The 288,358-nt window shown below is 40.2% G+C and overlaps 7 protein-coding genes and 1 long non-coding RNA gene across 13 annotated transcripts in view; 3 read left to right on the forward strand and 5 right to left on the reverse strand.

Annotated features, from left to right (window-relative positions):
• Positions 1-5,090: 5,090 nt before the first annotated feature.
• LOC309386166 (uncharacterized protein) lies at positions 5,091-65,594 on the reverse strand. Its single transcript, XM_081941245.1, has 5 exons — positions 65,507-65,594; positions 47,765-47,842; positions 7,190-7,302; positions 6,174-6,313; positions 5,091-5,455 (listed from the first exon to the last, which is right to left on the reverse strand). Exons 1-5 carry the CDS (start codon positions 65,555-65,557, stop codon positions 5,430-5,432), a joined length of 408 nt encoding a protein of 135 aa, XP_081797371.1. The 5' UTR covers positions 65,558-65,594; the 3' UTR covers positions 5,091-5,429.
• An 18,591-nt stretch (positions 65,595-84,185) lies between these two features.
• LOC309386169 lies at positions 84,186-123,196 on the forward strand. 3 transcript variants are annotated; one of them, XR_014174361.1, is made up of 5 exons: positions 84,186-84,264; positions 85,931-86,035; positions 107,222-107,326; positions 111,536-111,648; positions 119,626-123,196. It is a non-coding gene; the product is annotated as an uncharacterized lncRNA (long non-coding RNA). The 3 variants fall into 3 exon arrangements; XR_014174362.1 differs by lacking the exon at positions 111,536-111,648; XR_014174363.1 differs by lacking the exons at positions 111,536-111,648; positions 119,626-123,196 and adding an exon at positions 109,652-109,793.
• CDC5L (cell division cycle 5 like) lies at positions 117,431-144,481 on the reverse strand. Its single transcript, XM_081941219.1, has 16 exons — positions 144,311-144,481; positions 141,917-142,020; positions 141,493-141,654; positions 141,110-141,237; positions 136,741-136,840; positions 135,408-135,626; positions 133,049-133,193; positions 131,402-131,590; positions 130,766-130,914; positions 128,948-129,110; positions 127,197-127,361; positions 126,060-126,140; positions 125,478-125,723; positions 123,221-123,418; positions 118,511-118,723; positions 117,431-118,127 (listed from the first exon to the last, which is right to left on the reverse strand). The coding sequence occupies exons 1-16, from the start codon at positions 144,353-144,355 to the stop codon at positions 118,023-118,025; spliced, it is 2,412 nt and encodes an 803-aa protein (XP_081797345.1). The 5' UTR covers positions 144,356-144,481; the 3' UTR covers positions 117,431-118,022.
• Positions 144,482-147,342: 2,861 nt separating this feature from the next.
• MMUT (methylmalonyl-CoA mutase) lies at positions 147,343-179,918 on the reverse strand. Of its 3 annotated transcripts, none has more exons than XM_081944147.1 (13): positions 179,807-179,918; positions 178,315-178,736; positions 176,683-177,050; positions 176,427-176,584; positions 175,372-175,543; positions 174,093-174,341; positions 170,083-170,194; positions 168,358-168,473; positions 165,617-165,732; positions 164,410-164,541; positions 153,821-153,968; positions 153,411-153,578; positions 147,343-150,901 (listed from the first exon to the last, which is right to left on the reverse strand). In XM_081944147.1, the coding sequence occupies exons 2-13, from the start codon at positions 178,691-178,693 to the stop codon at positions 150,773-150,775; spliced, it is 2,247 nt and encodes a 748-aa protein (XP_081800273.1). In that variant the 5' UTR covers positions 178,694-178,736; positions 179,807-179,918; the 3' UTR covers positions 147,343-150,772. The 3 variants fall into 3 exon arrangements, with proteins under 3 accessions (XP_081800273.1, XP_081800274.1, XP_081800272.1); XM_081944148.1 differs by having other exon boundaries at positions 178,315-178,643; positions 179,765-179,901; XM_081944146.1 differs by having other exon boundaries at positions 179,765-179,901.
• Positions 179,899-200,031, forward strand: CENPQ (centromere protein Q). Of its 2 annotated transcripts, none has more exons than XM_081944149.1 (8): positions 179,899-180,019; positions 185,748-185,805; positions 187,324-187,435; positions 188,038-188,106; positions 192,949-193,078; positions 196,486-196,605; positions 197,498-197,575; positions 197,697-200,031. In XM_081944149.1, exons 2-8 carry the CDS (start codon positions 185,772-185,774, stop codon positions 197,838-197,840), a joined length of 687 nt encoding a protein of 228 aa, XP_081800275.1. In that variant the 5' UTR covers positions 179,899-180,019; positions 185,748-185,771; the 3' UTR covers positions 197,841-200,031. The 2 variants fall into 2 exon arrangements, with proteins under 2 accessions (XP_081800275.1, XP_081800276.1); XM_081944150.1 differs by lacking the exon at positions 179,899-180,019 and adding an exon at positions 180,133-180,544.
• Positions 200,032-203,595: 3,564 nt separating this feature from the next.
• Positions 203,596-218,464, forward strand: GLYATL3 (glycine-N-acyltransferase like 3; the record flags this gene model as incomplete). The annotated part of the gene is made up of 5 exons (XM_081941248.1): positions 203,596-203,706; positions 205,921-206,028; positions 213,147-213,273; positions 217,496-217,622; positions 218,170-218,464. Exons 1-5 carry the CDS (start codon positions 203,629-203,631, stop codon positions 218,462-218,464), a joined length of 735 nt encoding a protein of 244 aa, XP_081797374.1. The 5' UTR covers positions 203,596-203,628.
• Positions 218,465-221,115: 2,651 nt separating this feature from the next.
• Positions 221,116-258,575, reverse strand: LOC309386158 (cytochrome P450 2K6-like). Its single transcript, XM_081941222.1, has 9 exons — positions 258,237-258,575; positions 256,593-256,755; positions 244,593-244,742; positions 233,245-233,405; positions 230,472-230,645; positions 227,219-227,363; positions 225,877-226,061; positions 224,484-224,625; positions 221,116-221,573 (listed from the first exon to the last, which is right to left on the reverse strand). The coding sequence occupies exons 1-9, from the start codon at positions 258,417-258,419 to the stop codon at positions 221,386-221,388; spliced, it is 1,491 nt and encodes a 496-aa protein (XP_081797348.1). The 5' UTR covers positions 258,420-258,575; the 3' UTR covers positions 221,116-221,385.
• Positions 258,576-269,203: 10,628 nt separating this feature from the next.
• LOC309386161 (cytochrome P450 2K1-like) overlaps positions 269,204-288,358 on the reverse strand; it is a 44,582-nt gene continuing 25,427 nt past the window's right edge. Inside the window, exons 6-9 of the mRNA XM_081941231.1 lie at positions 278,821-278,965; positions 277,668-277,852; positions 277,253-277,394; positions 269,204-270,017 (exon numbers count right to left, since the gene is read on the reverse strand). Coding sequence (XP_081797357.1) covers positions 269,833-270,017; positions 277,253-277,394; positions 277,668-277,852; positions 278,821-278,965 — 657 coding nt within the window. The 3' untranslated portion in view covers positions 269,204-269,832. The remainder of the gene's footprint in view (positions 270,018-277,252; positions 277,395-277,667; positions 277,853-278,820; positions 278,966-288,358) is intronic.

Below are 288,358 nucleotides of genomic sequence, written 5' to 3' on the forward strand. Positions count from 1 at the left end.
AAAATTCGGTCTTTTAGCATAGGGGATTCAGTATACGCCCACAACTATGCAGGGGGAACATTGTGGATGCCGGCAAAGGTCATTGGCATCACGGGTCCACGATCGTATCTGCTGGAACTGGAAGATGGGCGGAACTGGAAAAGGCACATCGATCAACTTCGGGGTCGCCTAGCGCACTCAGACCTTCGAAACGAAGACGAGATTTTCCTGCCTACAGAAAGTCAGCCACGCGAGAGCCCCATCATAGAAAACTACGACACCTGCGAACCAAGCTCGGAACAAGAAAGCACGCACGAAGCAGAGCAACCCCCGGGCAACGCAACCGAGCAGACTCCGGAACGCCCTAGCAACGAGGGTACGAACCCTCCCGAACGTGGAACGGGAAAAGCATCCGATCCGGAAACCATTTCTGATCAACCAGAACCACGACGTTCCTCCCGAGTAAGGCAACCCCCAACATACTTAAAAGACTATGTTACCTACCGCAACATTCCGTCTAGGAGGGGAGGGGTGTTAGATATTAGCATATATCGTGGCAAGTCTCCCCTCTGGTCCGCTGCTACAGCGGGAAACAGGTATCGTTCTGATTGGTCGTGGGGCGTACCCGATCCCTATAAAAGGGGAACCCTCCGACCACAGAGCGAGCTGGATCACTACTACTATTAATAAAGAGCTGATAAGTCACTTCGTGTCCGCAGTCTGTCCTCTCGTTGCCCAGATCTAACACTGTTAATAATATCTGTAGAGTTGGAGTAAGAAAAAGGTCCTTCTTTTATATTTCTATTGAATGGAAAAGCTAGCTTTGTTAAGAATATTACAATTCAACTTTCTGGCAAATAGGAAGTAGACTATTAGCAAAGTTTTGATAAGTGCATGATAACCATGGAAACTTATGATGACGATGATAAATAACAAAAACAAAAACAACAACAACGTTTTAAAAACTAGGTTCATAGAAGTGTGCAGAATTGGGTCCAACAATCTTCTATTCAGAAGACTGTTGATAGGCATAGGTGACAATAGAACATTTCACCATTATCTCTTCCCTACCATCCTTCCATACATAATGACCTGGAGTATTTGATAAAGGCTTTCCATCTTATTTGGCATTGTTGTTAAGATGCTCTTGCAAAACAGTTTATTAGGATTTAAATGAATTTTTTTTTTACTGTATCCCAGTGATTTGGGTATAAGCCATACTGAATGCAGTGGAATTTATTTCTGATTAAAAACATAAGAGATTGCCCATAATCTTGATTATTCATATTATCCTTAATTTTTCCTAAATTTGTAAATGCTTATTCTCTTATCTACTTACTTCTCTAAGGTCTAAAAAGGATATTTCCAAACCACATTCTTTCTTTTTTATTATTGTTGCTTTGTTTTATAATTGGATGGGAATTATTTAGTAGATAGGAATTACCCTTTAGGACTAACTTTTTATTCGATGCCAATATTCAAGTTATTCATCTTCCTAAAAAAATTATAAACACTTATTCTAGTATTGTAGTTTTATAGCATTGCTGAATAAATTTTAAGAAGAAGGAAACTGCTTCTGCAAAAAAACATGCACAAAAAAGGAATACCCCCGTTGCTTGGATTGCCTCCTAGTTCAAACCATGGATCACATCTCATTAGAAGAACGAGAAGCTCTTTGCGATGGAGGTGTTTGTCTGGAAACTCTTTTCAAAGAAAACTGCTGGGACTTTTTCTTATGGATGAAAAAAAATGAGACTGTTTTATAAAAACCAGAAAGGAGAGAATGCCTTGCTAGTGAGGAATTGTTTTATTTTAAATGCTATATTAAAGAACCTATTTCTCTCTTTTCTTTTGCATCATTGGGGATATATTTCAATGGACATCTTGAAGTAGGTTTTTGAACATTCTGATTTCAGGGGCATTTGGTTTTGATAAAGTGTGCACGTGTTGAAGCAGTTCACTTCTTTGGCAAGCATACAGAATCTGGTAATTGTGATCTCTCTCCCCTCCCCTGCTTTCATTGTTGCCAGCAATAAAAAAAGGTTTAAACCATCTTTCAGCTGCATCAGTTTTGGAAATTTGGAACTAGAGTAGTGAAAAGAGGTGGAGGAAAAAAAAGAGGGAAAGTCCTTACATCTGCTATCCTCCCTACTGTAAATTGCAACCCTGCTTTTTAAATTTCCGTTTCCAGCACAATGTTATTCACTCTATCCCAAAATAAACAGGGGTCTTAGAGATCGAACAACTTGTGAGAACAAACTATCGTCTTTTCACAATCCTTACCTGTCAAGAGCCTGATTAAACACATATATCTTGATGATGGCAAATATCAAAAGTTATCATGGCTAACCAGAAGCTTTGCTGCCTTGTGGGACAGTGTCAGACCTTGAGCCAGATCTTTGGATAACTGAGAAGTAGGGATTTCCCCCCTTGTATTTTCTTTCTAGTATTGACTTTGTAGTGCAATAAGTGTTTGGAACCTTCTGATCTGCAGTTGTAGAACTGTGAGATTCGGATCTTGCCATGTATTCCTGAAATTTAATGACTCAGGTTTAATATTTTCCCTTGAGTAAGAAACTGATGAGATGCTCAAAAATCCACCTTTCTAATAAAGAAATGAAAATCCCTATTTAGATAAGTACTGTATAATTAATACATGGACAGGAGTAGTAAGTCCTATTCTGATCTCATGGTGTTGAACAAACCTTTTGTGCATGGGAGTCCATTTTAGAATAATCTGTACAGTATTTGACTATGAGATATTTATGTTGATATAATTAATAATGTACAGTATATTGTATCAATATATTTTTATTATATTGTCTATTTTATCACTGATACAGACAGACTTTTCAGATGATCCACTCATGCTCAGATATCAGAGGTAAATCAACAAGAATGATTTTTTTCACTGCATCCATATATTTTCTGAGTATAATTGAATTGTCTTTTCTCAGATTTCTTTTATAAGGTGGACTAGCCAAGAATGAGCACTGTGTATCCTTGGAGCTGGGAGAGTTGAAGAACAGTTCCATGAGCTAGCTTGAACATAATAGTTTTTCATGTCTGTCTCTCATCTCAACTAAATTTGGAGCACAATATCCCTGATTAGGAGAATGCTAAGTAGAAAGTTCTCCATTTATGGTTTATACAAAAGAGATAATCAGAATAAAATTATAAACAAAATCTGTATTTACTTAGTAATGGCAATAAAAACTGGAAAACTGCAATTCCTTCATTTTCAGAAAAGTTCAGAGCAGGAGGTTTCGTTCAATACTTTCTTGAGATAACATCTAGAATCTGATGCCACCAAGTTGGTTGCTGCTCAGCACTTCACTCATGGGTGGGATTCAGCCGATTTGGACTGGCTTGGGTGAACCGACAATCTGACTGCTGTGACAATCAGCTGGGGAGTGAACTGGTTCACTCCAATGATCAGGTGGGCCTGCCCCCCATGCTTTACTTACCTATATCCTCTCAGCTGATTCACACAGCAGAGAGGATTGCCATGCCTCACCTGTGTTATTTCCCAGAAGTAACATGTTAAAACTGCCCATACGCACACGATCACTGAATCGGTTGTTAAACTGGCAGGATCCCACCACTGACTTCACTTACATTCATATGTTCATCCTGAGTAGTTAGGAGACTGGTGAGCTTTCAACCTTATTCACACACACTGCTCTTTTACTTCCTCTTACATTCCAGCTGACTTTTCCAATGATTATAATTCTAGCATTAAAGATACAGGACACTTCCATGGTGGATCTTTGAGCTATTCATCTCCACACCTAGGTTACCTTTACTTGCTTTCTGGGATGATTTATTTGCACCTCAATGATGATATGTATCAAATTGAGATTTAAATATTTCCCTTACTGCTACACTTGAGAGCTGAAATGCACTTTGGCAGACTGGTTCCCTGTTGTCCTGGGTTTTGGGTTCAATTTCCTCTCTCAATAGAGATCCAAAGTCATAGCAGCTCAATGAGATGCTGTTATTTCAGGTTTTAAAAAGGGACAATGACTTAGACGTTTTGCAGTTGCACTCCCCAGTTATTCTTCCAGTTTCTGATAACTGACCAGCTAATCATACAATGTATGAATAGGAAAAGGAGGCAAACTATATGGCTTCTGTTTCCTTTTTACAGCCTTTGGTCAGCTAGAGGGAACATGGCCCCATGGTGGTCTTGACATATTGAGAGTCTGTGGCAGTAAAGACAAAATAGCTCAGCTTCAAAATCCTTCAGAAAAACTGGGGGATGGAAATAGAATGAGCATTTCCACAGTGTTGTCTCATGCTTTAACTGCTAAAAACCAATGGATCTAAATGGGACAGTGATTACCAATGCAGCATTTTTGACAGTTGGTAAAGCCTTGCTGGAAACCCCTGGACATTATTAGTGTATTTCAATTTATTGCAGCCAATTCAAAGTATGCCAAGAAACAAAAGAGAATTTTCCTTTCCACATGGGAAAGGTTGATGTAACTTCCTTAATAAATCTATATTTATTTCAAGGAGATGGAAAGAAGAAAATTGCTGTTTAAATTTTTTGGAGGGGTTACACAGAAAAGGGCTGACTTTCTAAAGTCAATTTGTTGATATTTCTTGGTTGCATATAAGAAGCCAGGCTCCTAGATGTCCTTTCAGACTTCTGTTTATATGAGTAAACCTTGCTCCTCTATAAGATTGGAATATATGATAATGACTAGTTTGATGAAAAACCAGCCAGACGCTCCTTTTTATCCTGACCTATCAGTAAGCAACTATGGGAGCAAAGCTCAAATCAATTTGACATGCAGTAAATTTAAAATGAATCTAAGGAAATAGTTCAGTTTGAAACATATAATCTACCTCAGAAGTTCCCTCCCACAGGATATAACTGAGGCAAAGAACGTAGAGTGTTCAGAGAGATATTTTTAAAGTGCTATATGCATGAATTGGAAGCAACAACTGACAGGCTCATAGGACAATACTTGCATTATAAATAAATTTACAAAAGCAATTTCTGATTTTGAGTTCCTTACTATAGTTTGTATTGGACATTAACTATCAATCTGACAGATACACAAAACAAAGGCTTTTAGTGGAATTTTATTTCTATGCCCCGTGTCTTCTTTCCTTGCTTCTAAAACAAGACAAGAAGACTATTACTAATGTTCTTATGCAAGTTTTTTTGTTTTCCTTTCTTCATTTTGTTCTAATTGCATTATTATATTCTTCTGTTTGGAATTGTTTATTTTTAAATGCAAAGTACCATTAGATGAAAGGATGAAGAGCATTGATAAATAATTCTAGGTGGAATCACTTGTGGAAAGCATCTCCTTTTCTTATCCCATCCCCTTGTCTTCAGATCACTTTCCTCTTTAGTTTCCTTAGATTCAGTTATCAATGAATGAATAGGGTTTTAATCCAAAGGGAGGGTTATTCAGTTTCTTTCACCAGCATCTTTATAAATAAATATTTCCAAAATAGACTGCAAGAGAGTTTAGACATGGAAGAAATTGTGATTTCCATGTGGAATAATGGGAGCTACCTCTTCCTCTTCCAGGTCTAATTTGTGAAATCATAAATGACTGTGGTCTGCAGTGAAGCCTATCTGGCACTAAAAAACATACACATCCTTTTTCCAAAAGTGGAACCCATCTTTTGCCCTTCTTGCATGCTGGTGAATGTTAGCCCCAAGTTTCCCCTGCTAAATTTACCAAGTGGAACAGATGCTTTTTTCCTCCTTAGGATTTCAATACAGCAGTGTACATCCTCATGGCTGTGGAGAATTTAAAAAATGTTTGCCAGACTTACCTGTATTTTACACAGCAGAAAGTTGGCACTAAAACTTAGTTATGGCAATCATTTAGATTGCATAATACTTTCCCAAAAGTATATAAATCATGGCATTCAGTCAATCAATCAAAGAAAAAAAAAGAAACCTCACATATTTTAAAAATGGTGATTTGACGTGTCTCGACTTACAATGTTATGAATTCCTAATTGAGGTTGTTAAACCTTAGCAATAACCATAGCAAAGAAATTAGGATAGATGGTGATTCCAGATGGCTTTGTTCAGCATAAATTTACCACAGATCTGGCCAAGTGCAGTTAAGTAAGCTTTGGAGCCAAGTCTGCCTGCTTCTGTGAAACTCTTCCTCTGATTATCAGGGGTCATTTTGGATCATATGTAGTTAGGATCTTACCTGGTGAACACAATACCAAAAGCAAAGGATGTTTAGGATAGGTGGTAGAGAAATAGGCTGGGAGGAGAGTATCTCTCCACTGATGACAAGAGCTTTCCCAGTTGAGATAGTAGCTGTTCCAGGAGCTCTGGTGGAAAATTCTGCAAGCATAAATTCATTGCTGTCAACAGTGAAAAATGAATTAAGATAGAGATGAAAACATTTGAAATGGTACATATCAGCAAAACATTTTATCTGGCAATTTTCTACTTTGTACAGTGTGAATTGCTCTTTGTACTGAACTATGATGGTATCAAAAACATAGAAGTTTTCTTTTGATTTCACTTAAACAGAAAACCTATATGAATAACAACCACCCAAATACATTTTAATGTTTCTACCTGATCTGTTCTTAAATATTTTTATGTAGAACTTATGTAGTACATAGTAATATCTCTACCTAAACTCACACCAACACAGAGAAAGACTATTATCTATTATTTCAAGAAAAGAAAAGCTGGGGCAGAAACCACATATGGTGTACCATTACAGAACTCAACCCTAAGTATATTATTTCAAGTAACCATTATCCAAAGGCTGAAGGATGACTGAATGATTGATTAAAGGTGGATTATGTGGAATCTGTCAGAGAGGAAGCAGTGGCCTTCCAGATATTGCTGAAGCACAAAGCCCATCAACCAATATTAATAAGAGGAAGAAAAGTACCGTTCAACTTCCAGAGGGCTACATGTTGCCAAACCCAATTATAAACCAATAGTTGGCTCAGTTCATTAATTTTGCTATTTTCTGAATTAAGGGGCAGGTATATATTATAATTTAGGGTAGACTTGTCCAACCTGCAGCCTGTATGCCACATGTGGCCCTAGACAACTAGTAAAGCAGTCCCACAAGAAAATAAAGGAAGTGTGTTATATATATACATTAGCTATATCATATATTTTATATGTGGTCCAAGGCAATTCTGCTTCACTTAATAAGGACCAGGCAAGCCAAAAAGTTGCACAATTGTGACTCACTGGCACAATCGTGCCTTACAGGCAACTGGCAACATTTGTAGTTCAGTCATTTTTTGATATTTTGCTGTGGTCTGGTAGAAAACAGGTGGTGAAAAGAGAGAAATGCAGCAGTCCTGAAAGAGAAGGAAAAAATGATGAGGCAAAGATGAGCTGGAGCTGACTAAGGGTGAGTACAGTTGGCCACAATATGGCTCACTTTGGGTTGCATTGACAACTGAGAAAAAAACTAAGACATGGCATTTCACCCAGAAAAAAACATGAAGAATCAGAATGAATGAAGAATCTCATTAGCTTTCTTGCTAATGAGAAAATATATTGAACAACTTTGTACAATGGAAGGGAGGAAGGGCTTTGGAAGGGCTTTGTAGTGGCAATGAGCATAACTGTGTGGTTGTATCACAACTGTCGCATCAACAACAGAAGAGAGGAAACTATTTGTATTTCCTACCAATATGCTTCTTGAATTGACAAATCAGTAGAAACTGTTTTCATTGTATACATAATCTACACATATGCCCCTACCACTTGTATAGTTTAACAATCAATAAATTTTTAAAATTCACCACAATTATATATATAGGCATACCAGGGGTTGTAACACAAATACATACGTTTGTTTGTTTGTTTGTTTGTTTGTTTGTTTGTTTGTTTGTTTATTTATTTATTTATTTATTTATTTATTTATTTATTTATTTATTAATTAATTAATTAAACTACTTAACTGCCCATCTTCCTCGCAGAGGAGTTCTGGGCAGTGTACAATTTAATCAATACAATAAAACCAAATAATTTAAGATTAAAAATTTTAAAATGTAAATCATTATAAAATCTCAAGAAATGGAAAGATCCAAGATGGGGAAACATGTATGGAGGGGGTGCTCATGGGACCAACTAGTGCAATGGCTATGTGTGCCCTGGTGTTCCTATACAAGGCTACGTAGCCAGGTTTTGACCCCTTTGTGGAAGGCGAGAAGACTGGGGGCTTTCGTCACCTCTGGGAGCAAGATGTTCCACAAAGCAGGGGCATTGGCAGAAAAAGTCCTCTTCCTTGACCACCACCATCCAGTTAGAATTCCCCAATTGATGGGGTCTGTAGCATGCTTTCCCTGCCTGAATGAGTGGGATGGGCTGATGTGATGGGGTGAAGTCAGTTCTGTAGGTAACCTGCTAAATTAACTGCAAGCCTTTCCAGAGAGAATGGACTGGCTTTAATTATTTATGCTCTAGATAACCAGGCTAGAGGACTACAATCCTATCCAAAGAATAAAGCTTCCTTTTAAAATAAAATAGTAGCATCAGATGATGCCACAGTCTGGCACTAGGAGAAGAATTTCTACACAGTGTTGAAATAGGTTAGAAATCAACCCAGTCTAAGGAAGTTTTCTGTGGTGTAGTAGTTAAGGTGCAGAACTAGAGAGTGGGAGCCTATGAGTTTTCATCCGCCCGTAGACACAGAAGCTGATTGGGTGATTCTGGTTCCCCTTAGTCTAACATACCTCACAAGGTTTTTATTGCAAAGGATGTAGGAGAAGGAAGCAATAGGTATGGTATCTTGGTTATACAAAATAAAAATTTATTTATTTTATTTATTTATTTTATTAAATTTGTTAGCTGCTCCCTCTCCACAAAGGGACTCGGGGCGGCGTACAATACATAAAAACACATATTATAAAATTACACATTGTACGGAGGAGGTATAAAACACAATACAATCATTATAATAACACAGAAATATTAAAATAAGTTAAATTAAAACCCCAATGGAAATTACAAGTTTAAAAATTGCCAGGAGGAATAAAATGGAGCTATGGTTGAGCCAGGCCTGCTAGTTGAAAAAGGTGGGTCTTGAGTTTTGAACGGAAGGAGCGGAGGTCGGTGGTAATGCTAATATCCGGGGGGAGGTCATTCCAGAGGGCTGGGCCCATCACAGAGAAGGCCCTACTCCTGGGCGCCGCCCTCTGGCACTGCTTAGTGGACGGCACCCGGAGAAGTCCCTCTCTGTGAGAGCGAATTGGTCGTAGGGATGTATGGGGCAGGATGCGATCCCGCATGTAGCTAGGTCCTGTGCCATGGAGCGCTTTGAAGATGGTAATCAATACCTTGAAATGCACCCGATAGACCACAGGAAGCCAGTGCAGCTCGCGCAGGAGAGGTGTTATATGGGAGTATCTCGTACTCCCCATAATCACCCGCACGGCCGCGTTCTGGACCAGCTGCAGTCTTCGAGTGCATCTCAAGGGAAGCCCCATGTAGAAAGCATTACAGTAGTCTAGGCGGGACATCACCAGCGCGTGAGTGACTGTGCGAAGGGCATCCTGGTCCAATAGGGGGCGCAATTGGCGCACCAGGCGAACCTGGTGGAACGCTCCCCTCGCCACGGCTGCCACATGGTCATCCATGGACAGCCGGGCATCCAGGAGGACGCCCAAATTGCGCGCCCGTTCCATGGGGGCCAGTTGTTCACCCCCAATGGCCAGTGTTGGAATTAGCTGGTTGAACCGGGGGGCCGGAAGCCACAGCCACTCCGTCTTGGAGGGGTTGAGTTTGAGTCGGTTGTCACCCATCCAGACCCGTATGGCTTCCAAACACCGGGACATCATTTCAACGGCCTCGTTGGGGTGGTTCGGCGTGGAGATGTACAGCTGTGTATCATCAGCGTACAGATGATATCCCACCCCAAAACCACGGATGATCTCACCCAGCGGTTTCATATATGTGTTGAACAGGAGAGGCGAGAGGACTGACCCCTGCAGCACCCCACAAGTGAGAGGCCTCAGGGACGACCTCTGCTCCCCTGCCAACACACGCTGCGTCCGGTCGGAGAGGTAGGAGCAGAACCACCGTAAAACGGTGCCCCTTACCCCCAGCCCCTCCAGCCGATGCAGGAGGATACCATGGTCAATGGTATCAGAAGCCGCTGAGAGATCTAATAGGACCAGGATAGAGGAACAACCCCTATCCCTGGCCCTCCAGAGATCATCTACCAACGCGACCAAGGCCGTCTCTGTGCTGTGCCCGGGTCGGAAGCCGGACTGGCGTGGGTCTAGATAATCATTCTCCTCCAGGTGACGTGGGAACTGTTGGGCCACCACACTCTCTACAACCTTCGCTAAGAAAGGAAGGTTGGAGACAGGACGGTAATTGGCTAGCTCCGTTGGGTCCAGGGAAGGCTTCTTGAGTAAGGGTCTCACAACCGCCTCTTTCAAGGCGGCCGGTAAGAACCCCTCGCCCAATGAAGCGTTCACTAGCACCAAGAGCCAGTCTCGTGTAACCTCCCAGGATGCCAGTACAAGCCAGGAGGGACACGGGTCCAATGAACATGTGGTGGCTCGTAGTCGCCCGCGTAACCTGTCCAAATTCTCGATGACAACCGAGTCAAACTCCTCCCAGAATGGTCTCTCAAGACTCGCCTGGGGCATCCCTCCTAGCCCACTGAGTGGGACCCATTCCCTCTGGATTTGAGCGATTTTATCCTGCAGATATTTCCCAAATTCCTCTGCCCTGCCCTGTAAAGGGGCTTCCCACGGTCTCTGTGAAAGAAGAGAGCGGGTCACCCGAAACAGGGCGGCAGGGCGGTTATCTGCGGACACAATAAGAGCGGCACAATGTCGACGTTTGGCCGCTCTTATTGCCACAAGGTATGTCCTTAAGTAGGTTCGTACATGTGTTCGGTCAAGTTCAGAATGGGAGGATCTCCATCGGCTCTCTAGGCGTCTCTTGTGGCGTTTCATCACCCTTAGCTCCTCGGTGAACCAAGGGGCCAGGGTGGTTCGTCGCCGCAGGAGAGGCCGCAAAGGCGCCACCCGGTCTAAGGCCCCGGCAGCCGCATTATTCCAGGTGGCTACTAGGTCCTCTATCCGGGGGCGGGTCAGGTCTAGAGGAGGTGGCCCAAGCTCCATCTGGAACCTTTCCGGTTCCATCAGGCGCCTGGGGCGGAACCATCTAGGACATTCTGGTTCCGCCTCCCCGTGGTGGGGGGTAGCACCAGGGAAGTCAAGTCGGAGAAGTGAGTGGTCTGACCATGACAGGGGAGTAATAGCTATGTCCCCTATTCCCAGATCACTCGTCCACTGGTCAGAGACAAAAACAAGATCCAGTGTGTGGCCTCCCTCGTGTGTGGGACCCTGAATTAACTGAGTCAGGTCCATGGCTGTCATGGAAGCCATGAACTCCTGAACCACCTCAGATGCTTCTCCCACCGATGGCAAGTTGAAGTCCCCCATGACCAAAAGGGTCTCAACTGCCATCGTTGCGATCAGCTCGAGGAGCTCAGGCAGGGCCGCTGATGTATAGCGAGGAGCCAGGTATACAATCAGCAGGCCCAACTGTCTCCCTGGGCCCCATCTCACGACAAGGGATTCACACCCGGATATCTGTGGCACAGTGAACTCTCTCGGCTCCAGGTCTTCCCGGATAATTACCGCTACCCCACCGCCCCTACCCTGGGCCCGTGGCTGGTGGAATGCTCAATAACCTGGTGGGCACATGTCCACGAGGGGTACACCTCCCTCGTGGCCCAACCAGGTCTCTGTTATTCCTGCGAGGTCCGCTCCCCCTCCAAAATCAGGTCATTAATGAGGGGGGCCTTGTTAACAGCGGACCTCGCATTGCATAACATCAGCCTAAGGCCCTGGCTCTGTAGATCCTGGCCACCTAGAGTGCGGGGGTTGGTACAAGCGACCGGGTGTAACCAACAACCACGGTCTCCCAACCGACTGCAAGTTCTAAGTCTGTCCTTGCACCCACCCCTCCCCACGACCGTTGGTATAACAGAGCCCTGTACTGGAATGCTATTATCACTCTCCTCCCCCACTCTGCTCCCTCTCCTCCCTCCCACACCTGTTTGCCTGGCTCTACTTTCCCTCCTGGCCTGAATCCCCTTCCCCCCTACCCTGGAACCCGTTAAAACTGTTAAAAAATGATTAATTAAAAACCCCCTTAATTTCCGCTTGGGATGGGATATAAATCTAATAAACAAACATGGGAACCTTTTCCTGAAAAATCATGCAACGATCTTACATGTATGAAAAAAGTAATGTACCCAGAAATACATTCAGTGTGTGCGTAAGATCTCTTTTTTGTGTTTCAGTCATGGGACATGGCAGAAAGCAACAATACCATGAGTGATGGCAATTATGGCACTGTGGCAATTACATTGCACATTGAAGCTTTGCACACATCACATTAAACAATTTCTACAGACATGTCTTCTGTATCCTTGCAATCAAACCAAACTTACAGGGCAACAAATATTTTGAATTCACATCACATTCACCATGGCAGCTGTGACATTTGAGTAAAGTCTTTACTCAATTTACAAGTGGCTCTTTTTGACTGGATCCTGTCCACAATGCTACTTGAAATGAGCTGGGTTGGTTTTTTTATTTTTTGTTTTGTCATTTCTATGCTAGAGTCAGTCTTCTGGGATGTTTCATTTTTAACAAAAACATAGATTAGATTACTGCCAATTTGGTTTTTAAGGCAATTATGCTTAAATATGCTTGTACTTTACTTTAATTTTTCCTCTGAATTTTCAGCTATCATCTTCAATCAACAAAAGCATTCCTGAATGATGTTGATAGCAACTGTAACCATGTGATTTTTAAAAAATTCTAAAGTTAAAATATTATTTTCAGTGCTAACCTTGTACATGTGGTTATGCACATGTACAAACCAGTCAGGTTTGGCAAACATTCAAGGAAACCTGGGAACTCTAATTCTTCAAGGTTTCATAGATAACAAACAGAGGATTGGATAGATGGATGTGCTTGCAAATTGCTTTACACTTATTTCTGGGTGAAATTGTTTTCGTTCCATTGATTTATTCTTAATTATATTTAGCCTAGGCTATACCTTTCCTTTCAGACCTAGTGGCCCCCTCCTGCTAAATTATTCTGGCATGTCAGAGGAAAAGAAAGTCTTATTCTTTTGGGATGACAAACACATGGAAAACTCTACAAATTTAGCTATGTTCTATGTTCTGCACTATTTGAAGGCAGTTTAGGGTCCATAGCCTCTAAATATACATGTATTTCTTGTATACCATTATAAAGCTTGACCCTTTAGCATTTATACATTTATATACATATAATTCAGTTGTCTATGCTATATACAGTATTTTGTGCTTGTGCTTAACATTTTATTCACATTATAATATAATCTATGACAGTGTTTCTCAATCTCAGCAACCTTAAAATGTCTGGACTTTAATTCCCAAAATTTTCCAAGCCAGCATGGGGAATAAGTCATCTATTTTTTTAAAATATTTTTTTATTTTTTTCTTTAAAAAAACAAAGACAACACATACAGAACAAAAGCAAGGAGAAAAAACAACTTTCCTCAATTTCATCAAGCATGTCGTTTGGTTACAAGTTTTTGTGCAACAGTTTTTACAATTAAAAATAAAGTCACTGGTTATCCATTAAACATAACTAAATATTTCATTGAGCATTGTGTTCAGATTACCATTAATATTCTTTCATTTGTGACAGCCCTTATTTCCTTAAATCCATAATTATCTATTAAGTAACAATAAGTCTTTGTAGAATTATAATATCGCCTAACTCTAGAGAGTAAAAACAAAGATTAAAACAAAAGATTCCCATTAATTCATATGGCATATTTATACTTTCAATTAACCATAATGTCATCAATCATCCACAACTCCAAATATAATTTTCCATTATTAATTATTAATCCATATAGTCTTTAGGTATGTCAATTCATATATGTATCCATTGTTCATTACATCATCATTAGTCCATTTAGTATAGCAAAAATCTTTATAGTATAGAATGATCACTACCTAATACCTAGAGGTTCAAATCATCCCACTCTTATACATTAGGTTCATTATTGTTCTTCATATATTGTGTAGATAAGTACTCTATTGCATAATAAAAAATAAAAAGTAAAAAAACCCCTTTCATAACAGTAAATATAACTTTCTATTATTGCATAAGAAAACAATTTCATTTCCAGGTTTTTTATCTAACCATTGGTAATGCCCAAAGTTTTTTCCCCAACCTAACATAGTTTCTTTGATTTGTTCTTCCTGTAATTTCACCTCTAATAGGTAGGCATAGAGTTTTTAAATTACTTTTTCATCGTTACCTGTTAAGATTTTATCTAGTTCAGTCATTTTATCATAAAAACCCTCCTTTTTTCTATCTTCATTGTATCTAGAATGTATTTGTACATATGAATACCAATTAACTTCAATACCTTCCTGCTTCAATTCTTGTATAGATTTGAGTTCACCCTCTGTATTTAATAATTCAGCATATCTAACTGTTTGTTCCTTTTTATATATTATTGAATACGAAAAAGCTTCAATGGTTGATATCCAGACTGGAATTTTTAAATAATGTAACCTCTTAACCTTCTCCCAATTTAATAACAAGCCTCTCTTATATAGTGCCTTCTAAAATAACCTTGTTCTTTAGTTCCCTTATACCATAAAAATGCATGCCATCCCAACAACAAATCATGGCCCTCTAGGTTCAAAAGCCTAACATTTCTTAACATTATCCATTCCTTAATCCACATCAGACTTGTTGCCTGATAATATAGCTCCCAGTCAGGTAAGCTCAGCCCTCCTCTTGATTTAGCATCCTGCAGCACTTTGCCTTTTATTCTTGCTTTTTTCCTCTGCCATATAAATTTCAACACCATTTTATTTAGATCTTCTATATCTAAATATATTCTATATATTTTTTGTCAAAATCTTTGTTTTATCTTTATTTATTTTCAAGCCTGCAACTTTTCCATACTCCTCGATTTTTCCTACCAATTTAAGTGCAGATTCAAGTGGCTCCTCAAGGATAAAAACTAAATCATCTGCAAATGCTTGCAACTTATATTCTTCTTTTTTAATAGTCATTCCCTTTATTTCTTCCTCTTCTCTGATCCTTCTATTTAAAACTTCTAACGTTAAGACAAAAAGTGGGCAGCCTTGTCTTGTACCTCTTTTTATTTCAATAGGATCTGTCAGATCTCCATTTATCATTATCTTAGCTGTTTGCTTGTGAAATACCGTTTGTGTAGCTTGAATAAAATTCTTGCCAAAGTTCATTTGTTCCATTTGTTGTATTATAAATAGCCAGTTCACATTATCAAAGGCCTTCTACGCATCAAGGGACATCAAAGCCATTTGCTTTTCAGGGTGGGCCTCATAATATTCCAAGGTGTCCAAAATTGTTCTTATATTATCTCTAATTTGTCTCTTTGGTAGAAAACCATTTTGGTCCGGGTGAATAAACCCATTTAAATATTTTTTCAGTCTCTCTGCCAGTATAGATGCAAATAACTTATAATCTGAGTTCAACAAGGAAATTGGTCTATAGTTCTTAATTTGCATATGGTCTGCCTCCTCTTTAGGTAGCAATGTAATGTATGCTTCCAGCCATGAGTTAGGTATTTTACTTTCAATCAATACTTTGTTCATAACTTCTAACAGGGGAAGAGCCAAGGATTCCTCTAGTGTTTTATAAAATTCCACAGGTAGACCATCCGGTCCTGGGGCCCTCCCATTATTTTGTCTTTTAAGAGCTTCAGTTAATTCCATCATTGTTATTTTACCTTCTAATATAGTTCTAATATCATTTGGTATTTGGGGGAGACTGGCATTTTGTAAATATTGTTTGACTTCTTCCTCTTTTATATTCTCTTGTTCATACAATTTAGCATAATAGTCCTGTATAATTTTCTTCTTTTCCATATTCCCATAGTGTATTTGTCCTTGTTCATCTCTTAGTTGTTGTATTTTCTTGGCCTCTCTCTCCTTTCTCTATTTATATGCCAGCCATCTACCTGGTTTATTTGCATTTTCAAAATAATTCTGTTTAGCTCCTCTAATTTTTTGTGCCAGTTCCTCCTTTTCCAATAAGTCCATTTTGTGTTTAATTGTATCCATTTTTATTTTAATGTCTTTCTTTTGTGGAAATTTCTGTAGTTCTTTTTCCAGTATTCTATAGTCTTTTTCTAAGTCCTTAGATATTTGTCTTTTTTTTGAATTTCTCATTCTTGTATAATCTATTATCAGACCTCTAGAAAAGGCCTTCATTGTGTCCCAAAGGTTCTGCAAGGACATATCTTCTTTTTTATTTTCTTTAAAGAAGAAGGTCAATTCTTTTCCCATTTTCTTTACAAAGTCTTTCTCTTTCAATATCATGTTGTTTAGAATCCATCTAGATCTTGTTCTTTGCGCTCTCCATTTTATTGTCATTGGATTGTGGTCCGCCCAAATGCTTGGTTCAATTTCCACCTCTTGTGCAGTGCCAATTAAATCCGTTGGAGCCCAAATCATATCAATTCTAGAGAATGATAAGTGTCTGTTTGAATAGAAGGTATATTGTTTTTTGGTAGGATTTCTTTCTCTCCAGACATCTTTTAAGTTTATTTCATCCATCATCCTAAAGAAGGATTTCGGGAGTGTTTTTCGATTTGATTTTATTGTTTTGTGAGTTTTATAATCCATGTTCTGATTTGTAATGCCATTGAAGTCTCCCATCATACAAATATCAGCATAGTCTAAGTCAGAAATTTTCTTGTGGAGTTTCTTATAAAATTCATCCTGTTTTTCATTAGGTGCGTAGATTGCAATTAAAAGTATTTTCCTTGCATTAGCCATAATTTCCACCATTAAGATTCTTCCAGCTTCATCTGTGTAAATTTGTTTCACTGAAATTTTATCTTTAATATAAAAAAATCACTCCTCTTTTCTTAAAGTCCGCCAAGGAAGTAAAATTTTTCCAAGTTTTGATTGTACTAATAAGTGACCATTTCTTTGTTGAATGTGTACTTCTTGTAAGCAAATTATGTCTAATTTTAATTTTTCTAATTTCTGAAATATTTTCCTTCTTTTGGTTGCTGAATGAAGTCCATTTATATTAATTGAAAGCAGTTTTGTTCCTTCCATCATTATGTTTTATATATAGGATTTATAGCTCTAGTTGATCTTGGTTCCCGTTGTTCTCTAATCTCTATGCCCCTACGACACCTTTTTCAATATCAATTCCACCTACGGCACCCTCCATCTTCTCAGTTTCAATTATTGGTGTATCCAATAAGTCATCTATTGACCATTCAAAGTTACAATGGCACTGAAAAAAGTGACTTACAATTGATGTACTTACGATCATCATGGCATCCCCATGATCATGTGATCAGAAATCAGGTGTTTGGCAAGTGCCATATATTTATGACAGTTACAGCATCCTATGGTCATGTGATTACCATTTGCAACTATCCCAGTCAATTTCTGAGAAACAAAGTCAATGTGGGAAGCTGGATTTGCTTAATGACCATGTGATTCAATTAAGCCTAGTGATTCACTTAACAACCATGGCAAATCAGGTTGTAAAACTGGACACAATTCACTTAAGAACCAGTTTGGATTATCTCTGTATCTATGTCTGTCTGTCTGTCGGTCTATCTAGCTAGCTATCCATCTTCTCTCTGTGTGCATGTGTGCATGTGTGCATGTGTGTGTGTGTGTGTGTGTGTGTGTGTGTGTGTATCATACTTATGATCAATGCCATATGCAATCAATCAAAGCAAGCAGCCATTGATTTTCCTCTTACATTTTTTAAAATCAGAGTGGTTCTATTTGTGATGCTTCATGTGCAAATGCTTTAAATCAGGATTGAATGTCTTTTTAACTTATATTCTATGAGCCACTGATTCATGGCATGAAGTTAAATCCCTGAACTGGTGCTTCTTGGTGCATATTATGCATGCTATGCTAGATTAGCATTGTGGTTAAAAATAAAAACAGAAGTGTTCAGGGCTTTTAATTTTTTTATTTTTGTTTATCCCCAAGCATAGTTTTCTTTATGAATTTTCATCATAATTAATAATGTATACTAAAATATAATATGCAAGTATAATGAGAAATTTGAAAATTATTTCTTCTTCTTCTCATTTTTGCGCCAGTATTCTCATTCACCAATATCAAATATAAATGAATATTTGAGAGTATCTGATTGGGAGCTACCTAGAAGCAAACTAGTCATGCTCCATACATCTGGATGCTTTTCATGGTTCTTTTTATCTATTACAGGACAAACATTCACATCAAAAAAAAAGTTTGCATGGGTACTTGAATCTTGATGATTGATACAGGTTCAGCTCCTCAGCTGCAGCTGTTCCCCTTTACATGACCAGGGAGCCCAGCCTGCTTTTCCAGTAAATGTCCAGAATATATTTACCTACAGTATATATCACAGTGCATTGTAGAACAACAATTTATGAAGCAAAGTTCCACAAATGACTTCCCCGACACCTGTGGCATACTGTTTACCTGGTTGGGCAAGTTGATATTGATTTTTATTCACATCTGTTTGCCACTACAATTATTTTTTTATTTGTAATATATATTCTTCTTAGATGATCACAGACAGTCCAACATTGTGGGGTGAAAATGTGGTCAGCCTAAAATTTCATGTTCATTCTGGTTACATCAGACAGCACTAACTTTCTCCCAAAGGATGGTCCAAAATGTCACAGAGATGTCTAGTTTATTTTAAAAAGACAATTCAATTTCCATAAAGACTATGCATTAAATAGTACCATTTGTGACAAAAGTGAGTTTTTGAAAAATAGATAAACTAGATAAATAGATAAACCTAAAGGGCAGCTTTAAACTCGCATCTCACTCCTTTGGGTGGTCTGTGCCTTCCTCAATGATCTTCTAGTGGAGGCCTGGGAGTTTGAGGGTTTTGCACAGTATCTTAGCTGTGCTCTCTTAGCACTGCTCTCTTCTGGACAAAGAACTCTGGTGTTGTTCTTGGGATCAATTCTGTAATTATAAGTGAAAATTCTGCAGCAGACTCATTTTGCTTTTAGTAGTTATGTTCAGCACCCTACAGAGAGGATTTTGGTTGCAGACCGCTGTTTCTATAGTCCTACAAAAGGCTAAAAATCACAGGTCATAAAATGTAGGCTTCAGTAAAAAGATGAAACTCCAAATCCTATTAAGACAGAAATGCAAACTACTAAAGCACTCTGAAAGATATTCCAGTGAGGTGATTCAAAATGATGCAATGCCATGACCAAAAAGTGGTTGCCCTCTACAACTACAAAAGCATAAGATTTGCACAGGAAATTATAACCTTCGGATATAATTGGCAAAGCTGTCCCTAATCTACACAACACTACTATAAATTCTGAATCATCTGCAAAGTCAATACCTAATTATCCAGGCCAACTAACTGACCATGAACATATGTAGGACTATGTAGGACTATACAGTTCAAACCAAGGAATGCAAGGAATCAAACACCCACATTTCTTCCTAGATAGCAGTAGAAGGTCTCTGTGCCAGTGCTAACATACACTACACGTTAACCTGCCTTATCTAGTATTTGTTAACTTTCTATGTCCCAATTATAGGCTTAAATTGGATGTGATTATAGGCTTAAGCCAGAGCTTTAGCAGCCACTCAATCTGTCCATTTAGCCAAGGTCTGCAGAGCGGCCATGCCAATCGGTGACCCACTTCCGGAGCACGCCTTGTCTAGACAATTCATAAAAAGACTTCCCAAACACCGCGAAGACTGCTTTGCCATCGCAGGTGACCAGCAGCACCCTGATTCGGCTATCAGCCATGCGTCCCTGACTAAGCCTACCCATAAGATATACCTGACTGTGCGCATAAAGGGAGAGCCCTGCAAGATGAAAGTGGACACTGGCTCTTCCAAATCCCTGGTCTCTTGAGCTACTATCAAACAGATAGTGCCCAGCCTGACCAAAGCTCAACTCAGGCAGTGCCCACTTCACCTCAGAGACTATCAAGGACAGCCAATACCCATTGTGGGTTGTGGCACATTCACTATGGCAATAACTTCCAGGGGCCTCTTCCCCTCATCATTGTAGATGGCCATCTGCCCAGCCTGCTGGGGCTTGACTAGTTCTCCGCATTGGGGCTCAACGTCTCTGGCATCCACTCCATTGTTCCAGATTCCTTTGCCATGCTGGCCAGCGAGTTCACGGACGTATTTGACAACAAGCTTGGTAAATATAATGGGACCCCCATTTCTTTTAACTTGGACCCCCAGGTGGCGCCAATACGTCTAAAACCCAGGAGAGTGCCTTTTGCTTTTCAGCCCAAAGTAGATTTAGAGCTAGATAAATTAATAGCGCAAGGAGTGCTCAAAGCAGTAGACCACTCCCCCTGGGAGACCCCCATAGTAATACCTATTAAGCAGGATGGTAGTATTAGAATTTGGGGGGATTTTAAATGCACCATTAATAAAGGGTTGCAAGCCAACCCTTATCCAGTGCCAGTGGTTCATCATCTGCTCCATTCCTTGGGCCAGGTAAACATTTTTGCCAAGTTAGACTTGGCACAAGCTTACCAGCAGCTCCCGGTGGATGAAGCCACTGCCATGGCTCAAACCATCATAACGCACTGGGGAGCTTTAAAATGTAAACACTTGCAATTTGGGGTCAGTGTAGCCCCCGGTATTTTCCAGAGTCTAATGGAGCGGATGCTCCAGGGGCTGCCAGGGGTGGTACCCTATTTCGACGACGTGCTTATATCTGCTTTGGATCAAGCTGAGCTCATCGATAAATTAAGAGCAGTCCTGACCCGTTTCTGCCAAACGGGGCTGAAACTCAAACAAGAAAAGTGTAGGATAGGGGTTCCCAGTGTAGAATTTTTGGAGTATCTAGTTGATTCCAAAGGCATCCACCCTACTCCGTCCAAGGTAGAGGCAATTAAGAAAGCCCCCAAGCCCTCCTCTAAGGCTGAACTACAAGCCTTTCTGGGGCTGCTAAATTTTTATTCCATTTTTTTACCCCATAAGGTGTCTTTGGCAGAGCCTCTTCATAGGCTCCTGGACTCCAAGATGCCCTGGCATTGGGAGTCTAAGGAAGCCGAAGCCCAAGCAGTTAAGAATGTCCTTACATCCAAATATTTATTAGTGCAATACAGTGATTGCCTCCCATTAAATTTTGGCATGCTATGCATCGCCTTATGGCATTGGGGCCGTTCTGAGTCACATCCTACCTAATGTCTCAGAAGCCCGAATTGCCTATTATTTGCACACGCTCTCAGCAGCTGAAAGAAATTACAGTCAGCTGGATACGGAGGCCCTAGCTGCTGTAGCAGAGTTAAAGCAGTTTCACTATTACATTTATGGTTATTTTTTTCACTTAGTGACCAACCATAAACCCCTCTTGGGTCTTCTGGTGGGGTATTGCCAGACTCCTCAGATTTTGTCTCCAAGAATGTCCAGATGGACAGTCTTTCTAACAGTGTATAATTATCAGCTACAATATAGGCCAGGAAAAAACTTGGGGCACGCTGATGCCCTCAGTCGCTGCCCTCTGCCAGCGCCTGTTTTGGACCCTGCTCCTACAATTTCGGTCCTCTTAATTGAAGTGTTGGCCATGCCAGTATTGGCCCGGGATATTGCCAGGGTCTCTGCCACAGACCCAATATTGGCCCAAGTTTTGGACTGGGTGTGCAGGGGGTGGCCACAGGGGCCAGTAGATCCTGAGTTTCACCCCTATTATATATGGCAGCATGAGCTGTCCATCCTTAATGGGTGCCTGTTATGGGGCAATAGGGTGGTAGCTCCCCCAAATCTTAGGTCGCCAATTTTAAATTGCCTGCACACTGCTCACCCGGGCATTGTGTGCAAGAAGGCTTTGGGCCAAAGCTATGTGTGGTGGCCCAAGATTGACCAGGAAATAGAAAACTGGGTAGCCACCTGCCAGCAGTGCCAGCAATCTAGACCGGTTCCCCCTTCTGTGCCCATCAGGGAATGGGACATGCCCCGGGCTCCATGAGCACAAGTCCATGTGGATTTCTCCAGCCCGTTCTTAGGGCAGAGCTTCTTGGTCCTCATAGATGCCTACTCGAAGTGGGTGGAGCTGGCACTCATGCCATCCACCACTTCAGAGGCCGTAATTAATGCGCTGGGGAGGCTATTCATGACCCATGGGTTGTCTGACGTGGTGGTGACTGACAATGGGCCCCAGTTCACATCGACACTCTTCCAGATGTTTTTAGGCCAGCATGGCATATGACACGCCCCGACTGTCCTGTTCCACCCAGCCGGAAATGGCCTGGCAGAACGAACCGTCCAGTCGGTTAAGGAGGCATTGGGCCACCTGGGGCCAGGGAATTGGCACTACAAACTGTCCCAATACCTCCTGGCACAGCATACGACCCCATGCCCAATCACCAAGCAAAGTCCCGTAGAACGGCTTATGGGTCGTTGGCTCCGGACAACCCTGGACCGGCTACACCCCAGTTATGCAGCAGAGAAAAGCCCCCTCACAGGCAACTCCACATGGGCCTTTAATGTGGGAGAACCAGTCTACGCCCAAAACTATGGGGCTAAACCAAGGTGGCTTCCCAGACAAATCACGCAACTAACTGGACTCTACTCGTATAAGGTCCAGCTCAGTGATGGGCAAATGTGGCACTGACACATCAACCAGCTCAGACAGCGAGCCACCAGCGCAGCAGACCAACACGTGGTGAAAGCCCAATCCTGGCCCAGGGACTAATATCGACAGAGGCTGCTCCAGTGCAGACAGAGCCGCATGCAACACCCCCCCCCACGATACTGCTACCCCTCGCCGCAGGGAGGCGGCACCAACTAGAGGGTTCTGCCCCAGGCGCCTGATGGACCCCGAAAGGTTCCTGATGGAGCTTGGGACTTTTCCTGAATCCCTTGCTCACAACTTGACCAAAGCCCTAGTGGAAGCCTGGGATAGGGCAGCCACTGGGCCTTGGATCGTGTTGTGCCTTTGCGGCCTCTGACCCGGTGTCGATCCCGGGTGGCTCCCTGGTTTACCGAGGAGCTCCGGGAGATGAAACACCAGAAAAGATGCCTAGAGAGTGGCTGGAGGCCCAGCCGGTCCGAATCTGATCGAACACTAGTAAGAATTCATATTAAATCCTACTTAGTGGCGATAAAAGCGGCAAAACGGCAACATTTTTCCGTTCTTATCGCGTCCGCAGATAACTGCCCAGCCACCCTGTTTAGGGTGACCCGCTCCTTACTTAACCAAGGAACTGGGGAAGACCCCTTGCAGGGTAGGGCTGAAGAATTTGTTCAGTGTCTGCAGGATAAAATCGCTCAATTAAGGACAGGCTTGCACTCTGACTGGATAGATTCAGGTGAGCCGATGGGGATGAATCTTGTGGAGACAATCTGGGATGAGTTTGACCCTGTGACCCCCAAGGGCATGGACAGGATTATGGGGAGGCTCAGTTCTGCCACTTGTGTGCTGGACCTGTGTCCCTCTTGGTTAGTTTCGGCTTCCCGGGAGGTGACAGGAGGCTGGCTCCAGGCGATTACCAACGCTTCATTGAGAGAGGGGTTCTTTCCTACCGCCTTGAAGGAGGCGGTGGTGAGGCCTCTCCTTAAGAAGCCTTCCCTGGACCCAGCTTCTTTAGCCAACTATTGTCCGGACTCCAACCTTCGCTTTGTAGCAAAGGTTGTCGAGAGTGTGGTAGCACGTCAGCTTCCCCAGTACCTGGATGAAGCTGTCTACCTGGATCTGTTTCAGTCGAGTTTCAGGCCCGGGTACAGTACAGAGACGGCATTGGTTGATTATCTCTGGCGGGCCCGGGACAGGGGCTGCTCCTCTGTCCTGGTCCTATTAGACCTCTCGGTGGCTTTCGATACCATCGACCATGGTATCCTACTACGACAACTCGGGGGTTGGGAGTGAGGGGCACCGTTTTACGATGGTTCTCCTCCTACCTGTCGGATCGGTCGCAGTTCGTGTTGACTGGAGCACAGGGATCGACCCCCAGGCGCGTCACTTGTGGGGTGCCCCAGGGGTCGGTTCTCTCACCCCTCCTGTTCAACATATATATGAAACCGCTGGGCGAGATCATCCATGGTTTTGGGGTACGGTATCATCAATATGCTGATGATACCCAACTTTTCATCTCTTCCTCAAACAATGCCCTCGACGTGATGTCCCGATGCCTGGAGGCTGTGTGGATCTGGATGGGGAGGAACAGGCTCAAGCTCAATCCCTCCAAGACTGAGTGGCTGTGGTTTCCGTCATCCCGATTTGTGCATCTTGTTCCATCTTTGATGATAGAGGGAGAAATTTTAGCCCCCTCAGAGAGGACTCTCAATCTGGGAGTCCTCCTGGATACATGGCTTAGTTTAGAAGAACACCTGACGGCCGTGACCAGGGGGGCCTTTTACCAGGTTCGCCTGGTACGTCAGTTGTGCCCCTTCCTGGATCGGGATGCTCTGTGCACAGTCACTCATGCCCTCGTCCTTCCTCGCCTGGACTACTACAACACACTCTACAAGGGGCTGCCCTTGAAGAGCACCCGGAGGCTTCAGCTGGTCCAGAATGCGGCTGCGCGGGTTATCATGGGGGTACCTAGGTACTCCCATGTTATACCCCTTTTAGGCGGCCTGCACTGGTTGCCAGTTGTTTCCTTCTCTGTGGGAGTGCCTTCCTTCTGGAATGAGCTGCCCCTGGAGCTTCGCATAATCCCTGACCTCCAGTCCTTCCGACGCACCCTAAAAAGTTGTCTTTTCCAGCAAGCCGGCCTGGCCTGTTAATTTTATCTAATTTTTAAAATGTTATTGTCATATTAATTGGGGCGGGGGGGGTTGGATATTTATCAAATTTCCTTTTAACTTTTGTGATATGTGTTTTTTAATGTTGTACGCTGCCCTGAGTCCTTTGGGAGAAGAGCGGCATATAAATCCAATAAAACAAACAAACAAAACAAACCCCACTGATGCATTCTTGTCGCCAGGCTTACCTGAGAATCCAGTCAGTCCCTGGGCAGTCACGTTTCTCGCTGACCCAGCTGTGCAGTCTCCTGATGTTCCACAGGACTCTCCACCAGCAGCTCCTCCTTTGGCCACCTCCTCTGAACTAAGGTGATCTGGGTGGAGCCGACGCCAGCTGGTGTATTTGGCTGACTACGCATGTGCTAACTGGGAGGAGAGGGGTGTTAAGTTCTCAAGGCTACGATGCTATTGACTATCATTGCCGCCCCTGATTGGTTGAGATGCGAGCAGCCAGCTGGCAGGAGAATGCAGCCATTCTATTGGTTCAGCGTCTGACAGCTCTAGTATAAAAATATAGCTGTCAAATGTTGCTGTTTGCCAGGTCGAGGTTTGCCTTACATTTTGCCGTGTTATACTGTTTATTAAATTCTTACTTAGAATTAAGTAGCCTGAGGCGATTCACAAGAACTGATGTTTATTTGTAATACACACAAGTAACAAGCATAACAGAACAATGAACTCCGGTTTGACAGCTATTTATACAGCTGCTGTCAAACCGGCAACCAATCATAAATAGAACAGCTCCCTCTGGTGATGCCTACTGGTCTTGGCCAATCCGGACGTCTGGTAGGTGTTGAGTGACAGCTTGTGCTGTCTGGCTTTGGACACAACACTGCTTTCCCCCACGTTCGCGCAGGCGTAGTCTGATAGGTAGGCTGGACGCCTACGGATTCTTCCGGAACGCCGCAAGCCCTCTGGTGTCGCTGGTGGAAGTTCAGCTGGTAAATCGGCCTTCTCAGGTTGTGTGCGTCCTTCGGCCGGCGGTGGAGATGCCGTCCTGTGTTGACGTCGGTTTGCTACAGGTAGGCGGAGCGTCGCTGGATGCGGATTGGCAGGCGCGGTATCAGAGGGAGGTGAGCAAGGCATGACAGGTGTGTGCGTGAATGGCTTGGGCCGGCAGGCGGCCAAGGAACTGTCCTCAATCGGCAAAGACTCATAACGTTGGTTGATCGGGGCTTCACGGCGGCGCAGCTGATCGATGTGACGCCGCCATTGCCTTCCGTCATTCAAGAGGACCCTATACGAACATGGCCCTGTTACCTCGAGTATAGTTGCAGGAACCCACTTGGTATGGCCCCCGAAGTTTTGGGCAAAGACCCAGTCCCCACAATTGAAAGACCTAGTTTGGTAAGTTCTATGAACGGGTGGAATTTCATTATATTCCGGATGCAACCAATCAAGGGTGGTTCTAAGCCTTCTGCCCATCAAGAGCTCCGCTGGACTAAGATTGGTTAATGGACAGGGAGTGGAATGCTGAATAAGTAAATATTGCTGAATTTTGTCATATAATGTGCCCTGAGTCATTCTGCTGAGGGCTTCCTTAACTGATCGGACCGCGCGTTCCGCTCGGCCATTGCTAGCCGGGTGGAACGGGGCCGTCAGTACCTGCCGGATTCCTAACAAGGCTAAAAAAACTTGGAAAGAGGCCGAAGTCCACTGGGGGCCATTATCTGATACAATAACATCAGGCAGCCCGTGGCAAGCAAAAATCCGTTTAAGGACCCTAATAGCTATGTCAGCTGTTATAGTGGACATGGGTATTACTTCCACCCATTTGGAATAGGCATCAACAATGACCATAAGGTTTAACCCTTGTATAGGGCCAGCAAAAGACCATGGACCCTTAGGTGTCTCCCATTCCCTGGGCTCCGCCGTTGCTGGGGTTGGTCGCGTGGCTTGGCAAACAGGACAGCTGTTTACCCAAGCAGTAATGGCTTCATCAAGGCCTGGCCACCATACATAACTTCGGCCAAGGGTCTTCATATACACGATTCCCGGATGGCCCTCATGCAGTCTTTGCAATAATTTAGTTTGCAGAGATTTAGGGACTACCACTCGATGACCTCACAGCAGACAGCCCTGCACTATGGATAATTCTAAACGCCTTCTACCGTAAGGTAAAAATTCTCCAGATAACCCTTCGTCTGGCCAACCCCTGCGAACCCATTCTAAAATTTTAGAAAGGATAGGATCCCGATGGGAATGGGCTGCAATGTCTGTAGAAGTAATAGGTAGCTGGAGTTCCTCAACAGCTAAAACAGGGCAAATAGGAGCCGGGTCCATAGCCTTTAACGGCAGTGGGCAACGGCTAAGCGCGTCCGCGTGTCCTACCTGTTTTCCTGGGCGATGCTCCAACCTGTAAGAATAAGCGGCCAAAAATTCGGACCATCTCAGCATTCTTGGAGATAATATGTGGGGAGTGGGACAATCACCAGCTAATATCCCCAGTAGGGGTTTGTGATCAGTCACCAATAGGAAATGGTGGCCGTACAGGTACTCATGAAAGCGTTTAACACCTGCCACTGCCGCCAGAGCCTCTTTATCTAATTGGCTGTAATTACGCTCAGTAGGTGATAGCGTACAAGAAAAAAATGCAATAGGGGCCTCCTGGCCTGAAGGCAACAGGTGAGCCAGGACAGCCCCAATCCCATAAGGAGAAGCATCACAAGTGAGGGTTAGAGGCAGCTTGGAATTAAATTGTATGAGAACAGCTGAAGATGTGAAGAAGTTTTTTAACTCCTTCGAAAGCCTTGGCCTCCCTATGGCCCCAATGCCAAACTGAGGAATTATCTAATAGCCTATGCAAGGGTTCTGCAACAGAAGCCTTGTGAGGCAGAAACATTGTATAAAAATTTAAAAGTCCCCAAAAGGCTTGCAACTCCAGTTTTGAAGTAGGGGTTGGAGCCCGATGAATGGCTTCATCTTTACTGGGAGTGGGATGGATACCCTTTCCATCAATTAAAAAACCTAAGAATTCTACGGAAGATACTCCCATATGACATTTTGAGCGTTTGAGCTTAAGGCCAGCAGATCTGAAGCGAGATAGCACGTTCCGTATTTTGATGATGAGGTCCTGTTTGCTGGTGGCAGCAACTAAGACATCGTCAAAATACGGGACCACTCCCTCCAACCCTTGGAGCAGTCGTTTGATAAGACGTTGAAAAATACCAGGTGCTACTGAGATACCAAACTGAAGTCTGGTGCAGCGAAAAGCCCCCTTATGAGTCACAATAGTCTGAGCATCAGCAGATGCCTGATCCACAGGCAACTGCTGATATGCCTGGGCCATGTCTAATTTAGCAAAAATGCATCCCTTCCCCAGAGAATGCAACAAATGTTGAACGACAGGAACGGGGTATGGGTTCGAATCCAGCGCCTTATTAACTGTTGACTTATAGTCCCCACATATACGAATAGACCCATCAGGCTTAATAGGAACAACAATAGGGGTTTCCCATGTGCCATATTCAACTGGCTCAAGGATTCCCTGAGCCACCAATTTGTTGAGCTCAGCCTCTACCTTAGCTTTAAGGGCAAATGGAAGCCTTCTGGGTTTCAACCTAATAGGGGGCACGTTAGGATCTAGATTGAAGGAGATGGGTTTGCCTTTGTAATTACCCAATTTGTCATCAAACACATCAGCAAACTCAGTGATTAGAGTCTCAAAGTCATTAGAGTATGGAATGTTGTTCACGCCATCAATGGACAGTCCCAGGGGCTGGAACCATTCAAGACCAAGTAAAGTTGAGAGCGGCTTGGCCACAACGACGAGAGGTAATGTAGCTTTAAAAGATTTATGTTGAGCCTGGACGAGGGCAACACCTATGACAGGAATCAAGTTCCCTTGATAGTCACGCAGGCGGCATGTTGAATCACGGAGATGATCTCTGGTAATGGTAGGAAGTAATTGCTGGAGTGCTGGCCAGGAAATTATTGATTTGGTGGAGCCGGAATCAATTTCCATGTGGCAGGGTTTGCCCTCAATTCTAACAGTAATAAAAATTTTCTTTGCTTTTGAAGTTAGTTCTGAAGCAGTTTGAACGATCCATTCATCATTTAATGCATCAGCATCCACAATAGAGCAATCATTATTGCGAACCTGGGTAGGCTTGTGGAAACGCTTGTCAAGGTTCCTGTTGGTTTGAGGAACCTGAGCAGGTAAAACAGCGTGGCAAACTACTGCAATGTGGCCAGGACGGCCACAACGTCTACAAATAGCCTGTTTGAACCGGCAGTCGGATCGGAGATGCTTGCCCCCGCAACTCAGGCAGCCATCATTACGTTTTTTGGCGGGCTCGCCTCTGAGGTAATTTTTATACTGCATCTGGTCGATCTGGTCAGTGTCATCAGCAAAGCCACTGTTTTGTTCCAGTTGATTGTTAACAGAGGAAAATAGATTAGAAGGTGGCTGAGTGCTGAATTTATTTTGAATGATGACAGCAGATTTGTCAGCTAACTCTGAGGCTCTAGACTCATCAATGGCAGCTTGGAATGTCAGGTCTGGTTTGGTTAGAAGCCTACGCTGTAATTTAGAATCTTTAACCCCACAAACAAATTGCTCAAGTAGAGCATCATCTAATTCAGTAAAGATACAAGGAATCGCCTCGTGTCTGAGTTTGGCTACATATTGGCAAATTGACTCATTTTCAGTCTGTACACACTGTCTAAAAGTATATCTTCTCGCTATCTTTGAAGGAGTGGGGGAATAATGTTGTTTTAATGAAGTTATAAGTTCATCCCATGAAACAGCACTTAGGGACAACGGAGCAGACAGAGCTCTAGCCATTCGGAACATTTCAGGTCCACACGCGCTGAGGAAAAAACCTTTTTTCCTATCTTCAGAAACTTCGGTAAACTCGTGAGCCATCAAAAAACAGTCAAATCTTTCTAGAAAATCTTCCCATGACTCCTTTTGTGCAGAGAAAGGGGCGAAACTCGGAATGGCTGACATTCTGAAGAGAAAATTAATTCTTGGTTCCGTTAGTGAAAAACTGCGTGGACGTTTGCCACTCTTCGTCGCCAGTATTAAATCCTTACTTAGAATTAAGTAGCCTGAGGCGATTCACAAGAACTGATGTTTATTTGTAATACACACAAGTAACAAGCATAACAGAACAATGAACTCCGGTTTGACAGCTATTTATACAGCTGCTGTCAAACCGGCAACCAATCATAAATAGAACAGCTCCCTCTGGTGACGCCTACTGGTCTTGGCCAATCCGGACGTCTGGTAGGTGTTGAGTGACAGCTTGTGCTGTCTGGCTTTGGACACAACACTGTTAATAAAGGTTGTTCTCCCTACAGAACACTTAGGTTTTAGAAAAGAAGAACGATATGAAAAAAAGAGATTTGTTCCAGTGGTGGGATTCAATTTTTTTTTACTACCGGTTCTGTGGGTGTGGCTTGGTGGGCATAGTATGGCTTGGTGGGTGTGGCTTGGTGGTGTGGCAGGGGAAGGATACTGCAAAATCCCCATTCCCTCCTGATCAGCTGGGACTCGGGAGGCAGAGAATAGATGGGGGAGGGCAGTCAGAGGTGATATTTACCGGCTGTCTGAACTATTCAAAATTTCTGCTACTGGTTCTCCAGAATTGGTCAGAACCTGCTGAATACCACCTCTGATTTGTTTCCTCGGGCCTACCTTTTTTATATTATGACTTACAAAAGATAGTATAGGAAATTATATTCTAGTTGCTCCAGTTATAAGCTTTCAAGGGTAAACTTTCCATAGCCATAAGTAGCTGCTGACATTATTTCACAGGCAAAGATAAATAAGCAACAGACTTGAAAATATAAAAATGGAAGAAAAAGTGTGCCTCACTCTGGCTTCTGTCAGCTCCACCCCAGCTGAAAAAGCAACTGTAACAGCATACGGGAGAAGAAAAATCTAGTAAACAAGACAAAACATACATAATTGGAAACAGGTCCCAGACAGTGCTATGGAATGAAAGGTAACCAAAAGAATGGGACAGTTTGAGAGATTTTTAAAACACAAAAAATCTGGGCAAAAACCCAAGGGAGTTGAATAAAAACATCAGTTCTCTTACAAAAGTAAATAATGAAAGAAAAGTAAAAGAGGTAAAGGAAAAACAGATGCAAATCCAGACAGCACATAAAGTGAGGTGAATAAAAAGAAGCTCAATATGAAGAGAGATGGGGGAACACAATATATTTTAAAAGTGAACGTATATGAAACAGAAAGAGAAACAGCCACCTGGATCAAATAATAAATGCTTCTTGTCCCCCTCCCCATGAGAATTTCATTTGAAATTCTTAGAAATCCAGATTTGCCGTTGATTTTTTAATAACACATAGACACAAATAATGCAATGCCAGCATGCGTGACATACATGTTACCGGTATTTTTAACTCTACCTTCCCAGTTTGCTTTTTGGGTTACAGAATAATAGACTTTCCATGAAGGAAAGCTGTGTTTCTGAACGCTGCAGGATGTTTTATGGAACAATATTCATTATATTGCAATTTTATTGCATAAATAGGTAAGATTAAAGACATAGTAAACAGGTGCACAATATCTTTGAACTCTATCACCATCCTGGTGCTTCCATGTTCTTCCTTTATATTAGAAACAGCAACAACATGAAGGTGACTGAAGCTATTTTCAGACAGTGATATATTGTGGAATTACCATGGCTCTGTCACTAACATTTTACACAAGTTCCAAATAACATTTTAGTTATTTGCAAGCTTCCCATGTTTCCCAATTGTGTTTAACAGATTATTTCCTGATGCTCATTCTCTAATACCTAAAGAAAAAAACCTTTGTGACTTAGATACCACTATAATTTCTGACTATAATCCTGTGAAATATGTTGTGTTTAGAAAAAAATTAAATACATTTTAAAATGGTCTTTGATTGCACCTTTGCTGAAAGATAAACAATGTAGTAAGAGGGAAATAAATGGCAGAGTTTTTTAATGTTAATCCTGGGTTCATTACATCATTGCCCTTGTTATAGTATACACTGAAGCATTTTTCTAGGCTGGATTATTGCATAAAGTTTTTACAAAGAAGCAGCAGATTTGGGCAGTAATTGATTTTTAAAGTAAGAAAGTCAAAGATCATTATTTGATAATTCATCCCATCCGTCTCCATAGTCTTACAGATGACATCAATCTCAGTTAAATACAAATGTAACAAACTATACCTTTCCCAAATAGAATTCTTATTACATTCCACCAAGCAATTTAACTAGGAGAAGGCACAGAATTCTAGTACGCTACTAGCTTTCAGACTTAATTAACCAATGTAATATTGTACTGGCTGTTTTCAATTCAAATAGGTGGTGTATACAGATTCCCAAGAGATTAAGTATTTTTGAATTAGAAAGGCAGATAATAGGAGTAACACTTTATGCCAACTGAAAGCCAGTCAGGATCCAGGTTTGTAAATTATGTACTTCTAATTCTTTTCAGTAGAAGTATTTTGTTTCACAAAAAGGTGCCACATTTATCACAGGATCAGATAGCAAAAGCTCTTAGACTTATGTACCATTTCACAGTGCTTCACCACACGCTTTAATATACATTTATACAAATTATTATAATTGTTAAACTTCCATTAAGCACAGCTATTATTACATCATTTTTATATGAGGCATATTAATTTTGAAGTAAATTTATATTATGGCATTTCATTACATCACCCTGAAATCATCCAATGATATTACATCTTTATATTCTATTCCGGGAGGAGAGCCAGTGCCGGACAAATGGGTGAGTCTAGGAAGGATGGGGATGCGGTGGTGGTGGGGAAAGTAAAGATCATTCGAGCAGAGGGTTGTCCTATTACAACGGTCGTGGGGAGGAAGGGATGCGAGGACAGGATAAGATCTCAAGGTCGGTTGGGAGACCGTGGCTGCTGGTTACGCCCGGTCGCTTGTACCAACCCCTGCAGTCTAGGTGGACAGGTGCTACAGAGCCAGGGCCTGCGGCTGATGCTTTGCAACGCAAGGTCTGTTACCAACAAGGCCCCCCTCATTAATGAGTTGATCTCAGAGGGGGAGCTAGACCTTGCGGGGATAACGGAGACCTGGTTGGGCCACGAGGGTGGTTTACCCCTCGTGGAAATGTGCCCACCAGGTTTCCGGGCATTCCATCAGCCCCGGGCCCTGGGTAAGGGTGGTGGGGTGGCGGTGGTTATTCGGGAATGTTTAGAGCCGAGGGAGTTCACTGTCCCTCAGATACCCGGGTGTGAGTCCCTTGGTGTGAACTGGGGCCCAGGGAGGCAGTGGGGCTTGCTGATTGTATACTTGGCTCCTCGCTATGCATCAGCAGCCCTGCCCGAGCTCCTCGAGCTAATCTCAACGACGGCAATTGAGACTCCCAGACTTCTGGTCATGGGGGACTTCAACTTGCCGTCAATGGGAGCGGCTTCTGAGGTGGCTCGGGAGTTCATGGCTTCCATGACGGCCATGGACCTGACCCAATTAGTGCAGGGCCCCACTCACGAAGGGGGCCACACACTGGACCTCATTTTTGTATCTGAGCAGTGGACGAGTGATCTGGGAATAGGGGATTTAGTCATCACGCCCCTGTCATGGTCAGACCACTCATCCCTCCGGCTGGACTTCCCTGGCGCTATCCCCCACCGCGAGGAGGCGGAACCAGACTCTATAAACTGGTACCGCCCCAGGCACCTGATGGAATCGGATAGATTCCAGATGGAGCTTGGGCCAATACCTGTAGCCTTGTCCCGCTCCCGCTCCGAGGACCTAGTGACTGCCTGGAATAGGGCGACGACTGGGGCCTTGGACCGGGTTGCGCCTTTGCGACCTCTCCTGCGGCATCGACCCACCCGGGCTCCTTGGTTCACTGAGGAGCTTAGGGTGATGAAGCGCCACAGGAGACGTCTAGAGAGCAGGTGGAGGTCCTCACGCTCCGAATCTGACCGAACACAGGTAAGAGCCTATTTGCGGACTTACCTTGTGGCAATAAGAGCGGCCAAACGTAGATATTGTGCTGCCCTTATTGCGTCCGCGGATAACCGCCCTGCCGCCCTGTTTCGGGTGACCCGCTCCCTTTTATCACAGGGGGCGCGGGAGACACCCTTACAGGGTAGAGCAGAGGAGTTTGGGGAATATCTTCAGGACAAAATCGATCAGATCCGGAGTGGGTGGACCTCCGTCAGTGGACCAGACGAGCCGCCAACAGCGAGTCTTGAGAGACCATTCTGGGAGGAGTTTGACTCTGTTGCCCCCGAGGATTTGGACAGGTTGCGTGGATGGCTGCGACCCTCCACATGTTTAATGGACCCGTGCCCCTCCTGGCTGGTGCTGGCAGCCTGGGAGGTGACACAAGGCTGGCTCCTGGGCCTGGTGAACGCCTCACTGGGTGAGGGATACTTACCAACCACCTTGAAAGAGGCGGTGGTGAGACCCTTACTCAAGAGGCCTTCGCTCGACCCAATGGAGCTAGCTAATTATCGTCCAGTCTCCAACCTCCCCTTCTTGGCGAAGGTTGTTGAGAATGTGGTGGCGCAGCAATTTCCACGACACCTGGACGAATCCGACTATCTAGACCCACGCCAGTCCGGCTTCCGACCCGGGCACAGCACTGAGACGGCCTTGGTCGCGTTGGTTGATGATCTCTGGAGGGCCAGAGATAGGGGTTGTTCCTCTATCCTGGTCCTATTAGACCTCTCGGCGGCTTTTGATACCATCGACCATGGTATCCTATTGCGCCGGTTGGAGGGGATGGGAGTCGGAGGCACCGTTTTGCGGTGGTTCGGCTCCTACCTCTCCGACCGGAAGCAATGTGTGTTGACAGGGGGGCAGAGGTCGTCCCTGAGGCCACTCACTTGTGGGGTGCCACAGGGGTCGGTCCTCTCGCCCCTCCTGTTCAACGCATATGTGAAGCCGCTGGGTGAGATCATCCGTGGTTTTGGGGTTGAGTACCACCTGTACGCTGATGATACTCAGCTGTACATTTCAACCCCAAACCACCCCAACGAGGCTGTCGAAGTGATGTCCCGGTGTTTGGAAGCCGTCGGGGTCTGGATGGGGGACAACAGACTCAAACTCAACCCCTCCAAGACAGAGTGGCTGTGGGTACCTGCACCTCGGTTCAGCCAGCTGACTCCATTGCTGGCCATAGGGGGCGAACAACTGTCCCCTGTGGAGCGGGCGCGCAATTTGGGCGTCCTCCTTGATGCCCGGCTGTCAATGGAGGACCATGTGGCAGCCGTGGCAAGGGGGGCATTCCACCAGGTTCGCCTGGTGCGCCAATTGCGCCCCCTACTGGACCGGAGTGACCTGCGCACGGTCACTCATGCGCTGGTGACGTCTCGCCTGGACTACTGCAATGCTCTCTACATGGGGCTTCCCTTGGGACGCATCCGGAGACTGCAGCTAGTTCAGAACGCAGCCGCGCGGGTTATTATGGGGAGTACACATTACTCCCACGTAACACCTCTCCTGCGCGAGCTGCACTGGCTACCTGTGGCCTTTCGGGTGCGTTTCAAGGTATTGATCACCATCTTTAAAGCGCTCCATGGCACAGGACCTAGTTATCTGCAGGATCGCATCCTACCACACTCGTCCCTGCGACCTATCCGCTCACACAGGGAGGGGCTCCTCCTGGTGCCGTCCGCTAGGCAATGCCAGCGGGCGACACCTAGGAGTAGGTCCTTCTCTGTGATGGGCCCAACCCTCTGGAACGACCTCCCCCCTGACATTCGAACTACCACCAACCTCCGTTCCTTCCGTCAAAAGTTAAAGACTCACCTATTTCAATCAGCTGGCCTGGCACTTTCTTAGTTTTACCTCCCAGGGATTTATTTTAATTGGGTTTGGGGTTTTAATTGGGATGTTTTTAGGTATTTATTTCTTGTACAGTCTATCTCCCCCTCTAAATGTATTTTAAATGTATTTTATTGTTATGACTGTATTTTATTTGCATTGACTGTACACCGCCCCGAGTCCCTTTTTGGGAGAGGGGGCGGTCTAAAAATCTAAGAAATAAATAATAAAAATAAATATTCTAAATAGAATTATTTATCTTTTATACAAAAGGCTTTTCAACATCATCTCCATCATCCTCACTTACAGTTTATATAAAATTTATATTATCAATCTAGTACAGTGATGGGGAACCTTTTTTGGCTCGTGTGCCACAAGTGGGGGGAGCGCAGGGGGGGCGAGTGCGGGCGTGCCGCACCCATAATGCAACGTGCAACCCCCCCAGTGCGCATGCGTGCAAAATGCGCGACCCCCCCCATTTTTACATGTTTTTTTTTGCCCTCCCCAGGCTCCAGGGGCTTTATAGGAGCCTGGGGAGGTTGAAAAGAGCCTCCCCCGACCCCCCGGAGGCCCTCCGGAGGCTCCAGGGACTGTCCGGAGGCTTCCCTGAAGCCTTCGGAGCGCTTAAAACCACCCTCCGAGCAAACCGGAAGTCTTCCGGGTTGCTCAGAGGGTCGTTTTAAGCGCTCCGAAGGCATCAGGGAAGCCTCAGACGGTCCCTGAAGCCTTCGGAGCGCTTAAAACGACCCTCTGAGCAACCCGGAAGTCACTTCCAGTTTGCTTGGTGGGTGGCTCTTTTCGCCCTCCCCAGGCTCCTATAAAGCCTCTGGAGCCTGGGGAAGGCAACGCGCATGCGCGCTGGCCAGCTGACAGGGCAGCGCCTCGTGTGCCCTGACAAATGGCTCCGCGTGCCACTTGTGGCACGCGTGCCATAGGTTCGCCATCATGGATCTAGTATATATAAATGCTTTATTATCATTATCGATCATTTATTTGACTATAGCTATTATTACTTTATCTTATACATAATACTCAAAGTTTAACTACATTTAACTAGATTTTATTGTGACATTTCATTTCATCATCCTGTATCCTTCCAGAAATAGTGCAGTCCAATATCTCTTGCCATTTGTAGAATCTGTATTCTAAGGGTTTTCTTGATAAATCTTATGTGGACTTCTCTTGACAACTTGTTGTTCATTGGATATCTAAAAAAAAATTTGAAACCCTCCATTTATTCCTTTCATCTCCTTGACTTTTGTTATCACTGGTGCTTCTGCAGAAATTACTCTCATTGTTTCTGCCAAATTTTCTCCCCTATCTTCATCTATGTTTTGACACCTGAGATAGAGTTCCAGTTCATCGATCTCTCCTTTCCGTATTCTGTACTTATTATTTCCCTCCACACTCGATTTGCTGTCAATGTCAACAATTTTCTGTAATTTTTTGAACTCTGTCCTCAAATTTCATTGTTGTTTTATAAGTATTCTCAATTCTTCCCTCCGTACTTTCTGTATTTTGATATTTTGTATTTTGATCTATAAATTCAAGACTCTTTTCAATTCTCTCTGTAGTTATTAAGAGTTTTTAAATTTCTAACATAATTTTTTGCAATGTTGGTTCCTTTTCTTCTTCATATAGTGCCATTTTTCCAAGTTATAGACACTGCCACTAAAACATCCAAGGCTTTTACTAGGTTTCAAACAAATTCAGTGAAGTTTTTTCCACTGACCCTTTCAGTAAACTAAGCTGATAGCTTTTTAATATCAGATGTTGCCAAGCCTCTAGCCACTAGATGGCAGTGTTACATTTTTCCCACTGCTTTTGGCTCTCTTTTCTAAACCTTTCCGGAGTTCTCTGAACTCCAGAAAGGTTTTTCTCCAGAAAGAGAAAAGAAAAAAATTGTTTAAAGATTACGATCTGGCTGAGCCTTGTGAGGAAAGAGGGTTTTAATCCACAAACACAAAAAATGGGAAAAGTATAGAGGAAGAAGGGGGGAAAAAGACCAGTCCAGTTTAAAAGTAAGAGGCATTTGTAAAAAGTCCATCCATAAAAAACAAACAAAATTAAAGTGAAAAAGATAACATCATAGTTTTAAACCAGGGTAAATTCGCCGCTTGTTTCCTTCTGTCTTCAATTTTATTTTAACTCTGAATTTTTTAGTTTTCTCTTCTCTAATAATAAAGATTTTTCTCACCATTTTGACACACTGTTTCTTCTGTGCTGCTTCCGTTTGAGGGGCTTGTCCCAACCTTCTGTAGCCATATTGGTTGCTTCTCTTGTAGCTGGCAAAAAGAGCTTTTTCCTGGATCATTCAGGGGCTTTGTGATGCCCTTAAGATGAGCAGGACATGCCCTTCACTATCACCGTTCCTTCAGAACGGTTTAGATCCAAAAGGATCGTCCAGCAACAGAGATATCGACAGCAATTCTGGAGCCCCAAGATTGCATGTTGTGTCGTTGGGACGTCAAGCACCGCCTTCCCTCTGCATTCTAACTATTGTGCCACCACCGCTCAGGTCACTAATCTCCCTTCACAATTTTCGCTTAAAAGAACTGACACTATATTTAAATCTGCAGAAATGGAGAAGATCTTCAATGTAGATGATTTTCCAGAGTTTCTATCTCTTACTGAGGTATATAATGGCATTTTTAATGAGGGAAATATCATACTTATTTCTAAACTGAGCAAGCGTCCTATGGTGGATTCTGATTATAAATTTACTTCTTTCATAAATGTGCATTCTAAGATGTTGAGAGCTACTTTGACCCTTTAGTTACCACTTGTTCTTCAGTAGCTGTGCAGCCTGCTGTGGCTGGATTTCTACAAAGCTGTCAGACTTCTGATGATATCAGATCCTTATTCTAACTCCAAAATAAACAAGACCCAGAAGTCATAATTCCTTTGGAAACCCTTTAGGGTAGTTTCTTGTAAATTTTTGAGAAGTGGTTTCATTTAATTTTTGGACCAAGATTTTATATTTGCTTTGATATGATTTCTTCAAAGCTTAAACATTGTTAAATGTATGTCCATGTCAAGATATGCCTTTTTTTCACCATTTCTTTTTAATTTGGCAACTTTTTACTTGTATATATAGAGTCTATACTTATATACGTAATGTTCACTCATTCAGTGACTGTTCAAGGTTATGATACTGAATGAGGGGTACTTACAACCCATCCTCATAGTTTCAACTGTTATAGCATCTCCACAATCATGTGATTGCAATTCAGATGCTTGGCAACCAGCTTACAATTACTTTGTTGCAGTGACTGGCAGCCATGTGATCACCCTTTTGCAATCTTTACTGCCAGTTTCCAACAAGCAAAGTCAATGGGGAAGTGGCAGAAAGCCACAAAGAATAATTACATAATCATGGGACACTGCAAATGCATAGAATTCACTTAAGAATGGCAACTGAGACTGCCAAAACTGCTGTCATATGTCAGAGAAGCCACATATCACTCCATACAACCACATCACTTAGCAGGAATGCAGAGTCAGCCATAAAGAGCTCAGATGCCCGTACCCTAATGTTCAGAATTTAGGTAACAAGCAGGGAGACCTTGAAATCCTAATATATGAGGGCAGGTATGATATTGTTGCCATTACTAAAACTTGGTGGGATGGAACCCATGATTAGAATGTGCAGCTAGAAAGATATAAACTGTTCAAAATAAACAGACTCAACAAAAGAGGAGGGGAAATTGCATTGTATGTCAGGAATCACTACACCTCTACAGAAATAATAGAAATAACACAATGAAAACCCTCTTGAATTCAATGACTTGACAGTCTGAAAAAGAAACTTAGGAAGGACCTGCGTAATTGACCACCCAATTGTTTAATTAATGGTAAGAGATTTATACTTTCAGCCCAGTGCTGGGTTTCAATTTTTTTTAGAACCTATTCTGTAGGTGTGGCCTGTGTTTGTGGGAGTGGCTCTGTGGTCATGTGACTGGGCGGGAGTGGCTTGGCAGTCATGTGACTGGGTGGGAGTGGATTGGCAGTCATGTGACCGTGTAGGAATGGCTTGGCAGTCATGTGATCAGGTGGGCATGACTAGGTCATGTGATTGGGTGGGCATGGCCAACTTGATGTCACTCTCATGGCCTGGCTTCTCCTTGCCCCTCCCCTCCCAGCCAGTCCTCGCCTCGCCTCGCCTTGCATGTTATGATGGGAGAGGAAACATTTTCAAAATCATCTTCCCCTTCATACTAGCCAATAAGATGAGATTTTGCTGTCAAAAGACTGCCTGCTGTACATTTCCAAATATTGTTTATCACCATTCTCTTGGTAAGACTGAGTGGAGAGATTTATAAAGAATAACAGAGTTGGAAGGGACCTTGGAGGTTTTCTAATCCAACCCCTGCAGAAGCATGAGATGAGACCCTATACTATTATGGACAAATTTCTTCTTTAAAACCTCCAGTGATAGTATACCCACAATTTCTGAAGACATCCCATCTCTCTAATTGTTCTGTCAAGAAATTTCTCATTTCTAGGTTGGATCTGTTTGATAAGTTTCCATCTCACAGATCTGTATCATAGTTACTTCCAGTTGAGCAGGCACCATACATTTTTTCTTGCCTGTGTAAAATTTTACTTTACTCTCCATTAAATTGCATTTTTGGTGAGAAATGATGTTCTTCAGTGGTATTCAGTTTACTACAATGGTTTTTTCAAACTGCATTAAAGGTTGAAGAATACACCTCTGCTTATACTGGTAAAAATTATTCTTTTTCAACATTAAGTCATACAGTAAATCAAATATTTCCAATCCTACAATTGAAAACACATTAGAAAGGCCTTTAGTGGATGTTTTACCATTCTTTCTCTTCTCCTTTAATTAAATCTTTCTGCTTAATTTTTTTTCTTGGGCCTTATTGCAATATTTCAATTGCAATATTTTAATTTTCTTGGGCATTATTGCAATATTTCAAAATTCTTACAGAGCCTCCACAAAAAACCATTTCTAATTTAACTGGAATACAAAACAATATTTCCGGTCTGGAATTCCCTGACTCACACACACACCCCTCAGTTCCTCAACACTTCTCAGTGTTATGTACAGAAATATGCTTCTCTTTTATTGCTGCATCTACATGCAACTGCATCTACATGGAAGGAAGTATGCAGTGGAGTACCCCAAGGCTCTGTTCTAGGCCCAGTACTCTTCAACATCTTCATCAATGATTTGGATGAGGGAATAAATGGGGAACTCATCAAATTTGCAGATGACACCAAGCTGGCAGGAATAGCCAACACTCCAGAAGATAGGCTTAAGATACAGAAGGATCTTGACAAACTTGAACATTGGGCACTATCTAATAAAATGAAATTCAATGGTGAAAAGAGTAAGGTTCTACATTTAGGCAACAAAAATGGAATGCACAGGTACAGTATAGGTGGTACCTTGCTCAGTAGTAGTAACTGTGAAAGGGATCTTGGAGTCCTAGTGGACAACCATTTAAATATGAGCCAGCAGTGTGCAGCAGCTGCCCAAAAAGCCAACACAGTCCTAGGCTGCATCAACAGAGGGATAGAATCAAGAACACCTGAAGTGTTAATACCATTTTATAATGCGTTGGTAAGGCCACACTAGGAATACTGCATTTAGTTCTGGTCGCCACGATGTAAAAAAGATGTGGAGATTCTAGAAAGAGTGCAGAGAAGAGCAACAAAGATGATTAGGGGACTGGAGACTAAAACATATGAAGAACGGTTGCAGGAACTGGGTATGTTTAGCTTAAGAGAAAGAAGGACTAGAGGAGACATGATAGCATTGTTCCAATATCTCAGGGGTTGCCACAAAGAAGAGGGAGTCAAACTATTCTCCAAGGCACCTGAGGGTAGAACAAGAAGCAATGGGTGGAAACTAATCAAGGAGAGAAGCAACTTAGAACTGAGGAGAAACTTCCTGACAGTTAGAACAATTAATAAGTGGAACAGCTTGCCTCCAGAAGTGAATGCCCCAACACTGGAAGTCTTTAAGAAGATGTTGGATAGCCATTTGTCTGAAACGGTATAGGGTTTCCTGCCTAGGCAGGGGGTTGGACTAGAAGACCTCCAAGGTACCTTCCAAATCTACTATTGTATTGTATTGTATTGTATTGTATTGTATTGTATTGTATTGTATTGTATTGTATTGTATTGTATTGTATTGTATTGCTTATTTTCAAATTAACAGGCCAGCAGGTTTGGGGGAAAGAAGCAGCTTCTCCTTCCTCGTGCTGATAGAGGACAACTGCCCCTTCCCCTTTACCCCCCCCCCCCATCCTGTTCCACTGTAGCATCTGGAAAAACACGCGGCCGGGGATAGACACATACACACACACACACACGGCCTTTTGGGGAAAACACACACACACACATTCCTGTCTCCAAGGTTCGCTGGTCAGTGCCTTAAAGACCCGGGAGTTGCTCCCCAGATGGATCTTTTTTTCTTAAGCAATTTAAGAGCATTGCCACTGTCTTGCAGACTTCCTTCCCTGATTTTTCTTTTCTTTTTCCTGGCAATTTATTGTGGATGGACAAGCAGAGTTCCAAGAGGGATGGGGGCTTCAACCAATTTTTTTAAGAGGGTGTAGCCTGGAGACCATGCAGCCCGCACCCCGGCCCCAAAAAGAGCCTCCTATTGGTCTTCCCTCCAGGGAGGGGAGCAAAGGAAGACGATTGAGGGAATCCCCTCCATTTCTCCTCTGCTTCCCTGTCACCCCGTCCACGCATACCTCTTCAGGGTGCTGGCCTCCCGGGAGTTGAAGGACCTGAAAGGGACAGGCAGGCTGCCACCGCTCCACTGAGAAGACTTTTCTAAGAAGAGAAAGTGCTCCGGTCCAGCTGTACCCAAGCTGGTGGAGCGCCTGTGTGATCAGAGCAACCACGCGGCTGACTTGCACCTGCACTGGTGACGAGCGGGCGGTTGCGGGCACTCCACCAGCTCAGGTGCAGCCAGACCGGAGCAATTTCTCTTCTCAGAAAAGTCTTCTCAGTGGAGCTGTGGCAGCCTGCCTGTCCCTTTCAGGTGCTTCAACCCCCAGGAGGGAGGGGGCCAGTGGGGTCATAAAGGGAGCAGCAGCTCCTCTGTGAATGGAGGGGAAAAAGTTCAGTTTTTCTCTGCCATTTAAGGGCTGCAACAGGGAGAATCCCAACTTTTTTCCTCTCCCTCCATTCAAAGCAGAGCAAGGGAGGCAGGAGAAGATAAGAAAAATTGAAAGCCAGGAAAGACGGAGCAATTGTGCAGCAAGAGGAGTTTCTGCAAAAGGGAGGGGGAGGGGAAAGCCACAGCTTCCAAAGACCTTTTGCTTTCAGGCAGGGATGCTGGCTGGCACTCACTTCACTTACTGCTCGCCACTGATGCCCCTTCGGCGGGCCCAGCTGCAGCCCTGCTGGCTGGGTGGGCAAAGGAAGTGGGTGGGCGGGGCAAGCATGGTGCGGACAGGGAGGGCAAGAGAGAGAGAAAGTGGCGGCTGGGTGGGCAGGGGGAGTGAGGGGGTCAGGTCAGGGGAGGGAGTGTTCCGGAATGCGGCCTCCAGATGACCCAGTACACAAATACACACTGGATTTCTGGATCCAGTTCTTGCGAACCGGACCATGCTCCCTGAAACCCACCTCTGTTTCAGCCTTGCAACATTCTATTAATATAGGCTTAGAATAAAGTAGAATTAGCTCATATGGTCATGTTTGCTGTCTGGTTGATTTGGGAAGTCTATCAGAAATTGACAGCACATGCAAACTAGATGTGTTGTTTATGAATGGAGTGGAACATCAATGTTGGAAACTTGAAAGAAGAAAATGTAATTGACTTATATGGCTTAGAAAACCAAAACAAAGCCATGGAAACCAATGATTATCCTATTTTGGATACACTGTCCCTTTTTGCTGACACAAGGATTAAAAAGTTGATGTTTTATTAGTTTATAGGTAAGGGATAGAATATGGAACGAAGAGACAGATGTTAGTAAGTTTATAGATGGTGAAAAATTACTAAATTTGTCTATACATCTTGTAATGAACTTGGAAATCAACTCTTTATACATTTCTTTTCATTTATTTATTTGTATTCCACCTTTATTATTTTTACAAATATCTTAAGGCAGTAAATATATCCAACATACCATCCTCTTCCTATTTTCCTCATAACAACAACCTTGTGAGGGGAGTTGGGCAGAGGGAGAACAACTAGCCCAAGGTCACCCAATTGGCTTTCATGGCTAAGGCTGGTCTTGAACTTACCATCTCTTGCTTTCTAATCTGGTGCCTTAACCACCGGACCAAATTGGCTCTCTCTTTGTCATATTCTTTTCTATTTTTCTTTCTTCCTTTTTCCTTTTGTACTTTTTATCCTTTCTTACCATTATTTCTTTTTTCTTTATGTTTAATTTTATTAATTTTTACTACTGCAATCAAAATCTTTCATAAAATAAAATACCAAAAGATGGCACATAATCATCAATCTGTCTCCAGGCTTGGTACTGAAATCTGTGATTCAGGAACAGGAAGCAGCTGCTTCAATGAAGCACTAAGAGTTGCTCCATGTGTGTCTTTACATGTTTTGAAGCAGTTTTTTTTTTAACTGAACTGAGACAGTCCTAAATGGTGGATACCAGAGACATTTAATAAGGGGTGGTTTTAACTGCTTTGCTAGCGGCAAGTCAGGAACTGGAACAATACCTCCTATGATTTGTCCTATGATTGTCACATTTTAGGGTAAAAGCAAAAGGTTAATTAATACAATACTGGATGTATCATTATGTATTAAACAAACATAGGTTCTTTTTGATTATAATGTTAACATGTCGAACATAGCAATATATCAAGAATTGTGGGGGACAGGGATGCTGTCTAGAACATTTATTGCATATCAAAAATGCCAGGTTTTTGAGATATAAAAGATACATGAGATATTAAAGACGGACTAAATTCTGAAGTGATTTATCTTCATCTATTTTTTTTACATCTCAAAAACCTGACCTTTTAACAGAGATGTATATATTTTCTTTATCTACTATATAGGAGAAGTGAAATATGAAATCTCATTTAAATAAATCTTTCTCTCTTTTGGCAATATTGTCAGATATTTTGGTGGTTCTTCTCTTAAAAGTTCATTTCTCCTCCTCACGTGATATTATTAAAACTATTGTTGTTGTTTTTTAAAAAGCTAATTGATTAAAAAAAATAGTGTTCCTCAACCTGGTATCATACAGATGTGTTGTACAACTCCCAGAATTTCCAAAACATTTGGAGGACAGGACACCAGGGTATTAAGGGCAAATATAGACTGATATGAATATGATCTGTACCATATCTCTGTTTCTAAGAGCACTTAATGTGTGCATTTCTGTGGGAACAGTGTTTGAAAAGACCAAGAGGCTGCTTGACACCAGAAATCATCACAACAAAAATTTCACTTTCTTGATCAGAGGAGGACTACATCAGCTTCTCTTCCTAAAAAATAAATAAAACGTTAACTGCTTATATCAGCCATATGCTTTTACATCAACACTTCATTCTTAGCTGCTGAAGGAAATGTGGAATCATTTCAAATTTGGCACTAGAAATACCAATTTTATATTGATTTGTCTTGCATGCTTTTTCGAATGTCTTGATATAAATGTGTTGGGATTTATTGTTTTTTGGTTTGTTTGGAGACAATCAATTAATATGTTATGGTATAGAAATTCTGTCCAAAGAATATTGAGAGCCTCCTATTTATCCACCATAAGAATTTTTTCATTAATAAGTCTGATGCGACTTTCTCAGCAGTCAGTTCAGTTATACATGGAATCCATTAATCAGTGCAGCTCTATTTATCAGGCTGTTTGTACACTACAAAGAGATATAAAAATCTCAATCAGAAATTCCTCCAGCTGTTTTTCTCCTTCTGCATATGCTAATGCTGATTGTCAGCCTGAGGCTGTTGCCAGATAAAGGGCTTCTGGCATTCCCAAATCATTGCTTTTCCATGGAACCTAAATGTAGAATTACAGTGACATTTGCACACACAATTCTTTTAATGTATATATATTCTACTTTTTTCCATCCTCACTGCTGGAGTAGGAAAAGACTGGGCTCTTGATAATATGGACTGTGTTGTATAGATTTAATGTAGTATATAAACCCATGTATTACAATTTATGAACCATGGGATACGGCTTGGTGTAAAGGGTGAATACTGCCAATTGTGGCTTATTGAACAAACAGACTTTTGTTAAAAAGCCACACCTTAGTACCTAAATTCCACAGTTGTATATAGGGAGTCTGCCAATCATTACTACAGTAGAGGAGTATGCCCAAGAGAGTGATATTTAATTACATCTGAGGAAATTTATTCAGAGCATTTACTCAGAACATTTATGTATTTGAAATTCCAGTAAACGCTCCCCTCTTATATAATGTATAGTACCTGAAACATTTGGAAGACACCCTTATCCCAGATATAATTTCTACATACCAAAGAAATGGTCAAGGAGGCTATGGTCAACAGAAAGCAGCTATTTTATTACACCTGTGCAGGTGGATTCCCAAGCAAATGAGAATCCCTACAAGGTGCATAGGTGCACCTTAAATATACAAAATGATGTATCATATGGGTCATAAAAATACAATTGCATGCAAAAAATACAAGTGCAAAGTACACGGAAATTCCCCAAATGTTCCGAAAGCATACGTGTTCAGAAGCCCCAAAGGATCTCGCTTTCCCAGAACTAAACAATAAGGTCATTACCGGCTTCCTGCAAAACATGTCCTGTTACTCCCTGTTACAAAGACTATTTCGGATTAGGTCACTGTAACTTTCTGATTATGGTCCAACCTGTGATTTTCCAGAAAAGCTTACTTGCTGGTCAGATATTCAAGATGGAGTCAGTTACCTCAAATAACCTCATCTAATTTATCCAAATAATTCAGAGTTCTAGTCTTATTCTCTCAATTCACCCTCTCTCCAATAAGGACAGTTATTTGTGTAACCTCAGGTGAATTAATTCTCAATCTCTTGCATCATAATTCTGGCCTCCCTTCTGCTTAGTTCCTTCTTCTTTGAGCACTTAGATCCTCTGAAGCAAATCAAGCAGCACTGGCTACATTTGGTATACTTTAAGCATAAAGGAACACATCTTATGTAGACACAAGTAACTAAGCATAACACAATGATTACTATGATTCCCACAAATGCTTCCTTCAGCCAAGAGAAATATGGCAACTAGGAAGTCAAAAGTATCCAAACACTCCTAAAAGCAGAGCTTTCAGTGACATGTGTTCAATGTGTAGTCATATTGTGCGAAGCATCCAGCTTAGCTGAATTTAGCTGTTTCAAGGAGTTGAAACAACCTCCAACCTTTACACAACAAAGTTTCTCAAAGTCCTAATCAATTGTCACTCTGGTCTGGTCACACACCCATATCATCAGCTAAAGCAGCTATCACTGATGAAGGTTCATTGATGCACTCTCATCCAAGGCACAAGTGTGATGGCCAAGCATAAGCATGCATCTCTTCCCCCTATGCCACACTTCTGGTAATATTCACTGGTGTTATAGACCATCTTACAGGATGTGCACCTGGTTATATAACAACATAGATGAGCTAGTTCTTTGCATTAAATCCCAAAAGACGTTTCCCTCTCTCTTGTTCGGTTCAAGCACTATTGGTGTAAGACTTCCAGGCTTTAGAGGTCCAGCCTCATTTCTCTTTTGTCTCACTTGTAACAGTCTCATATGGGGAGGACTTTTAACATATCCAGTTGCACATCTCCCCTTCCACACATAAGGCAACCTATTAGGCCTAGACCGCCACATAGAAACGTAAGCTTCGAGGGAGCTATGATTTCACCATAAGGGAAAAATAAGGCTTCCTCAATTATTCTAAATCTTCTACACTAAGGGGTATAATTTCCATACAGCTCCGTGCATTGCTCATATATGGTTTCCATCTTATAGGATAGCTCAGCATGTCTTGTAACATGCTCAGTTGCACCTTGGCACACCTTCCTCAAAGGTCGATCTGATGCAAATGGCAGCAGCATCAGTGGTTTCAATGAGTGATAACCATGCTTGCACTTGTGAATATACATTATCAGAAGGGAAGCATAACTACAGACATGTAAGGGGAAAACAAGGTAATACTCATACAGGCTCCATCCCTACCTGATAAACATCCAATAAGGCAATCACTGTGAATTTCATTGTCCTAATGAACTAGGCCTCTCCCTTGTTTAAGGTATGTATGTGTAAAACAAAAAGGCTTACCTTTAAACTTCCAGGGTCTGTACTGGCTGTACATTCATTGGACACAACATAGATATCAACCACTCTGCCAATTCTTATCTGAGCAAAAGCATGATAAAGAAATAAGCCAATAAGCAATTCCCATACCCAACGTTCCATAAGCTAAGCTAATGCTGGTCTTTGTAAAGCTTGCTTCAACAGTTCAGATGCATTTGGTGCAGTGGTGGGTTTCAATTTTTTTTGGAACCTACTCTGTGGGTGTGGCCTCCTTTGTGGGAGTGGCTTGCTGGCCATGTGACCTGGTGGGCATGGCTTGCCGACCATGTGACCAGGTGGGAGTGGCCAAGACGATATCACTGAATTCTTTGCCCCAATGGATGAACTACAATAAGATTAAAATAAGTACAAAAACAATAAAAGAGAAACTTACAGAAGGAAGATGACTGTTCTTGCCAGTCTTCAATATCACGGACTCCAATGAATGGGCTGCACAAAGAAGAGACACAGAAATGAACTCTTTCATTGCATGCACTGCATTGGGATGAAACCAGCACACAAAATAATAGAAAAGGAAAATTACTCTCCTTTTTTGCGTCTTCTGCACCACCACCTCATGCTCCAACAACCTGTACAAAGGAGAGACACAGAAAGCAAGACTTTAATTGCTTGCACTTCACTATCTCAAGGATGAACACAGCACAGACCACACCACACACAGCAATAAAGACAGCTACTTACAGAGGAAGGATCCCTGGCTTGCCAGTCTTCTGCACACCACCTTATCGATTTATTTTGCTCAAAAACCTGCACAAAGGACAGACACAGAAAGCAAGACTTTAATTGCTTGCATTACTATATTAAGGATGAAACAAGCACACAAAGCAATAAAAGAGCTACTTACATAGGAAAGATGACTGTCCTAGTGGTCATACTCTGTTGTCTCTTCATCCTGTTAAATAATACTAACTGCAGAATAACTAAAACAATATTGGACTCAATTGTGGTTGTAAGCTGAGGACTATAGGTAACAGAAGGGACCTCTGTTTTCACCCAACAATGTACAGTCTTTTCAGGAAGGGTGTCCCCCAACAAACAGCTGCTGGAATTGTGTTTGCACAACAGTGGAAAAACAGATATATGAAAATGAATAAATATTACAACGTGCAGGAATAAATAAATTGACAATTAAAATCAAGAAGGCTTTGAATACTTTTTCACGTGGGATTTGTTTTAGCAATTGCTAACTAACGGAAACAGAAATTAGAAATCCAGAAGTATGAAAGAAAATACCAATTATGTAAGGAAAGGTCCCTAAAATGTATAAGGAAATATTACTAGATCATTATTAATGTGTAGATAACTGTGGGACATTACACACCCACACCCACACAAACTATGACAGTGCCAGGAAAACACCAAAAAATAAGAATCCCCCCCCCCCCCCAAAGACTGCAAATGAAACCAGTTTTTTTTTCCTAACCCTAAGGACAGGAAAGACAAAGCCACTGGAATAAAAACCATCAAGGCCATGGAAATTATAAAGGACAGTGCCAGGAAGCTCACAGAACCATCAACCACCTCAGAATTACATAAATGAGGGTGAAACCCAAAAAATCGTGCAAAGCTGCCTTGCATCAACCCGGCCTGCCCATAGAAAAGCAGCCACTTTGAGATACATAAACCTGGTCTGAACACTTTTAAGCAACATATTGCATCACAAAGAAAACATTTGCAAAAAGGAATAACATTTCTTGTAGTAAATATATTTTATAAACAATTAAAAAATAAAAATTCCCAAACAATAATTCAAAAAAGATATTCTATAAATAAAAAAATCCTTAAAAACCATTGTTAAGTATTTTACCAGCAATAATTTATAGTATAACTATTTTAAGGTATTGTACCAGCCATATTCCACCAGCAATAATTTATGCTGTAACCGTTTCAAACTATTCCACACACAATAATTTAAAATGAAACCATTAAAAATATTCCATACACAATAAATTAAAATTAAACAATTTAAAACAATTTTATGCACAATACATTTTAAAGTATTGAGTATAGAATATTTTAAAATGGTTTCTTTTAATTTATTTTGGATAGAATCTTTTTTAAAATAGTCTGAGACAATTTAAAAAAAGAATCCATACACAATAAATTGAAGTAAACCATTTTAAAATATTCTATACTCAATACTTTTAAGTAAAATTATTTTAAAAAATTCTATGCACAATAAATAAAATATTATTTTAAAATACATTAAAAAAATAAAAGAAAAAAAACCAGGTTACTTACCAGCAGGCAGAATCAGCAGCTCTCCGATGCGATGGATGGATGCAACAGGCAGCAGACAGGCAGAGAGGCAGGAGGACAGGTAAGACTGTTTAAGACTGCTTAGGGCTTAGCCAGCCAGGCGAGGCTGGAGAGGGGAGGGTGGGGGGCTTTTGGCCTAGCCTCGCGGAGGCTTGCCGCCCACGCGACCCCGGCGCTTCATCCCGGAAAGGCCCAGAGGCCTTTCCTGGGCGAAACTAGCTTCCCGACGGCCGCGCATTCCACACGACCCCGGCGCTTCATCCCGGAAAGGCCCAGAGGCCTTTCCTGGGCGAAACTAGCCTCCCGAAGGCCGCACGTTCCACCCAAGCCCGGCGCTTCGTCCCGGAAAGGCCCAGAGGCCTTTCCTTGGTGAAGCTAGCTGCCCACCGCCCGCACGGCCCACGCCAGCCTGCCGCTTGAGCGAGGGAAGGCCCAGAGGCCTTTCCTCGCCAAAGCTAGCCTCCCCCCCCTCGCGCTTAGTTGCTTACCTGAGGGAAGCAGCAAGCTCCTGGAAGGCGAAGAGAAGGGAGTTTTGAAATGGAGGACCCGCTTTTAAACAGGTCGCCTCCAGCCCGCTCACTGATTGGCTGGACTCCAGCCAATCAGTGAGCGGCTGGCTGGGCTAGCTAGTTTAGTGCGGATGGGCGGGGGAGCGAGCGAGCTGCATTGGGACGGCAAGGGCGATTGAGCGACAGGACTGGTGCCGGTTCCCAGAAGTTACTTCCGGGTCCGGTTACTTCCGGGTTCGGTCGCCAACCGGTTCGCGCGATCCGGTGCGAACCGGTAGGAACCCACCACTGATTTGGTGACACAGTCTATCTATAAGGATCCACAGGCCCCTTCACTCTTGAGTAATGGACCCTCATGTTTGCACAGCCAACTCAGTTGTCAACAGTACTTGAAACAGGCCTTCCCACACTGGCTGCAACTTCATCTCCGTCAAAGATGTAATCAGAACCCAGTCAACACTTCCGTAACTGCCGCTGGGCTTTCATGAAGCCAGTATCATCTGAAGGTAGCAGAGATACTTGATCCTGAAGCGATGCCTCATCAATGCTTCATATAGATATATGTGATGGGGGCAGAGGTTACTAGCACATGCCTCCCTGTTGAGCAGAACTTCAAATTTCTGCTTTGTTGCAATCAAGTAATTTAAGATGAGGAAAAGTTAATGTCTTGCTTTATCGTACATCTGGACAGTGAGCTGTTTATCCCCACTGCTGTGTCAGAGGCGATCAAGATTTAGCAGGACCAGTCCCAGGCTAGACTATGTTCTTCCCATACATTAGCTTGCACTCAGGATTCAATTGCTAGACTTCAGTTTGTAGACAGCGAATTCAAGAGGCCATCTCAAGAAACAGCAATCCTCCTCTCCTGAGATAGGATTTAAACATAGAACAACCAAGTATGCAGTTCTGTTACAAAAACATCTGATGTGCCACATATGGAGTCTCCCAGTGTTGTAACCCAATCTCATCTTATAATAAAACAACTTTATTTAAAAAGATGTAAAAGAGTCAAAGGCAACCTTCTATCCATTCAAGAAACTGACCCAAAGTTTTGATTCCACTGAACAAAACATGTTTCTACTTGGTATATTGCCAATCAATTCCCAATTGTTCCATTATCTGCCATAAAATGTGTACCTTTATCACTATTAATGGCTTCAATCAACCTGTATCAGGGTATTACCCACTCCAATATGATTTTAACAGTCATTTGAACATTCATTCTTGCACATCAGCCAAACATTCAGTCAAATGACCCATTGGATAAACACCTCATCAAAAATATTTCAAACTTTCCCGCCTCTGGCAATTCAGTATAATCCATTTGGATTCCACTTGGACAGGCCATACAGCCAATTCCCATCCCCCAGCAACCTGCTATTTCACATTGAAATACATTGAAATGTATTTCCATTTCATAAGATCAACCAAAACTTGCATTCCCAACTGACGTCCCTCATGTATTTCCTCATGATTGCTTTGTTCACTATACACAATCCATTCCTTATAATCCATCTCCATACGCATATTTAAAATCTGTATAAATGTTTCCCACTTCCTGCTTCATTATTCAACAATATTAAAGTTTGTACTAAAGAAACACTTCACACATTTGCATCAACCAATCCACTTCCAATTGACTCACACCAACCAATTAGATCAATCAGCTTCCCGGCTTCCAAAACCTTCCAAACTTTGTGCCTATTAACTACTACATATATCCACCCATTCCTTTGCCACCTTCAACTCAAGAAGATCCACTAAGAAATAAATTAATACCCATCCTGGTATCCTCCCAGTATTCAGAGCTATCCTCAGGATACCAATCCACACAAAAGCCAAAGGCCAACCTTGCACTACCAGACCCATTTTGACAAAAAATGATACAAGTTTCCTTTATCCCAGCCCAGGCTTGAGCTAACTACCCCTTCAACAATACAGTGTTCCACTGCTTCAAACTCGTGAAAGCTTTTCCTATGTCAGGCAAGCTCAAAACAGGAGCTTGTATCATCATATCTCTATATCTCCCTGATTCCCCACAATCTGCAATAACCAACTAAGCCCAACTCCCATCTTATTCCTAAGCAAGGGATGGGTGTCTATTCCTTCTATCCCTTCTGGATTTACTCTCCTTGCACCCCAACTGATTAAGTGACCTAAATTCTTAACCTCAGTCTAACGTCTCCCTCGATACTCTCTGACCAGGGTTGGGATTCTGGGGGAAACATTAAGCTATTCCATTGGGGGGTTCACTATCCCTACTGTTTGTGGGAGAGGCAGATAAGGTGGGGGCCGAGGGCCAAATTATGTTCAGAGGATGCGGGTTTGCTGTTTAAGAGCGATCGTGTGTTCCGACCCTCATTGCCCTTCTCGCACCCCCGGGTGCTCAGGATTACGCTTCCTTAATGACGGATCTTGGGATCCCGAGAGGTGGCATGCGAAGAAGAGTCTTCTTAAGGGTTTTTTACAGGGGCTTTTAAATGAAATTTTAAGGGGGGGAGGGGGTTTGATTTGGATGGCTCAGACAGGCTTGGGGGGGAGTCTGTCAGGGCACAGGGCAGAACTAACTAATGGGTGTGGGTTGGAAGGGCTAGGAAGAGTTGGGATTCCGGGGGAGACATTAAGCCATTCCATTGGGGGGTTCACCATCTCTACTGTTTGTGGGAGAGGCAAATATGGTGGGGGCCGAGGGCCAAATTATGTTCGGAGGACGCAGGTTTGCTGTTTAAGAGCGATCGCGCGTTCCGACCCTCATCACCCTTCTCGCACCCCCGGGTGCTCGGGATAACAGGACCCTGGTCTCTGGCTGGTGTCGCTTAACGCCAGGTCCGTGGTACATAAGGCTCCCCTCATTTACGACCTCATACAAGAGGGTAGAGCGGACCTGGCATGCATTACGGAGACCTGGTTGGGCCATGAGGGGTGTGTGCCCCTTACCGAACTACGCCCACCAGGCTTCCGGGCATTTCAGGGGCAGGGGGGGTGGCGGTGGTTATTAGGGAAAGTCTCAGATCTCAGGAGGTCACTGTGCCTCAGATAGGCGGGTGGGAGTCCCTCTTTGTGAAGTGGGGCCTTGGAGCTCAGGTGCGCCTTTTGTTACATACCAGTCTCCCTGCTACGTTTCACCGGCCCTGCTGGAGCTGCTGAATGTGTTAGCTGGATTGGCGGTTGATTTCCCCAGGCTCATGGTCCTGGGGGATTTCAATCTGCCTTCCATTGGCGAGACATCCGAGTCAGCTCGGGAGTTCATGGCTTCCATGACAGCTATGGACCTAACTCAGTTAATTCAAGACCCCACCCATAATGGGGGACACATGCTCGACCTGATTTTTGTCTCTGGGCAGTGGATGAATGATCTAGATTCATTAGGGGATATTTCTATTCAACCCTTTTCATGGTCTGATCATTTCCTCATCAGGCTTGACTTCCATACCGATACCCCTCGCCGCAGGGAGGCGGAACCGACTAAATGGTTCTACCCCAGGCACCTGATGGACCCCGAAAGGTTCCTGGTAGAGCTTGGGACTTTTCCTGAATCCCTTGCTCACAACTCGACCGAAGCCCTAGTAGAAGCCTGGGATAGGGCGGCTGCTGGGGCCTTGGATCGTGTTGTGTTTTTGCGGCCTCTGACCCGGTGTCGATCCCGGGTGGCTCCCTGGTTTACCGAGGTGCTCCGGGAGATGAAACACCAGAAAAGATGCCTAGAGAGTAGCTGGAGGGCCAGCTGGTCCGAATCTGATCGAACACTAGTAAGAATTCATATTAAATCCTACTTAGTGGCGGTAGAAGCGGCAAAGCGGCAACATTTTTCCGCTCTTATCACATCCGCAGATAACCGCCCAGCTGCCCTGTTTAGGGTGACCTGCTCCTTACTTAACAAAGGAACTGGGGAAGACCCCTTGCAGGGTAGGGCTGAAGAATTTGTTCAGTATCTGCAGGATAAAATTACTCAGATCCGGACAGGCTTGGACTCTGACTGGGTAGATTCGGGCGAGCCGACGGGGATGAATCTTGTGGAGACAATCTGGGATGAGTTTGACCCTGTGACCCCTGAAGGCATGGACAGGATTATGGGGAAACTCAGTGCTGCCACTTGTGTGCTGGACCCGTGTCCCTTTTGGTTAGTTTCGGCTTCCTGGGAAGTGACACGAGGCTGTCTCCAGGCGATTACCAATGCTTCATTGAGAGAGGGGTTCTTTCCTACCACTTTGAAGGAGGCAGCGGTGAGGCCCCTCCTTAAGAAGCCTTCCCTGGACCCAGCTTCTTTAGCCAACTATCATCCAGCCTCCAACTTTCGCTTTGTAGCAAAGGTTGTCGAGAGTGTGGTAGCACGTCAGCTTCCCCAGTACCTGGATGAAGCTGTCTATCTGGATCCGTTTCAGTCGGGTTTCAGGCCCGGGTACAGCACGGAGACGACATTGGTCGATTATCTCTGGCGGGCCCGGGACAGGGACTGCTCCTCTGTCCTGGTCCTATTAGACCTCTCGGTGCTTTCGATACCATTGACCATGGTATCCTACTGTGATGACTCGGGGGGTTGGGAGTAGGGGGCACTGTTTTACAGTGGTTCTACCCCTACCTGTCTGATCGGTCACAGTTCGTGTTGACTGGAGGACAGGGATCGACCCCCAGGCGCCTCACTTGTGGGGTGCCCCAGGGGTCGGTTCTCTCACCCCTCCTGTTCAACATATATATGAAACCGCTGGGTGAGATCATCCGTGGTTTTGGGGTATGGTATCATCAATATGCTGATGATACCCAACTTTTCATCTCTACCCCAAACCACCCAAACGATGCCCTCGACGTGATGTCCCGATGCCTGGAGGCTGTGCGGATCTGGATGGGGAGGAACAGGCTCAAGCTCAATCTCTCCAAGATTGAGTGGCTGTGGTTCCCGTCATCCCGATTTGTGCATCTTGTCCAATCTTTGATGATAGGGGGAGAAATTTTAGCCCCCTCAGAGAGGGCCCGCAATCTGGGAGTCCTCATGGATACGTGGCTTAATTTAGAAGAACACCTGACGGCCGTGACCAGGGGGACCTTTTACCAGGTTCACCTGGTACATCAGTTGCGCCCCTTCCTGGATCGGGATGCTCTGAGCACAGTCACTCATGCCCTCATCCTTTCTCGCCTGGACTACTGCAACGCTCTCTACATGGGGCTGCCCTTGAAGAACACCCGGCGGCTTCAGCTGGTCCAGAATGCGGCTGCGCGGGTTATCATGGGGGTACCAAGATACTCCCATGTTACACCCCTTTTAGGCGGCCTGTACTGGTTGCCGGTTGTTTTCTGGATGCCATTCAAAGTATTTATTATGACCTTTAAAGCGCTCCATGGCTTAGGCCCAGGGTACCTGCGAGACCACCTACTGCCACCAGTAGCCTCCCACCGTCCAGTATGATCCCACAGAGTTGGCCTCCTAGGGTGCCGTCGGCCAGACAGTGTCGGCTGGTGACCCCCAGGGGGAGAGCCTTCTCTGTGGGAGCGCCTTTCCTCTGGAATGAGCTGCCCCCGGAGCTCCGCATAATCCCTGACCTCCGGTCCTTCCGACGCGCCCTAAAAAGTTGGCTTTTCCAGCAAGCCGGCCTGGCCTGTTAATTTTATCCAATTTTTAAAATGTTATTGTCCTATTAATTGGGTTTGTTTTGTGGGATATGTATCTAATTTCCTTTTAACTTTTGTGATATGTGTTTTTTAATGTTGTACACCGTCCTGAGTCCTTTGGGAGAAGGGCGGCATATAAATCCAATAAAACAAACAGACAAACAAACCACCTAAAAAAAAGTTCAACAAACCATTTTGTATTTTCGTCAACCTCAGCTTTCTTTTTTTCAGATGACTACAAATCTTCTACATATTACAACAACTGTAACCCTCTGGATTGGGTAAACTTCTCCAACACCTGTTCCACATTCACAAGCAACAAATGCAGACTTCTTGAAAAGCTCTGTGGTTGAACCCACCACCTCTAAAGCTTTTTGTATTCAAATAGAACCACTCAAAAGTAAAAATGAAAAAAAAAAACACCTTTCAAACCTACTACATTAAAACCTTAGAATTCTCACCTCTGCCTCTGCTTGTTTACAAATCAGCATTCAACAATGTATTCCATTCAAAAGTGTCAGCATTAAAAAATGCACAGTCATAAAAACATAAATGAGGGTGTTAAACAAACTGCCCCCAAAAGGGAAAAAAAACTTAAATGAGATATCTCGGGTCTCCACTCTGAAATTCATTTAGCTTTAACTTTTAGGACAACTTCTTTGTGCTATAAGTGCATCTAAACACCTTAAAAAGTTCCAGCAATTGTGAAATCAAGATCACAATTCAGAGCACTTCCCGCATAGCTGTCATTCTGCAGAAGCAAGCCACTCTTGGCCCTTCCTCTCTCTCTCAAACAAAGAGAGGAAAAATGTGTAAAACGGAAATCAAGCCGCATTCCCCCCACCCACCCCCTCAGTCCACCCCCCCTTCTGCTGCTGCAATGCACCAGAAGAAGAAAACAAGAGAGGGAAGGGGAAAAATACTTTAACAAAGGCATTTGCAAAAAACTTTTGAACTCACTGACATCTCCCAATGTCACGGGATCGTTCTCAGTTTCTTTTGTCTTTCCAACACTAACTATTGTCGTTACAAAAGCAACCCTTCCAAACTACTATTCCCTAATATACATTAGACGTAAACAGACTAATCACAGACATTTACAGGTCTTGAAATCATTTCACCTCACTTCTCTTATGTTTCCTGTAAACTAACAAACAAGCTACTCCCATCAAGCAGCAACACCAGCATCATCCCACCATCCTTATTCTACAAACTATGGAAAACTTTCAGGCATGGTTTTCACTAAAAAAAATGATATAATTTCCCCACAATTCCAAGCTTAAACCAAGAAATGTACCTAGTCTGTCATCTGCCAGCAGATCACACATATCATAACTTCAAGCAAAAATATGGATCCTGAACATGATTAACAACAATCACATCACATTATTGGAAAACAACTTATTCATTTTAGACAAGTTTGACTTCACTCCAATTATTGCCTAATAGCTTTAATGAACACTTCAAAATTCTATTCCCTTCAAGCACTGGATCACCTATCTCCCCTGGAGATGTCCTCTTCAAACACCCTACTCTAGGCATTTATCTAGTTTGGCTCTAGGAACCTAAATTCCAGCCACGTCCCAGCGCATCACTCAGTAATACTATCACAATACTACTCAGTACTCCGTCTCTCTATCAAAGGGGACTAAAAGGGAACAAACGGGACATAGAAGGAATGTCCGTCTCACATTCTGCAGGATCCTTAACAAATTGGGCCCCATATCATACCCGAGAGTCTAAATCACATTACCTTCTTGAATCATTCTTTATAACCTCCAGCCTGCTTAGCTGACATTCTCAGCTAAACCAGAGGAAAGCTCCAACCACACATCACTCTCAAACATTCAAGACAGGAATTTAGGAATTTAGCCACCCAGATACCATCCATATGTATCCCTTTGCATACATACATTACCTGGGTCAGATGCATCATTCTCAGGATTTACTGCACTCGTACTTTTCCGTTGTCCAAGGCTCCTTCCAATAGAGTAGGAGCTATCTCTCCAACCCCCTTTGGAACACTTCAAATGGAAGTGTGGCTGGCCTCCAAAGGTAGTCAAACCTCCTTCCCAGAAGAGATGTCCTGATCCTGGTAGAGCCCCCAAATTGTGAGAAAAATATCCCACATATAATTTCTTTTTTTTTTAACAAAATTTTATTGGTTTTCAAATATATAGGGGAGGGTAAATAGGTATACAAATTTTTTTGGCAGCTTTCATACTGCTGGTAGAGATCCCAGCACGATACTCACTTATGTAACATTGTACAACAAATTTATAGAAGAAAACAGTAAACCAAATCTTACTCTATATTGTTAGTCTTGTGTTCCTACATGTTTCTCTTTGTCGTTTTCTAATATATCACTAACTGCTATTGTTCCAAATAATTTTATTTTTGAGATCTGAGCCTTTTCAATATTGCTTCTTCCTCCCTGTCGCCAGAGAGAGCCTCAGTGCCCCCTCCTTCCCGTCTTGAATCTTACTATCTTGTGTTTTACTGTCTCTTTCACTACTCCCACTCAATTCCTCCTCTCAGAGTGGAAAATTCTTTTTAATGAAGGCCTCCGCCTCCTGGACTGTATTGATTCTGATCCTATTTCCCTCCCAGAAGATTAACATCCCCTCCGGAATCAACCATTTGAACCAGATCCCTTTTTCATATAATTTTTTTGCTAGGGAGGAAAATTTCCTCCTTCTATCTCTTATTTTTTTCGGGATCTGTTTGAGAATGGTGATCTCTTCACCCTTGTATTTCAATGGTCTCTCCCTTTGGGTCGCAAGTACCTCGTCCCTTGTGGATCTCCTGACAAACTTAACATGTATCTCCCTCAGGACATTGTGTCTTCTAGCATATGCTGAATTTATCCTATATACTAGATCCATATCCCACCATACTTGTTTTTTATGTCTCTTGAGATAATCTGTTAAAATTGTACTCATAATATCTTTAAGGTTTTCATTCTCTGTTTCTGGTAAGTTCTGGAATCTAAGAAAAAAGGACATTCTTTCAAATTCTACTTTTGTCTGAAAATTTTCCATATCTATGTTTCCCTTGCGCATTGTTTTCACTTCTTCCCCCAGCCCCGCCATTCCGTCCTCTAACACTAAAATTCGCTGTGTATTTCCAGCTATATGTTCTTTAACCACTCTGAGTTCTTCTTTGATCTCAGCCCTCATTTCATTCTGTCCCTTCATAAGTTATTTAAACATTTCCATAACAGATCATTCCTTAGGATCCTCTCCAGCCACTGCTTTCTGCAACATTGACGATATCTTGGACTGTTGCATCGTGGGACTTGGGGCAGCCGATGATGGGGCTGAGTGCGCCTTGCCGGTCGGGGGTTTTCTTGCCGCCATTAGTTTAAGTTCAGAGATGCAAATCCTTGCCAAGAAAAGTGGTGTCAGAGGGTTTCGCAGCTACGCTGGTCTCCAAAGAAAAACAATCGCAAAGGCACCCAGTTTGCAGTTCCAAGAGTAGAATACACAAAGATGAATGAAAAGAAAAGTCAGCCAAAGATCAGAAGATCCACACACAGGAGGAGGTCCCAGTTTCCCTTTGGGAGAGTAAACAAACAATCCACTTTTCTTTATTCTCTCTTTGAGTGTAGCTTCAAAAGACAGACTTCATTTGCATAAAGACAAAGAAAGAGGGGCGAGCACCATCTTGGCTCTCCCTTTCACAGGGAAAGAAGTCGCTGAAAGTTTTTTATTTTAAAACAACAGTTCAGAGTCGTTTCCAGCAATTGTGAAAGTCATTTTAAATTAAAAGTCAAGCAAATCAGTCTTTTAACCTCTCTCTTCCCGAGGGTCCATTTTCAAAGCCGCTTAGTCCGAGGGGGGGGAGTAGTAAACCCCCACTCTAATCTCTCTTCAAAAACAGAAACACAAAAAACTCACAAAGTGACTGTTGCTTTTCTCCTAAATCCTCCAAGAGCACTGGTCAGGATCCACACCTTCAGTCTCCAGCTGCACTTTTCCAACTCTTCTTTTAACCTCCGGAGCCATCCGACGAGAGAGCGGGCAGCACGAAGCTGTCTCTCGCCCCCCCCCTCCGCTCCCCAGCTCCTAGGCGAAGCCGAAAAGCACCCCAGCTGGCTGCCGCTACATGCAGGGTGCCTTGGCCGCCCGCCCTTCGACAGGCCCCCCTACAAGGGCTCCTGTGTCCCCTAAGGGACCCACCGGGGAGACGAGTCTCACCGCCCCGAGTCCCTTTTTGGGAGAGGGGGCGGTTTAGAAATCTAAAGAAATAAATAATAAATAATAAATAAATACGAGCAGCAGACAAACACGTCCGTCGTCGTCCGATCCCGGACGTGACGTCTCCCACATATAATTTCTACATACCAAAGAAATGGTCAAGGAGATTATGGTCAACAGAAAGCAGCTATTTTACTATACCTGTGCAGGTGATTCCAAAGCTAATGCATAGGTGCACCTTAAATACACAAAATGACATATCATATGCGTCAAAACTTGGATACAAAAAATACAATTGGATGCAAAAAATGCAAGTGCAAAGTACATGGAAATTCACCAAATGTTCCGAAAGCATATGTGTTCAGAAGCCCCAAAGGACCTCGCTTTCCCAGAACTAAACAATAAGGTCATTACCAGCTTCCTGCAAAACATGTCCTGTTACTCCCTGTTACAAAGGGAGGGATCAGACTATTTCGGATCAGGTCACTGTAACTTTCTGATTATGGTCCAACCTGTGATTTTCCAGAAAAGCTTACTTGCTGGTCAGATATTCAAGATGGAGTCTATCAGGGAGAACGAGCCTGACGTCAGGACGACACAACGTGTGGTCTCGATAGTCCGAGATCGCCGTTGATTCTTTTACCAGCTGCACGTTCCATAGGGACCTAAACCATCCCGGAGAAACGGTGACAGGGAGACAAATCCTTGCTGGTCACAGGGACACCGCAAAGTCCCTGATCGACCCAAGGAAAGTTCTCCTAGCCGGCAGTAAACAGACAGCCTCCAGGCTGACAAAGTCGGAGACGGCTCCAGAAAGAAGGCAGTGAAAGTGAGTCCAGCTGGTGAGATTTTTTCTTTGAGAATGATTGCCCAAAGAATTTTTTTTTAAAGGATAAATTAGTCCTTTAAGCAAAAGAACAAAGCGGCGAAATTTATCTTTATTGGACTGCCTTAGAAAGTTTTTTTTCTTTTCTATGTAACAGTGTTTTGTGGATTGAAGTGATTGGAATGCTTCCCGTTTCTCCTCTTAAGTGAATGAATTGATTTTTTTCTCCTATTCTGTGCTAACTCTATTTTTTGGTTGATCTAAAACTTTTTTTACTTTAATAATCCTTCCTCTTACTGTTTATTAAATTTTATTAAAGACACTTAGAGTTTTTTGCTTTCTTTAAGATTGATACGAATAAGAGAAAGTTGAATCTGCCATTCGGAAGCCAGAACTTGGTTTTTTTTTCTTTTTTTGAAACAAAGTATCCTTTGCTCTATTTTCTTTGATTCTGTTGACGTTGTAACTAGAGGGTTTGCAGCTTGTCCGTTGAGACTGATAACAACTCAAGGACACGGACTGCTCTCTTACAGGTGTCTTTGTGGAATATTTTGGACAAGGGAAGGGAAAGAAAAGAAAAGATAGAAACCTCACTTTTTTGAAAAAATTAAAAGGATCTTAAGTTTAAGCAAATTCAAAACAAAAATATTTTTATATATAAAAGAGACATTGAAGGCAAGAGTGGCAGTGGATTTTAAACTTTTTCTTCTCTTTGGGAAATATGCATTTATATACAGATGAAGAAACCCTAAGTTACCAGGATTTTTTGGATGGAATTCTAAAGATATTGGAAGGATTTGAAAGGTTTGATAAGAAGTTGGATAGATTATTGTTTGGCTCAATAAAAGATGAAGGGACTGGAGCCTCAAAAATTAAAGAAGAGAGTGAAGATATAGAAGATAAAGACAAGATAACAGATGAACCTAATAATGGAGCACCTATGAGTGAAAGTGGAAAGGAGGGAACATGGAAAAGTGAATCTGATTATTATTATATACTTGATGATCTGGAGCTCTACCCCTCTTGTCAAGATATGGATTTGATGATGGAATTAATAAGAGAAACAGCCTTAGAAAGACATCTGATTATTAAAGACATGTTAATTTTAATTCTAGTTCAAGGGCAACAAGACTATAAGAGAGATCCTTCAAGCAAAAAAGTGCGGAGAGAAGTTTTTAAAAACTTTATAAAGAGGTTCATAAGAGAATTGATGCAACAACTGGCTAAAGAGATAATATTGTTTTGTTACTGGAAAGACACAAGCTGATAATGAAGGTTGATAATTCAAAATTTAGTTAACCTTTGGTGATTAATAAGTAGGATTTTCTAGACACTTTTAGAATGTTTTCTTTAAAATGTTTATTCGTTAATTAATAACTCATTATGATAATAATAATGGAATAATAATCTCAATTAGTAAAAATAATTTGGAGATAAATTGTAAAGTGGAACCTGGGAAAACATTTATCAATTTCACTAATACATTTTTGTTTAGATATTGATATAAAGATGTAATTTCTCTTGGGCACTTATAAACTTTACTAACAAACATTTGTTTAGATTTTATGAAGATGTAATTTTTCTTGAGTCGGAGGGGAGGAGATGTGATATAAATGGCAAAAAAATTCTTTTTTTTCTTTAGATAACTATAATAATAATAAGGAAATGTTAATGGATAATGTTTAATGATTTTTACATGTCTTGGCATTGGTAAAAGCAATCAGATATAAGCCTTAAGTAGTGAGTTGGGGAAAAAAGGGAATATGCTGTAAAAGGGTAACTATTGGAGGTTTATAGGAATAGCAAATGAATGCCAGTAGTTGGTTGTGTCTTTAAATACAAATGATTCCAGATAAAAGCATATTTAAATAATTATAGCTAGATGAGAATGATGGTATATTGATGGCAAAATACATAAAGATTTTTGATTTTAAAATGTAAATTAAAAATATGAAGGATGTATAATAATGCACAAAATCTATTTGTAACCAATCGACATGCTTTCTACAAGATGTAATGAAGAATGTTTTTGTGTGTTTTTGTTTAATTAAAACAATAAAAAAATTTCCAAAAAAAAGAGAGAGTCTATCAGTTACCTCAAATAACCTCATCTAATTTACCCAAATAATTCAGGGTTCTAGCGTTATTCTCTCACGTACATACATATATAGTTGTGGGAGAAAAATATGGCAAGTTAATTACATAAATTTTTAAAAAGCTGCCTCTTAAAGATTTTAAGACTAAGTCAGTCAGTATAGAAAGGATAGCTGTCTGTGATATCAAATGATGTTGACATCTGGTTTATAAACCACACTCAGCAGATGTTAAGTGTGCCTGATGTGGCCAGATCTGATTTGCTCATCTTTAAGTTCCACTGGAAACTGTACACCTTTTCAATCTCCATAGCAGCTGAACCTGAGAAACAAATATTCACAGGTGCTGCTGCTGCCCATCTGATTCATCATGCTGCCTACATTTTTGGAATGGAAAGCTCCTCTGCCCAAGCACATGAAGTCAAGCTGTGGTTCCACATCAGTATGGGGGGGGGGAATGTTGCAGAAGAGAGGAGATATTGGTTTCAATGCTATTATTTGATTATATTCTTACTTATGTGGGCTTTTAAAAAGGAATTATTTAATTCCTGAATGGATTTATTCATTTTGCAAGCAGTTTTGTCCTACGTTTCAGTTTACCTAAGCTTGGTTCAGTAATTTGTGAATGAGTAACTGAACCATTTTGTAACTAGGTTTTGAAGAGTCCATAGGATATGCTTTATATGTACTCCTAAACATCTACAGTCAATGTAAGATGTGAGTGAAATGACAGAGGTTTGGGAGGAAAAATAATTATCCTCTGAATGTCATCTTAATATCATCGCTGGCAGAAACTCTCACTTTCACACTTAGTACCGGTAGATTCTCCCCATAATTTGATTTCTCCAGACGTAGAAGATGAGGGATCAGTTTGTTTGCTCTGTTGCATAAGCAGATTCCTTAATGTCATTTTACAATTATTCACCTCATCCTTAAATATCTTCTTTCTCAAATCTAAAAGGATAAAATAATTGCTAAACACCTAAGCCTATTACACAACATAGCATAACCAACTGGAAACAAATCCAATTGAATACGTAGAGTTTTGTCTGTCTCTGAAGGCCAAAATTAAGACTCTGCAGATATATTACCCCAATTAATCCATAGCTCTTTGGTTACCAAGATGTCACCAAACCAAGTTCAAGTGCTTATATTGAAGAATGAATCTCAATACTGCTTACACGCTGGATATCTCTTAAATTATTTTCTTCCTTATGTGCCAATCCTATCACAAAGATTTAGTGGTAGTGCTTTCTAAACAGTGTTCCATTTGCTAGCAAAGGCAACTTAAGAGGAAGTATCCAAAACAGACACACTGAATTGGAAAAAAAAATATTTCTGATTCCAAACTTGGTATCAAATTTTATATCCTTCCAACCCTAACTGAAAACTTTATTATTCTCTAGATCTTCTTCTCCTCCTCCTAGCAACAGTGGAGGTAAACTCAAGGAAGCCCTTCTTTTCCTAATTTTATATAGTTTAATATATTTTAATGATTTTCTGTATTCATTGTATATGTTCAAAAATAAGAATTTTTGGCGCCAAAATGTGCCCCCAAAATTGGATTCAGCTTATCTCTTGATAGGCTCATTTATTGGTATGTATTTAATACTTTTTAAAATTACCCATATAACCTGAATATACTTATGTGTAAGCCCATCAAAGAATAAGCTAACACTTGAATACCATGAAAATGGATAATCTGTGCAGTATCCCTAGAAAATTAAACACGGGGTTGGCCTATCCATTGATGGTTCATATTTCATTGTATTCTGGTTAAAAATTCGAATGTCAACTAATCTATGGATGGGTGTATTCATGGGTAGATGTAATAATTTTGTTTGTGACTTGTGTCCCACTATTATCTTAGTTTTAATTGTAAAATACCATAGATTTCAGTAATAAATGGGTTAGCTACCCTGACAAACTAATAGTGAAAAATTTGTAGTAAACTGTAAGCCAATACTGATTTCCATGTATGGAACACGTTCATTTAGAGTTCCTAAAATATTTTTTTCAAATTTAAAATACATTCTGCTCTCTAGTTTTTTTCTTTATGTATTTAATGATCATAAATTCCTATCAAGCATCTATTAAACAATTATAAATACATTTTGCAAATATATTTTTGTCTCATTCAGGTGTTACATCTTATTTGTATGCTTACAAAATAAAATGGATGCATTTCAATAATAAATGTCCTTGTCTTTTCTTACTGTCTGTTGCATCCTGCCATAAACAATACATCTCTTCATTCTACCCCACATATTTGACAGTTGACCTGGTTATGTTTTTTGGATAGCCATTCCAGAGAGTCAGGAGGAAAAAACAAACAGTTCAGGAAATGCTGCTTGGGCTTCCCCAGAGGGGAATCTGAGGAAAAATATGTTTTAGACAGAACCCAAAAGCTGGCTGAATGATACATCCTTGTATATTTGCTGCTACAATCATGTGCTATCCTCTGCAAATGCAGATTTCTGATGATGAAGATGAAATCTTTCTTCTGCAGATGAAATCAAGTGGCAGAAAAATGTATAATGCTAGCTGTGTATGCTATTTAGCATAAAATATAGGACATGGTTCTTTTTTTCTCCATCCTCATGATGTTCTCATTTTTTGGTATATTTGCTTTGGATACTTTTAGTACATATTGAGAAAAGAACTGAAAGAAAAGAATTTCTCAGAGAACAGATTTCATTTTGCAATGAGCATTCAAAAATGTTTAATTGTCCTTAAACACTCTGCAACTCAGTGGTAACTCATAACATATCTCAGTATGTTATATTATCAGAATGGGCTGTTGGTCTGAGCTCCAAGCTTGGTAATTTGGTTGCAAATGTTTCATCACCATTTGAGGAGAGATCATCAGCACACTTTGAATTGTGCTCTCTGTCAGAGCACTGGTCTTTAAATACCTTTTTATGTGATGCAAATTAGTGTGGATGTTGTTTGTTCAGTTGGGACCCATCAGCTGACTAGAGGACCATGTCTCAGTAATAACAACCAGCCATTCAAACAGACCAAAACCAGACCATGACTCAGCAGTATCTGAACAAACAACACTAATTTACATCACATGGATAGTACTTAAAACCAAAGACGATGCCTCAGTAACAACAGCCAGCCAATCAAAGTCAGACCATGACTCAGAAGTAGCAGAACAAACAACTTCGACATTAATTTGTATCACATACAAATTAAAGACCAGTGCTCTGACAGACAAGCACAATTCAAAGTGCCCTGAGGATGTCTCTTTGAATGGTGATGAAACTTTTGCAACCAAATTGCTAGGAGCTCAGATCAATAGCCCAACTACCAACCTGAGCTACTTATCAAATACATTATCAGAATATTAAAAACTAGGTAACTTAGTGGTTAGATATACCTTGCATTCTTTCAAGGGACTTCAATATTTGATATGTTCTTAAATAATATTACAAATCACCATAACAATCATTTCACTGGAAGCCTTAGAACAGATGAAACATGCATTATCTAGAATCTGAGGGAGCAGACCAATGAATACAGTTAGGAGTTCAGATTAGAAACGAATGTTAAGTTTCTGCTATAATCTGAGAACTTTAGTATGTTTCTTCAGCCTGCACAGATTGCATCTTGCCATGATATGTGGACCTGCTAGATGTTTTATTAAACCATCAATCATACTTGTGAACAAAAATAATCTGCTGACATCATGAAGAAAGTCTTTCATAAGTCTTACCAAGATATGTTTATAGATTTTCCTGTAGCACAGATGGTCAGGAGGTAAGTCCTGATAGATCTTTTGAAATAGCCAAATTCTGAAGCAAGAATATTAACTGGAATGCCTTCCTGTACATGAAGCACAAATTTCTACTCAATGATCCAGTACTGAAGGCAGCAGCTGTATTTGATCCTGTAGGAAAAGAAACTCTGAACTGCCCATAGAGACTCTTTTGGAATAATTTTCTGATATATTACTGCACAACAGACAAAATGATCTTTGTATGGTGTTCATGTGGTATGAAAGTTTCACAGATTTACCTGCCATGTGATTTGCAGAAGTAAGGATTGATCAGTTTTTGGTCTCAACTATTAAAAGGGAGGATCCAGCTACTGGGCAACCACAGTTTCCAGCATTTTCTCATTTTGTGAATTATGTGCTACTCACCTCACAAAGTACTGCTTTCTCTGAAGGTGTTTTCAGGATGTTTGGAAAAATACATGCAAGATTAGAAGCTCCTTAGGGAAGTCAGCTGATGGGCAAAGTGCAGGCAGAGCGTATGTTGAGCACACAGGAATTAAAAATGGTTTTCTTGCTGTGAAACATCCAAAGCCAATATATTCAATAAATGCAACAGGACTGAATGGTCATCAGCCTCTGAGGTAATCCCAGAAAGCAAAATCTGCCAAAGGTAGAAACATGCAGGCAAGGAAAATTTCTTCTTCAGGGTTGACTGGATTGGTTAATGACATGCTTTGTCTCAGCCCAATTAATTCTTGTTCATTATTTAAACAAGTCCTTGGTTTAGAATTAGAGAAGGCAGCATCCAGAGTAGCAAACTTTGTTTCAGATCTAGTTGCTAATGTCTTATTGTGTAGAATCTGTCACTTTAGAGATTGAGAGCTCACGTGTATTTGACTCAATGGGGAATCAGCAAAAGAAATGATCTGACGCACTGCGTGTTACATATGCCTCCTGTTCTGATTCTGACATGTGGATAGGTATGCCCATAAACCACTTGCTTTTGAAGCAATTTGCTACTTATGACCTCTTTCAATGAAAGGGACAAGATGCATATGGCAGAAGAAGAGACAAGAAAAGATGCTTGAGCAATTCCTCAACACGCGCAACAGATGAGGCTTCTCTGGTTTTGCAGTCGGCGCTCTGGGATTTGTCTGTGGGAAGCTTGCAGGGGTGTTGCAACCTGCCAGGACCAATAAACATCACTTTCAGGCACACAGTTGCTCCGAGCCAGCCATATGAAAAGCAGAGGAAAGGAAAATGAGCAGGAAAATGTGAAGTTAATAAAATACTTTATCCAATCAAGCTTTCAAAGCAAAAGCAAGTCCAGCCTTGGCTAGAAGCAGCAGCCAGGCACTCTGATTTTTCACTCGACTTAATGAACTAATGGCTTACAGAGCTTCTTCATTCTGCTGCACATTTACTCATTTCTTTTGCAAGTTCAACCGTAGGGCCTAAGCTTTAAAATTCCCAGAGTAATCTCAGTTGAAGTCTTATGGCTACTATTCTAATTGTAGGATGAGGCTCTGAATTGATACAAGATAGGAATTTTCAGCCTCCAATCTTGTATTAGCTCCAACTTGCTCTGTATGTAATTGACAATGAAAACTTAATACTGCTGTAACCCAGCAGTGGTAAACTAGCTTCCCTTTGTACATGTGCATTGAATTTCCAGACATTGGCACCAAAAAGTAAGAGTTCTTGGCAGTTCCTTTTGGTGAAAATCCAGATTCAAATCAAAAGATTACCTCCATCACTTTAGTGCCATGCAACAGTAGTTCACAGAGTTGCCTTTCAAGGAGGCTGCAGCCAGGGCAAAAATAAAGCTAGTTTACATCATGTCTATGGAGATTCTCACTCATCCAGGTCATGGTTGTCCCAAAGGTGCTTTTTAAAGAGGCAACTGGACTTTCTGGTTTTTCTTTGAAGATATTTTGCTTCTCATCCAAGAAGCTTTTCACCTCTGCCATCAAACAAAAACCAAAAAGTCCAGTTGTCTCTTGAAAAAGTACCTTTGGGTTAACTTACATTAGTTCACATATAACCAGAAAAAGGGTATGCTGGCTTGTATTTGTATTTATTTTTGTATTTATTGTCAAACATGTACAAGATAGCAGGTATAAATATAAACATGGATATGAATGAATGGAAGAAATGAATACAAATAAATAGGGACAGTAGGACAGAGATGGTAGGCACGTTGGTGCACTTATGCATGCCCCCTTTACGCACCTCTTATGAATGGGATGAGATCCACAGTAGACAGTTTAAGTTTGAAGCTGTGAGGGTTGGAGGATGTAACAATGGAGACAGATAGAGCATTCCAAGCATTGATCACTCTGTTGCTGAAGTCGTATTTTCTGCAGTCGAGTTTGGAATGGTTTACTTTGAGTTTGTATCGATTGTTAGTTCATGTATTATTGAGGTTGAAGCTGAAAAAGTCATTGACAGGTAAGACATTGTAACAGACAATTTTGTGTACTGTGCTTAGATGATACTGCAGGCGGCGCATTTCCAGATTGTCCAAACCCAAAATTTCAAGCCTTGTGGCATAGGGAATTCTATTGTGAGTAGACAAGTGGGGTACTCTTCTCATGAAGTATCTCTGGACCCGCTCAATCATATTAATAATAATAATAATAATAATAATAAATTTTATTTGATTAGCCGCAACCCTCTCCCGAAGGACTCGGGGCGGCGTACAATCAAAAGAATAAAATACACATAGGACACACATACATACGAAAAAAGGACAATTTCATTTGTGCGTGGAGGAGAGTAGACTTGTAAGTGAAAGACAATAAACACAGCTAAAAACACAATTAAAACACAGTTTAAAATCCCCTTAAATAAAATTGCTAAATTAAAAACCCCTCAGGAGCGTAACAAAGTCATGGTTGAGCCAGGCCAGATATTTGAAAAAGGTGGGTCTTGAGCTTAACACGGAAGGAGCGGAGGTCAGTAGTGGTCCTAATATCCGGGGGGAGGTCATTCCACAGGGCTGGGCCCGCCACAGAGAAGGCTCTGCTCCTAGGCGCCGCCCCATGGCATTGTCTAGTGGACGGCACCTGGAGAAGTCCCTCTCTGTGCGAGCGAATAGGTCATAGGGATGTGTGGGGCAGAATACGATCCCGCAGGTAACTAGGTCCTGAGCCATGGAGCGCTTTAAAGATCGTAATCAAGACCTTGAAACGCACTCGATAGACCACAGGAAGCCAGTGCAGCTCGCGCAGGTGTGGTGTCACATGGGAGTACCTGGTGCTCCCCATAATCACCCGCGCGGCCGCATTCTGGACCAACTGTAGTCTCCGAGTGCATTTCAGGGGAAGCCCCATGTAGAGAGCGTTACAGTAGTCCAGGCGAGACGTCACCAGCGCATGGGTGACTGTGCGTAGGGCGTCCCGGTCCAATAGGGGGCGCAATTGGCGCACCAGGCGAACCTGATGGAACGCCCCCCTGGCCACGGCTGTCACATGTTCATCCATGGACAGCCTGGCATCCAGGAGAACGCCCAAATTGCGCGCCCGCTCCACAGGGGCGAGTTGAATGCCCCCAATGGCCAGAGATGGAATTATCTGGTTGAACCGGGGAGCCGGAACCCACAGCCACTCTGTCTTGGAAGGGTTGAGCCTGAGTCGGTTGTCATCCATCCAGACCCGTACGGCTTCCACACACCCGGACATCACTTCGACGGCCTCGTTGGGGTGGTTCGGGGTGGAAATGTACAGCTGAGTATCATCAGGGTACAGATGGTATCCCACCCCAAAACCACGGATGATCTCACCCAGCGGCTTCATGTATGTGTTGAACAGGAGTGGCGAGAGGACCGACCCCTGTGGCACCCCACAGATAAGGGGGCTTAGGGTCGACCTCTGCTCTCCTGCCAACACATGTTGCGTCCTGCCGGAGAGGTAGGAGCCGAACCACCGCAAGACGGTGCCCCGGATCCCCAACCCCTCCAGTCGGTGCAACAGGATACCATGGTCGATGGTATCAAAAGCCGCCGAGAGGTCTAATAGGACCAGGATAGAGGAACAGCCCCTATCTCTGGCCCTCCAGAGATCATCTACCAACGCGACCAAAGCCGTCTCTGTGCTGTGCCCAGGGCGAAAGCCGGACTGGCGCGGGTCTAGATAATCATTCTCCTCCAGATGTCCAATATACAGTGTGGATTCCAGGCAGATGAGCTGTATTTGAGAATTGGTGTGGCAAAGGTATTGTATGCCCTAGTTAGCAATACAGTGTTACCGGAGAAGCAGCTTCGGAAAATTAGGTTAACAACTCTTAATGCCTTTTTAACAATGCTGTTACAGGGGGCCCTGGAGCTTAGCTCATTTGAGATGAGTACTCCTAGGTCATTGACAGAGTGAGGGTCATCTATGAGGTCGTTTCCACCCCACTTTTATTTGGTGTTCTGATTTTTATTGCCAATATGTAGGATAGAGCATTTCTTAGTTGAGATTTGAAGTTGCCAATTGCGCGACCATTCAGACATATGGTCAAGGTCACTTTGTATGGTAGCGGTATCCCTGCTAACCTTTTGTGTGCAATTCAACTGTAGTTTTAAGATAATAGTTCAGACAGTGCACACCTGTTGATCCTTTGCTTGTTGTATCTACAGCCAATTATTTACCAAGATTATTTCCTGTCCATGATGCAGATCATTATTTCCTATCCAAGCAGCTTCCAGATGCATTGGCTGTAACTGCTGCTAACAAAAATCTAAAATGCCTTTATCCAAAGTTTATGCATACTAAAATTTAAAAGTGGTTTGAGAATATTAAGGTCTGGATTGGTTTGAAAGGTTAGTGTATACACTATGTGTGTTCTCAGAGTTGATGGGTCTGACATTTTTTTTAGAAATTTTTTTATTGTTTTAATTAAACAAAAACACAAAAAACATTCTTCATTACATCTTGTAGAAAGCATGTCGATTGGTTACAAATAAATTTTGTGCGTTACTATACATCCTTCATATTTTTAATTTACATTTTAAAATCAAAAATCTTTATATATTTTGCCATCAATATACCACCATTCTCATTTAGCTATAATTATTTAAATATGATTTTATCTGGAATCATTTGTATTTAAAGACACAACCAACTACTGGCATTCATTTGCTATTCCTATAAACCTCCAATAGTTACCCTTTTACAGCATATTCCCTTTTCTTCCCAATTCACTACTTAAGGCTTATATCTGATTGCTTTTACCAATGCCAAGGCATGTAAAAATCATTAAACATTATCCATTAACATTTCCTTATTATTATTATAGTTACCTAAAGAAAAAAAAGAATTTTTTGCCATTTATATCACATCTCCTCCCCTCCCACTCAAGAAAAATTACATCTTTATAATAAAATCTAAACAAAAGTTTGTTAGTAAAGTTTATAAGTGCCCAAGAGAAATTACATCTTTATATCAATATCTAAACAAAATGTATTAGTGAAATTGATAATATTTTTCCAAGGTCCCACTTTACAATTTATCTCCAAATTATTTTTACTAATTGAGATTATTATTCCATTATTATTATCATAATGAGTTATTAATTAACGAATAAACATTTTAAAGAAAACATTCTAAAAGTGTCTAGAAAATCCTACTTATTAATCACCAAAGGTTAACTAAATTTTGAATTATCAACCTTCATTATCAGCCTGTGTCTATCCAGTAACAAAAAATCTTATCTCTTTAGCCAGTTGTTGCGTCAATTCTCTTATGAACCTCTTTATAAAAAATTTTAAAAACTTTTTTGCTTGAATGATCTCTCTTATAGTCTTGTTGCCCTTGAACTAGAATTAAAATTAACATGTCTTTAATAATCAGATGTCTCTCTAAGGCTGTTTCTCTTATTAATTCCATCATCAAATCCATATCTTGACAAGAGGGGTAGAGCTCCAGATCATCAAGTATATAATAATAATCAGATTCACTTTTCCATGTTCCCTCCTTTCCACTTTCACTCATAGGTGCTCCATTAGTAGGTTCATCTGTTATCTTGTCTTTATCTTCTATATCTTTACTCTCTTCTTTAATTTTTGAGGCTCCAGTCCCTTCATCTTTTATTGAGCCAAACAATAATCTATCCAACTTCTTATCAAACCTTTCAAATCCTTCCAATATCTTTAGAATTCCATCCAAAAAATCCTGGTAATGTAGGGTTTCTTCATCTGTATATAAATACATGTTTCCCAAAGAGAAGAAAAAGTTTAAAATCCACTGCCACTCTCACCTTCAATGTCTCTTTTATGTATAAAAATATTTTTGTTTTGAATTTGTTTAAACTTAAGATCCTTTTAATTTTTTCAAAAAAGTGAGGGTTCTATCTTTTCTTTTCTTTCCCTTCCCTTGTCCAAAATATTCCACAAAGACACCTGCAAGAGAGCAGTCCGTGACCTTGAGTCGTTATCAGTCCCTACGGACAAGCTGCAAACCCTCTAGTTACAACGTCAACAGAATCAAAGAAAATAGAGCAAAGGATACTTTGTTTCAAAAAAAGAAAAAAAAACCAAGTTCTGGCTTCCGAATGGCAGATTCAACTTTCTCTTATTCGAATCAAATTTAAAGAAAGCAAAAAACTCTAAGTGTCTTTAATAAAATTTAATAAACAGTAAGAGGAAAGATTATTAAAGTAAAAAAAAGTTTTAGATCAACCAAAAAATAAAGGTAGCACAGAATAGGAGAAAAAAATCAATTCATTCACTTAAGAGGAGAAACGGGAAGCGTTCCAATCACTTCAATACATAAAATGCTGTTACATAGAAAAGGAAAAAAAAACTTTCTAAGGCAGTCTAATAAAGATAAATTTCGCCACTTTGTTCTTTTGCTTAAAGGACTAATTTATCTTTTGAAAAAAAAAAATTTGGGCAATCATTCTCAAAGAAAAAATCTCACCAGCTGGACTCACTTTCACTGCCTTCTTTCCAGAGCTGTCTCCGACTTTGTCAGGCTGGGGGCTGTCTGTTTACTGCTGGCTTGGAGAACTTCCCTTGGGTCGATCAGGGACTTTGCGGTGTCCTTGAGACCACCAAGGATTTGTCTCCCTGTCACCGTCTCTCCGGAATGGTTTAGGACACACCGCACGTTGTGTCGTCGAGACGTCTGGCTCGTTCTCCTTGGCTCTAACATTTTAAAGCACAGTTTCCAACTACTTTGCAATATAGCCCATGCACAAATTCAAATAAACTTCCTGAAAAATGCATAAGCTGAATTGATCTGAGTACATAGAACTGTATGTAAATGAATTGAAAAATTTCCATGTACTATAAAGCCTGAGAGAGGAAAAACAAGATCGGTGAAATAAATTCTTCTTACATCTTTTAACTCCCCCCAGAAATTTAGGTTCAGATATATTTGATAACTATTGCTAAAATGATTGTCCCTTGAATTCCAATTCCCCAAGAAATAGAAATAGCAGATTTATAGGTCAATTCCTCTATGAATAAAATGAATACTGTAAGTTTGTCTGTTAACAACTGCAGAAACTCGGCTGGTAAGAAGTAGGGGTGATCTGATACACAGCAACTTTCTAGTGGTCCAAATCTTAATTCTACAGATAGACCTTGACTTATGATCATTCATTCAGCAACCACTTACTTTGATTTTAAGAAACTTGTATGATGTTGAGAGAAGGTCTTTGTTTGTTGTGATTCAGCTAATATTGGCAGTTGTGTCTACAGACACAACTGCTTAGTAATGAAATTCCAGTCCCAATTGCCATCATAACTTGAGAACTACCTGTACTAACCAGAAACACAATAGTGGGTTCTTTGCCAGTTTTTTTTAAAAATGAATTTTAAAAACACTACATTTATTGTATAGCTATCCATCTGCTTACCTTGCTTATCAATGAATGGAATGGAAAGAGGGTGCGGGATAAAATAAAGTAAGAAAGCATTTGTGGAGGACCTAGTGGAAGAGCAGGAAAAACATACCTTTAGCAGTCCAGCATGTGTCATGGATGTGTCACCTCTCTAAGGTTCCTAAACAACCCCTGATCACCACTATCCCTACCACAACAATATACACCATGGAATGAGAGCATTGGAATGAGCCATGGTGGTTCAGTGGTTAGAATGTAGTATTGCAGGCTAACTCTGCCAACTACCAGCCGACTGCCAGCCATTCTCATAAACGCAAGGTTGATTAAGCCTTCCATTCTTTCGAGGTCAGTAAAATGAGGACCCAGATTGTTGCAGGGCAATACATTGACTCTGTAAAACACTTAGAGAGGGCTATAGAGCACTGTGAAGCAGTATATAAGTAAGTGCTATTGCTATTGAGAAACTGACTGCTTACACCTAGCCACTATCTAGGTGAATAACAGAATAAATCTGACAAGAAGTAATGGATGGAAATTAATCAAGGAGAGAACCAACCTAGAAGGATAAATTTTCTGAGAGTAAGAACAATAAAACAGTGGAATGGCTTGGTTCCAGAGGTTGTGGGCACTCCATCATAGGAGATGTTAAATAAGAGATTGGACAGCTATTTATCCGACATGGTACAGGGTCTCCTGCTTGAGCAGGACCTTGGATTAGAAGAGCTCCAGGGTCCCTTCCAACTCGGTTATTCTGTTGCGTGTAGAAAGGGCCTCTATAGCTGTATATAGCAGGACTAAACTCAGGAAATTTCCAGTTGAGTGCCTGCCAGCTTAATTCTTCCAGAATGGGACATAGGTAGGATTTCTTTGCCATGAACTGTTCTCTCATGGTATGGGGACTGCAAATCCAAGCTCCCTTTGGATTTTGGCCTACCTGGGAACCCTAAGCTTCACTATCTGAATCCAGGAAGATTTCTGTTACCCATTCCACCTCTGCCTTTCCCTTCAAGAAAGAGTGAGGATATTCGTTTTTTTTAAATGAAATTTTTTTGTGCATTTACTTCAATCTTTCTTTCCTTCCTTTCAGAATGTGCCAATAATAACTGCATAGGCATGGAGTATTTTCAGGAGATTAATGACGAGTTGGAGTTAATGATTCTCAGCTGCAGTGTGAGGCATTAGCCATCATCCCAGATGGAGTTTAATCCCTTGCATTTATCCTACATCATTACTGCTGCTGTGAAAAAATGAGACTTCCATTTATAGGAAAGGAGGGGCACATTCTTTTCAGTCAAGGACATTGATAAAGATAATTTCGCCAATAAAACAGGATATATTTCCCAGTTCCTGAAAGGAAATATTTTAAAAGGAGCATTTCTAAGGGCTGATTCCTTCTTTGCATCTCCTTGTTCCATGACTCCAAGCTGAATATAACAGCTATTTTATAGAATCCCTTATCTGAATGGAGCACAAAAAGAAATTAGAACATTGACAATGTTTTATACTACAAAATGAATATTTGATTTATATGGAGAAACAGAATGTATCATGGTCTACAATACTAAGTTAGCTTTCTGAAACCTGACATTGAGATATGTTGGGTTTACAGCTCCACCAGCAATCAGAGTTGGAATTCTGGATGTCTTAAAACTGTGAAGTGCTGGTGTAGGAAGGCTTATCTAATCTACACCTTTTTAGAAGCAAGTGTTTCCTTAATCTCAGGCAGTTTCCTTGATCTCATTTGCTTTTTGTAATCTCTTGAGAATGAATATGCAGTGCCCACTTACTTCAACATTAGCTAGTATTGAACTGGCAAAAATGCTTTCCTACTATGATTGGCCAATCATTAACAAATCATCCAGTGCTAATGAAAACCTGACAGAAGTCCTCAAAATCTATTCTGAATTATACCACAACTCTCAGCATTGCTGAAGCTTACAACTGTATCAGACTATGGAGCTGATCAACAATCCATAACAGGCAATCAGAAATTCAATTCCATAAGCTACAAAAACAATATTATGTCAGTTCTTCTTTTCATAATCTCTAACAATCAGCCGTGGCTATCAACTCTCCCTATGGGAAAACTGCCTCTTTCAATAATGTCCCAGCAGAATAAAAAGAATTAATATATCAAACAGAAATTGTTAAACCCTCCAAACAGCATATTAGCATGGTTAAACATGTATTGAATAACTCAGCTATGGCTTGGACCAGAACACTGAGTTGTCATGAATAGCTATGCTCAACAAGTATATTTCAGTAATGCTGCAATCACATAGAAAACTTTGTCTTCAATGTGGAAAGTGTGTTTACTCAAAACAGATAATATAATCAATGGAATGCAAATATGAAAATAGCTGCACATCTTGCATGCATGGCTGCAATTCTAATTGTTCATTATCAATGACCAAGGCAACATGGTAGGACTCACTGCCTTCTCTTCATCATTTTTTCCTATGAGAGATAATGCCTAGAACAACATTGCTTCAGTTGAGGGGTTGGGGAGGAGGAGAATGAAGTGCCCTAGGCTTCTGCCCTGGTCTTATGATGATCAACACTTTTATCAATGATTTGGCTGGAGGAATTGAGGGAGATATAATATTTGTAAATGCTGTAAAACTAGGAGGGGTGGCTGCAGAAGAAACAAACTACTTTGGAAGAAATAAGTTTTAAAAGATCTAGGCAAATAAGAAAATATTTGTAGCTTGAGATTGAAGTGTGGGATTCTTGGTGCTCTCTGAGTTTGGTTGTTTGCTTCACCACACTGGTGATGTTACCTAGTTTGGTAACATAATGTCTGCAAGCAAACAACCAAGTTCAGTGAACACCAAGGGTCTCACAGAACTAGACAGACTTGAATAGTAGGCTGAAATGAATAGAATGAAATGTACATGAAGAATTGTATAGTTCTACATCTGATTAGGAAACATGAAAGACCCAAGTATAGGATGGGGAAAATCAAACTTACTAGTAGTAAATGTGAAAGGGATTTGGGTATCTTCATTAACCACAATGATGAACCAGCAGCATGATAAAATTTCTTTAAAAAGGCAGATTCTAACTTGGTGTGCATTAACAAGAGCATAGAGTACTGATCTGAACTAATTGTTCAAATCTATTCTGTTCTGGTCAGACTCCAGTTGCAATATTGTCTCCAGTACTGGATACCATCATTCAAAATCATGTAATAACTTGAAGCAACTTTGGGAGGGGGGGAGTACATGATGAAAAACCTAGAAACAAATCCCCATGGGAAATGATTAAAGGGTCAGGTATGTTTAGACTACAGAGGGATAAGAGAGAGATGTTATAATAGTCTTTGACTATCTGAAAATTTTCATATAGAAGTGGTAGTAGATTTATTCTCTATTGCGTTAGAAAATTAAAATTACAACAAAAGAGATGGAATGGTCATCTGTCAGAGGTGTTGTAATAGATCCTGCATAAACATAGGGTTGAACTAGTTAACCTCTAAGAATCCTAAGCATATGAATCTATTAAAAAATCATTAGAATCAAGCTAGGAACCAAACATAATCTATTTCAATCCAGGTCATCAGTTTCACCTACACGACAGTCAGACCTGCTCATCTGGAAAACAGCCACAGTGTGCATGTTTGCAATTCTAATTGGCCCATAAGAGATGGACCATTTTCAGAATAATCAGCACTCTTTTAAAATTTGGGGTGGGGATTCTTACAATGGATGGGATGGGTGAGACGATAGAGAGAGACAGATAATACTTGGAGATTAAAAGGGTTTTTTGGGGTCTGGGATTCTCATATTCATAGATTTATTTATATATGACAGATTTGTGAGTTCCAAATAGAAATGATCACTGAACAGGGATTCTCCATCTGCTGTTCACAGTGCATTTATGTATACTCTCATGTGCTGCTTGTAATTTTTAACTGATCAAAATGGCATAAAACAAGATTAGAATCCAAAGATCAAATGGAATTCCCTGATGTCACCCTTTAAGAGTTTCAGGTGGGGATAAAGCAAAGCCTGTAACCCTATACCTTGTGATGTCCAAATTGTGATGTTGCATAGGAAATCTCCTTTCTCTCTTATAGCCCCCAGTGGACTTTCATTGATGAATGAATGGGCCATCTGTTTAATCTCATGATTAACATATGTGGTATGTAGTCACAAATATTTCCCCTCAATCCAGATTGGCTACCCTTTTCAACATTCAAGTCCAACAGCATAATCCTATTAGTAAGGGATAATGTAATAATGATAAATTCCATAATTCATTGTGTATGGCTCTTTCAGCCCCTTGAGACTCTGAATAATGGTTAGTTTCAGACAAATATTTCAAATGTAAGTTATATCCAAATCGAACTAATTATTCTTTAAAATGCCCTATGCCTGACAAGAATAGTCTCAGAGTAACCATGATTACTCTTCTCGTGAAACAATATGATACTGCTTCCCCAGGAAGTAATTTATTATCATACTACTTAGATTTAAATATTATTAAAATCACAACAAAGCATTAATCCCCCCGCTGCTCCATTCCTGGGACCTCCCCTCTTAGGTCAGAGTTTGGGGGGTGGTATTAATAAGATCATAAAGTCATGTTCTGAGATGCCATTTTTATACTGAGTGAGCACTTATACAATTGATTTAGAATTGTGCATGATAATTAATTGGCATCACGTAACTTTTGATAGTACTTATGTTTGGGCTCTACATATAACTCTGATCACTTAATAATACTGTTGACCATGTAGCCGTAAGAAATCTATTTTAAAACATCTGCATTCTCTAAGCATATCACAAACAGATTTAAGGAGCTGTTTAATACAAAAGTAATCTCATGTGCCTTTAATAAAAGGATTTCCAAGTGTGTTCTGTAGAATCTTATCAGATATTCTTCAGGAATAAGACCATAATGACATTACAAAAGCCGGCTCATAACTTCCCTTCTAATGAGAGTTTCTGAATATTGATAGCTTTATTCTCTTTCTTCTTACAGAATGAATAGGAATTCTAACATGTCTGATCATTTATAGTTGACTAGACGTATGTATATATATCCCAAAATTTCCTGCAACTTGTTGGTTTTTCAAAGCAGAAATCTTTTATATGTTGATGTGGTAACGCAAGAATGGTATCCTGTCATAGGGGATATCAAATATAGTTTGATGTGAATTGAACTTTAATATATCTAGTGGGCACCAGACTGCCTATTCCTATGGAAAGTAGTATTTGAAGGTAGCAAATCTGGAAAAGATTGCCCGGGCTTAAGATGATCAACTCTTATTGGTGTTATTTCAGATCTCCCAAGCATAAGTCTTTCCTCGCAAAGTTCCTTGAAAGCTTCTGATTAGAACTGTCATGCAAGAAATCCTAGACCCTGGGTGCATTATTGATCTGCCCCCTTACTCAACTGTATAATTGTAATAAGAGATACATGCACCAATTTTATTCCAGGTTGTGTCCAAAATTGTACCTACGGTAGCTTGTACCTACAGTATGTATTGAGTAAACCTATTTGCTCAATACATACATACATGCATGCATGCATGCATGCATGCATACATACATACATATATAGGTTGAGCTCACAACATGACTGCTGTGACAGACTGTCTGCCCCATCCACATCTTTTTTTCTCTTTTCTTTAAAAAAAAAACTTTTAATAATGATAATTAAAAAAGAGTATACTGGTAAATTGACAAAATAAAAGGCAAAATACCAGCTTTTAAGATTTTGTTTACTTCTAAGAACATATTGGGTCCAGTTGAGATCCTGTAAGGTTTCTTAGAAAAATCTTTGTAATATTGATTATGTTTATTATAAGAAAAGCAGAAGCTAGCTAATATTAAATTTAGATGCTGCAGGGGGGTTTTCCCAGCAATCTGGCAGATAGCTCTGCCTCCTTTCTCACTAAATCTGGAACAGGCAGATGATCAGTCTTTCCACTAAGGAGAGGAATCAAGTGAAGAAACATCTAGAACTACAATTGAAAAAAAACACACTTTTCCAGAGACAAAAACCCTCTCATTTAAAAATGACCTTTTATAGGTAAACCATTTTTTTTAAAAAAAGTATTTTGTTAATGCAAAAGCTTAGTAGTCTGTTTGATTCCTCTATCATTGGAATACCGAAGATATGATTTAAAAAGTCTTTCCATTTTTATCCTTTCATATTATTTTAAGTAAGCTTCTATATTTTAAAGCAACTTAATTTGACAAGGCTTCAAGATTTTTAACAATAACATAGAAAAACTTGTATTAATTGTTAATTCCTTGGGAGGAGAGATGGGTGCGTGTATCAAGAACTAAAGCCTTGGACCTTGTTTCTCATGCCTTGGACCAATTTAGCTCTTTTAAAGTTGACTCTATCACCTTTAGAGTTTTTAAAAATTGTACATTGAGGTACATTTGATATGTAGATGTTGGTGTCTTTTTGGCTCAGATCTTGCTTTTCTTTTGCTGCTATCTTTTTATGACCAGTAAAAGTATCTTTAATTCCATAAACAATGGAGTTGGGAGTTTTCTTTCTTGGTTATTGAAGGAGGCATATCTGACACCAAGCATCTGAAATTTGATCATGTGACCATGGGGATGCTGCAATGTCGTAAATATGAAAAATTGTCATAAGTCACTTTTTCAGTGCTGTTGTAACTTTGATCACTAAATGAACTGTTGTAAGTAGAGGACTATCTGTACTTTTGTTTGATACTCTATTCAGTTAAAATCTGTTCTTTGAAACTGAACCCTAACCCTAACCATTACTGCTTCTGAAATTCCATATTTTAATAAAACATTTTTGGAATAATTATGCTTCCTAAGATGGTAGCCTATCTTTATAAGAATTTGCAAGAAGTTGGTAAAATACTATATTAAATATTATTACAAAAAGTAATTTGTAGTAAAGACATTTTATTCAAATATAAAAAGTTTTGTGTTTCATTTAAATGGCAGTGAAGAAGCATTGTTCCACTGACATTACACTCCCTAAGATATATGTAGATATATAGATTAGATAGATAGATAGATAGATAGATAGATAGATAGATAGATAGATAGATAGATAGATAGATAGATGATAGATAGATATATAGATAGATAGATATAGATATAGATATAGATATAGATATAGATATAGATATAGATATAGATATAGATATAGATATAGATATAGATATAGATATAGATATAGATATAGATATAGATATATAGATATAGATATAGATATAGATATAGATATAGATATAGATATAGATATAGATATAGATATAGATATTGATATTGATATTGATATATAGATATACATACATACATACATATGCATACATACATACATGCATGCATGCATGCATGCATGCATATACAAACTTGGTACACAGATGACGTACTCTCTGGAGAAAAATATTGTGGGGGTAAGACTCCCCTAATACCCCTTGGGGTGTGTGTTTTGTTAAGATGCAGCCTATTGTGCCTTTTAATGGCTTCTACTGTAGTGCCATAAAATGGCTTCTACTGTACAGTGCAGTTGTCATGGTAATGGCTTCACAGTACTTCACAAGGAGGCTCCCTCTGGTAAGGGGGAAAATCCAACATTAGAAATTACATTTGGTCCAGACATTTCCGCCCTTTAAATAAATATTCTTGCAATGCCAGGTTTTCGGTTAGTATGTAATAAAGCATGCTTATGAACTGCTTTTTGTAGGAGATGAAGCTCAGGAGTTAGAACTGTGTGAGATGCAGTTCAGCTTTGGATTGAAATTTACAGTATTAGAATCTTGTCTAATTTCCACATAGTTCTGTTTCATAGTTCTATGAAAACTGCTTTAAACACTTGACTATTGATTGATTCCTCAATTCCCTTCTTTTTTCTTTCCTTTCTGAATTAAAGAACTGAAGCTGGAATGGTGCTTAAAACGATGCAAAGAAACCTGGAGTAGAATACATACTGGTAACAACCAAGCCTTTTTGTCCTGCAGTCTTTTTCCATCTAGTGTCCTCTGGTTATTTCAAACTCCATTCTCCAGAATTTGAGCCAACAAATGTAGAGTCCAGCCACATATGAAGAATGACTGGGGAAGACCTGCATAATGTTAGGATTACAGATTCCATGATGCAATAGTAATTGAATGGTATCATATGCTCAGTGTAATCTCTGATTTAAATTAAATAAGACTGTTTAGAAGGCAGTGGATTTTTTCTGTGGAAATGAATTCTTTGAAAGGGGATTTCCTTAACCATGGTGCTGAGGCACACTTCCTTTGCAATGTTATTAACATTGAAATAATTATTACTGACAATTGTGTTACTTAAGATGCAAGAATGAAGAATGAGTAGGGCATGGAGTAGAAACGCTTAAGTGGCCAATGCATTTTGATTAGTTTCCTGGTCGGTGAGCTGTGTTGGGAACTGGCAACTGCTAATCACTTACAGAATCCTCCACTCCATCTGAGAAAAATGTGGCAAAACAGCAGACATCCAAGATTTTACCATTACTTCCTAAGTGTCACCGGATGATCTGTGAACATCTTTTTCAGCTGTGCACATGAAATAATCAGAATAGAGGTTGCTTTCACATTCAGGCTTCTTCTGTTTCCAAGGGAACCATGGTTGTGAGCAGACAAAGTTATCTGCATAATGTCATCTTCTGCATGGCAGCAAATATTTTGCAACTATGTTTCATAGAATGAGCCTGGCATGACTGTACTTACCTTGCAGAAGTACCTGAGGTTGAGAAAGAAAAGAATGGGTGAGGTAGGTATGGCTGCAATCTCTATACCTGCAATTAAATTAGGGGAAGCAAATACTTCATGACCTATCTTGTATAATGGAAATATTCGCAAATATTGTCTAAACAGCACAAGATAGCTCCTCCTTGTCCACCTACAGAAGGTGATTCAATTAGTATCGATATTGAGGGTGATGTTTTTCACCTGAGGGCATCTGGCTAACATGTTCAGGACAGGCTGCTTAGAATATCTTGTGCTATGTTATATTAGTTGAGGACATTCAGATAGCTACTTATATTAATCCTTCCACAGACCTACACATCTACAATCGGAGACAAATTATTCACTGTGCTTAATGGCAGAAGCAGTCCTTATACTCAATTCATCCTCAGGTTCCTTGAAAACAGTGGGCATGCAAGAGTAGTAAGTATTTCAGTCTATATTCTTTTCAAACTGATTGACTTATATCACATAGATCTTGCATTACAACAATGATAGTGTTGGGAGTATACTCCTAGTGTTGGATAGACAACATATTTTTATATACAATAACAAATGGTTGTTGTTGTTGCTTTAAATGAGTGAATGTACTTATCAGCTGTAATTAACTCTACAATTAGAGGGAGTCAGAGCTCACTCTCTCTCTCTGCTTGTCCTATGCTTGATAACTACTTGCTCGCTTGATGACTGGAACATGAACTGCGACTGTAAGCAATTCTTTGTTCTTTGAATTGTGTTTGGATATATATCTACTATCACTGCTTGTGAAGCAATTATTAGTAGTAAAGCTACTTGTTTTTTACTAGCAGTGTCTGAAACTCTATTCATGTGCATTTTCTACTAGCAACGTTCTTTCTCTCTAGCTGTACATTCCGCTGTGCTATTTTTCTGTCTCCCAATGGAGATACCCCTAACAGATAGCATTCAATATCCTTAGAGTTTTTGGTGCTGCTTTATGGCTGTCCTTTACAGACCACACTTGGTAGCCTTATGCAAAGAACCACTTCAGCCACTATCTCCAATATTTGATGTACTTTAGATTTTTATTTTTATAGACCTTGTCAGCTGATCTTTCCCTTTGTTCCGAAAAATGTTGCACAGGCTTGCTGATGATAAAAGGTTGGACTCAGATCACAATGTTAAGTTGCTGGAGATTTTAAACAGCTGGCAATGATAAAACACTCACATCTTCCCTGACAAATCTAAGCCATACTAGTAGCTTTTAGGAACATGGTTCCTACTGAGGTAATAAACTATTCATGGGAAGGGAAAAGAATAGAATTTCAGCGGTTGTGGCACTTACTGTATTTTGAACCACATCACTGAAGATAGATTTAGTGAGAAAGCTACTATTGCAGAGGTGCAAACACATCAGTCAACATCAGTAATTGAGGAAAGCAATCAATCTAAACAGCAAGTGTTGTTATAAGTTTGGATGAATGCACCAAGCCGGTTGAAGTCCAATGATCAATTATTTTCAGAATTTGTTTAGACAATATAAAAATCAGTGCCATGTTTTGTCTGTCCAAAGAATCATATTTTCTGTAAGTTTTCATTCTGAGATAATTGTGCATTTTCTCAAATTCTTAAATTCAAGATGCCTCCACTCCAGCAATAGCAGGGATGGACATAATTCTGTTCAAGTTATCATATTTTATGTATACTAGTAGAAGGCCAGCCTAGAACTCACAATAATGGAATGGAAGTTTGAGAGAATGAAGATTGCAGGCAAAATAAAGGTGTGGAGGGTAGTCAGTCTAATAGTAAAATTTGTAAGAGGCTGCTTAAAAATATGTCTGCTTGATTGTTATGAACAACACTGTTGTTAAGAGGACAGTGTCCTCTAAAACTTGTACAAGGACTATGTAAGTAGGAATCAAAAAATATTTGTACTCCTTCATTCCAATCTTGCATTTTGACTCATTCCAACAGATAATAAAGGTTTTAAGTTCATGTGGTCATGGCAAAATCGGCATTTCAAGATTGTTATTCAATACAATACAATACAATAGTAGAGTTGGAAGGGACCTTGGAGGTCTTCTAGTCCAACCCCCTGCCCAGGTAGGAAACCCTATACCGTTTCAGGCAAATGGCTATCCAACATCTTCTTAAAGACTTCCAGTGTTGGGGCATTCACAACTCCTGGAGGCAAGCTGTTCCACTGATTAATTGTTCTAACTGTCAGGAAGTTTCTCCTCAGTTCTAAGTTGCTTCTCTCCTTGATTAGTTTCCACCCATTGCTTCTTGTTTTACCCTCAGGTGCCTTGGAAAATATATTTGTCTTTTCAAGCAATTGGGGGTTTCTTTGGGACATTTGACTAACATGACTGGGTGTTCAGCTACTAGTGGAAATTCTACCTTTTTCTCCTTTAGGAAAATTAAGGATCACTTTCCAGAAGCTGTCACATTTGAAGAAGATTACTCTAGCTGTATCAGGCAGTATACAAGTATTTCTACATCTACCCCATTTGAAAGCAGGTAAGAAAAGTGCTTTAACATCATCTTCTTGGATCTTTTTGGTAAAAGTGAAACTATGCCCTTGATTAATAATATTAATAATAATAGATTTACTTCACTATTCATAATTGGAGAGTTTCTCTTCAATAGTGAAGAAATATCCCATTAAGATTAGCATATTTGTAATGGTGTAGCATAGCCCCATTACAGATCATGTGATCCACTGTGGAATTTTGTTTGAGCTTAATTAATTTCATTCATTCTTTTTGAAATCTGGCCAAGAAAAACAATTGGGCTAGAAAATCTTTTAATTTTTTTTGCAGAGTATGGAGGACGCATTTCATCACATTCTACCAAAATGTGAAGCCCTTTCAGGCACTCTTCTAGGGTATTTATCACATTCCTCATGGTAGACAATGGACACATCTTTTGCAGATTCAGTCTTGAAGTAACTCACAATAAAGTGATTTGGCCATCAGATCCCAACCTCAGATCAACTCATGTCTGCTTCAAAACATGAATTTCTAATCGAAATTCAATAAGAACTTCTTTGCATAGGCTTATTTGGGCACAGAGCACATACTGGGAGGGCCTTACATCCAACACATGCCTGCCTCTTTGTATGCAGTAGGGAAAGGCATGGGTACTTTTCCTACTGCCTCATTATTGCCTGGCTTTTTTGCAAATATTTGTTATTTTATACCAGGAAGCATTCTTGTAGTAAGAAAGTCCAATATTATTACAATAATACATGAGACAAAAAGTCATTATTAAGATCTACAAATTAACCCAAAACTGCTAGTTGAATCATTTCCCAGTTTTTCATATGACTCATAAAATTTGTAACATGGTGAGGAAATTCTCTGAAAGCTTTTTGGCAGATGTGACCAGTAGCTAAGAATCATATAATACCTAAGTTCATTGGGAAAGGAATAACACATGCCAAGGCTTAAACATGGGGTCAGTTTAAGATGTATTTCAGTTAGTGAGGTCAGGACTGTTCTGTAAGAAAATCAGATCAGTTTTATCCAAATATATTTTGAGTTATCCTACCTAAGACTGGAATTTAGACTATAGTTACAAAAATCTTCAAAGTCAAAAGAGGACTTTTCCCATAAGAATCAGGATCATTTGTGAACACCTCTTATTTGTATCTTCTGATTGTTAAATTCCTTTTGGCAAGATGTATTTTACGCTTTATTATATTTTATGTGGCTTTGAATTCATGTATAGTAATAGCACCTAGACTTATATACCGCTTCACATTGCTTTATAGCTTTCTTTAAGCAGTTCACAGAGTCAGCATATTGCCCCCAACAATCTGGGTCCTCATTTTACTGACCTTGGAAGGATGGATGACTGAGTCAATCTTGAGCCAATCAGGATCGAACTTCTGCCAGTGAGCAGAATTACCCTGCAATACTACATTCTAATCACCGCACCATCACAGTTCTTATACTGTATGTGTTGTTGTTATTTTAATGGTATGCTACTCTGCCATCCATCTTTAAGAGGTTGGCTGCATACATTGACTAAATAAACAAATAAAACATCCCTTAAAATTGGATTAATTAACTAATCCAGGGTTTGATTAACCTTGGAATCATATCCTACAATCCCAGCAAGTCATGCAAAGACAGGCAATTGTGGTTTTACCAGATCATCTATTTAACTTTATCTATTATATTTATATATTGTCTCTCTTCTAAGAGATAAAGGGATCCTCATTTTTATCTTTGCAATAACTGTGTAAGATCCAAAAGCCTACAATGAGAAAGAAAAGGCATTTTTCATTCAACTCAGGCAGCAAAATATTTAAACTCACCAGTGTTTAAACATCTTCCTCTCTCTGCCCCTATCCTATTTGTTGTGTCTTTGCCAGCTATTTAAACTCTGCCATTTTTGTGTATTAAGTGTTATGAAAGAAAGCATGATGAATAGGACGTTACTTTTACATTAAATCTAAGAAACCTAGAGTTAAAAAGAGCCCTTCAGGCCATTAAACTGACCCCACCCCATCCTCACTGCAGAAATCCCAGAGAGACGACTGCAAAGCGTCTCTTTGAACATACTCAGAGACTTCTTCCATCAACTGTTCTACTGTTACAAAGCGTTTTTGATCATCAAATCAGAATCTGCTTTCCAATAACTGAATTTCATTATTTTGTGTCCTGCCTGTTGGGATTATTGAGAACAGTCTTGACCATTTTCCTTCTGTGTATTTTCTCCTATGTATATTTCTCTTCTTAAAATTACATTTCTTGTGCCCTAGTCATCCTTGTTGTGCTTCTCTGAAACTGTTCTTCTTTGAAGGCTTTTTAAAGCATAGTGATGCTAACTGGGATTTAACAAATGCAGAACGAAGTGGAACAATTACTGCCTGCGATTTGGAAACTATACTTCTGTGATGCATGCAGCCTAAAATTGCATTTACCAGTTTTTGCTGCCACAGCATACTGCTGACTCATATTAAATTAGTTACCAACTGTTGTGCCAAGATTTTTTCCCCATAAATACTGTTACCAAGCCAAGTATCCCCAATCCTATACATGTGCATTTGATTTCGGTTTTCTAAGTAGAGTACTTTGCATTTGTCACTGTTAAATTTCATTATGTTATTTTCAGCCAATTTCTCCAAAGTATCAAGATTGTTTTGAATGTTATTTATTTCTTCTAGGGTGCTCCACCCACTGTGTCACTGCATATTTGATAAACATTCTGTCTACATCTTCATCCAAGTCTATATGAAAAACTTTGAAGTCTGCGAGGCCCAGGGTAGATTTTTGTGGCAACTCACATAATGCCTCTTTGTATTTTGATGAGGAATCATTAATTAGCACTCTATGAGGACAATTTTTGAACTAGCCTTTTAAAAAAATTGTACTAATTAGCCTGCATTTAATTAGTTGACTAATCAGACTGTCATGGGACACTTTGTCAAATACTTTGCTGAATGCACATGCACAAAACTCCTTTCAGACCATGATTTCAACCAGCAAAAGGAAAAATATCAGAATAGGTCAGTGTACAGTCCCAGTTAGAATCACCATCCATTCTAGTTTAGCAAAATATTTAAAGAGGAGGTTTAGGAACATTTTTCAGAACTGATCATTAAAACTGTATAGGCATTTATGGCTTGCATTAAAAACAACTTTAAACTGGATGTAATTGCAGTCAGTAGGCCCACTGAAATCTTTGGAATTTGTGTCAAGTTAGTCATGCTTAATTTAAATCCCACTGTTTTCAGTAGGTTCACTGTATATTTGACTAATTCTAATTTGAATTAAGTTGAGCAGCCCTCAGAATATAAGCAGTGGTGCAAAACAAAACTTAGAGACAAGGTAATTATACATAAAAGGCAAGCAGCAAACAGGATTCACACCATTAAAAATTCTATCTACCTAGTTTTATTTAAAAGATTGCTTCCCCTTCTACAATATATACCATCTGTTAAGATGCCATTTTAAAGGGATGGATTCAAACTTCAGCGTTTAAGAGTAGCTTGCCAATTATGTGAAAAAGCAGACGGAATCTGATAAGTAAAATCCTTTTGATAAAACATATTTGAAAGGATGTTATCAGACTCCTATTTTTTGACTACTTGGACTATCACAGGTCTCCTCATACAATAACAATTATGGACATATTGAGCCCCATAGAGTTGTAAAAACAATGTTTTTATTATTGTCTTGTTACAGCATAAGACATCCTGGCCATATTTTCTTAATTGTATTAATTATACTAAAGTATGGCTGTTCCTAAAGACTTGTATTACATAACAGTCTGTCTGTTTAGAAAGTGATATGAAAGGATTTTATTGAAGGGAAAATCTTGTATTTTAAAGATTCAGTCTCATTTCTGCCTCCAAAGTTCCAAAGAAGTAAAAGTTTGCAAGAACCTTGTAGGTGAGGTGGAGGTGGTGGTGGTGGTGCTGAGCTTTTTGTATGTGAAGTGGACTTCATTTGATAAGAACTGATGCTTCGTGCAAACTCAGCATTGCAAAGAGAGAAGTTTTAATGCCTCTGCCAGTTTATCAGGAACTACACCAGATCAGCCATTTGAGTGACCCAAATCACAAGGTTAGATTTGCAAAGCAGCCCAAACTTTTATCCAACAAACTGAAGATGGAGCGAGGGGGGAAGGAAAGGAGGGGGGAGGGAGGGAGGGAGGGAGGGAGAAAGCTGTCCCTTCCCTAGACTCCAGTCATTTGAGAAATATATCAGAACATTATGTCTACATTCCAGGTATGGTTCTTTTGTGTAATAAGTTAATTTAGTTGAGGAAACAACAACAAATAGTTTAATCACAACCCTGGGCAATTTAGTATAATTTCCTCATCATAAACTGTTAGATGCAATAAAACAAATGTTCAATCATATGGCGGCTACAAAATGATATGATGTCAACTAAAGTGAACAGCCATATCTATTTTTAAAAAAAACCTAGCATGCCCAACTGTGTTTGATTTTTACCTCTGGCAAATATTTTAAAAGAAAAGCTAAACTTTGGCTTTCTTGCAATTTTTTATAAAAGAAAACAATAGAGATTGATTACAAATTGTGCTAAAGCATAGTTTGTTTATGATTTCTAAATAAGCCACAATTATCCAAATTAACATCACACTAATTTATAAACCATATTTTGCAAATTTTCATTCATATATCTCACTAAATGAAAACCAAATTAATCATATTGTTTAAGAATATATAAACTCAGTGATTCCCAGGGGATATATAGCAAATTGAAGACTATGGCAACTAGACCAGTTCCCCATAAGATTGCCTAATATATTGTATATTCTGGACAGCTGCTTCCTGCAAGGAAACTTCAGCACAGCAGTTTTCTACAAATTTGTGGACCAAGAGATGATGGGATTAGCCAACTTGCTCATAACTGCAGTAGATCACTAAGTTTGCAATCCTCACTTATTAATCACATTTGAATAGGCTGAGAATTGGAGTGTCTAAATGTAAAACCAATATGCTCAAGTGGAGGCTCTTTGTGGATAGCAACATGCTATGTGAATGTGAATTATTTTTGGTCAATGACAAAACCAAGAAGGAGGCTTCATTCTGTCATTTTAAAATTTGATCTAGACATGGAAGAAGAAGTACATTTAGAAATTAACTACTACTCACTGCTCATTAACTACCTGTAAGTTATTAGAGACCTTTGGAAGGACAACTGTGAAAATATCAGGTTAGTGTTCATGGGTCAGCAAATTCATATAATTCCAAATGAAAGAAAATTTAACTATAAACGTAAAAACATAAAGAATCTTAAGTGAACGGCAAAAAGCTAACTACAATTTTCATCTTAGAAAGTTATAAAAGGACTAAAAGTTCAGATAAAGTTGGAATTTTAAAACTTTCACAATAAGATTTTAAAGCTGATGTTGAGTCCTCTGAAAATGGTATATGCTGAGCAGGATGATCTTCTTCTCCTGCTAACTAACAGCTGATTTTGATGCCAAAGCTGGCTCTTTGGTGATATATTCGCCAGATTTGAAAGGGAGCAATTAGGAATGACTCAAGATGACCCTTGGATGATGGTGGACCTATCTGGGAAGTGGAATCTCAACAGTTGCAATTTTTGGCAGGAACAGCCTCCTGTTTCTCCCAGGAACAGATTTGGTTTCCATCTTTTTCTTTCAGTTATTTGTTTTAAGAACAATTTGGTTTTAATTGCACATTTTTCTTTTTCTTTTTCATTTTGATTCTTATCTTTAAATGTTAATTAACTGATTGAATGCTGATTTATTTTAACCCCTTATTGGATTTTAACATGAATTCTTGCCATTTTTTTACTGCTTTATTTTGCTGTTAAGAATCATTTTTGCTTTCTCTGTTTGGAAGTCATTGGTGGAAAATTTCATTTTTTTCTATTCATTTCTATTGTGGGAAATATTATCTCAACGTTCTTTGAGGTCATTTTCTTATGCTATATCTAATTCCCCTGTCCTTGAGAGGAACTGTTGATGCTTAATTGTAAAAGCTCAGTTGTAGGAGAGTCTTGGACTATATTAAAAAAATGCAAACAATGCATCAACTTGAGGATAAAGCCCTTTGGGAGAGCCTTTGGGGGAAATGCTTTTCAATTTCTAAGTTCAAACTGAAAACTTGAATAAAAATTTGATAAAATAACAACAATTTTAAATCAACCCTAAGATAATATCTAGATACAAGTAAGAGCAGTTAAACCAGACTTAAAATTGGACAGTTTGGGATCTAATTTGTTGGTGGCAGATTTGAAGGAGAAGAAAACCGCAGGCTTGTTGGAGAAGGTTAAAAAACTGCAGCCTTGTTGGAGAAGACTAAAGGCAACATGGATTCTAAAGACTTAGAGTTGACAGAACTGATGAGTGATGAACTGGACTTTCTTAAGAAAAATGATGGGGATTGGGGAATGGACATTATATTTAACTGGAAAACAAATGTTAAGAGATATGTTTCAATCTGTAGGACTTTTTTTAAAAAAACAAATGCTGCTGAGATATCTATAATAGTGACTTATGATGTCAGGGGATGAGACAGATCCCAGTTAAAGGAAAAGCCTTATTATTAACAATCAAATAAGTATGTTTCATCCTGGACAGACCAGAGACAGTGGTAGTTTATGGTAGAGTAGAAGCTGTTGTGGACTTTATGTGAGTGAAATACAACAATAAATTGTTAATAGAGGGATTTGAAGTTTAACTTTGTTGTTGACTTTACCTGCTAATTGCATTAGCATCCTTCAGTCTCAAAAGACTATGGTACCATGCTCTGGCTGCATGCAAAGCTGGAGTGTCCTCTCCAGAGCATGAGGCCTGGGTAGATTAATATGGAGGATAGGCAGTTACCCAAGCAGCAGATCCCCCCTCTCCACATCACTGAAATAGTCCAATGGAATGGCAGAGCCAATACGATTGGTTCCAGCTGTGTCGCAGGAATTACTGTACGAACTACTTCCAGCACTCTGGCTCTGGATTTTGCCTCCAGGTTGACTCCTGAAGCCTTTTCCAGTAGTGGATATAGCCACAAGGCAGTGGAGGTTTGTAATCAGAGTTTCCCTTCTCCTAGAAGATGGTTCTGCCACTTTATCTGCCATTGGGGTGTAGAGTCCTCTTCTACCTTCAAAACTGTTGACTGTCTTCTCCTGTAACCCTGGAAAGGGGCCCTTACAAGGTACTACCAGCTGGACCAGCTGGACCAGAGTTTTTTAAGGAGGTGTTACTCCTCCATCACTCACCCTTTGTCCTGGTTTGTGACAGGCAGAGCCTGGCTTCCCAAATGTTGGGTCCAGGATGGCAGGTTTACCTCTTAATCATGCTTATATATAAACACAATAAATAGATGTCAGGTCAAATTGGTTGGATAAACAGAGTTGTAGAAGTTCATAAACTGTGAGTGTACATGTGCAGCCCTCCCAAGTCCCGTTTTCACTGGCAGAGGGTTGTAGGAGGCCATCACAGTCGAAAATGGAGCTCAGGAGCCTATTTTTGCTGGCAGAGCGCTCACACAACCCTAATGCGGCCCTCAATGAAATCGAGTTTGACACCCCTGTCTTAACAACTCTTAGGTCCTTGGTTAGGACTTGAACTGTTAAGTTTTTACCAGTCCCAGACTGTGAATCAAATTGAAGATTAACCATAGTAGTAGTAGTAATAGTAGTAGTCGTCGTCGTCATCATCATCATCTAATGAACAAAAAGCTGAAAAATAGTTTACACAAAAAATACAACCTGGAGGAAAAAACAATAATGGAAATCATGGAAGAACTGAAACAATGTGTAATAGCAACAGCAAAAAAATTGAAAGATACAAAGGATGACTAAAACAATATCATGAAAATGTCCAGTTCAGAAGAAACCAACACCTCTTCTACCAGTCTCTTGATGAAAATCGAGTTCCAAACTAATGTTCACCCATGTAAAGAAAAAACCTTGAACTTTTGGAGAGAACTGTGGAAAAACCCAGTGGAACACAACAAAACTGCCTCCTGGATCAAAGATATTCAACAACAAACAATACAAAACAAAATGGAAAATGTTGCAATAAAAACTGACATGGTTGCAAACAAGCAAAGAAGGTCAAGAACTGGAGTGCACCTGGCCTGGACAGACTACATGGATACTGGCTAAAACACCTGACCAGCCTCCATCATCGCATGGCCATTAAATTTGACCAAATGCTTTAAAATGCAACAAGCAAAGAATGGTTAACAGCTGGTCAAACATACTTGATAATGAAAGATCCAGAAAAGGGCACAGAACCAAGCAACTGTCACCCAATTACTTGTCTGCCAACAACATTCAAACTTTTTACAAGAATACTGACAAATTCAGTATTCAATCATCTGATAGAAAACAGTTTGTATCCAGAAGAACAAAAAATCAAGAGAAACAAAAGATCAGTTGCTCATTGACAAAATGGTACTAAAATACAAAATGAAGAAAAACATATTTAAATATGGCGTGCAATGTTCCCTCTAAGGTGCGTGGCTCCACGGCCGCACATGTGGCAAGAAAACACTGCGCAGCAGTTTTCAACTGCCGTGCAGTGATTTCTACTGCCACAGGCTCCAGAAGCTGGGGAGGTCCTTTGCAGGCAGCTAGAACTGGCCACCCGCAAAGGACCTCCCCGGACTTGTTTTGATGAGCACGGGGCGACTGATGGTAGTTGTGAAGCCCCAAAGGCCCCGCTGCCACCGGAATAACTGCTGCCACCACCTCCTCCTCTAACAGCACTGCCGGATTTGCCCCCCGGCACTGCGGCTGAGGTGAAGCCGCCAAAGCTCCAGCTGGCATCCCACGTGTGGCAGCGGTGCCTCCCCCTCCGCTCGGAGCACCTGAGCTGAGCCTCATGTCACCCCTGCCCCCTCCTCCTCCGCTGTGCTTTTGAGGAGCCATGAGGCTGCAGGAGCCAGTAGGAAGGCGACGGAGGGAGGTGGGATCAGGGGAAAAAAAGGCCTCATGGCTTATCAAAAGCACGGTGGAGGAGGAGGGGGCAGGGGTAATGTGGGGCTGAGCTCAGGTGCTCCGAGCGGAGGGGGAGGCGCTGCTGCCATGGGTGGGGGCACCAGAGGGAGCTTTGCTGGCTTCACCTCAGCCGCAGCGCCGGGCAGCAAAGGTGGTGGTGCTTTTGGAGGAGGAGGAGGAGGAGGAGGAGGAGGAGGAGGAGGAGGAGGAGGAGGAGGAGGAGGAGGAGGAGGTGGCAGCAGTTATTCTGGTGGCGGCAGGGGCCACGATGAAGAAACCAAAGATGGAGCAGATCCATGCAGATGACGTCACTGCAACATGACTGGAGGAGGAATTCTGGGAGTTAAAGTCCACAAGTCTTAAAGCTGTCAAGTTTGAAGACCCCTGCGTTTTTTTTTTCTAAAGGGTTAGGGGTGCAAGGATCTTGTAACTTGACAGCTTTAAGACTTGCATGCTTCAATGCCAGAGTTCCTGAGCCAACATGACTGGAGGAGGAATTCTGGGAGTTGAGGTCCACAAGTCTTAAAGCTGTCAAGTTTGAACACCCTTGGGGTTTTTTTCTAAAGGGTTAGGGGTGCAAGGGTCTTGTAACTTGACAGCTTTAAGACTTGCACACTTCAATGCCAGAGTTCCTGAGCCAACATGACTGGAGGAGGAATTCTGGGAGTTGAAGTCCACAAGTCTTAAAGCTGTCAGGTTTGAAGACCCCTGGGTTTTTTTTCTAAAGGGTTAGGGGTGCAAGGGTCTTGTAACTTGGCAGCTTTAAGACTTATGTGCTTCAAATGCCAGAGTTTCTGAGCTAACATTTTGGTTGCTAAGCAGGAGCGTTGTTAAGTGATACTGATATTATATATCACTTTTAATTAAGTGGGTACCTTGAAGAAACATAACTTTGAGTTTCAAATAATACTGATTTCGTTGTTGTCTTAGGTAACATCTGTGAAAAAAAGTCAGGTGCTCAGGCATGAAAATGTGCCGCTCAAACAATATACTTTTCTGCTCACATTGAAAAAAAATTAGAGGGAACATTGATGGCGTGGATTACAAGAAAGCATTTGACTCATTACCCCACAGCTGGATTAACCTGTCTGAAAAACTTTTGAATCAGCAAAAATATTTGTACATTTTTGAAAGCAAATATGCAAAAATGGAAAACAGTTTTAACAGCAAATGGGGTGAACATTGGTGAGGTCAACATCAGAGGAGGAATCTTCCAGGGGGACTCACTTTCACCACTACTGTTCAACATCACATTAATTCCACTGCCAATAATCCTATCAAACACAAAACTGGGATACCAAATCTCAAGCGAACATGATAAGATAAATCATCTACTATACATGAACGACTTTAAAATGTATACAAAAAGCCCCACTGAACTTAAATCAATACTCAACACAGTTCTATTGTTCAGCAGCGACATCAAAATAAACTTTGGACTTGAAAAATGTGCTATATTATCCATGCGGCAAGGAAAAATGGAAAAAACAGAAGGAATAGAACTGGGAAATGGAAACATAGTTAAAGCATTAGCAAAGGATGATGGTTACAAGTACCTAGGCATATTGGAAGCAGATAACATCTTGAATGGAAAAGTCAAAGAGTCAACACAAAAGGAATACATCAGGAGGGTCTGCAAAATATTAGAATCAAAGCTGAATGCTGGAAATATAATTAAAGCCATTAATACATAGGCAGTTCCAGTGATACGCTACTCAGCTGGAATCAGACTTTGGCTGAACTAGAAAACTTGGACCGGGAAACACGCAAACTTTTGAATATGTACCACACTTTACTTCCACAAAGTGACATTGACAGGAAAAATAGGGAGCAAGGGGCTATTGCAAATCCATCAAACTGTAAAAGAAGAAAAATGAAGTTTGAATGATTATGCGAACCAAAGAACAGAAAAAATACTGCAGGTTGTGAAAACGGAGATCGTTATAAAAACAACAGAAACAAAGGCAGAATACAAGGAAAAATGCTGGATGACAGATTAAATAGATGGAAAACCAAAGCTTTGTATGGACAACAGTTGAAAAGCATTGAAGGAAAATGTGATGACAACCTTACATGGGCATGACTTAAGATGGAAACCATCAAGAAAGAAACAGAAAGTGTAATACTCGCTGCTCAAGAACGAGCACTACAAACTAATGCCATGAAAGCAAAGATACAAAAATGTACCGGCAATCCAAACTGCCAACTTTGCAACGATAAAGTCAAAACTTTAATTTAATATGTGAATGCAGAAAAATCACACAAACTGATTACAAAACTAGATATGACCGAGTTGCTAAATAAATCCACTGGTCATTATTTTAAAAAGTACAATTTACCTGTATCTAGAAAGTCAAGGGAATATAAAGTAGAAAAGGTTATCGAAAATGAGAAGGTGAAGATCTTGTGGGACTTTCAAATACAGATGGATCATCATTTGGAACACAACATGCCAAATGTCACAGTTGTTGAAAAACGAAACGTACAATTTATTGATATTGCAGTACAAGGAAATGCCAGAGTTGAAGAAAAAGAACTGGAAAAAATCATGAAATACCACGACCTGGTCATCAACACTACGTGATTATGGATGAAACATGTAATAGTGCTACCCATTGTCATTGGGGCACTTGGTACCATGTCCAAGAATTCTATAAGATACATCAACAAATTGCAGTTTCCTGCAATAACACCAGCGGAACTGCAAAAAACTGTGCTACTCGGAACATTGTATGTTTTAAGAAGGTACTTGATTGATACCTAGGATGCTGGCAACAACCCATATCAACCATTATTGTGGTTGCCATTAATGGTATTTGTGATGCATTTTTGAATGTTCAGGGTGGCTGAGTTTTAAGTTTAATGAATAGAGATGATGATGATGATGATGATGATGATGATGATGATGATGATGGTGGTGGTGGTGGTGGTGATGATGATGATGATGATGATGATGATGATAATAATAATAATAATAATAATAATAATAATAATAATAATAATAATAATAATAATACAAACTCTGCCATTGCCGGTCCCAAGCCCGGATGAGAAAGGAGGAGGGTTGGGGTCAGGTTGGCAACCTGGCCCCATAAAAACTCGCCAACCCATACAATATGGTAAAAGAAATGACTAAAAATTCTATACCGCATCGGTCGTCGCGTGGGTTAACAAGGGCCATGGCGGATGTTGAGGTCCCTGGGCATCTGTCAACAAGTGGGCCACAAGTGGACCAGCCAACAAAATGACATAAATATAGTTCAGATGAAGATCATGCCATAATGGCCTGTTATTACAACTCAGAGCCAAAAAAAAGAGGTTACTTAAAGCGAATGTATGATTTATGGAAACAACAATATCCAGATTTAAATGTTAGTGAACAACGACTAGCAGATCAAAGGTGATTTATTATATGGAATAAAGTGTTTAGCGAAATTCAGGCAAATTGCAAAACCAAAAAAACAACATCACAAGAGGAATTAACTGATACTCAAGACACAACTAAAGAAATCGTAGTAGAACTCCCAGAGGAAGCTGTCGGAGAGGAAATAACAACACTACCACCAGAACCAGTTACCATTGAACCAACTGATGAACCAACTCAAAAACAAAAAGAACTGAAGGACAAGATCATGGAGCATTTTCTGGCTAGTGAGGAAAGGCAATGATTACCATCATTAAAACTATTCCTAAGAAAATTTTGGGGCCTATCATGAAAATGGTTAATGCAGTGCTTTCAACAATTGAATCTGGATCCATCTTGGAAACGAATCAGTTAATGTACATTGCAGCTGTAATAGTCACTAATGAACTAGGCATTAAAATCAAAGCACCTGAGCACACAATGGAAAAAGCATCAAAGCCAAAGTAGAAAATCCGATTAGAACAAAAAAGTCAAAAAATTAAGGGCAGATGCTAGCAACTTAAAGAACATGCATGAGCAATGGCTTAAAAACAGCAAAATCATAGATCAGCTAATCAGAAGATATAGATTGGATACAAGAAACATCAATGAAGCTGTAGAGATTGTAAAACAGCAGATAACAGCAACAGCTAGAAAAATTGAGAGATATGAGGCACGAATCATCCAATAAAAAACAAAATCAACAATTTCGATCAGATCAATGGCGTTTTTATCAAAATCTTAATGCGAATGGTGACACCAAAAGAGAAAAACCAGAAAAGCAGGCAACAGTTGAATTCTGGAAAGTATTGTGGGAAAATGCAAAGGACTACTTATTGCAAAGTGGATACATGACTTTGAGAAAAGCATTGGTAACAAACAAATGCAAGTATTAGAAATAACAACTGAGACAGTCAAAAATCGAGTAAAAAAAGTAAAGAATTGGACATCACCTGGAAATGACCAATTACATGGTTTCTGGCTCAAATATCTGACCAGTTTACATGCAATATTGGCCAGGCAACTGAATGAAATTTTACAAAATGGTCAAATTGATGAATGGTTGACAACTGGAAAAACATACTTGATTCAGAAAGATGCAACTAAAGGAACAATACCTGAAAACTACAGACCAATAACATGCTTGGCAACAACCTTCAAATTACTCACAGGCATTATTGCAGATAATATTATGGATTATTTGGAAACAAACAACATCTTGCCAGTAGAGCAAAAAGGCAACAAAAGAAGGAGCAGGGGCACAAAAGATCAGCTCCTGATTGATAAAATGATATTAGAAAATTGTAAGAAAAGAAAAACGAACTTGAATATGGTCTGGATTGATTATAAAAAGGCATTCGACTCATTGCCACATAGTTGGATCATAAAATGCTTAGAAACAACTGGCATTAGCAAAAATATTACATCCTTCACTGAAAAGGCGATGAAACAAAGGAGAACCGAGTTGGCAGCAGGGAATGAGAACTACTGAATGGTTAATATAAGCGAGGAATTTTCTAGGGTGATTCACTTTCACCTCTTCTCTTCATCATCGCGATGATCCCACTATCGGTAATCTTTAAAAAAATGAAATTAGGTTACCAAAGAAGCTGAAAAAAATTCGCATTTATCTTATATGGATGATTTGAAACTCTATGGTAAGTCAGAAATAGAAATCCAATCACTGAAAAACACAGTCCGAGTATTCAGCACCGATATTTCAATGCAGTTTGGCATGGGAAAATGTGCCACTGTATCCATAAAAAGGGGCAAAATCACTGCATGTGACGGAATTGAAATGCCCAATGGCCAACTAATTAAATGCAACGAAAATGAAGCCTACAAATACTTAGGCATTCTGCAGTTGGATAACATCAAACATGGAGAAGTAAAAACTATTGTCAGGAGAGAATACACTAACAGAGTCAGGAAAATTTTGAAATCTAAATTAAACGGTGGAAATACAATCAAGGCCATAAATACTTGGGCACTACTAGTTATAAGATACACAGCTGGTATAGTTAACTGGACACAAGCTGATTTGGACATTTTGGACTGAAAAACCAGGAAACTAATGACAATGCATTACAGTTTACATCCACGTGGTGACACTGATAGATTATACCTGCCCCTAAAATCAGGTGGAAGAGGATTATTACAAGTGAAGCAAATAGTTGAAGAAGAAAAACATGCACTGGCTGATTATTTAAAAGAAAGTCAAGAACATCTATTAATCGAAGTAAAGAACAAAAATCTACTGAAGACCCAACAGACGAAACAAGAATACAGAAAAGATGTGATAAAATCAAGAATGGAGAGTTGGCAGAACAAAGCATTGCATGGTCAATTTCTGGGAAAAATAAAAGATAAAGTGGACAGTGAAAAAACTTGGTTATGGTTAACAACAGGTACATTAAAGAAAGAAACAGAGTCACTAATCCTGGCTGCGCAAGAGCAAGCTATCTGAACAAATGCCATTAAGGCCAAAATCGAAAAATCCTCTGTTGATGCCAAATGCAGATTCTGCAAAGAAGTTGATGAAACTGTTGACCACATACTCAGCTACTGTAAAAAAATTGCGCAGACTGATTATAAATTGCCGCACAATTCAATAGCACAAATGATCCACTGGAATTTGTGCAAAAATTATAATATTAAAACAACAACAAACTGGTGGGAATATAGACCTGAAAAAGTCCCCGAAAATCAGATGGTCAAGATCCTATGGGATTTTCGTATACAAACGGACAAAATACTGGCGCATAACACGCCAGACATCACACTGGTTGAGAAAAATAAGGTTACAATCATAGACATCGCAATGCCAGGTGATAGCAGCATCGACGAGAAGGAACATGAAAAAATCACGAAATACCAGGACCTAAAAATTGAGATTCAACGATTATGGCACAAACCAGCAGTGGTAATTCCAGTGGTAATCTGCACACTGGGTGCTATTCCAAAAGCACTGGAATTACATTTAAAACAGCTAAAACTTGACAAAATCACCATCAGTCAAATGCAAAAAGCTGCACTGCTTGGATCCGCACGTATATTACGAAAATACGACGTCCTATGCCCCTGGGGTGGAGCCCGACTAGTAATCAATGCCAAATCTGGCAAAACAACTGGCCGCTGTGATACAATTGTATAATAATAATAATAATATTAATATTATTAATATTATTAATATTAATAATAATAATAATAATAATAATAATAATAATAATAATAATAATAATAATAATAATAATAATAATAATATATGTTGTTACAGATAAACAGTACTTCATTCTATAAAATTATCCACAGATTGGCATGTTTGCAATCTAAAATATCAGTCATTTCCACCATTTGTCAAAACCTAGTAAGACAGTCATAAACTTTCAAGGTTGTAGCCCATTTCAACTTGGCTTCAGATTTATTCTTGCAGTACCTAGTATATTTACTAGGATGTCATACATTTCCTCCTTCCTTCTTAAGTCACATAAGCAGATGATCATTCAATCCTTACAAAATTCATAAACTTTCATCTTTAGTGGAACTAATTCACGAGCATTTCCCAAACTGGTTCCCTAAAGGTTTGTTAGGACTTCAACATTCAACCAGCTGGAAACTGACTTCTCAGTACTTCTGAAGTCGATCAGGTTGGAGATGTTTCAGCAAAGAGCAAAGAGCAGCTATGAATCAAAAAGTTACCGGTACATTAAATGTACCCAAGTGATTGGGAATCCATGCGGTGACTATTGCAGGTACAAAGCAAAATTCCACACTTCAATATTTTTCCAAATGAGTTTACAGAGTGCATGTTAGTCATAGAGTTTTTCTTAACATGTACACACTGAGTAATACCTCCTTGAACAGAAGGAAAAAATGAGTATGTTATGTATAGAACAGAATAGGGGTTTTCTTTATGCAGTCAGTTGTGATTTAATTTGCTAATGCACTATCCTTAGAGTACTGATCAAGTTTAATTTTGTCACTCTCTAAAAGTAAGTAATGTTTTGTTTTAGCTGGCAGAGGCATAAAAGTTGGGCTGTACTGTCCAACTCTTATACAGAACAAAATAATCTCCTATCAATTTACCAAATATAAAAAGGATATATTTATTCCTTTGATTTGTCTTTGTCTATATCTGTCTTCTGCCAGTTGTAATCTAAAACTTCAGAATTGGATACTGAAACTGCTGTCAGAGCAGAGATGCTTGCCTTGCAAAATAATATTGCTGCAAAGTCAAAATATGTAATTTAAATTTGGTCTAGCCTTATTGATCCAACAAATTTCCTGGAGACTTAAATGTTTTTGGAAAGTCAACAATACAAATAAACATAAATATTATCTGCAAAATGCATCGCGGATTACCGTGAATTTATGAATGTATGGATACTATGGCACAGAGATTGGGAAGAGGAAAAGGCTATAGTTGTGGGTTATGTTAAGCTTATGGTATATACATGTCTACGATTATGTATGTTTAAGAATTGTGTGGTTATCTTCATCCTTGCCATACTACCATGATGATGTTTTACTTGCTGTTCATTTTCTTCTCAAGAAGATTATTGTTCTATGATCAAAACTAGAGGTCCATCGAGGCATCTCAAAAACATCCCACTAACCATTTTTATAGGACATTGAGTCTTTGCCTCATCTCCTGCCAATTGCAGAGGCACCATATGTTCATATTTACCTGCCCCAATGTCATAATGTGCTTCTGCTTCTCTTAGAAGTCTTACTGTACAATCATTCTACAATACTTTATTGAAAATGTTGGCGAGAAGATGGTCAGGAAATGACATCAGTTGAGCTTCTATCCATCATTTTAATGTACTAGAATCAAGCACCTCTGCTCAAGTAACTTAGGGCTCCCCTCTAGAGCCATTTTGTTATAGGCTGAAGGAGAGATTAGGCCCTTGGCTTCAGTAGAGGCATCACAAGCACCATTCAGCAATTATGCAAGTCCTGGAAGAGCAGTAGACCTATGAGTCACAATGGCACAGTGGTTAGAGTACAGTTAGAGGCTACTTCTGCTGATAGCTGGATGCCTGCAATTTGGCAGATTGAATCTCACCAGGCTCAAGGTTGACTCAACCTTCCATCCTTCTGAGGTCTGTAAAATGAGGTTCCAGATTGTTGGGTGCAATGTGCTGACTGTAAACTGCTTAGAGAGGGCTATAAAGCACTGCAAAGGGATGTATAGACCTGGTTGGGCCACGAGGGAGGTCTTCCAAAGGGATATATAGACCTGGTTGGGCCACGAGGGAGGTCTTCCCCTCCTGGAAATGTGCCCACCAGGCTACCGAGTATTTCACCAGCCCCGGGCCCAGGGAAGGGGCGGTGGGGTGGCAGTAATTATTCGGGAGGACTTAGAGCCGAGGGAGTCTACTGTGCCACAGACGTCCGGATGTGAATCCCTTGTTGTGAAATGGGGCCCTGGGAGACAGTTGGGCCTGCTGATAGTATACCTGGCTCCTCGCTATACATCAGCGGCCCTGCCCGAACTCCTCGAGCTGATCGCATCGGTGACGGTTGAGACCCCCAAACTTTTAGTGATGGGGGATTTTAACCTGCCATCGATGGGAGAAGCATCAGAGGGGGTTCGGGAGTTCATGGCTTCCATGACAGCCATGGACCTGACTCAAATGATTCAGGGCCCGACACATGAGGGAGGACACACTCTGGACCTTGTTTTTGTCTCTGGCCAGTGGCTGAGTGATCTGGGAGGAGGGGACTTAACCATCACTCCCCTGTCATGGTCAGATCACTCACTCCTTCGTCTTGACTTCCCTGGTGCTACCTCCCGCTGCGGGGAGGCGGAACCGGAAAGTACCAGATGGTTCCGCCCCAGGTGCCTGATGGAACCTGATAGGTTCCAGACGGAGCTTGGGCTACCTCCTGTAACCTTGACCCGCCCCCGGGTAGAGGACCTGGTGGTCGCGTGGAATAATGCGACTACCGGGGCCTTGAACCGGGTGGCACCTTTGCGGCCTCTCCGGTGGCAACGATCCACCCTGGCCCCTTGGTTTACCGAGGAACTAAGGGTGATGAAATACCGCAAGAGACGTCTAGAGAGTCGTTGGAGATCCTCTCGCTCCGAATTTGATCGAACACAGGCACGAGCCCATTTAAGGACGTACCTTGTGGCATTGAGAGTGGCCAAACGCCAATATTGTGCCACTCTCATTGCATCCGCGGAGAACCGCCCTGCCGCCCTGTTTCGTGTGTCCCGCTCCCTCTTGTTTCAGAGGCCGCGGGAGGCCCCTCTACAGGGCAGGGCAGAGGAATTTGGTAAATATCTGCAGGATAAAATCGCTCAAATCTGGAGGGATTGGGTCCCTGTCAGTGGTCCAATGGAGACGTCCATGGCGAGTCTTGAGGAATCGATCTGGGAGGAGTTTGACTTGGTTGCCATCGAGGATTTGGACAGAATGCGTGGACGACTGCGACCCACCACATGTTTATTGGACCCGTGCCCCTCCTGGCTTGTACTGGCATCCTGGGAGGTTACACGAGACTGGCTCCTGGGCCTAGTGAATGCTTCGTTGAGCAAGGCGGTGGTGAGACCCTTGCTCAAGAAGCCTTCCCTGGACCCTTTGGAGCTGGCCAATTATCGTCCTGTCTCCAACCTTCCCTTTTTGGCGAAGGTTGTAGAGAGTGTGGTGGCCTACCAGTTTCCACGTCATCTGGAGGAAAATGATTATCTAGACCCGCGCCAGTCCGGCTTCTGCCCCGGTCACAGCACGGAGACGGCCTTGGTCGCGTTGGTGGATGATCTCTGGAGGGCCAGAGATAGAGATTGTTCCTCTATCCTGGTCCTATTAGACCTCTCGGCGGCTTTTGATACCATTGACCATGGTATCCTGCTGCGCCGGCTGGAGGGGTTGGGGGTCCGGGGCACCGTTTTGCGGTGGTTCGGCTCCTACCTTTCTGGCCGGACGCAGCGTGTGTTGGCAGGAGAAGAGAGGTCGACCCTACGCCCCCTTACTTGTGGGGTGCCACAGGGGTCGGTCCTCTCGCCACTCCTGTTCAACACATATATGAAGCCGCTGGGTGAGATCATCCGTGGTTTCGGGGTGGGATACCACCTGTACGCTGATGATACTCAGCTGTACTTTTCCACCCCGAACCACCCCAACGAGGCCATCGAAGTGATGTCCCGGTGTGTGGAAGCCGTACGGATCTGGATGGATGACAACCGACTCAAGCTCAACCCCTCCAAGACAGAGTGGCTGTGGGTACCGGCTCCCCGGTTCAGCCAATTAACTCCATCATTGGCCATTGGGGGCATTCAACTTGCCCCCGTGGAGCGGGCGCGCAATTTGGGCGTCCTCCTGGATGCCCGGCTGTCCATGGATGACCATGTGACAGCCGTGGCAAGGGGGGCGTTCCACCAGGTTCGCCTGGTGCGCCAATTGCGCCCCCTACTGGACCGGGGCGCCTTACGCACAGTCACTCATGCGCTGGTGACGTCTCGCTTGGACTACTGTAATGCTCTCTACATGGGGCTTCCCTTGAAATGCACCCGGAGGCTACAGTTGGTCCAAAACGCAGCCGCGTGGGTAATTATGGGGAGTACTAGGTACTCCCATGTGACACCGTTCCTGCGCGAGCTGCACTGGCTTCCTGTGGTCTATCGGGTGTGTTTCAAGGTCTTGATAACAATCTTTAAAGCGCTCCATGGCTCAGGACCTAGTTACTTGCGAGATCGTATTCTGCCCCATACATCCCTGCGACCAATCCGCTCGCACAGAGAGGGCCTCCTCCAGGTGCCGTCCACTAGACAGTGTCGGGGGGCGGCGCCTAGGAGTAGAGCCTTCTCTGTGGCGGGCCCAGCCCTGTGGAATGACCTCCCTCCGGATATTAGGAATACCTCTGACCTCCGCTCCTTTCGTATTAAGCTTAAGACCCACCTATTCCAAGTAGCTGGCCTGGCTCAACTTTGATCTAACCATATCGCTCCTGACGGGTTTTTAATTGGGTATTTTAATTATATTTAATTATTTAGGGGTTTTTTAATCACTGTATTCTAATTGTTTTTTATTCATCAGCCGACCTCCTCCTTGTGTATGTCTCGGTATATGTCTCTGTTATATGTTTGTTTTGTCCACATATTTATTTCATATGTTTCATTGTACGCCGCCCCGAGTCCTTCGGGAGAGGGTGCGGCTAAGAAATAAATATTTATTTATTTATTATTATTTATATAAGTCTAAGTGCTATTGCTTAGAGCAGAGGTGTCAAACTCAAGGCCCAGGGGCTGGATTTGGTCCGCAGGCTGCTTAGATCTGGCCCGTAGGGCCATCCTAGAAACAACAAAGGGTTAGTGTCTTTGCCAGTGAAAATGGAACTTGGGAGAGCTGCACGTTGCCCTCCCAGGTTCTGTTTTCAGCCGCAACAGCTTCCTTCCACCCTCTGTCAGTGAAAACAGAGCTCAGGGGGCCCGCACACACTCCCTCAAGCTCTGTTTTCACTGGCAGAGGTCAGCAGGAGGCCATCACAACTGAAAATGGAGCTCAGGAGCCCGTTTTGCTGGCAGAGTGCTCGGGCCATCACAAATGCCCCCAACATGAGTGATGTGAAGCTGGCCATACCCACCATGACCATGCCCACCTCAGCCCCTGAAGTCAAACACAACAATGCAGCTCTCACTGAAATCGAGTTTGACACCCCTGGCTTAGAGGGTTTCCAAAAAGTAGTAGACTGTTTAAAACCAGAAAGACAATTTAAACTAGAAGTATCAGGTTCTGATGGCTGTATTTGCTGGCTCTTTTCCATTCGTGTTTTTTTACTGCTTCTGCTGACAAAAGGTTTTATCTGGACATGTTTTCTACTATTTTCATTACTTGTAGGGCTACTTTAAGAAAAAACCCTAAGGAGCCAATACAACCATTAACATGACTATAATGAAGAGGAAATTCACACCATTAATCAAAATGACAGCTTCTGGGACTATTGTATGTATAGCTTTACATAACTGCCATTTTGTACAGTATATTAAAAATATTTATTTTTAAAACAAAAAAAAAACTATAATGAAACCTTAAGAACAGTCTTGTAAGTCACTAATTTCTTTGCAATAAAAGGATATGCAGTCTAAGCATTTTGATTCCTGTAGGTTTCATTCCTTAAAAGTGTCTCATGACTTTACTTTAAAGTCATTTAAAGCAATTCCTCTCACAACTTTAAAGCCTGCACTTGCTCTCCCAGCTCCATAAAGGGCATGGGTGGGAGTAAAAACTGAACTCTTCTACTGCATAGGTTTCTCTGCCCACCTCCCCTGAGGCTTTGCCTCAGGCATTTATTTTCCTGGTGGCAGTCTTTGAAATCAGAAGCAACTCTCTGTCCACCAGTAAAATTAAGGATCAACCCAAAGTAGCTCAAGCTACACCTTAGATCATCATCCCTTAAATGAATTCAGCACAGTTGGAGTTGGATGGTGTGCTATCAGGTTTAGCTTTCAATAGCTATATTCTGGAACAATACAGCTAATGAATGCAATATGGTGTCATTCAGAGATGTTTATTTTATGTCTTTAATTTGTATAACTTTATTTATGCGCACAGCTAGATGATATACGACAAAACAACTTGGTGGTCTGGACATAAAAGTCTTAAAACAAAGTATCTCCCATCCTGCTGTCCCATGCTTGTTCTTTTGAGATAGTGCTTCCTTTAAAAAAACATCCAAAAATAGTGAGCTGTGTCTACATTCCCATTCTGTAAATAATTAACATAAGAGTGTATATAGGCATTTCTCCCCTATCTCCAACACTACATGGGCAGTTCTTTATTTGCAGTAACCATTCATTACTTCAAAAGTACTTGCTTAAAAAAAAGCCTAAGTCTCTTTTTTAAACAAGAACATTTAATATAGAATAAATGGACCAAATATTGGCAATGGGTCAGGTAATAGAAGTAATGCTAATGTACCCAATGCTGATTGTACTCACCAGACAAAAAAGATAACCAAGGAGGAGCTGGCAAATATTTTTCCTTCTTAAATTTTCTCTGCTGCATAGAGGCTACAACTCAACTGATCCTTTGGGCATTATGTTCTAGATAACTGAGGGAATTGTATTGTTCATCATTAAGAAAGACCATCCTGCATTTGAAAATTTTTAGATTTTGCTTTCCCTAAAGATTATTGTTACAGCATGAATAAATGGATGAAATGTTTTAAAATACTGGATTTCAACAAAGTCTCAATGATTTATCTTATTAAAGCGTTTGCTTTCGAGGCCCTAATATCATAATATCAACTATCTGGCATATGCACTTTTGAAGGAGAAGAAGATCAAATGTAGACATAAAACCGCAATTTCAGAACTGTGTACAAGGAAAAAGCATATGAAAGATTTCATCTGAGTTATATTGCTGAAATGTAGAAAAATGTCCAGATGAGCTCTTGATGTTATATCCCATGATTCCCTGTGAAACTGTATCCATATTTATACATCTCAGTTTTCCAATGCTTAGGCCAACAGTGAAGGGGTACCATGGGGAGGCTCCCTTTCATGCTATTACAACATTCACAATAAACTATAGTCATCTAAACTATACTGAATGTCAAAAAGAAATATTAATAAATATGGCCACTTGGTCAAAATATAGAATAATGGATTACAGGTCATATCAGCAATGAGTGTTCATGATTAAGTGTGGGCTCCAACCTTGGTCTCTCAGCCCCATTACACTATCCTAACTCTCCATTCTCCTCTGGGATGACTTAAGAAACAAATTTGTCTTCCTCTCCTGAGTGTTTATGATTTTATTTTATTACTTCTTTATGTGTCCCCCCCCCCAATAACTTTGACCTGCTCAAACCCTGTGCTATTTAGATCTCAAATTTCCCACCTTGAAAACAGGTGTGCAAAATCACTTGTCAGATTTCTAGAAGCATCCAGATCAGCATCCACCCTGCATAGCCACTATGCAGAGGAAAAGATAGTTTAAGGAAGAAATATAGTATGTTTTCCAGTTCCTCTTTGTTTATCTTATATCTGATTATATATCTATTATATATCTTATATCTGATTGCATACAATCAGCACTGGGTATATGACACTACTTTTATTACCTAATCCATTGCCAATTTTGGTGCATTTATTCAATATTAAAAGTTCTTATATTGACTCTTTAGTTATCCCATGTAATTGATAACAGCCACTCCCTGTTTTTTTCTGCAGCCCTCCTCAACCCTTAGATCTAATTAAACAAATTCTTTTATTAAGTGCATGATCCTATGTTTTAACCTTTTTTACCTGTTTAAAAATTGCTCAGGTAAAGAGGAAGAGAACAAAATGGCAAACGATCCAGCCATGTAAAGTCTTGTGGGATCAGAAGCAGAATTTGCTAAGATTTTAGTTTTGTGATGGTTAACTCAAACCTAGGTCCAACTTTGTAGGAAAGAGCCGACAAGGACAAAATTTCAGATGTGATAGCTATTGCAGTGTTACCACATCTTTGTCATTATAAGGTTTGAAATAGTAGACCTAAATAAATAAATATTCATTTCCATCTTTTATATATTGTATATATTTTAAAGGTTTAGAGTACTATTTAGCTGCAGAATTTCTTTTGAGAAATTGTGTTTGTACTGTAAGAGACTGTCTTTTAAAATGAATTCATGTGAGAGAAAAGAAATAGTCAATGACTGTGGAATCCTACATGTTGTTATTATGCTCTGCCAGGAGCAATATTTTCCCTGTGAATATAAATCCAATCTGATTGAATCCAAATGGAAAAGACACAGAAGTACCTAAATAGACTTCTGGCTTTCAAACACCTTGTGACAGTCTCCAATCCCTTTCCAGCTGTTGACATCTATAGCTGTATATCTTTTGTTTCATTGTATAATTTTGTTAATGTATCTTGCTTATTGTTTTAATAATTAACAGAAACCACTGTCTAAATATTATGTATGTACTATAAACACTCTAAATAATAGAGTGTTTTAGTGATGCTAAACAACTCCATATGATGAAGCCAGAAAAAGGATATTGATGGAACGCCCTTTAGCTGTAATAGTCATAGAGAAATCAATCACGCTCTTAATAACTGCATTGCGCATCTTCTCTGTGCTACGCTAAGCAGACAGTTCTCTATATTGAAAGACACATTTTTCTTATGTTGAAGATAATTTTATTTCCTCAGGATTTATAACTTTTAAACTTTAATTCTTTTAATCCTGTTGGATGTTAGTTTGTATTTAGATTTTATGCCTTTCTTTTATGTAAATAAGATTTCCTTTAATAGTAGACAGCGTATGTTGTTAAATATACTGAAATCTTCTTTTACCATGAAAATATAGTGAATCAAATAGGATGTGGGAATCTGATTATCCACAAATTGTTTAGGCAATGCAGTTACATAGTAACTAGAGAGAGATTTAGTGGCTACTAAATATAAGAATGAGGCAGACTGATCTATCTCATATTTTCCCCCAAAATTACCTTGAGGTTGGATTGATCACCCATACCTGTGACAATGGAGCTTCTTTGTGCAAGTTTCAAGGGTCCTCCTTCTTCTTATTTATTTGTTCCTTTGTTTGCTTATAGTGCAGGATTTGTATACTGCCCCATTTGGTAAGCCATTCCCTGGTGCACAGGCCAAGCCACTGCCAATAAATATCAATTCCAAAAACAAAATAAAAATGAACCCAGTCGTTCATTTTATACTAATGTCTGAAGGTCTGGCTGAAGGTAATCAGATACATATACATTTGGAAATCAGACACGTGTACATTTGTTCCTGTTCTTGACTTGACAAAAAAAATGCCAATATAAATTTTCCCACCTTCTTTGCTAGGCCCAATTCAGCTGCTGGAAGGCAGCTAATGGTGCTGTCTCTCAGGGATTTAATGTGGGGAAAGTTGAAAAAAGCCACTGATTGATTTGTCTGGCTTTGTTTGCCCTTCCATCAAATGTCATTAGATGGAGGTAATCACATCAACAAACCACTTTCCTTTGTGTAGGATGGGGCAGGAGAGGGGATGGGTTTTGCAAGATGGCTTGTCTTGCAGTACAGGTGGTTTCAAAAGGAACCTTTCAGAAATAGTGCTAAACCCATCATTTAAAAGTACCTTGAAAGTACTGCTGATAGGGAGGTGCCTGTTTTGAATTGAAGTGGGAAGGAACTTCATCTTGCAACTTCACCCCTGCTCAGCTTTAAGTGGTTGAAAGGACTGTAAAGACACCAGCACTCACCCATCCCATTGGACTAGCTACTTTGCGATCCCATCCATTGGAAGCTGGGTTGAAACTCTGTTATAAGGCAAGGTGAGCAAGTACTAAGCTTTTCCTTGAATCAGGGTCTGCAGTTGATCCCCTGGGTGGAATGGCACACCTGGCTTTACCACTCATAGGTGCTGTGAGCCCAGCACCTAATCCATAAAATGAATTGGGCTCCTATTTAAAAAAAGAGGGTTTTTCATTGGAGGAGGGCGAACTAAATGTCTACCAACTACAGCACTCCAAGTATGCCACTCCTATTAGATGTTTCAGGGGCTTTTAAAGACAAGTTTTGCAGAGCATTAAATCCTTGTTTACAAAGTTCTAAGAGGAACTAGCACCTTGGCATAATTGTGATGCACAATGGCAGAGCTCCTTCCCCTTTTACCTCACAACTTCTGCCTCCCACTACGGTCAATGCCCAGGACCAGAGGGGAGGAGAGGTGTAATCTCAACTCTGCACTGCATCACTGAATCAATCACCCAGGAGATGACACAGATTGTACAACAAGATTGGTGTCAATAGGGTGGAAGCTGTATCTGGTGGGCTGCAGATGCAGTGAGGATAAATCCTTTAAAAATGATTAGCAAGGTATTTTTATGCCATTGCTAGTGGGTTCTGAAGATGGGTCCACAGCTGTTGCTTATAAGTTAACTTAGGAAATATGACTATGGCTTGTTATGAGAAAAATAAAAAGGCAAAGGCACTTTTCATTTGTATCAAACAGATGTAAGGAGGAAGGATTAAAGAGAGACGTGTAGTGCAGAAGAAATATTCTGTAGGTTCCCAAGAGACATTTGCCTGAAACAGTTAGCAGGGATTTTAAAAACTGAATCAATAGAAATTCAACCTTTGTTGTTGTAAAGCTAGTGATGGGTAATGGGATTTAAACAAATGTTTTCTCTCTTTTTAAATCCTTTCATTTAAATATGCAACTATCTTTGTTCTAACCTGGAGATACCCCAGTGATCAAATGAAGGAAATCCTGTATAAACATATATACTGAAATTCTTGACTTATAGATCCCAGAGCTCAAGTCTGGTAAAGCTATAGACTAAAATCAGAGGGTTGATGGAGGTTAGGGAGAAAAAAGGAAGCATCTTGTGTTCAAAGTCTGAACAAATCAGTATATCAGATGCAGGTGATTTTCTATCAACTAGTATTGTTCCCAATGTAATTGAAGAGACTGCTGGCATCGATTATAACCTGCCTAATTCAATTCATCTGTATATTTAACAATATATATATTGTTTTGTTGTATTCGGGTCTTTTCCTGTGTAAGATTGAGATTGTCTTTGCAACGTTTCGGCAAGATCTCACCTGCCATCTTCAGGCTTGGGCTTAAAATGGGAACGGAGCTGCCGTCTTTTGGTAAATCTTGGTGGGAGGGGATGGGGTGCTGGCTTTGTTTCAGTAAGTGGAATGATTGGTTGTGTGGTTGTATCATGATTGGTAGATTGGTGCTGATTGGTGCTGGCTGTGTGTGCATTGTTGTTTTGTATTGTAATGGCCTGGGCGGTGGGTAGTGTTCATTTGTTGACTAGGGCTGGTTTCCAGATGTTTGGTAGGGGGGAGGTATCATCATGTTTATTCATGTTGTGGGGGTGTTTCTCTATTTCAATGGCTTCCATAATTATTCTCTTGTTGAGGTGTTCTGTTTTGGAGATTAACCTGGCTCCTTCAAAGTTGATTTCATGTCCTGTAGCTTTAAGGTGCTGGAAAAGGGAGGAAGTTTTTTCTTTTTTTCTTACTGCGTTCTTGTGTTCTGTGATGCCTGCATTTATCCTCCTGTTTGTTTGTCCTATATATGTTGCCGGGCAGATTTTGCATGGTATTTCATAGACTCCTTGGTTTTCTAGCTGGATTTTGTCTTTGGGGTTTCTTAAGATGTTGGCTATTTTTTGGTCAGTGGTGAAAGCTGTCCTGATATTGTGCTTGTGGAGAATTTTGCTGATTTTATCTGTGGTGCCTTTGATGTAAGGGAGGAGGGCGATGCCATTGTCCTGTTCTGTGTCTTGGTTTTTGGGGGGAGTCTCCTTTTGGATTAGGTTGGTGATTGTTTTTCTTTGGAATCCGTTGGAGATTAATACATTTGTGAGTTTGTGTAATTCAGTTTTCAGGTGGTCTTTGTCCGCTAGGCATTTGGTTCTGGAGATGAGGGTCTTGGCTACAGAGTTGATCTGTGCAGGGTGGTGATGGGATTGTGCATTTAAGTAGCAGTTGCTGTGTGTTTTTTTCTGGTGGATGGTGTGTCCTAGGGAGCCATTGGGTTTTTTGTAGATTAGGACATCCAGAAAGGGAAGTTGGTTGTTTGCTTCTATTTCCATGGTGAATTGTATTTTGGGGTGTAGGCTGTTGAGATGTGTGAGGAAGTTGTCCAGTTTTTCTTTCCCATGTGGCCAAATCACAAAAGTGTCATCAACATATCTAAGCCAGAGTTTGGGTTTGTGTTCAGATTTATCTAACGCATTGGTTTCAAAATGTTCCATGTATAAGTTTGCAATGACGGGTGAGAGGGGTGATCCCATGGGTGCTCCTTCTATCTGTTTGTATCTTTGTCCATTATGGATGAAGTATGTGTTGGTTAGGCAGCGGTTGGTCAGGTCCAGGATGTGTTTAGGGGGGTTGTGTTTGTTCTGGATAGCTGTCAAGGCTTCTTTTATGGGCACTTGGGTGAAGAGGGATATGACATTGAAACTCAGGAGTAGGTCCCTGTGTTATAGGTTTTGTTTCTTTATTGTTTCTATGAAGTGCAGTGAGTTTTGTACATGTGAGGTGATGGATTCTGCATAGGGTTGGAGTTGTTTGGCAAGGAATTTGGCAAGATTCTGTAGAGGTGAGCCTATGGAGCTGACTATGGGTCTGAGTGGTATTCCTTCTTTGTGTTTCTTGGGGAGGCCATAGAGTTTGGGGCATCTGGAAGATTTCTCTCTGGGGATCTCTTCACTGATGGCAGAGGCTTTTATTTTGGATTTGGTGGTTTTTTCCAGTTAGGTGGTGGGGTCTGTGTTTATAGGTTTGTAAGCAGGGTCTTGGAGTAGGTTGGATAGTTTGGCTTGGTAGTCAGATGTGTTCATTACCACTGTGGCATTTCCTTTGTCTGCTGGGAGAATGATTATGTTGTTGTCTTTCCTCAGGTTGGTGAGTGCTTTTTCTTCTTGTTGCTGTAAGTTGCTTCTGGGTGGATTGCTGGAGCAAAGGAGCTGACTGCAAGTCTGATTTTATTGGCTTCATCTGGGTTGATTTTGATGAGTGTAGCTTCAACTCCGCATATGAAGTCTTCAGTGGGGATGTGTTTAGAAGCAACTGCAAAGTTGAATCCTCTGGAAAGGACATTGGTTTCAGCTGTGGTGAGGGTTCTGTCTGATATGTTGTGTACTGTTTGTTTCATGAGTTGCTGAGGAGGGGGGTTAGGCTTCTGTCGTTTTTCTAGTCTGTAGAGTTTGTTGGAGTGTTTTTCTGTCTTAAGGAGGTTTCTGTTTCTGCTCTCCAGAGGGCTAGTTGTTTGAATTTGTCCCAGAGTGCTGGGTGGATTTTTTTGCTGAGTTTGAGGTGAAGAGTGAGTAGGTCCCGGTTGGTTTGGTCTAGTAGGAATCTTTTCCTGTGGAGTTCGTTTCTGATTAGGGCTAATTCAGTTCTTTTCAAGATCCTTTCGGTGGCTGAGGTTTGTGAATGGAATTTTAGTTGGAAGTATGTGGGGATCAGGCTTTTGTCTCGGCAGTTGCGTAGGAATGTTAGGTCACATAAGATGGTGGCTCTTCGGACTTCAAGCCTCTCATAGGATCTGGTGAGCAAGGTTTCCTCCCTGTAGAGGTAAGATATTTGTTTTCATAGATTTTCACGGGTGTAGGTATGCTGGTTTTGTTGTATTCGGGTCTTTTCCCGTGTAAGATTGAGATTGTCTTTGCAACGTTTCAGCAAGATCTCACCTGCCATCTTCAGGTTTGGGTTTAAAATGGGAACGGAGCTGCCGTTTTTCAGTAAATCTTGGTGGGAGGGGATGGGGTGCTGGCTTTGTTTCAGTAAGTGGAATGATTGGTTGTGTGGTTGTATATCTATATCTATATATCTATATCTATATATTTATATCTATATATCTATATATCTATATCTATATATCTATATCTATATATCATCTATCTATCTATCTATCTATCTATCTATCATCTATCTATCTATCATCTATCTATCTATCTATCTATCTATCTATCTATCTATCATCTATCTATATATATAATTTTTCTTCTCCAATTTTGCTCTCTAGATTGTTGGATTTTAGAATTCATAAATCTGCATTCAAATGGCTGTTTAACCCAGTACTACCCATATTGTTTGTTCCTCCTCTGATAGCTGAGCATTTGCCCACAATATAATAAGGGAACTCCGTGAGAACACTCAAGTATGATAACTCTGAATCTGGCACTAGGAAACACAATACTGGAGCAGATGGCATTGCGAGTACTAAAAACTACATTTTCTTCCTACCTCAATTCATGTTGCAGAAACTTTTGCATTGAAGAAAAGTTCAATTTCTTTCTGTAATGCATTTTTTAAAAATCACTAGTTAACTCAAATGAAATTATGGCTTTCTTAGGTAACTAAGAGAGTTTTCTTTAAACATTCTGCAATGTGCAGAGAATAACATTCAATGTAGTTATGATTGAAGATGGTTTCAGTATTTACCACAAAGATACCAATAAGGAATATCTATAAATGGGAAGATTTCTGGAATTGTAAAGTTAGAAGGGGACATTTTGAATCTATCTAATCAGAGAATTAAATGTTTCATTTTTGTAGGCATTTTCAGTTCTAAAAATTCATCAGTTTTTTTTCTGCAAATGACTTCTATATTCAGTCACTTATAAACTCCAAGCTTGGTTAAATGCAAAATTACTACTATATCTGATAATATCTCCTCTCAACAAAAGTGTTCTATGTTCAAATCAAATCAAACCATTTTCATTCCAATAGTTCTTTTGTTGAACCACTAACAGGAATGATTTGAGAGATTAACAGAATTCCTCCTCAGCATTCAAAACTATGAGTATGATTTTCACTTTTATTCTTGGTTGTATTTCTATTCCTTTGTTATTCTCAATTTAAAAAATAGAGAAATGTCTGGCACTTAAATCTAACTTTACTGAAATTTAACATAAATTTAGAAGCTCAAGTGCTTTTTGGCAGAATTATTCATGAATTTCTGCCTTAAATCCCTTTGGAATGAATGAAAATTGAGTATCACTCTACTTTTATGCTATGTCCTTTCATTTACAATTTATCTCACACAAGAGGGCTTTGCTTTAGAAGTAGCTATTGTTAAGTCTGGAATGGACTATTACAAGCTTTATGACAAAGGAGTGCATGGTGGAAAATATGAGTCTTTGGGATGGAAGAGATTGGGGAAGGGAAAGAACCAAACAACAGAGAGGTTGGTGATAAGAGATCAAGTAAGAAAGAGGGGGTGACACAGAGAGGCAGTGGAAGCAGACAAGGAAGCAGTGAGGGACTACTAAGTTTGGGCCCTTCTTAAGGCAAGAATGGACTATGCCAGGGAGTCCATCCCAAGGCGGCCAACTCGTGAAATGCTGTGGAGGTATTCAAGTAGTTTTCTAGTTGCAGACAAGCTGCTTCCAGGCAACTAGACCCTAAAGGCTCCAATAGCTAGAGATCAGCAGCAGCAACAGCAGCTCCCAGATATCCTGGGGGGAGGGGGGAGACAGAGTTTTATCTACCAAGACTGTGTGAACATATACTTCAAGTTCCATGTTTGACACCTGAGGTAATCTTCACCAGATATTCTCAGTCAACCTTCACGTCGTACACATCAAGTTTCATGAACTTGTAATTTTTTATTTTATGATCAACAAAAATCCACAAAATGAAACACGAAACACATAAACTCCGTAATAATATGAACATTATATAAATGGTCATAAAAATGCTGTTACCTAGCTTCAATTTAAACTGAAATTTAAAAATTTAATTTGCAAACAAATTTCAAATCGTTAGTCACAAATACACATACATTTTACATTCCAGATTCACAGTAATTAGTGGCACAAAGGACTGTTTTAAATGTATACTTTTCCTTGATCTCAGGTGAAATTCTAAAGGGACGAGGAAACAATAACTTGAACAAAATAATTGTGTGATGAATTAAAAGGTGCGTGTGGAATGTTTACCCTGTATAGCATTTTTACAGCATGCAAATTATGCTTGATAGATCAGGATATATGCATTTCTGCTTCTTTCTTCCAAACGAAAAGGTACATGACCAAGTGGTACAAAGCATCTTCTTAAAATACAATATAAATTTACTAGCACATTTGCTTGTGCTTAATGGGAGACGTATCATAATTTATCAGCTGCATCTGAAAAATGTTACAAACAATGGTGTCACAGTAAAAGCAAAATAGGAGGCTTAATATTTTGACTGAAATGTTTCTTTATCCAGCATGAATTCTGCAAATCTCTGCTGAAGTTCTTTTTCTCTTTCCTGTTGCCGTTGAACATCTTCTTTTAGGCACTGTAAGAGCAAATGTAATAAAGTTAGCATGAAATAACCAGAAAGGAATAGGATGCTATCCTCAGTATGAAAGGAAAGGATTATAGTAAAACTTTCCTAATAAGCCACACAGAAGTCTTTACTTTCAATAGAAAGTGAGAGAAATCTGTACTTCAGCATTTCTATGCAAAGAGAGATAATTTCTAAGAAGTTATAAAATGTTCAAAAAAATAGGAAGAATAAAATGACATGCACAGGCAAATCTAAAAGGAAATCTAAATATAATGATTGTGATATACAAATTTAAAAAATGGTTTTACAAGTACTGCATTACTTAGTTTATTTCTTTTACCGCTGTCATTCTTTTTAGATATGTCCTGTAGATTAACACTCCACAATTTTACCTCCAGTCGCCTTGGGATAGCTGCATCTTCATGCTTCTTTAATTCTTCAAATGTGCACAGTTCAAGATGAGCTTGTTCAATTTGATCCCACAAGTCATTTAATTGCTTTATGAGTCCCATGGCTCGAGACTGATAACCACCAAGCAATATCTTTAGCTTTTTTTCCATTTTGGCAGCTCTCTTAGCTTCAGTAGTCATGTGACCTCGGTTAATCTGTTGACAAATGCAATCAAGAATGTGGTATGATTATCTAATCATTACATCTCTCTCTCTCTCTCTCTCTCTCACACACACACACACACACACACACACACACACACCACTGAGCTGTAAAAGAAGGGATGTTATATCTTACATTTATTTTCTTCCCTGAGATAGTACACACAGATTTTATATAGGAGAATTTTAAGTAGTTACATATGTAACATATCTTTGCAAATCAACCCTTCCACACTGTTCAACAGTGCAAACGTGGGATTCTGGAAGTATGAAATAAGAGAACAGAACAGACAGGGAAGTCCAAGTTTAAAAAAGAACATACAAAAGACACTGGATGGTAGCAAAGTTAAAGATAGCAAAGCTAGAGATATTAGTAACGTTAAAGATCAGTCATAAAGATAATAAATTTATCCTTGTGGAATTAATGTATTTATCTTTTTTCACGCACATTCTTGAGAAAATTCTGAGGCAAACACAACACTACAGTATAGTTGAAGAATCTGATAGGATTCAGTGTTTTATATATAGCCTAAGTTCTATCTGGATGAATTTTAAACAGTCTTTTCATGAAGCCAATAAAGGTTCTGAAAACCATTTCAGGACCTAAAGGATCAATTCAAGATGAATCCTGGAATGTTAAAATCATGAACTTTTACAGACTGAAATAAATGTTAGTACTTAAGGATGTTGGCTACAGTCTAAAAAGGCAATTCTCCCAAAATAACTGTTGAATCCCACTCTTCATCATATCATAGTACAAACGTTGATGGGAAATTAAAAATGATGGGTACAATGTTAAAAAGCCATTTCTTAAACAAATGGAAATCTTTTTTGTCAATTCCTATTGCAACTCTAACAAGCATATTCTAAAAGTGAGTTTGTTTTTTCCCCTCCAGAATCCTCCCTGAACAAGCCAGCATCAGAACCCCGATTCATTTGCAAAGCTGAACACTTAGTTGCTTCTATCAGGAAAATGAATCAAGCAGAAGCACCTGGCATCATTTCTGATAAACCACAATGATAAAGAAGCTATGTGTTTAATTGAGAGAGATTGCCATTTATTATTGACATTAGTTTCTAAAAGCCAGCATGCTGTGTTTAAAAAACCTCCTTAATTTTAACTGTAAACCGCTCTGTTAGAATGTGGCATATAAATGTAGCAAGTTCAATAATAAAATTTAAAAAATGGAAAACAGGTGAAAATTCATACTGATAGTCACAAATCAATGGATTGTGAAAGTAAAGGCAAATAGAATGAAATGAATAGAATAGAGAAGCATAGTATTAGATACATTCATACATAAGCCACAGTGGCACAGTAGTTAGAGTGCAGAACTGCAGGCTACTTCTGCTGACTGCTAGGTGCCTGCAATTTGGCAGTTCAAATCTCACCAGGCTCAAGGTTAACTTCCATCCTTCTGTGAGGGTAAAATGAGGACCCAGATTATTGGAGGCAATATACTGACTTTGTAAACCGCTTCGAGAGGGCTGTAAAGCACTGTAAAGCGGTATATAAGTCTAAATGTTATTGCTCTTGATCAGTATCTATATTCAAAGTGAGTCTAAATAGAATACAAAGTTAATTATGTTCAGCAACACTACTTTGTTTATTAAACATAAGCACACGTCACAAAGCCATCTGAATTTGAGTAATGGAAAAATTATCTTATTCAAAATGTTCAGAAAAATGCATTTTCTCTTTTCCTGAATATTATTTGAAACTTTTAACTGGTAGAGTTGAAGATGCATCTTGACATTGCAAATTAGGGGCCCGTGAGATTTTTTTAAAAAAACCACCACCATCATTTGCTCAAATTCTGCGCCAAGGTTTTGCACTAAATTACTACTCTTTTGTTCTGTAAAGCCTGAATTTTATACTACCCACTTGGGGAAGGAATAGAACATCCCAAAAACAAACATGGTACCAACACTTCAAAACCTATGTGAAGATTAATATCAGCAAACAACTATTTACTCTTGTCACAAGGTGTGACAGAACTGCCTGTTATCAGGGCCTACTTGACAATAACAATGAAGCAGAAATAAAAAGATAGTAAGTGAAAAGAAATGAATGTACTTTAAAAATAATGTCCATTGAAAAAGAGAATTTGACACGGATTCCGGCAAAGACAATGCAGACTGAAATGAAGCAACCAAAAGAAAAACCAACAGGACCTTGGAGGGAATGAAAAGTGCTAAAAGTAAAGAATTAAATTGAAAGACTGATTTATGGGAGAGTGCAGTACTTAGGTATGCATTCCAATCAGGGATAGGGAGAAAAAGCACTATATTCACTGCAGTTAACCAGTCAGGATTCCTTTATTAGGACACTAAATTGTACTATATCTTTTTAGGAGTTTAAATCTATATTGGGCACGTTGACTCAAAGGAAAATAATTTTGGGTAATGTAGAGAAATTCCAGTCTTAAAAAAAATGACGAGGAACTTGATTAGCAATACTGGGGGGGGGGGGGTGTTGCCCATATTTCATGTAAACAGCATATGCCAGAAGAATAGAAAGGAAGGACAATCACAGAAAATTGGATTCTTCCTTCCCAGCTGCATACATATACATACATACTATATAATATTATCTATATTATATATTACATTACATTACTATATTATATTAATATTATATTATTATTATATTATATTATTATATAATATTATATTATATTATAGCATGAAGCCCTGCACTGATATCCCACAAAATAGGTTTTAGCAGATTTCAGCAAAAATGGAGTATATTTTCTAACAATTTGAAGTAAACAAATTCATGTATCTGTGTGTGTGTGTGTACACACACACAAACACACACTTAGGTGGTCATAATCTATACACTTATGTAAAATCAGAGAACTCATCTTACTTGTATGTATACTTTAATAAAATGGTACAATAAATAATTCAGTTTGTGTGCTATTATTTGCTGAAAGCAGAATACTAAGGGGCATGTAGGAGAATCAAAGAAAGATTAAAGATCATTTTCTAAATTCTAGCCAAGACTAACGAACAATGCACATTAAGACATGTGAAAACAATAGCTTTTAAAAAATAAAGTACTTCATTTGTAGCCTAGTTTAAGATTGCAATCCAATATGTGTGTCTGTATATTAAGAAATAAACCTTATTGAATTTGATGTTTTCTTTCAAGTAAATGTCAACAAATTAGGAGCCCTAACCTACATGGTCACAAATCCGAGTGAATATTTAATATTCATATTTAAGACACCACATAATTTTCATTTGGTGAAAAAAAATATGCTGGAATATTAAAGAAAGCAATTCATCTTCCATATTATATGACCATGTAATGGAAGACACTGAAGAGCAATAGTGCACTCTGCTGGATTATATGTATGTTCTATATATTGCAAGTTCTTTGAAAAACAAACAGACTATTTTCACCTTTTACCAGGCATTTTTGCTAATTTCAGCTATATCTTCCACATAGAATATACTTCAATGCAATATTCATAAATAAACTATTTATATCTGTCACCCCTAAATCGCTAGATCCACACATATTCATTTAGATGACACAAATACTAATTTTAGGCAAATGTAGTTACATAAAACAAAGTCACAGGTAATCTATCATACAATAGCACTGCTACATATTTGCAAACCTTTTGCAAATTTGCAAAATTGTTAGACTTGAGTATGGTTTTGGATGATCACAACATCCATTTAAAATCTTAACTCTCCAGGTCATAAGCACAGAAGCTTGAGTACTTTATACAAGACCTTATGTATCATGCATAGTCAATCAATTGTCTTTGAAACTTGAGAGAAACATCCATTATCATGACAGACTAGCAAAAAACAGTGCTTCTGGTTTAAACATAACATTAATATTATTGATGATTTAACTCGAATTCAGAGGCTAATGTTTTTCTCAATATCCAACTTTGTGGAATCCCATTCAATAGTCATATCTAGGCTTTAAGGTTATGAAATGCAAAGGAATTTGTTCAGTGCAAAGGTGAGATTTTTTGCAAGTCAGCCAGACATGATAAAGTCTATATTTTTCACATTTCCACATCCGATGTAAATTTGAAGCACTTTTATACATTCTAAATAATTTTTGGGCTTATGTACCAATAGTGAATTAACTGTTTCTAGCACAAGAGTATTAGCTAAACTAACCCTTGTGCTGGCATTCAGTAATGTCTTCCTATGAGCAAGAGGATAGCGATAAATTGTCATTCCACTGGAGAACATTTAAAACGCATCTTATTCATCCCCCCCCCCGACTAATATATAAGCTGAAAGGATTTTAGGTAAAACTATAAGGAATTTGGTTGCTATACTATACGTTTTGCTTTTTAATTTTGTATTATCTTTCTCTCTCCCCAGAACCTCCCTTTTTTCTCTCTTAGTAACAGTGCAGAAAAAGTTTACCATTGCCTTCATCCAGGATCTAAATTATACTTATTTTAACTAATAAAAACTGCCACAGAATCAGGAAAAAAAGATCATACTAACCTCTAATCTCTTCTCAAGTGATTCAATCCTGTCCTTTTTACTGGCCAAATTGGCTCGTGTGTAGCGACTCTGCCCAGGAAGGAACAGTACCTGGCTGTAACATTCTTCCCACACCTGATTATAAGCTTCACTTGAAAGCTCTCCATGGCTCATCCCTTGCTTCACAACTTCCATCTCCTGGGACAGAAAGTCTTCAGCCTGTTCAGAATAAAAAAAGTTGTAGTAAACTTTTTGCTGCACTTCCTATGACTTTGAGCCAGTTACTCTGAGATCAACTTCCTCACAGAGGGGGGGGGGGGGATAGGAGACTGCCATGGCCATCACCTTGACCTTCTGAAAGAAATGGTAGGATTTAAATCTAATTAAGTATATACATACAAAGAAAGTTTATAAGGCCATTTTTGCTATATGAAGAACATTCCAGTAGTCCTCAACCTATGTCCACAATTGAGCCCAGAATTTGTTAAGTGACTTTTGCCCTGTTTTACAACTTTTCTCACATTGTTAAGTCACCGCAGTTCTTAAATTAGTAACATGGTTGTTAAGTGACTCTGGCTTCCCCATTGACTTTGGTTGTTCAAAGGTTGCAAAAGGGGATCACATGACTCATGGACACAGCAATCGTCATAAGTTGTCAAGCATCCTAATGTAAATCACATGACTATGGGAATGCTGCAATGTTCATAAATGTGAAAAATGGTCATAAGTCACATTTTTCAGTGCTGTTGTAACTAAATGAACTGTTGTAAGTCGAACAGGCCAATTACATGGTCAATACATTTAAAAATAAAATTCATTCCCCTTTCAAGTTTCCTGTCCTTAACATTTTGGAATCAATTTTCAGTGTTAACAGATCTAATCACTACTGAAAATTGATTTTGTACAGTTCTATCATTTTGGCATCATAGATCAACATGAGCAGTGTCAGGATCTAGTTGGATGTATAAAAAGGACCAATGAGAGATGGTCCCACTGTATTCACATTATGGGATTATAAAGTCATGAAACTGACACCTGGATCTATTAGGCCTAACTGGGGTACTGCTTAACATAGCTTAGATAAAAATCTGAAAGAATGTTTTAGAGAAAGACTTTATCTGAGATAACCAGAAAATTTGATCCGAGAAACTGAAATACAAGTTTTAATTTCCTTTCTTTTTTCATTATTTCCCCCTCAAACCAGGCACTCAATTCCAGCACTAAATAAAAATCTAAAAGCCTTAGGCTGCTTATTTATAATGAGCCATATCAAATATGTTGTATTAATAAAATGGTTAGAAAGTCACTTAAAATATTATGAAATCCAAATGATCAAGTGGCAACTTCTTAATATAAGCTAGGTATATAATGAATTTTTGGTACAAGTTCTAAACATTCTCAGGAAAATATTTTACATCAGAAATGTGGAATAGGACTAACTTAAAAATTTTGCGCCAGTCCCTTAGTTCAATACATGTCCCAGGGAGAATGGGAAGGAGAAGTTGCAAAACAAGAAGACAACAGTTGGGGTTAAGTGAAATGTAGTTTCTGCTAATTCTGGCTACTTCATGCCATTCCTCTTTGGATAAGGTACAGGAGAGATGAAAAAAGCTGCGAGTTCCAGCTGGGTTATGTGCAAGCATAATTTTATCAACTAGTACAACCTCAAGTCCTCATATTTTAGAGAACGTAAACATAGACCTATATAAAGGTGGTCCAACTAGAATCTTTTGATATTCCATTCCCCAATTTAGACAAAGTATGATGTAGCTGAAACAAAAACTACATTGGGAGGAAGAGTTGGCATACATAGGGAAGGTTGAAGGTTTCTGAGGAGACAAACCTCTGCTCAAGACTGTGGACCAGATGTTTAGATGAATTAGACCTGCGAACTATAGGTTATCCATCCTAAATTTTGAGTACCTGGTAGTTGCAGAAGTACATTGCTATACTAGACAGCGGAATATCGGGAGAATCTTCAGACAGACTCACATACCTAACACCACAGTGTACCCCAATAGCCTGCTAATCAACTGTTTGGTTGCAGCAGTAGATTAATAAATTGTCTTTTCTAGCACAGCTTGTGAGGCCATACTTTTAAACACAAATATGCATATTCAGCCCTACTCACCCTGGTACCAAAACAATTGCTCAACCCATGCTTTATATATGTTCTCAACTTGAAAGAGGCATTTAAAAAAAAACTTTTCTTGTAAAATACAGTTATGGTAAGCAGACAAAACAGGGACCCAAATGATACCAATAAATATTATGTGACCTTCTTCAGCTCTTCTTTTGAAAACTTTTCATACGGATTGTGTTCAAGATATGCTATATGTTCTGTGCTACTGCTTCCCAGTCCTGGAACTTTCATCTTCTTGCTACCGGGAACCTCCCCATAAGGATGATGCACAAGATCGAAGTGAAGCATAGTGATCATCTCTTTCTTAATCAGTTCTTCACTCTTCTGTAAATCGGTTAGAGGTGGCTCTACATTTAAAGGTCTCAGAATTGTTTCATTTACCTATAACAAACCAATAAAAAATCATTCACATTGTCACTTAGGAGCAATCTCTTATAATCTAAATTCTACTTTTATTAGATTCATGCACTCTGCAACTGGAGCACAGATAGGAACATTTTAAGCTTACAAAAATATTTTACTGTTTTTTAAAAAAACATTTTAATCTATCAAAACTACAGCAGTGGGTTTTCTGAAAGGGATGCTTTAAAAAGTAAGGACGATCCCAGTGCGACCTTTCTCCACCTCAGACCTCTGACTAACTCCTATTTGCAAGATCTATTCTTTTACCTTCTTATGGAGATAGATACATATTTATTAGAGTTAGGAATAACTTACTTCAGAAGGTCTTGGTAGATCTTTCTGAACAGCTTTGTGCATTCGCTTTAAAGCCTTTAGACGCTCCATTTCCCGAATGGTCTGGAAAGAGATTTCAGCAGTTAGGGTGAGTTTTTGTAAGACTTTTCAGCAACACAGAGCACAGTGAAAAGCCAACAAAATCTGTTAGAGAAATCTGTCCTAAACCAACAGGATTACAACTCACAGCCTCCTGGTTTCTAGGCTAGCAAATAAAAGCTACCATATTATAGGAAATCTACATTGCCAAATCCAAATTACAACTGACAGGACCCAGAAGAAGAAACCACCTCACTACCCGTACTGTCTGGGTTTATACACAATAGTTAGTATCAGTCTCTGTATTGTCCTAATCCCAAAATTATGGTTCAGAAAGTCAGTAACTGAACAGTTTCCCATTTTAAAATGAATATATCTCCAACTGTCTTTCTGTGAACCAGCAATTTAGCAGTTGTTTTTTCACTGATAATGAAGAAGTACATAGGTGGTTTACATAACTGTCTCCTAAATATTTATTGGTTTAGGAAGTGATCATTATCTTAGTCAGTTACTTACCTATGATTTACTGGAAAGTTTCCTGGGATTGCATAATACAGTGAGTCAAAGTCTAACCACAATGGTGGAATTCATGCAGTGTGCAAGGTTACGATGTAGTTAGGTATAAGCTTTCAAATAACGACAGAGAGATGCCTGAACATAGGCCAAGATTCTTAATTTAAAAATTATCTTCAACAACAGGATAAGAACTCAAAATGATCCATTTATATCTAACAACTGAAGAACTACAAAGCTCAACCTGCATGTTCTTCTAACAATCAGAAAGTCTGCTGGATCTTGCCTGTTGAATGCTTTTTGAAGGATCCTCTTCCTAATCCCATTCATATGTTTCCATGCCCCAGGCAGAGATCTGATACTCAGATCTCTAATATTTTTAATTGCATTTTTTGCAATTTATCATTTTAACAGAGTTTGAACTTATTTATCGCTAGCTCTGTGAGAGAATATTCCTTAGAAGCAGGAAATATAATCTAATCATTAATACCTGAGAACATGTATTATAAGCACCCTTTTGTTCTATGACAAATTAATTGCTGCCAACTCCTCTTTTATATGCTTTACCTGTTTGCGAGCATCTGCATCAGCTGCATCTTCTATGTATGTATCATCTGCATTATGATCCTCAAGCTCCTTCTCTGCATTTTCTGGTAGAACAATTTCAAAGTCGTTCTTTGGAGCAGGAAGGCCCATCAATCCAAGACGCAAATTTTCACGAGATTCTCTTTCCTACAAAATGTTAAAAGAACTTAATAAAGGCAATACAAGAAAAAAAATTGCTTTCCTAAAATCAAATATACTTTTTTTCTCTGGAAGAATGATTGAAATCATTTTCAGGTCTCAGATAATCTCTATATAAAAATGACAAAATTATGAAAAATTCACAATACAATACACTTCTTAATTAAACAAACCACATTTTATAATATCTTTCTTCTTTTGTTTCTTTTTATCCTCGCATTTATTTTTACAAGTAGGTAGCGAATGTATATAATACTCTTTCCTCCTTCTGTTTTCCCCACAACCACTCTGTGAGGTGGATTGGGCTGAGAGTGACTCGCCTAAAGTCACCCAGCTGGTTTTTATGGCTAATGTGGGACTTGAACTCATGGTCTCTCACTTTCTAGCTTGGTGCCTTAACCACTAGGGTAAGATTGTAACTGGGTATGTTTGTTCAGTTTGTTCTCAAGTGCTAGTATTGCAAAGTTTAAAATATGTTTATTCTTTTTCAATCACAATTTCGTGCAATATTACTACCGTGTTTCCCCGAAAATACGACATGTCCTGATAATAAGGCCATGCCACATTTTTTGGGTGGACAAAAATGTAAGCCTTCCCCCGAAAATAAGCCACCTGGACACCCCCCCCCCTCCGGCCAGGCAGAGCGCCGCTCACTGACCTAGCGATATCCCGAAGGTGCGGGAACGAGGTGGGGGGCAAAGGCTTGTGTTGATTGGAGCCTTCGGGATACTGCTAGGTCGGTGAGTGGCGCTGTGCCCAGCTGGAGAGGGGGGTTGCCGGGCAGCTGCTCTCTTGCGAGCTGGCTCCCGAAGAGCCAGGCGCACCCTCAAGGTCGAGCAGCTGTGTTGCTCTGTTGCAGCAGCACTACACAGCAGCCATGCAATGACCATGCTCACGAGCAGCCGCCTGGCAACCCCCCCTTTCCAGCCGGGCACAATGCCATTCACTGACCTAGGGGTACCGCCACGCCGCAAGAGCGCCCGTTCGCTGTTTTGGGCACAATTTTTTAAAGTAGATGTGATTATAGAAAAAGTTTTCCAACTCCGCAATGTCACTAGGGCCCTATTACTTAATACAAGATTCTTGAATAATTTTGAAAAATATTTCAACAGTGTACTAAATTGCTCTTCTAGGCTTTTGTCTTCTAATTATTATATTATAGTGTTCAGAAATTCCTCATCATTTAATCACAAGCACAGTTTTTAAGCCAGCTCTCAAACTGACATGGATTTTCATAAGAGTTAAAGTTCAACCAACAGGAAAGTTATCAAGCGATCAATGCAATTAACTCATTAGGTAATTCATTCTCCCAATATCACTATTTTATTTTACTATATTTTAGTAAACACAAAAGAAAAATTATATTCCTAATGTGGATGAATCCAATCATGTACTGACCCTTGGTGGTTAAATACTACTGCTTTAAAAGATATGCACTGAATCTGTCTTGCTATGAAGTTTCAAACTAAATCCTATTGGATTTACAATTTTGTGAGCTTCATCTAATGAAATATGATATTACATTACAAATAATATATTGCATGTTATGTATATGAAGATATTTTCTTACCTACCATATGTTTTGTATAGGACGGATCACTGTAATCTGCCATCCCCTCCTCAGGATTAATATTTAGTTTATCCCGCAGTGGAGTCCTGCCTGGTGTCACTCCTATCACTGGTTTGGGGGTCATTCCACTATGAGGAGTCAGACTTTCAGCTCCATGACTAGGAGTCCTAGAAAAGTACAAAATTGGAAGAATGCGTCAGTTCTCAGGCAATGTTTAAACCACTTAAATATATTCATCACAGAACTTGCTAATATGACTGTGTTTTTAAGTTTTGAATCAGCAGTTAACAAAACTATAAGGGCATTTGAAAAGAGATGGCAGAAAAGGAATTTTGTTTGATGAACAAAGTAGATGCGATTGGGCAGACATAGTAAACAAAAGATTTGGGAAAAAAAGAGCAGTTCTATCTTGGGTATATCAGAGACAGTCCCCCGTCTCTGAATCACAATCCTTATCTTTAAATAAATCTTGAATCTCAAGAAACCAATTTACAGCCTTTTCAAAAATATATCTCTTAATACTATCTTGAATGGTTGAACATACTCTTGTATCTTGTTGAGTTTCATATTTCAGTGGACTCTGCATATTTCTCTGACTTGCTGATGTTGAATTTTCACTCAGATTGAATTTGAAAATAAAGACTTCAATTTTGTTTTGTATTACAGGAGCTTACTGTGTGTGCATACTGCATGTTTTTGAACTTGGTTGCCAGTGATTTTCAGGTTGCATTTAAATGCAGATTTTGCTAGTTTATACTGATTGGTGCCTGTGAATGTAGTATTTTTGTCTGTTTTTGCTACTGAGATATTACTATTTATTCATACAACTAAACAGAAACTTTTCTTTTCTTTGGTTATAAGGCGAGCAAAAATGTCTAATAATAACAATTACAATAATGTATTGTAATAATAATAAACCAGCCATGATTCTAATGTTTTCTGCCACACAGGGCATATACCAAAAAGTTTGGACACCCCCGCGCATTGATAAATTTTCCATCTATCAAATACCAAAGGCCACTCTGCATCCATACATGTACTATACTGATACATTGCGGCATCTTATTGATGTGTATAAAAGCCAAAACCACCTAAACAACTGAGAGTTGTGATTTCACATTGTTGTGTATATAATAATAAAGCATGAATTGTTCTGAAAGATAAACAGGCTTCTTGTTCTTTTTCGAATTTGTTTAACATATACTTTACATTAGATTAAAATTGTGACTAGGAGCCAAACCAGCATAAAAGTTAGGCAAGGGTAATTCTTGATATTTCAAAATATTTTTGAAAACATTAAAAAACATTTATGAGCTGCTCACTCTTATAGCTGAGGTAAACTCACAAAGGAACAAGGAACTCTTTTCAGGGTCCCATGAAATCTATGCATGCAAACCTCAACTTGTTTTGAACAGAATTCAGAATATTAGCATTATCTCAAATTTTGTTTTATCAAAATGAGCCAATTTAGAATGTTCTAAACAAGCATTGCAGGAAGGTTATTCTGTTCTTACCTAAATTGAGGACACTTTTGCATTTCGCATGTACCTTTATTTTCTTTATAACGATCCTTAAGAATACAACTCTGTATATGAAAATACCACTTCACCATTACTGCAGGATGCTTCAGTGATGTTGTTCAGTACACTGAACCACAACTACTTTTCCATTCAAATTTCCTCTGTGTAAAGGAGCCCTATTTGTTAAGAGGCTTCTGGAAATTGTCTTAGGAATCAACCTAATCAGCCAAGCAGAAAATGACCTTCATTTTTTACAAGAAAATCTAAAATACCCTTCTCAACAACTTAAGAATCTAATTTACCTGAAGGGAGTGGAAAGCACAGTATTTGGTGTCTGAACAACTTGTCTCTGAGGTGTTATTCCAGAGAAATCACTTTCATGTAAGGGTGTATTAAGACCCCCTTTCAAGGGGGTATCAACATTTGTGAGTGCCATTAAATTCTGAGCTTCCTGTAGGGAAGACATACAAAGTACATAATAAACATTTTTCAAAATCACAAAATAATTACAATAACAATTGTAAAACAACAATTATACAGGCACACAGAGAATTACCAACAGATATATAATGTCCTTTAACAAGGAAGGTGGTCTCTTAACCACCATCTAAATGTTTTAAATTAGAGTTCATTTTGGTTACAAAAAAATTTTTTTTACCCTTATACTTGAGCTGCTTCTCTCTTTCCCTCTCTGTCTCCCTCTCCCAACCCCCAACCCCTTTTCACTCTCTGGATAGGTTTGGGATGTCTCCACTCCTCAAAAAGGAGAACATGCCAAAATTGTTTCCATAAAGCCACAATCATTATCTATCAATATATAGAAACTGAATAAAAATGTAAACTATTATCAGCTGCTATTTACCTCATGGTAGGCAGAATTGTAGTAATGGAAGTTTCAGGACAATTTGCAAGTAAATCAGTGTTTGTTTAGGCATTACCTGTAGGATTCTGTCCTGTGCAGCAGGTGTTTTAGGTGTTCGAAGGGCAATGCTGTTGTTGGTTACATTGTATTCTGATAAGAGTGTGCTGGAAGCAGAATTTGTAATTCCAGATTCTTCTGCTGTTTGACGGGCAATTTCACTTGCTTGACCAACTTTAACTACTTCCTCGAGTTCTGTATCTGAAATCTTAAATAAAGAGCAAATGAAATAAGAAACAATATTGCATGTTTGTAATATAGAGACTGGCAACAGTTAGTAATAATTCCAACTTTAACCTCAGAGAAAAATTGTATGTTATGAAAGAAGACAGTGCTTGTGCTGCATATTCCACCTAGAGGCAATGAAGAACAAAACCCTCATTTAAAAATATTAAGAATACCTTCTCACACCAAATGGTAACCTCAGCAATCCCAACATCTGGAACAGTGATATTGAGTGCAAATAAGTATATGCAAAATATTTCTCAGAAGAAAAATCCTGTGCTCTGTAATTTTTTTAAACAATGAGAGGTGAAAAAAGGGAACTATAAAATGAATCCATGACAATAAGAAAATAAAGGGGAAAGATTTGCCTAATGATCTGAAGGACAAAATGGTGTTATGTAAGCTAACCAGATCACCTGTCTTCCTGCCACTTTTCCCAATCTCTTAATAATACAGCCATAATAGTATAGTCTTTATTGTCATTGTACAAAATAAATACTACAAAATTGGTTATTTTGGTTATAATGAGGTTTAGAAGGCAAACCATGGCATTAACAAGTAGAAAAGATAACTGGAAGTGAGGAAAACTATGGAAAACAAGGTCAAGACAGATAACACTTCGAAATAATGCTTAGATAACACTTAGAAATAATGCATTAAACAGTAACATTTATTCTAATACACAATCTCTTATCCATATATTACTAAAACTCTTGTCATTCCTTTAACTGGGAGAAATTATACCTTATAAGGCAACAATTTTTGAACCAAGACATTTCAAATGGGGTAACCTATGGAAGTTAGCCCACTTGAGATATCTAGGAACCATGACTTCTGAGGGAATGAAATTCTTCAGTGCTACTTCTTCATTTTCAATGTTCCATGATAGTTTCCCAGCCAATCTGAGAAATAGTTTCCCTTCCCAATCTCTCCCTTCCCCATCCAGTAGTAGCAATGTATTTACCTGCTGAGAAGGGGAGATTTCCAATGCTCCTTGCCAGATTCCCACAAAGAAACTCCATGGGAAAGCTGGTAGGAAGCTAGAAATCACACCTATTCCTATTGCTTTTTTGCTAGCACTTGGTCATTCTGTTTCTTTGTTTAGATAAGGATATGTCTCTGAAATGATAACCCAAGAGGATGTTTGTTGTCTAGTTCTTAAAAGAACCATTGCCTTTATAGTTCTACTTTCATTATCTCATTACCTCTGACCACATGGATTACACACATACAGACACAAAGGGACAGACTGATTTGCGTAAACTGATATAAGGAACTGCATCACAATTTATGTGTTTGTTATTGCAGCCTCCAATACTAAATGAAAGACAATTTGTGCTTCTACTGATGAGCATTCTGTTTCAATTCTTAAACAAACTTGGAAGACATTTCTTTTTCTCACCAATAGAAGAACCACTAGCGGCAATACCAAGCAATGTACCTGAGGAGCTGGAAGCACCAGTTTACTTCTTTTTTTAGTAAATTCTGAAACACCACTAGTCTGAAGAATTGCTGATGGTAAATCAGATTCTTTTTTCCGTTTCAGCTGTTGCTTATCTTTTTTTCGCTCTCTTCCTTCTTTTTCCCTAAAAAGTAAAAAAAAGGCGAATTAAATACAAGAGTTTTGCAAAGATCATCTGACATACTTCAGAACTGGATAGGAAAAGATGAAATTGATAGAAAGATTATTGTTCATAGGAGCTATCATATTCCAAATTTCAATGATTCCAGTTGTTTGCAAATCCTTTTACAATCTTGGTTATTAGCATGTATTATATTTTATTTTTCATCAAAATGGAATGAGAGCAACATCATATGACCCTAGTGAAAGCAATCATGGATATGTCCTAGTTGCTGTTGTAATTTCAGGACCACGCGGGTCAAATGGGAAGAGATGGAGAGTCTCAGGCAACCAACTGGCAGAAGTGGGTGTGCAAGTGCCATGGGCAGACACTATTAAATGCAGGTGGACAAAAAAGCAGTGAGGATGGGAACAACTTCAAACTTTCTGCTAGCTTCCCTGTTGACTCTGTTTGTCAAAAGCAGGTAAGAAATATTGGAAAATGCAATCATGTGTCTGTGACTCACTGCAACATCATAACTGCAGGTGGGTGCTGTTAGGGATGTAACCCTAGGCTTGGCTTGGCAATGTATATAAGCTATGATTACTTTACTGTTACTTTAAATGCTTAACAGATGTAATTGGCTTGTTACCTCAAGCAGCCATAAGAGGGAGCCAGAATGGTTGTTAGATCTCTCTCTGTTTTGTTAGATGCTGGCCGGTATATTTTGAGGTATTGTGGTTTGCTACTGTTTAGCTATACTTTGTGTGTTAGACTGACTATTTTGATAACTGGATTACTGAACCGTGTATGACTTGGACTGTTAACCGGACTCCGAATACCTCTATATTTCTACATAATAAACTACTATATTTTTATACTATTCAGTGTCTCTGTATGCTGGTTTGTGCGTGTTATTCCATATCACTCTCATTACGCTTCTCTGCATACTCGCTCTTCTAACGGGGAGCTCAATTGCTTAACACGTGCCAAGCACCTGGACTGAAACAACTGGAATTCTGAGGACAGGTTGAAAAAAATCCCTCATTCACTATCACTGTAACTTTGATATGCTGCTCACTGTTGGTGCTGCTCTAAAGATGTGGGGGGAAAGGGAGAGAGTGGAAGAAGAGGGAGAAGGGAAGGTAAATCAGCACTGGGTACCTAAGCAGGAGCAAAAGGGAGATGACAGGAACAGTGTAAAAGTATATAAAAGAGAGAGGTGAGTTTGAGAATGATGGAGAAGAGCAGAAAAAAAGTGGGGTGAAGAGAGAGGGAGACCAGACAAAGGGCAAAGAGAAAGACAGGGGAGGAAAAGGAAAAGAGAGAGAACATGCTTTGTTGCTCTTTTTCTCTTGGGCTCCTTCCTGCTCTACCCTGACCTGCCTTTCCTGCCTCCAGGCCACCACTGTTTCTAAGCAGTTACACAAGTGGAGGTTTAATATGCTTAGTTTTTGGCAGGGAGGTTTTCAGCACCAGAGCCCAGAGGCAGCCAGAATGGGGAGGTAGCAGTAAAATAAGGAGCATGGGGTGCCTTAGGTTCCTGGGAGGCCCAGGACAGACCATGCACAAATGCCTCTCCATCACAGTAAGCACTGATTTCCTGGCAAAGCCAATAGAGAAGATTATAAATGGCAATCATATAATCACAATTGGTTTCAAGTGCGAACTGGTTCCCAAGTGCTCAATTATGTTGTTGCCATTTTTTTCAGGAAGACTTAGCACCGATAAATGTTAAGATGGTTAAAATTATAAGATCAAAATGATTTTTTTTAAAAGAATAATTTATTATTTTAGAGCTGCCACAAATGGGAGCACAAATAGAGGGCAGCCCTTTCAGATATCTTTTGAAGAAGTTGTACAAAATATAGTTATGCTATGTTTACAAAAAGATAAAAATGAGTGATTAACCCTAAAAAAAATCCAGCACAAGTGCTTTATTATTACTTTTAAATTATAGGGATTAGCAAATGCAAGGGGCTAGAAATAGTTTTAAAATAGTCAGAGAAAAAATGTTATATCATTAATTATATGCAAAAATAATATTCCCATTCTTCTGCAATCCTCATATTTTCCTAAACAACTAGAAACCCTCAGGAGATAAATGGCTGCTCTTGCTGTGTGAAGAGAAACACTTACAACTTGAACATAATCAATGTTTAAGTTTTGTGAGGGCCTCAGACAGAATTTGATATAAGATTTTGCTCCATGTAATACTTTAATCCAAATTCTACTTACGATCTCAGTTCCCCCTCCAAATCTTGTTGTCTTAGTTTCCTAAAATCTGCATCCAGTGCCTGATAGTTTTCTTCTGATGTATCGTAAAAACCAGGAGCAGGTTTTTTCTCAAATGGGATTTCAGCATTGTAATCTACTCCTCTTTTCTTTTTTCTTTTTTTCTGGATCTCAATTCCTGCAGCTCGGAGTTCTCTCCTTTTTTGTAGAGCAGCAAGACGCCTGAGGAGTAAAATCAAATTTGAAGCGAATGTTAAAGACAATATATAACATATAGAAGTTGAACTGTTGTTGAAGGCAACAGAATATCCATACTTTTTTTAAAAAAAAAAAAAACCTCAAATCTCCATTCAATTGTTGAATTTTAAAAGACAAAAAATCTTTGTGAAGTAAGATTTATTAAAAACTCTAGGTTTAAATTCAATATTTCAAATATGTGATTGGTTCTACTAGCTTTATCACAATTATGAAGTCTTGAAACATGCACTAGTCAACTTTAATGACAAATTCAGTAGATGTATTTTATTTCATATACAGAATCTTGTAATTTCAAACTAAAGTCCCTCACATCTCCCAAATATGTACAATGATAAACTACAATGATTTTCCTGTCCACTCTGAAAACATAAGAAACCAGTAAGACAAGTTCAAGAGTTGCATATATCTAGGATCAAATTAACTCTTTCATTACAATTAACACTGTTTTCAACATATTTCAGACTTTTCTCATAAATGTACAAGGCTGCTTAAATATTGTATGTGAGCTAGGTCTCTATAACTAAGCTATTATTCAAAACTCCTGGTTTAGTATGATGTTTTGTGTGAACCTAATCAGTCAATGGGATGCGCTATCAGACTTCAGTACTGGTTTCTCAAAATCAAATTCAACATTCCAGCCACTAAATGTAATTAATTACATAATGTTCAACCTTATGGCTTTACCACATTAAACCAGCAATTTGGCTTTACCACAAATAAATGGGAGATAAAGGTAATACTGCTGAGCTAAAATCCCATCTCAATTTTAATTTATCTTTAATGATTTAGCATCAATTACTCAAATTAGCAAATTAGCAAAAGGTGAATCAGAAGGAGATGGAGTCTGTTTATCTAAATTCAAATGTATTAGGAGCTGCAAGGAGTTAGCCTTAGAACCCATCACATAGATTTGCTATATATACAAAACAAATCCTGAAAAACCCAAGCTATCTATGCCAAACTGGAGTATGAAAACTTTGTTATGATTAAGACAATCATAACAAAGATTATGATTCTAAATAAGATTAGAAGCAACAAGAGTTCAATGAAAGTACTTGAGATGTAGGCTGTTATCTACCTGGCTTCTTCCAACTGCTTCTCTCTTGCTTTCCTTTTGGCTTTCTTTCCCTGAGTGTTAGCCAACCGAGCTCTAGCTTCAGAAAGCATCTCAAGTTCATCTGCAAAACAAATATACAAAGTTACCATTCATTCATTTACAAATGGGCAACACAGGATAGTATCGAAAACCTTTCAAAAGTTGAAAAAAACCTATAGATTAATACAAATTCTACTTTGACCTCATTTAGCTTGACATAATTCTTTTTTTTTTTTTCAAAAAGTTTTATTGGTTTTTTTTAAAACATTTATGCGGAAAAGGGTAAGTGGAATGATTACAAATTTTGGCAGTTGCAAGTGTGGCAGACGCCCCCTCCCTCCAGACTCCTAGGTTACATCAAAATATCAAACCTTAATACATAATCATAAAGAATCAGCATATTAATTCTAGAAAAGATAATTTTCAATCAATTTATATAATTATAATATATAGTCTAGTTATAAATTCATTATTACTTTCGGTCTGTTTATAGCATTGTGGTTTTCTTATTTATTTTTGTGATCTGAGCTTTCTTGGTGTTGACCCTTCACCCCCCGCTGGCAGAGCTCCGGCCCCTCCCGTGTCCTGTATGACCGTTGTAGTGTCTTCTGTTTTTTCTAGGTTCGCTTTATTTTTTTCCATAAAGGCCTGTGCCTCTATGGGTGTGTTAATTCTAATTCTTGTCTCCTCCCAGAATATCAACATACCTTCAGGCATCAACCATCTAAACCACACCCCCTTCTGGTATAATTTATTCGCCAATTGCGAATAGCTTTTCCTTTTTTCCCTAATTTTTTTGGGAATCTGCTTTAGAATGGTTATCTCCCTGTCGTGGTATGTCAGTGTTTGCCCCCTTTGTACACCCAGGATTTCATCTCTTGTGGTTTTCCTAAGGAATTTAATGTGAACCTCCCTGGGTACATTATGTGTTCTGGCATATGCTGAATTCACTCTATAGGCTAGGTCTATCTCCCATTCCATCTGCTGTTTATCTTTGTGTATGTATTCAGCTAAAATATTAGTCATAATGTCCCTTATGTTTTCCCCATCTGCTTCTATTACATTTTGAAATCTAAGATAAAAGGACATTCTCTCAAACTCTATTTTCATTTGTTGGATGTCGAGTTCTTTGTTCCCCTTCTGTAAAGCCTCTACCCCCCCCTCGCCTCCGCCACCCCACCCTCCACAAGGTCCAGTATCTGTGAGTTCTTAAAGATTTGGGCTTGGTTCTGTTTAATTTCATCTTTCATTTCCCTTAACTGTTTCTTAATTTCCTCCTGGCCCTGTAGAATTTGTTGAAGCATTTGTTGAAAGTCTATCTCTGTAGTCTTGGGTTGCATCAGTTCTGTTATCTTTGACTGTGTAGCTGGACTGGACGTTGCAGACGTTGGGGCAGAAGTAGCAAAACCAGGCTTTCCAGGAGGTGGTCTTTTTGGAGACATGGTTTATGAAGCAAGGAGATCAGTCAGAGTAGAAACTGGGCAGCTGGAGGAGTAGAGCAGGCAGGCGAATTCAGAAGGCAGAGGATCCAAACAGATGGGGGTTTCTTTAGTCACTCTAGCAATAGATGAAAGTTTTTTCTCCCAAGAGTTCAGAAAAGAACAATCCACAAGAGATTCCTCTGGGTGACTCGGAGACAAAGACCGGAAGCCTGAATTTTAAAGGTGGAGTCAGGTTTCACAGTTCATGAAGACAACGGAAGTGTGCCATCTTGCCCTGCCAGCTTTGGGCTCAGAGGCATAATAAAATTTTAAAAGTTCAGAAAGTTCTCAGTTCACCCATAAGTTCTGGAGCTAAGTCCAATGAAAGTCACTTTTATGAGGGTGAGGCATCATTAGTTGGCTCTCCCCCCTCCTCCTTCCCCTGGGGGCGAAAGCAGAATCTTCTCAAGCCGCTTGTCCAAGGGAGGGGGGGAAATCCCCCTCCCTCTAGCCGCACCTCTAGCAGAAATCCGAAAGTTTAACTTTTTTTTTAAAAAAAGCTGAAAAGTCCATAAATTCAAAACAGAGGGAGTGAAGAAGGGAAGCCTCTCACCATACTGCCGCTGCTTCGTTCAAGAGTGCGTTCTCCGATCGGCATGGGGCGAGGCGCGCGCACACGGGCGCCCTCCGAGACTGCTCCCCGGTGCCTAGAACGAAGCGGAGAAGCCCCCGCCAGCCGACGCCGACGCCAGGGCCCTCCGCGAGCCGTTCCCTCGGCAGGACGCCTCTCCGGGGCGTCCTGTGCCCCCCCAGAAGCGGGGGAAGCCCACCGGGAGAGCGGGAGCAGGCAAAGGCTTGCCTGTCGCCGTAGCCGCCGGAACCGGAGAGCTTGACATAATTCTTAACTTATATCCACTATAGCTTTATATTCAAGGGAAAATTTTAACTCTATATTAAAGAATAATTTACGTTTGCTTCTACATTACTGAGGCTAGGATCTTAGAATGAAAATTTTCAGGCATAAAAGATCTGCAAACACCATTTTCTATAACAGTCTACATTCAGCTTCTCCTTTCTAATTTGTTAAGCTCAGTATTTTGACAATATTCAGAAAACTGCATTGCAAGACCGCTGGCAACATCACACACATGAATTAGAGAAGCTACTGTAAACTATAATCTAAAATGTACCCATCATCATTGGATAAGATCATGTATTTGCTCAAACCAATTTTGAGGCTCCCCAACTCTTTGATGAGTTTGGATGGCTTACATATAAAAATAGAACAATAAATTTAAATGTAAGTGAAGAGATGCTGGCTAACCAAAAAAGCAATACACCCACTATAAGCAGAAGTAACTAATGGGTACTCTATGACCACCATATCATACAGTCTGGAAGAACAATCATATTTTCAACAGTTTTCCTAAATCTCTGGGAGGATACTGTTCTAGAGGATCGGCATTGCAATAGAATTGGAATGTTTCCTGGATACCACAAGGGGATCTTGTTTGAATGGAACTAGAATACAGCCATCCTGCTTGGTCTTACTGGGATGGGCAGAAACAAATGAAAATAAGCAATTCCTTAGATAGCCAGATGCCCTGCCATGAACAGCTTTAAATGTAATAATTAGCAACCTGAAGTGCTTCTGGAAGCTGACTGGTAACTAGAACAACTGATGAAGCAGTGAGATTGTGTGAGCATAATATACCAATACTGCCTGTGTGTGTCATTCTGGACCAGCTTAGCTTCTGAATGGTCTGCAAGGGCAGCTCTATATACAACCCTGTATACAATTCAATCATAAGGTGATTGAATGACTTGAATGACTGTCTGAAGAGCTCCCAGTCCAGTAAAAGTGCAATTGGCACACTAGATGTTCCTGTGCAAAAAGCTTTTTTGGTCACAGCTGCCACCTGCTCTTTGAATAAGCACTGGAGGTTCCAAGATTATCATTAAGCTGCCCCAGAGTCATAATGTATAAGTAATCATGAACTGATGAATGAAGTCATCTAACAGTTTTATGCAGTGTTAAAACAGAATGGGAGGAAGCATCAAACCCTGTAGTATTCTGTAAGTATAGGATGATATGTATAGTCTCTCCTTATCTGTCAATACTGAATAAAACTTTCTGGGTCTAACACGAAGGTGACTAAGCTAACATTCTGTTAATTTGGTGACTGGAGAACCCTACTCATTTTTTTCATTTTGGGACTTTGGCAATCAGAAAATCAAACTCACTTTAGCTTATTTCATAAGGCCTTGACATTTCAACTAGATCTGTCTAGTCACAGTCCAATTCCTCACAATGGCCTGGTAGATGGTCTGTGACCCATTCTCCCTAATAGGACTCAAGATAGTTTTAAACAGGGCAGCTATCAGCATACATAAAAAAGAGAAGTGATGTTTTGTCACCATGGTGTAATCCCTAACATGGATTCTTAGTCATCCTGTTTGTTCACTCTGTAAGAGTGGATTGTGCACACACGTGCAGCGTCAGAGGTGCGTGCAAATGGAATACACATGTGCAATCAGTGAACCGGTAGTGACGGTAAGTGCAATCCACCACTGACTCCAAGTATCCTAACACTAACACTAATTGTATTTCCCAGAGATTCTTCAAAAACAATGAGCGCATCAGGATATGCATAGGGAGAAAGTCACATTTAGAGGCAACCCAGCCCAAAGCCGTTATTATCAGCCCATTCTGTGTTTATAAGAGAAAGACTCTCTCAAGTCTAGCTTTACCAACCTTCTTTCCCCCCCCCCTCCTTCCCTCTTGTAGATAAAACTATCATACTATTGATTTAATGAAGTAAATGAATAGCACAAACATTAATTTAAAAACATAAAACACAAAAGAAAAATTACTCAGGGACTGCTTTGACCAAAGGGAGACATAATTTGAAAAAAAAATTCAAGCATACCCTCATCCATATCAATAGGATCTGGTCTCGCTGGCTTAGTTTCTGGGTTTGGATCAATTTCTCCAGGTTTAAGTTTTCTAGGATCATCAGCAGTTTCTTCCTCATTGTCCCTTTGAGCAGCTTTATCTCTACCAAGATAATACCAAAAACAGCTCCAAGATAAGAAAACAACACTGCTAAGAAAATTACATAATTTAGTAATCACTGCAATTTCCAGAATGCCATAAGAAAAAGAATCAAAGCAAAAGTTTAGGAATAGTATAATTCCTACTCTATTATTAAGCACTTCAAAGTTTTCTTCACTACGTTTAGGCCATTTCTATAGAAGGAAGTCTTCCAATATCTAAGAATCTATCCTCCCGTTACAATGAAACATTACTCACAATAAGAATTCATAATGCTCCAAACACTGGGCAGCTGTTCGTCCAATAATTGGTGCAATAGTTCTCCACTGAGTTGGCATAAGTTTGGCCAAATGGAGCAATTTCTCTTCTTCCTCTCGTGACCATTCTGTCTTCTTAATACTTGGGTCCAGCCATTCATACCTTATTCAAAATGAAAACGTTGTTGCTTAACAGTAAATTTCTATCAAATATAAGAATACATTAAAATATCAGCACTGACCTTCAGTATTAAGAAATAAATTTCTTGCTTGGATTTCTTTGGTATAATTTTTTTACATGTATTACTGGCATTAGTTTACTCCCAAAACAATTTTTTCTTGTACAAGTAATTAACTTTTAGAAGGTCTCTGCCTTCTAAATTTCTCGCCAACATTTACTTTAAAATTACATGAAATTACATTACCATCTAGCTTTGCATTGTTTTGCTGATTTTCTGTGCAACAAAGAGGCAATACGAGACCACTGGTTTTTGCCATATTTCATTACAGCTGCTTTAAGAATTTCATCCTTAAAAAAAAAGAAGAGTTTTGTTTATTACAGTATTTATTTAATATGTTTTGTTTTCAGTTCCAATCAATTTTTTTTTGTAAAAATGGAGCCAGGATTTCACAAAAAGTCAATTTTGTTCCCTTTCATAACCCACACCCTTTTCTTTCCCCCTTCCTCCCTTAATATAAGAACAAAAGATTAAATGAAATTGAAAATGAAAGATTTGGGATTGTTTACTAAGAAATACGAGGAAGGTGAGCTGGACATTGTATGGACAATCATGTTCCAGTAGATCAAACTGATGGAGCAGACTTCTGTGATGGCTCTTTATTAGAATGTTCAGGTACAGTTATGACTATTGTTAGTAGACACGTCCCTCTATGACTGCCAAATACAACTGAATATGTAACTAGCCAAATGCTTTTCAACCCTGGCAGGTTGATGATGTGTTCTGCCAAGTTTGAGAAACACTGAACAATCAATTTCCTTCTTATTTAACTGAATGCATTATCTGTGTGAAATGAATTCCAAAATACTTTTTGCAATTTACCTGCCTTTTCCTTATAGACAATTTTGACAAGATAGTACAAAATGTCAGGTATGTACTGCTTTGGCTCCATTATAGATAGTCCTCAATTTACAATGATTCATTCAGTGACCATTTAACGTTGCAATGGCACTGAAAAAAGTGATTTATGAACGGTTTTCACACTTATGATAGTTGCAGCATCCTAACGGTCACATGATGTCATGCAGTGATCATGTGAACGGTTGCATTGTCCCAGGGTCATGTGATCACCATTTGTAACTTTCCCAGCTGGCTTCCAACAAGCAAAGTCAATGGGGGAACACTCCTCACTTAACAACCAGAAGATTCACTTAAGATCTGCAGTGATTTGCTTAACTGTGGCAAAAATGTTCATAAAATGGGGCAAAAATCATTTGTATTACTTAACAACGGAAATGTTGGGCTCCCTTGTGGTGATAAGTCAAGAACTATGTATACCTAAAACAAATCTCTGGAAAAGCATGCACGGAATTGACATAATTAAGTGTTCATTCCAAATTATGCAATTTTTTAATGTTCGCTCACATATTCCATTTATAAATGGAACAGCAAGAATGTACTAAGGATACAAACATTCAAATGATGGCTAGATGGCAGCAAACACATTCAGAAAATTCTCTGCCACATCAAATAGATTTTTGCAATCCAGCTACAATATCCCTAGCTGAACATTCATATAAATTTATACTTCAGGCTCACATTTTCCCTCTTTCAAAACAGAACTATCATGGAATTGGCTTCAGTCTTTCTTAAAGCCCTGGCCACATTTAGTGAAACTGAAGTGAAGATCCACGGGTTTCCTACCATGCATTAACGTCTGGCCAACAGTTAGAACATACAAGATGGCCAATTTGAAACAACCATCAAAAATGGTTCAAAATCTTATCAGCACTTATATGAGAGAAAACTATGGGAGAACAGAAAACTATTCCTTGAGGATGAACTCCAGTCAGAGTCCGAAAATTCAGAAGACTAAAATATCTGGTCCTCAATGACCAATCGATTGGATCCTAAAAGTAAAGGTTCCCCTTGCACATATGTGCTCATCTCTGTTTCAAAGGCTGTCCAAAGATCTCTTCGTGGTCATGTGGCCAGCAAGACTAAATGCCGAAGGCGCACGGAATGCTGTTACCTTCCCACCAAAGGTGGTTCCTATTTTTCTATTTGCATTTTTACGTGCTTTCGAACTGCTAGGTTGGCAGAAGCTTGATTGGATCCTGCACTTAGATATATTTGATTTGTATCTACAGGAACTAAAGATCGTTTTCTCTTCTGCCCCCCTCCTTCCACACACAACACAAATCCTATGAAGTAGGTTAGGGAGAGCGGCCAAAATCACCCAGGAGGCTTCAGTGGACCAGAGCCAGTGCTTCCTACTCCTTGTCCAACTTATTAGTACGCTACCTGTCATTGAGATCGGAGACGAAGCTCCAGTCCCCAATATAGAGAAGCAAACAGACCCCTGATTTAGCTTCGCTTGTTAGTACACTTGTAGATACTTATTTGGCATCATGGGAGAGCAAGATGTAAGCTTCCATCCCGACGTAGTAGCAGTAATAATACTAATAATAATACTGCTAACAACAAGAAGCCGCTAGCCAGATCCATTTTCTCTTCCACGCAAGCTCAAGGCCTTTTGCGCCTGCGCTTGTCCGCCGCCATGGCCATAACCGCAGAGGCCCTACATAGAAATAGAGCAACTCTGCCCCGAAAAAGGTTGGGAAACCGTGAGAACGTTACCTCTGTATTCCGCCACACTCCCCCTTTTATCATGATCCGCGGCATCTTGACGGTGGGCGAGTAAAGCTCCGCAAAGGGAGACAAACAGTATCGGCGGAAAACGCAAACCCCCAACGACTCGAGAAGAGCTGGGACAACTTGCACAGGCGCACTCTTGCCAAGTGAACGCCTCCTGCGAGGACTCTCTAACAAGACTCGGGATTGGGCAAGAGGAAGCCCCGCCCACGTGTGGGCGGGGACGGGGTTCCTTCCCGGTTGTTCGTGCGTGCGTGTTAAGTAAGGCGGGACCGATTCTCTTTGCACTGAAGGCTTCACTGAAGCTGGATGGCTTTTCACACGACAGTGTCGATTAATCTACGAATTCCACGGTGCTGCTTCTTTCTCTCCAGAACATAATCCTGTCAGTGCTGATTTATGCATAGGAATTTAATTTGTTTGGGTTTGCCTTACTGCTATACGGGAGCCCAACACCAACATTTCTGCTCTGTAGATTTCCTTTTTTAAAGTCTTGTTTGTCCTCATTTCCCTCTCTGTGTGCGCGTGTGCGTGAAACACTTCGTGCATCGTATGAAGTCCGAATCAAAAGTGAAAATAGCTCAAGGTCTCCCGCACGCAGCCCCCCCCCGGCAGTCCTTCCCAGTTGCGCTAAGTCCCTTCAGGGTCCCTCCGTCTTCAAAGAAACCCTCCCGGCTCTGCTCAGGAGCTGGGACCCGAGCTCCTCAACCGCAGGCGAAGCGTCCCTCCCGTCGGAAGCCGTGGAGAGGCGCCACTTCGCGCCTGCAGTGCCCACATGCCTATTTGGGGAGCTTAATCCCAAGAGCTCTCAAAGCTTGAAAAGCGAGCGGGAGCGATTGGCGGCTCTTTCGTGCCTCTGATTCGGCTGACTGAGTCGTGGTAGCGGAGGAGCTGGTGCCCCTGCCACAAGAAGGGAAGCGGCGATGAGGGATTGGCCTTCTCTCCTGTTTCAGCTTACTCTAGTCTAGAGGTTGAGTAAGCGGCCTCCAGTTGGACCAAGCGTGATTTACCAGCCCCTGAGTAATGTTATCAAAAACAGGGACGGGTTGTTTCAATGTGCCTTATATATAGCGACGCAAAAGAGAGAGAGAGAGAGAATGAATGAATGAATGAATGAATGAATAAAACGTTGCACCTTCTGACTCTCCACTTCATCAACCAGAAAATACATTAATAGATTCCCTTAGGATGAGAGCTGCAGTGTCCCACTGTCAAGACACACAACAGGGACTTTGTTAGCACCAAATAACAAAACCCAATGCAAACTTAATCAGATTCTCACCAAGCAGGCAAAAGAGGTTGAAGGAGCCAAACGACACACAACTTGACTTCCACTTGGCAGATTCATAGATGGAAATGAAGCTGCAATAAACAGCCCAGGAGGAGCAGAAGATCGGTAAATTATTTGAACGGGAAATGAATTTTTTCACAGCCACTAGTTTAGTTAGTTGCTTGAAAGTGGATCCTTGCTTCGGTTTCAGGGGAATTATTTGAGGTTGTGTCCTCTCCCCATTATCGCAGAAGGAATTAAATAGAATAAGCAAGAAACAATAGGGAATGATGTGTAGTGCACTCAGAAGTGCAAATGCATTCCTTTCAGTATTTAGTCCCCACCGTATATTTGTCATTGTGTCTTAGTCACCCTCTTGTAATCCCTTCCTCTCCTATCCATCTGCATATACCCTGTCTGCAAGGAAGGCAAAAAGAAAAGAAACAAAGAGGCCAGGTAGAGATAAGCATAGTGAGTCTAATGGCAATCACAAGACTGAAGGAAGCTTCAAAGTTTATAAATGCAGGCATTGGTCATAAATCTGTTTTCCAGGACCATGGTAATTTCAAACAATTGCTGGTTGAGGCAGTTGGTAAACAAGGATGACGTGTACAAACATTAATTCTCTTCTTTTTAATCATCCTGGCACTAGAATGAACAGTCCAAAGGGCAGGGCAGCAGGGTGTTGAAAGAAATATCCTTCTGGGTTCGGCTCCAAGTGGGGAAAAAGACACTGGAGACATGGAGGCTGCTTGGAAAGATGGTTTTAATGGTGGACAGGATCACATGGCCTGAGCCCTGAACAGAAAAGGTGATCACATACTTCAATGTTGGGGAGAAGAAGAGAAGGAAGGACTGAGATGCTGAGTCCCTGGTTTTATGCCCTCTCTGGCCTTTGATCTTGAGCTTGTCTTCTAATTGGTTGTCAGACTCCCATGGAGCCATGCAGGGGCAACTCTCTAGACTGCGTTTTGAATCTAGGTTTGATTGAGTTCTCAGATGCCATGTAGTGAGTTGGGTAAAGGGCCAATATTATCATGCCTTAATCCCATCCCCCTGGATCTGAAGGGGAGAACTCTTTATTATGTAAAGGGATTGGCTTGGCCTCCTTAATGGCCCATTGACAAAGTGGGTGGGGGCAGGAAGCTATAAGGAGCTATTCTCTCTTTAAACATGTTTCTTCCTTTTCACATCCAGGGAAATGTAATATTCTGCCTTTTCAATATTTCCTAGGATATTTCATTTTTCTGGGAGAGGGCTGGGTGATAACTTTCCACAAGGGAAAAGGGAAGTACAGGCACAGTCATATAATTTCCCATTTAGCGACTGCTTCACTTAACAGCAGAGCTGCTGGTCACAATTTTTGCCTATTGAAGACTACCTATAATGGAGATTGGAAGTCTACTCCTTGTCTTTTGTCAGAAATTCAAAAGTTGTATGTGTTTCATACAAGCATGAATGTTTAAAAGCCAAATTGTTTACATTTATTAAGGGATGGCAGGATAGAAGTGATTTTCTGTTATTTAGTTGGAGTATTGAAGTGCTTGAACTCAAAATAAAGTGAATTTTGTGGCACATATTCCATTTTTTTCATTGTTTCAATTATTTACCTGTAAAATGAACTATCAGGAATGTGTACTTCTAATACCCAAAAAATACATAGATGCCTTAAGAACTATTTATTTTTATAATCTATTTTGCAGCCTGTTAAACTGTTAAACTGAAATAAATACAAAGCACTGATAAGTTTAAGAACAGAAACTAAACTTTAATTATAGTAATAATTCTATAAGCCATGTGAAAGCTTATCAAGATCTCCAAAATTATGAGCATGCCAAAATATTTTCCTTTCCTTTCTGCTGCAGCAACACAAAGTTTCTTACAAGTACTCTGTGACATATTCTTAAATCATGCAGTTTCTTCCATATTTATATATTTGCTCACTGAGATTTATTAAGCCAATATTCATGAATTAATGTATTGTAAAGCTAAGACAACTGAGGCCTATTCAATAAATGATTTAAAATTTAATATTATCATAACTTGTGTTAAGTGATACATCTCTTCTGTGTTGAAGAACTCCTGAAGACTTCTGGTAATTGGTTTCTTACAGATAATGGTACAGACCATTGGCTTACCTGATCATATGCTTTGGCATGTCCCATGCTTGGATTCTCCAAGTGGCGCAAGGGAGAAAGACCGTTGGCTAACCTGAACAGTTGTTCTATGTGCACCGTGGAAGAATCCAAGCATGGGTTTAACTTTTGTCCAATAGCCTTGTGACTGAGTTAGAAAAGTCTTGGCCATGCCCCCTCTAGCTGGTAGAGCCCAGTTTTGTACGAAGGCACAGCCGATTTGAGAGATGTAAATAAGGTAAGTTCTGAAAAATACAACTTGAAAGGTAAGCCATTCCTCGAGACCGCCTGATGTGTCTTGCGAAGAGTCATCTCCATTTTGTGGTCCTCTGCCTTTAAACCATCCAACACATCGGAAGGCACAATAGTTGGTGGATCCATTGGAGGAACTTGTAATAAAGTTTCCAATTCTGAGCTAGCACTACAAAGCTTCCTATCATTATTGCTTAGAGGAGGCACTGAACTGAGTTGGGCCCACTGTCTTTGAATGACATCAAGAAAGTTTGGGCCCTGGAATTGCTTCTCGTTCTGGTGTCTGCTCTGCGAATAGGCGCAGTGGAGTCTAACCCCAACGCTGATCCAGCAGGATTAGCAGTACCCCCCATGTTAGCTGTGGTCTTGGCCTTGTAAAGTAAGGACTTAAACAGATGGTGACGAAATAGGCCTGAGAAGGCTGCTTTTTCAGGGACCCAGCCTTCATTGTCTGAGAATTCCTGATCCCTAAGTCGTCCTCTGCAATCAGTGAATCATCACTGCGCAGAGAATGAGCTAGTGAAGAAGGCTCCTGAGTGACTGTTAATGGTCTAGTTGATGACCGTGACCTGGACCCTTGTTCCCTGCGTTATAATTCAGATTCCACCCCTTGTGCTATGGCTGTAGAAATGAGGTGGTGGATCTCTCTAGGCAGGTCCATGGCTTGACTTTCCACAGGTGGAGCCCCGCCACTGTGGAGCTGAGGGAAGTCAAAGGAACCGATTGTTCTGGTTCATTGTCTAGCGATGGACCTACACCCAAAAGGCCGGATGGAGAACCAGGGCCCAGACCAACCTCCTCTGCTAACAATCCCTGTGAAACAACATCAGGAGACCACCATTCCTGTGTGGCCTGCAGAGGAGGAGATGCAGGTGGAGAATGAGATGAAAGGTTCTCCAATACTAAGGCCGGGGGGGGGGGGGGGGCGGAATCCTGGCCTCGTACTTCTCTGATGGACTTGGAGGAATGCTTTCCAGAGATTTTCTGCTTGGCTCTAGACTCCCTATTAGCTGCTGCTGTGGGAACTCGAGACACAGATCTACTGGCTCTAGGCCTGGTGGAAGAGCTCCTGGTGGTAGCTCTGACTGCCCTGGTATTGAAAGTGCCAGGAATGGCTTGAGAACTTGGGGAAACCTCCACTCTTGTGTTACTCTCAGAAATGGAGCGATCAGCCATGATAGGGAGAAATACCCTTCCTAAATAAACCATTAATGTGGGCAAAAATTAGCAGTAATTTCCTCTGCACAGGAGTCCTGAATTTCCACAATTTTCTTTTTGCAAATTTCCGCAGGTGAGGAAAAGGAACTGTGGCTGGCAAAGTCTCTGCAGTTTTTCCCCCACTCCAAACCTCAGTCAACAAATAAATGCAATGTCCAGAAGCAAAGCTGCGGTTTCACCGTACTTAAAGGAGATGATGAAATCGTGCCACACTGAAGCAAGACGATCCACGCAATGGTGAGATCGGTTTCCTGGCGCTGAAAAGGAACTTCCTGGTGCCAAATAAAACGGCCTCCTTGCATTCAAATTAGCTCCAAAATGGCTAACCGTCACTCAAGCAGTAGCCGCTCTCTGTCGGTACATGATTTGAATCTTTTTTCCTCAGAGTGTGAAAAACATGGTGCACCGGGTCTTTCGGCTCCCAATTGTGCAGCATTGGCTCTAAAGGCAATCCCAGTAATAGGCGGCAAGAGAGTGGCGTACCTGACTCTCGAAACCTCGCCTGCTGCACTTGCGTCAATTAAGAGACCTGTCTGAGTGATTGGACAATGCTCTGGCTACAAATAGATTGCCTCTGGTCGCTGAATCTACTAATCGATCTCTATTTGTGGCGGTTCTATCCAGCAGACCGGGGGAAACCAGCGCACGCAACTGCAGCCAAACAAACACAAGTAATCCTTAGCAATTCATAATTAATTCAGAGAAATTACAGAAACAAATTAAAAACTGAAAATAAATACACTAATTCAAATAAGTTTTCTTAGAAAAATTATTTACGTCTTTCCAAGGCTGGACTGAGTTAAAAAATTGGGTTCTACCAGCTAGAGGGGGGCGTGGCCAAGACTTTTCTAACTCAGTCTCAAGGCTATTTGGACAAAAGTTAAACCTATGCTTGGATTCTCCAAGTGGCGCAGGAGAACGTAGCTCATTCTTTCATTTCATTTCATTCATTTATTCTCTATCGCTGCCTATTTCAATAACTCTGGGCGGCTTACAAGTCGAAAAATGTAATACAATTAAAACATTTACAACTTTATAAAACAATGTGTCTCTCATTAACATGTAAGGACTAACATCCACATGAATATTTATTTCTCTGCATATTGCTCATGTTACATCAGTAAAGTTTCCATCACATTGTATAAACTATCCCAACAACATATTTGTGCTAAAAGTTTAACAGCTAAATTTGAATACATTTGAGATGTTGCCTCTACTCAATTTTCGCAGCTTTATTTTATAATTTGTTTAAATGCAGAGATTGTAAAATAAAGCTGCTAGAATATATGTATATATGAAACAACTTCTATGCAATAGCTATTTAAACATTCAATTGAACTTTTGTTGAGCCATTTTGATTTTATTGATACATTTTATACATCCCCATTCATAAAATAATTTCTCATGTTTAACCCCACATACATTTTCTACTTTCTTAGAAAGCACAACAAAATTTCAGATATTGAAGCTGATTTAAATTGATTATTTTCCTTGCAATTGATCATATCACATTCATATAATAAATCTGTACATGTATATAATATGAAGAATGAATTATTAAATGATAATGGTTTATAGTGATTGCTGCCTCTTATCCAGACATTTTTCAATATCATCAAGAACCTGGACAGCTGCTTTAGGGATTCGAGTTCCTGGACCAAATATATTGGAAACCCCAGTGTCATACAGGTAGTCATAATCCTATTCAGGGAGAAAAAAAGACAGATCAACATATATAGATAAGATTTTGTTAGTAAAGTTCTGCAGAACATGTACTGCAAGATGACACTTTCATGGTGGCCTGCTGAGATGGCAGCAAGTGGGAAAACAACATAGTAACTGGGCTAGAACAGAGGTTCCCAATCTTTTTCGGTTTGCGGCTCCCATAACACTTCGGATTTTTTCCGCGGCTCCCTTAATAGGTACATCCGATTTTTTTTAATTTTTGACTTTTTAAGGATTTGGAAATCTACTTTTTAGTTCGTTAAGGTTAGGTTAATTGAAAAATAAATTAAACACGAGCTTTAAATTCACAATTTATTGAACATCATTTAATGATTTAAAATTATTAATGGGATGGATGGGCTTGTTGTTCGCTGCACAACTTCTCAAATCTTGGATCAGAAAAATAGCTTTTGAAAAGTAACTTAACCACCACACTAGCCCAGTGGTGGGCAACCTTTTTTTTCAACTGAGCCAAATCTCGCCAAAACCACGATTGAAATTTATTTGGAGAGCCGCTCTTGCTTAGCAACCAAAATTTTGGGCTCAATTGTGGTCATATGTTGTTTTTCTTTCTTTCTTTCATCTCTCTCTCCCACTTTCTTTCTTTTTTTCTTTTTCTTTCTCTCTCTCCTTCTGGCTCTTTGTCTCTCTCTCCCTCCCTCTCTGTCTCCCTCTGTCATTTTCTCTGGGTGTCGATCTGTCTCTCTCTCTCTCTCTCTCTCTCTCTCTGTATCTCTGTCTCTCTCCTCCTTCCCCCATCTCTGTCACTCTGTGTGTGTGGGTGTGTCTGTCTCTCACTCATTCACTTAATCACTCACTCTGTGTGTGTCTCTCTGTCTATCTTTCTCTCCCTCCCTCCCCCTCTCTGTCTCTCTCTCTCTCTCTCTCTCTCTCTGTGTGTGTCTCCCTCTGTCTCTCTCCCCTCCCTTCCTCTTTCTCTGTCACTCTGTGTATGTGGGTGTGTCTGTCTCTCACTCATTCACTTAATCACTCACTCTGTGTGTCTCTCTCTCTCTGTCTGTCTATCTTTCTCTCCCTCCCTCCCCCCCTCTCTCTCTCTGTGTGTGTCTGTCTGTCAGTCTCTCTCTGATTCCCTCCCTCACTCCCTCTCTCTGTTCCTCTCTCTGTCTGTCTGTCTGACTCACACACACACACACTGTGGTCACCACAGTGTGTGTGTGTGTGAGACAGACAGACAGAGAGAGGAACAGAGAGAGGGAGTGAGAGAGGGAATCAGAGAGAGACTGACAGAGACGAATCAGAGACGTACTTTTAGCTACCTGGCAGCGGCGTTTTGCCTTGGGGGGCTCCTCAGAACTTCCCAAGACTTCGGAGGGAAGTTTACAGCCCTCCCTCGGAACGCTTCGGAGGGAAGTTTCTGCAAAGGCGAGTGGCAACAAGTCTCCCAGGCTTTAATTTGCCGAGCTGTGCGCACGCGCCTGTTTTCCACGGCATGGAGCAGCGGCGAGATTCTGCGCGGCGAGCGATGATTCCAGGGGCCATCCGGGAAGATGAGGAACGCGAGGGGGACCCTGCCCCCCCCCACTGATGCCCCCCGGAATCATCGCTCGCCGCCCAGAATCTCGCCGCTGCTCCACACCGTGGAAAACAGGCGCGCGCGTACAGCTCGGCAAATTTCAGCCTGGGAGACTTGTCATGCCCGGGCTTTTGCAGAAGCTTCCCTCCAAAGCCCGAGAGGAGGGAGGGAAGCGGGCGCCCGGCTTCGCGGCGCCCTTATGACGATAGCGCGGCTCCCCAGGGAGCCGCGGCGCACAGTTTGGGAATCATTGGGCTAGAACATTGATGCTCTTATTACAAATTCTCTGAGTTTGCATAGTCATAGTGAGGATGCACTGCTTGAAGCCATTGAGAAGTCTGCAATTTCTAAGCAAGTATTAATCTAATCTAAAATTAAAAATCCTCAGAAAAGTGCATATTACCTCCTGCATAAGAAGGCTACCATGATTAGGAGGTCCACAACTATTAAAGTAAAGAATGCTCAAAGAAAAAAAAACACTGAAAAAATAGGCTTTGTATTCAATATAGTTTTACATTAGTTTCTTTGTTTATATATATCTTTAAAAATGATCTATGGGTACACTATCGACTTAGAAGATTTTGTACCCAAAGGTACGGTATGTTTTCACAACTATGTAACTGCAGAACATTTTGTCGAGGTAACTCAGTTAATGTGAGAGGTTGTTATGCAGCTGGATATACTTTGTACCTTTAGTATTTTGAAAATATTCAACATCAGGTTATTATTTAATAAGATATATTAGATGGAAAAAAATCCTTGAATGATATTAATAATTTGTAAGAAATGAAAAAGATAGAAAAATGTAAAAACAATGCACCAACATACCACAAACAAATCACCCCAGATGCAAAATAAAACTTCTCCCAAAGTTTATAATACAAGAGGAACTGAATAATCTCCCAGTTAGCCTGTGTCCTTAGATGTGCAATGTATGGTACTCAATACCTGAGGAGGGATGACACCTCCACACATGACAAGAATATCTGGGCGTCCAAGGTAATTTAGCTGTTTGATAAGTTCAGGAACAAGAGTTTTGTGACCAGCAGCTAATGTGCTCACCCCTACACAGTGCACATCAGCATCTACAGCCTGCTGGGCAACTTCAAGGGGTGTCTAAGCAAGAAAGAGCAAATAAAGAATATGTAAAAATTAACAGTTTGTTTATTTTTCATATACAACAGCAGAACTAAAACACTGTATGAATTACTGCAGCAAATTGGTTCTTATTTTTCTAAAATCTTTTAAAAATTATTTAATATTTTAGCATTTTTGAGTCACTTGGATCGGAGAGATTATAGATTGATTTAATCTGTCAATCAGAAAGCAAGCAACAAAACAATTAAAAGGCTAAATACCTGGAATAGTGGACCTATATCTACATCAAAACCAAGGTCAGCAAATCCTGTAGCAATTACTTTGGCTCCTCTGTCATGGCCATCCTGGCCCATTTTAGCAACCAGAAGACGTGGTCTACGACCTTCCCGTTCTAGAAACTTGTTAACTCTAAAAATATAAATAGCAGACAGAGTACTATGGAACCACTGAACATGTTCACTGTTAGTCGAAGAAAATATTAAAAAATCATTAAGGACGAAAATTGGGGGTGCACTATTACAAGCACCACACATGCATTGTAATGGCATGTTGAGGGCTGCCCTGCAAAAGAGGACAAGATTTTAAATGAGATATTTTTGAATTTTCTATGATTTATTATTTTCTTCCTCATACACATATCTTCAATGTAAGTGCAGGTAGACCCCAACGTACTACTATAATTGAGCTCCAAATTTCTTTCTTTCTTTATTAATTTTTTTTATTTTAAATTTTCAAAACAAACACAATACATCCTTCTTTACATACTGTAGAAAGTATATCAGTTAGTTACAAAAAGGCTTTCATGCATCTCTTCCACAGACAACAAACATAATTCATATTAACTCAAGTATTTTAACTAAGATATTTATACATGTTACCATCATCATACCTCCATTTTCATTTGACTATAATTGTTTAAACGACCTTCATCATAAAATATACCAAGTTTTAATACATAACCACATACTGACATTTCATTTACTATTTCTAAAATCCTCCAATAACACTGGATACTTATATCCTATTCTAGCTAAACATCCATAATATTTAATAACAAAGTTTTCTAATCCTCCTTTCCAAATCACTGTTTACAATTTACATCCAGTTTCCTTATGTTGTACCCATACCTATATATACGTTGTTATCATTATCCCTCCGTTATTTAACTATATCCTGCATCATAACATTTTCCCCCTAATAATCAAGACTTAACTGTATCTTAGTTCTTTTTTTATTAACCTTTATATATAATCCAAAAGGATTTCTAATCTTCCTTTCATGGGTACCATTCAATATTCATATCCAATTATTACTTATCATAACACTACACATTGTATACATTATTATCATTATCAATTATGTATTTAACTATATCTATTGTCACTAAATTTCACTAAGTTTAACTACTTTTAAATTATACTCTTCCATCTATCAACCTTTATCTTTCCAGTAGCAAAACAATCTCATATCTTCTGCCATTTGTGGTGTCAGTCCTATAATCATCTCCTTAATCAACTTTGTATGGACTTCTCTTAGCAACTCTTTGCTTATAAAATCTCTCATGTAATTTCGATGCCCTACTTGTTTCCTTAATCAGCTTATCTTTGATTGTCGGTAGTGTTATCAGTGATATTGCTAATAAAATTTATCTCTTTAAATCCATAAATTCTTTTGTTTTTTCTTCTGTATCTTGCCATCTGGAGTAGATTTCCCCTCCATTTAATTCCTCTTTCAGTATTCCACTCTTTCCATTTTCAGAGACAAACCAATCACCATAAATATCAACAATTTTAATTTCTTTATATTCATTTTCCCCTTTGATTTTTAGGATTTTAACCACCACTTATTCCATTTGATAAACATCTCCAACTTCTTCATCATATTTTGCTGTTAAATACTCTTAAGTCTTCCAACTTCTTCTCTATCCTCTCATATGTGTTTGATAATTTCTGTATTTCTGAGAATATCTTTTGCAGGCTTAAAATTTCTTTCTGCTGTTGAAATTGTGCCAATATCTCCAGCTAACACTGCTGCTCTAGCTTGGAAGGTTTTAACAAGATTAAGCATAGATTCACAATAATATTTCATTTTCACCTTTCTCTGGTTCAAGATTTATAAACAAGCTGTTTAAGGCCTGCAGAGGTTCCTTTAAGAATCTTTGGCCCGCCACACATTCTTATAATTTCCAATGCTGTTTCATTAGTGTAGTAACTGGGAGGGGGGAATAGAAAGGAGTAGAATTGTGGAATGTGTGTTGTCATTCCTTTCTAGAAGCCAAGGTCATCTTTTGTCTCTGCACCTCGACACTTGACCGGAAGAAGCTGGGTGGAGATGCTAGCGTGGAAGAAGAAGATTGGGCCATGTGATTGATTTATGGGTGTGGGGATAGATCATGAACTTTCAACTGGGTGGAATTCCAGGATGTAAATCAGAGTTGGAATTCTACAGATGTGCCAACATACCTGTATTATTAAATTGGAACTTTAAGGATGATTCTGCCTTGGACTTTGATTTATTCATGCATGGTATTTGGAACACTGACATTATTCCAACTCTCCTTTAAATTATTTTTTTTTACTTTTTTTACTTTTATAGGGGTACTGAATGCCAGAACTGGGATTCAGTTCTGACCCAATCCTGGGCAGGACGAAATTTCAGTGAAGATGGAGGAAGAAAAGAATGCAGCAGAGAAGGATAAGGATAACAGATCGCTTGTATTTGTTGATACTATCTATGCACCTTCTAAAGAAATAGTTGAGGCTGCAGAAGCAAGGGGGAGAGAACTTTAGCTGGGCGCCTGGCGAAAGGAACTAAAACCCAGGCTTCCCTCGCAGACGGAATTAGACCTGCGAGATGAAGCTTCAGGATTTATAGCTTCTCGGGAATGCCTGCTAGAAGGAGAGCCCCCACCCCCCAAGGGAACTCCGACAGATGACTGGATGATGGCCAGAAGGTCTAATGAATGGAGATCTCAGCCACCCTCACACGGTCATTCTTTGATGGGCCTCCAAGACCAATTCGGACAGCTAAAAGTGAGTGAAATCAAACCCCTCGGCCCCCCAGGACCACCTACGTGGAGCCTGGCAAAGCCCACATTATCCTTTCCCAGCAGAGAAACTGCTGCACAGTGGAGTGGAGATCTTGGCTCCTTCCACACAGCCACCAGCGAATCAGCACCCCCCCTCCTGGAGTGCAACAAAATTGGGAAGTTAAAGCCAGCCAGCCAAAAGGGGCCTGGAACATATTCACCTCCCCCCCTCTGCAAAGCGGTGGCTCTGAACCCATGAATCAAGCAACCCCAGGGTGGGCTTTCTTCCCGGGTCATGGATGGGCTCAATGTCAGTGGACGCCTGCCCCTTCCCAGCAGATGGCGCCATCCCAGATAGCTGCCCCTAGGCAGAAACAGGGTCTGGGACCACCACTGGGCCTAGCCCCCTCAGCAATGCCTCAACAGGCTTTTGCCCAACCGATGGGTGTGGCCCAACAAAGGGGCTTACCACCCCAGTCAGCAGGCCAACAGGCTGCTCCAGTTCAACCTCCAACACCCCCACGTTTTCATGCAACGTTCAATGGGACCCCAGACAAGCTAGCTTACTTCATGAATCAAGTATTGGCATACGTTGACCAAGTAGGCCCACAATACCCGTTGGATCAAGAGTTGATCCAAGAAATAGCAGAGGGGATGAATGAAGGAGAGGCTGCACAATGGATAGCGAAGCTCCATGAAGAAGCAGCTCCTGAGTTAAATGATGTAACAGGGCTCATCCAACTGATGCGTGCCTGATTTTACAATGTGGCCCAACATGTGGATCCTGAAGATCAGATCCAGGAATTACGACAGGGTGGTCGTCCCGTGAAAGAACTAGTTTGGGAGTTCCGGAGAATAGCTGGGAAACTACTATACTGGCCAGAAAGACTCTTGGTCAATACGTTCAAAAAGGCCTTAGATCCCAAACTGAAAGAAGCTTGTGCCGTAAGGGGGACCTCAGATCATCTCCAAGATTGGTACACCACTGCAGTCATACTGGACAACGAAATTAACACCTATCCAAAGCCTGGTACCAGAACCCCTGCCAAAAAATCTTCGGCCCTCCGAACGCAGAGGCAGCAACCTGAAGAAACCCCACCAATCCCTCGTTCCGGGGACCCCAAAATAAAGTGCTACCGATGTGGTCAGCTTGGCCACCGGGCATCAAAATGCCGGGCTCCAGCCCCGGTTCCACAATCGCGCCAACCACCTGCCGGAGCAATGAAGAAAAAAACCAGAAAACCACCAGAAAAGAGTTGTCTGGTACAATAGCCAATGGAGGCGGACAGCAATGCTAATGAAAATGACCCTGCCGCCTCGGTGGAGGAGGAGGAAGGAAATCCCGAAGACGACCCAATGGTGAGTGCACCTTTTATCTGGCTTCCAGATAAAAGCCAAACTCCTAATACCAAAAATGGAGATAGAAGGGGAAGTTGGGTTGATTATAGATACTGGCTGCACCCGATGCTTAATCAGCATGTCAATAGTGGAGCAACTAGGTATACGCACAAAACCCCTAAAACATCCCATTCCGTTTGAGCAAGTAGATGGAACCCTAATTGGGGGAGCTCCAGCTACAAAGATCACTGAGTTAGTAAAGCTGGTGATAGGCCACCACTGTGAGTTCCTCAGATTCATCGTGGCCCCTGGAATGCAGGAGTCAATTATCCTGGGACTTGCACGGTTGGACAAGTGGGCACCTACTATAAAGTGGGAGGACGGCGTTAGGAAGTTGATTGGGTTTGGGCCCTTACCACTGGTGGAACCAAAAGGCCACCCAGAAACGATTGAACCCAACAGCCCAACCCATCCAGAACCTACAGCAACCGCAGCAAACACTAAACCTCCGGGAATCCAACGAGTCCCAAAGATCTATTGGGATCTGGCTCTGGGTTCAGTGAGGAAGACGGAAACTAACTTCCACCTCACCGCCCCACAGACTGTGCAATAGACTTCAAACCTGGGGCAACCTTACCAAAGCCAAAAATGTACTCTATGACTCCCAAGGAGATGATAGAATTGAGGAACTACATCAACACCAATTTAAAAAGAAGTTTTATTGAACCAGCAAAATCTAAAGTAGCAGCCCCAGTGCTCTTCAGAGAAAAGAAAGATGGCGGAGTTCACCTCTGTGTGGATTTATGAGCTTTGAATGCGGTATGCGAAAAGAACACCTATCCCCTCCCTCTCATGAAAGATATGTTAAACAACTTGGCTAAAGGCAAGAACTTCACCAAGCTGAACTTGAGAGAGGCGTATTACCATATACGAATCCGGAAAGGGGATGAGTGGAAGACCGCTTTTAACATTCCCCTGGGCAGCTTCCAGTATAAAGTCATGCCTTTTGGACTACAAGGAGCACCCGCAGTATTCATGCAGTACATAAATGAAGTGCTATATGACCACCTGTACTGCGGAGTACTCGTCTATTTAGATGACATCTTGATCTTCTCTGAGACCCTGGAAAAACATGTGAAACTGGTACGGCAAGTCCTGAAAAAACTTCTAGCTGCCAAACTATACGCGAAATTGTTGAAGTGTGAGTTCCACAAGATCTCATTAGATTACCTGGGGTATCGTATCTCCAATGAAGGAGTAGAAATGGATCCAGGAAAAGTGAAAGCGGTGTTAGATTGGAAACCTCCAAGCACTCACAAACAATTGCAAAGCTTCCTTGGATTTGCAAATTTTTATAGACAGTTTATTCCGACATTTGCTGAAATTGCCTTACCATTGACTGAACTATTAAAGACGGCTTCCCCAACTAAGCCGAAAGCAAACCAACCATTAAAATGGACAATGGACTGTCAAAAGGCCTTTGAGAAATTAAAATGGATGCCAGTGATGTCGCGATAGCCACGGTGCTACTGCAAAAGAGTAAAGAAGGCCACCTCTTGCCATGCGCCTACATCTCCAAGAAACTCACCTCTACGGAAAGAAAGTGGGCCATTTGGGAGAAAGAGGCATTCATGATCAGGTGGAGCATGCTTACCTGGAGATATCTCCTGGAAGGGGAGGCTATACCATTCAAGGTATGGACTGATCATAAAAACCTCAAAGCTCTCCTTGCCCATCGGAAGTTATCCCCCAAACAAGTTCGTTGGGCCCAATATTTCCAAAGGTTCAAATTTGAAATTAAACACATCCCCGCAGGAAAGAACTTGTTAGCAGATGCGCTGTCGAGAAAACCCCAGTTTGACAGTAAGAAGGAAGAAGTTGTCCACTCCATTATATCTCCTTCTCACCAAAAGGCAGCTCAAGTCACCACTCGAAGCCAAGATAAGCTGAAAACTGAGCTGAAAGCGGCCCTCCAGACAGTCCCGTGGTTCAACAACAACGACATCCTAACGATGAATGATGGCGTAGCCTGGAAGGGGTCCAAACTGGACGTCCCTGCAGAGATGAGACTGCAAGTGCTACAGCGGAGTCATGATGTGAAACTAGGAGGTCATTTCAGATTCCTGAAAACTCTCCACCTCGCCAGGAGTCTATTTTGGTGGCCAAAGATGAGATCAGAGGTGGAAGATTATGTAAAAAGCTGTGCTACTTGTGCCACGATGAAAACCCGGCCAGGAAAGCCCTCTGGACTACTACAACAAGTGGCCAGCCCTAGCCGACCATGGAAAGAGATAGCAATGGATTTAATCATCAAGCTTCCAGATAGCAGCGGTAATAGAGTAATCTGGACAGTTACTGATTTGTTTTCCAAGCAAGCGCATTTTATCGGTTGCTCAGGCCTGCCATCCGCAAAGAAATTAGCGAAAATGTTTGTGAAACACATTTATTGCCTGCATGGGGTGCCAAAAGGGATCATTTCAGATCACGGAGTTCAGTTCACCGCCAAGTTCTGGAGATAATTCCTTAAATCGATCGGGTCCACACAGGGAATCAGCTCAGCATTTCATCCCAGCACAAATGGGGCAGCAGAGAGGACCAATGTGATGGTGGAACAATACATCCAGTGTTATGTGGACTATCAGCAAGACAATTGGTTGGACTTGCTACCATTCGCCGAAGTAGCATATAATAATGCGGTCCACAGCAGTACCGGATTAACTCCTTTCCAGATTACCAGTGGCATGGAATTCGTTCCCATGCCTGAACTACCTAAAGAACCTCCCTCCTCCATGTCTCTAAATGAATGGCTGGAGACACTAAAGGGATGGGAAAATACGAAAAAGGCCCTAGCAGATGCGGCAGAAGCCTACAAGAAGCAAGCTGATAAACATCGCTCCCTCCAACCCCCCCTTTTGAGTGGGGGCAAAGTTTTTGTGTCTACTAAATACATACAATTAAGGATGCCTAGTAAGAAATTAGGTCCAAAATTTCTAGGTCCTTTCCCAATAGAAAAGATAATTAACCCAGTTACAGCCTACCCAGACTCCAAGGGAAGATTTACCCGGTATTCCATTGTAGCTTACTGAAGCCAGTAATGGGGTCTATCATAAGGCCATCCACCCAAGCTCCCCCTCCTCCTGTAGTGGTAGAAGGGGAAACACATTATGAGGTGAAAAAAATCTCAGATTCCAGGCTGTATAAAGGTCGCTTACAGTATTTAGTGCATTGGAAGGGGTACCCTTTGTCTGAAGCTACGTGGGTGAAAAGTTGGGATCTGAAAGCGGATAACTTAGTGAAACAATTCCATGAGAAGTTCCCTGATAAGCCAAATGGTCCCCCTGGGGGAGGCAGAGGTGGTTAATTGAATATAATTTCTACTTTTACTTCTTTTGCAGAAAACGTGGTTTTTTTTTGTAGAGAGGCCACCTGTCAGGCCTGCAGAGGTTCCTTTAAGAATCTTTGGCCCGCCACACATTCTTATAATTTCCAATGCTGTTTCATTAGTGTAGTAACTGGGAGGGGGGAATAGGAAGGAGTAGAATTGTGGAATGTGTGTTGTCATTCCTTTCTAGAAGCCAAGGTCATATTTTGTCTCCGCACCTCGACACTTGACTGGAAGAAGCCTGGTGGAGATGCCAGTGTGGAAGAAGATTGGGCCATGTGATTGATTTATGGGTGTGGGGATAGATCATGAACTTTCAACTGGGTGGAATTCCAGGATGTAAATCAGAGTTGGAATTCCACAGATGTGCCAACATACCTGTATTATTAAATTGGAACTTTAAGGATGATTCTGCCTTGGACTTTGATTTATTCATGCATGGTATTTGGAACGCTGACACAAGCAGTGAGAACTTGGAGTGCCAAGCCAGATAATCAGTGAGAAAAGTAAGAGTGTTTTGTTTCCAAAACACAAACCACCAGCCTCTGAATAGCAGTGTTATTGTTGCAATCTTCTTTGATTTTTTTGTATCTTTTTTGCATTTCAAGAAAAAAAAAAGTCCGATTCTTGAATGAGTTAGAAGAATACCCACAGTAATGAAAGAGGAGAATTTTAGTCCATAGGTTACAAAGAATAATAAAAGAAAAAAAATTGAAGAAAACTTAATCCATTCTTTTAAAAGGCTTGCGTAAATTCCATGCATAAATTCCATCCATAAAGATAGCATTTAAAAAGATAACCCGCTATCCAAAACCATTCCAAATTTAATTCTGCCACTTATTTCTTCTGTTCTCCAATTTAAATTAGTTTTAAGTTTTTTATAGGCAGTCTCTTTTAAAATGGTAAAAATTCCTCACCAGCTGGAAACACTTTCTCTTTCCGTATTCTTCCGTTTTGGAGCCGACTTCATCAGCCTAATGGCTGGATTTTTTGTCGCCGGCTTCAAGAACTTCTCTTGGATCGATCAGGGACTTTGCGATGTCCCTGAGATCAGCAAGACGTATTCTTCCTGTTCACCGTCTCTGCGGGAAGGTTTACGTCCGTTTGGACCACCCAGGGGCAAAAGTATCAACAGCAATCTCAGAGCATTGAGATCGCACATTGTCTCGTCGCAACATTGGCTCCTCCTCCAACAATTGAGCTACAAATTTCTATTGTAAGCGAGACAGTTGTTAAGTGAATTTAGCCCCATTTTACAATGTTTCTTGCCACAGTTGTTAAATGAATCACTGCAGTTGTTCAGTTAGTAATATGGCTAAGTTTCCCCATTGACTTTGCTTATCAGAAGATAGCAAACAGTGATCACATGACACTGGAATACTGTAACTATCATAAAAATGAATCAGTTGCCAAGTGTCTGAATCTTCATCATGTGACCATGGTGATGGTACAACAGTCATAAGTATGAAAAACAGTGATAAATCACTTTTTTCAGGGCCATTTTAACTTAAAATAGTCACTAAATGAACAAAGTAAACAAGGTTTGTTGTTTCTAGCTCCAGCTATGTGTGTATTATACAGTTTGTTGTATTGATTTTATACTGGTTGGGTTTTCATTCTTTGTTTATTACTAATACCCCCCCCCCCCCGTTATTGCTGTGTATTTTAAAAATAGTGCAGAATTGTGTCACTATTAAGGTAGCTGTAAATGCAATTGTTTTTTAAACTAATGAGGATAAAAATTGCTGAGGGTTTCTGTTCTTTTGAAACAATGAAATAAAGCATGTTTGCTCTCGTCATTAAGGTACCTGAGGAACCTTAAAGTTGAAACCTGGAGACTGAATTCTAATCCCACTTTAGGCCTGAAAGCTGGCTGGGTAATTTTAGGTCAGTCAGTCTCTCAGATCAATATACTACACAGGATTGTTGTTATAGGGAACGTAGGATGAGAAAGGAGTATTAGGTTTTGTTCACTGCCTTGAGTTATTTATGAAAGTAACAAAAGCAAAATATAAATAAACAATAAAGCAAAGGAAAAGGGGAGAAGAGGGGATAAAGGAGTGGGTATAGACCGAATGGAAAAGTAGAGGAAATAGATGGAAGCAGAGAAAGAGAGCTGATAGAAGGAAATTTAGTGAAGAATATAAGCAGGAAAAAGAAAAGGCTTTAAGGAAATGAAGGGACATGGCAATTCATGTCACACATATCCTGGAAACCATAGAGTTATTATTTCCAATGTACAGACATAACTTTGAATTGTGTAAACACTATGAGCATAAAATTACATGTATATATCACTTTATAGTTTTGAAACTGAAAATTAAGAAAATATGCTTTTAAAATCTTATTAAAATATACTTATTTGCTAAATTTTAATTTCAAAATATTCTCAAATCTCATTAGGAAAATGGTAGACTGTGAATGAATTATTAAACAATTAAACTAAAAAATAATGTGGAGTCCCTACATAGAAACAGTAAACATTCTTTAGATGTACAAAAAGATACAAAAGCTTTAAAAGTATTAGTGGATCTTACAAAATTTTGAAGAATTACATTTACTAAAGAAATATAATTGTCTTAAAGAATGGAAAAGAGAGAAAGCAATTTCCTAATTTAATAATGAAGAGAATATATATAAGACCTAAGATATACTGCTGGTAATCCTCAATGTATAACCATAAGTTGTACCAATCATAAAGTGAGTCACCATGTGAGTGTGCTCAATTTTATGAGCTCTTGCAGTGGTCATTAAGCAAACTCCATGGTTGCTAATTAATTGTGGTGGTTGTTAAGCAAGCCCATTTAGACATTTTTTTCTTGGAAGGTGGAATTAAACACTATTTTCAAGTTAAAAAGTCATAAATCACTATCACACGGCCAAACAGCTGTAAATATGGGCAGTTGCCAACCCCCAAAATGCAATTGTGAGATCATGCGGAGAGGCCATTGGAACTTTGAAACTGGGTTGTAAGTTCCTTTTGGAGATATGTCTTTGCTTCCCTAAGCAAGCAGTCGTAAATCAAGGGAAATTGACTTTGGGAATTTGAACTCTTGGAAAATAAGACACATAAACACAAAGGAAAAGAGTACATGTCATACCTGTTGATGGCTTGAGTAATCTCATCACTCTCTCCAAATTCCTGACGGTAAGCACCACTCACCATGCGATCACTGGCTCTATGCTCACCAAACACCTTTTTCATGGAATCTGTTATTTCACCAACTGTACATCTGAAGCAAGTATACAATCAAAACATTAGATTTATTTCTTTTGAAGAGGTATAATCTATCAAAAATACCATTAGCAAAATATGTATGCTTGTACTATAGCAGTATGCTATACGAATAGCATACTTATTCACATGTTTTCCAGTTCAATATTTAAAATTATAATAGTTTACATATATATATGCATAATATTTTAAGATATGTATCTTGATTTTTGTTCAAAAATGCAAGGAAATATATACCATGCTCCTGCTTCTCACCTCCCCCCTCCTGAAAATCCCCCCCCCCCCCCGAGGTAGGTGGACTGATAAGATGCCTAGCCTAGGGTCACTCAGTGAGCGTCTCTGGATAAGGATGGATTTATGCTGTTAATCCACACTTTTATTGCTAAATCACTCTGCCTCCTAGTTCAGTTTTGTGGGATTAAATACTCTCAAGGAGAACTGTTTTTGAAGTGATTAACAGAAATTTACTGTTTTCAGCGGAATGCATTACAATGAATAGCATGATTGGGATATGTGATTATATCAGTTTCTCAACTACAGTATGGGCTTTTACAGTTCTTGTGAAGGCTTTCATGTCAACATGGTGGCAGGCATTCAGAATTGCAGGGAAATAAATTAAAGCTAGGTTTTAGCACATCCAACTACTAAATCTAGCCTGGTGCCTTAACCACTAGACCAAATTCTTTTGTATATAATCTCATATGTCTATGGAGATTCTCCATGGAGAGTCATGGTTATTCCAAAGGTGTGTCCCCCGTTTCCCCAAGACAACTGGGCTTTGTTTTTCCTTGAAGATGTTTCTCTTCTCATCCAAGAAGCTTCTTCAGTTCTGCAGTAATCTCTTTTGTATACATTTTGGGAAAAGCAATGGACACACTGGGTATTCTAAACATATTCTAGTATTATCTCCATGTTCCTTCATACCACAAAAACTCTTAGTGAGCCTCAAATGTTGCTTTGCAGATTGAGTGCAGGGAGGCACTGTGCTTGTCAAGTATAGTCAACTCCACTATGAAACAAAAGTATAGCTCTAAAGTCCACTTAGATAAATGTGCACAATCCTTTCCACCTACCTTGCACGTGCTGCGTCTACTGCCAGGGCCAGCAAGTTACCTTGGCTTGTAGCCGCACATTCAGTTAAAGCAGTGAGGCATTTTTGGGCTGCTACTTCATCTCTGCAAGCTTTCACCTTTAAGGGGAAGTATGAAAGAAAAGTAATATTGTACACTACTAATCCCAGCCCATTCCACCCTGACTTTCCTCAATATCTGCCATATTTTTTGAAGTATAAGACGCACCAAGGTTTTGAAGGAGCAAATAAATTTTTTTTGCACTCTGCAAACGTCCCAAAAACAGCCTGCTTTTCGCAAAAATGGAGCCGTTTTCTGACAAAAAAAGGGCATTAGGAAGCAAAATTGAGCAAAAAAAGGCCCATTTTCCCCTCATTTCTGCTCTCCCCAGCCCCCAGGAGCTCTCTGAAAACCTCCTACAAGCTACACACGGCCATTTTGGTAAAGGGGCAGGGCTTCAGGAGGCAAAGAAATGCTGTATTCAGTGTATAAGACGCACCCAGATTTTCAGCCTTTTTTTTGAGGGAAAAAGGTGCGTCTTATACTCCGAAAAATACAGTATGATGAAAAAAGACATATTGAACCTCTCTGTTACAAAATACGTGTATGTCTGAAACTGGGATTTGAAGCCAAGCAATTCAGTTGCAATCACAAACTAAAAGATTGATAAGTTTGCAAATCAACTGTTCTTAAACTGCTAAAACCGTTGGTCCTTGACTTACAACCACAATTGAACCCAAATTTTATATTGTTAAACATGACATTTGTTAAATGAGTTTTGGCCCGTGTTATGACTTTTTCTTGCCACAACTGTTAAGTTAATCATTGCAGTTGTTAAATTAGTAACATAGTTGTTAAGTGAATTTGGCTTCCTCATTGACTTTGCTTGTCAGAAATTTGCAAAATATGATTACATGATCTCAGGACACTGCAACTGTCATAAATATGAACCAGTTGCCAGACTTCTGAATTTTGATCACGTGACCATGGGGATGCTGCAATGGTCATGTGAAAAATGTTCATAAGTCACTTTTTTAAGGGCCATTTTACTTTTGAATGGTTACTAAATGAATGGTTTTAAGTTAAGAACTACCTGTAGGCATAAATTCTGAGATTCGTAACCTGTCCAATATTGAGGCCCATTAAATAATCAATAAAATGTATAGATTTTTACTATTTTTAAAATCAAAGCCATCTTCAGAATATTATTTTCCTTGTATCTAAGGTATAACAATTGATTTGGAGCGTGTGCAATTTTTATCAATTTAAAAAACCAAATCACATGATTTCCCAGCACTTATATTCATTCATTTTAACTTTTTTAAATATTAAAGTGTTATATGTATTGTGAATCCTGACCACTACCTATCAACTATACACTTCACAAAAAATAACAAGCTCCCATGAAATGTGCTGAGATATATCTGAATATAATAAGGAAGCAATTATTTCCTATAGTTTCTATGGTTAATGAAAGCATGTTATTTCTCATTAGAGTTGTTCTGAGCTGTTGTTTTAAACTAGGCTAACCTTTTGTACCTTACTATAAAGCCATATTATAGATGGCTAAAACCTAAGGTTTATTTCATGAATTATGCAACCATGTTCTTCAAAGCAAATTTCTGTTTAACAATGGAATGTAATCAGTAGGTTTGTTCTCCTGCCTTCAAAATAATTTCAAACATCCAAAACAAAGTTTAGTCTTTGCACAATAATTTATTAAGCTATTTGAGTCATTCCCTATACCACGTTCCTGAAGATCAGTTTTAGTTGGCTGTTAGGGTCAAGGTAAATAAAATGGGGGGGGGGGGGGAGACTCAAAGCAGACAAAATGTCTCAAATGTTTATAAATCTGAATTCAGATTTAAGTGGTCCAAAATAAGCCCCTGTCTCCCACAACTGTTCATTAGTTCCTCTGCTGAAATGTTACAGGATATTTACAAACATTTCCAATATTTACAAAATTGATCTTAAAACTAGAAAATGTAAGAGATAGATAGTGCTTTAAGGCAGTGGTGAAATTCATTTTTTTTACTACCGGTTCTGTGGGTGTGGCTTGGTGGGTGTGGCAGAGGAAGGATACTGCAAAATCTCCATTCCCACCCTACCCCAGGGGAAGGATATTGCAAAATCTCCATTATCACCCCATTCTGGGGCCAGTCAGAGGTAGTATTTGCCGGTTCTCAGAACTACAGAAAATGTCCGCTACCGGTTCCCTAGAACCTGCTGAATTTCACCCCTGCTTTAAGGTATTCATAGGGTGATCTTCAGCAAAATAAGGAACAGACAAAGCTCAGTACTGAAAAGCTGCTTCTTTCAAGTTGTATATATGAATATTATATATAGCAATAACATGCAATGTGTAAACAACACTCTTGGCGCTATGAGGAAGGGGAATCAGATTTTTTGCATGTATTTACTATAAACCTGCACTGTAAAATTCAGATTCCATACATTTACAGTCTTCTGGAAACTTCTGTAGAAAAGACCAGAGCTGTGATAGCTGGGGCTAAGAGATTGTACTAGAAATCTCCAATACAAACCTCAACCATAAATAAGGAACAGATTAAGATAGTTCATATAAAACACTCTTAAAAAAGACTATGAAGCATTCTTTAAAAAAAAAATCATCTGTTGCTGAGCAATTTGACCATAACCCTATTCCTCAGCACAACCCAGTTTTTGTTGAGAAAATGAAAAACAAAACATCTTTCTTCTTCTTAAAAGAACTGCACAGCTTTTACCTTTATCAGCTTCTCAATTTGTTTGTTACGGACAGATGTATTATCAATTGCCAAAACTTCAACAGTCTCTTCTTTTTCTAATTGGTATTTGTTTACTCCAACGATTACTTCTGAACCTGTTATTTTTCAAATATTTAAAAAATAATAATGTTTGTTATTCTGTACCTGCGATCAGCTGAAATGAGTTCACAAAGTGAAATCAGTTCAAATACACATTCAATATAAAATAACTTTTACACACAGACCCACATATAGAGAAGCTAAGATATTTCAATGTACAGTGCATTCAGAAAGCATTCCGACTACCTTCACTTTTCTCCATTTGTTATGATGCAGCCTGATTCTACAGTTGTTGAAATTCATTTTTTCTCATTAATCTACATTCAGTACCCCATAATGACTGAAAGCAGAATTTTAGAAATGTCTCTACATTACTAAAAAGAAAAAAACTGAAATATCACATTGGCATAATAATTAGACCCTTTACTCAGTACTTCGTTGAAGCACCTTTGGCAGAAATTACAGCCTCAGGACTTTTGGGGTATGACGCGACAAGCTTTGCACACCTGGATTCTGCCACTCTTTCTTGCAAATCCTCTCAAGCTCAGTCAGGTTAGATGGCAACCATCAGTGGACAGCCATTTTCAGGTCCCTCCAGATATATGTTCCATAGGGTTCAACAGGGCTCTGGCTTGGCCACTATAGGGCAATCACAGAATTTTCACTAAGCCATTCCTGTGTTAGGATCTTTGTCATTTTCTCATGTACTTTGCTTCATTCAGCTTTCCCTCAACCTTGACCAGTCTCCCAGTCCCTGCTGCTGAAAAACACCTCCACAGCACAATTCTGCCACCCTGCTTCATTTTTGGAAAGATATTGGGCAGGTGACGAGCGGTGCCTGGCTTCTTCCAGACATAACATTTAAAATAGAGGCCAAACAGTTCAAATTTGGTATCATCATATCAGAGAATATTTTTCCTCACAATCTGAGAGTCCTTCAGGCCAGGGGTGTGTTCCTACCTGCTGAACAACCAGTTCGCTTCACGTGCGTTTTGGCCGTGCGCTCTCACTTCTCTCGCTGAATTCCCGTAACTATTCTACTTCAAAGAATGTTTGTGCACATATGGTAAGTGTAGTTATCATACTACAGGATCATTTTCAAATGTTGGAATTTGGATTATATATCATATACATAATGGAAAAGTTAGAAGAACTTTTTGTGACTGTAATTTACAGAACAAAATAATAATATAGCTGTCTAATCACAATCACTTCAAACATATTTAAGTCTTGTAGAGCAATTATATATTTTGTCTTAATAAACTGTTGAGCAGGAAAGGAGCCAAATAATTGCTTAAGTGAACTTAAATGCTTTGGTCTGTCCAAGAAATTTGAGGATGGGAGTGGGAAACAGTCTTTATTTTTCTATTTAAAAGTTATGCAATATAGAAGACTGCTTGAGAAATATGAATAGTCTCCTTGGTCATACAAAACTAACAGCAGTCTTCATGCTAAACAATACAATGTTCCAATGCTCTTCTTTTATTCAAAATATTGCTAAAAGCCAAAACGTCTTCATTGTTTTACATTTATTTTGGAATAGAAGTTAAAACAGAAAGTTGAAATCAAATTCTTATTCATGCACATATATTAACTTCAGTGAGATAAGAGAAGATCTTCTAAATGCTTACATGGTTCAAGAATAAATAATTTTGATTTCCTTACCAGAATCAATCCTGGCTTGTCTTCGAGCAGCACATTCTTCAATGTGAAGTTTTGGTATTCCTTCAGCTACAGCTTTGGCCATTCCACCCATCTCCTCAATCTCATTGATGAGCTAACAAAGAAAAGCTGTTAATGACTATAAGTGTGCTTATTGTCTAATATTATATTTATTTAATAAAATTTCTAGGCTCCCTAGTACAGAAAAATTAAAAATTAATTACCAAAAAGGAAAAAATAAGAACCCTCTTTATAAACAAGTAGTTAATATAATACAATACAATAGTAGAGTTGGAAGGGACCTTGGAGGTCTTCTAGTCCAACCCCCTGCCTAGGCAGGAAACCCTATAGCGTTTCAGACAAATAGCTATCCAACATCTTCTTAAAGACTTCCAGTGTTGGGGCATTCACAACTTCTGGAGGCAAGCTGTTCCACTGATTAATTGTTCAAACTGTCAGGAAATTTCTCCTCAGTTCTAAGTTGCTTCTCTCCTTGATTAGTTTCCACCCATTGCTTCTTGTTCTACCCTCAGGTACCTTGGAGAATAGTTTGACTCCCTCTTCTTTGTGGCAACGCCTGAGATATTGGAACACTGCTATCATGTCTCCCCTAGTCCTTCTTTCTCTTAAGCTAAACATACCCAGTTCCTGCAACCGGTCGTCATATGTTTTAGTCTCCAGTCCCCTAATCATCTTTGTTGCTCACCTCCGCACTCTTTCTAGAGTCTCCACATCTTTTTTACATCGTGGCGACCAGAACTGAATGCAGTATTCCAAGTGTGGCCTTACCAAGGCATTATAAAGTGGTATTAACACTTCACGTGATCTTGATTCTATCCCTCTGTTGATGCAACCTAGAACTGTGTTGGCTTTTTTGGCAGCTGCTGCACACTGCTGGCTCATATTTAAATGGTTGTCCACTAGGACTTCAAGATCCCTTTCACAGTTACTACTACTGAGCAAGGTATCACCTATACTGTACCTGTGCATTCCATTTTTGTTGCCTAAATGTAGAACCTTACTCTTTTCACCATTGAATTTCATTTTATTAGATAGTGCCCAATGTTCAAGTTTGTCAAGATCCTTCTGTATCTTAAGCCTATCTTCTGGAGTGTTGGCTATTCCTGCCAGCTTGGTGTCATCTGCAAATTTGATGAGTTCCCCATTTATTCCCTCATCCAAATCATTGATGAAGATGTTGAAGAGTACTGGGCCTAAAACAGAGCCTTGGGGTACTCCACTGCATACTTCCCTCCATGTAGATGCAGTTCCATTGAGAACTACATGTTGAGTGCCGTTGGAAAAGAAAATACTTTTCCTAATTCTTAAAAGGATTGATGTCCCATGATAGTTTAAAAGTAGCTCAAACTCAAAATGAAAGAACCTAAAAGTTCTTCTACAAATGGTACATACCTAACTCCCAAATTCAACATATTAAGTATGTTCTTAACTTAAGACTTAACTGGTTTGAAGTAGAGAGGCTTGATGTCGCAACAACACGACATGCAATCTTGGGGCTCCAGGATTGTTGCCGATATCTCTGTTCCTGGACGGTCCTTTTGGACCTAAACTGTTCTGAAGGAACAGTGATAGAGAAGAGCATCCTGCTGATCTCAGGGAAATCGCAAAGTCCCTGATTGATCCAGGAGAAAGCTCTTTTTGCCAGCTACAAGAGAAGCAGCCAAAATGGCTGCAGAAGGTTGGGACAAGCCCCTGAAACAGAAGCAGTACAGGAGAGACAGTGTGTCAAAATGGTGAGAAAATTTTTTATTATTAGAGAAGGAAAAACCCAAAAGACTTGGAGTTTAAAATAAAATTGAAGACAGAAGAAAATAAGCGGCGAATTAACCCTGGTTCAAAACTATCATGTTATCTTTTCCACCTTAATCTTCTTTGTTTTCTATCGATGGACTTTTTACAAATGCCTCTTACTTTTAAACTGGACTAGTCTCTTTTCTTCCTTCTTCCTCTATACTTTTTCAATTTTTTGTATTCGTGGATTAAAAGTTCCTTCTCTCGTAAGGCTTGGTTGGAGTGTAATGTTTAAACATTTTTTTTCCTCTTCTGGAGCTTGGAGTTTATAGAGGCAAAAAGGTACAGAGGCAAAGAGGTAACACTGTCATCTAGTGGCTAGAGGCTTCGCAATATCTGATATTACAAAACTATAGGCTTTGTTTACTGAAAGGGTTAGTGGAAAACATTTTGTTTATACAGGTGTTCCTTTGAAGGAAAGAGAAAGCTTTGATTTGAAAAGCTCCACTGAATTTGTTTGAAACCTAAAAAGTCTCGGATGTTTTGGCAGTATTTATAACCTGGAAAATGGCACAATGTGAAGAAGAAAAGGCACTAACTTTGCAAATAATTTTCTTAGAAATTCAAAAAGTTTTAATAATCACAGAGAGAATTGAAAAGAGACTTGAAATTATAGGTCAAAATACAGAAAGTACGGGGACAGTGATGAAGTTTGAGGACAGAGCTCAAGAAATCACAGAGACATATGAAAGTGATAAGAAAATTGTTGACACTGACAGCAAACTGAGAGTGGAAGGAAATGACAAGTGTGAAATATGGAAAGGAAAGATCGATGAACCGGAACTTTATTTCAAATGTCAGAACATAGATGAAGAAAGGAGAGAAAATTTAGCAGAAATAATGAGAGTAATCTCGGCAGAAGCACTGATGATAACAAAAGTTAAGCTGATAAAAGGAGTAGATAGAGGGTTTCGAATCCTTATAAGACATGCAATGAACAACAAGTTCTTAAGAGAAGTCCACATAAGACTTATCAAGAAAACACTTAGAATACAGACTTTACAAATTGCAAGAGATATTGGGCTACACTATTTCTGGAAGGATACAGGATTATGAAATGAAATGTCACAATAAAATTCAGTTAAATGTAGTTAAATTTTGAGTGCTATGTACAACGTAATAACAGCTATAGTCAAATAAATGATTAATAATGATAACAAAGCATTTATATATACTAGATAATATGAAATTTTATACAAACTGTAAGTGAGGATTATGGAGATGACGTTGAAAAGCCTTTTTATAAAAGATAAACAATTCTATATAGAATAGAATATAAAGATGTAATATCATTGGATGATTTCAGGATGATGTAATGAAATGCCATAATATAAATTTACTTCAAATCTAATATGCCTTATGTTGATAGGATGTAATAATAGCTAGGCTTAATGGATGTTTAATAATTATAACAATATGTATACATGTATATTAGATTGATGATCCTAATAATGGGGAAAAACATGGAATTGAAAATTACTAGAGAATGTTATCAATGCTAAAATAATAGAATGACTTAGAATAGGATAAAAAAATAACTCTTTATTATTGGATATATTGAAGATGATATAATGAATCATTATAATATTAATGGTTATATATTTAGAATACCTTGTCTAAAATGGAGAAACAATAGTGATAATCAAACAAAGGAAGCATAATAACAACGTATACAAAGATATCTTGATTGACAATATGTGAATTTTGATAAAATTCAAGTGATGACTATGGAAAGGACGCAGAAAGACCTTGTAACCAATCGACAAATGTAGTTGAAAAAGCTTTTGTGTTATATGTGTTTGTTTGAAAATAAAAAATTTATTATAAAAAAAAAGACTTAACTGGTTTTTCCCTTAATCCACAAACCTGTCTATTTGGCCTAAAGCCAGTTGGAGTGACTGGAGTCCAGTTGCACTCCTTTTCAGTCCTAGTAAGAAAATGTCAAACAACTTCTGAAAATGTTTCCAAGAAAACTGGGTGGATTTGTACAAAGCCATCTGCTGACTCATCAGTGGAAAAAGTAAAAAAAAATTGCTAAAATTTGGTGTGTGTGTGTGTGTATTATGTTGGGTAGATAGGAATCTACAGAGCTGTTAAAGAGGAAATATATCTATATAAAAAAGCAAGCTAGTTTCTGAACTCATATAAAAGAATACAAAAGCATCTTCTTATTCTCCATTCTCTATACTAAAGAAACTAACCTTTAAAGCGGCTTCATAAACATCATTGGTAAGAGATTCCATTAGAAATGAACCACCCCATGGATCAGCAACTTTAGGTATGCCAGATTCTTCTTGTATTATTATCTGTGTATTCCTTGCAATTCGTGCACTTTTCACAGTTGGTAGTCCTAAAGCTTCATCAAATGAATTTGTATGCAAGGACTGGGTACCACCAAACACAGCTGCCATTGCTTCAACTGTGGTGCGGATAATGTTATTGTAAGGATCCTATTACAAAAATAATAACTTTATTTTTTAAAAAATGAAACAGATGCAGAGTAATACATGTTGTCTTTTGAGCACAGCAATGTTCTGAATAATATTATTGAATTAGACTTTGACATCAGTTATGTCCTGGAAACTTTTAACAATATCGGATTAAAAAATACACTATGGTAATATAAATATTACTTCTACAGGTTGAACCTATCATAATCAAATGAAAGTGAGTTACTTACATTGGATTGGGATGCTCCCAATGATGAAATGGAGGGTGGAGAATCAGAAGATCAAATACATTATAAGGGAAACTATTTTTATGAGACATCTTAAACTAGCTTTCCCTAACATGAAGTCTTTCAGATGTGTCAAGAACACTCCTAGGAATTCCTACCTGAATTGCCACTTGGCTGGCCTAGAACATATCTACTAAACGTCAAGCAGATGCTTCAAACTTGTCTCTGGTTGTTTGTGAATCTGTTTGTATGTATAACAGTACTAATGCTAAAATTGGCAGAGAAGCAACTGACAGTCTTCAAATCAATGACCCAAAGACTGTAGTTGCTGCAAATGCTTCTCTCACTAATGTGAAACACCACCTTTTTCTACTCTGAACAGTTCTAACACTCCTGAGTGCCTAAGTTCTGTTTCTTAATTTATAAAATTTTAATCAAATAAAATATGTATTACTCTTTAACACATCCGCAAACACAGGATAGTAGGTTGCAGGAAAATCTGGGCAAAGCTTTAATGATCAATGAAATAATTAAAATACTTGTGGAGAGTAATGTTTTCATTTTTTCTTATTCCAGCCATTATGCTGCAGATTCCAGGAAACTAACTTTGCCACCTCCTCATGTCCTCAGCTGATCCCAGAATCTTCCCCCAAATTCAGCAGTGGTGATCGGGGGAATGAATTGGATTTATCTCTAATTAAGTTATAAAGAAAAACACATTCAGGAGTGCAACATATTGAGTATATACTATATTTACTTCTTTAAAATTTGCTTGTCATCATAACTGATATTCTGATTTGTACCTGTTCAGTTAGTGACCATCCTGAAGTCTGACAATGAGCTCGAAGGAGAAGTGATTTGGTGTCCTTGGGCTGAAACATTTTCTCTATTAAGTGAGCCCAAAGCCGTCTTCCAGCTCTTAATTTAGCTATTTCCATATAGAAGTTCATACCAATTCCCCAGAAGAAAGAAAGTCTGCAATAAAATAACTTAAGATCATATCTAGAATAAGCAATAAATGATAATATAAAACCTATATTTTAAATAAACAACAGTTCAATTTAATTTTTTTTAAAAATCCTCATTTTCTTTCGGCTAGTAAAACTACAGGCAATTTACTAAAAGGTCACTGAATCATGGCTATAAACCTCGCTGTTTCTATGGAAGAACAACAAATACTATATTTTCAGAGGGATGGACATTATATGTAGTCCATAGTGAAAGCAGAAGTTTGATGAATGTTTTAATTTAAATTAGTAGTATAGTATTCCAAACACACTCACCTACAAAACCACGAATAAATATACACCATCTTTTAAAGTTAATAATTATATCTTATTGGACTATTCATGCACTGGGAATACTGATAGGAAGTATTTTAGTAAGATGTCGAATAAAAAAACAACCCCACCCCACCCCAATCTATAGTACTCCTAATAGAATAGAAAATAGTACCTATTTTATTTTTATTTTATTTTAATCCAGATAAGCAAAATGGAAAAAAAAAGTTCCTTTCTTGTTTATCTTTTCTCCCTCCCCACTAAATGAATAAAAATTCTGTTACATCATTCTGTTGTTCTAAATGGGTACAAATCAAGATAATAGCAAGTATTAAATTGAATCCAACTGTTAGAACTTCTATCTCTACCTCCAAGAACTGACTGGACTATATTAATACCATACTAAAAAAGATCACTTACCTAATTTATGTAAAAGGCAAGAAAATCCCAATACTATAATAGTAAGCCCTAGTAAGACTATGGAATATAACAGTTCAATTCACAATATGTGCTTTGACCCTGAGGATAGAGAAGGAGCCACCTCCCCCGCCACCCCAAAAAACCCTGAATTCATGTACCTTGGTGCAAATTGATCAATGGTAAGACCAGCTTTAAGTCCAGTTCTGCAGTACTCCAAGCCATCAGCTATTGTATATGCTAATTCCAAAATGGCATCAGCTCCAGCCTCTTGCATATGGTATCCACTGATAGAAATAGAATTAAATTTTGGCATGTGCTGTAAGAAAATATGTACAAATTTATTCTATAACAAACACTGATCCTTATAGACATGATAACTACTTGGTAATTAAAGGAAACAAAACTAAACAATACCTTTGATGTATATTGGAAGATGTCAGCAATTATTTGCATTGATGGTTCTGGTGGGAAAATGTACGTATTTCGAACCATGAATTCCTTCAATATATCGTTTTGTATTGTCCCTGTCAGCTTGGATTGAGGCACTCCTTGTTCTTCCCCAGTAACAATGAACGTGGCTAAGATAGGAATTACTGCCCCATTCATTGTCATTGAAACAGACATTTTCTCCAAGGGAATTCCATCAAAAAGAATCTTAGTATCTTCTACTGTGTCAATGGCAACTCCGGCCATTCCAACATCACCCCGAACTCGAGGATTATCCGAGTCATAACCACGATGAGTTGCTAAATCAAATGCGACGGATAAACCCTGCTGACCAGCTTGAAAATGAAATTAATAATTTAGTAAAAATATAAAATATGATGTATACAATTGTATCTTCATCTTTGTTAAATTGAATTTGACTGAAAATGGGTATTCATTGTTCAAAACAATACAGACCAAAGGAATCACATAAAAAATTAGGGAAGAATACAGTCTTGCACAAGCAAGTGTCCAATTACACAAGGCTTTCTTTCATCCTGCAGCCCCTCAATTTTCATCAAAGAACCCACAATCCTCCAACTCTGTTATTCTGAGTAATCACAGAGGGCTATTTGTTATAGCAGAACTGCTCTTCCTGATTATATTCTTGTAAGCAATTTTATTAACGAAAGAAATCCATCCTAAATATTTAAATAGATTTCATATCATGTATTTACAGGACTGCAATTTATTTTTGAGCAGAAAAATATTCAGCATTTCTTGGTCTTTCTAATGAAATAAATTACATCTCTTCTGAGCAAGTACTTACAAAAATTTAAAAAATGTAAACTGAATGCTGTATATCAGGGGTGTCAAACTTAATTGAGGGCTGCATCAGGGTTGTGTTTGACCTTGAGGGGCCACAGTGGACATGGGCAGGGTAGGCATGGCCAGCTCGAGGTCACTCATGTCTGGGGCACCTGTGGTAGCTAGAGAAAATGGGCTGCTGAGCTCCATTTTCAGCTGCGATGCTCTCCTGCAACCTTCTGCCAGTGAAAACAGAGCTCTCCTGAGCTCCATGTGCAGCCCTCCTGAGTTCCATTTTTGCTGGCAGAGGCACCGCGGACCAGTCCTTCACTGTTTCCAGGGCGGCCCCGCAGGCCAGATCTAAGCACACCACGGGACGGATCCAGCCCCTGGGCCTTGAGTTTGACATGCCTGCTGTATATGATCATCCGAACAGGATGCTATTAATTCCTAAGCAACTTATTTCTGATATGAATTACCTATACATATATGTAAAGAAAATTAATATAAATAAATACAGTTACAACTGAAAGCCAATTTGATTTAGTGGTTAAAGACATCTGGCTAGCAATTGGGGGACCATGACTTTTAGTCCTGCTTAGGCATGAAAACAGCTAGGTGACTTTAAGCCAGTTACTTTCAGCTCTAAAAAAAAGGAGCAGAAATTCACTTCTAAAAAGGTGGCCACGAAAACTGCAGGGATTCATCCAGAAGTCAAAACTGACTTACAGTTATAAAAATATATTAAAAATATCTGATTACAACCGCAACAGTGTTGTCCTTAATGCCCAATCCCTAAGGAAGACATCTCACCCTTGATGTTATCTTTATAAAACATGTTGCTTTCCTCCACAGTACTGAAGCCAGCATATTGGCGGATGGTCCAAGGCCTGTATGTATACATGGTAGGATAAGGACCTCTCGTGAAGGGCTTTACTCCAGGTAATTCTTCAGGAAAGCCTGCTGTGTCACGTGTAGAATACAGTGGCTTGATGGCAATTCCCTCTGGGGTGTGCCATATCAACTCTTCAGGGCTTTTGCCCTTTAGCTGCTTTTTAGCCATTGCAGTCCATTCAGGATGGAGTACATGCTGATGCAGCAAACGCCAACTTGGTTGGAGGGGAAACAGACTTGCTTCTCTCCTGCAACATAAGGGCCAATGATGCAGAAGTCCATTCTTGACCCGTAACATTTTCTACTAAAATAGTCGTGAAGATGTGCCTGTATTCCAAGAGCTGGATAAAATTAATGAAGCAATTCATTATTTTTAAGAAGGCCAAAGAGATAGTATATCTTCCTTTTATATACCCCTCATGTAAAATTAGATGCATCCATTTTGTTTCAAGAGAAGAACAAGTTGTGATTTACAGACTTCTGAGATTCTAATTTCAAATTAACTTTTACATTTGTTTTGCACAGACTGTCTCTTAACTGTTTTCGCAAGTTCACAACTCAGAACTTAAGTGCAATTCAGTTGTAGCATGCCTACAAATAATCTTTAAGATTGGGAGCACAAAAGGACCAGGAAGAACCAGGATTGTTTAGAGCTATTAAGCAAGCTACTTGATATCTCCACCTATCAGAATATGGAGGGAACAAAGAAAGAAAAACAGTGCCTGCTTTCATTTCAAACTGTTCACCATAACAGGTGACCTCAGTAAAAATGCCATAGGGAAGAATAGCTGTTAGGGTCACTGGGTGAGAGCAATATATACTAAGTTAGTAATAAAACATCTATATAAACTCATGATGCCTTTTTAATAAGGCACCAAACTTTTGATCAAACATAAAAAAGTAAAATGTGTGAATCTTGAGTGTAAACTGTTACCTCACATTTTACAAGGCAAATGAAGAGATTTGGCGCTTAAGGGCTGGCATTCATCATATCTCCCAGTGACCGACAGTAAAAATGTATAGGTCTGCATTGTTTTGATTGTCTAACTATTATTTCCAAAACATTGTATATATGCCCAAAGACACTTCCTTGCAAAAGAGGAAGACGGATTAAGAGTGGTGATAGCTCCGAGGTAGGAGAATATATCAAAGTAAACTAACACCAAATCACAAGCTGTGTTTACACGGCATACTGACCCATAGAAACGTATCTATAATTTCTAGAATTAGCCTAATTTTCTTGGGTACCGTGACACAATAAAGGAATCGCCGTACAATCTGGGTTCATGCAGCCCGCAAAACTTAAATTGGCCTAACTGGTTTGCGATTCCGTGTGTTAGGTTAAAAAAAAAAACAATGGCTAACGCACCTCAGCCACATCAACCAGCACTTGCGGCTGTCCAAACAATACCTATTAACCGACGCCACCACTTTTCACTGGCGAGGAAGATCGACTTCTTTGCGCAGGCGCTGTTGGGTTGAAAGCCCACTCAGACACGCAAGCGCAATTGCCCTTCCTTAACGCATGCGCACTAACATTTGCAGTGAAACCATGAGCGCCCGCATTTTTTGAATTCGCACGAACGGCCGATCTGGAGGGGGAGTAACCGTAGAAATAAAAACGGTGAGTTCTGGAATGGGTGGGTAGCCTGCATTGTGGCAAAACTGGCATTTCATTAGGGAGTTCAGGAAGAAGAAGAGCGCAGGCTTTCAGCCGCCGCGGATTACTTTTGTAGGATAAATTGCAGTGTGCGGCGTTTGAAAAGCGAATGGGTTTATTGGGGCATTGAAATAACGATGCTGGCATTAGGTAGAATAGCCTTATAGTCTAGTGGCGTTTTCAGCCGTAGAAGCCGTATTCAAAGGACAGGTTTAAGTAGCGGTGTACTTTGCCATGTTTGGCTGAATAAAGCATAGGGTTTTTTAAAATTTTTATTTGTTATGAAAATATATAAGACGCCAACCTCGCTAAGAGTCAACTCTAGGCGACTTACAATAAGTAAAAGCAACAGAATAAAGCATTAAAATATTACAATAACAAATATTGACATTAAAATTAACTTTAAAATTGACAAAGATAGCGAGAAAAGACTGCCAGCTGCCGAATCTCACCAGGCTCAAGGTTGATTCAGCCTTCCATCCTTCCGATGTGGGTAAAATGACTCAGGTTGTTGGGAGCAATATGCTGACTCTAAACCGCTTAGGCAAGGCTGCAAAGCGCTGTGAAGCAGTATATAAATCTAAGTGCTTTTTTCTGGCTCTTCTCACTGAAGCTGTTCTCACATAAAAATGTGATTTTGAAGGCTGGAAGAGATTTGATTAGTTGTGCAAGTTAATATGTAATAATAATAATAATAATAATAATAATAATAATAATAATAATAATAATAATAATAATAATAATAATAATAATTTATTTGATTAGCCGCAACCCTCTCCTGAAGGACTCAGGGCGGCGTACAATCAAAGCAAATAAAATACATATAAAGACAACATACATACATAAGAAACAAAGACATATACATGTGCATGGAGGAGGTAGACTAATAAGTGAAGACAATTAAAAACACAATTTAAAATCCCATTAAATAAAATTACCCAATTAAAAACCCGTCAGGAGCGTTAAGAAGTTATGGTTGAGCCAGGCCAGCTATTTGGAATAGGTGGGTCTTGAGCTTTATACGGAAGGAGCGGAGGTCAGTGGTGGTCCTAATATCCGGAGGGAGGTCATTCCACAGGGCTGGGCCCGCCACAGAGAAGGCTCTGCTCCTAGGCGCCGCCCCTCGGCACTGTCTGGTGGACGGCACCTGGAGAAGTCCCTCTCTGTGCAAGCGGATGGGTCGTAGGGATGTATGGGGCAGAATACGATCCCGCAGGTAACTAGGTCCTGAGCCATGGAGCGCTTTAAAGATCGTAATCAAGACCTTGAAACGCACCCGATAGACCACAGGAAGCCAGTGCAGCTCGCGCAGGAGAGGTGTCACATGGGAGTACCTAGTACTCCCCATAATCACCCGCGCGGCCGCATTCTGGACCAACTGCAGTCTCCGAGTGCATTTCAAGGGAAGCCCCATGTAGAGAGCGTTGCAGTAGTCCAGGCGAGACGTCACCAGCGCATGGGTGACTGTGCGTAGGGCGTCCCGGTCCAATAGGGCGCGCAATTGGCGCACCAGGCGAACCTGGTGGAACGCCCCCCTGGCCACGGCTGTCACATGGTCATCCATGGACAGCCTGGCATCCAGGAGGACGCCCAAATTGCGCGCCCGCTCCACGGGGGCGAGTTGAATGCCCCCAATGGCCAGAGATGGAATTAACTGGTTGAACCGGGGGGCCGGAGCCCACAGCCACTCCGTCTTGGAAGGGTTGAGCTTGAGTCGGTTGTCATCCATCCAGACCCGTACGGCTTCCACACACCGGGACATCATTTCGATGGCCTCGTTGGGGTGGTTCGGGGTGGAAATGTACAGCTGAGTATCATCAGCGTACAGATGATATCCCACCCCGAAACCACGGATGATCTCGCCCAGCGGCTTCATGTATGTGTTGAACAGGAGTGGCGAGAGGACCGACCCCTGTGGCACCCCACAAGTAAGGGGGCTTAGGGTCGACCTCTGCTCCCCTGCCAACACACGTTGCGTCCGGCCAGAAAGGTAGGAGCCGAACCACCGCAAAACGGTGCCCCGGACTCCCAACCCCTCCAGTCGGTGCAACAGGATACCATGGTCGATGGTATCAAAAGCCGCTGAGAGGTCTAATAGGACCAGGATAGAGGAACAACCCCTATCTCTGGCCCTCCAGAGGTCATCTACCAACGCGACCAAGGCCGTCTCTGTGCTGTGCCCGGGGCGAAAGCCGGACTGGCGCGGGTCTAGATAATCATTCTCCTCCAGATGTCGTGGGAACTGAGAAGCCACCACACTCTCTACAACCTTCGCCAGAAAGGGAAGGTTGGAGACAGGACGATAATTGGCCAGCTCCGTAGGGTCCAGGGAAGGCTTCTTGAGCAAGGGTCTCACCACCGCCTCTTTCAAGGCGGCCGGAAGAGACCCCTCACCCAACGAAGCGTTCACTAGGCCCAGGAGCCAGTCGCGTGTAACCTCCCAGGATGCCAGTACAAGCCAGGAGGGACACGGGTCCAGTAAACATGTGGTGGGTCGCAGTCGTCCACGCAATCTGTCCAAATCCTCGATGACAACCAAGTCAAACTCCTCCCAGAAAGGTTTCTCAAGACTCGCCACGGACGTCTTGACTGGGCCACTGAAGGGGACCCAATCCTTCCGGATTTGAGCGACTTTATCCTGCAGATATTTCCCAAATTCCTCTGCCCTACCCTGTAAAGGGGCCTCCCGCGGCCTCTGAAACAAGAGGGAGCGGGACACCCAAAACAGGGCGGTTCTCTGCGGATGCAATGAGAGTGGCGCAATATTGGCGTTTGGCCGTTCTCAATGCCACTAGTTACGTCCTTAAATGGGCTCGTACTTGTGCTCGGTCAAATTCGGATCGGGAGGATCTCCAACGACTCTCTAGGCATCTCTTGCGGCGCTTCATCACCCTTAGCTCCTCGGTGAACCAAGGAGCCAGGGTGGATCGTTGCCGCCGGAGAGGCCGCAAAGGCGCCACCTGGTTCAAGGCCCCGGTAGTCGAATTGTTCCACGCGGCCACCAGGTCCTCTACCCGAGGGCGGGTCAGGGCTGCAGGAGGTGGCCCAAGCTCCGTTTGGAACCTATCTGGTTCCATCAGGCGCCTGGGGTGGAACCATCTAGTGCTTTCCGGTTCCACCTCCCCGCAGCGGGGGGTAGCACCAGGGAAGTCAAGTCGGAGGAGTGAGTGGTCTGACCATGACAGGGGAGTGATGGTTAAGTTCACTCCTCCCAGATCACTCAACCACTGGCCAGAGACAAAAACAAGGTCCAAGGTGTGACCTCCCTCGTGTGTCGGGCCCTGAATCACCTGAGTCAGGTCCATGGCTATCATGGAAGCCATGAACTCCCGAACCCCCTCTGATGCTTCTCCCACCGATGGCAGGTTAAAATCCCCCATCACTAAAAGTTTGGGGGTCTCAACCGCCACCGATGCGATCAGCTCGAGGAGCTCAGGCAGGGTCGCTGATATATGGCGGGGAGCCAGGTATACTATCAGCAGGCCCAACTGCCTCCCAGGGCCCCATTTCACAACATCCGGACGTCTGTGGCACAGTGGACTCCCTCGGCTCTAAGTCCTCCCGGATAATCACTGCTACCCCACTGCCCCTTCCCCGGGCCCGGGGCTGGTGAAATGCTTGGTAACCTGGTGGGCACATTTCCACGAGGGGTAAACCTCCCTCGTGGCCCAACCAGGTTTCCGTTATTCCCGCGAGGTCCGGCTCCCCCTCCAAAATTAGATCATGAATGAGGGGGGCCTTATTGACAACGGACCTCGCATTGCATCTAGTTTCCTAGTTAAAAGCTAATACAAAAGTATTGCCTGCATCCTGAGCATATAAACTGCAGATGATATTACCTTTGATCATCAATCTTGCACAATCTGGTATTAAAAAATTCCCAACTATTGAATAGATGTTTAGAAAAAATAGAAATCAGCTGTAATGGTTTTGCTCAATGCAGAAAATGTCTGTAAACCACTTAGAGAGGGCTGTAAAGCACTATGAAGCGATACATAAATCTAAATGCTTTTGCTATTAGCCACCTCCAGCAGCTCCATTTGGGGTGGGGTGGGGGGCAATTGGCAAGCCCTTTCAGAATTTGCCAAAGATAACCTATTGTTTACAAGGCTGCACAAGGCTCCAGTGTCTTTGCTTTGTAGAGTGGGCTATGTTTCTGAATCCCCTAAATGGCACTGAGGATCCTACTCACCACTCCCCATTAATATCATTGGAAGTAGCCAAGACAGGGAAATGAAATGCACAACGTGCAACCTAGGATAATTCTTGCTTCAATTAGGGGCACTTGGCAGCAGAGATTCTACTGGAAATTGTTATAAGTAGACTTCTGCGACCTTCTGACAAGCAGAGTCAATGGGGAAACCAGATTCACTTAGCAAACCTGTTACTAAACTGCAGTGATTCACTTAACAACTGTGGCAAGGAAGGTCGTAAAATGAGGCAAAATTCACTTAACAACTATTTCACTTTTTTATGTCACCTTTTTATATATGACTTAATAATACCTGCCTATTCTTTTTTGCTGATATAGCTGCATGACTTTATGATGTTGATTTTTATCTAAAGGACTAGAATTTCATTCTAATACCCAGTCCTATATGTGTTTACTCAGAAGAAATTGCCATTGATTTCAGCAAGATCAAATGAGCAGGTGTAAAATTGTTGTTAAAATTCAGCTTTTTCAATAATACCATTTTCTGAGCATAACGTGTTGGAAATATACAAGTATATTTTCAAGATACAACAAATATATGCAAAGTGTTGAATTTCTTTTCTTTTTTTCCTTTTTTGCATAAATAAGACCATTGGAAAAGCACTAGGCATTGTTTATAATTACCGTATGTATTATTGAAGTAGATTGGCCACTAGGAGGTATAGAAGCTCTACAATGAACAAGCTGATTAGTTATTATACAAAGGGCTCAGTACTTTTGAAGTGTTGGTGAAAAGAATGGTGCTATAGCTATATATATATTTGGTGTGGACACATATTTTCTGTCCCGACCTTTTATTTATTTAATTATATTGTAAAGCAAACATTGCAGAGGCTAAGCAGCCAGTTGTAAGATGAAGTACCTATTTTTGTAAGTATCTATTTTTATATAGTTGACTGAGCTATTGAAATCTTTATTGGACATAATGTAGTAAAACAAAAGGTGAAGGCATTGCATGAATATGAACCTTATATAGGGATTTCAGTTTTGATTACTGGTCTATATAAACAAAAATGTAGCAAGACATGTTGCTATATGTATTGAAGCATGTGATCAACTTTTCTGTTCAGGACTCAAGCCATGTGGTCCTGTCCACCATTAAACCATCTTTCCAGACAGCCTCCATGTCTCCAGTGTCTTTTTCTCCACTTGGAGTCGAACCTAGAAGGACATTTCTTTCAACAACATAAAATTCAAACATCTCATAAATGCAACAGAACATGCTACCTATTTATAAAGGAAATTTATAAAGAATGGCAGAAGAAAGCTTCAGGCAGAAGAAAGCCCTGCTATTTGGTAGGACTTGATTCCAATGAGTATACACAGGATTGATAAAGAACAAGATTGAGTGGGCATATTAAAATACATAAAAAGATTAGCATAAGGTATCATGCAGGTTGATAAGCCAAGTTGTATAGAGCATACATTTTTTTAAAAAAACTGTTGCCTGTTTTTAAAATATGTCATGTTTTTCAATAGCAAGAAATACTGCTAGCTTGGAAGATGGAAGTGGAAGAGGAAACAACGTTTCTTGAAGGTATTATTTTACATTTCTTATCTCTAAAAACCCTGAAAATGAATAGCTAAGGCATATTAGTATTTATAATGCGGTTGTTTCAATTTATTCTTGCCTCTTGACTGTCTTTACCTTGTCCCACAGAATTTGGGACAAAACTGGGGCAATGATCGACAAAAGAAAATATTTGCCATGTTGATTTACAGACATTTCTAAAATTCTGTTTTCACTCTGTCATTATGGGGTACTGAGTGTAGACTAATGAGGAAAAAAATGAATTTCAACAATTGTAGAATCAGGCTGCAGCATAGCAAAATTGACAATAGTGAAGGGTCTGAATACTTTTTGAATGCACTGTATATGTAAGTTGGACAATAAGAAGAAAATTCTCATTCAAATACATTGTTATTTTAAAATCTCTGGGTCCTTTGCATCAAATAACTAACTATATGAATTAAAAATAAGTAATCATACATAGCAAAAGAAATTTAAAGTATGTCTCAAAATTCAAAGCAAATGATAGAAGATAATGTTAATTTTGTAAAAAAATATTTGACAGAACAAGTTAAACTAACAAAACCAAAGAGTCTTGTGTTGTTTTTATTCTTGGGAGACTTAAAAAAATCACTTCCCTATCAAACACATTAGCTAGTGTGCTCCCTTTCCTTGGTAATCCACAAAAGCTTTATGAAATTTTTTCACTAATCGTGCATACATTTTTGAAGCTTTTTCTTTTGTCGCCCTGTCAGAAATATAACTATAGTTATAAAACTATTATTAGAGCAAAAACCTTTATAACAGTAATTCTCCATGTAGAAAATAATTATTTCAGTGCTGCTGTCCAGCACTCCCTTCATTTATCAAGTTTTAAATGACAAATAGTTATTGAATTGCATGGTCTCACTCAACATTGAAATAAAATTTATATTTATTTATTTTGTAATATCTGTTATAAAATAAGATTTCTACAAGAATGTATCATGATTTTCTGGTACAGACATCATGTAACTGCAGCTGACAAGTAGACACGTGAGCTGTCATTCAACTCCACCGCACATGCATGGATGCCCCACCCCCCAGCCAACTGTTAGTTGGGTCTCTGCTGTGCATCCACGGAGTGCGTGGGGGGGGGTGTCTCTGCTACGCATGCACGGGGAGCAGGGCACGTGCATGAGAGCCGTGTGTGCATTGCATTTTGAGGGTTTGGACACATGCTTTGGGCACTTGCTTCGGAAAAGGTTAGCTATCACTGTTCTATAATTTTTATTGGTTGTTTCCTTAGGATTGTACTGCAAAAATGCTGATATAAAAATCTAAACAAACCCTAATATTTTGAGAACCAGTTCAGAATTTAGCCACATTGGTTTAAATTTATTGTTGTAATTTCTCTATTGTTTATAAAGGAAATCTTTTACTGAGAAAATACTGCCAACATTTCACTTGAATTGTATAACACTAAGTATGTGTTACAGAGCATAGCAGTCTAACCAGATTTAGGTGAAAGTCTTCCAGCATTCTTACTTTTTGCAATTAAAACAGAATCTCCGCAAAGAAAATTCAAGATAGTATCTTCAAAACAAAAAGTGAAATGCCAACGACTTCCAAAGAACATTAAAAAGAGTTTAGAATCCAAGATCCATTGGACAATAATGTAAGTACTCATTATCTCCTCCCTTTTAGGATTAATAAATCCAGTTGTCATTAATAATATCTTCTAAGTAAAAGAATTTAGGAAGTTAAAAAAAGATTGATTTGATTATTAGCTGGATTTTTGCGATTCTGAATGATTGCTTTAATTGCACAATAATTTTGATTGCACTGATTTCACCTAAATGGACACCTCTGAAATGCAGTTCTGGTATTTGCTGGATTTTTGGCAAAAACAAACAATGTCTTCACTTGCACAGTAGTTTCAGTTGCACAGAGTGCATGTAAACACACATCTGGAATAAAAAGGAATTGGTATTGATTGCTAGCTGAATTTTTGCACAATGGTTTTGGTTTCATTTCTAATTACATGTAAACAAATACACCTGGTGTTACATAACATCAACACATATAAATGCTAACAATTACACAGGAAATGTTCAAAAGCAGAAAGCAAGACACAATTCAATCCTGTTTACACTGAAAATATCTTGGTGTACAAATGATTTTGTGTCTGCTATTAACAGTTTTTCCAGGCAAAGACATAAAAGCAACACATAATGTGCATATGGGTGAAAAATGTTAATATATTATCTGTCTTTACAGAGCTATTCTCTATGAAATTACACAAGATTACAATGAAACTGAAAAACACTTGAATATACTCAAGGAAAGGTAAAGAAAACACCTAGACAATAATAGCCCAAAACTCCTGCAAATGTTCATCCATTGTTAGGATAATATAAATGCTTTGAATTCAATAAGTTTTATCCTCAAAAAAGATTTAAAATAAGTTGTCTGCAGTTAGTGTAATACAGGTATTCCTTGAGTTACAACAGTTCATTTAGTGATGATTTGAAATTACGACACCCCCCCAAAAAAGTACTTATGACCCAGTTCTGAAGTTATGTATGTTGCAGCACCACAGCAGCCGTTCTTCCTTAGGACTGACCGCATTGACCCTGTAACATGCACCCTGCCTACGCCCCCCATCCCACCCCCACTGGACCTGCTTTGCTAGCCCCCCTCCCCCGATTCCACTTGCTCCTCCTCACCTGTTTCTAATCGCTTGCTTACCTTTCAAAGAGCTCTAGAGCAGGCTAACTCATGTGGCAGAAAAATGACGACCTTTTACTCAGACACTGGTGAAGCTGTAAGAACGTGAGATCTAAGGAAAACAGCATTATCAGCTTCTGACTAAAAAAACTTGGGTTTTCTGCCACAAACCTAGCATCCCTGCAAGCCTTGTTTGGTCCCAGCCTGGGCAGTACCGCAGCAGCCTTGTGATTGGGTGGCTAGTTTGAATCAGCAGCTTCAGGGATTGTTGCATGAAGGCAGCGGCAACTAATCAATGCAGAGCTTGAACTGCAATCTCCGTCTCTTACTCAGATGCTGGTAAAGCTTTTTCCTTATATTTCACCTGTGCAGACGCAGCGGGGCAGGATGCAGAGAGGACGAAGCAACTGTGGGGACCCCAAGGGATCATGAGATATCTCAGTGAATGGGGGGAGGCTTTGGGTAGTTGGAAGCAGGTAGCCTGTTCCAGCACTAGGTCCCCCCATGGTCTTTCCCACCCTGAGATACCTCATGTGCACTTAACAACTTGTGCATTAGATTAACGAATGCATTAGGAAAAGCAGGGAGTCCCAGCTAAGGAACATGGGATAGGCCCTGGGAGGCCACATAAGAACATGCATGAACGGGGGAGGGCTTGGAAGGCTAGATGCAACATGTAAGTTTTGGGAGCAAGTTGTGGCAGTGCAGAAAGGTTGGAGAGTAGATGGAGCAATTTATGACCCCGCTATTTTCCTCATTGACATTACTTGTGAGAAGCCAGCAGGAAGGGTTGTAAAGCTCTATAATGTGACCATGGGGTATGGGTTGCACATCATAAATGTAAGTTGGGTGCCAAGTGCCTGAATCTCAATCACCAGATGGGGGCTATGACATCTGGAACATTGCAGATTAGCTATAAGTATAACTAGTAAGTTCTACGTTCAGGGCCATCACAATTTTAAACAGTCACTGTACAAGTGGTCAGTAAGTGAGGACTACCTATATACATCGTAATAGTACAAATAGGGGTTTCTTTTCTTACATCATTAATAGCCAAGTAATAGCAATCAAATTGAAATGGTGCTTCTGAAATTCTTCTGAATTCTAAATATGCTCAAGAAAGCCTGCACATAAAACAGGGGACTTCACATGTTATTTACACAGTGTTTCTTTTAATGTACCCTGCAACTGTATTAGTTATTTTTGGAGCAACTATGCCACATGTTGGGTCAAGTTTAGCTTGTCATTGACAGTACCTAATGGTATTAGGTTTTTTATAAATTATTTCTTAATGTTTTTTCATGTTTGTAGGTAAAACCATTAGAATGTCATTGGTTTCTGAATTTAATATTTCTGCCTATAACATCTAGAATCAGAATTATTGGCCAGTTAGAACTTAATAAAACACATTCAACTTATTAAAAGATGAAAAGCTAAAGAGAAGTAACATATTTATTTGAATTGGTATGTTAGTGCATATGTTGAAATGTTGAACATTCTGGTATGCAGCTATTCTCTTCAGAACTTCCACTCTCTTAAGCAGGTGAAGGAAAATAAGGTATACAGTTAGTCTCAACTTATGACCAGAATTTCTATTGCTAAGCAAGGTGGTTGCTTAGTGAGTCATGCCAGATTTTACAAAAAATGTTTGCCACAATTAACCAAATCACTGCAGTTTCTAAATGAATCATGGTCATTAAACAAATCCAGCTTCCCCTATTGCAGCGATGGTGAACCTTTTTTGGCTCGCGTGCCATAAGTGGGGGGAGCGCAGGGGGGTCGTGTGCAGGCGTGCTGCACCCATAATGCAATGCACGACCCCCAGTGTGCATGCACGCACTACAGGCACGACCCCCCCCATTTTTGCATGCTTTTTTCACCCTCCACAGGCTCCAGAGGCTTTATAGGAGCCTGGGGAGGGCGAAAACAGCCTCCCCTGGACGCCCTCCGGAGGCATCAGGAAAGCCTCCGGACAGTCAGTCCCTGAAGCCTTCGGAGCACTCAAAATGATCCTCCGAGCACTTCTGGTTTGCTCGGAGGGTCGTTTTGAGCGCTCTAAAGGCTTCAGGGACGGTCCGGAGGCTTCCTTGAAGCCTTCGGAACACTTAAAACGACCCTCCGAGGAAGGCCTGGGGAGGGCGAAAATGGCTTTTAAAAAGGGTGAAGTCAGCTGGCTGGCGCCTCGCATGCCCTGACAAATGGCTCCGCATGCCACCTGTGGCACGCCTGCCACAGGTTTGCCATCACTGCCCTATTGAGTTTGTTTGTTGGAAGCTAGCTGGGAAGGTTGCAAGTGATCTGGAATGCTGCAACCATTGTAAATATGTGCTGGTTGCCAAGTGCCTGAATTTTGATCATGTTACTAGGGATACTTTTTAAGTGTGAGGTTGTAAGTGTGAGGCTTCGTAAGTCACTTTTTTCAATGTTGTAACTTCAAACAGATGCAAAACAAATGGTTATAAGATAAGAATTACCGTATTTTTTGGAGTAGAAGACGCAACCTTTTCTCCCCAAAAGAGGGTGAAAATCTGGGTGCATCTTATACACTGAATACAGCATTTTTGGCCTCTTAACCGCGCCCTGCATACCCTGTTTTTCGCAAAATTGGACGCACAGAGGGCTTGGGAGGCCTGCAAAGTGGGGCTGGGGGGCTGGGGAGGGCGAAAAAGAGTGAACAATGGGCCAGTTCTTTAATAAAAACAGGGCTGTTTTTGCCCACCCTAGCCCCAGTAGCACTCTAAGGCCTCCCACACCCTCTGCTCGCCCTGTTTTTGTGAAAAACGGGCCAATTTCTGTTTGTTTTTTGCCCTCCCCAGCCCCCAGGAGCACTCTACAGGCCTCCCACATCCTCTGCACACCCCATTTTTGCAAAAAACAGTCCCAGTTTCAGCTTCCCAAACCCCCACGTGTTGCATTTTTGCCCTCCCTGGCCCCCAAGAGCACTGCAGGCCTCTCAAACTATCTGCATGACCCTTTTTCACAAAAAACGGTGTGTGCAGAGGGTTTGGGAGGCCTGCAGAGTGCTTCTGGGGGCCGGGAAGAGCAAAACCTTTTTTTTAAAAAAATACCTCTTTAAAATCGTGGTGCATCTTGTACTCCAGTGTGTCTTTTAGTCCGAAAGATACAGTAGCTGCACCAATAACCAATCTATAAACCTGGCTAGGTAACTAATGGTATATGTGAATGACCTTGGGTGATTCACAAGGTGAAGAGCCACAGCCAGGGGAACAGTTGAATAAGAGGCAGCTTAATCCAAAGAAGGAATATGGTCATAGTAAACGTTTCAAAAGGAACCATTCCTAGTTTCTTGAGCTGTTAAGAAGAAAAATACTTTGAAACGTACAAGGTTCTTTTAAAATAACCTTACAATAAAGAAAAATTAATTCATCTGGACATGTTTCCAATCTGAATTACTTTGAAAACCTGATAGTAACTTTTAAGCATATGTTAGAAAGAATTTGTAATATTATAAGCTGCCCCAAAACTCTTTTTGTGAGAATGGTGGATATTTAAATTTGCCAAATTACAAAGTTTGCAAATTGCTTCAGCAGGATAAATAACTTTTTCTATTTCTACATAATACAATAAGTATTAAGGGATCTACCCCACCATCTCTTTGATATTCTTCTGTGATGCCAATATATGTGACTTGACTTTTTTTTTAAAAAAATCCATTTCTTTCATTAAATAATAATATATTGAATTGCACAATACCATTCTTAATTATAAGAAAATTCTAATCCTTGCATGGTCTACTAAATAACTGTGGTCTGTAACTTAGGGTTATATTGCTTTAACCCAGTAGAATACAGCTTTATCACTAAGGCAAAGGCCTACGTTATATGTTGATACATAGTTAACCCTTGACTTACAACTATAATTCAGCATGGTAATTATGGTTATAAGTTGTGATGGTCATAAATCAGATCATCATATGACTGACCCAGTTTTTCCAGCAGTTATTAGATGAACACCGTGGCAGTTAAGCAAACTCATTGTTTGCTATGGATGATTTTTGCTGGAAACTGGAAGGAAACACTGTTTTTGGCCAAAAAAGTAAATTGCAGTTACATGACTAAGGCCACAAATGGGGCTAGTTACTGAGCACCCAAAATGTGTTCATATCTGAGGGGGTGTCAAATTCTTGTTGGGGGGGGGGGGCTGTTGTAACTTAAGCAATTGATCATACTCAGTTTTGGACTTGACAGTTTTCTATATGGGCCAAGTGCTTTACATTTCTTTTGTTGATGTCAAAGATCAGAGATGGGGGGAAGCAAATATATTAGAAATTTAAGAACTTCATTGTTCTTCAACAGGGAAACATTTTTAGCACAGTAATTTTAGCGCTAGTATCAAGTTATCTCATTTAGTTTGATATTTTCATTGCATGATTTCATATATTACAGATAACCATGATAGTATTAACATAAAATGATAATGTTGTTTAACAATTTACTGAAGGCTTCTGAAATGTATTGCAACTTTGGAAGTTCCTGTGGATGAGCTGAATTGTCTGAGCAATGTACAAAAGGTTCTAAAAGAAGAAAACAAAAAGTGTATTTTAATGGAAGAAGGATTGCAGCATCTGGAGGTAAATAAGGAAGAGAAGATGGATTTTAAGAATTTATATAATACATTGTGTGAGTAAATAGTTAATATGATATCCTAAACAATGTTCCACAAATGAGATTTTCCCATAGCTGTGTTATACAAAATCAATGAACAATCTTGCATGACTTTATTATTTCCATTCATATATTATTATTACTACTCCAAGCATCTGTAACATGTCATAATAAATCTATTAATCTCTCATACATTGCAAAATGTCGTTCATACTTATAAAAAGGAATATCACATCATTACTTTTCTTTCCTTTTAATCTTTTTTTATTTTGCTTTAAGGTGAGTTATGAACTTTAAAAAACAGTTGGTCGTCAAAGGTGCAGAGAGCCACTGTGGTTTGAAACACTGAGAGGTGGATTTTGATTGATGGTTCCTTCTGAATAAACTGCAGAAATTGAAAAGTTTTCTCAATTGGCTTGAGAGTTGAGCTTCCAGAATTCTAGGATTCCATCTGTGCTCTTAATTCAGTGGCACCAACATGGACATTAAGGTTCACCTTCCCTACCTGTTAATCATTTTGGGAAATAATTAATGTACAGATGGAGATATTTCCTCTGCCAAACAAAAACAAGAGAGATTTTGCTTTAAAAAAATTTCAAAAGAGTTATTAATTAAATTACAGAGCAATATTATTGAAATATGTTTACAATTTATTTACAATAATTTTAGCTGAAAGACTGAAAATAATTTTACAAGATTTATTCATGGTTTTTGATAAAAGACCTTTGAAGGATGATGTTAGAACTAAGTTTGATATTTGGAATAACATAATGAAAAACAAGCCACATTGATCTTTTTCGATGGAGAAAGGGCTTTTGACAATATGCACTTGGCTTTTCTTAACTATTTGGAACTCATGAATTTTGGACAAAATGTTATAAAATGTGTGAAATTGATTTATACTTCACCGAAGGCACAAGTAGATATTAATGGAGATTTAACTAAATCATGTGGGCCACTATAAGCAACAGTAAAATGTAATTAAGAAAAGATTTGATGATAGAAGGGTATACTTATCAATGTTTTTTTATATCAGAAAAGTTTAAAATGCATAAAATATTTTATGACCTTGAATGATGTAAGACTAATTTTGAATCAGAACTATGTACTAACAATGAACGTGTTATTGCTAAAATGTATGAACTTCTGTTGAAATGTGAAACAGAAGAACAAGTGGAAGAATGTACAGTATGTTAAAACAGGTTAAAAATTTTTTGATTACAATATATAAATGAATCAATGGGAAAAATGTAGTTGAAAAGACTGCATTTACATTATCTTCTAACCTTAAAGAGAAGGTTTATAAATGATGTATTATTGGTACTTGTCATCAGAGAAATACTCTAGAATGTTTAATGGTACTTTAAATCTTTTTGGAAATGTGAATGACATGAAAGAATATTTTTATCATGTCCATTGGATGTGTAAAAAAGCCACAAATATATTGTAATATTTTTTTCTGTGCATTTTAGATAATTGATTAGCAATACATTCATTTATTTCCTGTTTGTTTGGATGGTCTGTAGTATACACCTATGGCAACGTCATTCCTTTTTTCTTTTACATTAACCCAAATGGATTCAAGAAGGGTTTTTCCCCCTTCATTTCTGTAGAAGTGTAGTTACCTGTTACATACAATATAAACTCACCTCCTCTTTTGTCAGGCTGTTTCTTTTGAACAATTTAAATCCTTCAGTACATCAAGTCATGGGTTTTATCTCACCAAAGTTTCAGTAATGGCAACAATGTTATATCTGACCTCGTGTACTAGGAAGTCAAGTTTGCCTTGGTTCCTCATACTTTGAGCATTGGTATATAGCCATCTGAGTTCTTTTTGACTGACTCTGCATTTGTTTCCTACATCACCTATTTCATATTTGAGTTTCCCTTCTCACCACGATTGGATGTCTTGAGGTTTATGCTTGGGATTAGGTTCTAAAGCTTGATCTCCCTCCTCTTCCAATTTTAGCTTTAAACCCTTTGGATAAGCCCAGCCAGGTGTTTTTCAAACATGTTCTTCCTGGTTCTTGTGATGTGTAGCCCATTTCCTTCCAGAAGCCCTTCATTAAAGTAATGTAGATTGGTCTAGGAATACAAAGTTATCTGGACAGCACTATCCATTCAGCCAGTGATTTACTTCTAAATTCTCTGTGCCCTCTTTGGGTTTAAATGCAGGGTTTTATTTCTTTATTCGTTTGATCTTTTGTGGTTAATGCTGAAATATTCAGGGTTGCACCATTTCACCTGCCATGTTCCATGCTGTCTTTCCACCATTCTCAGCTGTTGCACTGTAAGTCTTTCTGCCATTCCGTTCCAACACCATTCTGTTCTGACACCATGCCTTCTCCCTCTCTCTCTTCACCTCTTTCTTCTGTTTCTTTAACTTACTTAATTTTATCTTATATAAGTGTTAACTTTTCCTCCTTTTTCTTCATCTCCTCTACACTAAGTTTCTTGTTGCACCCAATGCCGTGTTGCTGCTGCCCTTGAAAAACATATTGTGTCATTTGCATCTCCTGCTGCCACTGGTTGCACTCGCCAGTTGTGCCTGCATTCTTGCTCGCGGGTTGCACTCACCAGATGCATCTGCTACCAATGCTGCTCAGTAAGCATCTTGTTGCCTAGTTGTGACTACTGTTGCCACTGGTCACACTCATAGTTATGCCTGCCAGCTCAGCAGTAGATGTGGCTGCTCACTGATTGCGGCTGCTACTGCTAATTGCCTCATCGCCATTGCTTTGCTTTTCCCCCATCCCCCTCCTTTTCTTCTCCTGTCCTCTTCCTGTTCCTCTCTTTCTCCTTCCTTTACTTCAAATTTAACTTTGTTCAAACTTTAGTTCTTCTCCTCCACCCCTTTCCCTCATGATGGAGCATCTTCCTCAATTATTAATGCACACGTTTTTAAAGGCTAAAGTGTAATTAAAACCAGAGGCTTCTGTATTGGGACTAATGGACAAGCAACTGGAAACATGGTTGATTTCACTTCCTTGAAAGACAATACCTACATTTCTAGAACAATTTTTTGAAGCTTTTAATAAAGTTTATATAAAAAGTGTTGCATAGTTCCCCCTTCCCACAGTAGAATAGAAAACTAAATTCTGAAACCCAAGGTGCTGCATATGTGAATCCTTAAATGCCTTTTTTTATTCCAGTTTACAAATTATAACTTGTTACACAATTACAAATTATATATTAATTTTCTAATATCTATTTAACAGGAATTTTTTTCAATACATTCCATGTAATGAGAGAAAGAACAAATATGTTATATAAACTTTATGACTTATATAAAATTTGTCTTAATTCTAACACAAATGCAGTATATCCTTACTTTAAATACATTTGTTGTCATCCTCTTTCATTTTAACCATAGGAAGAAATAACCAAAGATGTCTTAACATTACATACAGTGGATGAAAAAATGCAAATACTTCAAAAGGAAATAAAAGCATTAAACCATGAGCTGGCAACACTAGAAGCAGAAGCAGATGAGGTATTTGGGAGCCAATACTGGATTTATTTCTGGGCAGTAAGAATTATACAAGACTTACTTTTTTCTTGACAAAGCAATTTGAGAAATGAAAATAACAGTCTCTTTTTTCCAGAAGCAGATACAGTTAGTCTTCAATTTACAAACAGTTGTTTAGTGACTGATGTTACATCAGCCTTGGAATAGTTCTTTATGGCTTTTCAAGTTATTCTAGCCATTGTGTATTGGCTGCTTGGCAACCAGTTCACATTTATAACTGATTGCAGCATCCCACAGTCACATGACCACAATTTGCAATACAGGTAGTCCTTGACTTACATTTAGTGACCATTCGAAGTTACAATGGCACCAAAAAGAACAACTTAGAATTGTTTTTCACATTTACGGCCATTGCAGCATCCCCATGATCACATAATCTAAATTTTGACACTTGTATTTATGATGGTTGCAGCATCTTGGGGTCATGTGATCACCTTTTGTTACCTTCTGACAAGCAAAAGTCAATGGGGAAGCCAGATTCACTTAACAACCATATTACTAACTTAACAACTTCAGTGATTCATTTAACAACTATAGCAAGAAACGTAAAATGGAGCAAAATTCACGTAACAGCTGTCTTGATTAGCAATGGAAATTTTGGACACAATTGTGGTTGTAAATTAAGGACTACCTGTATTTTTTGTTAGTTTCTGGCACCCATTTGGGAGAATGTATTCAGGTAACAATGTGATTCACTTAATGATTGCCATTAACATGATTATAAAATTGGGCCCGGTCATGTGGGTACCTTGATTTAACAATTTTTCCAGTGCCAATTGACTATCTATGGGGAAAGAATTAAAATAAACATTTGGTGTTCTATATCAACATTAATTGTTTTCTCCATTCTTTCCAGTTATTTCATAGAGATGCTAAACATGACCTAGGTCTTCCTGGTCTTTCAGTGGAATATTTCAAACTACCTACTCTTCAGGTGAGTATAAATAATGGCAGTAGTTTCAAGTCACTTGTCTTGAACGTATGCCATTGATTGAATAAAAAATATTCCATTCATTTTAATTTCATTTTGTACTGTTACACTTTCTATTTTATAGAATGAGATTTTGAAGATTGGAAACCCACACGTTCTTCTTGATGACATGAATATCATTCAGCAATCAGATGAGATGAAGAATATGATGGGATTTCTAGAACAATTATATGAAAAGGCAGACCATCGATGTACAGAAGAACAATGAAGTAGCCTGTATCTTTAGTTCCTTTCGTCTTCGAAGGAAATATTTGAAAGAAATAGTTTCCCTAACATGATTTGCATTCTGCAATTCTCCAGTGACATTGTGAAAATTTTGGATGTAATTAAGAAAATGTAATCTATGATTTTATTGGGGTAAAGATATCAAGAGATAGGCTTTTCAGTAACAAGCTAGTCCCATTCTTTTGACTAACTACCATTAAGATTTGATGCAAAAGTCTTCAAGTTGATCAGATGACAAAATAAATTTTTAAAAGCCTTTTGAGTAGTATTCCACATAAGGCTACTTACTACTATGTAGTATGAAACTGATTTTTTTCCTGTTTTTGGGTTGTAGTTTCTTTTTGAATATGCTAGTGTAATTTAGATGCAAGCAGACCTGCTGCTTGAGAAACGTGTACAAATGCAGATAACAACATTTAATTACTTTGTTGGCAAGCTGATTTAAGCATAAACAAGTTTTCACTAGAGACCTACAGCTCAGTTAAACTCTGAGCTAATGAGCAACAGGTTTCTGGCTCTGAAAAATCAAAGAGTAACAGTTTATTTTTCCCCTGCCTCCTGGATATTTGTCATCTGCAATTTTTTGTGGATGTGGGTAAAGAATGTAAGCTGCTTACTTAGGAGGCTAATGCTCCAGGATTCTTAAATATGGTTTCTTTCTTTCACCTTTAGTTGCAGAGTATTATACAGCAGGTTGAGGTATCTTTCTTCACTTGAAATTGTATCTGAGAAAAAGAGAATGAGTGTCAAAACAACACTAAGCTCAGCCAGCATTATTATTTTTTGGGAACCTATAATACTTCAATTTCTAGATCTTAAATGGAAAAAGCAGTTGCTTCTTCCATTTTTGTCTTTAGAAATAGGTCTAGGGGGAAAAGGTGGTATTAGTTTCAAGAAAGATTAATCATTATGTCATTCTTTTAAACTGTTGTTGAATGAGTTGCTCACTTGGCCACCAAAGGTAAGTCTTTATTCCTTCCAGATGGGAGAAAATCTTTTAAATGGACTGGGCTTATTGTGTTTGTTCTCTCTTTAGATATCAGGCAATATCATTGGTTGTTTCAAGTATCCCAGTTAATACTGAACATTAAGATGTCCAATTACATCTAATGAAAATGTTAATTTTATTTTTATTTTTAAAAAGATCAATCTTGTATATAATCAAGCAATAGACCTGCTATTGGCTGTTGCCTGTCCTTTGAAGTATAATTGGTTCTCATGGATATTGAAATTAATACTTAAAAGTAGAAGAAGCCTAAATTTGAACTATTTTAATTATAGAGTATCATTCTTCACTCAGATTACCATTGAAAGAAATTAATACCTGATTCTCCTTGGATTTAAGAATAAGATTAGGGGATAATTCTCTTTCTCAGGGTTGTATTCCTCTCTGTTAATTTTTAAGGGATATTCACTTTTGGAAAATAAAACAAATTTCTGTAGTTATCACCTTGGCCTAGATATCCTTTTTCCTTTTTTGAGAGAGTTGTATATATTAAAAATAAACATGCTTTTTTGATACAGCCCTAAAGAATACTGTGTTGTCAGTGAGGTAAAGAGCCGAGGTAGCGCAGTGCTTAGAGTGCAGTACTGCAGGCTACTTCAGCTGACTGCTAGCTGCAGTTTGGCAATTCAAATCTCACCGGCTCAAGGTTGTCTCAGCCTTCCATTCTTCCGAGGTGGGTAAAATGAGGACCGAATTGTTGGGGGCAATACACTGACTCTGTAAACCGCTTAGAGAGGGCTGTAAAGCACTGCAAAGCCGTATATAAGTCTAAGTGCTATTGCTATATCTTTATACTTTATTTACATGTTTCTATGAGGAAAACCTACAGTAGTCTGATTCCCAGAGGTAAAATTTTATGTATGGTTATAAGGGACACCAGAAGCTTAAGTAAAGGAGGCATGCTTGAGAGACAGATTTTAGCTAAAATGTGTAAATAAATGAAATATTGTAAATCTACATTTTCTATAATAGAATATTTTATTTTAATTTTTCAGTCTATGTGTGATGTTTGTACTCTGCAATGATTTTGTAGCTTTCTGGGATAAAGATTTAAATCACTAGTATGTAGACTTATGTAAATTGTCAAGGACAATTTGACTGTAGCAACTGTCTACAAAAAACTAAATAATATTGCCATAAACTAATAAAAAAGGTGTTTACTGCCTAATAGGAAAAGTTGTACTGCTTTTTAAAATGTCAATTTAGCTTAAACATAAAAGTTTTAAGTATAAAAATTTTCTATAGACATGAAATTACTTTAGATTGACCACAACAATCGTCCTACATTGCAGAATAAATGATTCTAGAAACAATTACCAGTATTTCTGTAGGATACATTTTTACAGGTGTTTTATAAGTTTTTCTTTGAAGTTTCTTTTCCCTTTTCAACCACTCTATAAGGGAAATATATGTGACCCTTGTTTCTTTTCTTTGGTCCATACATCACTTCAGGATCATTCTGCTGAAATCTGAAGCACAATGAATTTGTATGGGGGTGGGGGTGGCTTAAGGAATAAAATAAATTTAAGTCTCTGTTACCCTTGATGTATTTACATTCATTGACATTCCTGTCTCACACGTCCTCCTAAACACTCCTATCAAAGTACCACTAACTGCAAAAAACATCCTCATTCCTCTTATACTTTTAGATGATACAGATGTAAACTATGATCCACAAAAGATTCAGTCAGGCAAATAAGATTGTGAAGATATAGAGTTGCATACAGAGAATTTTTCCCTGAGAAACATATAAAAGAAAATGGGTATCAAATATCTGAAGCTGAATGTTTTGAAGGCAGAGAATCTACCTACTTTTCACAATTGCACAATTTTGAGAATTCTACAATACTTAGAACTAAGAATGACTTACTTGTATTGATTAATAGGAGTTCTTATTTAAAGTATGTCAAAACATATTTTGTTGCAATAAATGCAAGAATAATTGCAGAGCAGGATATGTGTAACAAATACACGCAGAACTTGTCTGATTTATTCGGTCAGTATTTCAAATCCCTCCTCTAAAAGTGGAGCTAGTTTCCACCCACCTGGTGACCCATCCTAGAAGGTTTATATATAATCTGAAGTGCAGTTCCCTCTTCATGTTTTGGCTGTGTTCTCTCTCTGTATAATAATGCTGTAGAGTCAACTCCAGGTATGTGAGGACAGCTCCAGCTATCTGAGAATTGGGATTATGGTCTTTGAAATGATTGTCTAGACAGATGAATGCATTCATTTGAGTAATTTCTTTAAATGGATAGCTCTTTTTAAAAGTACCTAATTTTGAAATGCAAAATTTCCAATGATTTTCTTTTTACTCTGTTATTCTATCTATACTATGCGTTCTGCATCCAAGCAGTGTAATTTCTGTGTTTCTAGTTTGGGACTGTTTTTTACATGCACTTTTCCACTATCTCAGTTGAAAGCTGCTATATTTATATACTTACTATATGGCAGTGATGCAGTGGTGGGTTTCAAAAATTTTTAGAACCTATTTTGTGGGTGTGGCCTATTTTGTGGGTGTGGCTTGGCAGTCATGTGACCAGGCGGGTATGGCCAACTTGACATCACTCATGCACACTCAGTCACATGACTACCACCACCCAAGCCATGTGGAAAAAAAATTGGGATTCCTATGAAGAGGGTGGGGAAGAGAGGGGAAAACCTCCCAAAAATGGACAACTGGAGGATTAAGGGCCGAAATTAAGGAGATCTGAGAAGGCAGGACAGGGGAATCCAGTAGAAAGCTATCACACACTGGGGAAAGAACTTTGGGAGATTGGAGGAGGCAGGACAGAGGGCAATCCAGTAAAAAGCTATCACACATTGGGGAAAGAACTTTGGGAGATCGGAGGAGGCAGGACAGAGGGGAATCCAGTAAAAATGAGCTTGCTGCTCCTGTCTGGTAGATGGTGCCGCTGGACCTTTCCATGCTTCTCCGTTTGCCACCTCCACTCCCAGGTATGGGACTTGACACCAAATTGGGCTGTGATAGTGCGGACAGGCAGGGGGGAGCGAGCAATGGAGCGGCTTCCAGACGGGCGATGGGAGCGAACGAGCCACAGGGCCGGTGCAGGCGTTCCAGAAGTTACTTCTGGGTCCACCGGTCGAACCTTCTCTCACCGTATTGGTAAATTTCACCATCCGGTTCTCCCGAGCCGGTGCGAACTGGCAGAAACCCACCACTGCAATGATGGCACCCAAACCCCCAAATGCAGTGCGCACAAGGCTCCCACACACATGTCTTGCTTCCTGTGCATGTGCAGCAAAGACCTCCCGCACCCACTCACCCCACACATGCACAGCAGAGACCTGACGACCAGCTGGCCGGTGGGAGGTGCATGCTAATTCGTGGTGGAACTGAACTAGGGCAACGGCTCACATGCCCACAGAGAGGGCGGTGCGTGCCACAGGTTCGTCATCATGGGTATATGGTATTATTGAGCTTGAAAGGCAATATAGTTTAAAACTTTTCTTGTACCATACAGGATATGGTATTTTTTTCAGCAATAATGCCTGATTTTTGTTCATTGTGTATTGCTTTGGATAGCCTTTAATGAAGGAACTAATATATTCAATACATAAACTCAGAATCATACAGAATTGACTAATGAATGGAAAAAAGGACATAAAGCAATCATCTAATAAATAAGTACTGGTAGAAAACCAATGATGTAATGCTCATTGGGAATTAAAATGCTGATTGGCAATTACAGGTAATCCTCGAGGTACGACAGATTTAATGATCATTCAAAGTTACAACATAACCCCACAACCAAAAATTGTATGACTTTCAAAGTAACAAATTCTACTGAAACCACCCAGTCATTTGCCCTTTTAAATGACCAGTTGGCTTCATAATTCTTTGCAGAGATACTGCAGCACGGCCACCCCCATACTGCCCTGCTGGGTGCCCAAAGGTATGGGCTTTGTCCCTCACCAGATTTCAAGTGGTCCTCTTCCATTCCTCACACACTTGTCTTCTGAACATCTGCAGAACTCAGGAATCTGGGGAGGAGAAGGCCAAATGGGAGGATTTACACTGGCTGGAGGGAAGCAAAACCAGCAGGATTTCTTCTCAGTTGTGCCATGTGACCTTAATATCTTCAAAAGATAAGTGAATATGATAGGGTGGGTCTGGAGGAAGCCCATAGTTCTTTAGCAAATCAAAGGCAGGAGGCAGATCATGGGATATATCAGGGTGAGGGAAGTCTCCCAGAGTCACCTGTGCCAATGTTAGGCTTCCCCAGTTTCCTCCATCCCTGAATCACCCCATGCTCTACCTAATGACCCATGCAATCATTTAATGAATGCATCAGGGAAAGCAGGGACAGGGAGGTTTTTAATTATATGCTTCATTTAACATAGTCCTTGAATCCTGACATGAATGGGCTCCTGATTACATTTAACGTCCTTAACTTTTGACATGAATGGGACCTATGATATTACTGTCATATGTCAAGGACTACTTGTACAGGTAATCCACTTTATAAATTCCACTGTAAAGCCTTGGTTGGTTTATTCTTGAGGCTATCAATCTCCATAAGATAATTTGTGTCTATGATACAGTGATACAGTTGGTATTGAATATTCAGAGCCCTCTTTACAGTATTAGTAAATGTAGAAACATCTTTACAAAGAATTTAAGATATAAATCTTACAAAGCATTGAGTAATATCTAGGAACGCCATTTGTCCAATCCATCAAAGTTCTCTTTTTCCCAGATATCTCCTTTTGTACTAGGTTGCTGTTAAATGGGCAAGTGAAGATGTTGGTGCTTAACTCTTCCACAAAACTGCAGATTCTAGAACAAATGTTAAAGAAGAATTTTCCTGAATCCCTCAAGGTAATGTAGATAATTCAAGATAAAATATTAGAATACATGAAAAGATCAAATCAATCTGTTTTTATTTATTTGTCACATGTATATAACTACTCATCTAACAGTGATTCTGGGCAGCACACATAATAACCACTAAATACCACAATTTAAATTTTTTAAAAATAAGAAAGAAACAAAATCCCTATCATACAGTCATCTAGCAGGCTCTATTCTATCATGGGATCCCCAAGCTTGTTGGCAAAACCACATTTTGTGGGCTTTCCAGAGGGCCAATATGATTGAGGTCAGGCTTACCTCAGGAGAAATGATCCACAGGACGGTGGTCAGAATAGCAAAGGCTTTCCTCCTAGATCTGCTCAATAAAACTCAAGCTGATGGTCCATAATACAGGTGAAACTCAAAACAATTAGAATATCGTGCAAAAGTTCATTTATTTCAGTAATGCAACTTAAAAGGTGAAACTAATATATGAGATAAGACTCATTACATACAAAGCAAGATAGTTCAAGCCATGATTTGTCATAATTGTGATGATTATGGCATACAGCTCATGAAAACCCCAAATCCACCATCTCAGAAAATTAGAATATTACATGCAATCAATAAAACAAGGATTGTACATAGAACAATATCGGACCTCTGAAAAGTATAAGCATACATATGTACTCAGTACTTGGTTTGGGCCCCTTTTGCAGCAATTGCTGCCTCAATGCGGCGTGGCATGGAAGCTATCAGCCTGTGGCACTGCTGAGGTGTTATGGAAGACCAGGATGCTTCAATAGCGGCCTTCAGCTCTTCTGCATTGTTCAGTAATTACTAGATAAAGATAATTACTAAAAATCTTACACAAAGGCAAAATGAGGAATTAGAGGGAGTATTGGAAATACAAATAGTGAAAAAGGTAAAATATATTGGAATCTGGCTAACGGCTAAATGTTCTACTATAAAAGAAGACAATTATTCAAAATTACTACAATAAATACGAAAGGACTTGGAAAATTGGGCTAAATTACAATTATCGCTGATTGGAAGAATTGCGACTATAAAAATGAATATCCTACCAAAATTTTTATTTCTATTCCAAACAGTACCAGTAAAATTAGGAAAAAACTTTTTTGTGGAATTAAATAAAATAATTTTAAAATTCATTTGGCTGGGAAAAAAGCTAGGATAAAATTAAAGCTACTACAGGACTATAGAATCAAAGGAGGATTTGGCCTCCTAGATTGGTAGCTTTACTACTAGACAGCAGTGGTAATATGGCTCAAAGAACGGATAGTACTCCAAAATAAAAGAATATTGATGATAGAGGGCCTGGCATGCCTTTATCTGGGAGGGAAAGAATAAAGCCCATAAATATTTTCAGAGACACTAGGTAAGAGAGCCTTATTAAAAATGTAGATGAAAATCCAAAGAAATTTCTATACAAAAATTCCCAGATGGATATCAACTATAGAAGCAATGATCTACCCCAATGTAATAGATTTGAACAGGATACTGTAAGTAATTCATTTATAAGTTGCAAATAGCATTGGGGTTTCACTGATGCTTTTTGGGGAGTAATTTGGGGGAAAGGGAGAATAAGTTTATTTATTTATATAAATTTATTTTCCTGATGTTGAAAGATTAGTCCCTTGACAGCTAGAATTGCATACAGAATCCATTTCTGTTGGTCAGCGGCCTGTTTCCTTTTAATAGGTAGGTAATTAAAAAGAATATAGATGTCAAAAAATGTTAAACTATTGTAAAGTCAGTATTGTTTTCTAGAACATAAAACCTTACACCATTACTTCAATGTTTTGATGAAACATTGCCCTTATTATATCTCCAGCATGATGATTTACTTACTCCTTTCCTATACAAATGCAATCAAGATCTGTAAATATAATCTATTATTTTTGTTGAATAAGCCATAATTTAAGATCCATTAAAATTGTTGACAGCAATGTTAGAGAAATTTTCCATTGTTTAAACAAAATGAAAATCTCTAATTGCTTTTCCCATTCATTCGTCTTTGTCTTGTAACATTTAATAGTTGCTTCTAATACTTTACGTGTCTGAAAATGCTGTTAGTCTGAATGAAGATGTCAATAAATGTTGAAGTTGCAAATAGTGCCAGTTGGTAAAAGCTTTGAGAATATAAAAAAAACTTAAAGAAATAGATTTTTAAAAGTGTTATTGTTTAATAAAACTTTGTAAACCCACCTTTTTTTGAAGGTTTATGGAGCAGTGTTGAATATAAACAGGGGAAATCCATTCAAAAAGGAAGTGGTTGTGGATTCATGGCCAGAATTTAAAGCTGTGATTACTCGCCGACAAAAAGAGGTAAAATGATACTTGTAATGGATCTATCCCAAATACCCTGAAATGCACAATGAGGGGCATTAATCTAAAATTTATACAGATTTTCCTGAGTTGGTATCCTCCAAAAATGTGGATGTATACTATATTAACATGTAGAGTTACAAAATTCAATGTCCTGGCTAATCTTGCTTTCATTTTTATTCTAATTTGCTTTTATGTCAAAACTGTGGTTGTCATTGGTTATCGTAACTATGTTTTCAAAGAACCAACCAATTTCTAAGTTTTGATTGTTTCTCTAAATCAAGAGTGGACAACCATTTGGGTCTTAATGCAACTCTGATTGCTGGGTGGGCACCAAGCACTTCATTTAGAATGTACCTGTAAAAAAATGAGCTTTTAGTGAAGAGGCTCAAAATCAGTAGGGGAAATTTTAGAGGAAAGTGAGAAATTTGGAGAGCTAGGGACTGTGAGCTAGGTTGACCTATTCTTCCTCTAAACTATAATTAATTTTAATTGACATTTCAGATTTAGTTATAATAAGTAGAACTAAAAGTGTAAATGAAAATTTCTGATAGCCTCTGAGAAGATTACACTAATAATACCAAACATAACATTAAAGTGAAATAAGCAACAAGTGATGAATGTGCTATCTCTATTATAATTCCTAAAAAAGAAAGATTGTACTCATTGTGGCTCTTAATAATCTTCCTAAAGGCCTGCTTTTCCCAAGGAAAATGATGGACTTCCTTTCACTGCATGAGCTCAAGCAAAGTCTAGATCAGTGGCAGTCAACCTGGTCCCTACCGCCCTCTAGTGGGCGTTCTAGCTTTCATGGTGGGCGGTAGGGGTTTGCTGTAATTCTGCTTTATAAATTTTATAAAGTAAAGTTACTTCCCTACTTTATAAATCACTAGTGGGCGGTTAGAAAATTTTACTACTAACTGAGATACAAAAGTGGGTGGTAGGTATAAAAAGGCTGACTACCCCTGGTCTAGATAGACATTTCGCTACCTCAGAATTACAAGGTTCTATGTGTGTCACGACCATTTTGTGGGAAATGAGCCTTAAACATTTGAAAAATTGTACTTGTTACCCCATTGTACATAGAAGGAAAATTTTTGGTATATGAGCCTATCAACAAATAGTGCATGCAAGCAAAAAAAATGAGGCCGATGGTGACTCATTTTGGGGTCATGCTGGAGGCTCCGAATTTCAGATAGAACCTTGTTATGCCATAAAAATGAGAATTCCAAAGTTTAATAATTTTTTTTTGAAAAAAGCACTGAATTCAACTTGATATTATCTCAAATTTGTTTTTGTCCCCATAAAATGCTTGTATATTACTATTTAAAGTTTTAGCATTAGATGTAAGAATGTAAATGCATGTCTTAATACTGAGAATTACTATTTAACCCCAGTATTGGATAATGGTTTCTTCAAAATGGTGCAAATATAGTCATTATCGACTTTAGGCATCCATTTGAACATACTTTCTATGTCATCTTGTTTTGCTTTGGAAAGTGTGTGTACGTGTAACTCTGTCTTAGCTACAGGCAATGTAAAAGATGCGGCAGGCAGTGTTGGCGAAGCAGGTTTCCCGCAAACACTCCTCGTCTTCTTTTCAAAGGCACGGATGGTGACCGTGTTCCAATCTTCCATAGCAAAGGTTGTCTTTTTTTAAAATATTTTTTTTATTTTTTGAGTAAATGCAAACAAACACCTTAAGATCATCTTCCATTACAAATTGTAGAAAGTGTGTCAATTGGTTACAAAGAACTTTTGTGCATCCCTTCCACAGTCATCACCTATGATTCATATCAAGTTATATATTTTACATCACATATATTTATATATCTTGCTGTTGTGGCCCAGCCGGTGCCACTGTCACCAGACTCCGAGAGTGATAGTCCATACGAGTCAGCTCCAGAGGAGATGGGAGATCCTGGACAGGATTCGGAGGCTGAGCAGGAATCCGAGAGTCTGGTCGGCCACCAGGTGGCGCCAGAGGCATGGAGCAGCGGTGAGAGCCAGAGGAGGAGGACTCCCGATGCCCTGCCTTGGAGCAGCGGAGAGGACAGTGACTCAGGACTTAGCAGGGCGTTTCTAGATGCCCGTTTCCGGCGCGCCCACAAACGCAAGGAGCGTGGGCGTAATTATAGGCAGTAAAGAGCTCTCAGGTGCTGTTTGGGAGACGCCCTTTTTAGGTTATAAAAGGGTTGACTCTGGAGAGGCTCTGCGTAACAATCAACAAAGGACTTAAGCCAGCAACTCTAGTCTGGGATCCTGGCAAGCTGGATAGCTGCTTTTGTGTGTTCTGTCTCTGTGAGTTCTGTCTTGGTGGCTTGCTGCCACAAAACCTCTTGTCTGTTGGTGTAATAAACCTTGTTCCCTTGTACTGTTCCGGAGTGTGTGTGCTGTGTGGGCAACGGAGGAAGGGGGGTCAGAACATCTTGCTATCATCATAGCTCATCCTTCATATGACTATAGTTGTTTTAACGTCCCTTTATAACAAACATTCCAAAATTTAAAACAAAACCACATAGTGGCATTCCCTTATCTATTTTCAATATCATCCAGCCACATTATACCTTTATAACACATTCAAAATAAAAATTAATTATCTTTAATAACAAAACTTTTAGACCTCTTTTCTTAATCATTGTTTACAATTTATATCCAATTTCCCTTTATCATGTCAATACAAATTATTACATTATTATCATTATCAGTCATTTATTTAATAATAGTTTGACTAAGTTTAACTTACTTTTTCCCATTTTTTCACCATTTAAATTTTTTACCAAATTTCCTCTTATCAAACATATATATGTATGTATGCATGTATGTATGTATGTATGTATGTGTGTTACAACCCCTGGTATGCCCAAATATTTGTGTTACAACCCCTGGTATGCCCAAATATTTCCCTGGCTCAACTGATAAGGAGGCGAGCCTGTGGCTTAGTGGCTAAGACTTCTGCGTAAGATATAATACAGCCCAAGTTCAAATCCCAGTAAGGGTATGGCTAGCTGATGAGAGCTAATTAGCTCGAAATAGATCTATACTAGTCTCCCTTTATATATTTATCAGTACAAATAAAACATATATATATATATGTGTGTGTGTGTGTGTGTTTTCTGAGGTTTTCGCGGGTGTTTGTATGTACGTCTTTGGTTGTTCGGGTTAGAATTCTACACAGGAGAAAACCCGAACAACCAAAGACGTACACATATATATATATATATATATATATATATATATATATATATATATATATATATATGCTGGTTTTGTTGTATTCGGGTCTTTTCCCGTGTAAGGTTTCCCCCCTTACACGGGAAAAGACCCGAATACAACAAAACCAGCATACCTACACCCGTGAAAATCTACAAAAACAATATATATATATATATATATATATATATATATATATATATATATATATATATATATATATATATATATATATATATATATATATACACACACACATACACATACACATACACATACACATACACATACACATACACATACACATACATACATACATACATACACATACACATACACATACATACATACATACATACATACACATCTTTGGTTGTTCGGGTTTTCTTCCACGTAGAATTGGAAGTATCTTCACGACGTTTCGATGAAGTCTCATTCATCATCTTCAGGCTGGTGCTTCCTGCTTGGTGCTTCCGGCTTGGTGCTTCCAGGAGCAATGTGAGATCTATATATATATATTTGTGTTACAACCCCTGGTATGCCCAAATATGGGAGGGAGCTCACTACTCCCCCTTTCTGTCCTTCGGCTCATTACAGAAAACCATCCAGGCAGAAAACCATATTTTTATTTTTAATGTTGCCTTTTTATATTTGTGTTGTATTTGTGCTGATAAATAAATAAAGGGAGACTAGTATAGATCTATTTCAAGCTATTTAGCTCTCATCAGCTAGCCATACCCTTACTGGGATTTGAACCTGGGCTGTATTACATATTAGGCAGGAGTCTTAGCCACTAAACCACAGGCTCCCTGCCTGGATGGTTTTCTGTAATGAGCCACACACACATTGTTATCATTATTAATTATTTATCTAACTTTATCATTACCACTACATTTTTAACATAATGTTCTAATTTAAAAAAAAATTAGACCTCTTTTCTTAATCATTGTTTACAATTTATATCCAATTTCCCTTTATCATGTCAATACAAATTATTACATTATTATCATTATCAGTCATTTATTTAACAATAGTTTGACTAAGTTTAACTTACTTTCCTCCCTTTTTTCACCATTTAAAATTTATACCAAATTTCCTCTTATCAAACCAATATATATGTATATATTGCTATCATTATCAATTATTTACCTAACTTTATCATTATCACTACATTTTTAACATAATGCTCTAATTTTAACTAAATTTAACTAGTGTTTTATTATTAATTTTCATATCTCAACCTGTGTCTTTCCAGTAATAGTGTAGTCCTATTTCTTTTGCCATTTGTGGAATTAGTCTTCTGGTTATTTCCTTAATCAAATTTGTTTGGACTTCTCTTCGCGACTTGTTGTTTGTTACATATCTTGTAAAATCTCGAAACCCTCCATCAGCTTCTTTAATCTGCTTATATTTGGTTATCAGTAGTGTTTCTGTCAAAGTTTCTCTCCTTAAGTCCATCCATTCTTTTCATTTTTCTTCTTCTATACCTTGAAGTCTGTAGTAAAGCACCTTTCCATCTATGTTCCCTTTCCTTGTTCCACTCTTTCCATCTCCAACCACACTCAATTCACTGTCAATATCCACAGTTATCTTTCCTCTTTGTTCATTTTTCCCTTGGGTTTTTAGGACTATAGCCTCCACTTTTTCCATTTGCTGAATATCTTCCATTTTTCCATCAGGTTTTACCACATTAAAATTTATATTTTCAATATTTTCCCATCTTGTCTCATCTGTTGTTTCTAATAATTTTTCAATTCCAAACATAATCTGTTGTAATGTTATGGTTTCTTTTTGAAGTCGTGCCATCCTTCCAATTAGTAAACACTGCCACTCTAGTTTAAAAAGAAATCTTTGTTTTCATTTCTTTCCAGCTACCAACAAGCATCCAGAGAGCATCTGCATAAATAACTCATGCTCTTCTCTATAAACAAGCTGAAGCCTTTGAAGTCAAGGTCAAAATAATCAAAGGGGAAAAAGCAAAAGCAATGTTTCCAGGTCTCAATGTCCAATCTCCAAGTGGCAGTGTAACTTCTTTTACCTTTAAGATTACTACCCTCTTTATATTCCTTTTATATTTTCTTTATGTTTCAGGCTTAGAAGAAACAAAATTCCTAAATGAAACAAAATAAAAAGAAAGAATCCATCCCAACCAGTATTGTAGAAATAAAGGAAAAGATTTAATCCATAGATAAAAAAGAAATAGAAGAAGAAAATCCGATACTTTCACTTTAAAAAGTAAAAAATGTTCACAAAATTTCCATCGAAAAAAAAAAAAAAGAGAACACATTGTCAAATAATGCTTAGTTTCACCGCTTATTTCCTTTTCTTTACAAGTTTAATTTAACTTCAATCTTTTTTGGGCAGTTTTTTATAAAAATAAGATTTCCTCACCAGAAGGACACCCTTTCTCTTTCCGCTTTCCTCCCGTTGCGGAGCTGTCCCGACTTCAGCAGCTTGAGGCTGTGCTTTTTGTCGCCGACTAGAACAGATTCTCTTGGATCAATCAGGGACTTTGCAATGTCCCTGAGATCAGCAAGACGTACTCTTCCCTGTCACCATCTCTTCAGGATGGTTTAGGTCCATATGGACGTCCAGCGGCAAAAGTGTCGATTGCGATCTCGGAGCTCCGAGGTTGCACGTCGTACTGTCGCGATGTCAGCTCCTTTCTCCCCATAGCGAAGGTTGTCTTGAACCTTACTGTTGAATGGATCTGGGTGAATTTTAGTTGTGATACTTTAGCATACGGCACATTACTGTACTGAAACTGCTTTGAACACATGGGGTAATTTTTAAAATGTGTGGGCTTCATCTGGATGATTTTGAATAGCTGGCATCGCTTGGCTTTTTTCAGCAATCTTAGGAAAGAAACTGGTGAAAATAATTCTGTTGGTAGCATAGCACATTCAATTGTGCTATGCATATTATCCACTTCTTGAATGCAAGAGTGTCCTGGTACAGAAAACTTCATTTCAATGCTTTCAATGTTTGGGTGATTGGGTGACCTACCTCACTAAAGGCTTATCCCTGCTTAAGCTAATGTGCTGGAACATACATACATACAGCCATTCACACACACACACACACACACACACACACACACACACACACACACACACATTATTACACAGTTCTAACTGCAGTGCCTTGAAACATGTTTATTCAAGTGTGACTCAAGTCTGAACTTGCTTCCATATTGTGGAAAGGAGACATTATTTCGGTATTCACGTGTCCAGAAACGGAGGCAACGTTAGGCGCTGCAGGCTCCAATCCTTGCTCCGGCACAAGCAACAACAATTGGCTGCTGCAAATAGAACCCTATAATTCTGAGTTTTCGTGCGATATTGCAGATAGAACCTTATAATTTTGCTACTTGTGGCAAATTTATTTAGAAATTTTACAAAATAAATTGTTAAAAAATTAAATCATATTTAATTATATTAAATATTAAATATATAGAACCTTGTCACACTCTTAACTCATTTTTGACCAAAATGTCAGATAGAACCCTGTAATTCTGAGGTAGCGATTTGTTGAAGTTATTTTAATTTGGTCTGCACATACAGAGTAGGGTTGAACTCAGTGACTAATGGTTATTTCAATTCAATTGTTTTGTTTTGTGTAATGCATTATGTGAATGCAGTCCAGGCAGCATAGGAAAAGGATTGCAATGGGTTTCTTAATCATTTTCCAGGTTGAAAGTAGTCAATTCTTCCTTCCCGAACCACGGAAACTCCCAATTGGTATCCTAGCGGTAGTTCTCCTACTGATCTGTAGCTAGTCAGTGCCCTGATCTGCAGACCTCCTCCTTTCATTGTTATGACCTTTATCTATAGTAACAAACTAGGTGCATATCTGCGTGCATAATACTATTAATTGAATTAAGATGCTTCTTTTTTCACACATAGTCCAAAAGTGATGCCCTAGACTACTTTACAAATGCCTGTGCTGTCTTCTACAAAAATCTGCACGCTTACCAGGCATTGTTGGAGAACCCAGAAACTATAAACTGGGAGCAGGCCTTCCAGATACAAGGTAAAAGTTATTATTTGCTATGAAAAAAAACACATTAATGATTATCCTGAATTTTAAAAAAATATTTTAAAATGAGAAACTGAAAAATTCTGATGGTACAGAGTTGAGAATTTCAACTATTGTCTTTCTCCATTCAATTTTCACACCAATATGCTTAATCCCAGAGTTTATCAAGTGAGAAAAGCTGCTTCAAATAGATTATTAATAACAGATAAACCAGACTCTAATAGGATGCTGTTTTTCATCAATCTTTTATGATGAGATGTTTCTCCTGAGCTTCCCAAAAAATTGGTCTGACAAGGTATCTGGAACAAGTAAGCAACTTTTTTGATTCTCCAGGTGCAGGAGCCATATCGTTTCCCATATGAATCTTGTTTAGCAAGCAGAGTAATGTGGGTGGATTGGAGCTCCTTAACAGCACCATTTTCTTCTCTAAATTACCTTACATAACTTTGAATTTACCATATTTTTCGGAGTATAAGACGCACCTTTCTCCCCCTAAAAAGGGGTAAAAATTTGGGTGCATCTTATACACTAAATGTAGCCCCACCCACTCACCGGCCCCAACCCTTAGGCCTCTGCCTCCCAGCAATTTACCTCCTTGCAGCAAACAGGGAAATGGCAATAGGCTATGGCAACCCTTCAGCCTGAAACAGCTGATGATCAGGAGGACCATGCTGAAATTGAAAGTGAAACTTGCTGTTTGCTGCATGAGACAAATTGCTGGAAGGCAGAGGCAGATTGTTTTTTTCTTGTGCTAATCCGGCTGTTTGCTGTTGCTGCAAGGAGGTAAGTCAATAACTATATATTCCTATAGAATGTTCAAATTATTAGACTTATTTTTTTAAAGACTGACTTATTATTGTTCTAGACAAATTAACAAAATGAAGTAAATTTTATTATGTAAATACTTGATCTAAAGTGGCCCAGTGCTATTGTATCTTCTTTTAAATAGCAGAGAATAACTATACTTCCAGAAAGCCACATCAATTTTAACAGCATCTGTACAAGTATAGTCTGAAATGTAATACCACAAACAGTGTATATTGTCTGTACTGTTTGTTGTTCGTTGCAAGGAGGCTAATTGCTGGAAGGCAGAGACATATATTTTTCCCTTGTTTTCCTCCCCAAAAGCTAGGTGCGTCTTACACCTCGGAGCATCTTTTTTTTGAAAAGTTTTTTTTCATTTTAATTAAACAAAAACACAAAAAAAGAATCATCCTTCATTACATATTGTAGAAAGCGTGTCGATTGATTACAGATAACTTTCGTGCATTTCTTCCACAGTCATTACTTATAGTTCATATTAGATTATACACTTAAAATCAAAAATCTTTGTATATCTTACTATCAATGTACCACAATTCTCATTTGACTACAATTATTTGAATGTGCTTTTACCTCAAATAATTCACTTAAAGACACAACCACATAATGGCATTCATTAGCTATTTCAAAAATCCTCCAATAATTTTACATCTTTATAACATTTTCTAAGTAAAAGTCAATTAATAAAGTTTCTAAACCTTTCCCCCCCTTTTTTTTTTTCAATTTTCTGTTTAGAGTTTGTAACCAGGTTTCTTTTGCCAAAACCAGAGCATATATATATATTATTAAACAATATCCATTGACATTTCCTTGTTGTTATTATAGTTAGCTAAAAATCATTTACTATTTGTATCCAACCTCCTCTCGTCAAACCCAAAAAACATTACACCTTTATGACAAGATCTGAATAAAAATTGGTTAATAAAATTTATAGGTCTTTTTCCCAGATCGCAATTTGCAATTTATACCCAAATTTCTTTTACTAGTTTGCCAGTACATGTATATATCATTAAGCTGTATCCATTATCATTTCATTATTGTTATTATAATTAATTATTTGTTAATGAATAAACATTTAATAACAATCTAAATTCCTACTTATTGATCACCAAAATTAACTAATTTTTTATTATCAACTTTCATTGTCAACCTGTATCTTTCCAGTAACAAAGCAGTGTTATCTCTCTTGCCAATTGTGGTGTCAGTCTTCTTTTTATTTCCTTTATAAGGTTTTCATAGACTTCTCTCTACACCTTGTTGCTTGAAGGATCTTTCAGGTAATCTCGTTGCCCTCCATTTGCTATTAAAATTAGCTTGTCTTTGGTTGTCAATCGTGCTTCTGAAAAAATTTCTGTTCTTAAATCCATCATCATTTCTCTTTTTTCTTCTTCTGAATCTTGGAATCTGAGGTAGAGCTCCAGTTTGTCGAATTCCCTTTTCCATATTCCCTTCTTTCCACTTTCACCCACATTTGCTCTATTAATAAAATCATCTATTGTCTTGTCTTTATCTTCTATGTCTTCATTCTCCTGTTTAATTTTTGGGGCTCCAACCCCTTCATCTTTTGCTGTGAGGAACACTAGTTTTTCCAACTTCTTCTCAATTCTCCCATATCCTTCCAGTAGATTTTGAATTCCAGCCAAGATATTTTGGAATTTTAAGGTTTCCTCATCTGAGTATTGATCCATGTTTCCAAAAAAGAAGGAGGAAAAAGAAAAACTAATAACCACCGCCGCTCTAGCCTTCCAGGCCTCTTTAATTTTTTATTTTAGATTGACTTAAACACAAGTTCTTTATGCTCTTCAAAGAAGAAGGGTTCTGTTTTATTTTTCCTTTCTCTCCCCTGCCAAAATAGTTCTCAAAGAGCAACTGCAAAAACAATTTGTGCCCTTGGCTCTTTATCACTTTCTGTAAACAAATTGCAAACCCTTCAGCTACAAAGTCAGTAAGATCAAAGAGGAAAAGAGAAGAAATACGTTGTTTCAAAAACTCCAGCCTCTGACCTCCGAGTGGCAGTGTTGCTACCTTTCGCTTTCTAATATTTATCTCTGGCTTATAGAAAACAAAGTTCTTTAATGAAATTTAATAACAAGTAATGGGAAGAATTGTTAAAATAAAAAGGAAGGTTGTAATCCAAAAGTCAAAAAATAAAGTAACAAAAAACAGAAGAAGAAAAATTAATCTGTTCACTTTAAGAGGAGAAACAAAAAGTATAGTTACAAAGAAAAAAAAGCTTTCCAGAGCAATCCAATATAGGTTAATTTCGCCGCTTAATTCTTTTGCTTAAGGATTTAATTTGGCTTAAAAAAAGTTTCTTTGGGCAGTCTTTCTCAAAATAGAAAAAATACCTCACCAGATGGACTCACTTTCTCTTTTCACTTCCTTCCTTCTGGAGCCATCCCTACTTCATCAGCCTGGGGCTGCCTGTTTACTGCCGGCTTGAAGAGCTTCCCTTGGGTAAATCAGGGACTTTGCGGTGTCTCTGAGACCAGCAACACTTCATCTTCCTGATCACCATCTCTGTGGGATGGTTTAGGTCCAAATGGACCATCTAGCAGCAAAAGTATCAACGATGGTCTTGGAGTGTCGAGACCGCACGTTGTATCATCACGATGTTGGCTCCTTATACTGAAAAATATGGTATATTATTTGGATTCTAAACAGGAGGAAACTTGTGAGGGCCGATAGCATGCTTCCTTGGCATGGAGGAGCTTTTCCTTTATCATCCTTGTCTTCCACTGCCACCATTAAAATCTTGTTCTGACATTTTTAAAATTCTGAGGCACATGGGAAAGGATAGCATAGGCCAGTGATGGCTAACCTTTTCGGCATTGTGTGTCAAAAGTGGGGGGAGCACAAGGGGTCATGGGCTTGCAGGCCACACCCATAATCCTATGCACATGACCCCCATGTGCATGCAGGCGCAAAAGATCAGTCTACAGCCTACCAAAGGAAGGGAAAAAGTTGGGGAACCTGAAGCACTAGATTAGGGATAGATTGTCATGGACAAAATCTGTCTGGTCTCTAAGAGTTGATACTGACAGTGGCAAATAATTATGGCAATCAAATGTTCTTGTGAATGACTATTTTGCTGGATTTCTTTCAATCATGTGTTAAGTGCTTATGGCAAATAAGAATGAATTTATTATTTGAGTAATCCAGCATATGATACCAATTTGACTATAGATTTGGTTTCATAATGTCACCTACAATTGAATTCTTTTGGTTTTTATTCACTTCAAAATAGTTTCCAAAAATTCAAAGTATTTTAAGCAAGAGTGCAATATTGTAGATATTAATAGTTTTGTAGATCATTAATAGTTTTCATTATATTTAAAGAGGGTCTTTTGCTTAATGTTTTATTTAAAATATAATAATTTTTTTCGGAACATAGGTTTACAGGATGGCTTATACAAAACTTCCAAGATTGTTGCTGATGCCAAGCATGTAAATTTGAAGTTGTCTTCTTTCAAAATGGTAATCTACCCAGACCCAGATGCACTTCCAGATGTTCAACTTCCGTATGTCTAACTCTATTATTACAGGATTTCTTAATAGTAATAGTCCTATTTGGTAAATGTCAAAGTAAAATTTTATGAGAATGGATATAAAAGTTTTAATTAAGCATAGCATTTCCAGCAGTCTGATGCCTCCTGCCCCTATTACTCCAGTAATTTCTGAAATTCTCAGGAGAATTTTTAATTTTAATAAACTTACTCTGAAGGTTGTAATTACCAATATCTGTTTGGGTGGAGAGGAAGGAAGACTCCAGAACTGAATATTTTTCTCCCCATTTTCCCCATTGAGCAAATTATGTGTTAATAGCCCTACCTTTGGGTATTTCTTTGCAAACATAAATGGATTCAATCCCCCCATGTGTTCCTATATTCATTTATCCTAAGTTGCTTACAGCAAATGTTAAGCAAAAAACTTTTTTAGGTTAGTTCCTGCACCGAAACTGACTTCCCTTGATGCATCTCATGCAAGTCTGCTGAATAACACCTGGTCCCGAGGAGGAAGTGATCAATGCCAGAAATACCTCATCAACCTCATTTGCTGTTTCCCCAGCATGTGCATTTTGGATGAACATGGATGCCCCATCTCCTGGGGTCTGACAGACCAATTTGCTACTATGATCCATGGCTATACATTGCCCAAGCATCGTAGGAAAGGGTACAGCCGTCTCATTGCAACAAATCTAGCTAAGGTGTTACACAGCAAGGGGTTTCCAGCTCAAGGAAATGTTCTGGAGGATAACTTACCATCATTAACTCTGCTAAAAAGCATGAATGCCAGATTCTTACCTTGTCAGTTTGTCAGAGTTATCCACACTCCTTTCTACCTTTTAGCTAAACCCGAGTGAACTTGGTAGATTTTTTAAAAAAACTCTATGATGGTAGCTACCTAATCTGAGGACTCATACCTTGTATTTGATGTTATACACGTCTGAACATGTTATGATATATTTAGACATAACCTTGAAGTCCATTTATGAAACAGCAATGCTATTCCATATTAATGCAAGTTTTAAAGGAACAACAGTTGTTTTCAAGCTTAGACAGAAGACTGAGAAGAGATATTTAACAAATAATAAAGTAGTGTTCAATTGGAAGCACTTATTGATAATTGTTTTCATAGAATGCAAAGACTTTTTAAATTCTCCAACTCAAATCATTCAATCTTTTCCATATTACTTCCCAAACCCATTGAATCTTGTATATTCTTTGATTTTGTATATCCTTTGAAACTACATAGATGTGATGAAATATAATAAGGAGGTGGATTCCCAAGAGAGAAAGGGTGCATTTCAGAGGAGTAAGAGGCAACTCAGTTCAGATTCTACGTATGTGAGAAATAGGGTGAAGACAGCCCTTCCATTTGCAGTGTATATTGTATACAGATAATAGAGTGCTCAGTCTGGCAAGATTTTGTGTAGATCATTACAATTTAGGTTTTGAACAACATATGAAAACTAAATAATATAGAGAGCCAGCCCGCTTTAGCCATGAATACTACTACATGGGTGACTTTGGGCCAGTGACACTCTCAGACCAAACCACCACACAAGGTTATTGTTGTGAAGAAAAGAGGAGGAGTAAGATGCATTGGATATGTTCACCAAATTGGGCTGTTTATAATATGAATAAATATGGGAGACAAATAAATAAATAAATAAATAATAAATATCGAATTATGTTGTCAAAGTTTGCCTCTTTGTTAAAATAAAGCCATTTCAAAGGCTAAGGAAACACCTTGTTATGATTTTTTCTGTTGGATTAACATAACACAGCACAGGTTTGTAAAGAATGGGGTGGGGGGCATAAGTCCAAAAACAGGAGTGCGGTCCAGATCATCTTTAAATGTTCCTGGATATGGCTAGAAGTAAATCTCTGAAAGAGGCTGGTAAAAAAGAGGAAGATCTCCATTTTAACAAGGTTCTCCCCAGCACGTATTCTATGACCTGGAAGAAAACCCACAAAAGGTGGGTTTATTTCTTTCTTAAAATATTTTAAACTATAGGTTCTCAATATAATATTGTCCCAAAGGAATAATTATATTCTTAAAGATTTAAATGCTAAAATATATATATTCTTAAAATACGTTAATCTAGGAATCTCTTTTAATACATATATTAATGTAACAATTTTTACATTTTCTTTCTTTACTGAGTCATAGACAATGTCAACCATATGTTCAAGCTTGAAATAAACAGAAAAAATTGCATCCTACTAACAAAGATTTTTCTTTGAATAATTGTTCTAGCATATTTAAACAAATGCAAACACCAAGTTAATGTCTTCTTTTTAGACTCCTTAGAATCAGCAAGGACCATATCAGTTAACTGGATAACCTGATTAATTGCTAGAATTTATATCAGCATCAATATATTTTGGAATATTCATAGTTATTAGTCATCAGGTTTACCTTTAACATTGTCTTATAAGGCCTCCTCAAATTCATTGTGTGCAGCCTGTCAAATATTGGAACACCACTATAATGCCACTCCTAGTCCTTCTTTTCACTAGACTACTCAATTCCTGCAACCATTCTTTCTATGTTTTAGCCTCCAGCCATCTAATCCTCTTTGTTGCTCTTCTCTGAACTCTTTCTAGTATCTCAACATCTTTTTTTGTATTGTGGTGACCGAAACTGGATATAATATTCCAAATGTGGTCGTACCAAGGCCTTATCAAGCAATATTAACACTTAACATGATCTTGATTCTATCCCTTTGTTATTTCAGCCTAGGATTGCATTGGCTTTTTTGGTGGCTGCAGCACACTGTTGGCTCATATTTAAATGGTTGTCCTCTAGGACTCCAAGATCTCTCTTGCAGTTGCTGCTATTGAATGAAATTTCACCTAAATTGTATCTGTACATTTACTTTTTCTTGCCTAAGTTCAAAACCTTACTTTTCTATGCACTGAATTTCATTTTGTTAGATAGGGCCCAGTGTTCAAGCTTGTCGAGATCTATCTGGATCTTGAGCCTATTTTCAGGGTTATTGGCTATTCCTGCTAGCTTGCTGTCATCTGCAAATTTGATGAACTCTTCTCTCATCTAAATCATTTATAAATGTATTGAAGAGTACTGGGCCTGAAATAGAGTCTTGGGGCATCCCAATGTTTACTTTCCTGTAGATGTAGTTTAATTAAGTAGTTGTAAGTAACTACATGTAAATTTAGTTTCATTAAGGACAACACGTTGAATATAGCTTGTCAGCCAGTTTCAGATCCATCTTGTGGTGATGCTATCTATCTTGCATTTTTCTAGCTTATCAAGAAGTATGTTGTGGTCTACTTTGTCAAATGCCTTACTGAAATCTAACTATACTATGTCCACAGAACAAAATGGAAGCTAAGAAGTCTAGAACATGGACTTTTTCAATTATTATTGTTTTTGTTAACATTGATAACCTGTAACAAACTATTATATATATATATATATATATATATATATATATATATATATATATATATATATATACATACATACATACACAAATACATATATATATACAGAAAAATCTGTATTAAAATGCATTTAACAAAAAGCATAACTAACAAAATTGAATAGGAGAAAAAAGGATAAAAGGAAACAAACAAAAATAATCAATAAGAGTACCAAGCACTTAGCATGATTTCTCTACCCTTTTCAGTCTCAGAATCTAGATTTTGTGTCTATGCAAATAATTATAGTACAGTTTCAGACAGCCGCTTAAGACAAGATTATACAGAATCACATTCCCCATACTGAGAATGGCTGTTATGAAGGACTTGTGTCTTATGAACATGGAATGGCACAAGTCTTATAGGGTACAGGAGGGGTTGTAAATCCAATTGCAGGAGTTAGATCCAGATCATCTTTAGATGTTCCCGGGGTTGGTTGAAAGGTAAATTTCTGAAGGAGGCTGGTAAAGAAGAGGAAGAGCTCCATTTTGGCAAGGGTCTCACCTGCACATATTCTCTTACCTGGAAGAAAGCATACGGGGGTGGGAAGTATGCTTATTGGTTTCTTCAACCATTTACATGTCATATTGTCATGGAGAGATGAGTAAGACACAGTTATGACAAAACATTCATATTTAAAATACAGCAATTAAAAAATAAGGCATGTATCATAAGCATGCTAATCTTAAAAGAGGGATGAGCCTTCATAAGTATCATTCTACACTGATGTCCTGAAAAGAAGATTGACTAAGCATCCCACTCGAGCTACAGATTGTAATTGCAACTACAGGAATACCTTTATTGAAAGTTCATTTGTGGGGAGCAGATATCTATTAAATCTTCCTTTAAACTCTTGGTTATCAGAATGTTCCCCTGATCCACCAGCTTAATGATGAATTTATAATGTTTAGGGGGGAAAGTATGTATTAATATTCATGAACTCCCCCACCCCCCATGAATGAGTTAGACAATGTCCAAGAATGCCTTCATGTTCTTAGTAAGTATCCTTAGCCCCTCATTTTGATAAAGATTGACTTCAGATATATCATGATTGAAGAACCTTGAATGGCAATGACAATCTAGTGATGACATAAACCAGAGTTCCCCAGCATTTTCAGCCTTGTGAATCAGTGTGGGAGAGAAGGGATGGTTCTGTGTGAGCAGCGGGCAAGTGCGCTGCGCATGCAGCTCCATTTGCATAAGTGTGCACATGCATGTGCTAGCCTGCTACTTGTGCAAGTGAGAATGCGCCTGTGCACGCTTGCCAGCCTTTTCCGCAGCCCATTTGCAAACCCCTCATAGCCCACTAGTGGGCTGTGGCCCACAGGTTGAGGACCCCTGACATAAACAATGCCTTTGTGAGTTATAGTTTATGACTGCCATAACATCTTTCATCGACTCCTTTACAGAAACATAGGTCTGGAAGTGACCTTGAAGGTCTTCAAGTCCAACCCTCTGCTTATACAGTCAAATGGTTGTGCAGTCTATTTTTGGAAACCTCCAGTGATGAAACACCTACAACCCTAGGAGGATAGCTATTCTATTGATTAATTGCTCTTACTATCAGAAAATTCTTCCTTACTTCTAGGTTGTATCTTCCATTAACAAATCTCCACCCATTATTTCTTGTCCTGCCCTCTAGTGACCTAGACAATAAGTCAATCCCCTCTTCTTTGTGACAGCTCCTCAAGTACTGGAAGATGGTTATCATGTCCTTCTATTCTCCCCAGTTTAGTTCATCTGCAAATTTGATGAGTTCCTCTTATATCCCCTCATCAAGATCATTTATGAAAATGTTGAAGTGTACTGAGGCCAAGACCAAACTTTGTGGTACTCCACTGCATGCTTCCTTCCATGTAGTTCCATTGAAAACTAACATCTGGTCAGTCAATTGTGAATCCATGTAGTGGTGGTACTGTCTATCCCATATTTTCTATCTCACCAAGAAGTAGGTTGTGGATACTTTGTCAAATAACTTGCTGAAGTCTAAGTATGTTATGTTGACAGCATTTCACTGGTCCATTAATTTACGCAATAAGGTTTGTGTACCATAATCTGTATTGAACAAATCTGTGTTGGCTTCTAATAATTATCTTATTTGTTTCTAGGTGCACACAAATCCTTCACTTGATTGTTTTTTATTTATTTTTATTTTTTATTAAATTTATTGGCTGCCGATATTACCACAGGGTAACTCTGGATGGTTTACAATATTAAAAAGATAAAACTATACAACACCTATAAATAGTACAAATAAAATACTATAAAATATAAATGTTCAAGCCTCCAAACATGGGGAGGGAGAGAGTAGGATGAGAAGGGGAGGTGGTGAAATCTAGTATTAATCTACTGCATTTTTTGGAGTATAAGACGCACCAAGGTTTTGAAGAGGCAAATAATAATAATAATAATAATAATAATAATAATAATAATAATAATAATAATAATAATAATAATAATAATAATAATAATAATAATAATAATTAGCATTTGCAAACCTCCCCAAAACGGCTTATTTTTCATGAAAATGCCCCCCCCCCTTTTTAAAAAAAGGACTTGAATTAGGAGGCTTGTAGAGTGTTCCTGGAGGGGCAAAAAGGAGAAAATCCGGCTCATTTTTCACGAAAACGGGCCCATTTTTCATCAAAAAAGGGCATTAGGAAGCTTATAGAGTGCTCCTGGGAGCTGGGGGGGGGGGATGAGCAAAAAATGGGCCGTTTTTTGCTCATTTCTGCCCTCCCCAGCCCCCAGGAGCTCTCTGAAAGTCTCCTAGAAGCTATGCGTGGCCATTTTGGTGAAGGGGCGGGGTTTCAGGAGGCAAAAAATGCTGTATTCAGTGTATAAGATGCATCCAGATTTTCAGCCTCTTTTTTGAGGGAAAAAGGTGCATCTTACACTCTGAAAAATATGGTATTAACCATCTCCAACATGAAATCCCCACATTGGAACCTGAAGCCAAGTGACAGAGCCAGCTCTTTAAGCTCTTGCAGAAGGTCAGGAGGATTGGATCTGAGCTCACACCGGGAAGTAAGATGTTTCAAGGGGCAGGTGCAATGGCCCTTCTGGACCCAGCCAGCTGGAATACACTGGCCAATGGTACCCACAGCATGCTCCTCTGCTGGCATAGATGGGGCGGGCCAATTCCAATGGGACAAGACAGTCCCTCAAATAACTGTTACTATTGTTTTATGTTCAGAAGCTTAACTGTTTTTAGAAAATGGTTGTCATAATAGTGTAGTCTCATAGGCAGTGTAAGTTTGTGGGAGCACCAGGCAATCTTATTCTAAATTCTGTTAAATGGAAGTTTATTACATTATGGTTTTGTTATTACTTTCTCAAATGCTCCACTGTATCTTGTGAACTTTTCTTTCCAAAATGTAAAGCATTGCACATTATGCATGGGCACATGGACACATATATAGAGCATATTACCTGCAGAGAAAGGCATGAATGCATCCCTCTTCACAAATTTTCCTTCAGAGTCAAGAAAATGCTCAGGATAGAATTGATAGGGTTTCTCCCACTGAGATTCATCATGAAGCACTGATGATAGCAAAGGAACAACTTGCATGCCCTAAACATCAAAAGGGAAAAGCCTATATTAAAAAGTGTGACTATTTAATACATTATTATAGAAGTAATTACATTTTTAAAATGGCACTGGAAATATATGAATTGTGAATAAATACTAGGCAAGGAGAAAGACAAACATTTAAAAACATTGTTAGGAACAATAGGGGAATAGTTTATCAGTGCTCAATAACTCAATAATTATATCTTCATGGAGGAAAGTAAGCAGTGGGGTACCACAAGATTCCATCTTAGGTTCAATATCATCAATATCTTCAAAAATGACTTAGATGAGGGAGTAGAAGAGACGTCATCAAATTTGTAGATGACACTACTGTAGACCGACAGGAATAGCCAACACCCCAGAAGACAAGCTCGGGATTCAAAAAAATCTTGACAGACTTGGCCCTATTCAACAAAATGGAATTTAATGTGGAGAAAAGCAAAGTTTTACACCTAGGCAGGAAAAACCAAAGGTACAAGTACAGATTAGGTGAAACCTGGCTCAAAAACAATAATTGTGAGAGGGCTCTTGCAGACTAGTGGTCAATCACTTAAATATGAGCCAGCAATGTGCAGCAGCAGCAAAAAAAGCTAATACAACCCTTGGTTGTATAAACATAGGCATAGAATCAAAATCACATGAAGTATTAGTACCACTTTATAAAGCCTTAGTAAGGCCACATCTGGAATACTGCAACCAGTATTGGTCACCACATTGCAAAAAAGATGTTGAGAATTTGGAAAAAGTGCAAAGAAGAGCAAAGAAGATGATTAAGGGCCTGGAGACAAAACATGAGGAACAGGCGCAGTTTGGATTTGGCTAGCCTAGAGAAAAGAGTGGGGGTTATGATAGCAGTATTACAGTATTTGAGAGGTTGCCACAAAGAGAAGGGGGTCAACTTATTTTCTAAAGCACCAGAGAGGAGGACAGAAAACAATGGATGGAATCTAATCAAGGAGAGAAGCAACCTGGAATTGAGAAACTTCCTGACTGTGAGAACAATTAACCAGTGGAACAGTTTGTCTTCAGAAGCTGTGGGTCACTGGAGGTTTTTAAGAAGAGACTAGATAGTCACTTGTCTGAAATGATATAGGGTTTCTTGCTTGAGAAGGGGGTTGGACTAGAAGACCTCCAAGGATCTTTTCAGCTCTATTCTGTTTGAACTAAAAGTGTACTTTAGTAGGTAAAATGGTTTATACAATACTAAAAAAAATTGGAACCTGTACAATGCAGTAATTTCAGAATGATCACCTTGGGAATGAAGAAGCCTTTGAAAGTTATGTCCATGGTGGTTGCATGTGGCAAGTTGGTTGGAACAATATCAGCAAACCTTTGAATTTCATGAATTACAGCATTGGTATAAGGCATTTTGAATCGGTGTTCTGCCCTTGGCTGACAAACCCCAATCTCCTTTGCAATTTCTTCTTGGACCTTCCCTGGGAGAATAGATTATGTATCAAGATGACTCGTTGCTTGAATTTTGTTTTAAGTGGGAGTTTATGTAAAAAATTCAAATTGTGAAGAATAGAACATGAAGGACTTGGTTGCACAGATAGTCTTTGACTTACAACCATTTATTTAGTAACTGCTTGAAGTTACAATGGCACTGAAAAAATTATGCACAACCAATCTTCACCCTTGCGACCATTATAGCACCCCTGCGGTTATGAGCTCAAAATCAAAGCACTTGACAACCAGCATGTATTTTGGATAGTTGTATCTCCCTGTGGTCAAGTGATGGTAATTTGTAAATTTGCCAGCGGGCTTCTGACAAGCAGGGTCAATGTGGGAAGCCGCATTTACTTAATGAACACTTGATTCATCTAACAACTGTGGTGATTCACTTAACTGTTGCAATTTTTTTTTAATTGGGTATGACTCAGTTAATAACTGTCTGTTTAGCAATGGAAGTTCCAGTTCCACTTGTGGTTGTAAGTTGATGACTATCTGTACATTAGAGAAACACAATATTATTCTCTGAAGAAAATAGATACAGAAAATGTTAGCAACAATTTTTAAAAATAGTAAGGATAATATTTGAAAGTTTTAACTTAAGTAGATTCAGAATGATTCAACAGCTAAATACATCTGTAGTGCATACCTAATAACAAAAAGCTATGATCTTTTATGTTAGCATTTTGCCATATTTTTCCTTGTTTATGAGTATTTGTATCCAGAGGAGAGATGGACTATTAATTGACTATCAGTTTACATTTTCAAACTCTAGAAAGAATGAAGGGTTGGGTGGAGCACATAGAGATGAGTCAAGGTCATATCATGATTGGAATACATCATGCTTAACAGAACAGTCTTGGCTCATATTACGGTGTGATCTGCTATTCTTCTAAGAAATAGTAGAGTGGGTGATGAGAGCATAAAATGAAACATATATGTGTGAATCCTCAATGGAGAAATATCATACCTTTTTCTTCATATTCTCACATTGATGAGTTCCTTAAAATATCAACAGAAAGGACAATTTATTCTTACTTCCTCTTTTCCCTTGTGCAAATAACACTCTCATCTACCAAAAGACTTCTTTTAATTACTATTCCATTTTTGATTGGAAGCCAATAAAATGAAACATGCTTACTCTGGATTTCTGGGTATTTCATCATCAGGAGTACAGCCCAGTGCAGAGTGCTTCCAGTTGTTTCTGTACCAGCAGCAAATAAATTACCCGAAAGAGCTTTAAGATTTTCATTATGGAAATATCCATTAGTCATTTTCTTATTTTCCTGAAGTGTATTTTTAAAAAAAGAGAACAACTATCAAGGAAATACAATATATTCGTACAATCTAAATTTTAGAAGATTAATAGGACACTTCTTCATTAGTGTACTATATACTTTAGTGGAGTCCAGATTTGGGGACATCATTTACCTTTTACAAAATGATAAAGGACTATTGAAGCTGTCACCCAAAAATAGTGACAGATGCCATACTTCTTTACAGGAAAGGAAATAAAAGAGTAAATGTTGAGAAAAGTCATCTGTATTAGTCATGAATATTGATGACTATACAGAGAAAAACATTGACATAGTGCATTGAACCTGCTATATATTCTTACTTACTTACTTACTTTGTTTGTTTTCATTGCATTTTTATTTCACTTTTTTCTCTAAAAGAAATGCTTACAGAGTCTGATAAGACAATCTCTGTCATCAGTCTAAAATATATAATTGGCAAAAGGAAGAACAGAATGAAGAAAAGAAGGGCACCATTCTCAAAAGAATTAGACTAGAATTATAGCTACGATGGAAAACACAATCAGGAGAATGGGCTGCTGAGGGACTTCCCTCAAGATGACTTGATGAGTGGCAGGCAACTTTTTCTGTCCTGCCACTGAATAGCAATAGTACTTAGACTTATATACCATTTCAAAGTGCTTTTACAGCCCTCCCTAAGCGGTTTTCAGACTCAGCATATTGGCCCCAACAATCTGGGTCCTCAGTTTACCCACCTCGGAAGGATGGAAGGTTGAGTCAACTTTGAGCCTGGTGAGATTTGAACAGCCTAATTGTAGGCAGCAGAAGTAGCCTGCAGTATTGCTTTCTAACCACTGCTCCACCATGGCTCAGTGAATAGCTGATTTTCCCACCAAAGCTGGCCATTTGGTGGCTTCTGCTCCCTAAATGTGAGCAGAAGAAGATTTTTGGATGATCGTGAACCTTTGAAGTAGAGAGATCTTGAAGACTGCAATTATCAGTAAGGAGCAATTAGAAAGTTGGGTTTTTAAACAATATTTGCCCTTCAGTTGTTCATTTGTTTTAAGCATAACTTAGTTTTAATTGCACTTTTAAAATTCCCCTATTTTTTATCTGTACTTTAATAGACTAGTTGATTGCTAACTTATCTGACAACTCTTTACAATTTTTTCTTTGTTTTCTCATTGTTTACTATTGAACTATAAATCATTTTCACTTTCCATAAATAATGATAATTCATTTTACGGTAGTGAGTCACCCAACTTACATTGGATAATAAGGATTTTATTCTTACCAGCTTTTTTATAGAAAGAAAGAAAATCTTATAGTCTTATTGTTCCTAAATATTACATTTCTTTTCCATTGTTTCATATCATTTATACATGTCTTTTATTATCACCTTTCCTTTCTGAACCATTTTTCTGTCCTTTTGTATATCTTAACATATTAATATATAATTATTATTTTCCCCCGCTATTTTCTATCCTTATTTTAACTTTCCCCCCTTTCATATCACTATAATATTCAAAGACGTGTTTTCCACCTATTTTATTGTTCTTATTTACATAGTTAAATCAACGTTCCATCCTCCATTCTTCCATTTTTCAATATCTCCTTATACAGTTTTAGTATCAATCACAATCATATATACATTTAAGGTATTTCTATTCATGTTCTTTCCAGTTCTTAAATCCATATGATTACACTATTGATAAACATATTTAGATTAATATATATTTGTATTTGTGTCACAACCCCTGGTATGCCCAAATATGGGAGGGAGCTCACTCCTCCCTCTTTCTGTCCTTCGGCTCATCACAGAAAACCATCCAGGCAGAAACCCATATTTTTATTTTTAATGTTGCCTTTTTAATATATATTTGTGATGTATTTGTGCTGATAAATAAATAAAGGGAGACTAGTATGGATCCATTTCAAGCTATTTAGTTCTCATCAGCTAGCCATACCCTTACTGGGATTCGAACCTGGGCTGTATTACATATTAGGCAGATGTATTAGCCAGTAAGCCACAGGCTCTCCTCCTTATCAGCTGAGCCAGGGAAATAGGTATGTATTTGTGTTACAACCCCTGGTATGCCCAAATATGGGAGGGAGCTCACTACTCCCTCTTTCTGTCCTTTGGCTCATTACAGAAGACCATCCAGGCAGAAAACCATATTTTTATTTTTAATGTTGCCTTTGCTATGTTTGTGTTGTATTTGTGCTGATAAATAAATAAAGGGAGACTACTATAGATCTATTTCAAGCTATTTAGGTCTCATCAGCTAGCCATACCCTTACTGGGAATCGAACCTGGGCTGTATTGCATATTAGGCCGATGTAATTGCCACTAAGCCACAGGCTCTCCTCCTTATCAACACAAATATAAAAAGGCAACATTAAAAATAAAAATATGGTTTTCTGCCTGGATGGTCCTCTGTAATGAGCCGAAGGACAGAAAGGGGGAGTAGTGAGCTCCCTCCCATATTTGGGCATACCAGGGTTTGTAATACACATACATACATACATACATACATACATATGTATGTTGTATTTGTGCTGATAAATAAAATAAATCCATACTAGTCTCCCTTTATTTATTTATCAGCACAAATACAACATTATATATATATATATATATATATATATATATATATATATATATATATATATATATATATATATATATATATATATATATATATATATATATATATATATACACACACATACACATACACACACACACAAATACATATATAGTAACACAAATACATATACATATACATATACATATACATATACATATACATATACATACATATATATAGAGAGAGAGGGAGGGAGGGAGAGAGAGAGAGAGAGAGAGAGAGAGAGAGAGAGAGAGAGAGAGAGAGAGTCTGTTTAATGCAAACAGCAACAACACAGTAAATTGACTGTAATTGAAATGACTGTAGGCTCTGAAACAAATAATCAAGAAGGAATGATTAGAAAGGAGAACAAATTTGCCCCCCCCATTGACACACACATTTCTAAAGCAAGACTTTTTACTAACCACATGTAATTTACAAGTAGGGATATTTTTAAAAATGTTAAAAATCACTTGTAATTCAAGGCATATATAAAACAATCCATTACCTCTCTTTGCCGAATAAGAAATGAATCAATTAAACTCCTTTGGTCATTTTCATCAAGATTTTTGAGATATTCTATGAAGGTAGTCTCTATGAAATCATGGAACTCCTTTCTGTTATTAATTAGTTTTTTACGCAAACTCAAAAGGAAGCTCAGCTTAGGAAACATGTTATATAGCTGAAAGAATGATGAAGGAAAACATATATTAAGAACATTGAATACCGTATTTTTCGGAGTATAAGACACTCTAGTATAAAACGCACCTAGCTTTTGGGGAGCAAAACAAGGGAAAAATATCTCCCTCTGCCCCCCAGCAATTTGCCTCCTTGCAACAAACAGCAAACAGTACAGACAATATACACTTTGTAGTGTTATATTTCAGACTATATTTGTACAGATGCTGTTAAAATTGATGTGATTTCTGGAAGTATAGTTATTCTCTGCCATTTAAAAGAATAGCACTTTTTAAAACAATAGCACTGGGCCTCTTCAGATCAAGCATTTATTTTAAAAAGCTTCTTCATTTTGTTAAGTTGTCTAGAATAATAATAAAACAGTCTTTAAAAAATAAGTCTAATAATTTGAACATTCTATAGGCATTTATAGTTGTTGACTTACCTCCTTGCAGCAAACAGACTGATTAGCACAAGAAAAAAAAATCTGCCTCTGTCTCCCAGCAATTTGCCTCGTGGAGCAAACAGCAATTTAATTTTCAATTTCTCCCAATCATCAGCCATTTTAGGTTGCAGGGATTGCTATAGTCCAGTGGTGGGCAACCTTTTTTTTCAACTGAGCCAAATCTCGCCAAAACCACGATTGAAATTTATTTTGAGAGCCACATTTTTAAAACCAAAAATACATAGGATGGTACACTGTTTTTAGTTTCAATAAGTTTTTATTGAGAATATTCTGCATGCAAGTATCCACATAGGTCGGGAGGATACAAATAACACAACTAATAAAACAAAAACTTTAGAACGATATTATTTATCGATAACGTTAAATTCCGTAAAATTTGCCTTACAATGTAGAGAAAATTACATCCTGACAATGACTGACAAAGTCACAACCACTAATGTGAACATTGGCCTTGCATTTCCTTGGATAGTTTGAGTAAGTCAGGTTTGTATGTTGTTGTTTTTAATTTCATCTCTCTCTCCCACTTTCTTTTTTTCTTTTTCTTTCTCTCTCTCTCTCTGGCTCTTTGTTTCTCTCTCCCTCCCTCCCTCTCTGTCTCCCTCTGTCATTTTCTCTGGGTGTCTATCTGTCTGTCTCTCTCTCTGTATCTCTGTCTCTCTCTCCTCCTTCCCCCATCTCTGTCACTCTGTGTGTGTGTCTGTCTGTCTGTCTCTCACTCACTCTGTGTGTGTCTCTCCCTCTGTCTCTCTCCCCTCCCTTCCTCTCTCTCTGTCACTCTGTGTATGTGGGTGTGTCTGTCTCTCACTCATTCACTTAATCACTCACTCTGTGTGTGTCTCTCTCTCTGTCTGTCTATCTTTCTCTCCCTCCCTCCCCCTCTCTGTCTCTCTCTGTCTGTGTGTGTGTGTGTGTCTGTCAGTCTCTCTCTGATTCCCTCTCTCACTCCCTCTCTCTGTTCCTCTGTCTGTCTGTCTGTCTCACACACACACACACACAGACACACACACACTGTGGTCACCTTGTTGAGTGTTCCAATCACATTTGAAACACTCAACAACTGGCCTGCATTTATGGTATTTTGCAGCATTCTGCAGTCATAGGACCAAAATTGCGCCTATGTTTTCCACGGCGTGGAGCAGCGGCGCAATTACAGAGGCTAGCTGCAGAGTCCTGACTTTTGGGGCGGCCGCCCGAGAGGAGGGAGGGGAGCGGGCGCCCGCACACAGAAGAGCCGCATTAAAGTGTGTAAAGAGCCGCATGTGGCTCACAAGCCACGGCTTGCCGACCACTGCTATAGTCTATTGAAGTCTCGCAAGCCTCCGTTTGCTGCAAAGAGGTAAATTGCTGGGCGGCAGAGTCAAAGGGTTGGGGTCAGTGGGGTTACATTCAGTGTTTAAGATGCACCCAAATTTTCACTTTCTTTTAGGGGGGAAAAAGTGTGTTTTATACTCCGAAAAATAGAATACTCTGAATACAGTTGTCAGACATCTCAAAGCTTTTTTTTTAATGAAAATGATGTTTCATAAGCCTACAAAAATAAACCCCAATAATAAGCAAAAGCACATGATTGAAGAAGCTGTACATAGTCAATATTTCAAATTCACTAAAGCCCAAATCCCATGAACTAAATCTCCATACAATTATTGGGAGAATAAATGTTCATTTTCCAGTATACTCTTAAATGAATTTCTCATGGTCACATCTTGTTGAGTCTCAAACAACGAGAATGATCAATCTAAGAAATTGAATGCAAATTCAAGTCAAGGAAACTATTTAGTACATTTAGAGTTGTGGAGTAAAGTGTGTGTGTGTGAGAGAGATAAGGAAAGAGATTGAAATGGCTTTTTCAATAGAAGTCTGCCAACCCTACAATTTGAGTCCATTCACAAGTAACATGGGCATTTGCTTATAGAAAAAAGGGACACTAAGTGATGTCACAGCAGAAAAAGGTGACTTGCATACTTACACCATATATTTCAAGGCAACTATATAAAATTTGAATATGATATGTTCATTTTATTATTTGAACACAATCTTGTTATGATAAGAAAAATGATTAGCTTAGCAATAAAGTAAAACGACACACATCTGCCTATACTACATGCATTTTTTTTCTTCAAATAACATATTAGATTACCAATATAGTTGGGGTCCCTGAAAGACGTATATTTTCATTGATTAGCTTCAGAAGCCGTAGAAATGTGGCATTTTCATAGTCATAGCGCTTCCCAAGTAGAATAGAAACTATGATGTTGGAAACAGCAGGAGTCACAACTGTTTGGACCTCAAAGGGCTTTCCTGGACAACAAACAATAGATCAAAATAGAATTCTGAATGAATGCTAATGAATTTAGAGTCAAAATCGGCATACATAAAGGAAGCATATCATAGAAATTGCAGTCAGTGCTGATAAAATAGGAGGTATTTAAATTAAAAAACGTGAACAACTTCTTGAATGGAAACTGATTGTCACAGAGGCACAATTGTATTTTTATTGTTCATACATCAGTAATGGTTTCTTTGGACAGAGAGTCTTCCAGCAGCCGGCCCACCATAGAGAGCACTCCTAGAGTGGCCGATGCTGGAAGACTCGGCCCCGAGTTTTGGAGTTTGGAAGTTATGCTCAGAGCGGGGCGGTGGCGGGTGGCGGCGGCCAGCGGCGGCCAGCAGCAGCCAGCGGCAGTGCCCTGGGAGAGCTGTGCAAGGGCTTGGTGAGGCTGCAGGCGGAACAGCGCTCATGCCACCCCCCTCTCCAGCCGGGCAGACCTCCATGCACTGACCTAGGGAGTATCCCAAATGTGCCAAGCCGCGGGAGCTGGGAGCGGGCAGAGCGCCACATGGCTTGGCGCCTTAGGGATACCCCTAGGTCAGTGAATGGTGCTCTGCCCGGCTGGAGAGGGGATTTGCCGGGTGGCTGCTCGTGAGCTTGGTTACCTCATGGCTGCTTCGCCCCTGAGGCTATGCCTGGCTCTTCGGGAGCCAATTCACAAGGGAGCAGCCACCCAGCAACTCTCTCCTCCAGCCCGGCAGAACACTATTCCCCAACCTAGCGGTATCCCGAAGGTGGCAAGCAATGTGAGTGCTCCCCCCGGCTCTTGCAACTTGGCGCTTTCAGGATAACGCTAGGTCAGTGCCTGGCCGGAGGGGGGTTGTCCAGGGGGTTTATTTTCAGGGGTGGGCTTATATTTTTGCCCACGCGAAAAATGTGGCAAGGCTTTAATTTCAGGACAGGTTGTATTTTAGGGGAAACACGGTATATCTTTTCTATTAATTCCGTATGTAACATCCTTTATATACACTTAATCCTCTTATTTTTCTTATTTCATACTATTTTTATCTACAGTCTATCTTGTATTTCCTCCTCTTGTTCATTCTGCAGTTTTGTGTTTGTTTTGTAGTTTCTTGATCTTCTCTTTATTGCTTTCCTACTTTTTTCCTATTTCCTCCAGCTAATTATACCATAGGTCCTATACTGAGTAATACTCCGATTACTCTTTGTCTTTTAGCTCTTTTGTGAGCCTGTCCATTTTGGTGCATTACAATATATTTTTTATCACATTATCTTCCATTGGTATGTGTTTATTTTATTTTTTTCAATTCTGTGCATATGAGATTCTTGCTGCCATAATTACATGTAGCATTAGGTATTTGTTTTTTTTCTTATACTTATACTCCCTTAATTATTCCTAATAGAAATAGTTCCGATTTTAGTTCTATTTGATGTGCAGTGATCTCTTCAAGCCAGTCTTTTATTTTTGTCCAGTATTTTTTTGCAGATGCGCACATACACCACATATGATAGTATGTTCCATGTTGTTGATTGCACTTCCAGCAGGCTGGGGAACATTCCGGGAACATTCTTGCAATTCTTGCAGGTGATAGGTGCCATCTGTAAAACATCTTATATATGTTCTCCCTGCCATTGTTAATTTATAGTTTGTTTCCCAAATGTTTTCCCATTCTGCCAATTCTATAGTATATCCAAAATTCATTGCCCATGTTATCATGGTCTCTTTCACTACTACTTCTTCCATCTTAAATCGTAATAAAGTAGTGATATATTTTTTTGATCAATTTATCTTTGGTTGCCTGTAGAATTTTATTTAATTCTTGTGGCTCCTTATAGAATTTGTCCATTTTTCGATCTTTTTTGTACCATGCTTTTATTTGTAGGTATGGCCACCAATCTATATCTATTCCCTCATTTTTAAATTCTTGCCTTGTTTTTAATCTCTCCTGATTGTCTAATATATCTTTGTATCTTATTATTTTATTTATATCTAATACGTTTGGGTAGATTAATGCTTCCATCGTGAATAAACAAATTGGGATTTTATTGTAATGTTTTCTTTTGATTTTTGACCATGTTTGAAGTAGGGCATTTCTAATTTGATGTCTTTGAAAGTAACCATGAGTTTTGTCTTTCCCGTCCCAGATAAAAGCATGCCAACCAAATTCTAAATTATGCCCTTCTATTGTTAATATTCTCTTGTTCTTTAGGTTTATCCAGTCCCTTATCCAGATGAGAGCTGCTGCCTGATAGTAGAGCTCCAAATCTGGAAGTCCAAAACTTCCTTTCTCTCTATTGTCCTGTAATAATTTTAGCTTGATTTGTGGTTTTTTTTCCTAACCAGATAAAGTGTGCTATTAATTTGTTTAAATCTATGGAAAAAAAATTCCCTAAATTTATTGGTGTTACCTGGAATAGGAACAAGATTTTTGGTAGGATGTTCATTTTAACTATGCAGATTCTTCCCATTAATGATATTTGCAGTTTTCTCCAATTTTCCAAATATTTTTTAATTTTCTGTATTGTTTTATCATAACTGTCTTCCTTAATTGTTGAGCATTTCCCTGTCAGCCAAATTCCTAAATATTTTACCCTTTTTACTATCCGCATTTCCATAATTTCTTCTAATTATCTCTCTTGTTTTTTAGTAAGATTTTTTGTAATGATCTTTGTTTTGCTCTTATTAATTTTAAGTCCCGCTACTTTGCCAAATTCCTCTTTTTTATTAGTTTGGTTCCTGTTTCTAATGGCTCTTTTAAAATAAATACTATGTTGTCTGCGAGTGCCTGAGTTTTATATTCCTTTAAAAAAATTAATCCCTTTATTTCTTGTTTCTTTCTGATTTCTATTAATAGTGCCTTGACTGTTAGGATGAATAATAAAGGTGATAATGGACACCCTTGTCTTATTCCTTTCCAAATATTAAATTCTTCTGTGGTATCCCCATTTATTATTACTTTCGCTGTTTGTATCAAATATATTGTTTCTATCATCTTTGTAAAGTTATTTCCAAATCTCATCGTTTTTAACTGTGTAGTGATAAACTGCTAATTTAAATTGTTGAAGGCCTTTTGGGCATCTAAAAAACCCCAATGCTGCTTGTTTCCCGGGGTGTTATTCATAATAATCTAATGTATTCATAATTACTCTCATGCTATTTTTAAACTGCTGTTTTGGCAAAAAGCCACTTTGGTCTGTATGGATAATTTCATTTACTATTTTTTTTATTGCTCTGCCATTATTGATGTGAAAATTTTATAGTCTGTATTCAATAATGAAATTGGTCTGTAATTTTTTATTTGTTGATGGTCCGAATCTTCTTTCGGTATGAATGTTATATACGCTTCCCTCCATGTTTTTGGTAATCTAGCTTCTGTAAGTGCTTCATTATACAGGTCTAACATTACTATTTATATTGGCTCTTGTATGTTTTTATAAAATTCTACAGGTATACCGTCCGGGCCCAGTGTTTTGTTGTTTTTCTATTTCCTCAATGCTTCCATTAATTCCATCATTGTAATTTTCCTGTTTAACATTTCTCTTCTCTGTTGTCTTGCATTGTCTTGCATTATGTTTTCTTTGCTATATAGTTTTTTTTTTTAAAAAAAATCTGTATTATATTTATATTTTCCTCCTTCTGGTATTGTGTATTTCCTTTTTCATCCTGTAGATGGTGTATTATTTTTTTCTCCTTTTCTTTTTTCAATTTGTATGCTAACCATCTCCCCGGCTTGTTCGTGTTTTCAAAGAAATTTTGTTTCATGAATTTAATTTTCTGGGCCATCTCTTGTGCCATCAAATTCAATTTATGTTTTATCAGTTTTCTTTTTTCCTTTATTTTTATTTCTTGTGGATCTTTTTGCAGGTCTACTTCCAGTTTTTTGAGTTCTTTCTCTAGTGCAGGGGTGGTGAACAAGTTCGACAAAAAGAGCCAAAATTTTAAACTGTGAGAGTCAGAGATCCACACCACGCAGTGACCTGCCAAAACAGACCCGGAAGCAATGTTCCCTCTAATTTTTTTTCGATGTGAGCAGAAAAGTATAGTGTTTGAGCGGCACATTTTCATGCCTGAGCACCCGAATTTTTTTCACAGATGTCACCTAAGACAACAACGAAATCAGTATTATTTGAAACTCAAAGTTATGTTTCTTCAAGGTACCCGCTTAATTCAAAGTGTTATATAATATCAGTATCACTTAACAACGCTCCTGCTTAGCAACCAAAATGTTGGCTCAGAAACTCTGGCATTTGAAGCACGCAACTCTTAAAGCTGTCAAGTTACAAGACCCTTGCACCCCTAACCCTTTAGGGAAAAAAAACCCCAGGGGTCTTCAAACCTGACAGCTTTAACACTTGTGGACTTCAACTCCCAGAATTCCTCCTCTAGTCATGTTGCAGCGACGTCATCTGCGTGGATCTGCTCCATCTTTGCTTTCTTCATTGTGGGCAGGGCTTCTGCTGAAGATGCCGACGAGTACGAGTTGCCACCAGAATAACTGCTGCTACCTCCTCCTCCTCCTCCTCCTCCAACAGAATCACCAGAATTGCTCCTGAGCTCAGCGCTGGGTTACCTCTGCCCCCTCCCCCTCCTCCGTGCTTTTGAGGAGCCATGAGGCTTTTTTTCCCCTGCTCCCCCCCGCCTTCCTACTGGCTCCTGCAGCCTCATGGCTCCTCAAAAGCACGGCGGAGGAGGAGGAGGGGGCAGGGGTAACCCAGCGCTGACTGAGCTCAGCTGCTCCGAGCGGAGGGGAGGCGCCGCTGCCACGCGTGGAGATGCCGGCTGGAGCTTTGGCGGCTTCATCTCAGCCGCAGCGCCGGGCAGAAAATCCGGCAGTGCTGCCTGTTAGAGGAGGAGGAGGAGGAGGAGGTGGCAGCAGTTCTTCCGGTGGTGGTGGGGGCTTTGGGGCTTCACAACTAGCCTCAGTCGCCCCGTGCTCCTCAAAGCAAGTCTGGGGAAGTCCTTTGCAGGCGCGGCCCGTTCTAGCTGCCTGCAAAGGACCTCCCCAGCTTCCGAAAGGGAGCGCGCGATCCGAGCCACAGTATACTAAATAATGATAAGAAGCAAAGAGCCTCATTTATTTTGGCCGGGAGCCGCATGCGGCTCGCGAGCCGCGTGTTCGCCACCCCTGCTCTAGTGTTTCTTGCTTTTGTCTCTTTTCTTTATTCTTCCTTGCCGAATATACTATTGTCAGTCCCTCAATTGAATTGAATTGAATTTATTGAATTTATAGACCGCCCCCTCTCCCCGAGGGGACTCGGGGCGGTGTACAGACAGCAAACTAAAAACCACGTACAAAATAAATAATCTTAAATACCCCTAAAATCAGATTAAATGTTAGGCTGTACAGTAATAAAAATTAAAAAGCAACCTAAAAAGACTACCCCTAAAAATTTAAAATACAGGCGAGAAAGATTAAAACTACGGTTAGGCCAGGCCAGCTAAGTTGAACAGGTGGGTCTTAAGTTTCTTGTGGAAGGAGTGGAGATCGGTGGTTATTCTGATGTCGGGGGGGAGGTCATTCCAGAGGGTCGGGCCCATCACAGAGAAGGCCCTACTCCTGGGCGTCGCCCGCTGGCACTGCCTAGTGGACGGCACCCGGAGGAGTCCCTCTCTGTGAGAGCGAATCGGCCGCAGGGATGTATGGGGTAGGATGCGATCCCTCAGATAACTAGGTCCTGTGCCATGGAGCGCTTTAAAGATGATAGTCAACACCTTGAAACGCACCCGAAAAGCCACAGGTAGCCAGTGCAGCCCGCGCAGGAGAGGTGTTACATGGGAGTACCTAGTACCTCCCATGATTGCCCGCGCGGCCGCATTCTGGACCAGCTGCAGCCTTCGAGTGCATCTCAAGGGAAGCCCCATGTAGAGAGCATTGCAATAGTCCAGTCGGGATGTCACTAGCGCATGAGTGACTGTGTGAAGGGCGTCCCGGTCCAAAAGGGGACGCAATTGGCACACCAGGCGAACTTGGTGGAACGCCTCCCTTGCCACGGCTGTCACTTAGTCATCCATTGACAGCCGGGCATCCAGGAGGACGCCCAAATTGCGTGCCCGCTCCACGGGGGCCAGTTGTTCACCCCCGATGGCCAGTGATGGAACCCACTGGTTGAACCGGGGCGCCGGTAACCACAGCCACTCCGTCTTGGAGGGGTTGAGCTTGAGTCTGTTACTTCCCATCCAGACCCATACGGCCTCCAGGCACCGGGACATCACTTCGACGGCATCGTTGGGGTGGTTCGGGGTGGAGATGTACAGCTGAATATCGTCAGTGTAGAGATGGTACTCGACCCCGAAACCACGAATGATCTCACCCAGCGGCTTCATATATGTGTTGAACAGGAGAGGCGAGAGGACCGACCCCTGCGGCACCCCACAAGTGAGTGGCCTCAGGGTCGACCTCTGCTCCCCTGTCAGCACACATTGTGTTCGACCAGAGAGGTAGGAGGAGAACCACCGCAAGACGGTGCCCCTCACCCCCAACCCCTCCAGACGACGCAATAGGATACCATGGTCGATGGTATCAAAAGCAGCCGAGAGGTCTAATAGGACCAAGATGGAGGAACAACCCCCATCTCTGGCCCTCCAGAGATCATCCACCAACGCGACCAAGGCCGTCTCCGTGCTGTAGCTGGGCCGGAAACCGGACTGGCGCGGGTCTAGATAATCGATTTCCTCCAAGTGGCGTGGGAACTGTTGTGCCACCACACTCTCTACAACCTTCGCCAAAAAGCAAAGGTTGGAGACAGGGCGATAGTTAATTAACATAGCTGGGTCCAGGGAAGGCTTCTTGAGTAGGGGCCTCACCACCGCCTCTTTCAAGACGGTCGGCAAGAGCCCCTTTCTCAAAGAAGCGTTGACTAACTCCTGGAGCCAGCCTCGTGTGACCTCCCAGGATGCCAGTATAAGCCAGGAGGGACACGGGTCCAATAAACATGTAGTGGCTCGCAGTCGCCCACGCAACCTGTCCATATCATCGGCAGTAACAGAGTCAAACTCCTCCCAGAATGGTCCCTCAAGACTCGCCTCCGGCGTCCCTTCTAGACTACTGAAGGGGACCCACTCGCTACGGATCTGAGCGATTTTGTCCTGCAGATATTCCCCAAATTCCTCTGCTCTACCCTGCAAGGGGGCTTCCCGCGGCCTCTGTGAAAGGAGGGAGCGGGTCACCCGAAACAGGGCGGCAGGGTGGTTATCTGCGGACACAATAAGAGCGGCACAATATTGACGCTTGGCCACTCTTAATGCCACAAGGTAGGTCCATAAATAGGCTCTTACCTGTGTTCGGTCAGATTCGGAGCGTGAAGATCTCCATCTGCTCTCTAGGCGTCTCTTGTGGCGCTTCATCACCCTTAGCTCCTCGGTAAACCAAGGGGCCTGGGTGGCTCGCTGCCGCAGGAGAGGCCGCAAAGGCGCAACCCAGTCCAAGGCCCCGGCAGCCGCACTGTTCCATGCGGCCACCAGGTCCTCCGGGAGCGGGTCAGGGCTACAGGAAGTGGCCCAACTCCGTCCGGAACCTATCAGGTTCCAGCAGGCGCCTGGGGCGGAACCATCTAGGACAGTCTGGTTCCGCCTCCCCGTGATGGGGGGTAGCGCCGGGAAGTCGAGCCGGAGAAGTGAGTGATCTGACCATGACAGGGGTGTAATAACTAATTCCCCTACTCCCAGATCACTCTTCCACTGGTCAGAGACAAAAATAAGGTCCAGCGTGTGGCCTCCCTCGTGTGTGGGGCCCTGAATTACTTGGGTCAGGTCCATGGCTGTCATGGAAGCCATGAACTCCCGAGCCACCTCGGATGATCCTCCTGTCGAGGGCAGGTTGAAATCCCCCATAACCAATAGCTTGGGGGTCTCAACCGCCATCTCTGCGATCACCTCGAGGAGCTCTGGCAGGGCCGCTGATGCATAGCGAGGAGCCAAGTATACAATCAGCAAGCCCAACTGTTTCCCTGGGCCCCACTTCATGCATTCACACCCGGATGTCTGTGGCACAGTGAACTCTCTCGGCTCCAGACCTTCCCTAATGATCACCGCTACCCCGCCACCCCTACCCATGGCCCGCGGCTGATGAAATGCACGGTATCCTGGTGGGCTGATGAAATGCACGGTATCCTGGTGGGCCAACCAATAAATGCTTTTGTGGTGTCCCATAAGTTTTGAAGTAATATTTCTTCTTTTTTACTTACTTTGTAAAAAAAAAATCATTTCTTTTTCTATCATTGTTGTATATTCTTTATCTTTCAGTATTCTTTGATTCATTGTCCATCTCTTTTTCTTTTTTTGTCCTTTCCATGTTACTTTTATTGGATTATGGTCTGCCCAGGTGTTTCATTATTTCAATCTCCTATGTATCTCTTCTCAGTCCCTTTGTCATCCAGACCATATCTATCCTTGACCATGACTTATGTGGGTTGGAATAGAATGTGTATTGTTTGTTTTCTATGTTTCTTTCTCGCCACACATCTTGTAGACTTAATTCCTCCTCCATTTCTAAAAAAATAGTTGGCAATGTTCTTTTTTTCTTATTTCTTTTGCTGCTTTTGTAGTCATTTTTGGTGTTTGTTATTGCATTGAAATAGCCAATTAAACATATATTCTCATGTTCTATTTCTATTATCTTTCTGTGAACTTTCTTGTAAAATTCTTTTTTGATTTTTATTTGGTGCGTAAATCACTGTGAGAAGATTTTTTTGGTTCTGTTTCTATTTCTGTCATCAAGATTCCACCCTCTACGTCTGCATAATTTTTTTTGGTATTTATCCAATCTTTAATGTATATTGCAATTCCCCTCTTTTATTGTTGTGTTAATGCTGTGTATAATTTCCCTAATTTTGGATATTCTAATAGTTTGTTATACTGTCTTTTAATGTGTACCTCCTGGAGGCACAAAATGTCCATATTCAATTTTTGTAGTTTGGTCAGAGTTTGTCTTCTTTTTTCAGGTGAATGTAGTCTATTTATATTTATTGAGAGAATCTTAATTTCTTGTTCCATTGTACTATTTCTATACCACGCTTTGTTTCCTTATATTCCTTTTCTCTATTTCTGTTCTGATGCCCTCTTGTTCTATTTGCTTTCTTTCCTGTTTCCTTCCTTCTTCTCTTTCTCCTTCCTTTTTTTCTAAGTGTTCTTCTTGACTTCTACTCTCTGGTTCCTCTCTACTCTCTTGTTCTTCCTCAGCTGTGAAGTGGTGCTCGAAAAATCTGTGTACCTTATCTATTGTATCTATTTTAAACCTTTTTTCCTGCCAAGTGATCATAACTCCCTCTGGTGTAAGCCATCTGAACATTACATTGTATCTTATTAGTTGTGATGTAAGAAACTGGTAATGTCTTCTCTGATCTCTAACTATTTTTGATATCTGTCTCAGGATTTGTATTTCTCTTCCTTTGTATGTTATCTGTTCTTCTCTCACTTTCTTATATATTTCATCCCTTACTGATTTTCTTGTGAAGCGTACATGTATTTATTTTGGAAGTCTATGTCTCCTAGCATAGTTCGTGTGAATTCGATACACCTTGTCTATGTCCCTTCTTATTTCTTGATTTTTTTGTAGTATGTTCGCCACAATTTCTGTAATTATCTTCCTCCTTCTCTTCTACTATATTTTGAAAATGGAGAAAGAAAGCAGCTTTTTCCATTTCCAGGAAGATTATTTTTTCCTCCTAATTCCTTATTTACTGTAGTCAGCTTCTGCTCTACTGTTTCTATTTTTTTTCTCCATTTGTTCTACCTTTGTTTCTACTTTTTGGATTTTTTGTTCATTTTTTGTTATCTCACTTTGTATTTTCCCTATTTTGTCATCTATTCTTCTAATCTCACCTTTCATTTCTCCCATCTCCATTTTAATTTCTTCATCATTGTTTCCTGAATCATAATTAATGTTGCTTGCATGCACTGAAGGTTTGTTGTTGAACTTGCTTTTTCAATGCCTAGCGTGCTCCCTATTGTACGCTGGTTTGAGGGCGATGGTGTTGCTGATGCCAGGTTGGATTCTACCTTCTTGTTCATTTTACTAATAGCTGTTGTACTCATCATTTTTATCTTCTATACAATCTTTTCCCACAATAGCGTATACTTCTCCCCACCCACCATTTAATGGTAAATGATAAAATCTCCCCACAGATTTACCATTTAAGCAATCAGTACCCAGAGATAATATTTTATTTTATCTTAAAATTCTCAGATCATTGAATGTTGCTATTCTGGGTTGCAAAAGTTTAAACAATCATATATGCCAATGGTTATCTCTTTGTTGCTATCCCATTGTCATGCCAATTTTTGCAGCTCTGATATTATGTGTTAGGCTTATACAACACATCTTATAATCTGGAGGGGGGGCTTCAATATTTTAGAAAATATGGAATGATTTTCCCCTCTGTATTAGCTACAAGTTAGGTATGATGATGAATAATTAGAGACATTGCACATTACCCAGAGTCACTGTGTGCATCGGGCAGTCATATAAATCTGTTTGGTAAATAAATTAATAAGTGTCCCAATTTCAATTTTATCCTTAAAACTGAGTTGAAATTATCCTACAGGGGAATTCAATATTGACAATTAATAAACAGTATTTTTGTTGGAGAATTTGGTAGAGTATGATATATATCTTTTCATGCACCTAGATGATGTGTTTATGTTCTTTGAGAAACTAAAACATTACTATCATTAACCCAAAGCAGGAAGGAGCAACAACTCCAGTTTACAATATTCTTATATCTTTATAAGGAGAGTTATACTCTAGTACTCCTCTCTTATATGATACAAATTAATAAGCCTAGAATGTTCATTTATAAGATATTATTCGCTTGTACAAAACTAGCTATTCAAGAATTTGAAATAAGAAACTATTCCCACTATGAACATTACCCGAAGGAATTTTGATATCCTGTCAGCTTACTAGGAAGATCAGACAAGAAACATGACCAGATGAGCTAATTCTAGTTTATTGTACAGTTACACTAACATAATTGTAATGGATTCTCTCCATCTATCACTTTTGCAGCCCCAAAAGCTAAGAAGACCTTTTCTGAGCCTTTTGCCCGATCCACATTTCTGCTGTGCTCTAAGCTGCCTTTTATCTGATGATTCCTTGGCTGCATCTAGTTACCCTGTCTCTCAAATTATTATTATTTCACTCTACATTTGTCCTGAAAGATATCCAGTAAAGCATTAGGAGGAAATGACAACCCACCTGCATAAGTCTGAATTGTTTTTGTCAAGACATTACACTCTTCAATGATTTTGTCTTCAATAGTCTTCCTGCCCATCCCATAGTCCCGTAATGTGGATAATGTAAATCGTCGCATTGTTTTCCAGTTCTCACCATGAGAAAAAATAAGACCTGAAACGAGAAGGTTAAGACAAGAGATCAAATTTAAAATCCATTTGTAACAGCAAAGTGTCACCATTAAAATGCATTTGAAGGTATTTCCACAATTGTTAGATTATCAAATATAAAAGATGTGAAAAACAGTTTGTTTCTTTTTTATAATATGTTTTTTAATTTCATTGAAAACAAAGTTAAAATACAAAACTTAAAAAAAATCCAAGAAGAGAAAAAGGGGAAAAAAAACACAAAACAATAAAAAAATTAAAAAGATACAGCGAGGAAAAAATACATTATACATATATAATGGATATTGATTAACATATCATTACAACATTAATTCCCACCCCTTGTGAAACAGGGCTTCCCAACATTTTTAAGCTACTAAATCTATTTGCAACTTATTGATCTGTCTTCTATAAGTTATATTAATGACAAAGTAGTTAACAGGAAGAACAATAATAGTGAAACAGAACAAAATTAAAGTTTCAAAGCTCTGTTAACAAGGTATTATTGTAATCCACTTGTAAAGAACTTGCCATGGCATCTTATCTATCCCAAATCATTCCAAAAGTTATAAATAGATCGTCCTGGGTCAATATTTGTTTCTTAATATCATCTCTTTCAATTGTTGTTTAATTAAATATAGCAGATTCAGTCTCCAGAATAGGTCTATTTTCCTATCAAAGTGCAAGCAAAAGTAGTTGCTAGTTAACAGCAATAAATCTATCCCGTCTCCCACCATCTTTATAGAGGAAAGGAATTTGTCTCTCTCCCTTCTATGATGTTGAAGAAATGTAGACTTAAACTTTGGAACAACAGATGAAATCTACTTTGCTGGTTCTCCCGCCATGAGTTCTCCAGCCGTGAGAGCTCCTTGATCTGGAACTGAATCAAAGTCCTTTTGTGTAGCTTTATTCAAAGATAAAGCCTCAGATCCTAACATTATTTTGGACAATCATTATAGCTTGTTCAAGCTTTTTAAAGAAAAATCCAGCTGGAAGCTGCATATTTCCCCATCCTTCTTTCTTAGGTTTCAGGTACTGTTCAGCCATTCACCTCCTCTCAATATGGCTGCTGCATGGTAAGGGTTCCTTTCTTTCTCTTACCAATGATTGGCTGATTTCACTGCTAAAGCTGATTCTTTCGAAGTGCTGTTTCCTGATTTTGAATAGGAGCACTTAGGAGTGACCTAAGACAACTTTTAGAGGATCGTGGACCCAGTGGGGAAGGGGCTCTTAAAGATTCCAATTCCTTCTGGAAGCAGTCAAAAAGTCACTGTATATACAACTTCCTGTCAAGCAGTTTCATTTTCTAAGCATGCCTGAGTATTAACTTTCACTTTTGGAATTTATTGTTTTATATTGCTTTTTGCTTTAGAAATTGATTTGTAGTTGAATGCTGATTTATTTTAACTCCTTATTGGACTTTAATTACTTTTCACCTTTTTTCCCTTTTGATACACAGTGTTGTTTTGGATAACCTCTGTCCCTTCCGTATGGAAAGCCCATTGGTGAAGAGCTACCAGACTCTCACAACTGGATTCTGTATTTTTTGAATTTGTAAAATATCTGGAGTTTATTTCTATTGAATTTTTCTTATAACCATGGATTGAAATCATATATTCTTGTTCTTTGTTCCGTGACTAAATTTCACAGATTAATGAAAAGCAGTTAAAAGCAGCTTCTTTCTATGTAATCTTTCCATCAAAGATTTATTGATCTCTTTCCAAGGGAACTGTCAAAGCAGTGGGCATGCTCTGAGGAATCTATATATATACAAATGGCTGTGATTGTGTGTGAGTATGTGTATGTTCCAGCATTACTGGAACACCTCGAGCAATTTCAACCAAACTTGGTATACAGATGACTTACTTTTTGGAAACAAATACTGTGGGGTTAAGACTCCTCTCGGTGTGTGTATTCTGTTAAGATACAGCCTGTTGTGCCATAAAATAGCTTCTGTAGTACTGCCTTAAAATGGCTTCTACTGTACAGTGCAATGGAGTTGCCATGGTAATGCTTCACAGTACTCCACAAGGGGGCTCCCTCTGGTAAGGGGGGAAATCCAACATTAGAAATGGGAGCATAGGATCCTATGAAGTCTGGTATGAAACTTATTGAGGGTATGGGAAAGTAGCGGGTTTAAAGATAAATATGACAAACCCAAAAATGCTGGTTAAAAATTTGACATCAAAATCGAATGGGGAGTTAACGAAGAAATTGGGTATCCAACCGTCAAAAAAGTGAAATATCTAGGTATACATTTATCTGTGAGGCGTGTGTCCATCAAAGAAGATAACTATACTAATTTGATCAATAAAACTAAGAAAGACTTAGAAAGGTGGAAAAATCTACAATTGTCCCTGATGGGTAGGATTGCAGTCATAAAAATGAATGTATTACCAAAATTTATTTTCCTATTTCAGAATATTCCCATTAAATTAGAAAAAGGTTTTTTTAATGATTTGAATCAATTGGTTTCGAAATTTATTTGGCAGGGAAGAAAACCAAGAATAAAACTCAAGGCTATGCAAGACACTAAGGAAAAAGGAGGATTTGGCATACCAGATTGGGAATTTTATTATACGGTGGCCACTTTAACATGGTTAAAAGAATGGATAATGTTGAGAAATAAAAGATTACTCAAATTGGAAGGTCATGACCTCCAAGTAGGATGGCATGCCTTCCTTTGGTATGAAAAAGGATCTGCACACAAATATTTCATAGACACTACATCAGACAGTCCCTGTTATTAATATGGAACAAAATTAAACATGACCACTATACTAAAACACCCATTTAGCTATGATGGAAGCATACATACACCCAAATTTAATTAATATGGAAAATATAGTTACAAATAAAAAGTTATTGAACAGACGGGGGAGATCAAAACTAGATTAGAATTGGCATCACAAGGGGTACAAGTAGAATGGTGGTCCTACTTACAGATACAATCAAGGTTTGCACAGGATAGGAAGAAGGAAGGTATTGTTAAAGATTGCACAATATTAGATAAACTTTTGATACAGACAGAAAACAGGCTGATCAAAGTGTTGTATAGATTTTTGTTGGAGAATAAGCTAGAGGAGGAACATCTCAAAGAAACTATGGTTGCCTGGGCAAAAAAATTCGGTTATAATGTGGAATTGGCTAAGTGGGAAAAACTTTGGATACTTAATCAGAAACTAACAATGGCTACGACGTATAAAGAAAATCTTTATAAGATGTTCTACAGATGGCATCTCCCCCCAGCACGGCTCTCCAAAATGTTTAAAAATCTGGCCCCAAATTGTTGGAAGTGTAAAAAAACACCAGACACTTTCTATCATATGTGGTGGACGTGCAACGAGGCAAAAAATATTGGAAAATGATTCAGTCATGGTTAGAACAAATGGTGGGAGGCCAAATCTTGTTTAAACCAGAAATTTTTCTCCTAGGTATAATACCGGAAGGGTTTAAGAAAGATACACTTTATCTAATTATACATGTACTAACTGCGGTGTGCATAACTTATGCACAATACTGGAAAAAAGAAAATACACCATCAGAGCTAGATATAATCAGAAAAGTGTTGGCCTGTGCGGAAGCAGATAGGCTCACTCTTGAACTTAAAAATAAAGGGGAACCAGAATATTTTGAAGTCTGGAACAGATTTTATGATTGGTATAAGACAAGGTGACAAGACTGGAACAAACTGTATATATTGTGATTGGACAGAAGGATAGACAATGTATTAAGTAGGCTAATTGTTAATGGTTGAGACTAGCTGTATATAATGTGAATATATGGTCACTTCGATTTCGCAGTACTGCATTGTTTTAAATGTAAAAATAATAAAAATATATTCCCTCCCCCCCCCAAAAAGAAATGGGGGCATAGGGAAAACATTCTGAACTAATTTAATTGTCGCTGATAATGAGGGCTCAGGGAGAAGTTGCTCTTGCCATCATCTTTTCAGGAATTGTGGCAACATTCATGGAAGGAAGGACAGCCAATTCCGCACTTATGTTACCACTTGACATCTAATACAGGATTGGGATAAATACTCAGAAAATGCTGGGTTTTCCTGTGGCTTCGGTGGGAGGGGCTACAGCAGGGTTTGTTACAGCCTAATTGGTCCAGAGACTGAGGGATTTTTCTTAAGTATCCTCCTTTCCCTCTTGGTTCCCAGTTCCCTCAGTCTTTGGTCCAAGCACTAGCTGTGGCTCCTGTGAAGTATCTTTATTGATTATTATTATTAAGTAAATTGGAAGAAATTGGATAAATTGGATACCTAAAAACACTTACAAATTAATCAAATGGGCAATCTAGCTAAAGGGAGCAGGAGGCTTGCCTCCAGGCTCTGAGGAGCTCCTTGAGAGCCTTTGGCTCCTCCGGAGCGCAGCGCTGACCGTTTGCAGCTTAAATTAAGCACAACGGCTTCCAGCAACCCCTGAAGGGGCGAGACTTTCGATCGGCCATTTCTTGCGCTGCTCCTAGCTGTCCGCAACTTCAAAGACCTACTGCAGCTTGCTATCAACTTGATCTTCAGCCGCGGCTTCAACGACCTGCTGCAGCCCCTTTTTAAACTGCACGGGAGCGCCGATTGGAGCACCGGGCGGCGTGGCGCATGGAGAGCTAATTCCCACACTATTGGAAGCAGCTGGGCGTAAGGAGCCTCAAATAGGCTCAGCTTGTCGCGAGGCCAATCCCCTCAAAGCCATATCAAACGATCGCCTGAATCTTCACCCACGAGGCACGGCGGCCATTTTGGTGTGACCTCGTGGGTGGCGGCCTCTCTAGACACGTTTTGCAGCAGCGGCGGCAGCACAGTCAAAGGAAACAGACATCAGAGGCACGCCAGGCCCCGCGAAGCAGCCACATTGAGGCCAGGGAGCAGACCGGCAGGCACCCCCAGCAGGACACGTGAGTGAGGCATGGCCTCCACTGTTACGGATTCGCAGGCACATGGAGAAGGGATGGAGGAGACAAGGCAAACTTAGGCCCAGGGCAGCGGCCTCCAAGCCTACAGTAGATCAACGCCCTTCCAGAGCGGCTGCTAGAGATGAATCCAGAAGACAAAAGGCCCTGGAGAAACAGGTGGCCAGGGCAGAGAGGCTGGCACAGGCATCTAGGTCTGAATCCCCCAGCAGATCCAGGTCTCCTCTTGAGTCCCGGTTTCAAGTATCTGACTCAGCCCCTCTTCGCATTCGATCTCACCTACTAGGCCCAGTAGGGGGGTGGTTTCTCCTTCTCCCCCCATTTCTCCTAGAGCATACAGGGATAGGGTGGAGGATCCAGGTGAAGGGGGCTCCAGGGACTATTTACCACCAGCCCAGCTTGCCCCATGAGGGCCGGCTCGAGGCCCATCCAAGGAAGATCTAGAAGATTTAGGCCAATTGCCAGACAGCATTAGGAGACTCATCTCCGCAGCTATATACAGGGGTATTTCCTCGGGCTTAGCCCAGAGGGAGGGGTCTTCCCAAGGAAGGTCTAGATCACTGGCGGCTGCCAGGCGTGGGTCTCCCTCTGTCTCCAGAGGTCACAATAACCCTAGGCCTCCTTCCCCCTCAGTGGTCAGCGAAGGTTCCATCTTGGGGGAGGCCATCCATCCAGACCTGAGGTTCTCTGAGGATGAGGATGCAGTTCCCTTGGAAGCTCCTACATTCCCAGGGCTCGTTCCTCCCCCCGCTTTCAAGCCTATGCTGCACAAGGCCAAAAAGACCACTCAAAATGGCACGGGGGCTCCCTCAGTTTCTCAACACAGGGATCCTAACCTGGCCATGTTTATAAATCCCAATACAGATAAAGAGGAGGTTTCAGCTCCTCCCCTCTTCCTAGAAGTGGTTCAGAATCAGTGGGCAAAACCATCTTCCTTGCCTAACCCTGGGGGCAATGACAAACGTTATTACAATATGGAGCAGGCCTTCGCTCGGGCACTGCAACTTCCCACAATAGACGCCCCGATTTCCCTGTTGGCCAATGCTTCCACTGTAGTCTCAGGAGACATGGCCGACAAGCTGAAACAGGAGGCAAGCGGGCAGAACTTACCCTGGGTAAGAACTTTAACACTTCTGCCTGGGCCATTAAAATGGCCGTGGCAGCCTCCTACTTCAACTGCACAATGGTCATGTGGCTCCATCAGTTGCAGGATCACATCCCGATATAGGAAGAGCGTCTTCACCAAGACCTCACTAAAATTATCTCGGCCACCCAGTTCTCAACGGACACCACTCTGGATTCCATAAAATTTGCGTCCAGGGCCCTATCCAGCTCTGATGACAAGGAGGCTCTTGTGGCTTCGTAATTGGCAAATGGACAACAAGTCCAAATGGAATCTGGCGGCGGCGCCCTTTTCAGTCCCTAATCTCTTCAGGGCCTCTCTAGACCCCATCCTTGTGGAGAACAAAGATAGGAAGAAAGTCCTTCCCTCTAATGCCAAGAAGCTGGATAACTGTCCGTCTTCATACCGAAGGTCTTCTTCCTTCAGGTTTTTGGACCAGGATTACCGTCAGCAAAGTTACGCCTCCTATAGGTACGATAGGCAGAACCAACGGCCATTTTACCAGGATAGGAATAGATTCCAGAGCCAATCCAAGCGGCTCTTTCACTGGGGGAGGGGGGCGGCCGTCCCTTCCACAAGGGGAAATGACTCCAACCCAAGTCTACCCATAGGCAGCTGCCTGGTATCCTTCGCGGATCAGAGGGATCAGATAACATCAGATGCCTGGATCAGGGCGACCATCAGAGAAGGGCTCTGGCTGGAGTTCCTCGCCCCTCCCCCAATGCTCTTCAGGACTTTCTCCCCCTCCAGGGACCCAGAACGGCGCCCCCTGATGCTCCTCGCAATCCAGCACCTGCTGGACATTCGGGCGGTCGAACCGGTCCCTTAGGAGGAGTGGGGTCAAGGCGTGTACTCCAACCTCTTCGTAGTCATGAAGAGCTTCGGGGCATGGAGAGCAATCCTGGATTTGAAGTGCCTGAATTCCTTCCTGGTGTACCGGTGCTTCAAGATGTCTTCTCTCAAATCCATATTACTGGGAATCAGACGAGGCAACTTCATGGCATTAATAGACCTAACAGAGGCATACTTACACATTCCGATTCAGCCAACTCACCACAAATTCCCCCGTTTCTCCCACGGGGGTCAACACTTTCAGTACAGGGCACTTCCTTTCAGCCTGGCCTCTGTTCCACACACGTTCACGAAGGTCCTGGTGGCAATGGCGGCTCACCTGCGGTCCAGGCCGGTAAGACTTCATTGTTACCGCGACAACATGCTCGTACTCACCCAATCCCGGTCGCAAGCAGTCCAGGATTTGCAGATTACCATCCAGACACTACAATCCCTGGGGTTCTCCATCAATTTTCCCAAGAGCCATCTCTCCCCCTCAACAACAATTCTCCAGTTGGGCACAGTAATAGACTCAAGATCAGGCCTAGTTCATCTTTCACCAGAACATCTAACAAGTCTGCAGACACTCACACAGCGCGTCCACGCAAGTCGGTCCACTTCCATCCTGACCTTGGTACGATTATTGGGCAAGATGGTGTCATGCATAGGGATCGTCCCATGGGTGCGACTGCATTCCAGAACACTCCAGTGGACCCTCATTCCATTCCAATGACGGAGATTGAACAACTCTCCGTGCCCCACTTGGCTCACGTCGGATCTCCACTGGTCCCTGAAGTGGTGGTTGTCCCCATCCTTGAACTGCGGGGCTGAATTCTGTGAACCGGACCGCATATCCATCATGACAGACACCAGCCTTCGGTTGGGGAGCAGTGATGGAGTCCAGCCTGGCGCAGGGATGGTGGTCCAGATCCGACCTGTGCCACAATATCAATTGGCTGGAGCTGAAGGTGGCCCGCCTAGCCCTTCTTCATTTTTGAGACTCGATAGCCAACCAGCATGTCCTCCTCTTGACAGACAATATTGCAATGAAGGCCCACATAAATCGTCAAGGGGGGACCCACTCCATGAGCCTGTGGCAGGAGGCTCAGAAGCTCGGCCAGTGGGCAGAGAAGAACCTGGCATCGATCCTATCAGAACACTTCTTGGGTGTTGCCAGTCACCAGGCAGACTGGCTGAGCTGGGCGACAGTCGATCACGGCGAGTGGCAGCTGGACCCAGAGTTATTTCACAGAATCTGCCTCACATTTGGCCATCCACTGGTGGATTTGTTCGCCAGCCCGAGCTTCCCCAAACTCTTTCCTGCATGCAATGCGGAGGGCACGGACGCTCTCAGAAGCCCATGCCCCCCCCGGCCTTCTTTATGCCTTTCCTCCCCTTCCTCTCATCAAAGGCACCCTGAGGAAAATAGTGTGAGAGGGGGCCCACATCATCCTGGTGGCCCCGTTTTGGCTGAGGTGTCCCTGGTTCGCAGACCATGTCCAGCTGTCAGTGTCCCCGTACTGGAGGATTCCCCAGGAGGAGGTCGCTCTGTGCCAGGGGATCCTGAGACACCCGGAGTCCCAGTGGCTCCAGCTGACCGCCTGGCACTTGAGTGGCGTATCCTGAGGAATGCAAGTTTGTCTGCCAAAGTTATCTTCACTATTGAGGCATCCAGACACCCCTCGACCACTCGCATTTATAATTCGATGTGGTCCACCTTCGTGTCATGGTGTGGGAGGTTCCAGATTAATCTGGTTTCGGTCTCGGTCGCCCAGGTCCTCGAATTCCTACAGCATGGCCTATCCCATAACATGTTGCGGAGGCAGACAGCTGCCCTGTCCTCAGTCTAGCAGGGGAGGGTCACTGGTTGTTAACTCAGTTACTGTTGGTGAAACGCTTCTTTAAGGGCATGCAAAACCTGTGCTCTCCCCCAGTTCACAGGTTCCCCACATGGGATCTGTCTCTGGTCCTTGGGGCCCCAACAGAGGCCCCCTATGAACCTTTGAGGACTGTCCACCTTAGATTCCTTACCCTAAAAGTGGTTTTCCTTGTGGCTGTCACCTCGGCCAGACGCATTTCTGAATTCGGCGCCCTGTCGTCCAAGGAGGACTTGTGTCAGTTCCACCAGGACAGGGTTGTCTTGAGGCTAGATCTGACCTTCTTGCCGAAGGTTAACTCCATGTTTCATAGGGCGCAGGAAGTCATCCTGCCCAACTTCTGTCCCTCCCCAGCTCACGAGAGGGAGGTCAGTTGGCATCGCCTGGATGTCCACTGCGCTCTCCGCGTTTATCTCAGGTGCAAATCCCCCTTTCGGCAGTCAGGGGCCCTTTTTCTGTCCTTCCTTCCTAGATCTCAAGGAGCTAGAGTATCTTCCGCCACTATCAGTCGGTGGGTGCGGCAGGCCATTACAGAGGCCTACCAGGCAGCCCACTCTACCAGGAGCATGGCTACCACCACCGCCTTGGCTACCAGGGCTCCACTACAGGATATCTGTCGGGCGGCTACCTGGGCTTCTCCTTCCCCCTTTATCCGACACTACCATCTGGATCATTACACTTCGGGGGATGTGGCTTTTGGCTGTAGGGTGCTCCAACAGGTGGCGACCCCCCCTCCCCTGGAGCATATGGCCCGCCCTGGGACTTAGCTTGGGTATGTCCCTGCTATAGCCCCTCCCACTGAAGCCACAGGAAAAAGAACGTTGGTCTTTACCTGAATGCTTCTTTTATGTGGCTAAGGTGGGAGGGGCTACTTTCCCACCCTATAGCGTAAGAGGTGGTCGGTGTTTTGTTTTGCAATGTATGTGGTGTTGTTTCCTTACATATTGCTATCAGCTTTTCCATTCGACCTTGGAAACTGGGAGCTAGGAGGGAAAGGAGGATACTTAAGAAAAATCCCTCAGTCTCTGGACCAATCAGGCTGTAACGAACCCTAAAAGAAGCGTTCAGGTAAGGACCAACGCTCTTTATCAGCTAGTTGATTAAAAAAATTGGATGATTAGCTAAAAGTGGTGAGAATTTATACCACTGAGGAAAAAAATCATGGAACTGATGAAATTAATTCCCCATTTGATTGTCAGGTAAGGTAAACTACCTAAATCCTGAAAAGTTCCCTGGAGATTGAGGATAAATTCTAGGAATCACCCCATACATCCCTGGACAGTTAGAGCTCTTGGAGAGATCATTGAAGCTGCATTTATGATTCCTTTGGTGGGTGAACAAATAAGAGGAAAGTAAAGAAATCTTATGCTCCAGCAGGAGCACAGCCCCATAAAGGACTCTAGTGCCAACACTCTAATTTCTAAGCATTTCTCTTTTTTGTTTAGTTTTGTGTCTGACAGAGGCTTTCTTTTAGCGCAGAGTTAATTTTTCTTCTTGGAATCAGCATTTTTAAACTATTTTTGTTATGACTTTAGTAAGGATGATGGAATTGTGATAATAATTAGAAAAGAAATGTGAATATTCAGGGACTATTTAACTGAAGTTGTGTGGACTGATAAATTTGAAGAAAAGTTTTTTGGCTATTTGGAGACTCTACATTTGAAATTCTAAGCTTAATTTCCTTTATTTTACTTGTTCTCTGGGAAAGTTATTCTTTTATTTTTCAATATGCAGAGTGGCCAAGTAAGACAAACAAATAATTTGATGCTTTCTGGAGTCCTTTTTAAAATTGACATAGATTATTCATTATTGAGTAGCTGTACCTTGGCTTTTGGTCAAAAGAGGAACCCTTTTTTAAATTTGATTCAAAGGAATGGATAACTATATATATATAAGGGAAAAAAAGAAAAAGAAATATATGCATAACATTGGGACACTTCACACCAAAATTTTCAAAGAAGTGGAACCAAACCTGGTGTGTATGTGTGTGTGTGTGAGAGAGAGAGAGTGTGTGTGAGTGTGTGTGTGTGTGAGTGTGTCTGTGTGTGTGTACCATGTTTCCCCGAAAATACAACCTGTCCTGAAACTAAAGCCTTGCGACATTTTTCGCATGCGCAAAAATATAAGCCCACCCCCGAAAATAAGCCCTCTGGACAATCGTGAATGGGGCTCTGCATGGCTGGAGAGGGGAGTTGCACAGCGGCTTTTCCACTCCCTGCTCGCGCGAAGGGCATCCCCGCTGCTGGCGCCGTCCGCCGCTAGGTTTTTTTTTTCAAAGCATGGAGGATGGATGCCGCTCTGGAAGTACGCTCTATGGTTGTGGGCTGCAGATTGTACTACCATAGAGCGTACTTCCAGAGCGGCATCCATCCTCCGTGCTTTGAAAAAAAAACCCAAGCGGCGGACGGCGCCAGCAGCGGGGATGCCCTTCGCGCGAGCAGGGAGCGGAAAAGCCGCTGCGCAACTCCCCTCTCCAGCCATGCAGAGCCCCATTCACTCACCTAGGGGCATTCCGAAGGCACCGAGCTGCGGGAGGCGGAGGGCGGCGAACAGGCGCTCGCGTTGCTTGGTGCCTTCCGGGTACTGCTAGGTCGGTCAGTGGCGCTATACACGGCTGGAAAGGGGGATTGCCGGGCGGCTGCTCATAAGCTTGGTCACCTCATGGCTGCTGCGTTGCTGCTGCGACAGCGCAACACAGCCATTCGACCCTGAGGCTGTGCCCGGCTCTTCGGGAACCCAGTCACAAGGGAGCAGCCGCCCGGCAACCCAAAAATAATAAGCCCTCCCCTTTAATAAGCCCAAGGCCATATTTCGTGGGTCAAAAAAATATAAGACCCTGTCGTATTTTCGGGGAAACACGGTAGAGTGGGGGAAATGTTTTTGCTACAGTTTTGCCATTACTTTTTATTCTCTAGTTCCCTCTATTAACAGTTGGGATCAGGCCAAAATAGCAACACAAATATTGTTTCTCTATCCTGTTTGGATTGGCAGAAGCTATCCCGGTTCTCTGAGGTTATTGCCCGGGAAAAATTCAGGTGAAAAGTTCTGCAGAATACTGATCACACATCTGAAATGATTGTCACCTATGATCCAGAATGAAACAACTCACCAAAGCCCTTTGCAAAATCCTCAAAAAAGGGGACCCAGGCTCTCTCTGCAAATGCATCAGCTTGGTTCACTAGAGCCTCTTTCACCGTCTCATAGCCAGTCAGTACCACCATTTCCTGGAATCCCAGTCTTAGGCGGAAAACAGGACCATATTTTTTGGACAACTGAAATTCAACAGATGAAAAGCAAAAGACTGTTTGATCAACCATTAATAATTAATCATGCAGAATTTTGTTTAAATTTTAATATCTCACTATTCCAAGGTTGAAATCATGTTATTTTCTGTTTTTGCTTTATGGCATGTTATGATGCTGTATTTTTATGATTTTTAATTTTTATTTCATCTCATTGATTATTTTGTGTGTGTGTGTGTGCGTATCAAATCAAAATGACCATTATGTAATAAGAGAGTTCTTACATACTGAATGATCATGTCAAACTGCTAAATGTTTCTCATAAACTTTCTCATAAAGGCCTCAACTACATAGGACACTGTATGAAGATGAAGCCTGCACAAGAAGTATACTTATATTCCAGCATTTTGCAAAGCTGCCTTGAAGCCTCTAGTGCTGGACATACAGTTGAATTTTAATTAAAATAGACTCTTCCCAGTTGTTGAAAGGATCACACAGAAACTTTCCTATTGTGTCCCTTGTAGTTTCTGATTATGGGAATTCCTTAAGGAAACAAAATAAAATATATTCTCATAAATGACTCTGAAAATCAGGAAAATAGCCCCTTCCTCTTCTTAAAAAGATGTAAGAACATCTTGCATCTAATGTTGCTCCCTGCAGAAATTATTTTAATGAGAATGTTGCTTAAAACATAGGAGTGCCTCTAAGAAATCATTCAGTTTAACAGTATTTATATTTCCATGGATTTTGAAGCAGCTCTGCAAATCTGAATGAACAACTACAAAATTTTACATCTATTAACAAATGTCAGTGAAGATTCTCAGTCAACCAGGTACAGTTGCCTAGAAGTTGAGTCATGGCAAGTGGACTTCTTTTCTTTTTTGGTTTGAAACTTTTGACCGCTTATCCAATTAGCTTCTTCAGTCTGAGCAAGTTGGGGAAGGGGACCCCATATACAGTATGTCCTCCAGGGTAGTTAAGTGAGTAGGCAGAAAGTCGTTAAGGGTCATTGCTCAAAATTCCTTCTCTTAAATGGGTTCTAACGAGCCTATCCAGATTAGTTGAGACATAGCAATAGCACTTAGACCACTTGGGACCAGCCTGGAGGATGTATAGTGTCAGGCCTGGAAGCCATCCTTTCCTTTGGAGATTCTGAACATATAGTATATGTCAACCAACTTGAAGTTGTTTGGAATAAGTAGCCAAATGTTTCAAACCAAAAAAGAAAAGTCCAGTTGCCATCATTCAACTTCCAGACATCCATCAACAAAAAAGTTTTTCTTTGAATAATTCTTCCAGGACTCACAAATATAACAGAATAACATAATAACAAAGTTGGAATGGACCTTGGAGGTCTTCGAGTCCAAACCCTTTTAAAATATATCCATAGACATTGAAAAACTTCAGCAAACACACAAGACTTATCTGAGCAAGTTATCACATGTTTGTGTTATTTCAATATATTTTGGCAAAGAATGTAAAGATATCTGGTGTTAATCACCACACTTTACCTTGATCATTGTTCTGTAAGGCCTCTTCAGATCCATCATGTGCAGGTTTCCCAAAATGGGTATAGTCCTGGGTCCTGGGGGCAGATTGGGGCAGCTGTTATTCCAGAAACTTCCCTTTTGCAAAAGGAACATAATTGCAAGAATAAATAGTAATACAATTGAAATTGTTCCAGTCCAATCCATTTCCTTTTAGTAATAAGTTTTCAGTAACAACTACAATGAATTCTGCAAACTGAAGTGATATGAGCATGTATTTTAAAGTACTGAATTAGAGGTAGCCTATCTACTCTTTCTACTGAATCATTGGCATGCCCTTTCCCTTGTTTTCTCTTTCCTCCTCAGGCATTTGACCTGAACTGCATGGGCGGGATCTATGAAACCTTTGGAAACAAGTTTAAACTTATTTGAGTTGTGCAATAATCCAACATTTAGGATAGATGTTAATAATATTTTATATAGTCTTCATGTAAATGTTTTACTCTACAGTTAAGAATTCCAACAAATGGAATTAAATTAAGCAATACTGGGTCCAAAGAACAAAAGAAGCGTGCCTTCTTGAATATAGTTACTTATTGAGCCAATGTTTTTACGTTGGCTGAATGATAAAGAATTTTTCATGTTTTTATGAGTAAGAAAAAAGAGTATTTTCTGGGGGAGTGAGGGAGGTTGCATGATCTGTTATTGGCCACAAAGATTTTGTAAGAAGCCCCTTCCCCCAGAGAATGAAATATTTTGGGGAGTATTAAAAGAGGCAGAATATTATATTTCTCCAAAGGAGAAAAATCTTAACAAAGGCAGAAAGCAGCACCAACAGCCTCCTTCAGTCTGGAGATTGTTTGTACCCATTAAGAAAGACTGGGTCACTATTCATAAACAAAAGATCTTCAGCTCCAGTTGATGGGATTAAGAAGAGAAGGGACAGGAGTTTTAGGACATAATAGCATTAACTGTTAACCCAGCACCATTAGAATAGCAAAAGACACAAGGCTCACTACATTGTTGTTGGTTCTGCTCATCGATAAACAGAGTCCTTCTTTCCAATCAGCCTCCATTTTATTTATAGTGCCTTTGTCCTGGCTTGGAACTGGACCACATTTTTCTTCCAACAATTTTTTTTCACAAACTTTCTATCTTCTTGCAGCACTGGGGTCTCAGAGGCCTATCTGTATGGGAGGAGTGGGAGATATGTTGTAGGTGAGTGCTGCCAAACAGCTAAAACCTTAATCTAAATTGGCACCTCCCTTGGCATTGCACAGGCACAAAAGTGGGGGCAATGTATGCAAATTTTCATACATGACTACTAATGGGTCCTTTTCCTTTCTTCCACGTTATATGCTGAGAAAACGAGTTTATTTGTTGGTCCTTCCCTCCCTCCTTTCCTTTCTCCCTGGGACTAGTTAACTTTGGGGCTAATGCATAATTTGGTGATTTTGGATCCACAATTTCATGATATTTGAACTTTACTCAAATATCAATTGCATCCATATTTAGACTGAGAGGCCCTTGTTATGCATGTGTGCTTTCAGGTAACTCATTCACACATATACTTCCCTGGAAAATTGCCATACTCAAATCAGTTTCAACTGAATACTGAGGCACAAACAGTTCTTTAGAATGCATGGAGACCCAGTGAATTTAAAATAACAGGAAATTTACTCATGAAAAAGTATATCTGCTTGCTCTTTCATACGCATACACTCTCTCTGATTCACATTTATGCAACATCCTCAGCTAGGATGCCAGATGCTAGTCAGAGGGACGGAAGCCACCAAATCTGAATCCAAAAATGAGTCAAAATGAGCAGGCTTCAGGACCCCTTTTTTTTCTCCAAATCCTTGCTTTGTTGTTGGGGAGGGCCTTACCACGTGTCAAGACCCAACTCCTTTGTTTGTTAGCTGCTGGTGAGACTTAGGTAGGGGCTTCCCCATATGCTCCGTCCCAACTTTTGTTCTTTTGATTCCTTAATGACTTGGTCCTGTTCCCTGAAGGAGCTTTTCCTGGCTTTTGTCCACTCTGCTTTTATGCTTTCACCACTTTTAAGTATGGTGGTTTTGGCCTAGTCTCACACCCTCAAAAGTCATGGTCTGGTCACTGCACACTTGCATTAGTGCAATGCACTCTAATGGGGCTGCCCTTGAAGGCCACTCAGAAGGTGCAGTTCTGCTTCTTGAACTGCAATGGTATACTGCTGGGAGCAACTCAAAGTGCTGGTTATAACCTTTAAAGCAATGATTCTCAACCTTCCCAATGCCGTGACCCTTTAATACAGTTCCTCAGGTTGTGGTGACCCCCAACCATAAAATTGGTGTCTCGGTTCCTAAGACCATCGAAAATACGTATTTTCCGATGGACTTAGGCGACCCCTGTGAAAGGGTCATTCGCCCCCCAAAGGGGTCCCGAACCACAGGTTGAGAACCACTGTTTTAAAGCATTTCAGAGAACAGGGTCCTATTATTCAAGGACCACTTATAACCTTGTCTTTTTGTTTAGAAAAACTCACCAATCATTTCTCTTGAAAATCCAAAACAGTCCTCTTTCACACAGAGGTATGTGCTATTTAATTGCTTAATGAAATTAATTTAAAGGGTTTTAAAATACACAAAGTTCAAATTCAGCTAGCTCTTTATCCATTTTAAATGCTCAAAATCCAAATTCTTAGCAAACGTTTTGTTGTAGAATATTTTTAAATCTTTATATTTATTTCTTCTCATTTCCCTTTATTCAAGCTCCAGAGAAAAGGAAAACTCACCAGGAGATATAGTTACTCTACTTCTCTGAAGATCTCTATAGCTTTTAAGTTGTTATGATGCAAATATGTTTTAGAACGTAGGCGTAAAGACCAACTGGCTGCTGCGCCCGAACCCAGAAGAGCAACTGGTGGTGGCTCCGCGTGCCAGGAGAAATGGCTCCGCGTGCCCTAGGTTCGCCATCACGGGTATAGAGTATGTGCTTTGCTAGGGAAGAAGCTAGCTACATTAATATTGGCACACTCCTTTGTAATAACAGATTAGAAGGAAATAATGCCAATATCACCTGATGGTCTGGAATTAATCTGAAACAACCTAGAAAGCTATTTAAAAATATAACTAGATTGAAGAGGTTATGGACGGATGTGGGTAATGAAACTCTCAACTGGAATGATCCAGATGGCTTATATTGGATTTGTCGAAAGTTTGCCTATGTGCAGTTGCCTGGCTGATGGTATGGAGCATGTGTATTAGGAACTGTGAAACCTAGTTTTTTTTTTCTACTGCCCTTACACCAAAGTGAAAGCCTGGGTGTTTAAGAAGAAGTAGGGCACAGATCTAAGAGAGAGTTGAAAATAGGAGAATGGAAGGATAATTAAATGAAAAAAGGAATCTGGACAGAAGATGGATACACTCAGAATATATTTGTTTTAAATTATTTGTTAGCAAAAGAAGGAGGTGTATGTGGAAAATTTAATCTCACAAATTGTTATTTGCAAATAGATGATCAAGGAAAAGCTATAGAAGAGATAACTAGTAGAACAAGGAAGATGGTTTATGTTCCCAAAGGCCTCTCTATTTATTTACTACTACTGAACATCTAAAATACACTATTTAATTCTATGTATATGGTTTATGTTCCCAAAGGCCTCTCTATTTATTTACTACTACTGAACATCTAAAATACACTATTTAATTCTATGTATATATGCCATATGCAGTGGTGGGATTCAGTCGGTTTGCACCAGTTCGGTAGAACCGGTAGCTAACTTTTTGTTTGGTTCAATGAAGCAGCTGAAGCCTCGCCCCTCCCATCCCACAGCCACTTCTCACCTTGCCCAGGCTTTCCTTGAAGTAATAATAAAATAATAAATTTAAATTTATTAGCCGCTCCCTTTCCAAACAGGACTTGGGGCGGCGTACAATAGAGCATATAAAACATAAAACACATGTACAAACACATAAACATACATATATACAAAGACATACATGCACGGAGGAGGTAACAAATTACATCACATTAGACAGTTAAAAATCACCATTAAAATGCCCCAATTGTAAAAACACAATTTAAAATTTAAAAATTTAAAAGAACTGTCAGGAGGAGTAAGAAAAAATTTACAGTTGAGCCAGGCCAGATAATTGAAAGAGGTGGGTCTTCAGCTGTACACGGAAGGAGCGGAGATCGGAAGTAATCCTGATGTCACGGGGGAGGTCATTCCACAAGGCTGGGCCCATCACAGAGAAGGCCCTGCTCCTGGGTGTCGCCCCCCGACACTGTTTAGCGGACGGCACCTGGAGAAGTCCCTCTCTGTGTGAGCGGATTGGTCGTAGGGATGTATGGGGCAGGATGCGGTCCTGCATGTAACTAGGCCCTGTGCCATGAAGCGCTTTAAAGATCATAATCAAAACCTTGAAACGCACTCGGTAGACTACAGGAAGCCAGTGCAGCTCGCGCAGGAGAGGTGTTACAGGGGAGTACCTAGTCCTCCCCATAATCACCCGCGCGGCCGCATTCTGGACCAGCTGCAGTCTCCGAGTGCATCTCAAGGGAAGCCCCATGTAGAGAGCATTGCAGTAGTCCAGGCGAGACGTCACTAGCGCATGAGTGACTGTGCGTAGGGCATCCCGGTCCAATAAGGGGCGCAATTGGCGCATCAGGCGGACCTGATGGAACGCCCCCCTTGCCACGGCTGTTACATGGTCATCCATGGACAGCCGGGCATCAAGGAGGACGCCCAAATTGCGCACCTGTTCCATGGGGGCCAGTTGCACGCCCCCAATGGCCAGAGATGGAAGCAGCTGGTTGAACCGGGAGGCCGGAAGCCACAGCCACTCCGTCTTGGAAGGGTTGAGTTTTAGTCGGTTGCCATCCATCCAGACCCGTACGGCCTCTAAACACCGGGACATCATTTCAACGGCCTCATTGGGGTGGTTCGGGATGGAAATGTATAGCTGAGTATCATCAGCATACAGATGATATCCCACCCCAAAACCACGGATGATCTCGCCCAGCGGTTTCATGTATGTGTTGAACAGGAGAGGCGAGAGCACCGACCCCTGTGGCACCCCACATGTGAGTGGCCTCCGGGTCGATCTCTGCTCCCCTGCCAACACATGTTGCGTCCGGTCGGAGAGGTAGGAGCCAAACCACCGTAAAACGGTGCCCCTGACTCCCAGCCCCTCTAGCTGGTGCAACAGGATACCATGGTCGATGGTATCGAACGCCGCCGAGAGATCTAATAGGACCAGGATAGAGGAACAGCCCCTATCTCTGGCCCTCCAGAGATCATCAACCAATGCGACCAAGGCCGTTTCCGTGCTGTGCCCGGGTCAGAAGCCGGACTGGCGCGGGTCTAGATAATCATTCTCCTCCAGGTGACGTGGGAACTGTTGTGCTACCACACTCTCTACAACCTTCGCTAAAAAAGGAAGGTTGGAGACTGGACGATAATTGACTAGATCCATTGGGTCCAGGGAAGGCTTCTTGAGCAGTGGCCTCACCACCGCCTCTTTCAAGGCGGCCGGTAGAAACCCCTCACCCAGCGAAGCGTTCACTAGGCCCAGGAGCCAGTCGCGCGTAACCTCCCAGGATGCCAGTACAAGCCAGGAGGGACACGGGTCCAATAAACATGTGGTAGGTCGCAGACGTCCACGCAACCTGTCCAAATCCTCGATGGCAACCGAGTCAAACTCCTCCCAAAGTGGTCCCTCAAGACTCGCCACGGGCGTCTCAACTGGACTACTGAAAGGGGCCCATCCCATCCGGATTTGAGCGACTTTGTCCTGTAGATATTTCCCAAACTCCTCTGCTCTGCCCTGTAAAGGGGCTTCCCGCGGTCTCTCAAACAAGAGGGAGCGCGTCACCCGAAACAGGGCGGCAGGGCGGTTATCTGCGGACGCAATAAGAGCGGCGCAATATTGACGTTTGGCCGCTCTTAATGCCACAAGGTATGTCCTCAGTAGGCTCGTGCCTGTCCTCGGTCAAATTCGGAACGGGAGGATCTCCAACGACTCTCTAGGCGTCTCTTGTGGCATTTCATCACCCTTAGCTCCTCAGTGAACCAAGGGGCCAGGGTGGTTCGTCGCCACAGGAGAGGCCGCAAAGGCGCCACCCGGTCTAGGGCCCCGGTAGTCGCACTATACCATGCGTCTACCAGGTCCTCCACTTGGGGGTGGGTCAGGTCCACAGGAGGTGGCCCAAGTTCCGTCTGGAACCTATCTGGTTCCATCAGGCGCTTGGGGCGGAACCATCTAATACCTTCCGGTTCCGCCTCCCCGCAGCGGGGGGTAGCACCAGGGAAGTCAAGCCGGAGAAGTGAGTGATCCGACCATGACAGGGGAATAATAGTTGGATCCCCTATTCCCAGATCACTCGTCCACTGGCCAGAGACAAAGACAAGGTCCAGCATGTGGCCTCCCTCGTGAGTAGGGCCCTGAATTAACTGGGTCAGGTCCATGGCTGTCATGGAAGCCATGAACTCCCGAACCCCCTCAGACGCTTCTCCCATCGACGGCAGATTAAAATCCCCCATCACTAAAAGTTTGGGGGTCTCAACCGCCACTGATGAGATCAGCTCGAGGAGTTCAGGCAGGGCCACTGATGTATAGCGAGGAGCCAGGTATACTATCAGCAGGCCCAACTGCCTCCCTGGGCCCCATCTCACGACAAGGGACTCACACCCGGATGTCTGTGGCACGGTGAACTCTCTCGGCTCTAAGTCTTCCCGAATAATCACTGCTACCCCACCGCCCCTTCCCTGGGCCCGAGGCTGGTGAAATGCTCGATAACCTGGTGGGCACATTTCCACGAGGGGTAAGCCTCCCTCGTGGCCCAACCAGGTCTCGGTTATTCCTGCGAGATCCGGCTCCCCCTCCAAAATTAGATCGTGGATGAGGGGGGCCTTATTGACAACGGACCTCGCGTTGCATAACAGCAGTCTCAGGCCTTGGGTCTGTAGGTCCTGACCACCTAGTATGCAGGGGTTGGTACAAACGACCGGGAATGACCAAAAACCCCGGTCTCCCAACCGACTGCGAGCTCTTGATCTGTCCTCGCACCTGCCCCTCCCCACGACCGTTGGTATCAAAGAGCCCTGCACAGGAATGCTATCTTCCCTCTCCTCCCCCACTCCGCTCCCTCCTCCTTCGACCCCACCTAAGTGCCTGGCTCTCCCATCCCTCCTGACCTGTTCCCCCCCCCATCCCTGTAACCCCTTCCAATTTTTAAAAAACAATTAATTAAAAAACCCCTCAACGTGCGCTTCCTCCACCTCTCTGGGTTAATGAACCCGTCCTCGAGGTGGGCCCTCGAAAGGGCAGGAGGCCATAACTGCGAGAGGGGGGACTCTCGTAGCTGTAGCAGGTCTAGCCTCGTGTATAACATAATTGGACAGGGCCAAGTTCATCAAGTGGGAGCTGTAGATGTTAATATGCATCAGCAGCCGCAATTCCCACTAAGGGGATGGTCCTGGCAAGAGGATAGTCCGGGCAAGGGGATAGGCTGATGACAATAGTCCACATCTGGATGGAAATGATGGCTGATGGAAATAAAGTAAAATAGCCAGCTGGTGGATAAAAGATTGCAGCTAAGAAGTAGATCGTAATAGGTGGTAGGTCATAATAGGCGGTAGGGCGGATAGCCCATAGTAAGTAGGTGGTAAATGAGTGGGGGGGGGGTAGTTGTGAGCACAGCCAAGCGCTGGGTCTGACCTTCTGCATGGGCCTCTGATGTTCCAAGCCTCCGTTCTATGGCCTGCCATAGTTGTAAATAGTCCTCCGTCCATTTGGCAACCCATAGGGGTTGTTATTGGGTCCGGGAGGGCTGCATCGGCCTCCCTGCGGCCAGCCTGCAGCCCTTCCATCGTTCTTTCCGCTCTCTACTTCCTCCGGCGCCTCAGGCCTCACTCTCCTTCTCTTCTTCCCTTCGGCGCCTCAGATCTCTCGGGCCTCCCTCGGGCCTTACACTCCTTCCCACGGCTCGGCTCTCCTGGGTTGCCACCATTTTCTGAATGTCCTGGGCCAGAATCCACCCAGTCACACAGTCACACATTCACACAGACCACCGCCGCCGTCCTCCACCTCCTCCAGCCTTCTCCGCCCCCTCCACTCAGGTCTTTACCGCTGCGCTGCTCCGCTGGCGCTGGCGCTCCGTTGCTCTGCCACTCCGACTCCGACTCACAAAACGCCAGCCGCCATGCTGGTTTAAAACGCCAGCCGCCATGCGCGCTATCTTCCTCCTCTCCGGCTGCCCGGCTGACCCGACGGGCCAGCTTGGAGCCGGGCAGGGTGCCAGGATATTCGGCGCCAGAAATCCCCGACCCTCAAGATGGAAATGAGGGTCGGCAGCTTCCCGCCCGTCAAAAAGCCCTCCGCATTAGCGGAGCTCAGAGGCAGTCCTCCATTCCCTCCGGAAGCTCCTCCTCCTCTCACGTGTGTGGCTCACTAGAGCTGCTTTGCACCATGACATCACCTGAGGGGAGGGAGTGGGAGCAGGGAGGCTCACTCGCTCCCTTTCTCTGCACCTGCACCATTCAGCCTTTCCTTTTCCTTTTCAGCATCTGAGACATGTGACTACTTCCATGGGCCACCATCAGCTGTACTGAAGCCACCCTCGGAATTTCGAGCTGGGCTCATTCTCCTGGTATCTCTCCGACCCTTCCCGACTTCCTCTTTTCGGCCCCTGCTGGGCCCAGTGTCAATGCTGTCTGGCACACACTGGTCTCTGCAACTGGGCCTGGCAGCAGAAGGGAACATGAAATTTTGGATGAATATGACTGATCCCCACCCAGATAGAACTTCTTCTAGCCCCATTATTTTCCTTGGGGAAAAAAGTAAGTGTCTTCCAGTGCTTTGTTGTAAAATGTGTTCAGCTGCCCAGAAAAAAGAAGACATATAATCTGGAGAATTATGGATTAAGGAGAACATATAAGGAGAATTATGGATTATTACATGCATGAATCAATGAAAATATTGGTTTCATGTATGTCCATTTCCCATTTCCATGTGGGAGGAAATTAAAGGCTTCCTTGTAATTTTCTCAATTGGTAAGGAAGGGCAAACATATTATTCTGGCCTATTAATGAATTAAAATTTAATAATCCACCACGTCTTACAACAGACTGTTAAATTTCCTTTTCAGCTCTAAGAGTAGGGAGACTTACAAGTTCATGCCACGTTCATGGTCCCCTAACTTCCCCATTTACTGTGAATTCATAGCTGGCAACACCCCCACCCCCACCCCCGAGAACCTCCTCTCTTTGGACTATCATTTTTTCAACACAACAACAGAAGGGAACATGCTTCCTTTTGTCTACTTGATTCTTAGAGGTTGAGAAAAGTCCCAGAAAAACCCCTCAATACCCTCTGATAACAACAACAGGCTGCAGACAGTTTTAGAAGCTGAGCTTCCAGAACAACTGGTGAGCTGAACCTGGTAGGTGGGGTCAAAATCATTTTGTTGGCTAAAATAGCCATTTTGGAGTTCATTTTTCAGATGGATAATAAGCCATGCCCTTCATTTTTTAAACAATTTACGAGACTATTACCGTTACAAGCTAAAAGAGGCTCTCTATAGTTACAAAATACTACTCCTTTTTGAAGCTTTTCACACCAGTTTGAGACTTCTTCTTTACTATTAAACCACAGGGAAAAGCTTGCTACAGGTACCCAAATTAAGGAAACATGGAATAATCTTTCTTTTGAAATATAAGGACAAAAGTTTTGGCTTTAATCTGCTGCTTTTAAAATAATCAGTTGTTCTGTATTGTTTTGTTGTGGGTGGTTGAAATCTGCTGATTTTTAAGGACTCTGATTGGCCAGGAAAAAATAATAAATAAATAAATAAATAATAGTCTTTGATCACTAGAGGGAGCTATGAGGCTGCCTAATTCTGAGCTGGTATCTGCTATTAAGGAGATTCTTGACCAATCATTAGAGAGGATTCATATTTTGGTGAGAAAGTCAAAATATACTAATTACACAAAGGATATTAAAATAGAACAAAAGAGACAATTAGATGTATAAAATTATCAACTTAGGGTGTCAACTTTACAAATACTGATAATGCAAATAACCTAACTATAACTAGGGAACCATTAAGGATACATGGGTTAAGATGTGCAGTCACCTGTCTTGCATATAGACAAGTTCAGTTAGCTTTTAGGTCTTTAAATTCTCTAAAATACAAGGGTTCCTCTAATAGACTCTCCTCATAATGGATCTTAAATTGGTGAAACAATGTAGGATCATTTGGACCCATCCTAGTATTTAAATCCCCGTCTGTTATTATTTCAGCTGTGGGAAGTTTGTCAAACAACTAAGGATCCTTCTTTTTATGTGTTCCAAAATACTGTCGACCAGATTGTTCTTATTAAGAGGAGTAATATAAACTTTAAGAAGCAAAATATCCTCTAGTTTGGATGAGGGCAAGGTAGCCACAGCCCATGGCTGTAAAGAAGGCAATGAGACACATCTGAATTGCAAGATTGTGCTAACTAGGGTCATAATACCACGTTTAGATATCCCACCTGTTTTGCCCAGGAAAGTCGAGATAGACTTAACCCAGGAACCATCGAGCTTCACCTCTGAAGAAACCCAGGTCCCTTGTGGGAAGAGGACAACAAATTGTGATATAGTTGTTGTTGTTGTTTTTAAAAGCTCATCTTTTGATGGGATGACCAGCTGTCAATATTCCAGGTTAGAAGTGAAAGGGGAGTGTCGTTTGAGGCCCTTCGGGAGGCATGGTTTTGACAAGAGAAAGCTATGAGGTTATTATGTTGAGAGACCATCATCGGAAATTATAGTCTCCTCTGAAGGGGGGTTTGCATCATATAACTCCTGCATCAGCTCCTTAGGGGGGCTTTCTTGATCAGAATCGATGACATTGACCCCATTTAATGACGTTTGCCAGAGGTGTTGGGCAAAGAGATGTCACATCATGCTTCATTCGGTTCTGTGCCATTCGTGTTGACAATTAGCCCCACAAATCAGGAATTTCCTGATGTAAAATATTATTTTATTGATTTTTGAAGAAATAATAGAAATGACAACTAGGTTTATAAAGCAAATATATGAATTTACAATTAGGACTATTGCAAAAAAGGAGAGAAAATAGTAAAAGGCAAAGGAAATAAATGGTCCTAAAAGAAAAATTCAGTAATAATGATACAAAGCACTTTGTTTTTCATGATTTCCCGCTCTTCTTCCCTATCAGAACCTATATTTTATGTGTCTATACATTATTGCTATTCAGCTTTTAGGCAACATATGAAACCTGAACAATAGATAGCTTGGTCCAGTGGTTAAGACACCAGCCCAGAAAACAGGAGATTGTGAATTCAGGTCCCACTTTAGCAATGAAATCCAGCTGGGTGACTTTGGGCTAATCACCAGGAGACTGTGAGTTCTAGCTGGCATAACTTTGGGCCTGTCTCCCTTCTTAACCCAAAGAGCTTTGGTAAAATAAGGGTAGGATAACTTCCTTGAGTTACGTGTAAAAATAATAAAGGTGGAATTCCAATGAAATAAATGTAATGAATATAATGTAATATGGAATCAGGTTGTCAGATTTTGACTCTCTGTTTAAAAGCTGAGAAAACAGCTTATTATGAGTCCCCCCCCCCTTCAGATCAGAATAACACAGCACAGGTCTTGTAAGGCACTGGAGGGGTCGTAAGTCCAAGAACAGGAGTCAGGTCCAGATCATCTTTAGATGTTCCTGAAGGCGGCTGGAAGGTAAATCTCTGGAGGAGATTGGTAAAGAAAAGGAAGAGCTCCATTTTGGCAAGGTCCTCACCAGCACATACTCTCTGACCTGGAAGAAAGCATAGATGGCAAAAAAGGTGGGTTTTTTTGGCTTCTTAAACTATTTTACATGGCTTTCCATAGTCGCATTGCCTGAAAGGAGTACCATATTTTTTTGGATTATAAGATGCTCTGAAGTATAAGACACACCTAGCTTTGGGGAGGAAAATAAGGGGGGAAAATCTGCCTCTGCCTACCAGCAATTTGCCTCCTTGCAGCAAACAGTGTAGACGATATACAAAGTTTGTATTTTACATACCATACAATACAATAGCAGAGTTGGAAGGGACCTTGGAGGTCTTCTAGTCCAACCCCCTGCCTTGGCAGGAAACCCTATACTGTTTCAGACAAATGGCTTTCCAACATCTTCTTAAAGACTTCCAGTGTTGGGGCATTCACAACTTCTGGAGGCAAGCTGTCCCACTGATTAATTGTTCTAACTGTCAACAAATTTCTCCTTAGTTCTAAGTTGCTTCTCTCCTTGATTAGTTTTCACCCATTGCTTCTTGTTCTACACTCAGGTGCCTTGGAGAATAGTTTGACTCCCTCTTCTTTGTGGCAACCCCTGAGATATTGGAATACTGCTATCATGTCTCCCCTAGTCCTTCTTTAAACTAGACATACCCAGTTCCTGCAACCGTTCCTCATATGTTTTAGCCTCCAGTCCCCTAATCATCTTCTATGCACTCTTTCTAGAGTCTCCACATCTTTTCTACATCGTGGCAACCAAAACTGAATGCAGTATTCCAAGTGTGGCCTTACCAAGGCATTATAAAGTGGTATTAACACTTCACGTGATCTTGATTCTATCCCTATGTTTATGTAGCCTAGAATTGTGTTGGCTTTTTTGGCAGCTACTGCACATTGCTGGCTCATATTTAAATGGTTGTCCACTAGGACTCCAAGATCCCTCTCACAGTTACTACTATTGAGCAAGATACCACCTATACTGTACCTGTGCTTTTCGTTTTTCTTGCCTAAATGTAGAACTTTACTCTTTTCATCATTGAATTTCATCTTATCAGATAGTGCCTAATGTTCAAGTTTGTCAAGATTCTTCTGTATCTTAAGAATATCTTCTGGAGTGTTGGCTATTCCTGCCAGCTTGGTGTCATCTGCAAATTTGATGAGTTCCCCATTTATTCCCTCATCCAAATCATTGATGAAGATGTTGAAGAGTACTGGGCCTAAAACAGAGCCTTGGGGTACTCCACTGCATACCTCCCTCCATTTAGATGCAGTTCCATTGAGGACTATACGTTGAGTGCGGTTGATCAGCCAGTTACGAATCCATCTGGTGGTGATGCTGTCTAACCCACATTCTTCTAGTAGTAGGTTATGGTCTACCTTGTCAAATGCCTTACTGAAGTCCAAGTAAACTATATTGATGGCATTCCTCTCGTTCACTAATTTTGTCACTTTGTTGAAGAATGCAATAAGTTTAGTCTGGCATGATCTGTTTTTGACAAACCCATGTTGGCTTTTGGCTATTACTTTGTTTACTTCTAGGTGTTTGCTAATTTGTTGCTTGATTATCTTGATTATCCAAGGCATCTGATGGTAGAACAAGAAGCAATGGGTGGAAACTAATCAAGGAGAGAAGCAACTTAGAACTGAGGAGAAACTTCCTGACAGTTAGAACAATTAATCAGTGGTACAGCTTGCCTCCAGAAGTTGTGAATGCCCCAACACTGGAAGTCTTTAAGAAGATGTTGGATAGCCATCTGTCTGAAACAGTATAGGGTTTCCTGCCTAGGCAGGGGGTTGGACTAGAAGACCTCCAAGGTCCCTTCCAACTCTACTATTGTATTGTATTGTATCTTTTCCAGAATCTTTCCTGTATTGAGGTCAGGCTGATAGGTCTATAGTTTCCTGGATCTATTTTTTCTCCTTTTTGAAGATGGGAACCACATCAACTCTTTTCCAGTCCTCTGGCAGTTCCCTGGTGGTCCAGGATCTCTGAAAGATATAGTTCAGTGGGTCTGAGTTCCCATCTGCCAGTTCATTCAGATCCCTGGGGTGTAATCCACCCAGTTCTGGTGATTTGAACTCATCTAGGGTAGACAGGTGCTCACTTACCATTTTCTTCCCTATTTCAACTTGTGTTCCTAATCTGATTTTTGTGGTGCTGTTTTTGATAGGTTGGACTGTTTTATCCCTTTGTGTAATGACAGATGCAAAACATGAGTTAAATAGTTCTGCTTTCTCCCTGTTGCTTGTCACCTTCTTGCTACTTTCTCCCAGCAATGGACCAATTGTTTCCTTAACTTTTTTTCTTGTTTTTAACATGTTGGAAGAAGCTTTTTTCGTTATTTTTTACTTTTGTAGCAAGCTTACATTGTGAGTCTAACTTTCCTCACTTCATCTTTACAGGCTCGGGCTATTTGCTGATATTCCGCCTTAGTTATGTCCCCCTCTTTCCACTTTATATGGTTATCATTTTTGTCTTTCAATTTGTCAGAGTTCTTTATTCAGCCATGGTGGTTTCTTTTGGGAGCTCTTATTTTTCTTCTTCATTGGTATTGTTCTAGATTGGGCTTTGTAATCTCATTTTTCAAAATTTCCCAAACTTCTTGAGTTGTTTTCCCCTTGAGGATTCTCATCCATGGAATTCTCCCCAAGCTCTCTCTAAGTTTATTGAAATTAGCTCTCTTAAAGTCCAAGACTCTAGTTTGACTCTGTTCTATTACTTGTGTTTCCATAATGTTGAATTCCAATATTGCATGGTCGCTTGCCCCCAGGGTTCCTGTGACTTCAACATCTTCTATCATTTCCTCTCTGTTAGTGAGAATTAAGTCCAATATGGCTGATCCCCTTGTTCCCTTCTCTACTTTTTGGGAAACAAAATTGTCTGCTAGTTTGTTAAGAACCTGTTGGATCTTCCACTTGATGCAGAATTTGTTTCCCAGTTGATGTCATGGTAGTTAAAATCCCCCATTACTATTGTGGTATGCTTCCTACATACCTTAGTTCGCTGACTAGCAAAAAGTTAATCTACTTCCTCTGCTTGGTTGGGTGGCCTGTAGTATAGCCTTATGGCAATGTCATTCCCCCCACCCAACCTTTAATATTGACCCAAATGCATTCAAGATGGTTCTCATCATTGTTGTGACTATTTCTGTAGAAATGTAGTTATTTCTTATATATAGTGCAACTCCACCTCCTCTTTTATTTGGTCAATTTCTTTTAAATAATTTAAATCCTTCTAGCTGTATGTTCCATTTGTGGGTTTCATCCCACCAAGTTTCTGTAATGGCAACAGTAACAGAAGGTGAATTCTCTTTTTGTATACCATGATCTTCTTGTGCTACTGATGTGTGATACCTGAGTCCCCATTTCGCCTTTCCAAAGAAAGTTCTTCATTTTGGACCACGATCCCCTGCTTATTTGAGTCATCATTATCACAACTACCTTGACCTGTCTCTTTAGTGTCCCCATTAAGGTCAGCAAGGGGGCTATATCTGTTATGCTGGGTCACAATAAAAGCTTTTTGTTTATGGTTCATAGCTCTCACCCTGCCAGATCCCACAGTTATCGAGACTGCTCTTCTCCTGCAGGATCTTTGCGGTAGAGGGGGCTGATAGGGTGGCATCTCCATAGAGTGGAATGGCCGAATTGGACACCTAATTTCTGCTTGGAGAGCACAGATTAGAAATTCTAGATAGGTAATCTGTCTATGTAGACTAGTAATTTGTTTACAAAGGGAACAGTATCCAAATTTGAAAAGAGTACTGCGAAAGACAGGTGCAAAACAGCTATTACATTGAACTAAGCCAGACTTTTAAAAATAAAATAAAATCACAATCTCAAGCGCACTAATCCAGAATGTATTATTGCTATTTTGGTTTATAGATACATGATTTGTGCGCTGTTGGGTGTGCGGACCACTACCATAGTCCTCTTTCTCTCTCTGACTCCCCCCTTGCAGCCAGCAGCTCCAATCACCTGCCTCAGGAAAGTTCAAATGAAATGGAGTTAAAGGGCCACTACCTTAGTCCTCTTTTTCTCTCTGACTCCCCCTTGTAGCCAACATTTCAGACTATACTTGTACCGATGCTGTTAAAATTGATGTGGCTTTCTGGAAGTATACATTATTCTCTGCTATTTAAAAGAAGATACAATATGACTGGGCCTCTTCAGATGAAGCATTTATTTTAAAAAGCTTCTTCATTTTGTTAAATTGTCTAGAACAATAATAAAGCAGTCTTGGGGCGCGGGGCTGAAGTCATGACGATACGATGTGCGATCTCAATGCTCTGAGATCGCAATCGATACTTTTGCCACTGGAGGGGGGGGGGGTCCAAACGGATCTAAACTGTCCCGTAGAGACAGTGAATAGGAAGAATACGTCTTGCTGAACTTGGGGATATCGCAAAATCCCCAAAAGAAGCAAGCAAAATTTCTTCAAGCCGGTGACAAAAAATCCAGCCAAGGCTGATGAAGTCGGGGCAGCCCCAAAACGGAAGAAATGGAAAGTGAAAATGTTTCCAGCTGGTGAGGAATCTTCATTGTTTTAAAAGAGAGACTGCCTATAAAAACTTAAACATTGATTTAAATTGAAGAATAGAAGATTCAAGCGGCAAAATTAATCTTGCAACGGTTCTGGATAGTGGTTATCCCATTTTCTTATATGCTATCTTCATGGATGAAACCTTTAGAAGCTTTTTAAAATGTACGGATTAAGTCTTCTGTTTCTACTTTTTTTTCTGTGACTCTCGGTGATTTATAAACCAAAGCTTTCCTCTTTCATCACTGTGAGTATTATTATTTTTTAAATTCATTTAAAGACTGGACCTCTTTTTCTAATTTAAAATACAAAGCAGATATAAAAAAAGAAATATCTTAAAAGTGCTACGTGCCGGGAGGTTTTGTTGATTGGAGCCTTGTGTATTCAAGCGGAACTTTTCCCTTTCTTCGTGGTTTGTTTTGACGGCTTGTTACAGAGCGATAGGGGTAAGCCAAATGTCCCTTTGAAGCATGTTTTCAACCAGAGAAGAGGGGAAAAAACGGCTTTGGGGAATCCATGTTTTAACTTAAAAAAAACCTTCCAAACAAGAGCTCTTTGTTTAAGATGGCGAAGTGTCAGGAAAATGGAGAGCGTGTAAGTCTGGAGACAATATTTTCAGAATTACTAAAATTAACAAATATATATGAGAAAATTGAACAAAAACTGGAACTTTTGGAACAGTTAACAGAAAGACGTGATTGAAAATTTGATGATGTTCACCAAATGCAAAATGAGGAGATTAAAACCCAAAGAATTGAAGTGGAAAATGAATATAAAGCGATTAAACTTTCTGACATTTACAGCAATTGATGTCAATGCCTAAGACGTTTCCATGACTACTATAAACTTGAGAAAGGGGGGGAATGCCATGCAGACTTTTGGCCAGAGTAAAAGTTTCATGTTTCTGTACTGGGATGTGAATGCACATGTCCAGAACCTTGCTATAATGTCCTGTTGGAGAATGTGATGGATGACCTCAGCCAGAGGGGAGGGGGCACAGGGGTAAAGGTCAGACACCATTAAATGTGATTTAGTTTCAGCTACACAGAAGTCCGTGCTAAGATGTTCGCCCTAATAAACGAATGGGTTTTTCTGAATTTCGTCTTGGGGCTCGTAAATTAATTAGGGCAACTCTTGGAACCTTCACAATTGGTTTGTTTTTGAAAATGCAAAGAATGGAATACTGAAAGAGGAAATAAATGGAGAGGAAACCTATTTCAAAGAGCAAGACGAAGAAAAAAGTAAAGAATTTATGGACTATGAAACTTTATTAATGAAAATATGGATAACACTGCTGACAACTAAAGACGAGTGGAATAAAGAAGCAGAAAGAGGGCATGAGGATTATATGAGAGATCTTACAAGCAAGGAGTTGCTAGGACCAGTCCATACAAAGCTGATTAAAAAGAAGCCTAGAAGATTGATACCACAAATGGCAGAGGACATAAGATTGTTTTGTTATTGGAAAGATACAGGTTGATAGATGGAAGAGTATAATTTAAAACTACTAGCTAAACCTAGTGAAACTCTTGTGATAATAGGTATAGTTAAATTAAAAATTGATAATGATGATACTGTATACAATGTGTAGTGTTATGATAAGTAATAATTGGATATGAATACTGAATGATACCTGAGATTATATATAAAGGTTAATAATAAAAATAACAGTAAGAAAAGAGAACTAAATTAGACACAGTTAAGTTTTGATTATTAGGGGGGAAATGTTGTGACATAGAATATAGCCAAATAAAGAAAGGATAATAATCATCTATACATATGTATGGGTATAATATAAGGAAATTGGATGTAAATTGTAAACAGCGATCTGGAAAGGAGGATTAGAAAACTCTGTTATTAAATATTATAGATGTTTAGCTAGAATAGGATATAAGGATTTAATGTTAATGGAGGATTTTATAAATAAGTAAATGAAATGCCAGTATGTGGTTATGCATTAACTTTTGCTATATTTCATGATGAAGGACGTTTAAACAAATATAGTCAAATAAAAGTGGAGATATGATGATGGTAATATGTTTAAACATTTGAGTTAAGATATTAGAGTCAATATGAATTATACTTGATGACGGTAGAAGAGATGCACAAAAACCGTTCGTAACCAACTGATAAACTTTCTACAGGATGTAAAGAAGGAGGATTTTTATGTTTCTTTTGAAAATTAAAAATAAATAAAAAAAGTTTTTGGCAAAATAATAATAATAATAAAGCAGTCTTTATAAAATAAGTTTGATAATGTGAACATTCTAAAGGCATTTATAATTATTGACTTACCTCCTTGCAGCAAACAGCCTGTATTAGTTTACCCTGATTAGAAGAAAACAAATTGCCTCCGAGCAATTTGCCTCCTTCCAGGAAAACAGCAAGTTTCACTTTCAATTTCATTTTAAGCACTGGGCTCCCAATCATCAGCTGTTTCAGGCTGCAGGGATTGCCATAGCCTTTTGCAGCCTCTGCAAGCCCCATTTTCTCCTTTTGCTGCAAGGAGATAAATAACTGGGAGCCAGAGGCCAAAGGGTGGGGGCTGGTGGGTGGGTGAGCTTATATTCAGTGTATAAGACACAACCAAATTTTCACCCTCTTTTAGGGGGGAAAAAGATGTGTTTTATACTCTGAAAAATATGGTAATTATAATCTTTTTTAAAAAAAGAATCTTCCTAACTATTCTGTTGCACTGAAACTCTTTCCAGCTTTTCACATATACAGAGTGATGTTACCTGCAGAGAAAGGCATGAATGCATCTCTTTTGACAAATTTTCCTTCAGAGTCAAGAAAATGCTCAGGATAGAATTCATGAGGTTTCTCCCACTGGGATTCATCATGGAGCACAGAGGTCAGCAAGGGAACGATGTACATGCCCTAAACATTGAAATTATATAAAGAAGAGTATTTTCCATTTAACACATTGTTGTAGAAATTATTACAATGAAATTTTATGCCATTATTTTAAAGGTAAACCAATTGACAACATAATTATAGTCTGAAATAAAAATAACATCCTGAAAAAGACATTCATCTGAATAACCAAAAGTCTACCCAATAACGGCAGTAATTTGTTTATCATCATCACGGGTTTATACTGTACAAAGAAAGATTGGAACATTAACAATGGGATTATTTCACAGTCCTCACCTTGGGAATGAAAAATCCTTTGAAAGTTATGTCCATGGTGGTTGCATGGGGCAAATTGGTTGGAACAATATCAGCAAACCTTTGAATTTCGTGAATTACTGCATTGGTGTAAGGCATTTTGAATCGGTCTTCTGTCCTTGGCTGATGAACCCCAATCTCTTTTGCAATTTCTTCTTGGACTTTCCCTGGGAGAATAGAATCACATCAAGATAATTCCATAATTTCAATTTTATTTAAAATGGGGAGTTTATGCAAAAATTCCAAGTAGAGTAGAGAAATTCCAATTCTAGGTAGAGATCTGAGGATAACTGTTTGTGATCTATGCTTGTAATACCCCCCCCCCCCAATTTTAATCACTATATCTCTTATTTTATGAAATGCTTAGTGAAGTGGAACAAGTCAATTAAGGTAACATTCTGATTGGAATATATCATTCTTAGCAAAAAGCTGTATTTGGTCTTATCTCATATTCAACAGTAATGGGAGGTGATAGGTGCATAACACATTGTGTGGCTGGGGCAATTCTCAGAAATTTCTGAAAGTATACAGTATGTGAAAGAAGGACTAGGGGAGACATGATAGCAGTGTTCCAATATCTCAGGGGTTGCCACAAAGAAGAGGGAGTCAAAGTATTCTCCAAGGCTCCTGAGGGTACAAGAAGCAATGGGTGGAAACTAATCAAGGAGAGAAGCAACTTAGAACTGAGGAGAAACTTCCTGACAGTTAGAACAGTTAATCAGTGGAACAGCTTGCCTCCAGAAGTTGTGAATGTCCCAACACTGGAAGTCTTTAAGAAGATGTTGGATAACCATTTGTCTGAAATGGTATAGGGTTTCCTGCCAAGGCAGGGGGTTGGACTAGAAGACCTCCAAGGTCCCTTCCAACTCTGCTTTTGTGTTGTATTGTATTGTATTGTATTGCATTGCATTGCATTGCATTGCATTGCATTGCATTGCATTGTATTGTATTGTATTGTATTGTAATGTGTGAACTCTTCACAAAGCAACATCTTATATTCACTCCCACTTCATGTTAATTCATTCAAATATAATAGGAAGGGCAACTTATTCTTGCTTCTTATTCTCCCACCCCTTTTAATTTGTCAGATAATTATATATTTTTATTGAAATTCAGTCAAATGAAAACCACTTACTTTGAACCTCTGGATACTTCATCATTAGGAGTGTGGCCCAGCACAAAGTGTTTGAGGTTGTATCCATGCCAGCACCAAATAGGTTATCCACAAGAGCTTTAAGATTATCATTATGGAAATAGCTATGTGTTGACTTCTTATTCTCCTGAAGAATGTAAAGAAAAGGAAATTAAGTGTATTTCTTTAATCTACATACCTGAACATTTGTTACAGTGGCCTCCAAATTTCCAGTGTCAGGATATTGTGAGAGTTGTAATTCACAAGAACTGGAGTACACTGTTTTGCTTATTGGTACTAAATCTTAGGAATATTATTTGTAAATGGGGGGAAATTATCATTCTATTTACAGTGTTTATGAACATGATTAAATCTAGACTTGAGATTTCTGCTTATATAAAGCCTTATTAAACAAACTAAAGCAAAATATAAGCATCCGGAATATGTCACGTATGTACCTCCTACAAATATTCTTTGGTTTGGTTTGGTTTGGTTTATTTCGATTTATATGCCGCCCTTCTCCAAAAGGACTCAGGGCGGCGTACAACATTAAAAAACACACATCCCAAAAGTTAAAAAAAGATTAAATCCATATCCAAAAAACAAACAAACTGAATTTTTTTTAAAAAAACAATACATTTAAAATAAGTTAAAATTAACAGGCCAGGCCGGCTTGCTGGAAAAGCCAACTTTTTAGGGCGCATCGGAAGGACCGGAGGTCGGGGATTATGCGAAGCTCTGGGGGCAGCTCATTCCAGAGGGAAGGCGCTCCCACAGAAAAGGCTCTCCCTCTGGGGGTCACCAGCCAACACTGCCTGGCTGACGGCACCCTGAGGAGGCCAACTCTGTGGGATCGTACTGGATGGTGGGAGGCTACTGGTGGCAGTAGGTGGTCTCGCAGGTACCCTGGGCCTAAGCCATGGAGTGCTTTAAAGGTCATAATTAATATCTTGAATCGCACCCGGAAAACAACCGGCAACCAGTGCAGGCCGCCTAAAAGGAGTGTAACATGGGACCACCTAGGTACCCCCATGACAACCCACACGGCCGCATTCTGGACCAGCTGAAGCCTCCAGGTGCTCTTCAAGGGCAGCCCCATGTAGAGAGCATTGCAGTAGTCCAGGCGAGAAAGGACGAGGGCATGAGTGACTGTGCACAGAGCATCCCGATCCAGGAAGGGGCGCAACTGACGTACCAGGCGAACCTGGTAAAAGGCCCCTCTGGTCACAGCCGTCAGGTGCTCTTCTAAACTAAGCTGCATATCCAGGAGGACTCCCAGATTGCAAGCCTTCTCTGAGGGGGCTAAAACTTTTCCCCCTATCGTCAAAGATGGAACAAGATGTACAAATCGGGATAATAATAATAATAATAATAATAATAATAATAATAATAATAATAATAACTTTTATTTCTAGACCGCACCCTTTCCTAGGCAGGACTCGGGGCGGTGTACAGTCATGTTAAAACCATATACAAATACATAGACATGAACATAGACATAGACATAGACGTGGACGTAGACGGAGGAGGTAAAAAATATACTGTACAATTCTTAGTTAAAATACAAAAATTAAAATTCCCTTAAAAATTCTGCAATAAAATGTTTGCCAAGAGGTGGAAGATGGAACTGTCAATCAGCTAAGCCAGCTAGTCGGAACAGGTGAGTCTTGAGCTTCTGTCGGAAGGAGCGGAGGTCATTGGTAATTCTAATATCGGGAGGGAGGTCATTCCAGAGGGTTGGGCCCATCACAGAGAAGGCTCTACTCCTAGGCGTCACCCGCTGGCACTGCTTGGCAGATGGCACCTGGAGGAGTCCCTCCCTGTGAGAGCGGATAGGTCGTAGGGATGTATGAGGTGAGATGCGGTCCCGCAGGTAACTAGGTCCCATGCCATGGGACGCTTTGAAGATAGTAACCAACACCTTGAAACGCACCCGAAAAACCACAGGCAGCCAGTGCAGCTCGCGCAGGAATGGTGTTATGTGGGAGTATCTTGATCCTCCCATGATAACCCGCGTGGCCGCATTCTGAACTAGCTGCAGTCTTCGGGTGCATCTCAAGGGGAGCCCCATGTAGAGAGCATAGCAGTAGTCCAGGCGAGACGTCGCCAGCGCATGAGTGACTGTGCATAGGGCGTCCAGATCCAATAGGGGGCGCAATTGACGCACCAGGCGAACCTGGTGGAACGCCCCCCTCGCCACGGCTATCAGATGGTCATCCATCGACAGCCGGGCATCAAGGAGGACGCCCAGATTGCGCGCCCGTTCCACGGGGGCAAAAATTCACCCCCTATGGCCAGTGATGGCGTCAACTGGTTAAATCGGGGTGCCGGTAGCCACAGCCACTCAGTCTTGGAAGGGTTGAGTTTAAGTCTGTTGTCCCCCATCCAGACCCGCACGGCTTCCGCACGGGATGACGGAAACCACAGCCACTCAGTCTTGGAAGGATTGAGCTTGAGCCTGTTCCTCCCCATCCAGATCCGCACAGCCTCCAGGCATCGGGACATCACGTCGAGGGCATCGTTTGGGTGGTTTGGGGTAGAGATGAAAAGTTGGGTATCATCAGCATATTGATGATACCATACCCCAAAACCACGGATGATCTCGCCCAGCGGTTTCACGTATATGTTGAACAGGAGGGGTGAGAGAACTGACCCCTGGGGCACCCCACAAGTGACACGCCTGGGGGTCGATCTCTGCCCTCCAGTCAACACAAACTGTGACCGATCCGACAGGTAGGAGGAGAACCACAGTAAAACAGTGCCCCCCACTCCCAACCCCCTGAGTTGTCGCAGTAGGATACCATGGTTGATGGTATCAAAAGCCGCTGAGAGGTCTAATAGGACCACGACAGAGGAACAGCCCCTGTCCCGGGCCCGCCAGAGATCATCGACCAACGTGACCAATGCCGTCTCTGTGCTGTACCCAGGCCTGAAACCTGACTGAAACGGATCCAGGTAGACAGCTTCATCCAGGTACTGGGGAAGCTGACGTGCTACCACACTCTCGAAAACCTTTGCTACAAAGCAAAGGTTGGAGACCGGACGAAGCTGGGTCCAGGGAAGGCTTCTTGAGGAGGGGCCTCACCACCGCCTCCTTCAAGGCGGTGGGAAAGAACCCCTCTCTCAATGAAGCGTTGGTAATCGCCTGGAGCCAGCCTCGTGTCACCTCCCGGGAAGCCGAAACTAACCAAGAGGGACACGGGTCCAGCACACAAGTGGCAGCACTGAGTCTCCCCATAATCCTGTCCATGCCTTCGGGGGTCACAGGGTCAAACCCATCCCAGATTGTCTCCTTAAGATTCATTCCCGTCGGCTCGCCCGAATCTACCCAGTCAGAGTCCAAGCCTGTCCGGATCTGAGCGATTTTATCCTGCAGATACTGAACAAATTCTTCAGCCCTACCCTGCAAGGGGTCTTCCCCAGTTCCTTGGTTGAGTAAGGAGCGGGTCACCCTAAACAGGGCGGCTGGGCGGTTATCTGCGGACACGATAAGAGCGGAAAAATATTGCCGTTTTGCCGCTTCTATCATCACTAAGTAGGATTTAATATGAATTCTTACTAGTGTTCGATCAGATTCGGACCGGCTGGCCCTCCAGCCACTCTCTAGGCGTCTTTTCCAGTGTTTCATCTCCCGGAGCTCTTCGGTAAACCAGGGAGCCATCCAGGATCGACACCGGGTCAGAGGTCGCAAAGGCACAACACGATCCAAAGCCCCAGCGGCAGCCCTATCCCAGGCTTCCACTAGGGCTTCGGTCGAGTTGTGAGCAAGGGATTCAGGAAAAGTCCCAAGCTCCATCAGGAACCTTTCGGGGTCCATCAGGTGCCTGGGGCGGAACCATCTAGTCAGTTCCGCCTCCCTGCGGTGAGGGGTAGCGGTATGGAAGTCAAGCCTGATGAGGAAATGAGCAGACCATGACAAGGGTTGAATAGAAATATCCCCTAAATCTAGATCATTCATCCACTGCCCAGAGACAAAAATCAGGTCGAGCATGTGTCCCCCATTATGGGTGGGGTCTTGAATTAACTGAGTTAGGTCCATAGCTGTCATGGAAGCCATGAACTCCTGAGCTGACTCGGATGTCTCGCCAATGGAAGGCAGATTGAAATCCTCCAGGACCATGAGCCTGGGGAAATCAACTGCCAATCCAGCTAAGACATACAGCAGCTCCGGCAGGGCCGATGAAACATAGCAGGGAGACAGGTATGTAACAAAAAGGCCCACCTGAGCTCCAAGGCCCCACTTCACAAAGAGGGACTCACACCCGCCTATCTGAGGCACAGTGACCTCCTGAGGTCTGAGACTTTCCCTGATAACCACCGCCACCCCCCCGCCCCTGCCCTGGGCTCTCGGCTGGTGAAACGCCCGGAAGCCTGGTGGGCATAGTTCGCTAAGGGGCACACACCCCTCATGGCCCAACCAGGTCTCCGTAATGCACGCCAGGTCCGCTCTACCCTCTTGTATGAGGTCGTAAATGAGGGGAGCCTTATGTACCACGGACCTGGCGTTAAGCGACACCAGCCAGAGACCAGGGTCCTGTAATCCCGAGCACCCGGGGGTGTGAGAAGGGCGATGAGGGTCAGAACACACGATCACTCTTAAACAGCAAACCCGCGTCCTCCGAACATCATTTGGCCCTCGGCCCCCACCATATCTGCCTCTCCCACAAACAGTAGAGATGGTGAACCCCCCAATGGAATGGCTTAATGTCTCCCCCGGAATCCCAACCCTTCCTAGCCCTCTCAACCCGCACCCATTAGTTAGCTCTGGCCTGTGCCCTGGCAGCTTCCCCCCCAAGCCTGTCTGAGCCATCCGAATCAACCCCCCCTCCCCCCTTAAAATTTGGTTTAAAAACCCATGTAAATCTTTAACTGATGACCATTCATTCCAGTAGCATTTCAAGTTAAAATGATAGTAAACAAATGCTGGTTGTAACCAATTCTTGCAGTTCCAACCATCTGAGTGGTCCCACAATTACATGATCCTGCTTTGGGTACTTGGCAACCATCTAGCACTTACTATAGTTCAGTAGCTGTGATTATGTGCCTGCCTTTTGCAATCTTCCTTGATGTTTCCTCCGTAAAGATAGTGGGGAGCCAGCAGGGATATTCTGGAGTAAGTCTTTCCACTTATGCACTTATGCACAGGGATTCCCATCACTAGGCAATCCGGTTGTGCTTTACAACCATCTCTTAGTAACAGAAATTCCAGGCTGAATTGCTTTCATAATTCAAGGATTATCTGTATTATGTTGCAGACAATACTAGACTGGCTTGCAAAGTAGACTTTAAATTAGCGATCACAGTTTTTTTTTATCAAAAGGGCTTTAACCAAAATTTGAGGGGGGGAGGGAGGCCAATTTTCATGACCTTTAGAACTTAGTTCCAAATCAAAACCATAACATAACCAATCAAATAAGGAGGTAGGAAATAAAGAGAAAGAAAAAAGAAAAAGATAATAAAATAGAGAGTGATGGAAAGGATGGAAAACCCAGTTACAAAGTAGGAGAGATGAGAAACATATCCAAATTGGTCTCCAAATTTACAGTGGTCTCCAAATTTCCAGTGTCAGGATATTGTGAGAGTTGTAATTCACAAGAACTGGAGTACACTGTTTTGCTTATTGGTACTAAATCTTAGGAATATTATTTGTAAATGGGGGGAAATTATCATTCTATTTACAGTGTTTATGAGCATGATTAAATCTAGACTCGAGATTTCTGCTTATATAAAGCCTTATTAAACAAACTAAAGCAAAATATAAGCATCTGGAATATGTCACGTATGTACCTCCTACAAATATTCTTTAACTGATGACCATTCATTCCAGGAGTGTTTCAAGTTAAAATGATAGTAAACAAATGCTGGTTGTAACCAATTCTTGCAGTTCCAACCATCTGAGCGGTCCCACAATTACATGATCCTGCTTTGGGTACTTGGGAACCATCTAGCACTTACTATAGTTCAGTAGCTGTGATTATGTGCCTGCCTTTTGCAATCTTCCTTGCTGTTTCCTCCGTAAAGATAATGGGGAGCCAGCAGGGATATTCTGGAGTAAGTCTTTCCATTTATCCACAGGGATTCCCATCACTAAGCAATCTGGTTGTGCTTCACAACCATCTCTCAGTAACAGAAATTCCAGGCTGAATTGCTTTCATAATTCAAGGATTATCTGTATTGTGTTGCAGACAATACTAGACTGGCTTGCAAAGTAGACTTTAAATTAGCGATCACAGTTTTTTTTCTTATCAAAAGGGCTTTCAGCAAAATTTGAGGGGGGAGGGAGGCTAATTTTTATGACCTTTGGAACCTAGTTCCAAATCAAAATCATGACAAATAAGGAGGTAGGAAGTAAAGAGAAAGAAAAAGGAAAAAGATAATAAAGTAGAGAGTGATGGAAAGGATGGAAAACCCAGTTACAAAGTAGGAGAGATGAGAAACATATCCAAGACTCATAAAGACCTCAAATGATATACACTAATGCTTCAATCTTAGGGAACAAACAGAGTAAACTTGAAATATGAATACATGAAGGCAGATATGATATAGTTGCCATTACTGAAACTTGATGGGATGAAACTCATAACTGAAAGGTACTGATTGTTAGGTACTGGTGCGATTAAGCACTAGCAATGAACCCCAGGTTGAGGTTATAACAGAGCAACCCTGTAAAGTATACACAACGTGCGATAGATAAAGCAACCACACTGAATAATGGATAGTAAAGTAACAAAATAAACTTTACTTTTTGAAGAATATAGCAAAATCCATAAACACAGCCAAAAAGTCATACACAGAAAAAAACAGTCCAATACTACCAAGATAACTTGGATACAAGTAGCAAATAACTTACACACAGTAAGTAGTAGCAACAGTAGTAACAGTTAGACAGCAGTTATCATACATCAATCAATCAATCAAGAGAGAGAGAGAGAGAGAGAGAGAGAGAGAGAGAGAGCAACAACATCAGCTGCAATTTAAATGCTGTAATCTACTAATTGAGCAACTAAACGAGCCTTATAAATAGCATTGCCAGCAGCATCGTTTTTAATTTTAAACACCCATCTACAGCCAATTGCACTCTCCCCTGAAGGGAGCCTAGCTTCTTCATAAACCTTCAATTCCTGTAAGGATTTCAACTCCTTCTCCATAGCTGTTTTCCACAATTTCTTTTCCTTTTCAGGATACAGCCTTAACTCTGCAAAACTAGAAGGTTCTATGCTAACTTGCAATACTACACTGGCTTGGTATCTGTCGGGTGGATGCCTGTCCCTAGTAGACCTCCTAGGCAATACAGGACTTACAGGATCATCCTGTTCCACCTCACGAGTAGATTCTACATCTACATCTTCCTCCCTTTTCAGAGTAATAGATGGACCATCCTGATTCTCTAACTGCTCATTTGATGTATCATGATTAACCAAACGATCAACATCTATATCATCACAAACCTTGTGAAACTGTTGTTCTAGCTTCTCCCAACCAACATGTTCTGAAAATTTAGCACTAGCACTGTGCATAATTCTCCGAGTTCCAGGTTCCCAGAACCTAAACGATCTATGATTGGAATTGTACCCAACAAAAACCATCTTCCTAGCTCTGCTTTGATCCTTCCGTCTAGTCTGTGAGGGAATATGCACCCAAGCAGGGACACCAAATGTGTGTAAATAACTCAAATCAGGCTTCCTACCATGCCAAAGAGTATAAGGAATCTTACCAGTAGTTGAGTTAACTACTATGTTCAGAATATGGTTTGCACACATTATAGCCTCACCCCAAAGCTTTTCTGACAAACCAGAATCAACTAGCATAGTTCTGGTCATTGCCTGCAATGATTGACCACGTCTTTCAATAAATGAATTATGTTCTGGCCTGTAGGGGGCAGAACGCCTATGTTCTATACCAGCATTCTCCAAAATTGATGTAAACCTATGATTAGTGAATTCAGACCCATTATCAGTGACTAGGCAAAGTACTTTTTTATCCATCTTACGTTCAACAAACTTTAACCATTTAGTAAAATGTTGGAAAGTTTCTGCCTTTGATTTCATAACATAACAGAAATCATACCTAGAATAATGGTCCATAATGCTGAGTATATAGCAGGCACCTCCTAAGCTAGGTTTCTTAGGGCCAATTAGGTCTGCAAACACTACCTCCAGTGGTTTAAATGTCTTGAATCCTTGAAACCGGTTTGCAGGGGTAACCTTACTTTTAGCCTGGTTACAGGCATTACAGTTAAGATATTTTGAACAAGGTTTCAAAATGATTCCATTAGATAGAATAACAGTTTGACGTACCATTCTAAAATTTACATGGCCTAAACGTCTATGAAGTAGATGTATACAGTTATCATGGGGCTGTTTATTCTTATAACCAGGTTCAGAACTCGCAATATTTAAAGAGTTCTCATGTAAAATAAATAAATTATTCTCCAAATTGGCAATAACACTATTACCTTCCTTTTCAATAATGCATCTATCATTCTTAAATGTTACTGTAAACCCACATTTCACAAGGTCTTTTACAGATAATAGGTTAAATTTCATTTTAGGTACATATAACATTTCCAATTTTTCATTAATACATGGACAATAAGCTGTACCTTCACCTGAAGCCTTAATTTTCCAACCATTTGCTAAGGAAATGTGCTGTTTGCTAGCCTTCATAGTAACAAACCTTTCTTTAACCTTAGTTATAGAATGGGATGCGCCACTGTCAACCACCCAGAAACTATGGTTTACAGCCTTATCTACCTTAGCTACAGTTACAGTAACATTGTTGCTTTTTCTTTTACTATTAGCAACACTCCTTTTCTTGCTATTTTTACAGTTCTTAGCAATATGCCCCTTACCACCACAAGAATAACATTTCTTAACAAAATTTACAGTTGAAAACTGTGTTTCTTCTTGTGATTGATTGTCTCTGAACTGAACTCTATCCTCTCTTCGTCTGGACTCTTCAAGCAATCTCCCGGTAACCTCAGATAATGTCAGTTCATCTTGTGAAAGAACTTCCAATGAGGAAACAAAAGAGTCGTAGCTTTCATCAAGCGATGATAGAATAATATACACCTGTTGAAGCTCAGAAAAAATCAACTCTTTTTCTTGCAAATCCTGCAAAGTTTTCTTCATGAAGTCTAAATGAGCCAACATATCACCACCTTTTTGCAAACGGGCTCTAAACAGTTTCCGTGTGAGATGAATATGAGCACCCACACTGTCCCGAACATAAATTCTCCGCAATGTGTTCCAACACCTAGCAGCAGACTCTTCGCCACGAATATGGACCAGTTGCTGGTCATTCAGTGTTAGTCCAATAATGCAGAGAGCTCTCTCATTGTCCCTGTTAAACTCCGCAATCTTCTTCGCATCCTCATTATCAGCAGGATCCCAATCTGTAACATCTGGTGGGTTCTGAACCACAAACCACAGTCCTTCTCTACGCAGAAGTAGGGAACACTTCAAGGACCAGGAAACATAGTTGGTTCCATCAAACCGGGTAATCATGGAGAGTGCCATATTCACAAAAATAAACTATCCAA

Source organism: Natrix helvetica, assembly GCF_964273705.1.
Source record: "Natrix helvetica genome assembly, chromosome: 2".
Classification (NCBI taxonomy): domain Eukaryota; kingdom Metazoa; phylum Chordata; class Lepidosauria; order Squamata; family Natricidae; genus Natrix; species Natrix helvetica.

Coding starts and splice junctions, on each gene's coding strand:
- LOC309386166 (XM_081941245.1), bottom strand. CDS start 65,557: ATGTGGGGTAGAATGAAGAGATGTATTGTTTATGGCAGGATGCAACAG. Junction 47,843..65,506: donor ATGGCAGGATGCAACAGACA/GTAAGAAAAGAC, acceptor GCTTTTGCTCAG/ATAAGAATTGGCAGAGTGGT. Junction 7,303..47,764: donor CAGACCCTGGAAGTTTAAAG/GTAAGCCTTTTT, acceptor CTTCTCTTTCAG/GACTGCTGCATTTCTCTCTT.
- CDC5L (XM_081941219.1), bottom strand. CDS start 144,355: ATGCCGCGGATCATGATAAAAGGGGGAGTGTGGCGGAATACAGAG. Junction 142,021..144,310: donor GAGTGTGGCGGAATACAGAG/GTAACGTTCTCA, acceptor TTTTTTTTTAAG/GATGAAATTCTTAAAGCAGC. Junction 129,111..130,765: donor GTGCTTTCCACTCCCTTCAG/GTAAATTAGATT, acceptor GTACTTTTCTAG/GACTCCTAGTCATGGAGCTG.
- MMUT (XM_081944147.1), bottom strand. CDS start 178,693: ATGTTACGGGTCAAGAATGGACTTCTGCATCATTGGCCCTTATGTTGC. Junction 177,051..178,314: donor TTATAAAGATAACATCAAGG/GTGAGATGTCTT, acceptor TTCATTTTCAAG/CTGGTCAGCAGGGTTTATCC. Junction 175,544..176,426: donor ATTGATCAATTTGCACCAAG/GTACATGAATTC, acceptor ATTTTATTGCAG/ACTTTCTTTCTTCTGGGGAA.
- CENPQ (XM_081944149.1), top strand. CDS start 185,772: ATGGAAGTGGAAGAGGAAACAACGTTTCTTGAAG. Junction 188,107..192,948: donor TTGAATATACTCAAGGAAAG/GTAAAGAAAACA, acceptor AATTTACTGAAG/GCTTCTGAAATGTATTGCAA. Junction 196,606..197,497: donor TAGAAGCAGAAGCAGATGAG/GTATTTGGGAGC, acceptor CATTCTTTCCAG/TTATTTCATAGAGATGCTAA.
- LOC309386158 (XM_081941222.1), bottom strand. CDS start 258,419: ATGGATTGGACTGGAACAATTTCAATTGTATTACTATTTATTCTTGCA. Junction 256,756..258,236: donor CTTACAGAACAATGATCAAG/GTAAAGTGTGGT, acceptor GTTGAATTTCAG/TTGTCCAAAAAATATGGTCC. Junction 227,364..230,471: donor TTCTTATTCGGCAAAGAGAG/GTAATGGATTGT, acceptor AATACACTTCAG/GAAAATAAGAAAATGACTAA.